Source organism: Panthera pardus, unplaced genomic scaffold (genome assembly GCF_024362965.1).
Source record: "Panthera pardus isolate Hobbes unplaced genomic scaffold, ASM2436296v1 HiC_scaffold_17, whole genome shotgun sequence".
Lineage (NCBI taxonomy): Eukaryota > Metazoa > Chordata > Mammalia > Carnivora > Felidae > Panthera > Panthera pardus.
The window spans coordinates 126,720,756-127,009,113 of NW_026526732.1; the positions used below are offsets into that span (position 1 = coordinate 126,720,756).

Here is a 288,358-nt window from a genome sequence, read left to right on the forward strand (position 1 = left end):
CTGCCATCTGCCATTGAAATCCTTGTCAGCACTGATTAGCATGAAGAACAATTAGAGGTGTGAGAAAATAAAACTCATCCCACCTAGCCAATTTTCAATTTTGCAGACATTTAAGCAAAGAATTAATGACATTTGGGGAGGTTTTTGTTTGTTTGGTTTTGGTTTTTTTGTAACAATTTTTTTTAATGTTTATATTAGAGAGAGAGTGTGAGCAGGGGGGAGGGGTGGAAGGAAGGGGGACAGAGGATCTGAAGTGGGCTCTGCGCTGACAACAAAGAGACTGACTCAGGGCTCAAACTCACCAACCATGAGATCATGACCTGAACCCAAGTCAGACACTCAACCGACTGAGCGACCCAGGTGCCCCTTTTTTAAATAACAATTTAATCTGCCTTTTCAGTTCTACAAAAGTTTGATTGAATAAAGGAATCAGGACAATTTTTTTCTAAAACACAATGAATTATATAAATAGTAGGCCTTATTCTAAAATTACTAACGAAGAAACTACTGTCCCTTCCTGTCTCCTTTTCACCAAGAAAAGCTAACCTATTTCAATGAGGAACAAAACATTTTTAAAAATGCACCCCTCTTGTATAGGAAAGTGATGAAACATTCTGGAAACAAAAAAGGGGGGGGAGTTGCAAGGGATTACTCTTGATTATGGCAAATAGCTAATTCAAATATTCTACATCATTTTATTTATTCTAAAATATAATGATTAAAGTGAGAAACAATCCCCTAAGCACAATGTGGCTGACAGTACTCTTCCATTGTTTTTGTGTAGATAGGACAAGGTCCTTAGGCATTCTTGCCAAATAGTGTCCTGTTCAGAGCAGTCACTAATACCAGATCTTGTTAATAAGCACTAATCTCTTTTTAATAGACTGCGTTTGATGCCAGATTAGTAAAATAAACTCTCATCTCTCATGATGACACTTTGTTCCTGAGAACTTTCTCTACTTACCTTGAGGACATTATGTTTGGAGATTTTTATGCTTCAGAATACATCTAAAAGACTTCTGCCTTGAATGGAAAAGGCTTTCTATATTGCTGAGACACATGTGTTTCTGGGATGGGAAGGCACCAACTAAGCTATAGAAGCCATTCATAAGCGAAGAATAAGAACGCCTATTCCTTCTTCTTAGAGTTCAGTTTAAAGACAAACAGAAAGAAAGGAAGTCCTGACACAAATATGATTATGAAAATGGTGATTTTAGAAGACCAAAATTGGTGAATTGCCCACATTCGTAAGAATATAGCAGCAATTTAAAAAAAAAAATGAAGGAGCTGCTATAGGTATAGGATACGATATTATTGAAATCTGACAAATTTCCATCAGTGAAGTGCTTGAGAACTTCCATGACTATGTGAAGCTCCCAGGGTAACCTGGTCCAGAATTTGGGGGAATGGGAATGGGGTTCTTAGCAACCTGGGAGACGGCCTACCTTGATCCAAGGAGACCCCTCTTTTAGATGAAAGCATGTCTCTGCACAATGACCCCTGGCCCTAGACATGGTATCAGGAATCCACAGGAGAGTAGAATCTGTGCTGTGATGGCAGGAGACACAAAGCACCTGACAAGTGAGAAGTTTGGGTTCTAGCACCATCGCTTCCACTCGTTGGCTCTCTATCACATACAGCAAATATCTGAATGTCTTTCACTCTGACTTTTCTCATCTCTCCACATGGGGACAATAAGTGTTCCTTATGTATCACTGAAGATTTGACAAGGAAGGGTCAAGGGAAAAGATGGAAATGAGGGCACCTTGCAACAGGACTCTATAAAGATGAGGTCTTGTAGTATGCTTTGGTGTGTGCCTGAGGAGCTCCCCGAAGGCCAGGGAGTCTGTGAAAGGAAAACCAGATGGGAAGGTGAGTCACTTCCGGCTTTAGCTTTATCTCTATTATTGGCATTTTACGTAGTGAACATGTATTAGTAGATTACTTGTAAAATTTTAAAATCTGAGAGAGTACAGAAATAGGACTATGGCATTTTATAAAAGAAATATATTATCTGCTTTAGAAATTTAATGTAAAAGAAGTAATTCATTTGTTTTTCTCTTTGAAGATAGGTCCGTGGTCCTCCATCATTCTGAAATCCCAAAACCTTTTTTTTTTTAATTTTTTTTAACATTTATTTATTTTTGAGACAGAGAGAGACAGAGCATGAATGGGGGAGGGTCAGAGAGAGGGAGACACAGAATCCGAAACAGGCTCCAGGCTCTGAGCTGTCAGCACAGAGCCCCACGCGGGGCTCGAACTCACAGACCCCGAGATCGTGACCTGAGCTGAAGTCCGCCGCTCAACCGACTGAGCCACCCAGGCGCCCCCCAAAACCTTTAAAAACAGAGTTTTAACAGAAGTTTTCAGCAAACTTATTAGATGATAAAAACATAACCTTAACTAAGGTTAGTCCTTATTCATTTTCTTTTTTTACGTTTATTTATTGGGGGGAGGGGGGGATGTGCACGTTCATGGGGGAGGAGCAAGAAGAGAGGGAGAGAGAATCCCAAGCAGGCTTCATGCTGGCAGTGCAGAGCCTTGATGTGAGGCTCGATATCACAAACTATGGGATTATGACCTGAGCCAAAATAAAAAGTCAGACACTTATCTGACTGAGCCACCCAGGCATCCCTTTTTCTTATATTTTTGGTAAATGGCATACTGAGAGCATGCTACATCACACATAATACATGAGCTGTTTTCACTTGTGAAAATGCAAAAAATTCTGGTATATTCTGACCCTGAAATTTTCATATAAGGAACGGTGTACGTGTATTAAATTCATGAATAAAGCAAATACTCTAGTAGCTCTCTTTCTGGAGATGTAGTCAGGATAAATCCAGGGGTTTCAGGTCTGGTAACTTTCCTAAGAGCATAATTCAGTACAACAAACATTTACTGAGTTGGTACTTGGAGGGGAAAATCAAGATTAACAGGTGATTGTTGTATAATGCAAGGAATTTGCATTATAGTGGGGAATGCACTTCCACTTAAATTTAATATAAATTGCATTGGAGTCAATGTTGTAAGAGGACTATAATCAGAAGGGAAAGATGGGTGAGAGCCCAGAACTCCTGGGGGTGGTGGAAGGGTCTAGACTGAGGGACAGTGAGAGAGAAGACCGGTTAACACTTTGATAACTTAATTCCTTTTTTCTTTAGGAGTAACCATTTGTGTTGTTGGCTTTCTTTCTGCAAGATCTAAGAGGCCCGGTGGAATCAATATTCCCAAAACGCTTCCCAGGGTTATGAGACCTGCTGAAAGTGTAAGCACTGGGAAATGCTGACCCAGTCATTCAAAATTATGGTGAGCAAAAGTCAAGAGTCTTCCCAACCAGAGGTGTTGCTGTTGCAAAGGGGCCCTCTCACCCAGGTTTCAGGAATTACAGTTGTCCCTGAAAAGGTAACTGCTAAAGCATTACGTTGATATCAAAACACATGGGTTGTAAAGCCACCAAAATGATAGTAGATGGTGAAGAAAGAAACTGACGATTAAAACATGATGAAAACCAGTTTTTCCACTAAATCTTAAACATGGCAGACCAAGCCCTGAGAGTGAGCAAATGGGAGACTTAGGGATTTTTTCCCCCGAAGCCTCATTTGTGGAAAGGGTGTCTTATGACTTTGGTGCCATTTGTTCCTTTGAAATTGCTTCCTTTTCTTTGTTTCCATTTTTTTTAAGTTTATTTATTTATTTTGAGAGAGAGAAAGCACGAGCTGGGGGGCAGGGAGTAGCAGAGGGAGGGAGAATCCCAAGCAGGCTCCTCAGGGTCAGCGCAGATCCCAATGTGGGGGCCTGACCTCACGAAACATCATGGCCTGAGCTGAAATCAAGAGTTGGCCACTCAACCGGCTGAGCCACCCAGGTGCCCCTCTTGATTTCCATTTTTATGATTAGCAGCCTACATAGTTCCATAACGTGGATATACCATATCCAGAAGGACAGTGCCAGGAATTCTGCAGGTGGAAGCAATCCCAGGTAATGTAAAGAAGGCGTGGTGTCCTTTAATGGAAGAGAATGTGAGCGTAGGTACCTACGTGTCCAGCATTCCACCCAACACAGGAGAGCAGCTGCAGAATCGGCAAGTGGGAAGCGCCGTCTTCGGGACCTGTGACAACTTCTGTGTACACGTGGCAGATACCGGCTCTGGCAGCCTAACTGGAAAGCCCAGACTAGCGTTATAGCCGAGAAAACTGCCCCAGGACTAACAGCAGGACAGAACCTACACCCGCCAAAACCTCAGCATCTCGGAGCCCCATGTGGCGAGAGTTCTATGGAAAAGGACTCGACACTCTCAAAATTCCACTCAGAGGGAGCTGTTGGTCGTGGCTCTGGGGACGCTAATGGCTGTTGTCATGGTCATCATTTTACTGTCATGGCAGGTGCCAAACCAAAACAGAAAATGGAGAAGAAAACGTCTATGAAAACCTTTGAAACACACAAAACTTGTTGACTTAGTTGGAGTTGTATTCCTTCTAGCCGTATGCCTTCTTCTGGGCTGTCAAACTCGTAAGATTTGTGGGTGGCAGGATGATGTCATCTGTATTCAACAGCTTGTAGTAATTTCCACTCCCAGCCCCGCTCAAAGGTTGAGATTATTGCGGTAAATGGGATCTGAGCTTACAGATGAAAGCCTCACTTTTCTTTTCCATTGAGATCACAATACTGTCCCCTCTAGCAGGATGACAATTGTGGTGTCACCCACATTACATCATACTATCTCCCTCGAAATGGCCTCATCTAAGTGTGTGAGTGCAGCTGTGAAAACAAAACATATTTTACCGTGAGCTTTGTAAATCCTCAAGGCACATATTAATGAGTTTGCCGTTTAAAAGTAATATAAAAAAATGTAACATAAGAGGTGTGGCCGCTGTAAGTGAGTCAGGAGCAGGATTCAGGAGGTCAGAAGGCTGTGAGAGATCAGGGCTGGGTACAGTGGCTGGGCCTGGCTGCTGGGCTCTTCTCGTGGTCCTACCTGGTGCATGGAGGTGGCGTTCCACTGCTCCTGGGTAGCCCAGGGAGAAAACTCCTTCCTGCCATGCCAAGCCATGCGTAGACCACAGGATGGGGGGCCACTTATATAACCAAGTTATCACCAGGTGATGATATCAAAGGGTGATCAAGTGATTGTATCATCTTCTGAACACAACACTGACCATACTGCTCTTGAGATCGGAAAGGCTGAGGACCTGCTCCAACTTCGGGTCCCAAATCTGGAGAAGCATCAACAAACAAATAGAACAAATGTACCAGAATCAGATATCGTCACCTGACAGGGCAAAGCAAAAGAAAGTTCCTGATGTTGGGAATTAGCTTCAGCTGACAAGATGTGATGTTGATAGACAAAACTAAACGTGGATCAAGAGATCAACCAAAGGAAGGCTTGCCTCCTTGATTCCACAACTGGCAAAAGCCATCAAGCTCACAGAAATGCGTACTTCGTGGTTACCCCAATGATGTCACCCATGCTTTCTGTGCAAAGCGCCCCTTCCAAGAAGCTGGGGACATACCTGCCCAGTCACAAATGGGGTGGGGTGTGAGGTGTGCGAGGCTGCATGGTGTCATGCTTCCCAGAGGGCTAGCTCTGTGGCTGGAGCTCTCCTAGAAACTTTGCTCGGTCTCTTGCTCTTTGGTCTAGTCTTTTGCTGTGTTAAAATGTGCAGAGAGAAAATAAGAAAAGGAAGGCCACCATAATGTCAGACAAGGGGCGCCTCTTTCAAAGAGCTGTGTATGGACAATCAGAAACTGTCTGGTCAGCTGTCACCTGTTCCCAGGATGCATCTCTATCCAAAATGGAAGGATATGCTGAGGCTCATTCTCATCAAGGGAAGGGAAGACTTGCATGGTGTTTCACTTTGCTGGGGCTATGTAACAAAGCGCCACAGACTGTGTGGCTTAAACAACAGAAATTTATCCTCTGACTGTTCTGGAATCTAGAAATCCAAGATCAAGGTGTCAGCAGGATTAGTTTCTTCTGAGGCTCCCCCTCCCCCCCTTGGCTTGTAGATGGCTGGGTCCTCACGTGGTCTTTCCTCTGTGCGTGTCTGGGTCTTAATCTCCTCTTCTTTTAAGGACACCCATCCTATTAGATTAGGGTCCACCCCATATGACCTCATTTAACTAATTGCCTCAGTAAAGTTCTCATTAACTTAAATACAGTCACATTTTGAGGTCCTGGGGGTTAGGACTTGAACATAGGAGTTTGGGGAACACACAATTCAGCCCATACACAACAGAGACCTCGCACCTCGGAGTCCCTGTCTTCCACCAGCTAAACTCAGGCACATTTACCGGCCTGACTAGACAGGATCGCAGTGGTAAAACTAGGGAGGACCACTCAAGAGCCTCAGAGATCAGACCGTTTGGACTTGGCCTTTTGCATTTTAAAACAGCTCTTAATGTGTTCTACGAGGGACAAAGTTTAAAGCTGCTGTGGAATTTTTTTTTTTTTTCCTAGGGAAAGAGTGGATTTCTTCCTTCACTGCTTCCAAAAGAAGTTTCCAGGGTGTAGGGCATTTCTTAAAATCCATATGAGGTCCTCATTATTGTGTCTGTTTTGCAGACAAAACACTTTGCCAGGAAGTCTTTGGCAGAGGCAGCCCTGTAAGTCAGAAGTTCCAGACTCCTCAAGCCTCAGTGACACAGATGTAAGCGGTTACCAGTGCGGACCCGTGCTGCCTGACTGCACGTAGCGACATGATGCACCTAAGGGCCTGGGCTTCTTCCTGTGATAGAAAAGGGAGGCTACCTCCACGTGTGTAGGGACTTGGCTGGAACAACAGGAGTAAGAACACTATGTTTTGAAAAATGCAAAGAGATTTTTTTAATGGAGCAGAAAAGCTAGTTACATCACTGGGGTTTGCCCATCATTAAATTCATTTGGTTTATTTTATATTATGTCTGACCTGCATGTGTGAGGCTGTAAATTCTTCTATGTTTGGTAAAACACTGAGCAAGAAGGCACAACTGACTAAATACTAGATATTCAAGACCTATCTTTTCTTTTCTTTTTTTTTAGAGAGAGAGAGAATGTATGGGGGGGACGGGCAGAGGGAGAAAGTCTGGTTTTTTTTTAATGTTTATTTATTTTTGAGACAGAGAGTGGCAGAGAGAAGGGGCAAAGAGAGAGAGAGAGTGACAGAGAAACCAAAGTGGGCTCAGCACTGACAGCAGAGAGCCCAATGTGGGTCTTGAACTCATGAACCATGAGATCACATGACATGAGCCAAAGTCAGACACTTAACTGGGTGAGCCACCCACCCTGAAAGAGAGAGAGAGAGAGAGGGAGGGAGAGTCTTAAGCAGACTCCACACTCAGCATGGGGCCCAGTGCAGGACTCGACCCCATGACCCTGAGATCATGACCTGAGCTGAAATCAAGAGCCAGACGCTCAACTGAACCATCCAGACACCCCTCAAGACCTCATTTTTAATGTTGGTCAAAAGGTACACACGTTCACAATTCTCCCATTATTTCTAAGTATGATGACTGAAGACCTGATTTTGTTGCTTTAATGCAATCAATTGTTAAAGTGTTTTAAACTATGGTTTTCTTTACATGGGTTTTTGGTTTTGTTTTGTTTTGGTTTTTTTTAAAGAGGGAAAAATAGAAGGTAATGACATATACGGAAAAAAACGGATTTGGATCAAAACTCCTTTAAAATTTTTTTTTTAACATTTATTCATTTTTCAGAGTGAGAGAGACAGAGCATGAGTTGGGGAGGGGCAGAGAGAGAGGGAGACACAGAATCCGAAGCAGGCTCCAGGCTCTGAGCTGTCAGCACAGAGCCTGACTCAGGGCTGGAGCTCACAAACTGCGAGTTCATGACCTGAGCCGAAGTCAGACGCTTAACTGACTGAGCCACCCAGGCGCCCCTGGACTAAAACTCCTTAAAGAGAAATTTTTATTTCTATGGAAACACAATTTTAAACACAATTTAAAAAGACAAGTAGGTGAAAATATATGGTGTAAGTTTTTTGGAAAACATTTCTCAAAGTTTCCATAAGGGTCTCTGTTTATAAACAACTTTAAAATTAATTTTGTTGCCTTAGGGGCCAGAAATTTAGATTCAAACAAGGGACATCTGGAGATGCTTAGTAAGTGAAATAGATATTCTGAATGAGGCATCGTTCTGTGGAAGAGGAATACACTGATGCTTTAAAAAAATTTTTTTTATGTTTATTTATTTTTGAAGGAGAGAGAGAGAGAGAGTATGAGTGGAGGAGGGGGAGAGAGAGAGGGAGACACAGAATGTGAAGCAGGCTCCAGGCTTCGAGCGGTCACCACAGAGCCCAATGTGGGGCTGGAACTCACAAACCACGAGATCATGACCTGAGCCAAAGTTGGACGCTTAACCGGCTGAGCCACCCAGGTGCCCCAGTACACTGATGCTTTTTTAGATGCTTAAATATACCAGCACTAAGTTTTGGGTTTTTTTGTTTGTTTTTTTTTTTTACAGATGAATGCTAATTCACCCTGAGTTGATGTACATAAAATTAGTGTTACATTTCTATATTAGCTGTTTATAAAATAAAATATGATAGGGTCTGAGGAGTCTTCCATTGGAAAGTGAAGGCAGTAGCTCTCACTAGAACTTCTCAACTCAAAGCAAACAAACTCATGAATAGGCTCCCTTTAATCATGAAGGCAGTGTCTAACTTACAGTCTATTTAATCTACAATGCAGAAAGGGAATGCAAGTTCTAATTTTTCAAGTTTAGAATGTGCAATTTTGGAAAGGCCATGTTGTTTAAAAGCAAAGGAAGAGGAAGAAAATCCTGCTGTAATCACTGTGCCTAAGATAATTATGCTCTCATTAAAAAAAAAAAAAATGTTCTGAGACTGCTATAGACTGAATGAATATTCATATCCAACCCCCCACCCCCACCCCAGGTTTCATTTGTTGAAATCCTAACCCCACAATGTGATGGTGTTGGGAGGTGGGGACCTTTGGGAGGTGATGAGGTCATGGTGGAGCCCTTGTGAATCGCATCAGTGCCCTCATAAAAGAGACCCCAGAGAGCACCCTCGCCCATTCTGCCACGTGAGGACACAGAGGGAGGATGGCTGCCTCCCAACCCGGAAGTGGGGTCTCCTCACCAGGCTTTGAATATGCCTCCCCTTGACCTTGGACTTCCCAGCCTCCAGAACTGTGAGAAATAAACATCTGTTGGTTATAAGCCTCCCAGTGTGTGGTTTTCTGTCAGAGCAGCAGACTAAGATGGGCACTTTTGGGTGAGGAGGCTTGGCTTTTGGACACATTTTATTTCTGAACACTCTTCACCCACCAATTCCTAAATAAATAGCCGAAGAAATATAAAACTGGGAAAAGCATCCGCTTACACAGAAAGCTAAGGAAACAAATCATCAAAATGGCAGAAGTAAACTTGTCTCCAAATGCCTGGCATAGCTCCTGGGAAGTAAGAGGGTAAAGTCCTGGCCCCCATGGAGTCTCTGGGCTGGGAGGGCTGAGTGCTGGAGAAAGGGGTGGGCTGTGAGACTAATCTGGAAAGCGCCGGGGGGAAGTCTGGCTGGGTGTGCGCACTGCTGGGATCCCCTGCCAACAGTGGCCTTGCAGGATGCAGAGATCCAGGCTGCTGTGATTAGGGAAGAACTGTGGCTCGAGGCTCAGGAGAGGATGTCTCCCGAAGCGTAAAGGTGATTGTAATTGTGGCAAGCGGCCCGGTGAACCTGGGACCCTTTCCCCAAACAAGAGGCTGCTGGGAGCGTTAGGAGCCGCAGCCCAGGATGGTGGCAGGTCTTTGTGGACACAGTGACAGCTGTAGAGAGAGATGGGGCTCAAGAGGCAGGTATTCAGATGCCAGAGAGGAGGCTTCGCTGGAACCCTGGTGCCCAGCAGAGTGGCTTCCCAGTAGATAGAGGAGAAATTACAGAGACCAAACTCTCTCATTGGCATAGCCGGTGGCTCTGATGCTCTGCTCCCTTTAGGCTGGACCACTGATTATCAACAATCAGTAAACAAGAATAAAACTAATATGCTGTCTATGAAAAGATTCTTTATTATGAAATCCCACCAGTAAGATTCAGAGAAAATGTATATTTTTTTAAAAATTTTTTTAACGTTTATTTTTGAGACAGAGACAGAGCATGAACGGGGGAGGGGCAGAGAGAGAGGGAGACACAGAATCAGAAGCAGGCTCCAAGCTCTGAGCCATCAGCCCAGAGCCCGACATGGGGCTCGAACTCACGGACTGCGAGATTGTGACCTGAGCTGAAGTTGGACGCTCAACCGACTGAGCCACCCAGGCGCCCCAAAAGTGTATATTTTTAAAGAGTGTTTATTTATTTATTTTGAGAGAGAGAGAATGTGCCAGAACACGATACGGGGCTCAGTCCCACCGCCCTGGGATCATGACCTGAGCCGAAATCAAGAGTTGGACACTTAACCGACTGAGCCACCCAGGTGCCCCGAGAAAGTGTGTATTTTTGAAAAACATTTGTGGCAAAAAATACAATGAATTTCAGACAGCAACTGCTCTTTACTCTCAACATTAAAGAAATCTGCTCTCCATCAAATTAGATGACCTGTAAAATGATGTGACAGTGGAAGATTATGTTGAGGTATAGGCAGAACCATGCAGAGAAATAAATGAGGTATTGAATATATGTTTTAGAACCAAGCAGATAATGTCAGAGTCAAGATGCATTCGAAGCCCTAAAGAGCAGAATCAACCCTGCCAAAAATTATTTCAGTGACACAGAAGACAGGCTGGGGGCGGGGGGGGGGGGGGGAACATATGTGTGTGTATGTATATATATAATGCAAAAAATAATGAAAAAAAGGAAAAGAAGTATATGTGGGATTTCATGGATATACATGGAGATCCAATATGTGGATAACTATTTCTGAAGAAGGCACCAGAACAAATGGACCAAAACAAAATTCAAACACATCTAAAACTTCCTTAAGACCTAAATCTCCCAATTAAAATAGCTCACTGGGTCCTAGGCAAAATGAAGAATCTCAAACTCTTAATATACCCTCATCAAAGTTCCAAAATTTAGGTAAAATTAAGAACTCTGTTAATGCCCTGATAGAAGATTACATACCAAAAAAAAAAAAAATTTTTTAAGGGCGCCTGGGTGGCTCAGTCAGTTAAGCATTCGACCTTGGCTCAGGTCATGATCTCACAGTTTGTGAGTTCGAGCCCCACGTCGGGCTCTGTGCTGACAGCTCAGAGCCTGGAGCCTGCTTCAGATTCTGTGTCTCCTCTCCTCCCCCACTCATGCTCTCTCTCTCTCTTTCAAAAAATAAAAATTAAAAAAAATTTTTTTAAGAAATGCTAACTGGTCTCAGAATTCCTTTTTTAAAAAAATAATATAGGTGGTAAAATTTATAAATTTTGTAGATAAAATCCATTAAAAAAAATACAGAGATGATGCAATCAATGCCCATAGAGTTTTGAGGGAAAAACTTCATGACCCAAAATTCCTTATGTAGTTGAGCTGTCTCTCAGTTGCCAAGAACATAAAAGCATTTTCTGAGATTCAAGGGCTCAAAATATACAATTCATGTACTTTTCATGGCACAATGAATACTCAGAGAAGTAGTCCTTTGCTACTCAGATGTCTTCAATCCAGCAGCATCACATCATCTGAGACCTTGTTGGAAAGGCAGAATCTCACTCAGGCTTCACCTCAGCCCTCCTGAACCAGATTCTGCATTCCAACAAGATCTCCATGTAATTGATATGCATATTAAAGTTCCAGAAGTACTGCTCTAATAAACCAAGTAATTAATCAAAATGTAAGCCCCCCACACAAACAGTAAAGTCACAGCTGAGAACTGCAGTGAACACTTAAATACCATAGAATAAAATCTTAATAAATGTATATTAAAAGTCTACATACACATTTTATAATATAAAAGCATAACCTGAAAATTAATGTCTACAACTTAACATAAATAGAGAAGAAGAGTTAATGACAGGAAATAAAATGAGCCTGTTATGTCTTTATGGTTCAAAGAGATTCAGTAGAATTTATTTGAGATGTTTTATCCTTGATGTGATAGACAAATATGTATATATTCAAATATGTTCTTGAAACTCTTAAATGAAACCTAAATTATAAATTAGCCATGTAACAAACTACTTGAGAGGGAAAAACTCATAATTCATAATGTAAAAGAAAAAAATTAAAAATTGAAGAATGAACCAGAATACATTCTTTGTGGAAATAAATGCAAATGGGACAAGCTCCCGTATTCAAAGAATTAGTCAGATTTTTGTCAATGAAAATAGTTTTATTGCTTATCTTTAAAGAAAATGGGAAGTACAAAGCAGACACAAAAACCCTCCTGGGATTCCATTATGCGCAAATAATCACTATAAATGTTCTAATGATCATCTTTCCACAAAACAATTCAGTTTTTACAAATGGGGCAATACTACACGTGTAGTTTTGAAACCTACCCATTGGAAATGATGTGTATAAGTATATTTGTTATTGTTATTTGTTTGGTGTGGCTTGATGTAGTTTGTTAATTTTGAGAATTTTGTTTTCAGTATTTTTTCTGCAAAGTTCTCTCTCCTCTTTGAAGGCATTTTTCATCTGAGACATTATGGTTTTCTTCCCCCTAGTATTTCACTTTGACTTTCCCTTACAGTTCCCATTTATCTGCTAAAATTTCTCATCTCCTATGACTATTGTATACTTTTTTCCCCTACAGCATCTAACATATGAATTATACGTATTGTAAATTCCTTATCTGATAGCTCCAATATGTGGTTTACCTCCGAATCTGGTTTTATTTATTGCTTTGTCTCTTGTTGACTTTGGTTTTTTAATTTATTATTATTATTATTTAATCTCGTGCACGTGTCTTGTAATTTTGGGTTGAATGTTGAATTGAATGGAATTGAATACACTTTGTTTGAATATCGTGTATAGTATAGTCAACATTGAGGTAATGTGCCTGCAAAGGGGCACACCTCTTCTGTTAGACCATTAGTGTTGGGGGTTGAGGAAATAGACTCAGGAGTTCAGGGAGGTTTGACTTGGGCCGTTGTTATGGTTACCTTCCATGCACCATTGGTTTCAAGTCCTCTAGCATTACCTTGTGCTTAGGGTGGGGCTGGGGTTCCAGACGGTTTTTCTCAGTGTTCCTGTCCCACCGTCAACTTTCAGTCTTCTTTGTTTGCCTATGCCAAAGAAGGGGACGTTGCTCCCCATGCTCTTGTCCCCTCCCCAGAAGTTCTTGCTTATTACTTGGTGCTTGCTAGCCTGGTGGTGGGGAGAGGGAAGGGGCAGGTGTTCTGCCCCTTCTGTTGTGCTGGTCCAGCTCAGTCTTAGCCTGGTTCTGTCTGCCTGGGTCTCAAGGGTGGAGCTCTCCTAGTGACCCTACCTCTCTTCCCCATGATAGCCAAACTCTCCTGTATCCTTGGTGAGTCTTGTATGGGCCAGTTCCCTGCCCCTCCTTCAGATGTGGGAGATCTCTCTTCATACTGGTATATGATTCTGGACCCAGAATTGCTTACTGCTCCTTCTTCAAGGGTAGAGGATGTCCCTTTTTCTTTTACCTATCCCCTAGCTGCCCCAGTTTCCCAGTGTCTCAGGAAATTGAAACTTTAAAAAAAATTGTTTTTAACGTTTATTCATTTTTGAGAGAGAGAGAAACAGAGCATGAGCTGGGGAGGGGCAGAGAGAGAGGAAGACACAGAATCCTAAGCAGGCTCCGGGCTCTGATCTGTCAGCACAGAGCCTGACACAGGGTTCAAACTCACAAAGCTTGAGATCATGACCTGAGTCGAAGTCAGATGCTTAACCAGCTGAGCCACCCAGGTGCCCCAAAACTTTTTAATAGGGGAGAAGAGTCCAATCAGGTTTTTGTGCCTTTCCTACAATAACAGCCACTCCTGCCCCAAGTCTTGGTCTCCTGTTCTGCTCCCACCAACCACTTTCTCGGGAGCCTCTGGTGGAGGTCCATGTAAAAGATCCTGTGTATGGGGGCACCTGGGTGGCTCAGTCGGTGGTGGCTCAGTTGGTTAAGCGTCTGACTCTTGGTTTTGGCTCAAGTCATGATGTCACAGTTGGTGATACGGAGCCCCGCGTCTGGATCTGTGCTGACAGCAAGGAGCCTGCTTAGGATTCTCTCTCTCTCCCTCTCTCTCTGCCTCTCCCCTTCACTCGCTTCTTCCTCTCTCAAAATAAATAAACTTAAAGAAAATTAAAAAAAAAAAAAGACCCCCCATGTGTGAGTGCAAACTCCATTTGTGTCTGTGCTCTCGGGTTTGTACTCACACTAGCCCACACTTGGCCTTTGCAATTCATTAAAAAAATTTTTTTAAGGTTTATTTATTTTGAGAGAGAGAGAGAGAGAGAGACAAAAAGGGAAAGAGAGAATCCCAAGCCAGCTCCACACTGTCAGCACAGAGCCCCCTGTGAGGCTCGATCTCATGATCTTTGAGATCATGACCCGAGCCAAAACCAAGAGTCAGATGTTTAACTGACTGAACCATCCAGACACCCTGCAATTCATTTTAAAATCTAACTGAATTCTTCTTACCCACAAGTATGGTCCCAGCATTTCTTCCCCCTATGCTCTGCTATAGATGAGCCCATGCTTGTATTTCATCTTTCCTTGCACGAGCCTGAAGGATATTTGTTTTGTCCTGTGGCTTCAGTTCTCTGGTAAGTTCATGAAAAGTTAGTGTTAGAGTTTATCGTGGTTTTTTCTGTTGTCAGGGTGGGGAAATATTTTTTTCCTGCTTTTTACATCCTAGGTGGAACTAGGCATGGTTTGGAATGCTTTACGTGTAATAACCCACTGCTTCCTTACAACAACAAACCTATTAGGTGGATACTATTCTAGTCCCCATTTAGCAGATAAAGGAACTCAAGCACAGCAAATTTTAATTACCCAAGGTCACATAGCCAGAAGGGCCAGAGCTGAAATGCCAGTCGGAGTTGTCTGATACAGTGGCTGCACCACTCACCACTAAAATATACTGTTATGCACATTGTGCATTGTGCATGGTCTGAATATAGGTTTGCTTTTTTGTTTTGTGTTTTTGTTTTTTTTCTCAGTCCCCTCCTAAGGGATAGCGGGGTTTTTTCCAGTAGTTTGCTATTATAAACAATGCTGCAATGAACTTGTGAAGTTACCTCCCAAAGAAATTTAAGGTCCTCAACTTATTGCTGGGTCGAAGGGTATGCTTATTTAAATTTGAACTATCTATTGCCAAATTGCAACTAAGAAACATTTTTTATTTTTTAATTAATATTTTTGAAATATTTATTTACTTTTGGGGGAGGTCAAGCGCAGAAAGGGCAGAGAGAGGGGGACAGAGGATCCGAAGTGTGCCCTGTGCTAACAGGCTTGACAGGCTGACAGCAGTGAGCCCGATGTGGAGCTTGAACTCACGAACTGCGAGATCATGACCTGAGTTGAAATCCGATGCTCAACTGACTCAGCCCCCCAGGTGCCCCAAGAAGCATTTTTTTTAAAAATTAAATTTAAACTTTTCCAATTACAAAATTACAAAAGTGATATGAAGGCAGAATTATTGCAAAAAAAAAAAATCAGATGACAACTGTTACACACACACAACCACAGCCCACTCCAATCCCGCCCCTCTCCTTGTATTGGCCACTATCACAGTTTAGCATGTATAGCACATAGGATTTTGAAAAGCAGAGAGAGAGAGAGAGAGAGAGAGAGGGAGAGAGAGAGCACATGTCATGCAGAGAGCACAGCACAAGCAGCATCTGGCAGAGGCAATAGGGAAAGCAGCCTATCTGGAACAGAGTTACACGATGCTAGAGACAAGCTAGTAAAAGTGGAGGGAGCTGTGAGCTGCAGGCAGAGGATCTGTGGAGCCGTGGAGTAGGAGATACAGAGCTGTTCTTTACGTGGGGGCAAAGCAGTGATGTGACAAAACTGGCTTTTAGGTGATTTTAGACTATCTTTATTAATCTGCTTCTTATTTTAAAATGATTATTTATTAATTTATTGGCCATTAATTATTAGATTATCTTGGCCAAAATTGGTGACCATGGAACTGGTAGTAACTACTGAGATCCTGGGGAGAGCAGCCAGGCAGGATGTGGTGAAGGCCTGAGCTGAAGAGTGGTAAGAACTCGGGGTACCCGGGTGGTCCAGTCAGTTAAGCGTCCCGACTCTTGATCCTGGCTCAAGTCATGATCTCATGGTTCGTGAGTCTGAGTCCCACGTTGGGCTCCACACTGACAGCATGGAGTCTGCTTGGGATTCTCCCTCCTTCTCTCTCTCTTTCAAAATAAATAAACTTTAAAAAAAAAGTGGTAGTACAACTAGAGAGAATGTGTGGAATGAGGCTTCTCAATAAACTGACAGGTGACCTACTGGAAATTACCAACATATCAAAGACATAATGAACTTGTGTATTGTACAGATGGCTGAACATTGTAACTTCTTAAGATAACTGTCCTCTCCATTTACTCAGCTTAAATTCCATACTCAAGAGCTATCGTTTCTTCCCTCCCTACACTCTCACCCTGTTTTCCCCTCTGCCTTGCTACCTCACTTGACTAAACCACCAACCTGGCCAAATTCAACTGCAGTCCCCTGTGGTTGCCCCACACAGCAGATTTTCTGCAGAGGTGAGACTGGAGAAAATCCGGGAATGTCACATTGACTTCAAATGGGTCTTCAAGGCCACCAGGCAATCATACCAAACTGCCCTGGTCCTTCACACTCTCATCCCTTTCTAGACCTTGATTTCAGACTTCTCTTCCCTCCCCAAACCTCCCATACTTTCCCCCCCATCTTTGGTCTCAGTTCATGACATTGCTTCCCATTTCCGTGACAAAGTAGAAACAACCAGAAGAGAATCGATGTGGGTTCCCACCACAACCACATCTACCCACCTCTCCAGATCATTGCCCACCCCTGGGCCTGCCCTCCTCTTATTACAGGCAACTGGTGGTGTTCCTTGGGTCAGCCAACCTCTCCCCCTTTACAGCTGGTGACACCCCCATACACACTCACTCAGAAACAGCGCCCCAGAACTTCTCCCTTCTCTCTCCTATACCATCACTGTGTCCTTCTTTTTTTGGATCAGCCTAGAAATGTGCTGGTTTTTCTTCCATGTTAAAGAAACAAAACTCTCTTGGCCACACTCTCCCCTCCAGTTACTGTTGTGTTCCTTTGCTTTTTTTTACAATAGAAGTTCTCGAATGTGTGTGTGTTTTTAATTTTTTTAAGAGAGAGAGAGATTGCGCAAGGGCAAGGGAGGAAGAGACAGGAGAGAGGGAATCTTAAGCAGGCTCCACATTCAGCGCAGAGCCCGACATGGGACTCCATTGCACAACCGTGAGATCATGACCTGAGCCGAAATCAAGAGTCGGACACTTAACCAACTGAGCCACCCAGGCGCCCCTTGAATGTGTTTTTATACTCATTTCTCTGACTCCCCTCCTCCTGCCCCTCTTGAAGCCAGTCAAATCAGATTTTTGCTACCACCTCTCCACCCAGACTACCATGTTCAAGCTCGCTGTGACCTAAACATTGCCAAATTCAGAACCAAGCGTTAATACCCAATCACACCTGACCCGTCAGGAGGATAACCTGCAAATGTGCTATCCAAACTGGGACATATATGAAAGGAAATGGGGTATGAGTAATGATTACACTTGGTCCCCCGGTGCAAAAGGGGATCGTCCAGGGCAAGCAAAGACATATTAGCAGATTTGCAACATCTGCTCCCTCCCTCTTCTTTGAAACATTTCTACTCTTGGCCTTCAGGGCAAGAGTTATCAGGCTGTCCTCCTAACTTGCTGGTTGCTCCCTGTTAGTCTTTGTTTTGTTTTGTTTTTTACATTCCTCCTCATCTGCTGGTCTTCTAAATGGTGAGAGGTCTCAGGGCTCAGACCTTGAACCTCTTCTCTTGTCTAGACTCTCTCCCACAGGGATCTCATCCTAGCTCACGGCTTTAAATGCCATCTACATGCTAATCGCTCTCAAATTTATATCTGGCACATCTCTCCCCTGAACTCGAATATCCAACTGCCTACTCTGTGTATCTACAGACATCTTCAGTTTCATGTGTTCTATTTTGAGTGACTATATACCCCCCAAACCTGTTTCCCATCAAAGTGAAAGACATCTCAATCCTCCCGGTTGCCCCAGCTAAAAACCTCAATGTCATCCTTAACTCATGTCTTTGTCACACAACCCTCATCTGCTCAAGCAGCAACTTCTACTGGCATTTAACATTGAAAAGTGTGAGTCACCAGATGGGGTGGCCGCAATCGTGCCCTAATCGTACCTTACCTCCGCCCCCCTGCCCTCTTCGTGTTCCTCAGTACAACTCTCCGCACAATGTTGCTGGACAGGAAGTCAGGGCCTGTCATGGTTCCTGCTGAAAACCCTCCAATGACTTCCTTTCTCATTCATGAAAGCAAGCATTCTCACTCCGACCTGCCTGACTCTGGCTGCACCTCTCTGACCGCCTCCCCCAATATGTGCCTCCTTTGTCTGTTCGGCTGAGTCCTCCGCAGGGTTGCTCTGCTTCCAAACTGTCACCTCTGTTACCCCCTCACTGCCCTCACGTCTTTACTCAGAAACCACCTCCCCAGTGAGCCCTTCTTAACACATCAGTCCCATCTGAACCCTAACACTTGACACCCCCCTTCCCTGCCTTATCTTTTCCTCCTTGGCGCTTAGTCCTGACCAACAGAGTATGTATCTCCCATATCCTGAAGCTGTATTAAGGCAGGGGTTTGGGGGTCTATTTTAGTCCTCGCCAAATCCCCAGCACCTAGAAGTGTGCCTGACCCGGACGAGACGCTGATACATGTTTGAGTGAATTTCCCTGCAGTAGGTCCTCACGATAGAGGAGGAGTTGCCGGAGCTCTAGCAAGGCAAGGAGACCAGACGTTTATCTTTGCACGTGAAATGCGACCTAACCTTCACAAAGTCGTTCGCAATGCGTGTTTGCAAAGCATGAATGGCACAAGATATCCCACAAATGAAAAAGGGTCTGTGATGAAAGAAGTTCGGGAAACGCTGCCTATGATACTGTTGGAGACTCAGAGGGTGTGTTTATATATTCAAATCCCTGAGACATCCTTTGGTGAGTAAGCTTGTCTCTTCTAATTTCTTCCTCATTCCTGCTTCATCTGGCCATTCGTTTAGTCTTCCCAGCTCCTTGGCACACGCTCCTGGTGTTTGCGGGGCTCCCAAGGTCACACGTCCCCGGGTGTGAACTAGAGTTCAGGGCACTCGGCCCTGATGCAGTGAGACTTCCATTGGAAACTAGTTTTGTCATGCAGAAGCCATTCCTGCAAGGGGGGTGGCGGGTGACGGCTGCAGAGGTTGAATCCTGTGTCCTGTCTCTGTCGAAACCCGGTGTTCTGCAAACATGTTGGAGTCAGAACTCTTTTCTTAAGAAAACCCCTGTTAAAGGGGCACCTGGTTTCGGCTGAGATCATGATCTCGTAGTTTGTGGGTTTGAGCCCCACATCGGGCTCTGTGCTGTCGATGCAGAGCCTGCTTGGGACTCTGACTCCCTCTCTCTCTCTCTGCCCCTCCCTGCTCACTCGCTCTCTCAAAGTAAATAAATAAACTTAAAAAATTTAAAAAGAAAAGAAAACCCCTATCTACTTCCAGGGAACATCAGCATTCCTTCAGTGGTCTGTTCCATGTCTGTGTGCTCAGGGCCCTGCAGCACCCCCTTCAGAAGCACCCCCCCCCCCCCAGAAGCACCAGGGGCAGAGATCCGACTATGCATCATCTAATCCCAGTGCTTTTCGACATTGGATGCTGGGCCAAGGCATCAGTACTATTTTCAAGACCCAGCTGATTGTAGGATGCAGCCAGAGCCTAGAACCATTAGTTTAGGTAAATCATTTTCCTGGATTCTAGATTTGGAAGTGTTCTGGGACTTGGGCAGCCTTTAAGAGCTGGATTCTTTTTCTTTTTTAAAAATGTTTATTTATTTATTTTGAGAGAGAGAGAGCTTGGCGCTTGGGTGCGACCATGAGTGGGGGAAGGGCAAAGACAGGGAGAGAGAGAATCCCACGCAGTGTCCACACTGTCAGCTCAGAGCCTGACTCAGGGCGTGTTCCCACGAGCCATGAGATCATGACCTGAGCTGAAATCAAGAGTCAGACGCTTAACCAACTGAGCCACCCAGGTGCCCTTAAGAGCTCATTTCTAAGCACCATGAGAGTAGCATGCCCCCATGCCCATATGGAACACCACAGACCACGGACAAGGCCACCAATGCCAGCTAGCACAGCCAAGAGAAAAGTAGAGCTATTTAGTGAGTGGCATCCATCCTTGGTGAGAAGACTGTTCTCCTGCTCCCAAACTCAGGTGCCCATGTGCAAATTGGTGCATCGGCCTGTTGACCTTGCACTCAGGGAGCCCGGGAGAATGGCAGAAGAGCTGCCATAGTAACATCCAGCAAAACGAGGAGCTGGGAGAATGACAGAGGTGAGGAGGAGCACAAGAATCCACATGTGCAGAGGCTAAAGTGAACCGCCCTAGAAAGCTAGAGCCACACGTCCATGGACTTTGAGAAATAGCACAGTTGTTTCAGCTCAGTGGTCACAATCCGTTCAAGAACTTTTAAAGTGTTTCCCCTGGCATGGATCCCACATGGATTCTGAACTGGATCTAGGATGTTACAGCGTGTTTTCCTGTGCTTAATTGTTCAGGAGGAGACGGGCAGTGTTGCCCAGGGAGCTCATGTGGGTAGCGAGTGAATATCAAATTTCCATTAACCATTTTCAAACGCTGAAAATAGCTTTATGTCTCTGAGGGACTCCAGGCTGGGACATTGCTTTAGTCTTTTTCTTTAGACTTTCTCTGATGAGAGCAATCCTATAGCTCTGCCCTCTTTCTCAACAATCACATTTGAAAAGTCACAAAGGCTCACTGAGAAAAATGGTTTCTCTTCTTTAGATGCACCTTCCAGAACGTTCTGACCAGCAGTCAGAACAACAGGATGCAAATGCTTTCAGTACCTGCCCCAAAGTAGCATTTTCAGCCCAATTAATAACTCAGGATGCACCTGCTAAAGGGGTTCCGATGGTGGCATTTTAGTTTCTGTATTAACAGAATGTTCTGTGGGGTCCTCTTCCCAAAGTGACAACATACCGGGGTTTCATTTTACTCTCAGAACGTGGAAAATGCAAGCTGTAGTTTCCCTGTCGTAGCAATTCTTCCTATTTCAGCTTTGATTGCACTCACTGGGATGAGGACAGCTTTGCAAACCATAGGCTTTGTCACACACCCCTTGGGCTGCTGTTGGGATAAGGGCACAGCTCCTTGAAGGCTACAGATTTACAGTAAAAGGGCAGTGTAGCAACACTATTTGTCAGTAGTAGGAATACTGATACCAGCCTTCGTGCCTGTAGCCTTATCTGTTTGGGATAAGGCTGTGATTGTAAAGGTGTTTTCTGAAGGAAAACCAAATGACTATGGCTTTTCATTTAATCCTTCATGCATTCGTTCAACAAATATGCGTAAGTACCTGCACCAGACATGATGTTCACAACCCTTACCCCACGGAGTCTACAGGGGAAGGCTTATACCAACAAATAATTACTGTTCCGTTCAGGGGTATGGAGAGAAAGGACAGCTATTATGAGGGCATAGTGGGGGGTGAGGGCTAACCCCTCCTGGGGGGTCAGAAAAGCCTTCCCTAAGAAAGTTGTATTCACTTCATGTTGTAAAAATTCCATTTCTCCACTCTTAAGCCTTCTTGAGCTGGAAGTCAGGCTGCTGAGAGATGGGGCACTCCAGCAGGGGCACTCGTAGCTGCCGCCATATGAAGTGGCACCTCCGTTCCACATGAGGGCTGGGAATTCACAGAGAGTCATTCCAGGTACAGGGAAGAGCCCGATGGATATTTGGGAAAGAGTAAGTCACTTAGTCTTCCTGGAGCCTGGGAAAAGAACATGGGTCAGAAGATGGGCTCCTTCACCCAACACTTGTTGAGTGTCTACTACGTGCCAAGCATTTGGGTTCTCGGGAGAGAGCGGGGAACATGACAGATATGGCTGTCCTTCACAGGGCTTATTGATGGAGAAGAGGGCCAATTAACCAACTTAACCCATGCGTCTGCAACAAAATGACATCAAATTGTGGAAAGGGATGTGCGGAAACCAAACCATGCAGTGACAGAGACAATGTGGTGAGCAGAGGGAGGCGGCTCCAGAGGGGTGCGTAGGGAAGGTGTCCCCGGAGTCGGTGATGTGGGGGCAAGAGACCTGAGGGCGCAAGGTGGCCAGTCACAGGAAGAGAGAGGAAATGAGCCTGGGGCACCACAAGTGCAAAGGAGGGAATCTCGTGGAGGGTGGTAAGAATCATCCAGAATGGGAGCAGAGGGCACAGCGGTAGGTCAGGAGGCTGCATCTTTCCTGAAGGCCCTCGGAAGCCGAGGCAAGGAGCTGGGGCTGCATTCTAAAAGAAAAGGAAGCCACTGAAGGAAGTTAAGTGACAGTTTTAGGATTTTAGCAGTTCTAGCTGCTGTGTGAAAACCTGTGAAGCCTGGAGGGACTCAGTGGCAGACCATGTGTGAAGTGATACTGCGGGTCGTGGCAGGGAGTAAGTTGTTGGAGATGTGTTTCAGACATGGAAGTGACTGAGCCTCCTGGTGTGAGGTGGGGGCCGGGGTGGGGACTGAGACGCAGCATTAAAGGAAAGGGAAAGGAAGCCGTGCAGCTGTGAGCAAACCCCAGGGAAGGGGCGCTTCGCTTACCGAGGTGGCGAAACTGAAAGACAAGCGCATCACTGTGGGGAGTCACGAGTTTGGTTTCGGCCACACTTGTCAGAAGGACGAACGGTGGTGGCAGATAGGTAGGGAGAGCTCGGAGAAAGGTCTCAGCTGGTGTAAACACTATGGAGTCGTCATCGTGGGGGTGTCTAAAGTCATGGCTCTGAGTGAGGTCACCCAGGGTGGTTGGGGGGAGTGTAGCCAGAGGAAAAGTGGGTTGGAGGCTAAGCTCTGAGAAGCTGACACGGAGGGGTGGAGGAGTGGCGAGTAACGGAGGGGGCACATGGGAGAAACTGCCACCAGTCTCCATCCTGAGTGGATCCAGATGTGGCCAATGGCGATTGGACCAAAGCTGCCAGGAAGCCCAATGAGATGAGCAGAGCAAAGCGCTCCTCTGACTAGCCAAGTGGACACCTTTGGTGACTTTGGTGTCTGGTGGGTGAGGGAGCCACAGAGGCCTGGCTCAAGAATGAATGGAACGTGAAATGCGGATAATTCTTGAAAGATTTTGCTATGAAGGAAAAGTAGGGAATTGGGATAGTAGCTGGGAGATTGTGAGGTCAAGGGATGTGTTTTATCTTTAAGTTCGGAGATCTGAAGTGTGTTGTACGTGCACGGAAAGGTCTAGGAGAGACGGAGCAGTTCATAACCCATGCGGGGGAGAGAGAGAGAGAAGACAATGGAAGCAGTGAAGCCCTTGGGGAGGTGAGCTGAGATAGGGTCAGTTTCCTCTAGCTGCTCTTACAAACCACCATGAACTTGGGGGCTTAAATAGCGCACATTTATTCTCTTACAGTTCTGCAGGTCAGAAGTCTGAAATTAGCTTTACTGGACCAAAGTCACATTGTCAGTAGGGCCAAAGAGCCCTCTTGGAGTCCCAGGAGAGAAGCCGTTTCTTTGCTTTTTCCAGTTTCCAGAACTACATTCTCAGCTCACTGTCCCTGCCTCCACCTTTAAAGCCAACCGTGGAACAGCTTCAAATCTCTCTCTGCTCTGGTTGCCTCCTGCACTCCTTCTGTAGTCAAACTTCCCTCTGCCTTTCCCTTATTAAAAAACTTGTGATTACATTTCAGGCCTACCTAGATATTCCAGAATAATCTCCCCAGCTCGAGATCCTTAATCTCATTACATCTGCAAAGTCTCTTTTGTCCTATAAAATCACACTCAGAGGTCCCAGGGATTAGGACCTGGATATCTGTCTGGGGAGGTGGGTGGAGGGAGCCATGGATATGCTCTAGAGCACTGCAGAAGACTGGCCTTTGTAAGGAGGGGGATACTTCCTTCACTTGTATAACAATAGGGAAGAAGGGGAAGGGGCCACAAGGGTGTGTATAGATTTGGTGGCACAAACATGAGAGAGTTCACGCTTTGGGCTTCAGTTTCCTGAGAGCAGTATGAGGTCAAGTTCAACTGAAAGGGTGAAGAGGGGAGTGGAGGGAGGTTGTTGGTAGAGGTAAACATGGCTGATTGGGAAGCCAAACTATGTCTCAGGCCTTGCCAGAGTCACTGCAAGAGAGCATGGCAAGACATCAAGTATGAGAATCCATGGGATCCAATTTGGTCGGGAGGCAAGGGAACAGAGCGATGTGGATTGTAAGGAGACTGTGAGTAGATGTGGTCTGGAGCTCAGAAGTCATGATGAGGGGACACTGAGCAGTAGACTATAAGTACAAGAGGCACTGGGCAGAGTGGGATGCCTTTGATTCAGATTCCGGACACAGTGCAGTTTCAGGTTATAATAAGTTCCAGGGTTTCCCTTTGGGAAGGAATCACTGAGGGACAGATAGGTGGGCCATCTGAAGACACCAGGAATGAAGACGGGAAGGTGGTGGCCAGGAATACGGTGAGCCAGGAACCAAATCTTCCATGAACAACGGGGGGAGCCACCTGGAAGAGGTTAGATGACAAAAGTGGGCGGGCGACAAGGACTGGAAGAGCAGTGGATGCCATACCCAATGGCATCACTTGAATGGCAGCTAGGGGGTTTGCAAGAGGAAGGGGGAGAGACGGTTTGGGAGGAGCAATGGGGAGCAAGGAAGCCATCTTTCAAGGTGTAAAAGAATAAATAGCTAACATTTGGGAGGACTCCCGTGTTTCACTCCCGTGTGCCACTCTTGTGTTGGAACTTCCTGATAGCACAGGTGAAAGAGTTTGTATGACATTTGGGGGAGCATCGGGATAAGAGTCTGGCAATAATAGATTATTGGAGAGGATCCCTGGACTTCCAGTGGTGAGTTTCACAATGACACAAAGCACATGGAATCTCATCACAGAGGGCCTTGAGTGGCAAACTAAGGAATCTGTGTTTGACCATGTTGGGGGGGAGGGTGTGTGTGTGTAGGGGAAGGTATTGAGCAGCAAACTATCATGGTCAAAGGTAGGCTTTAGGAAAAATAATTTTCCTGATGTGTGAACAAAGAGGCCCTTAGAAAACTACTACAGCAGGCCAGGATTAAAGTCTGATGAGAGTATGGATACTTACAATGGTGGAAAGAAAGGATAGATGCAGGAAGTGTGGTTGGTTTGAATTATAGGAGATAAAGGAAACGAGGGAGCATGTGAGAGATGATTCCCATTTTTCAAGCTTAAGTGGTTGGGAGAAAAGGTTTTGAAGGGAATTGATAGTTTGGTATTTGGCAAAGCATGGTTAAAGGTTTAGTGGCGGCTGACCCAAAGTCTGGAACAGAGTAATGACAGGTGAATCACTGGGATCTTCCGCTGTTGCCATGCCAAATGCCTGGAGTTTCCCAGATTGAGGACAACCAAGGACCAAGCAGGATCCCAGGAAGCAACCCAGTGATTCTGCCTAATTTAGCTTCAGGCCCCCAGGGCAGAGCCCAAAACTTCAATAACCATATGCAACAAGATATGTGTGCAGGTATGAACTGTGAGGTGCCCAAGCCCAGGGAATACCTTTTACTGGTTCCACAAGGGGGGCAACCAGAGTAGGGGTGTTGTCATTCACCTTAGTGCAGGGGGTGCACAGTAGGACGCCAGCCACCCTTTTGAAGATGAGCACTGCGGGACTTGTTTGAAAGAAGCCACTCTGACCTCTCCTTCTCACCCCAAAGTTAAGGCAGGGCGGGGATAACAGGCCACGGTTTCACTTGGAACGTGGGTTTCATCACACTTCTGACTGAGCTCAGGCCCAGAATCACAGTTGAGGTCTGGCCAAGCATTTGACTCATTCAGGTGCAAACCCCACCCACTTTTGCTCAATCCCCTCCATTCTGCTGACAGCCGCTCTTTTCTTCCTTTAGCCTGAAATCCCGGGGTCTTTGTGTGTATGGCTACGATTAACCGACGCTGACATTCCCATCTGTGGCTTCCCTGCACTAGTCACCTTACTGTGGGCTGAGCGGGCCCCGGGGCGTGCTGGCGGCCGGGACCACTCACCTTTTCCCCTCCGGTGCTGGGGGTAGGAGGACCGCGGACGGGCGCGCGCGGACTCAGCCTCCGGCGGGCAGCGGGCGCGCGCCAGGCGCGGGGCGGGGCGAGAAAGGGGCGCGGCCTCTGCGGGGCGGTGCGCGGGGCGGCGCGCGGGGCGGGCGGCTGCGGGCGGGCGCCGCCGAGGGGACCGGCCGCCGCGGCGAGAGCGCGCCAGCCCCGCCGTGATGCCCGCGCGCCCCGGACGCCTCCTCCCGCCGCTGCCCCGGCCGCTGGCCCTGGCCGCGCTGCCGCTGCTGCTGCTGCTGCTGGGCCATGGCGGCGGGCGCGGGGGCGCCTGGGCCCAGGAGCCGGGGGCGGCGGCGGCGGCGGACGGGCCCCCACCGGCCGACGGCGAGGACGGGCAGGACCCGCACGCCAAGCACCTGTACACGGCCGACATGTTCACGCACGGGATCCAGAGCGCCGCGCACTTCGTCATGTTCTTCGCGCCCTGGTAACTGGCCGCGCCGCGCTCCTCGGGGCCCCGCACCCTGCGCGCGGGGGGCGGTCGGGCCGGGGGCGCCGCGGCGGGCCGGGGTGGGGGGGGTCGCGCAGTGCCGGGGCGGCGGGGGCGGCGCGGGCTCGGGCCGGGGGCGTGGGCGCTCGCGGCTGACGTGGCGCAGGGCGGCCGGGGCGGTGCAGGAGGGGGCGGACCCCGAGGGGGCAGCCGGGAAAAAGCCGTCCCGTCCCCGCTCCCAGCACACCCTCCCCCCCCCCCGCCCCCGAGTCCCCGGACCGGGGGGAGGGGCGGGTGGCCTTGTCGCCCTGTGGGGCTACCCCGCCGGTTCCCCAGCCCCCGCCCCAAACTTCCTGCGCCGGCCAGAGGCGGCGGCCTGCGGGTGCGGCTGGGACCCGTGGGCCACGTGCGGCGGCCGCCGGCCAGTGGAGTCCGGCAGTGAACGCTCGGAGGTCGGATTCCGTGCGCTCGCTGCAGGGCAGATCCCCCTGCACAGGGGTTTAGTTGAAAAATAGCAACTCGCAAAGGTGTGATTTCCCCCTTTTGTGTGTTCAGGATCTGGGAAAGGGTGGTCCGGGGAGAGAAGGGGTTCCTGTGCTACCCCGGGAAGCCGAGAGTAGTGCGAACGCTGGAGACCCCGTCGTGGCTCCGAGTCGATGGGGGAGCTGTGTGTGCTCTAGGCGACTGCAGCGCACTGGCCCCTCCATCCAAGGCTGACCCCCGGCACCTCCTCCCCACCTCTGTCTTGGGGCCTGGTCTTCTGGAAAGTGTGAGCTGAACGGAGCTCCTGCCTCGGTTCTCCGGTGGAGGCGTCCGTATGGGCCTCCGTGCCAACCCCAGAGACCCCTTCCCTGCGAATTGTCCTGCAGAAGGACTTCCTGATGTTCACAGAAGCACAGGTAGTGCTTTCCTTCCAGCGCCTGGATGCCCCGGTGGAGGGAAGTTCTCATGGGGCAGAGCACAAAGCCAGTGTTAGGGCACAAGGCAGTTTGCAGGCTTGTTGCAGCACTTGGCATCCTTCCCCAGAGCGGGAGAGAGGCTCACTGAGATGGGGGGAAGCGATGTAGGAAGGAACAGAGAGAAGATGCCCATGAAAAACGTCCTGTTCAGGAACTGTGCGGGCGGAAGTTGGAGGAAACTTTTTTTCTCTTTCTTCCCATATTCAGGCTGTTAACTATTTCAGTTCATTTGGAGTTAAGTCAACTTTGGCGGCAAGTCTGAGTGAGAGCTGGCATTTATTAGCAGTGTACCCGTGGGGTACATTGTGTTTCAACTTCCCAAGAACCAGCCCCGACTTGAAGTTTTAGATCTACCAGTGGTCTAGAAAATACTTTGTAGCATAAAATAATCGTTCATTATTAATAGTTCCTCTGTGAAGGAGTATTCTCAGAGTATCTATTCCAATTAAATACATTACTTAATTGGAGTCTATTTCAGTGGAGTAAGTCCGTGGATTTTTTTTTCTTTATTTTTTAAAGAAAAGCTGACATGTAGACATAGGAAGTCTGTGCAGTGCCGAAGGAGTTTTAATTTTGGAGTCTCAGTAATACCAGCGAGTCCTAGACTGAGTGAGAAGACTGGCAACTGGGCACTTCGTATTAAGTAAACTCCTTTTTCAGTGTATGTGACTTACAGATTTAGATTTTTTTTTAATGTTTAGTTTTGAAGGCGAGCGAGAGAGCGCACACATTTGTGGGGGAGGGGCAGAGAGAGAGGGAGACACACAATCCTAAACAGGCTCCAGGCTCTGAGCCCTCAGTACCAGAGCCTGACACAGGGCTGGAACTCCCAAGCCACGAGATCATGACCTGAGCCGAAGTCAGAAGCTTAACTGACTGAGCCATCCAGGGGACCCATGACTTACAGACTTTTAGGTGGATGTTCCTAGGAACATAGCTCTTTAAAGTTTTTGTTTGCTTCTTAATTATCCACTACAAAATACTTAGATAAAGATGTTGGGTTTCTTTTTTTTTTTTTTTTAATTTTTTTTTTCAACGTTTTTTATTTATTTTTGGGACAGAGAGAGACAGAGCATGAATGGGGGAGGGGCAGAGAGAGAGGGAGACACAGAATCGGAAACAGGCTCCAGGCTCCGAGCCATCAGCCCAGAGCCTGACGCGGGGCTCGAACTCACGGACCGCGAGATCGTGACCTGGCTGAAGTCGGACGCTTAACCGACTGCGCCACCCAGGCGCCCCAAGATGTTGGGTTTCTATGAAGGCATTTAAAAGTTAGACCTTAAGGGCACATTGGGGCTCAGATAGAACAGGCTGTGGCCTACACCATTCCCCCCACCTCTTTCCAGGTTTAGTCTCTGGAATGTTGGAAGCCCACATGTAACTTGGGGGCAGCGGCAGCATATAATGAGAATATTGCTCTGTATACCTGCACTCTGAACCTGGCAGATGTAAGGTTATCCGGCTGTAGATTTTGTGCTAACATCAGGACACGGCTTCTGTATGGCCGATGCGCGTCACCTTGAATCTGGTGACTGTCAGATTAGGAGGGCCAGGTGGCTTTGCTCTATTACGTGGCCACAGATGCAAGATTTTGAATTAAGCTACTGTCCCAAAAGTTCATACTGTAGCCACAACGGTCCCAAACCAGAAGTGCCCACTACATGGCACCTGTGGATGATCCATCACTAAGACATTGCCAGACATTTAGTACCCGTTAAGCATGTGCTGGTTACTGGAAATAAAGTTGTAAAAGGAACAGTGCTTGTCTTCACAGCACTTGAGCTGTATAACTTATATAACTTAATATAACTTAGGTAGAATTCTGATTTTCCTTCACAATTATCTTTCAGAAAAGAGGGAATCATTTTGTAGTTGAGTTTCTTATAAAGCAAGGATTCTTTTAGCTGGCCAGGAAAGTGCTGCTTAGGGAAGACACATTAGCTTGAGGCAGACTTTTTTGGTGCTGCCTTTCAGTGCTTATGACGGAGGTCATCTGTCAGAAAAGAAAAGAGGCAAAGAAATGTAACACTGATTTTGTTGAAAAATTACTTTGAGGACATAGTGACCATTTTGAGTGTTGGGTGTTCTTTATAAACAGGCATTTATTTTTTTTTTAAGTTTATTTATTTATTTGGGCAGGTGGGGGGAAGAGAGAGAGAGGGAGAATCCCAAGCAGGTTCCGCACCTTCAGTGACCTTGGGCTTGAACTCATGAAACTGTGAGATCATGATCAGAGCCAAAAATCAAGTGGGTGCTTAACTGACTGAGCCAACCACGCACCCTATAAGTAAGCATTTTAAAGATCACTTTGAAAAGCAATACGGCAGCTGGTTTCTTTGTAGATACCATGAATATACACCAGGTGAAAAAAACAAAAAACACAACAAAAACTCCTACGTGCCATAATGCTACTGTGACTGCACCTGAAGCTTGAGATAAAGTTTCCATGCTGACTCATATAGTATTCAAATGTGGCACTACAGAGAGCTGATAATTAAAAAAGGTGATCAGTTATAGGACTGAAAAAGTAGATTTAGTGATGGACAAAATGCTGATGCTGTCAAGAAACGGGAAGAGTAGCAAGAAGCAATAATTCTAAGTTAATGTATTATTTTAAATGATAGGGGATTTAAAAATGTACTCTCAAATTCGTACAGCGAATATCAAGTATACATTTGGTTGCATCAAACCGAGAAGTTGGGGTAGCCACAAACTTTTCTAAAGTTTCTCATTGGGGAAAATGCAGGATTGAGTGAATTTTGAGGTTGCCTCGCGTTGGCAGATACTTAGTTATTTAGTAGAGAGTCCTGACTAAATAAAATAGGGGCGATTATGGCAGGCAGTGTGAAGCTGCTGCAGTAGAAGGAGAGCAAGGGAACTTTCCAGAAGAAGAAGAGAAGAGAATGGCACCAGACAGCCTGGGTAGTCAGAGCCGACTTGCTGGAGGAAGCGATACCCAAACCAAACCTGAAGGGCAAATAGGAATTTGCCATATGGGCTTAGGGAGGAGGCATCAGAGAGGGCGTGTACCAATGCCCGTGTGCCAGCCAGTCTTTCCCCCTTCAGAAAACCACAAGTAGTTCAGTTCGGCTCCAGGTTAAACTGCAAGCAAAGGAGGGCAGCAGGTGTACAGAGGTCAGATTGGAGGTCAACAGGGGCCAGTTCAAGGCGGATCTGTCTCAACAGCTTGCTATGTTTTGGTTTCCTGCTGAAAACAATGCAGGAACTCTTTGGGGGGCTGGAGGCCGAGGAGTGAGGTTCTGTGGTAATTGTGAGCCATCCTTCCCTGCTGTAGTATAAAGAAAGGATCAGAAAGGTCCACTGCCGTATGGAAATGGGTGAAGAGGTGGGCCGGCACCCCCTGACCCGATATTCAGTGTGCTTGCTCCCCTCCCCTTGTTCCAGGTGTGGACACTGCCAGCGGCTGCAGCCCACTTGGAATGACCTGGGAGACAAGTACAACAGCATGGAGGACGCCAAGGTCTACGTGGCTAAAGTAGACTGCACAGCCGAGTCAGATGTGTGCTCCGCCCAGGGGGTCCGAGGATACCCCACGTAAGTGGGAGGGGCCCGTGTTTCCCGTATGGGTCCAGGTTTTCCAGAGCCTTTTGCCAGCTGCACTCGGCTAAAGAACATACAAGTTAAACTCCTGGTAAATTTTTATGTAGTTCTGAAGAGTGAGGAGATGATAAATGTAAGCAGGCAGTCCCTGGTGTCAGGGAGAGGTTATACTTAACACCGTCTTGTCTATATTAGATGTCTTTTTGTGCTGTATTTGGAAAGAGCCTTTCATTAATCAGTGTCGGGTTTCCTGTCTATAAGGGAATGTGTTTGTGAGACAGAAATGGCGGTCTCCATGGGGTCCTGTCAGGTTTGATGTTCACAAGTACCTTTATGCAACGAGCATACTTTGTCATCAATTTTACTTTGAGTTTTTGGTCACTCTGCTATGCTTAAGCATCCTTCCTGGAGTAATTTTCCCATGTGACTAGCACAAGGGCTGTTTCTGTTGGAAAGAAAAGTGACAAACTGGAATATAGCAGTTCTGACCAGCGGTGCTACTTACTCCCTTGACAGTTAAAACAGGTTTTTTTGGTTTTAAGAAGTAGAAATTGAAACTGGCTTAACAAGCAATAGAGGGATGACTTAGAAGGCTGTGGAAGAGGCTCTGAGGCTCCCCTCCAAGGGCTTAGGGGCCAGTTTTTACCTTTACCTCCTTAATGTGACTTAACTTTCCAGCTCTGCATTTCTCTGTTGCCCGGTGGGCTCGGGCTCACTACCGATGGGCCCAGCTGGGGTGGAGTGTCCGCCCCAGACAGTCCTTGTGGCCAGAGAGGCGGGTACTGTAGGAAGGCAGCAGTGCCCTCAGACCACATGGCAGGCGTTAAAGTGAAGAGCCCTGCTCCAAAAAAGGGAAGAAGCTGTGTCCAAAAAGATGGGGGAGGGGCTGGCCACTGCGATTCCCCAAATATTTATTCAAATTGATGAATGAAGTAAATTCTTATAAAACCTGGGCCTGTCTTCAAACCCAAGGGGCGGCATGGAAAAGTGGAAGGAACTCTGGGTTGGAACCTAGAAGCCACGTCTGAATCCCGGCTCTACTGTTTACTTATCATGCAGTGCTGGCCACGCTGTTTAACCTCTGAGTCTAAAGTAGGATGTTGATACCTTACCGCCCCCCCACACCCCCACCACCCTCATTGTTGTATGAAATTACGTGTTTGTAAATACCGACCTCAGCATACTCAGTAAGTTAAAGTTTTCCCTTACATTTAGAAATTTGGCATTTTCATAAAGGACACTGGAATTCTTGCTCTTTGGTGACTGCTGCTAATCCAAGTGCCATGATTCAAATCAGATCAACTACGATAGGCACCATTGTCCTGTGCTTCATAGCATTGCCTTTAAAGTAAATGTAGCTTAGATGAGGGGCATCACAAAGAAGCTGTCAGTGAGTAGTGGGACGCACGGAGGAGGTAAATGTTTACCTGTTTGGAACCTGTTACTTTCAAGGTGCAAGGGCAACAGAGACGATTGGCTGAGGTGTCTACTGTTAAATAGCTGGCTGTGTATGGCCATGTACACCACCAACCACACCACCAGGAAGTGAGACAGGACTGGTGATAGGCTGCGAAGGGCAAGTGTTAGGGGGCGCCAGAGGGGCAGTAGAGGGTTCCACCAAAACCTGGTCAAAGGAGCTCTCTGGCTACGACATCAGTTACTCCATAGATGTTATTCACAGATTTTAAATGAGCCGCATTGGATCGTGTGTCCTGGTTTAGAAGATGTGGTCTGTCCAAGAAAACCATGCACTGGTTTTGTGTTGTTAAAAAGAACTAGAATGAGTCCACATTATACTGAACATTGATGGCAAGGAACTTCTGTAACCCTCAGGGCCCTACACACAAGTGCCCGAGAACAGGTTGTTGTTTTTTTTCCATAGAATGCAGGAGGCAGGGTGTGCTGCATTAAAACGAGTCACATGAGGGCACACATGAGGGCATTCATGCATTGACCTGCGTGAGCTTTTACTTCCTCTGAAACAGCACTCATGTCATAGAGATACATGAGTGAAAATGCCTGAGCGTGCACTGTGGGTCAGTGCATTCGCTTTTATGTCATTCTAACCCTGGTACCTTCAACTGAAATAAAGGATTGCACAGGGAGGGAGTTTGGGTTCCCATGTTCCTAGGGATGGCTCAGTGTGCTTAGAAAAATGTTTTGAGGTCATGCTGTTGAGCCAGTAAGGAATCTTTATCATCTGGGAAACTGTGAGCCAGAGCAGGGCTGAAGGAGGTTTGCTAGGGCTGCCGAAGCAAAGCACCACAAACCACATGGCCAAAGAGACCAGAAATTTATTGTCTCATAGTTCAGGAGGCCAGAAGCCCAACATTGAGGCATTGGTAGGGCCATGATCTCTCTGAAACTCGGAGGGGAACCCCTCTCTGCCTCTCCCTAGTGTCTGGTGGCTGCTGCAGTCTTTGGGGTTCTGTGCTTGTGTCTGCAGCACCCCAGTCCTCTGCCCTTACATGGCCTTCAGCCTCTGTGCATGTCTCTCTCTGGGTCCAAATTTCACCCTTTAAAAAAGATCCCAGCCATATTGGATTAGGTAGGGCCCATCCTCGTAACCTCATTTGAACTTGCTTGCCTGTATATAGATCCTATATCCGAACAAGGTCACATCCTGAGGGACAGGAGGCTTGGACTTCAACAGATCTGCTTTGGGGGACATAAATCAGCCAGTAGCACTGTCTCCTCAGTTGTGCTAGGATTTTGATCACAGATTTCCAGAGTGACCCATAAATGGAGATTTTTTTTCCCCCTATAGTCTCCTTGAAAGAGAAACAGATCACCAGGAAAAGCAGATGCCCCTGTGGAGGTTTGGGAATAGCAGGAAAGTTTGGGGCTGTCCTTTAGGCTTGTACCCCAGGGCCCACTCCCTATCCCAGATGCCCTGGACAGACTGAAAGGTCTGTAAAGGAAGCTCTGATTTTATCCCCTAGGCTCTGTGAACCTAAGGAAGAACCCAGGCTTGGGCAGGATAAGAAGATTTCTCATCCAGTAAGAAGAAATTAAAAAAAAAATTGTTTATTTTTGTTTTGCTCAGTGCACACCAAATCAGAAAAAGTCACAGGTTAGGTTTTACTGCATTTTAATGTTAGCAAAGAAATGAGGAATGGGTTTGGTAGTGCCTGTTCCTTCCTAGTAGTTTGAGGATCCACCTCCTTTTCCACTCTGAAGAGCTGTGGTGGGGGAGGCGCCTTCTGGAAGAGAGAGTCGGGGGTGGAGGAGTACATTAAGGATCTTCTAGCTCTGTGGGCATAACACGTTTCTAGAGCTTCCTGAGGTCTCAGGGGCGGGTGTGGGCATTCGTGATTGTGAGATCATTGGGGTTGCTTAAAGTGTTAAAGTTCATGAAGTAACGGATGTACTGGCCAAAATGGTGAGTTTAGCTTTTTGTTACAGTCGTAAAAGTAAAAGCTACTGAGGAAGCGGGGCACATATTCTTTATTGGAGGCACATTAGGGATGTCACTCTAAGTCCATCACAGGATCTTAGAGCGCGGGTAAGGCCTGTAAGCCTGTTGTGATTAAAGTGCTGATTCCGGCTAATGTGCTGGTTTTCTTGTACTGCTACGAAACTTCCTTCTAAGGCCTTTGGGGAGTTAGCTCTTAAAACCACAGTTCTGATACCTGCATATCTTGACTTCTGACACTCTGCTCCTGCACATCGGGCTCCTATTGCCAAAGTCCACAGATGTGCCATAGAAGTGATAAGGATGTTTGGATGAACAGCTCACCAAAAAGTGCTCGTCTGTGTTTCTTTTCTTCTGTCAGTAGCCATATTCCCCGCCCCCACTCCTCCATCCTGGACACCCTCTATTAAGTTTTATCTAGAGCGTATTTGTCCCCTATCAGTGGAATGATACGGGATCTGGAAGTGTAATTTCAGTCTCTGACAATGTCTTTTGCTCACCCACTAAAGCAAGTGCTACATATTCTATCTGCAGATACCTTCAGAGGCTAATATATGTAGAAAAAGAAAAGACTCCTCAGTGAGGAGGTGAATAGACCGTATCAGCCAGTGTCAAGGCTATTCTTATAGCTGGCAATGTAAATCTCACAGAACCTGGATATTCGTGCTTTGTTAAGAGTTGAAGAGCTGACAAGGTAGCATGGAAATACATTTATTGCAAAACAGTGCTATTTCTACTACAGCCTTAATTTTTTTTTTAAACGCAGCACATAAAAACTACTAAAGCCTAGGAAGGATGACAAATCCCTAGCAGGAGAGAAGCTTGGAAGTTCTGTCAACCGAACGTTGGTGGCTTGGGTTTTCACTCACAGCATCTTAGACTTGATGTGTTCCACTCAGTCTTACTTTTATTGAATAAGTTAAGAAACTTTTTTAAGTGTGGGATTAAATGGATATGTTATCTCCTAGGACATTCTTTTCCTTTCTTTTTCATGTTGTATCAGAGGGCAGCAGGTCTGTGCCTGGCTGCGGTCCACTGATTGCCTCCCTGCACAAGCTTGCCCCCCGATGGGACAGCGCTGTCTACTCAGAGCACTCTGAAGGATTTAACTGTCTGCTCTGTCCTGTGCTCTGTCACCCTTTCAGCTTGAAGTTTTTCAAGCCTGGCCAAGAAGCTGTGAAGTACCAGGGTCCTCGGGATTTCCAGACACTGGAAAACTGGATGCTGCAGACGCTGAATGAGGAGCCTGCGGTGAGTGCACATGAGGCTTCCCTGCCTCCCGCCCGCTCTTTCTTCCTGTAGTTTCGGGGTAATAAAGAGTCCACTTCAGGCAAAAAAAAGTAAAGCTACCATTTCAAAGGAACTTTTTACTCTTTTAGAACTAATTGATGCTGTAAGTAAAAATGAACTTTTTTTCCCTTCTCAATTTTTGTTGATTTTGGTAAAATACACATAAACTTTACCGTCTTAGCCACTTTGAGTACACAAATTCAGTGGTGCTAAGTCCATGCACCCTGTTGAGCAGCCATCCCCACCGCGCGTCCCCGGAACTCTTTGCACCTTGTAGAACTGAAACCATGTCCCCGTTAAACCAACTCCCCAGCCTTTCCCCTCAGCCCCTGGCAGCCAGTCCTTCTACTTTCCATCTCTATTTTCACTGCTCTGAGTATCTTGGTGGAAACAGATGAACTTTTGAAAAGCTTTTTATTATGGAAATATTCAAACATGAACAGAAGTAGAAAGAGTCTTATCTTCGGTGCATGAGCGAGGAGCTGTGTAATGCAGATGGCCCCGTGTGCCTGCCCCCACCTTCCACAGTTACCCCCATTTTGCCCAACTTGTGTTATCATACCTGCCTTCCTAGCTCTTGTTTGGCTGCAGAGTCAGCCCTGGCAGAGTGTCATTTGTGAATATTCCAGTAGCATCTCACAGGTGCACGCTTCCCACTTCCTGACATAAACCTCTGGGCCAGTCTCGCATGTAATACAGTTACACTAATTTCTTAGCATCACAGGGTTGACTTGGGGTCCAGTCCAGGCCGGCCTCGGCCCTCTCCTGCAACCGCGAGCGGTACAGCAGGGTGACTCCCTCCTTGTCCTCTGCACTCTCAGTCCCCAAAGGTGCTCACTGGCTTCACCAATAACCTAACGTAATAAATACTCGTAATACTGTCAGTGTCTTAATGGCCCTCCCTACGCTAAGGGTAATATCAGGAAATGGTGGGAACCGTATGATTTCTGAGATATTTTTCAAAGATGTAGGTCTGTGTAGAGTTATACTAAGCGTTTATAACCCTCCCCCTCTCCAGTGGTTGTCGGGAGCCTTGGTTTTGACCTGCAAGCACTCAGAATGCGTGGCACGTTCTGATTGGTGCAGAAGGCCCGCGGAGGCGGGGCGGATTGGCCGGTGTGTGGGCCCTGGCGGGGCAGGTCTGGAAAGACGAGGTGTCCGGTGCCACGTGTCTCTGGTGAAATAGAGCCCCTGGAGTCTCTGGAGGCAGTTGTAATCCCGCAGTCCACTAAGGCTGCTTTGTTGTGTCAGGTGGGCTTTCGCGGATCCGAGGGTTGTCGGTGCCCATGCGCGGCTCCAGCGGTCTTTGGGGGGGATCCACTGCTCCCGGTGCCGTTTCCCGGGGTGCCTGTGTGGTCCTTCGGCTGTCCCCCGCGTTCTCTGTAGATGTCGCTGCTTATCCAAAACCCACCTGCTTCTCAGGTGCTGCTTTACCTCACGTTTTACAAAGTCTATAACTGCGTGGTGAGGAGCGTTGGTGTTCGCGCTGAAGAAGTGTCCAGCAGGGAGGGACTTCTCTAATTTTAGGCACCAGGGAAAACCACAGACCTCTCAGGGAGTGAATTTGCATCTTTGTCATGGCAAGAGAGTTACACGAGCAGGTGGAACTTTCATGTCGATTTAAACTTAAAATTGTTTCCTCTGTGAAAAGTGCTCTGAGTGGAGGAAGCCGATTTTAAAGAGGGAGTAACCGTCTCAAAAAAAAAAAAAAAAAACCCACTTACAATACTTGTTTTCCATTATTCCACCAAAAATCCAGTCTACTGTGAGGACGTTTTTTCAAGGAACCAGTAGCCCTTAACAGGATGGCAGAATGACTTCGTCCGGTGCTTCAAGCTCCCGTTTTGAGGAGTGGCAGCCTCAGAGCAGGCTGGGAGGGACAGGGAGGCCCCGCCCCTGCTGGGGGCACAGTGTCTCCAGATGAAGGGCCATTGCTGCTTGGGGTCCACCTGCTGCCATATCCTAGTGTCAGAGCAGTAGGGATCTCAGGTCATTGCTGGAAAACAGTGACAATGTGCCTTCCTGTCAGAAAGTTCAAATAGTCAAACCTTATATTGCAAACCAAAAATTTTTTTCAATTAGAATTTGCCTTTCATTGTACATGAAAACTTTTTAAAAAGTTCTCCATCTGTGTTTATACCTAAGTAACTTAACGTATGCATTTTTATATTTAAAGAGGATAAATTTAGAGTTTTCCCCTTAGTGTTATGGCAATATTAAAGAAACTCAAAGAAAAGAAATCCTGATGCTATATCTTAACTTTCTACTTCAACTTTTATATTTTCCTATTTGCTTCTGTATTTTTTTTCTTAGTCATAATCACATAAACACAGTTCACTTTAATAGTGATATTTTTGTATAGTTATATCATCTCAACATTGGTCATATTTTATATTATGTGGATTTGCCATAATTCATCTCTTCTCTGTCAATGGATATTTAGGTTGTATTTTTTCTATCATCAGAAATGCTTAAGGAGCATGTTTATTTTTGTAAAAGACATTTTTTTCTACTTTTGAGTGATGTTTTTAGAATATATTCTCAGACATAAAATTGCCAGGCAAAAAAAAAAAAAAAAAAGAAAAGAAAAGAAAGAAAAAGCAAGACTACTTTTATGGCTCTTGATGAACATTGCCAGATTGCTTTCTTAAGAATCTGTAAGCTCACAGTCACCAGCAGGGCAAGACTGTACCCATTTCTGTGGTATACTGTGTTTTTGCCATGACTGCGGGGACTGCTCTGGTATCTGCCACAGGGCAGATAGTGACAGTGCCCCCTCCCCCCAAGTTTCATAAATGAGCATTGAACATCCTATAAAGGGTGACATACAGTGTTTTGCATTATTGGAACTCACTGTTTGCTTAGCCACCATTCTGTCGGGCATCTTTTCGTGTGGGTACTTAGCACTTGGAAAGTTTTGACAGGCCCGCAGCAGCAAAGAAAGCTTCACGGTGCTTTACGATTACAACTCTGCACAGCTTTGAGCTGTCAGCACTTTTTGAAGCTTTTAATAACTTGGCTATTCTTTCTCATAGAAACGTGTGAACTGCCAGATAAAAATTGAGTAATCTACATCCCATGTCTATAGCAAAATGGCGATTTTTCTGATCCAGCCTCAGAAATTGAGAACTTTAGACTTGTGTCCTGTGCTAACTGCCTAGTTGTACACAGTTGGTGCCCGCTCAGGGACTGGCAGAAGCATCCTTTAAAAAGCCACTTCTCGCTCCTGCGTTACGTGTTTCTGTCCCAAGCTTCATTGAGTGAATTAAGAAGCACAACTCAGGTCTGCTCCATGGTTTTCTCGCTCTTGCGAGAAACAGTCACCATCTCTTCTGTCCCTTTACCAGTCCTTCACAGTTTGTTACCATTTGTGTGAACAGAGGATGGCCAGGCCCTCCTGTTCTCTGATGGTCTCTTGCTCTCCACTGTGTCTATCTTGCTATCTTTGTATTTTCAGGTAGTACTTCCTTTAGAGCCAGTCCGTCAGGGATTTCATTTTGAATTCCATGTGGAATCTGAGGTCACGCTGCAAAGAACAGGGCAGTGTGCTTGTTTGGGGTGGGCCTCTCCTTCAGTTTGTCTGCTCTGTTCGTCTGGGGACAGCGAAGAGCAAGTTGGGGTGGGGACAGGCATCCCTGGCTGCCTTGAGTGCCGATTCTGGAGCACTTCCTGGAGGTGTGGCTGGTGAGGGGCCTCCTGCTGAAGTGTCCAGATGATCTGACAGAGTTGGTTCCTGCCTTGGCCTCCCTTAACACAGCAGCATGCCCCAAGGGTTTGATGTAGCCAGATGAGGGAGGAGATCTGCAGAAGGTTCCAGACAGACACAGGTCACCTGCTCAGTGGGTTTCTCTATGTCTTCACATACAAACCCAGTGACTGTTGTTTTGTTTCTATTAGACACCAGAGCCAGAAGTCGAACCGCCCAGAGCTCCTGAGCGCAAGCAGGGACTATATGAGCTCTCAGCAAGCAACTTTGAGCTGCACGTTGCACAAGGTATGGTGGGTGAAGCTCATGGGTGCTCACAGTGGGACGCGCACCTCTTAGAACCACTGACCATCCATCACTCCTTGATTTGCTGGGCTCTTTCTTCCTGCCACTTGAGGGCTCGTGGGTACCATCTGTGCACTTAGCAGTGGTCTCTTCAGGACCCATTAACGTCCTTGTACAGTGCACTTCCTCTTAGAAATCATTTCTCCTTTTGTCTCTCTACTTACAGAAATGCCAGTTTTAATGCTAGTTAAAGATGTAAGTTTTGGAAAGCTCACAAAGCATGAATGGGCACGCTTAATTTGTATACTAGTTAGACAGCGCATCCTTGGATAAGAAAGTATTTATTTATATTAATGTGAATCATATGCTTGTTGACCAGAGGCAGAAACAGAAGTTTCTCTTATGTGTTCAAACTAGAATTTAATGGGACCATTTTAACGTGTGAATCAGAGTAGGTGTTCTTAACACTTAAAACGGTTTTTTGTACCACATCTCGTTTTTTTTTGAAAACACTCTCCTAAATAGTAAAATGATCTATATACGGTTTCTAACGTAAATAACACATAAGTCCTTTATTCACATGTTTCGGAACAATTGGCTCAGCACTGAATGACTTGAAAGCAAATTCAGCTTCCTTGTTGCTCTCCATTCTCAAATGCTGCCATGGAGAGAAGTCCTCCTGTAAGACTGGGCTGGAAACATTGTGAAAAGGGCTTAACATTATGTCTGGCCCTGTAACTTCATGCCCGCTGGGGGGTTGAACCCCCCCCCCCCCAACTTAAGGTCTAAAATAACTTACTGTGATGCCTTCCTTTGTTTTCCCTTTGTGTTCAAGGTTGTTATTTGTACCAGGGCTCTGGGGGGGAGGGGGTGGCGGTGACAGTACAATTTCAGGGTGTTTTCCCCAGTAGGGGGTTCACTTTAGTTCCCATAAGCCCAGCTGGGACTCTCTCTAAGCAAATCGTGCCTGAAGGGCAGCATTGTGGAGATGCCACCTTGTGCTGCTCACATGAGGATCTGTCCTCAGAAAATGACAGTCACCTCTTGGCCTTAAAGCTTCCACTGATACTCTGGTAGGTTCCTTCCTGGACATCCTGTCTCCACCTCACAGCACAAGTTAGTGTCATTTTCTGTCTAGAGAGGCATGGCTTCAACCTCATGGATCACTTGCTAGTTTTTTGAATCAAGTGTTTCACCATTTCCCTTAAGGTGTCATTGCTGTGGGTGACAAAGCACTGCCATGAGCGTTTGGTGTGGCAGTGTCCTTCTGTGAGCCTACGTCACATTTTGGTGATGCACTCACAACCTGATTGTGGTCTGGTCTCAGCCTGACATCTTTCAGGCCCTAGGCTGGTCAAGGCAGAACAGCCTAGAAAAAGTCTTCAGTATCCAAATGACGATGTTGTATGGATTTGGGTTTTTTTCTCCTAGCCAAGGACTGTTTTTAAAACCTTCTGTTTTATTGTCAAATAAAACACAGACACAGAAAGCCCTCAAACGTAGGGCTTAGTGAGTTGTCATAGAGTGGTCAGCCTATAACCACCGTCCAGTTCAAGAAATGGCACTGCCAGTCACCCCGTGCCCTATCCAAGTCCCAGTCCTCCTGCCCTCAAGGAGGCACTTTCCTTGCTTTTCGTCATCATTCACTATCCAGATGTGCCTTCCTTACATTATAGTTTAATTTGTTCTTTATTTTACCTACGTCTCTCTTGCGTCTCAATCTACATGTTCCCCCAACATGTTTTTCTTCCTTGTATCCTTTTGCTGAGCACATAGGTTATTGGACCTGTAGAATTCCCCAGTTTCCACTGTGACAGCTGTGTCCCATGGCATGGTTGAACATGTTTCCCTAGATCCGTTAACTTATCAGGGTTGCCAAATGCCGATAGTCTCATTAAAACATCCTTTCTTCATTGTTTTAGGGAGAGAAACTTGCCCTCATTTATCACATGCTTATCCAGTGGTGCAGTTTGTGTAAGAAAGGTGGGATAATTGCCTGATTCTTCCCGTTTGTTGCCAGTTCTTCAAATAATGAGTTGGTTCCCTGTTGTCCTCCAAAGATGACAAATTAGATTTTGTTTTGAGGATTGCTATGAGTTCATGGATATACACTTACTTGATGGAGTCACTTTTTTACCAGTTAAAGGGTTCATACTGCAGTTAGTTTTGCGAGAGGACAAAGATCAGATCCTTGCATTCGATCTTGAGTAAGGTATTAAGTCACTCCTTCTCCCTCCTCTGTCTTGGCTCTCCACTGAAGGCGACCACTTTATCAAGTTCTTCGCTCCATGGTGTGGTCACTGCAAAGCTCTGGCTCCAACCTGGGAGCAGCTGGCTCTAGGCCTTGAACATTCTGAAACTGTCAAGATTGGCAAGGTAAGTGAAAGCCCTTATTAAACTGGAAATAGACCGCCTTTGGCTGGATTAATTAGCAGAGTGGCCCATTATTCATTCTGTGTGCAAAGTCGCAAACTTGATTTATTAATTCCATTTAGTGTGCCACTTGATAATTCATTTCACCTTCACAGATGGCAGCCTGGTTTCAAATGTGCTGGCTTTTCCACAGCCTAAAGATAAATTATGGCTTTGGCTTCTTTGTTTATTTTGAAGCAATGGCCAATTCTGAATTGGCAGCCCCAGAGCCCTTTCTGCAAAGATATGGGGCACAGCCTTCACGAATGTTCACTGGCCGGACTTGGAGGCCATCCACATTTGACCTCACCCAAGAGCTGTCCCCTAGAGGAGCCTCAGCCCTGTGCTCACAGAGGCATGCAGAAGGTCCCCCTCTGGTGAGCCCCAGCTTTCACTGCTGCCTGGGAGTCTTTCCAGCTTTCCCCACTTTGCAGAGAGAAGCCAGAAGTGGTGTCTAACAACTTCTGTATAAGTGGATTTTCTGGAAATCTCCAGAGCAGCTCCCGGGCCATCAAGCACTTTTCATCTCACCCAGCCTTTGGCATCCACCAGACGTCCAGGCATGGGTTTCCTTTTATAAAGATCTCATGTTTTACTTTGCCAAAGGCCTGACTTGTATACAGAAGGAATGCTGCGTTTCCAGAACTGCAGCTCATGAGATGATCTGCCCGGGACAGGGAGATGGCCAAAAGCACAAGCTTAGGGTCCAGGCAGACCTGGCTGGCCAGCCTTTTTGACAGCTTCTCCACACCTCAGTGTCCCCTTTGCAAAACCACAGTAAGACCTAACTGGGGCGGGGGGAGGTGGCGCGGGGAGAGTATCGAAGTCAGATGCTCAGTACGATGTTTGGCATGAAGCAGATGCCCGATGAGTTGTAATAGTTGTCGTTCAATGGATTTTCACTGTTGCCTATTAAACACTTTTATTTTTTTAATGTTCATATGTTTTTGAGAGAGAGAGTGAGCAGGAGAGGGGCAGAGACAGAGGGAGACACAGGCTTCAGGCTCTCAGCTGTCAGCACAGAACCCGATGCGGGGCTCAAACTCACAAACGGTGAGATCATGACCTGAGCCGAAGTCGGATACTTAACTGACTGAGCCGCCCAGGTGCCCCATTGTTAAACACTTTCAATTATGTATTCTAGTTATATGTGTTCTTATAATTTTATATTTATCGAACATATCGTGGAAGTAGTCATAATTTTCTTGTGTTCTATCCTCCCCATTCCTTGTATCCTTACTTTAAACTATTTTGTGAATTCTCATGGGCGATTATTTTCAGGTCATGTCTGTAGAGATTTCTGGTAGAACCAGGTGTGAGCCAACACAGTTTGCCCATGCGGGCTGTGGCCTCCGTCTCCGGACATGTGTGCGGCTGGCTTAGACTGGACTCTGAATGCCCCCCACCCAGACTTCAGGCTGGGGCTTCCTGTGCTTCAGTTTAATACTTTAACTGCCGACTTCAGTCTTAGGTGTGAATGTAATATTTTTATCCTACTTTGTTGAGATCCTGAAAAACAACAACTTAGTATCCCACACAGCTGATTTTAACATCAGTAAAAAATCAAAAAGAAGTGACTTAGGATAAACGGTTTCATGAAAATGTTGAACATGCAGAATCTTGATAAGATTCAAGTGAAACAAATTTAAAGAGCTGTAATAGTTGAGCTTATGGAATTAAGAACATGTAATCACCTTAATTTGATATCTTTTCAGTTATCTTTATTTTATACTGAATACTCCTGTTTCAAAACTCCCTAAGTGTGAACATGAGAATAAATATCGCAGCTGGTGTTGGTGTAGGCCTCTCTCACTGACGGCCAGGCCTCCCCTCCCCAGATGTCAGGCTAGGCTCCCCTTCTCCCTCTGCTAACATGCTCCAGGTAAAATGTTGCTTCCTAAAAATTGGCATTTTTAAGTGAGATAAATAAGTCATGTCTCGCAAACAAATCTCATCCCTCTGCTCCCTTAGCTCAGGTGTATTTTGGGGTAGGTTTTAGGAAGTCTCTCCCCAAACTGCCACTGGCCGGCAGAGATGCTACAGATGAAGTGTGTAAAGTACTGAGTGCCCAGTGATCCATTTAGCAGGGAGGCTCACGAAGAAAGGAACTGAGCATCTGGTCTTACTTTACTTTTAGGTCGACTGTACGCAGCACTATGAACTCTGTTCAGGAAACCAGGTTCGTGGCTATCCCACTCTTCTGTGGTTCCGAGATGGTCAAAAGGTACGTACGTCTTCAGGTCCTGGTATCGAGACCAAGTGCTTCTCTTAACCACAGTGGGCTGTTGCCAGTATGAGTTGTTTGGGCACTGGTTTGGTTTTTTTTTTTTTAATTTTTTTTTTTTTTTTTTGAGAAGAGTGCACGAGTATGCATGTGTGTGTGAGCAGGGGAGGGGCAGAAGGAGTTTTTTTTTTTTTAAGTTGCATTTCATCTGAGAGAGCATGAGCATGAGTGGAGGAGGGACAGAGGGAGGGAGGGAGAGAGAGAATCCCAAGCAGGCTTTGCATTGTCGGCATAGAGCCTGACTCGGGACTTGATCTCACAAATCGTGAGATCACGACCTGAGCTACAACTGAGAGTTGGACACTTAACCAGCTAAGCCACCCAGGTGCCTTGGGCACTGGTTTCAAGGCATACATAATCAACAAAAACGTCTTGGCCTCAATTAGTAAGATTCGGGTAGCTGACAAAAACGGTCAGTTGTCCTGCTATTTCGAAGCATTCCCATTGGCTGAGGTTAGCACTAGAATAGCTCGGGCGTACCGCCGGCTGTAGCTGTGCTCTGGCCACAACCGTTGAGTGGAGTCAACACTGGCTCCCGGTCGCTGGCGCTCACTCCCACTCTCCTGTCTATCCCTGGCCGATGGTCAGCTTCTCAGCACACCGGAGTCGGCCCCAGTCATGACTCTGGGCTCTGCGGGAGGCAGGTGCTGTCAGGTTCTCTCCCCAAAGCTAAGGTGTTCGGTTTGTAACGTGCACTCTCGTGTGAATATGAGCGTGCGGACGCTGCCCAGTCCCCACCGCCAGGGTGACGGCATCAGTGGAGGTCTCATGGGGGTGAGTGGGGTCGGGACGAGGTTTGAGCGATTCAGAACACTTAAGTGTACTAACCTGACAGCATTTTTGTGCGGCCCTTACCTCGGACAGATTGACCAGTACAAAGGCAAGCGGGATTTGGAGTCCCTGAGAGAGTATGTGGAATCACAGCTGCAGAGCACGGAGCAGGGGGCCCCGGAGGCCGTCGAGCTGTCAGAGGCCCCAGTGCCAGCCACTGAGCCCGCGGCCAAGGTGGGTGTCGGCTGCGATCAGGAGCGCCTGGGGTGGCCCACCACCTCCTGCCCACAGAGGCCGCTCTCCTCAAATGCTTTGCACAGAACGGCAGTTGGGGGTCAGCAGAGAGTAGTTCAGATAGTTGGCTGAGGCTGACATTTCAACATGAGACATTTCCTTCAGCCACTTTTAACATGCTTGTGAGGGGTAAACCTAGGAGCTCCTCTGAAATAAACATGAGACAAATCCTAGGAGTATTTGGCGTCAAAAGCTCTGGAAAAGTCGTCCCTTTTTGATTCAGTAATCCCTGTACTTGAGGGCATTTGCTACATGAAAGTTTGGCTGCTGTTAGGCCCCCGTTTCTGTCCATTTCCACCACCTGCTACAGTAATTTGATTTTCACCCTATGGTAAAGGCCCCTGAAAGGTCTGCAGCAGGAAAGATGTACACGTTGGAACTGAAAGGCACATTGCCCGAGGACATTTAGTTTGCTTAGGCAGGCAGTCTCTGACTTACTGTGCTGTTGTCTTCATTCACCCAGTGGAAGGTTTCAGATCCACTTGTTCTGCATTTATCGAGCCTGTTACATTTCAGGCACTGTCCCAGGCCACCAGGAAACAAAGGCAAGTAAGACTCTTTCCCTACCTGTGAAGGGTACCTGGTCTAGAGGGGAGACAGATGAGAACTTGGAGAAGCAGATGTCCCAGGTGTGTGACCCAGGAGTGTGCAGGCCCAGTCATGATTGGGGCAGGCAGGCGGGAAGTGTCACTTGAAGAGCTGAAAGGCAAATTGGTAATTGCTGCAGAGACGTGGTGGACGTGGAGAGAAAAGGTTTGTCCGAGGAAGAGCGTGAGCAGAAGCACGTTAGTATAATCGGCTGGGCGTATTTGGGGCAGGGCCAGCCGTCAGCTGGAGGGAAGGGGGTGAAAAGGACAGGGGGTGCAGTGCAGGATGCCAGAGAGGGGAGGTAGGAGCTGGATCATAGAGGACTTAGTCGGCCAGCCAAGGATTTTGAGCTTCATCGTATATGTATAGGGATCCAGCAGAGGGTTTTGAGCAGATTTGAATTTTAGATGACTGGCAGAAAGAGATTGAAAGTATGAAAGGGGGGGAAGTCAGTGTATTAGGCCAAAATGATGATGAGACCCCAAAACTACGGCTGTGACAGAGGGTGGAGACAAGGAGACAGCAAGCATAAGGAGCCTCACCCTCCTGAATACAGTCGGGCAGGTGGGGTGAGGGGTTGACTGGAGTTGTGGCATACCTGGTGGTCAAGGGCACTAAGCGTGAGAGAAGGACTGAGGGGCGGGGGGAAGGGAGGTGATCAGGTCAGTTTTCAAGTTGCTGATTTTCAGGGCTGTGGTGGACATTCAGGTGGAGATGTCCGGTGGACAGTTAAGTAGGACTCGGGAACTGAAGCAGGAAGGATATGTGCACTAGAAGGGTAGCCTTAGGCGTCAGCCGATGCTGAAGCCATGGGTGAAAAGGAGGTTTTTCAAAGAGAGTCAGGGAATGTTTTCCAGGAAAGCAGAGCTTGGTTTCCTAGCTAAGAACCCTAAGGCCTATTTGTCAACAGATTTCCAAGCAGAATACTTAAGTTGCTACATCCGTTTACACCAAGCCCTTAGCTGGGACACAGTGGGCAGGGGAAGGGGCAGCATGCCCTCGTTCTGCGAGGCCAGAGCAGTGAGTGTGCAGATGTGTGTGACCACCCTCCTCCCGGCCCCCCCAGTAATTCTTGAACCCTCAGCATTTACATAGCAGATCCTGACTTGCTGGGACCATCACTCCCTGAGCCCTAGTTGTTTGGAATTGGAAAAAGACAGTCATCTACTCCCTCCGCGTGGAGTGGGGACAGGAATGGGCCTCCTTGCCCCCTACAGCCCATGCCTTAGTTGGACTCTTAGGTTGGGGACTTGCCTAGGTGTTAGTTCAAAGTCGGAGCTTTGGTTTAAGAAGTAAACGAATGATTCTGCAGTAGCTGCGACCACATACGTTGGAGGGGACTGTGTCACGGTGGTTCTAAAGGTCACCATCCCAAATTGAATGTAATTATACACTGTGGATGTTTTCATCAAACACAGAACAGTTTCTATTTATAACACAGTTTTCCAGCAGTAAGTAGGTCTTTCAGTGAGCATGGCGTCATGTTTCTGGACATAAAGAAAGATGGTAGTGTTCTACAATGGGCCCCTTGGCGGGCTTCGCCTCCGAGTCACTGACACGCGTTACTCGATGCCAGACTCAAGCGGAGCAGCCCTGGTACGTTTAGCCACATGATAAATCATCATATTCTTGCTCTCATGAGAGAATCACAGATCCATTTCTGGAGAAACCCAGGAACATAATTCTGCAAAGAATTGTCAAGACCAAATTGCTTTAGAGCAGGCTGCCTCATGGCACCTTCCCCCTACATTCTCCAGCCAGAGCTTAGATGAACAGTTTGCACGTTTACTTTGAATTTAAGAAGCCTAGGATACGTAAAACACGTATCCTTGCCTGTGGTCTTGCCACTGTCGACTGCGAAGGCAGTACACAGAGAAGGGAACTTGTGCACATCCACGTGCTAGGAGAGCGGTAGGGTCACTTAGAAAAGACAGCAGGTGCACGCACATCAGGTGAGCCAGTGAGTCGGTGTCTGGGACTCTCCAGTCGGCGTCGGAGGCTCTGGGCCGGAGAGATGCACACTGTGGCACAGGCCGCACAGAGCCAACTGGTCCACACCATGGAGCCCTGAATGACAGCAGCCACACCTGAGCCCCTCTTCCCCCCAGTGGCCGGGGAGGACTGCGTCCTGCCACCTCCTCGAGGCATCTCCCGGGCTCAGGACCTTGGGGACCTACCTGTGGTGAATCATTGTCCCTTCTTGTGTAGCTTGTGAAATGCACGTTTTATAGGTATCTCCGTGTGACCTTGGAGCATGTATGACAGCACTGTTAAAAGATTATTGATTTGTATTTCTGTAATCCCTGCTCTAAGTGATGCCTTGGAACTGTGGCCTTTCCCTCCCCTGCAGGGCACCCTGTTGGCACTCACGGAAAATAACTTCGATGACACGATCGCAGAAGGAATAACCTTCATCAAGTTTTATGCTCCGTGGTAAGTGGCCGTTTGATGAGAAACTGCCTGGTCTCGGTGCACTTGAGCCCCATCAGAGTTCTCTGCTCATTAGGCACCGCTCTAGACTCGATGTTAGGCCTAGATGTTGCTACATTTATACACAGGTTAGGTTCTAGGAAATGAGGAAAGGTTATTGTTTGCACCTATATTCAGGTATGTTGAAGTTCGGTTTGGTGGTACTCATGAAGTTATTTATAGAGAATGAGGCCAGTTTATTTTAAAATTCAGTCTGTTTTGGAGAAAACATGACAATGTGACAATAGAGAATTAGGATGGCCATATAAAAGTTAAGCTTTGTGGTATCTGCCCTTGTCCAGATAGACTGAACATCTATATCACGATGTAGCTTTGCTCCTTAGTGTCTGAGACGTTATAGAGAAATCCCATGGGGCTCCTGGGCAGCCATCCTATATGTTACCCAATTACCTGAACCTTCCTGCTGCATGGTCCTCAGAGACCGGAGCAGAGAGGGCGACACCAACTTTGTGCCCAAGGCTCCCTGAAGTGGGGCAGGTGACAGGTGCCAAGAGTCACCTGCACTGCTGTAACTCTGCATGTCCTTTCTTTCCTTTGAATCTCTGTTTTCTGAGCTGTAAAACGGGAAGAGTGCTTTGTCTTCACAAACAATCCGCTTAGAAAAGCACGGTCTCAAGGAGAGTGTTAGGTTTTGTTTCTAAACACGAACAAGTAAGGTCACCAGCATGTCACTTCTGCTCTTCGGTTTGTTTTCGTTCCGGGTATTGATGAGAAACCACAGGGGCAGAGAAGAGAAGTCCGGGAGCACGCGACTCACAGGAGTTGTACAACTTTTGTTCTTAAAGAATAGAAACACTAGTCAATAACACCTTTAAATCTATTATTTTCTATTTTTTTTTATTTTTTTGAACCTAAAGCCATATAGACCAAGTGTGAGGACAGAAGATCCCCTTTCAGTGAAGGGGTAAAGTGCTGGGGAAGGGGAGGGTTTGCACAGAACTTGGCTTGGACTTCACTGCTCACAGCGAATGGATGACGTTTCAGGGAAGCTTTCAGGCTGCCCTGACATTTTGAGACCACAGCAATCAAATCTAAAATGAAATGTCTTTAAAAGAAGTTTTTGGTGTCCATTTTCTTTTCTGTTCATCAACTCCTGCTCATGGTGCACTTGCTTCATTCATAATCCAGCTAGCTCAGTTTACCACATCCTGGAAATGGTCTCAGAACCTAAACTTGCTTTCAGACCAGCCTGTTTCCATTCAGTTCTCCAAAAGCCTACTTTGGATGGACTTCGAATTCCGTGTCTGGGACGGAGGAGGAGGAAATGTTAGCGCACCCAGGGGGGAATCTGATATCTTACACATTTCTAGGCAATTGCCGACTGCCTCTTACAGAAGAACCAAGGCTTGGCTCGGCAGCTGGATTTAGGTGAGTGAGCTTGACCCAAGACTTCAATAAAGCTGTTGTCGTCCTGTTCCTAGGTGTGGTCATTGTAAGAATCTGGCTCCTACTTGGGAAGAACTCTCTAGAAAGGAATTCCCTGGTTTGGCAGAGGTCAAGATTGCGGAGGTGGACTGTACTGCCGAACGGAATATTTGCAGCAAGTACTCGGTGGGTACATGCAGAAGTATCGGGGACCCTGAGTATCGGGAGCACGCCCACATGGAGCTGTCATCTGGTGTGGTGGCCTCAACCGGGACAAAGCACAGGGCCTCGTCGTCTTTGCGAAGCGCTCCTTGTGTCCTTTTGAGGCTGTTGCTTCATTTCCGTTTTGAAAAGCAAAAGAGATGCTCTGCCCGAGGAAGGGCTTTCTTCTCCCACTGGTTACACACCTCTCAAGGGAGACTTGAGGCCTTGCTGTCTGCATAGAAGGAGGTGCCACCTCGGCACGGCCACTTGCTGGCTGAACAGTCAGCTGACTTGCAGCCTCGTCTCAAGCCCCTAAGTGGCTTATTGTTCAGCCCTGAGCGTGTCCTAAAGTACAGTGGTTGAGTAAGGGAAACCCCTGACTTCCTCCCGAAGGGACTATCCCAGCCAGCCGGGCTTCCACTTGGTTTTGTCCTGAAGCGTTGCCTTCTTTCTGAGCTGCTAGCACAATCTGATAGCCCAAAAGGTTTGTAGTTCACATTTTTGCTTTTGTGCGGTTTTCTTAAAACATCTGGGGGCTCTGGAGTTCCCTCATTAGATTGAGAATAGGTGCAACACAGACGTCATTTACTCATCACTCGAAGGTGCCATTTTTTCTGGTGCCTTAAAGCCTTAGAAAAGAGCTGGAGATGTATATTCTTGTGACTCCACGGGGTCCACAGAGTGGTTGGGCATTAGCAGGGGGCTTGTCAGAAATGCACAGTCAGGACCCACCTGGACCTGCGGCATCAGAATGTGTCTGTTCACCGGGTGCCCAGGTGGTGGCATGTGCACGGAAGCTACAGAAGCTGTACTTCTAGATAAAGTCCTTCCTTTGACACTAATCCTGAATATGCTTTTGAATTGGAAGGTGAATAACCCTGAGGCTTTGCTTTCTTGTACTTTTTAAACGGTCTGCACCTTTTAAAAATTTAACCATGGGGGTGGTGTGCTGACAGCTCAGAGCCTGGAGCCTGCTTTGGATTCAGTGTCTCCCTCTCTCTCCCCCTTGCTCACGCTCGCTCGCTCTTTCTCAAAAATACACATTAACAAAAATTTTTTAACTTAACCATGAACTTCCCTGGTTACAACTTTAGGAGTTTTTTTCGGCAGGGGGTGGTGGTGGTGGTGGTTTATCTCAGAAGCAATTTGTATGTGACCTGGACCACTGGTCTTCATACTTTCTTTTTTTTTTTTTTTTTGAAGGTACGAGGCTATCCCACATTGCTGCTTTTCCGCGGAGGGAAAAAAGTCAGTGAGCACAGTGGAAGCAGAGACCTTGACTCACTGCACCACTTCGTCCTGCGCCAGGCAAGGGATGAGCTGTAAAACCCAGTCCCAAGTCGCCCGGCCACCCGTGCCCAGGGTGTGGGAGCTGAATTGTGCAGGTGTGGAGTTTCACATGGTGGTTTTTCAGAGAGCTGAATGTACTAAACTTGTGGTATCTTCTTTGTGTGTGTGATTTTTAAGGCAACACACTCTACAAATTCTTTATTAAGTTTCTCTAAGTAAACACGTAACTCATGATCCCTTCGCAAACAATATTTTCAGTGGCGATCTGTCGTCCCCTTTACCTTTCTCTTGATGAATCTAAATGGTTTCCTTTGAGACTAAAGTAGAGTTGAGAAAAATCAAATTGCTCAACTACTTTTGGCTCCTGAGTGATTCTGGTGAAAGTATCATCTAAAGCATCGTTTGTGAACTGCCCACAAGTTCTGGAAAGGTGGCAGTATTGATATTCTGCTGATCTTAAGGTCATAACGGACTTGTTAGTAAGGTGGTTGGTCAGTAACTTGGAGCAGATCTAAACACAGAAACCCCACACCTCTGGAAGATACCTTCACGTCCACCCCTGGCTTTGCTGTTTCTGTTAATACTACTCTCATCGCGAGAGGTCAGCCATAATGAAAGCAATGGTACTTCTGACGTGTGCCTGAGTAAGACAATGCTGGTGCCATAATCTGTGTGTGTGTGTGTGTGTGTGTGTGTGTGTGTATGTGTGTATGCTTCTGTTTGTTACAGGTGAAAGATTTATTAGTTAGGTTCTCATGCAGCCAAGAGTCCATGTGAACTTTAAGATTTGACGTCTCCCACAGAAAATGTGGCACGGAAAGTTTCACAAGACTTGTCCTGACTCTTCTGTTAACTCATAGAAAGATTCTGGTTGTATTTGCCACCAGGGGGGCAAAAGGACTTAGGTGAGCTTTCCCAGCCCCGGGTCTCCTGACCAGGGTGGCCCTCCTGCTCAGCAACAGGGCCCGAGCTGGAGGCAGCCTCACGTTCTGCTTCTGAGTAGTCATTTTAGAGTCTAACTGTACTTTGCCTTGGAAGAGGTCTACTCTCTGCTGTATGAGGAGCGGGATTAAGTTGGCCTCCAGACCAAAGACTGAAGTAGGTGGGGCTGGCTGGGTCAGGGCTGACACAGGCCAAGTCACTGCCAATACCGGAGTTCTCGCAAGCCTCGCCATCCTACGTGTTAAGCATTCTTAACTGTCACACTCGAAAATAAGCACCCATCGGACGAGGCTCCCTTAAGATAATGTACCTGTATGTTCTTTGCCATCGAGTTACCTCTCGTAATCCCTCCCTCTCCAACACTCTTTGCCCCGCTTCCCATGCTCGGGGGGTGCGGGCAGTGGACACACAGTAACTGGTGGTGGGAATCTGATAAACAAGACCACTTCTGCTGTCTGCGGCAGAAGACAACAGAGCAGGATCTCGGCCAACCTCTGCCTTAAAGGAAATCTTTATTAATTATGTATGGTTCACAGATGTTCTTTGAAAACCCCAACTTTCTAGAGAAGCACAATCCTCATGAGTGGCTTCAGCTTTGCATCATGAGTCTTGTATTAAGAGAAAATCCAAGTGGTACAATTTGTTTACACTATGATACTTTCTAAATAAACTCTTTTAAAAAAAGAAAAAAAAGTCTGGTCTTTCCTTAAATGTTACAGCAAAACAGATATAAAATAGACAATAAATTATAGTTTCTATTTACAAAAAAGCTGTAAGTGCAAACAGTTTTAGATCATAAATGTATTATTTAATCAGTTTAGTATGAAATTGGCTTCCTAGTACATGATTGTGAAAAAGACACTTTAAAAACATTCTACGATTTCATCGGCGTCTTACTTTCTACAAGAGAAAATGGGATTCGGGTTCATGAGGGCATGCCCATCCCATTCCTAGTGGCTGGGGGCTTCCTTCCTCATTTTGTTTCCTTTGTTGCTTCTAACCCCGCGACCCGGCATGCTGTCCAGTAAAAGGCAGACAGCCATTTTACTGAGATAGGTGAACTATTAAAGCCGACATTCCCGAAGTTAATGTGCTTTTCCAAGAGCCGTTCCAGAAGAGAAGAGGCACAGAATGGCTTTCACATGTGACACGGTTAAAGTGACGGCTGTCAAAAATGCTTCTGGCCCCCTGTAGCCTCACCGCAATGCCCAACTCGCCCCACTTATGGTGTTAGCAGAGAAAATAGCAAATGTTGGGGTGGGGGTAGGGGACCGAGGTGTGGAAATGACATCGTTTGTTGGACCGAAATAAGTATATTTTCACACCAACAGAACTCCAGCACAAACGCTAACGGCAGTGACGGAGACAAGGCACTTCCACGCAGCCCTGGGGATGACCCAGGCTGTTGATCCTACATGAAACCAACTTTTCTGGGAATGAAATCTGTGAACAGAGGCATTTCCCCCCAGTTTCCATTATCTGTAGGTCTCCCTTCGACAAACACTACAGAACGGGTGGATACTTTAGCCGAGAATACTCCTTTTAAGATTATTTTCCCTATTTACTGTTAGACACTAATGCCACAAATAGCTTGATCTAAAGCTAAAACTAATTTCAGTGGGCTCTTTTTCTTTTGTTGGGTGTGTGTGTGTTTGGGGGGGGGGGAATACTTCAAAGTTATGTTTCTTTAGTTAACCAGACTTCATACTGCAGACATCCAAACTCCATTTCCTATAGACCAACAACTACTCACATTATTTACTGTGTGAGCGAATTATTAACGAGGCCCTTTACAATCTTCTGTGGGCGGTAAGGCACCAACCAGCACTGAACGGCTTCGAAGCCTCGCCTCCCCCCTTCGCTGTGCTTCTGAATGTTTGTTTTTAAGGCAGATGTCATCTGGGAACCCAAGGCAGCATCTGTGTCCCCAGCAACTGGTTTTGAGTTAGTGGCATCCACAAGCTCTGACGACCATATTCCTATATTTTTTCAAGATGACGTTGGAGTTGTCATCAAAGTAAAGAACCGAGATGGCATTCAGTTTGGTCGGCGCACAGCACGGTTTGGGGACATACTCAGGATTCATAAGGTGAACCTGTTCCAAAACAGAAGGGGAGAGGCACCGTTAGAAGCCATACCTGACCCTGGCTGACTCCTACCTATAAAGTGAAGCGGGGAGGGTGCCTGGGTGGCTCAGTGGGTTAAGCGTCCAACTTCGGCTCAGGTCATGATCTCACGGTTTGTGGGTGTAAGCCCTGCGTTGGACTCTGTGCTGACAGCTCAGAGCCTGGAGCCTGCTTCAGATTCTCTGTGTCCCTCTCTGTCCCAACCCCCACTTGTGCTCTCTCTAAAAAAAAAAAAAAAAAAAAAAACCATAAAAAAATTTAAAGTGAAAGGGGTCCCCAGGAGCTCACCAGCGTCTGCACGATCGCGTGGTTTGTGGCGTTCATGTGTGCGTTGAGTGGGAAGGAGCATTCTCCATCACAGTAATTGGCAGCATAGCCCTTGGGTGCGATGATCCAGTCCTTAGTCGAAAGCAAAGGGACATGACATGTGATGAGCATACATTCCTTCTATCATCTGTGTTCTTCATAATCCTGTGAGAAGGCATTCCTCACGTAGCACAGCTACACAGACCAACACAGGGAGGCCAAGTTCACGTTCAAGTGGCAAAGCCAGGATGTGAACCCGGTCTGTCTGGCTCCAGAGCCCTCGCTCCTTCCACAGCCTGCAGGGCCTTAGCTGCTGCCCACCTGCCAGACCGGGAAGCACACAGGTGGTTGGCTCTCCGCTCCTGGCCCCCCCCCCCCCCCCCCGAGGGGCCTCGAGTATGCCTTCCTCATAATGCCACCTGCGTGCAGTAAATGGTATCTCCTATCCCTTGTCACCGAGGATTTGCTCATAAACTAGTGGTGGCTCTCAGCTGTGGGGCTCAGCCTTTGTGCTCCTCTAGATAGTTCAGGTGAGTCAGTTTGTAGCCATTGGAGAACTGTCAGGGCAGTTTCTCCAATGCTTTCTCAAAACACAAAATTGGTGGGGCGCCTGGCTGCCTCAGTCAGGAGAGTGTGCGACTCTTGATCTTGGAGTTGTAAATTCGAGTCCCACATTAGGTGTAGAGCTTGAAAATAATATCTTACACACACACACACACATACACACAATTTGTTTAAATGCCCAAATAAGCACATGCCTTGTGGACTTTGCAAAGAATGGGAGAAGAACACTGGGGATGGTAGTATGGATCCTGAGAGACACAGAACTTGGCAACCAGGCTCCCTGGGAAGGGGGGGCTCTTGGTGCACAAGCAGGTCTGGCCCTTCCTCTGCCTTATTCCAGAAGCCCAGGCATTTGGAAAGGCTCCCAGTACCTTCACACAAGGAATCGCCTCAGCCCTAAAGCTCAAAGTCTTTGATGGTAGCTGCTCCATTAAGATAGGAAAGGGCTGCTGTGAAGGGACCTCTGTCCGCCTTGCTGTCCAGAAAACTCACCTGCCATCCCAGGTCTTGGAAGCTCACGTAAAGCTCATGTTTCCTGCAGGCTGTTTTCAACTCACTGCTGTTATAATCTGTCAGAGGAGATCAGAAGATGCACCCGTTAACCCACTCATTCTTTCATTTGAAAACATACACCGGGAGGGGTTGCTGCAGCCCAGGCCCAGTACGGGGCTCATGACAGACGCGAACCTAGCCCCTGCTAGACACAAAGGCGGTCACCAAACAGCTCTGTCACATGCCCAGTCGCTTGGCTGTCTCGTTCATGCCATCTTGTTCACGCCAGGGCGGGTGCCGGGCACACTGGCACACAATGTGTAATTATTGACTTGAATGGATGCTTTCAAGTGACAGATGATCGTTGTGAGCCCGTTATGTGCAAGGCCTACGGACAGAGTTTACAGATGCCCCCAGACCCCCCTTGGGCTCCTGACCTGGAAGGCACTATATTCACAGTAAAAGCCACACCCAGGCAGGGTTTGCTATCATTCAAACAGACACAGTCCTAAAACTGTCCGGGGGCTGTGAGGACAGCTGGGTCAGGAAAGCATCCGGAAGGAAGGGTAATGGAGCAGGGCCTAACCAAGAGAGTGTCATCAGAGAGAAAGAGAAAGAGAGAGAGAGAGAGAGAGAGAGAGAGAGAGAGAGAGAGAGAGAGAGAGAGAGAGACGCTGCAGCAGGAATCACTCGAGAGAGAGACGCTGCAGCAGGAATCACTCTGGCACCGGTCCCTTGCCTCACTTCCAGCGCTGAGCCCTTTGCACCAAAGCACTGACTCCTAAGACAGGAAGCCCCGTGAGAATCTGCTGAAGTATCCTACCTGCCCTGTGCAATGCGGGAGCCACGAGCCTGGCCTAACCTAGAAGAAGGGGAGGGCCTGGATTTGTTTCGGTTGACTGGAACAGCTCTAATGTGACATGCCCTCTGCTAGACCGCGGGAAACAGGAAGAGAGGTTACACAAGTCTTGCGTCCTCCAGGAACTTAGAGAATCTAAGGGGCGGTATGAGACATGTACACAAGTAACTCCAATACAGAACAGCATAGACGCTCCAGGCAAGTGCGGATGGCAAATCCCACTGGGAGTTCGGAGAAGGGTCAGTTATCAGGAGGAATAAAATGGGACATGAACGGCCTGGAACACCAACCAGAAAGATTGGGACTTTCTACCAGAGGCATTAGGTAAGCCTGTGAAGGGTTTTGAGCCAGGGAGCGCTATGTTCAGAGCTATGATTCTACAGGATCAATCTGGTAGCAGTGTTCCAGGGAGATGAAAGGCAGGACTCCAGAGAAAGGTTCCTAATCTAAAATGGATTTTGATGGATACAAGAGCCTGAGGTCACTCACATGCCTGTTTTAATCACATGAGCCAGTAAATTGCCTAATTGTTTAAAGCCTATTTGAACTGGGTTCCCTATTAACTTGTGCTCCTGGACAGCTTGGCCCGAAGTAAGACAGGACACACGAGTTTGTAAGGGGAAGAGACAAATGGTACTGACTCCACTCAGTCACCTACACTGGGAGGAGAGAGAGGCTACCTTTTTGAGGTGATCTGCTAAATTCTAAATTTTTTCATGCTCCCTACCTGCCTTTTTCACCTGGCAGAACAACTCTTGCTGTAATTTCAAGTACCTGGGAGAACTGAACACAAGGCCATGCTGAAGGGAAGTCTTCACAGAGAAGAGCACTGAGGACTCTTGCTTAAACACACACACACACACAAACCACCATTACCAGGCAAGACCAAACCTCTTGCTGAAAACAATCCCTCAAGAAAAAAATCAAGCACACAAAGGAATAAATTATCCCTAAATTTAGAATATAAGAGAATACACAGAGACCACAATAAGAGTAGTCTGAGTGAGATTACAAAAAAGAATACCTAAAATAATGGAAGAAATAAAGTAAGAAATAGAAATGCTACAGCAAAAACATTATGGAGAAAGAACATGAAAAAATGATAGGTGGATGTGAAAGAGAACAAAATAGAACTTTATAAAACCAGAACCATTGAAGATAAAAATGAAATGGATGGTTTAAACATCAGATTAGACACAACTGAAGACAGGATTAAAGAACTGAGCAACAAATTTGAAGAAATTTCCCAAAATATAGCCCAGAGTGAAATGGCTCAAAAATAGGACTCTCTTCCTATAAAGAGATAATGGAAGACAGAATGTAAATTCCCGTGTATTTCTAGTAGGAATTTCTGAAGAGAATAATGGGGGAATAATATTTGAATATATAAAGTGTCGGGGTGGGGGGAGGATTTTCTAGAAGTGAAGAAAACCAAACATCTTTATATTGGAAAGGCACAATGAATCCTAAGCATAGTAAATAAATTCCTGTCTGGCCACATGTGGTGAAACTGTAGTATATTAGATGCAGAGGAATGCTTAAAAGCAACCCAAAGATAAAAAGAAAATAATCCACAAAGGAACATAAGGTAGATGGACAGGAAACTTTATTTTAAATGTTTTTTTGACAGAGAGAGAGAGTGCACGAGAGAGCAGGCATAAGAAGGGGAGGGGCAGAGAGAGAGGGAGAGAGAGAAAGAATCCCACGCAGGCTCCACACTCAGCGTAGAGCCTGATGTGGGCCTCGCTCTTACAACCATGAGATCATGACCTGAGCTGAAATCAAGAGTTGGATGCTTAACCAACTGAGCCACCCAGGTGCCCCATGGACAGCAAACTTCCTAGCAACAAAAATATACAACATAAAAGGTTTAATACCATAAGAATGATGCTGTCAACCCCGAATTCCATACCCAGCTATGGTGGATACTTCTCGTTTGGGCCACCCAGCTCCCAGGTTCACCTCTCATTTGGAATGAGATGGGAATTCATAGACAGGTGAGAATCAAGGCCCGATCCCCCCCAAGATAGCTCCTGTCTTTCTTCCCTGGCAACTGAGTACAGGCTCATGACTTCATTAATGCCAGGCAGATCCCCAACCCGTGAGAAAGGGACTCCAAGGGAAAGCCAAGAATGGGCAGCTTGGCAGCCATGTGTTCAGGGTAATGGCATTCCAAACCACACTCTCCTTGTGACTAGGTCTCAGCTTCATCACTTGATTCCCTGTGTTTGGTTGTAGGTTGGAGGAGTTCCTGATACTCTTACGTTAGTTTGCTCTTTGATTAGAATCTGTTTCTCTTCCACGTAGCCAAGAAGGGCCTTGACTAGCTAAATTATTATTCCACGGTTAAGGGATAGGGAGTGCAGGGTGCAAGGGAAGTGACGGTCACTATCTCATATGGGTTACTGAGACTGTCTTTCCGTTCACATGTCTTCTAAGCAGAGACCTGCAGGCATATTGGGAGTAAGGCAGGAAGCTATTTGGGGGAAGAATAACCTGCACGGTGAGAATGACAAATGCAAAGTCCCTGAGGAAGCAGCCTGGCCAGCCTATCGTACAACAGCCTGGTGAGGGCTGCTGTCTGTTTAGTAAAAACCCATATCCTCCATCTACCCCCTGGGCACACAGCTATTGGACATTTCCCACTACGGTTAGGTGTGGCCATGTGCCTAAGCTCTGCCCACGCACTTGGGGAGAAGAGGGGGTGTGCGGCTCCCAGGCCTGGGCCTCCCGGGTGCACATTCCTTCCTTTCCTGCCAGTTTTGAGCAGGGGTCAACCTTTTGAAGACTCCAAGGCTCTGGTTCTTTGTGCTCCTGAAGGTTTCTTGGGTTAGATGCTAAGTTATATGATCTTCCTACTTATAGTCTCAGTCTGGAGTTTTCCCCACCCAACATCAGTTGGCCTGTGTCCCCGCAAAGTAAACTTCCCCCCAAATGCCTTCTCTGTGCTGGGGACCATGATCTCTCCAAAGTCAAGCTTGGAACTGTTCGCCATGTGAAAGGCAGAGATTTCTGGATACTTTTCCTTCCCAGGTTGATGAACATGGACAGTATAATATAATAAAGAATATACATCCTGGCAGAGCTATAAAAACCATGAAATCTCCTAATAGTTCCAACTCGTGGGTCCCTAGATAGGCTCGGGATGAGGGCCGGCTGCCAGAAAGACCAACCATGATGTCATAGAGCAGGACTCTGCTTCTCTACCTTCACCAGTAGGTCTGTCTGTGAGCCTCCTGCAAATTTGACTCTCTCAAAGCTCAACAAAGAGAACTTTCTCTGTAAGAACAGCTATTTCTTTTAGAGCCAGACACTGGCATTTTTGTTGTTAAGTAAAGATTGGGGCTGGAGAGAGGAAAGGGAGGAATTCAACTCTCCTGTTTTTCCTCCTACAGACACTTTCAAGCCACACTTAAGTTTCCTTATAACTCCATGTTAAGTGCTGGCTGAGAGTATATAAATATTTGTGAAGGTCAATGCTCCTCAAAATACTTGTGTCTGCCACTCAGGGGTCGGTGCCCTGGGTTCTACAGTGGAATTACACTGCCATGCACCATTTTGTTTGTTTGTTTGTTTGTTTGTTTGTTTGTTTTTAAGGACTGAGAGATTGCAGAAAAACATTCTCCTGCCCTGGCCCCTTGATATTTGTTTAGATGCATGGTCTGGACAGGCCCAGTGAAAGTTCATGCAGTAAATTCTCAGTGGGAGAAAGGAAGGCAACACGACTTTGTCCAGATGGGCTCGCCAGTCAAGGGGAAGGCAGAAACAAGAAGCCATATTGCTGGACAGAGGTAACAGACAGACAAACAAACCAGAGCAACAGACCCGAGGCTGACACAAACCTCCCCAAGGGCAACAGTCCTCTGTCTGATGCATCGTGAGACTCATCAGGGAATTCAAGCCCTCTCTCAGACCCTCAAGCCAGGATCACTGGAAATGGGTCCCCTGCCACCAGGGCTATCTGGGCATTCTGGCATGCAGATGTGGCAAAGGCTGGTCTGGGAGCTGAGACACATCTTCAAGGAATCTAGGTTTCTCAAAGTTGAACACAGAATGTGAAATCTGTCTTCCATTCATCCCAGGGGATTCTTTGGCCTAGAGCAGAGGGCAGGGCAAGTGCCCAGCAGCCCAGCTAGGATTCTGGCCCAGCCAGACCAGGCCCAAGGGGGTTGTCCTGAGTACCATGGATAAGCAGGGCCCAGCCATAGATGGGTTGGGGCAAATAACCGTCACCAGGTGACAAAATCTAACAATCATAAAAGCCCCCAGGATTAATTTCTTTCATAACCAGAAATACGTAGCTCCCTGGTCTACTTTTAAATAGGAGAGAAACATTTTCCCTCACCACACATTTCCTTCCTTCCAAGAGAGAGAGTGCAAGTAGGGGAGGGGCAGAGAGAGAGGGAGGCAGAGAGTCCAAGGAGGCTCTACACCGTCAGCACAGAGCCTGACACGGGACTTGAACTCACAAACCGTGAGATCATGCCTGAGCTGAAATCAAGAGTTCAGATGCTTAACCAACTGAGCCACCCAGGCGCCCCAGCCCTCACCATAGATTTTCAAGCTTTAAAAGCTTCAGATGCCCCACACTGGGAGAAGGGGGGAACCTTTAAAGACCTAAGACAGCCCTGCCCGTTTGCCCCCCGCAAATGAAGATCCTTGGGCAAAATCTTCCAGGCTCTGTTGTGGGAAAGGCACCATCCTGGTCGGAAACGAGGACGAGCAGAGCGGGGCTGGGACAAAGGCCAGGCTCCCACACACAATGCATTCTCCCTAAGCCTCCGTTCTTCCCATACTTTGCTGAGCGACACCTGCATCTCTTCCAGGCCTTCTGGGCCATTAAACCAGTGGCACAGAAAGTGTCATGCCCATGCCCAGTGGCCAGGGCCACCCGTTTTGCACTGTGGCTGCTTTGGAGTAGTCAATCTTCCAAGCCTCAGGTGTGTGTGTTATTCGTCGATCTGGGTAGTGCAGGAGCCAGGTGCACCGCAGAGGCTTCGGGGGGAGGGGCGGAGGGCAGCACAGAATGAGCTCTATGGAGGTATGTTCCCTGGAGTCCAGGCTGATGGGCAGGAGGGTAGGGTGACACACGTCTCGTCCCGGCGCTTCAGACACCACCTCACTCCCACATCCGAGAGTCCTGCTGGGAGCGGGTGGGGGTGGCTGTTCCCGTCTGGATGGGCCACTGGAGGCCAACGTGGTGGGTCCCACCACACACAGCTCTTCGCTGACCCACTCACTTGTCCTCGGCCCCCGCTTCACCTTCCAGTGCCTCTCTCACCTGGACAGCTACGGCCAGACTGCCACGGCCTCCTCGGTTCTGGCTGGCTGCTCTGTCTTCTCGGCTTCTGGCCCGCGGCCCTGACACTCAGTTTCATCGGCGACAGCCTCTACTCCCCGACCTTACGTTCCATTCTTCCCTGTGATGCCTGAGGGGCGGCTCACCTACAGACAAGAACTAGTGGGACTAACGGGGGCCTGGGTGAGCCCCTGTGACAGTGGGGGCCACCACTGCCTCACAGGACACTGCAGGGAGACAGTTCTCTTGCTCAGCACAGTGAGGACAGAGTGCTTCTGACCCACTGTAAGCAGCCAGCTGGCCTGGCACCTCCTCAAGGCATCCGTGTCCCTAGGCAGTGGCCATGTGTACCACATGTTTGTTCTGTCCCGAACACAAGGGTCACATCCCATACACCCTAAGGAGGACATCCAGCATTCCTTGCTGCCCCCCGCCACCCATCTCCAAAAAGCCATGCAGACAGTAAAGCACAAAGGAGCCGTAGGAGGGGAGAGCTTGGGCCCCCACCACTGGCTTATTTCTGAAGCTGATTGGCTACATGGAGTGAAATGCAGGCTTCCCAGGCACCAAAGGTCAGGGGATTCTCAGGGGAATGAGTCCTGGATGAGAAGGGAAGGGCCCAGCAATGATCCTGACTTCCACGGCAGGCAGCGAGTGGGAAGGGTGGGGACCATCATGCCAAAGTGGGAGCCATGCAGCCAGCCGGGTCCCAGGTGTCCAGGCAGCCTGCCCACCATCCTTTCCAGTGCCAGGAGAAGAGGACAGAAGAGAAACAAAAGGGAAGACATGGAGAGAGGAGACAGGCAGACCAGGGACAAGGTCAAGGCAACCACACGTAACCAGGTGAGTGGGAAGGAGGGAAGCAGGCAGGTGGCCGCCTCCCCGGCCAGGGCTTCTGCACAGGCCTGCTCAGCAGTGCTGGGCTCGCCCACAGCTGTTGTCCCTGCTCAGCAGGCTACACACCTGGCAGGGGCTGGGGACCAGGTGGCACGCCCCACACTGTGTTCCCCGTTCTTCTGAGCCCAAAGAGTCTTCCCAGAGGAAACTCGTGTTTTAAGTTATTTTTAATGTTTTATTTTTGAGAGAGACAGAAAGAGAGAGTGAGCGAGCATGAGTTGGGTGGGGCAGAGAGAGAGAGGGAGACACAGAATCGGAAGCAGGCTCCAGGTTCTGAGCTGTCAGCGAAGAGCCCAACATGGGGCTCAAACCCACAAACTGCAAGGTCACGACCTGAGCTGAAGTCAGATGCTTAACTGACTGAGCCACCCAGGTGTCTCAAAACTGGTTTTTTAGAGAAACAATTGACTACTCTTATCTCCCTCCTCTCCTAGAATGACAAGGGCAAGTATAACATTAGCAGCTGTTGAAATGGCACGTTGGTCTTCATTGATCTGGCTGCACCTTCCAGATCGCCCAGCCTTATCAGCCTGTCTTAATCCAAGAGTCTCTGGCTCTCCCTCCCTGCCCCACCCCTCCAATGGAATCAACCTGACCATTAAGAATGTGCTGGAGGAAGCCCAGCGCCTTGTGGAACCACACTGAGATCTTGATCTCAGGTCTCAGTAACATCACAGAATGTTGGGGGGCAGGGAGCTTGATCTTCAGAATCTAGACTTGGTTTACAACCTGGATGGTTAGATTGAGAGTCAACCGGGAGGTCCCATTCTTCTGGGGTGCTGGAATCTCAGCCTCTCCTGCTTCATTTAATTGGGGTGGACTTTGGCCTACTTTCAGCCTTTATCTCGATTATCAAAGAATGTGGAGATTAACTATCTTGAAAACAGACACAGGCTTCTCTTCAACACTGAGCGTGAACACTAAGACTCCCTGTGTTTTCAGCACCTCTGCTCTCTATGTTCCCTCCTAGACGGAGTCTCCTGGCCCCCAGGACCTGCCCGTGGGCTTAGCAGGTCTTGGTGGATCATTCAGGTTTTTGCAGCTCCTGTTTATGCTTCTTTATTATTTTCCTTCACCACTGCTGGCCGTTATTACATTCCCACAGGGTAAACCTAAGGATGGGGTAAAGGGGAGCCTATCACTCCTTGATAACTTTTACCCAAAGGGACTTCATGGTAAAGCAGAGTCAAGTATTATAAATATGGAGTTTGAAATGACTCTGTTGAATCACTAACACCATGCCTGTCGGCCACAGCTGTGAAGAATTAAGACTTGATTTCATTTTAGAAAGTCCTGAACAGGCCTGTACTTCTTGACCAAGACATCTGGAAGCCAAGCCGCAGGCCCTAAAATTTTAAGTTGAGATCAAAATGACAAATTACAATTCCCGATTCCTTTGAAGAACCATAAACAGCTAACTCAAAGCCCTGACCCACGTCCATTCTTCTCAAGCTTTGGATGGCCACAGAGGGTCAGCCCACTCAGCTGTGGCATGCCAACCCCCAGAAGCACATGAGGAGCTAGTGGGGACACCTGCCAGGAACTAAAAGGCCAAATAAACATTGATCTGTAAGAAGGAGGCCCTCGGCCTGCAGACCGGAGTTCCCAGAGATCTACAGCAAGATTTCACAGTCATAATAAAGTACCCAAACCACTGTTTTGCAAGCGACGCAGTCCTGTTACCTTGCTTTTATGCTGGATGTGCACTGAATGGTCCCAATCAGGAAGTTCATGAGATACAAGATATGAACTATCAGTGAGGTCAATGGCATATCTATAATGTACCAGAGCCACATTTCCCCCCAAGGATCCTTAAAGGCACATGTCTGGGTGGGTTGGAAAGAGACAGAAGAAGAAAGGACTCTGAAATGCTAACTGGTAGCATCTGAAGCAATGAAGGACTCATTCCGAAAGACAGACAGGGTCTTGAGGAGTCGTTGATTCACAGATGGTTGGCAGAGGTGCGTGGCAGCAACAAAAACATGAGGATTAAAGAGGCCTAAAGGTCATCTAATTTTACATAAATCGTTAAAAGTGGCAGAAGAGTTCCCACACTATCATCTGCCACAGCAAAGCACAATTCTAAGTCGCAGCATTGGCAGCTAGTGGGTTGGTGGGGCAGAAAACCTCAGACTCACCAACAACTGCTCCCTCCTCAGTGATGTCTTGGAAACATCCTGGGAAAATTAGCTAGGTTGGTATCTAGAATCACCACATGGATCCATCCCTCAAGGCCATTTGTTCATGGCACCAGTAGTGAATTGGCCAGGTGTTGTCACAGTCCTCCAGTAGGTGAAATAATGAACCCCAAGAAAAAGCTACTATAAGAGAGGGTGAGGGGCAGCAGGTAGAAAGACCAGCACACGAGAGAAGGAACTGGAGGATAGGGTGTCACAGAGCAGTAGGCCGGGAGAAATGGAGGCTGAAAACTGCCAGATTCACTGGAATTGCCAGTAGGCGGCACAGCGTGGCTCGGACCAGCACTAGTAAAACATGTGTAAAAGTGATAAACAATGCTGTCCAGATGATGTCCAAGCCCACTGGAGAGGTGTGACACAGCCAACATCCATCATTCATTTGGAGCAGACAGCTGCAAAGAAGCAAGGGCAAGTGAAAACCATTCAGGAGCCTTCGATCCAAACCCACGCTTCAGTGCGTGTGTTTGCAAAGTCTGGCTTGAAGGCCAAGTACAGATGTCAGAGCAGATTCCGGTGGGTGGTGGGGAGGAGGTGGATGGGGCTCTTGGCCTTTCTCTTGTTGTGGACTCGTCCTACCGGCCCAGGCATCTGCAGCTCTGTTCCAAAAATAGCCACAGATTTCCCTGCCATGTTTCACCCTGATGACAGGCAATTTGATGGATTATGTTAACTTCTTTGCCCAGATGTAGGATGGTCTCTGATGGGCTTCCGGTGGTGGTTGTTTCTGTGGAGAAATATTAATTCCTTGGGAGCACTCTATTGAAGAAGGGGGGCAGCAGAGGCAAAGTAATCTCTCCCTTCTAACTTCCAGAAGATTTACAAAGGGAAAGTCCTGTCTGGAGTCATACCAGAGACCACAACTTTTTGTCTCAGTGGCAGCTACCTGGTTCAGGAAGGTCCAGCAAGACATGAAGGTTTAGTCCCATGGTGGCCTAGAAAAAAGGACAGTCCAACCGGATGGCCCATTTCTCTGGGTAGCAGACCATCTTTGTGGAATTCCCTTCTCCAGGAGTGACCTCTTCTGTTATGTATCTGCTCCCATTAATAGCAGGGATAAATGAAGAAAATGTTAAATATATAAAGTAGCACTTGAATGGGCCTAACCTGAGCAATTTCTCGAACCAGCTTGAGAGGGCCTTTGAAGACAGTAAGAGGGAAGGAGAGTCCTTCTTAGTCACACTCTCTTGGGGGTTGTCCTTGGAACAGGTGAGGCCAGAGGCACTTGCTGTGAACTCTCTCATCCTACTACCGCTGAAAAGAGTGAAGCGCGTTTTCAAGTGCTGGGTTGGGAGGTGGGGGAGGGAAGACCAAGACAAAGCAGATATACTTGCCTGTTATTCCATATTCGATCAACTTTAATACTCGTATTTAATTGCAACTTATCAAATTGAAAAAAAAATGTTGAAAGGGACATGGAAAAGAATAATTGGGTGACATTATGGAAACCCAAATCAGAGACATGTCTTCCCAATGAAAAACTCTTGCATGTGTACTTGGGGGAGGGGGTGTTGAATAAATCAAGTGAAATTTCAATTTTAAAAAGCAATCAGCATTCCCAGAGCTGCCTTCGTGTCTGGGGTCCCAGTACCAAAGTGACCACAGTTCGTTCATTAATTGAAGCCTAAAACACTGAGATGATTAACTCTCTTTAGCAGGCTTCCTCTGAAGCGAATAAAGGAAATCAATCATTTCTTTGTGTTTTTTAAAAACCCAACCCTCACTGTTTTTAGTGGTAAACACAGGAACACCCATGCTGGGCAATGCTTCCAAGAAACACCAGGAGGACAAGCAGGAAAATGTCACGTCACCCTGGGTGGTAGGTCCTCAAAGCCCCACAGCTAAGTTGCTGGGGAGAGAAATGCCTTATTAAGTCAGACTCTAAAATGAAGACCATTCCTCCCAAAGAAAAGATGAGTACTTTGGGAAGTTGCATGAACTCTTTGTGGCCACTGATGAGGACACTTTTAAACAGTCACCTGGAGGAAGTAATGCATCTTCCAGATCTTTTTTACATCCTTCCCAACGATCCTAACATACGCTCTCAGAACATACTTCCCACAATTGGAGGTAACTAATCTTTGAGTATTATGGACCAAATCAAACACTTCTCATTTAATCCCAGCAAATCTACCAAGTGTTAAGCATCCCCACTTAATGGATGAGTAAACTGAAGCTGGAATGGATTAGGTTTGCCCAAAGTCAGTCACAGGGTAGTAATAAGGGAAGCAACATCTCCGGCTTCAAATCTTACCACAAAAGTTCAACTGCATGCTTGAATCCTGGGCTGGTTCAACAGCCTGAGGAAACCCAGAACTTACAAGCCTTGGCTTTAGAGTAAGATGGATCTCTGCTGGAATTCAACACTTACTAGCTATGTGAACTTCAAAACATTGAAGAGTGGACTTCCATACCACTTCCCAAAAAAAGGCACAGCACGGTGGGGTGGGCATCTCTGAAGGACCACTGAATTGACAAGTAGTGGTGTCAATTGACTCTCACCCTTTGCACCTGCCCGTTCGGGGCAGGATGGAGCTGACCCCATTCTCTAGCTCCAGGGTCAAGCACATGACCTCAGCCTGGCTATCTACTAAGCTACTGTGAGAGAGACATTCTCTCCTGAAGCAGAGGTAACCAAGGGTGATAAAATCCTGGAGCTGTTGGTTGCCTTCTTTACCACCATGTTAGAGATAGTCTTTCTAAGAATGCCACCAACAAGGGAAAAATTGAAAAGGAGAAAGTAAGACTCCTAACATCATGTGAGCCCATGATCCAGCCATGACTAAAGCCAGAACCCTCGATTTCCCAGTTCAATGAACCAACGAAACCCATCAGAGAAGGCTGTTTGAGCTGACTTTCCATCACTTTCAGCCAAGAGCACCAACAAATGCAAGTCCATTTTCTGCAACTATACAAAGTTTACTTGTGCACCACAACCTCCCAGGTGTCATGCAACTAGAAGAAAATCTAGGTGTCCTCAGGATCTTTATGTGAATGAAAGAAGAGTTGGAAGAAAAAAAACCAGAAGGATGCTTTTCCAGAAAAAGAGACTCTCAGGAGGTCTTCAGCCTGCAGACTCAGTACCTGGATAACAAATGGTCCCTTCTGACGGCCCTAGGAACCCATCCAGATAATTGGTGGCTGTGATGAGGCACCTCTGGGTTTCTGTATTTGCCATGCAGAAGCCATGCGACGGCTAAAACATCGACACGTCCTTGTTCTCGCTGAGGCCCAAGAGCCAACTAGGCTTCCTGAAAAACCAGGCTCCACCCAAACCTACCTGAAGCGCTGGAGACCCGCGACACGTCCTGCGACTGGGTAGAGCGATTTCGGCTCTGCTGTCGGCGCCGCCCAGGGGCTGACCTTGTGGTGCGCACATGGACCTCACTCACTTTGAAGAAGGCCACCATGAAGGGCTGCTTGTCGTAAGGGCCGTCTCTGCCCACCAGGCCTGCAGCTCGGGGGTTGATGTTGAGTCCTTGAAGGCAAAGCACAGCGCACCTGTCTTTACCCATGGAAACTTGTTCCTGCAGCTGTAGACCTGAGCTTTCCTGGACACCCAGGTGCCAGCCACAAAGAAGGAGCAGGAGGGAAGAGCACTGTGCACTCTCAGAGCCCTGATGACTCCCCTCAGATGGGCAGAATCAAGACACTCCTTCCAAAGTTCCATGAATTAGAGCCAGGGGTAGTGTGAACTCTCAAGGCTTGCCCATCCCGGATAGACTTCCCCCTACATGATCATTCTTTCTTTCTGATGATATAGGTCATAGAGTCGCTAACCAGTGAGGTGACTTCACAGGCAAAGTGTGCCCAGTCTGGGACCTGATAATATAGATCTGATCAGATCTGATCATATAGATCATATAGTCGCCAACAAGTGAGGCGACTTCACAGGCAGAGTGTGCCCAGTCTGGGACCTGATGATATAGATCTGATCAGATCTGATCATATAGATCATAGAGTCGCCAACCAGTGAGGCGACTTCACAGGCAGAGTGTGCCCCGTCTGGGACCTGCATGAGGACCCTGAGCTGCTGGGCTTTGGTGCTGCAGAAGAAGAGGGTGCTGGAGGGGTTCTTGTCCAAACCCACCCAACTGTCAGGAGGTAGACTAGGCTCCCCCCCTGCCTCCACTAGCTGTCTTCCCATTGTGGCCCCTGGAACTCAGACCACCTACTTGTATCTGGAGACCTCAGGGACAGGTTTTGCTTTTCAATAGACGTTCTGAGGGAATAGTCAGTGAGGTCATCTTGGAGCCGTGGTCTTGACTGTAAACCATGGTTCTACCATAACTGTTGCAAAGGAGACGAACGAAAAGTGTTTGCCGATCTGAGCAAACTTACCATCCCGAGTCACCACGCTCAGCTGAAGCCCCATGTTGTGCTGTGGGGTCACGACCCACAGGTTGCTAGTGGCTGTGATGTCAAATTCCAGCCAGCCTTCTTCTGAGGCCCACACCACGCGGGTGTCCAACAAAAATAGGTCAGAGTCTCTGAAAGAGAGAAAAGACAGTGTGGTGAGTACCACACCACCTTCTTGACCCATCCCCTCTGTCCTGCCTTGGCATTAAAGTGAAAATGCCAGCATCGGATCAAGTTCACCTAGGAGACACTGCATACAGTGCCTACCGCAGTTCTGGCTCACACACACAATACAGTCTGGAGACGGATATCTGCTAGGGCACTTCAGAGCAAGGAGTTTTCTCCCAAATATAGGTGGACCCCTCAATTTCATCAAAGGCCTTGCTAGGGTTGTTCATGCCAAGTCTTTCTCTGAAATAAGGGAGGGAGGGAGGGGGGAGGAGGAAGGGAAGGAAAGAAAGAGAGGGAGGGAGGGAAAGGAAGTCATATTGTTGCTTCCTTTATGGCAAATGAACTCTAAAAAGAGAGAAAGGGGGGCATGAAAAAAAGAATTAGGAAAATATTAAAATCAAGATTCATGTGAGCAAAAAAAGAAAAAAGTTGTGCTTTGTTCATTTTTTTTTTTTTTGTAAAATTAGGGCATGATAATCTTCACATGTTAGTTCCCATGAAATAATGAGAAACAAGAAGCCACATCGTATCTATGAGTAATCATTAGTCCCTTGCTTTTAATTAAGGACTGTGAGTAGTCCTTGCTGAGTGTGGGGTCCTTCCTCGTGTGGACAGTATGGCCACGGGTGTATGTTGAGTGATTTTAAAGTTCATCCTGGCACAGCTGTGAGCCATGGCTGGGGTTCTTGTAGGCAAACTCAGAATCCATACCCAGGGAGTAGTTTTATATATGTATCTCTGTCTATCTATACATATGGACATAATTTTTGTTTATAGTTTTCAACTAACATAACCCTAGGAATTGTGGGAAGGTGGGGTAAGGGTTTCTTCCTGCTCCCGCACACGTTGTGATAGAGTAGTGATAGGGGACAGTCCCCTTCATGTGTTTCAGGGACATTCTGAATCTGAGTTGACATCCCAGGATCACTGGCACGAAATGGCCAGGAATTCCCATGACAGGGAAGGGGAACCACTTTGGCCATGGAAAGATTCAAATCTCCTGGTGCCATATTTTACAGGATAGAAAAAGGACTAGAATTAAATACTGAATTTAAGATTAGTATCACAATACTAATGTCGTACACCAAAATTGGTTATAAAAGACTTTCATCCACTTTGCTTTCCTTAACAACAATCCTGAAAGCTAGCAGCATATCATTATATAGCTGGGGAAACGGAGACTCAGATGTGAGGTTTCAGACATACAGCTAAGATCAAACGCTAGTAAGTAAAAGAACTCGCTAGCAAGGGGCGCCTGGATGGCTCAGGAGGTTAAGCATCAGACTTTAGCTCAGGTCATGACCTTGCAGTTCATGTGTTTGAGCCCTGCATCAGGCTCTGTGCTGACAGCTAAGAGCCTGGCACCTGCTTCGGATTCTGTGTGTGTCTCCCTATCTCTCTGCCCCTCCTCTGCTCATGCTCTGTCTCTCAAAAATAAATAATTGTTAGAAAATTTTTTTTTTTTAAAAAGCCTAGCAAGCATGAAGAAAGCAAACAGATTCGGAGTTTTCCATACTATCATGCTGCCTTCTGAGATCAATATGAAAGACAGCCTGTGGCAAATGAATAAAATGCATTTCTATCCCATCAAATATCTGTGAGGCCAGTGAAAATGTCTAAGTTAAACATTTTAGATTTCTGAGGGGAAACAATTTTTCCTGTTTACATGGCTTAGAGTTAGAAGGAAGTTCTATTGTCATCTTTTCCAAGCTTAAAACAGTAGGTAGAGCTAAAAGTAGTTTACTCAGCTGCTGACCAGGGTCCGCGGGGGGCCGCTCTCGGGCCTGCCATCTTTAAAGCACTCTCCGATGTGCATGTGTCATACCTCCTGTTGACAGATTACCCCCCAGGACTGAGGTAACTGTAAGCAGGGTGATGGGGGTGTTCATGGAAAACAGCAAGAGGGGAGTGCAAGTCCAAAGCTTTGAAGTGAAGATATAAAAAGACATAAATTCTGATCTAGAAGGTTGGAGAAGACCCTCATCCAGAAATAACACAGACGCTATGGACAGCAATGTGGGAAAATGTCCCGAAGGCAGCATGAGACGTGTCCATGTCAGAGCGGCACCCTCGAGGATGAAGACATAGTGAGAATTTCAGGGTGCCACGCTGCCCCTGAGGCGAAGGGGGTCCGCTGTCACTATCTGCAGAGCTCCGATGACGGACCTGGCAAACGATTCTTAAGGCCTTGTAACAAGGACGCAGAAAACCTCAGTCTGGGACAGGAGTGTGGCAGAGATGGTACGAAGAGCTAGAACAAACTTTTATTTTGAAAAAGTAGGGTTTATAATAATGGAAATGGGCCTCTATTACAAGAGAAAGCAGGATGGGACACAAGTCCATCATCCACAATAGGAGAGAAAGCAGAGAGGAGAAAAGGGGAAAACATGAATCAGAAACTAAACTTGAGGTAAAGGGGGAAGGTGTTGACGGGAAGGATTAACAATCATGACGTGGAAAGCATGAACTCCTCGGGCTTAGTGGAGACCCGTGGACACAGGGAGCCTGACGTTCTCTCCTGACTGCTCCTGAGTCATGCCGGGTCCCCGGGCATCTGTGATGTCTCTCCACCAACTTCCCAGGCCGTGCAGTGAGAACGCTGGTCCTCACTGCTTAGGAGACCAGTGGCATACACAAACACAGCCTGGCAGCTGAGTCCAGAAAGATGGAAAACTCTGTGGCTCACCAGCAGTGAGGCAGCCTCAAATTCAGATGTTCTTTGAATCTACGATGCCTGGGTCCCATGGGAAGAAGGTGAGCTAGAGCATGCGCTTAACATGATGGGACTAAATGGACAAGGAACAACAACTATTCACTGTGTGCTTTCGATATGCAGGGTGCACCCAGAGCCTCTCCTTTATTCCTTGGGGACCCCGAGAGGCAGGTCCTATTACTGTCTCTCTCCTACAGCTGAGGGCATGGAGCCTAGAGAGGTGAGGTATATCAAAAGTCACACAGGTATTAAGTGGGGTGACCAGAACTTACAATCAGAGCACACACTCTTGGCCACCACATATCTCAAAAGCAGAGTCAAGAAAAGCACAGGGCCCAGGTTGAAAACTACTGCACCAGGGCTCAGAATAAGGTAAGGGTTCAAATCTACTGCACACCAATGCCAACATCAGCTGGATGCAGAAACGTGTTAAGATACTTGGAGCTGGCATGTGATCAGAAATCACGAGCAGGTTCTCCTATGAAGGCCAGGGAGGAAGAGGTGAAAGGTGCACACAGGAAGGGACCAAAGATGGCTGACATCTGCTGAACTCAAGGGACCTTCTCAGTCTTGCTCTACTCTTCTTCCCACGCAGAATATTCTCTGCTTAGACTGAGAACACTACTGACACATATTCACCCAGCCAGGGTGAAAAATTAAAAAAACAAACAAAAAACAAAAGGAACAACTTCATTAGCTCACCCTCAATGTTTCCAATAACTCAGGTATTTAAGAGACGCTATTTGGGGTGCCTGGGTGGCTCTGTTGGTTAAGTGCCTGACTCTTGATTTCGGCTCAGATCATGATCCCATGGTCCATGGGATCGAGCTCCAAACTGGGTTCTGTGCTAACAGCACAAAACCTGCTTGGGATTCTCTCTCTTTCCCCCTCTCTCTGTCCCTCCCCCCTTCACACTTGCTCTAGCTTTCTCTCTCAAAATAAATAAACATTAAAAAAAAGACATTATTTATGGCAAGTCAATGAAGTGGGTCAGATCTCACCCACATCTATTTACTCTTCTTCAATGACACATAACCTTCTTAAGTCTCCTTACTATAAAAGTGTAGCCTCAGGGCCGCTGGGTTGGCTCAGGCAGACAGGTGTCCAACTTCAGCTTAGGTCATGATCTCATGGTTCATGGGTTCGAGCCCTGCATCGGGCTCTGTGCTGACTGACAGCTCAGACCCTGGAGCCTACTTCAGATTCTGTGTCACCCTCTCTCTCTCTCTGCCCCTCCCTAACTCGTGCTTGCTCACTCTCTTGCTCTCAAAAATAAATAGAAATATTAAAAAATTTTTTTTTAAATACAAGGATTCCCTTCTGAATCTTATCTAAAACATGTATAACCAGTGGATAAAGAATCCTAGGGTCTGGCCAAAGTGACTGCCATTAAAAAAAAATTTTTTTTTAATACAAGGATTCGCTTCTGAATCTTATCTAAAACATGTATAACCAGTGGATAAAGAATCCTAGGGTCTGGCCAAAGTGACTGCCATGACTGGACTATTTGGACTTCCTACTTGGATCACTGACATACTCAAGTTAATACACCATGAAAGAAGATTCTGAAATGAGAGAGAGACAATTTTGAAAGAATTTACTGGGGCGCCTGGGTAGCTCAGTTGGTTGGGTGGCTGACTTGGGCTCAGATCATGATCTCACAGCTCATGAGTTCGAGACCTGAGTCAGGATCTGTGCTGACAGCTCAGAGTCTGGAACCTGCTTCGGATTCTGTGTCTCCCTCTCTCTCTGCCCCTCCCCCTCTTACACTCTGTCTCTTGGTCTCTCAAAAATAAATAAACATTAAAAATTTTTTTACAAAAATAATTTACTGCCTATTTTGTTCTCTATCAACTCACAGAACTCCATGTTTCATTCTAAATATGCATTCCATCTTCAAGGATACAATAATTTTATTCTCAGTGTTATCTAACCTGAGGGAATGAGTTTCCTCAGACTGTGATCATCCTGGGAAAATTAAGTTCTTAACAATTAATAAGCCTAACAAGAGATTTCTAGAAAATGTAGAAATTTCTAGAAAATTTCACAAATTCACCTTGGGGCTAGAGTTGACTGACCAGCAAGTCACTTGCAAAGACTTGTGGAACTAGTGTTGATGGGCAAGGTCACCTCTACGTGGTCCCTCCCATTGAACAGCCTCCAAAGCACCTGCCCTTGTAGGTGACACTCTGTCAGGCTGAGAGGCAGACCCATGGCGAACACAGTGGGTCTCTTTCTTTTTCACCCCCAGGGAAGAGCAGGAAGTATCTGAGCTCCTAGTGGCCAGCTTTGGTCTTTCCTGACAGATGGCACCCATTACAGTCATACTGCCCTAGACAAGGTGCAACTTTGCTTACTACTCACCATTTTACTAGAAATGTTCTTGATAAAGTAGAATTTAGATGTTTGAAGCAAGCAGATTTATGAAATATTTGATAAGGTGAGCCTGTGGTCTTGTGCCTTTATTTGTTCAGAACATTCCTCTACCTATGTCTAGACTTAATGGTAAACTAAGATACGAAACGACATTCTTATAGTGATGAACCGACTTTATATGCAATGAGGTGAATTTAAACTTCAAAAAGAATGGAAGTCAAAAGCCAATCATTTTAGAAAGTGAGATAATAAAGCAGCATTTTTACTTTCTTCTTACATAACATATCATATATAGAGAATTATGTTTAAACTTTTATCACTAAAAGGACAGAAAAGAATAGGATATTTGAAAACACAGCCCTACAACTCAGCGTAAACTGCTACACACACATCAATTTGAGTAACAAGGGTGAAGGCACATTATTATTATATAATTAGCTAAGCTCTCATTGATTTTATGCCACTTTCTATTAACTAATTTTCACCTCAAGGACTAGCATGGTATAAAGAGATGTTTCAAATGGCAAAGGCACCTTAACTCTGTATGGAATATTCCATCTTCAACAAACGAATACAAGTCACTTTGCTGACAGAATATTAACCTAGCTAGCCCTTACATGCTGTTTACTACCTGAATGCTTTTACACATGCTAATGCCTCACAACCACCATAAGAGGTAAACGCCAGGGATACCATCACAGGTTTACAGATAGGGAAACTAAGGCACAAAGAGGTTAAGAAGCTTGCTCGCAGTCATACAGCCAGTAAGCGTAGAGCTGGGATTTGAACCCAGGCAACTTTGCTTCAGTGGTGCACATGCTCTTAATCAATCATCAGAGCGGTGGTTCTCAAGTTCAGCTGGCTTACTGTTGGAATCCCCGGGAGAGCTTGTTAACACACAGACTGCTGGGCTCACCCCCAGAGTTTCAGGGCATGGGGCCTGAGAACTTGCATTTCTAAGGTTCCCAGGTGATGCTCTGGTCTGGGAATGACACTGTGAGAGCCACTGACCTACAGCATAGTCCCCCTCCCTTGAATAGGACTAGCATTACCTTCAATGCTTTTTAGACTTAAGGTTCAAAGCTAACTGCTCTTGGGAGTTCTTGCTCCTCTCCTTAAAACAGTACAAAGCAAATGTAGAATGCTCACAGAGTAAATGTTTGATTGTCTTATGGATTGGCCTTACCCTCAGGGAGTTATCAAGTTAGATTAATAATCAGAATCACAAGCAAGATCAAGTCCAAAACAGCGGTATCATTAGAAGGCCCACTTCTCTGTGTCGAGGATGGAGAGAGGTAAAGCGGATGACTTTCCACAAATTCACAGCTACCTAACCTGCAAAATAATGTTCTCCTTCACTGGGATATATACTCCAACATGCCCGAGTGATCAAGCACAGACTAAATGAGAAATCCAGCCGGCTTTTAAACATGTTATGTGCAAATGTTACGCTGTCATTGTCATCACCAATCCTACATTTCCATATCCTGTATGATCTAGGGAAATAAAACAGGAAAAATGCTGTTCATCTGTGACTTTTCTTTAAAAAACAACAACAACAACAACAACAACAACAACAACCCCAGATGTCTTGTAAGATAGTCTTAGCTACTACCATGGCCGGCCTCCCACAAGGCTGGACATCCTGGTAAGAAGATTCATGTGACTAAGGTGCCTCGGTGGCTCAGTCAGTTAAGTATCCAACTCTCAACCTCGGCTCAGATCATGATCTCACAGCTTGTGGGTTTGAGCCCCACATAGGGCTCTGAGATGGAGCCTGCTTGAGATTCTCTCTCTTCTCTCTGCCCCTCCCCTGCTCATGCTTTCTCTCTCTCAAAATAAATAAATGAACTTAAAAAAAAAAAGAAAGAGAGAGAGAGAGAGAGAGAAAAGAATATGCACATGACTAAGGCAATCTGTTTCTGGGAACGAATAATATGTAAGGCACAGTTTCCAGAAATAAAGACCTATTCTCATGTTTACCAAGTTACCACTTGGTAACAGTCCCTAAACAACAGTTTCTCTTGCCCACCACACCCTGACTCCCCCTCTCCCCCCAAGTGGAGCATTCTTTTGAGTATATCCAACTCTTTATGATAACCTCAATTCCTTTCTGTAATATTCTCTTCTACATTGTGCCTATGCAAAGAACAGAACTTAGATTGGCTAAGGAGTAAGGTTCAGTAGCTGCTTGAATTTTTTTCTTGAATTTCCAGTAGACCATTCTAGGTATGACTTCACTAAAAAGATGAAACTAACTAGTTATATAACCTGAGCTGTGGGTCAGCTGTATTGTCCCTTTTTCAGGGGCAAAGGAACAAATACTGAAAAGTTCAATGCTTGCCTGAGGCCCACACTGAGTGTGCCAAAGATTATCAAGTCGGCAAGTAAGATTTCAGGAGTCCCTGAGGATCATACCTGTGAAAGCCAGATACAGAAAGAGAAACAGGTGTGGCTGGGTACAGTGATAAAGGGCTTTGATTTCCCTCTGCCCCAGGTACAATGAGGTTCTCTAATCCCGGCTTTCTCAAATTTGCCCTTCTCTTCAAAAAAGAACGTAGTCTCAGGTATCTCACCTTTACCTCAGTGAAGATAAAGGTTCGTGTCATTTCAGCAAGGAGCACTGAAAACCCAACAGCATTTTTAGAGCAATCAATCTATAAGAAATGCTATTCGAAGGAAATTGCTCTCCTAGATCCTGGAACTGGATCAAGTACCAGGTTCAGGTCCTGTTCCCAAAACAACACCATTTGGTTAATAAATCAAAAGCAACATTTGTAGGGATTCATTATAAAGATTTCACCATAAAAATAATAAAAATACTATGATTCAGAGACACAGGCTTCTGGTTATGATGTAGCAAACTAACATTCCCACTAAGAACAATTGGGGGAAAAAAAGCCCATTTGTCGTCATCTTAGAGCAATAGGACAGTCAACTCTTGATGGGTCAATTTCACAGAGAAAAAGAAAAACACATGGAGGTGAGCCCCGCATTTGTATTCTCTTCGTATTGCCTTTTCATTTCAGGACATTGGATAATTCCTAGCCTGATGCATGGGTATCAGAAAGGAGCAGGAGCCTATAGCTTGGAACAGTATCTGTAACTGAGGATAAAAACTGGAGTTTCAGAAAGCGAGGGCTTGAAGGGCTAAGGTCTCAGAGGAAAGGGGCTGCATAAAAGTGAGCTCACAGAAGTTTGGGTTCACTTCCTCTAGGGCCTTGGATCTTTAAGTCCTGTATACCTTGAAGTCCAATGTTTCCGTGTGAGATATTTGCCAAATATTAGGCTGTGTATGCATGGAGTAAGAAGTTGAGAATACAAAGAGAGAGAAACTGCTTAAAAGGCAAAAAGCAAAGCAGAGTTTTTGGCAGTTTCTTCATTCTGGGGAGTTAAATACTAAAGCTCAGAGCCCACCAAGGAAGAGGAGTTCTGGTAAACATCCTAGACTTTCAGCTGAGACTCCCTGAAGAGCTAAGCTCTAGGAGAAAGGGAAAAACCAAAAACAGATAATCCTTAACACATCCTTAAATACCCCCATTGGAACAAAAGAACAAGATGATCATGGTGTATTTTGTCTGCCTTCCAGAAGAATTTAGAGTCCACTCTGGAAAGAGATAACAGTATCTATTAAATATTTTCCATAAATAATTTCCAGAATTTATGTTTTAAAAAGTATCAGGCATGCCAAGAAATAAAACCAAATGAGGAAAAATCAAGGGAACAAATAGATAATGGGAACAGACCCATAGGTGATCTAGACAATAGAGTTATCAGACATGATCTCTGAATCAAGCCTTGTATAAAAAGGATAATAAATGACAAGTTAAGCTTGTTCCAGGGATGTAAGGTTGGTTTAACATTTGGAAATCATTTAATGTAGTATATCACATTAATAGGGAAAAAATCATATAATCATCCCCAAAAATTCAGAATTTTTTAAATAAAATTTCACACCAATTTCTAACATTAAAAAACTCTTAGCAAACCAGAAATAGAGAACGTCTTTATTCTAATAAAGATTACCTACAAAAACAGTTTTAGCAAACATCATCCTTAATGGTAAAATATTAAGTCTTCCCCCTATAAGATTCAAAATATCATAGGGATTTCTAATCTGAGACAGAAATCTGAATCAAATTCAAAATTTTACTGGATGTCCAGCTAGCATAATAAAAACAAGAAAAACAGAGGAAGATAAAGTATAAGAATTACAAAAGAAGAAATAAAACTGATATTTATAGATGGCAAGATTATATTTATAGAAATTCCAAAATTTTGCACAAAAAAATTTTTAGAATGAACATGTGAATTTGCAAGGTTGCTGGATATAAGATCAATATACAAAAATAAGGGCATCTTGGTGGCTCAGTTGGTTAAGCATCCAACTCTTGACTTCAGCACAGGCCATGATCTCACAGTTCCGTGAGTTTGAGCCCCCTATTGAGATCTGTGCTGACAGCACAGAGCCTGCTTGGGATTCTGTCTCCCTCTCTCTCTGTCTCTCAAAAATAAATAAATAAACTTAAAAAAAATCCAAAAGTCAATTGTATTTCTATATGTGAGCAAAAATAATTAGACACCAAAATTTTTAAAAGCTAATAATATTTACAATAGCATAAAAAATATTCAAAACCTGGAATATTATAATGTTCTATAAATAAGAATAATGTAGTAAAAATATCCAAGACACAAAAAATTATAAAGAATTACTGAAAAAAGTGAAAGAAAGCCTAAATAAATACCACATTCTTAGACTGGAACATTCAATATTTGTAAGCGTCAATTCTTTCCAAATTGATCTCTAGATTTAATGCAATTGCAATTAGAAGCCCAGCAAGTTTCCTTGTGGAAATTAAAATGGTGATTTTACAATTTATACGGGAATGCAAAAGGCCATAAGCAGCTGAGAAAGTCTCAAATTCTGAAGAATTTAGATACCATTTTTCAAGACTTCTTATAAAACTGAGAGAATGAAGAGTATAAGATTGGTGCAAGAAAAGTCAATCAATGGAATTGAATGAAGGTCTCAGGACCAGACCCACACAAACATGGCTACCTGGTTTATATTGGAGACGCCACTGAAGTGCATGGAAAAAGGATAGTATTTCAATAAATGATACGGGGTCAATTATGTATTTCTATTCTTACACAGTGAGGCTATCTAATCTACTTCACAAGTTCACTTAGGATCTCTAATATCTATTACTTTAGTGAAACCATTATGCTGAGCTGAAAACTTTCATTTAAAAAAAAAAATTTTAATGTTTATTCATTTTTGAGAGAGAGAGAGAGACAGAGACAGAGCACAAGCTGGAGGGGTGCAGAGAGACAGAGAGACACAGAATCCGAAGCAGGCTCCAGGCTTTGAGCTGTCAGCACAGAGCCCAATGTGGGGCTTGAAACCACAAAACATGAAATCGTGACCTGAGCCAAAGTCAGCCGCTTAACCAACCGAGCCACCCAGGCGCCCCTGAGCTAAAAACTTTCATATCCCACTGCCTCTTGGTCATCCACTCATGCTTCAAACATGTCCACACCTGAACTCCTCCTAACTCCCCTTCCCTCGCTTATTCCTGTGTTCCCTATCTCTATGAATGGTTCCGAAGAGCACTATCAAACTAAATGTTCTGGAGAAATGTGTTTTTGCCCTTTGAAAGTTGTTTTCTCTCCTGAAACAATTTTATATTGTATATTTATATCGGTGAACTTGGCCAAAAATTTAGCTCAAGCAATAATTCAATCTGAGATTGTTCCCAGGTACTCTACTAGCATGGGTTTTGGGTTGCCTGAAGAAATCTTTCTCAGTTTCAAAATCCAACTCTAATGCAGCATTGCCTGTTTCCCTTGATTCAAAGATGCATTTCTTCACAACCTAAGGCTACTTAAGTCAGGATGAAACACATGAACTGAAACAACAACAAAACTTTGCCTATCTGCAAACAGAGGAGTATGTTGTGATATTGCTTATTATCAAGAGGAACTGAATTTTAAAGTTGGGAATGAATTCTCAATCTAAATGTCTTCCAAAGACTGCACCATGATAGAACACAGAAAAGTTACCATATACACAGAAGACGGACTATGACTGCCAGCAATGCAATTGCCAAAACATATAGAGCAGAATATGGAATTTCCAAACTAGCAGCAGCGAGTGGGCCAATGCCTGTGCCAAACTGTACCATCTTTCAGACCCTGAAAACATTTCTGGCGGGCTTTCAAGAGATGATGTTTGACTTTGACTTCTAAGTGGACGAAATTCAAGTAAGAACAGTAAAAGACTGTCTTTAACCCAAGAAGAAATGTAGGTGAAAATGATCTTCTTGAAAGGTCTCAAAATTGCACTATTAATCTAAAAGTGCTATCAAAGTAAAGATCATGAGTACGTGTTATGGAAAGCAACAGGCTACCATCATGAACGGGAGGTCCCAAGGTATTCAGAGCAGCCTTTACACTCCAAGCATGAAGACAAGCTTAGGGTGTATGAGTTTCAGGAGAACCTGGTAAAGTAAATGGACAAACAGATAATACTAGGAATAAGTAAAGATACTTTAATATAAGATTTTCTAGTATTTTTTCTCATCTACACCCTTCCTCTAGAAAAGCTAATAGATGCTCAATAGCTCAACAAAGGTTTTCTTCAGAAAAACCTGGAAAGCCAAAGAAGCAGGGCCTGAATTCTAGCACATCTGGTCCCCAACAGAGCCCCATCTCATTGGACATCCAAACAGAAGCATCCTTTGGAATGCTTGCATCAAAGCTAAGCAGATGGATATAAGGGATGTGCCAGAAGGGGACTGCTGACCTCTTTCTGACACTTCAGCTTTATCTTGGGACTGTCCCCATGTCATCGGGGTGACTTTTGGGAAACAGCAGGTGACAATGGAGGCCTAAATTGGGCTTGGCAAAATTCACATGTGCCACGTTTCATTCTCTAAAAGGAAACATGCCGGCCTGCTTAGCTGATGGGGTCAATGGTTAAGTCCTCCTAGCGGGGGGATATGTGAGAAGGCTCTTTCCAAACTCTAAGTGCTATGCGAGTGCCAATTTTCACCAGTGTCATCATAGAACCATGATGATGTAGAATATCAGATATTAACACCATGTGCAAAGGGCACCCTGTGCTACTCTGATTTAACTGTGAGCACTGTTGGGTTGCTAACCAAATGCTGCTCTATGGGTTGCTCCAGATCTTTTCAGCACTTAGATTCTATCTCAGGGCTTATTCTCAGTTTTTGAATAAAGTATCAAATGTTTCCCTGTTCTTACTCAAAGCGCCATCTATTCAAGTAGTCACTTTCTGGAACTTACCTAGTCCAGTGATTTCTTATCAGTAAGAGGAATATGTTTCTGCAGAATTCATAGCAATGGCCTATCTTCCAAGAATCTTTTCTGACCCTGCCCTGGGTCAGCCTTCTTAGCTGCTTTTATATCAAGAGGCCCAACATATCATTTCTGCCTTAGCTGAGGCTATGACTTCAGCACCAGAAAACCTGCCTTTTTATGTTTTTATTTTTCAAGGAGGCCAACTATTTTGCAAAGCAAACGTTTGTTAAATTAAGTTAATCCATCAAATTCTCCAAATTTCACTTAAACACAGATTAGACAAATAAGTTTCTTCACAAGCCCGGAGGATCATTTTTAGCCAGGACACCCCAAGACGGTACAGATGGGGAGATCAAACCTTCCCCAGAAGGAGTCCTGCAGTTAAATCTGGAGGCCTCAGGAAGAACATTAAGAGACAGCAGGAGGCCTGGGCTCCTGGCCCACCGATAAGAAGAGAAAATCTCCTCTTGGCCAACCTGGAGCCCTTCAAAAGCATGAAATTCTCCCAAACCTCCCCATATTTCCCCTTTCCTATGCACAAAAGTTAAATACATCCGACCGCCAAATACTCCCATCCTAGAAGGCAGAGAAATTACAACTTTGCTTTGACACAGTCATCAAAGTTGGGACCGTTTGGGATTTTGTTTTCCAAACTCGCTGCTGGCCTCGAGAAAGTATGACACCACCATGTTAAGCACAAGGCAGCTGTTCATTTTTGGCTAGAGTTCAACATAAACCTTACAAATGGTCTGCTAGCTCTATTTGTTAAATAATAATAATTTTGAAAAATCCCATAGTTACAAAAATCCCAATCTAGTGTTTTCACTAGAAAGCTTTTCCTGCAGAACAGAGAAAACCATGTATTCCAAACAAATGCCTGAGCCAGAAAGGTACTGGTAGGTTATTATTTTTTTTTAATGTTTATTTATTTTTTGAGAGAGAGAGAGAGAGCAAGTGAGTGTGAGCCAGGGGAAGAGCTGAGAGAGAGAGAGAGAGAGAGAGAGAGAGAAGGAGACACAGAATCCAAAGCAGGCTCCAGGCTCTGAGCTGTCAGCACAGAGCCCAATGCGGGGTTCGAACTCATGAACCACAAGGTCACTACCTGGGCCGAAGTCGGACACTTAACCGACTGAGCCACCAGGTGCTGGTATCAGTAGGTTATTTCTGCCAGATAAATACAGTGGACAAATAATTAGGCAGATTGAAAATCAATGGCTAAAGCAGGTCCAAAGAATCACCACTGAGTATAAATTCTCTCTGAAACCTCAAAAGACAAAAATCTACCAACCAATAATTTATTATTTCAAAAGAGACCCTCCCTTAACACTTATTAACTATGCTTTTATTCAGGAGTGAAAATCAGACATCAGAAAACTTTCCCTTCTTTCTGAAATTTTGGTTTGTAACAGATACCACAATAGCTATATTTTGCTTATTATATAACCATCCCACCTAAAAACTCACATACAACCATCAGTGCATATGTTCCACACCATGACGTGTCCCCAAAGCCTGGCATGTGTCTTTTCTTCTTCTCTGTTTCCCTCATTACAGACTTGAAAATGCACAAGGGCCAAATGTTGGCAGTGCTCTCAAAGTAAACCTTTTATGGGGCAAGTTAAGGTCCGTTATTATTTTAGTGTGCCTATTTGTGGCAGACCCACACACAGATCCATAGGTCCAGGAGAAGCCAAAGTCATCCCTAAACCTTCGGACATTCTTGGGAAGTCAACAGACATCCAGGACCGAAAAAGCAAGAATCGAGACTTGGCGTATAAAACCAACGCTGGCGAATCCCTTACAGAGTTTGTAAATGTGGGGCTGCTTTCCTCTCTGCATTCGCTTTCATTTTTATCTGCCTACTTACCACAGACTTGCCAGGCTGTCACAACACATGCTGCATTTCCACGTCACGAGCGCTCACATGGAAGCATGCGGTGGTGCTAATCTGTGCGTCGGGATCACCAGTCTCTCTGGACTACCGAACTGACTGACCCCCAAATACTAAGCACAAGTCAAGGTCACTGGCTTGCTCTCTTGTGCTACAGGATTGCACCAGCTGCTGTAATATTTCTCTCCTTGGCCCATCTAATCCTCCAGAAACCACTCTGTGGAAGTTTTTCTTTATCGGTGAGCAGCCCCAAGAACATGTTCTGTTGAAGTTCTTTTGTAAAAACAGCCTGGCCTCATTTCAAAAAACAAGAATAATACAGACAGGGTGGGGAGGGGGCAGGGCGGGGCACGTCTATTGTTGCCATGAACCCAAATGAGAAGAGATAGATTCGAGACACACAAAGATATATTGTATCATTTGGATGTATATATTATATGCAAACTCACAGCTTTCTATTAACTTGAATCAGTATCATTTGCAAGCATCCTTACGTAACTGTCACGTGTGAATCTATTTTAGCCACCTTCTCGCCCATCATTCAAAGTAGGCACTGAAAAACGGTGGGATATGTTTTTTGCCCAATAAGGCACGTGTTCTCTGATCACAAAGGATGCTTAGTAAAGACCGTCCACTGGCTTGCTTAGGAACACAAAACTATTTGGAAAAATCTTCATTTTAATAACAAAAAAATCTCCCTGCTGGCCAAACACTACCATTCAGAACACATCCCTCGTCATGCTCATGGCTGCCCTTGGACTCCACATCACGTTCCACAGACACACTCGGGGTCAGACGATGGCGGGGTGAGAAATGGGGGCCAGCCCCACCCTTTGGGGTTCCTTGCGCCTTCATACCTGTGCTGATGCTCCTGCAAGACTTGATAAATGCTGATAAGAAAAGTTTGGTTTTTAAAACTCCCCACAACACAGTCCTTGTAGATTCGGAATTCTGCAGCCGTCACCGCCTCACCCTCAGGAATCTGGGATAAGTTGAACTTGAACTCTTTGTGGTATCGCTGGCCAGGGGAGAACTCCTTCTCGTGCTCCACTATAAGATTAAACAAGAGAGAGTGACAACTATTGTTACTTGACTAAGTGCCACAGGCTCACCTCAAGAAAGCCGCCCCGTTTTCATTCATAAGTGGATTACCGGTTACCAATGGCTTAGGAGAGGGGATGGGGGCGGGGGGGGTAGCAAGAACCAACAGAGGCTGACCTGTCACACAGGCTGAGATTAAAATCCCTCATTTGACCCAAGGATTAAATAAAACTCTTAGATTCTATTTAGTTTAAATACTTTAAATACTTAGTTGAAGTACGTTGCATAAAAGCAAGTTATTTTAAACTCTTGGCTTTGGATGTCCTCATCCACGAAGACAAGAATTCACAGGGCTTCCCAAGGAAGTTGTGAAAATGGAGAAAATGAATATGATGGTGCCCAGTGATCCTGGCCCCGGTCACCCCCTCCCGCCCCCTTGACTTCCTGCTGCCTGGTCCCCCTCAGATTGGTTCACCAGTCACCATCAAGCAGTTGACGAGACCAAGGGTAGCCCTGAGCTGACCTCTGAGGGGGATGGTGGGGGAGGGTCCTTGGGGTGGAGGGGACCGAGGAGTGCATTGACCTCAGCCTGCATCTCCAAGAGTCCTCGGATTTTGCCTGCTGCTCTGTGGAAATTTTTGTTGAGGGGTTTAGGGTAAAGTTTCAGAGAAAATGCCACCTTAACCCAAGTCCACTGCCCTCCCTTCTCCAGGAAGAAAGGGAGGGCTGCAGGAATCTGAGGCCAGGGCCCCTCCACTTAATCTTTGTGTACAACCCAAGTGTGGGGACGGACACGTAGAAGCAAACTGCCAATGGTATGTATAGCTTGCTATTTTCTAAGGCTTTTCTAAAAACTGGGAAAGATTTGAATCTGAATGTCATTTTTACTTTTTTTAAACATGCTTTTTTTTAAGTTTATTTATTTATTTTGAGAGAGAAAGCACTAGAGCAGGGGAGGGGCAGGGAGAGAAAGAGAGAGAAAGAGAGAGAATGAATGAATGAATGAATGAATGAATCCTAAGCAGGCTCCATGCTGTCAGCACAGAGCCTGACGTGGGGCTCCAACTCACAAGCCATGAGATCATCACCGGAACTGAAATCAAGAGTCAGACGCTTAACCGACTGAGCCACTCAGGCGCCCTTGAATTTTTTTTAAATGAAATCTTTCCCCTGCATGAAGATAAATTATGGAAAACTACAACCGCTGATTATCATTTTTCAGAGTCAGCTTCCAGTTGTCTATATAAAGTCCTGTGTGAAAGAAATGGTATCAACCTCAGATGCTTAACTCATAAACGTAAAAATTAAAAAAAGAAAAAAAAGGGACTGGTCTGCTTCCCACCATAAATCCTTGACTCTTTTCTCCAGGGTTGGAAACGCTTCTGCCCTACTATTCCTATTGGTTTTTTTTCTTAATGGCAACCGCAGTGAAATCTCATGAGTAAATTAATCCTTTATGGCAGAGTTTTCCCAGGGCTGTGGGTAGGAAAAAAAAAAACAACAACAAATTATTTGCCACCTCCAACTGCCCATTTTCTCCCACATGTGTTGGAGATTTAGCTTCTTTAAACAAAACAAAACAAAAACACCAATAACTCTTTATAAGAACCTAAAACCTCAATGGCATTTGCGGAGGAAGCTAAGGAAAAGTTAAGCCATGTATAGGCAGGAGATTTTAAATAAAGAATTTCTGAAACTGCCATGTGAGTATGCTAAAATCTTTTAGATTCAAGTTATCTCTTCATTTGGGGGGTGGTATAAAAAATAAGCCTGGACTTGTGTAAGACCTTGATAGTTAAAAAAAAAGAAAAAAACAAAACCAAGATCTAACCACAAAGTAAACCACGGTTCAGTCCCAACAAGAGAACAGGTTTTCTAATTTAGTGGCTAAGCATGAAAAGCAATCTTGTTGGGGAGTTCACCCAAGGACACCCATACATGAGGGTATATCACTTTTCCCTAAAACTGATCTGCTTTTTAAGTGTGATATGTTATCATTGGTGGTTAAAAAGTGAATCAAATCTGATTTCCCAAACAGACTTTCTTTTTTTTTTTTTTTTAACGTTTATTTATTTTTGAGACAGAGAGAGACAGAGCATGAATGGGGGAGGGTCACAGAGAGAGGGAGATACAGAATCTGAAACAGGCTCCAGGCTCTGAGCTGTCAGCACAGAGCCCGACGCAGGGCTCGAACCCACGGACCGTGAGATCATGACCTGAGCCGAAGTCGGACGCTTAACCGACTGAGCCACCCAGGCGCCCCCCAAACAGACTTTCTTAAAAACAAAACAAAACAAAACAAAACAAAACAAAACAAAACACCAGTCACATAGCTTTTCTATAGGGCCTTTTGGTTGCTTAAATTTTAATATCAATAAATAAAAATATATTGTTAAGATTCATTTGAAAGAATGCATACGAATTCCTCAAAGAAGTCTTTCAATCACTATTAGTATAAACAATAATTAGAAAGAAGAAATAATGGATGTGATACAAGATATAAGATAGTAACAAGATATTTCAGTTATAAGAAGTAAACAGAAACTTCAATAAATCAGGAATGTGGTCTCTAGTTCTAGACAAGTATATCACCCCCAATAAACCACAGTTCTGTGTATTCAGACTACTGGGTGGTCCCCCTCCCCTGGGGTGGGCTCCGTGACCTTCTCTGTACCTATTTCATTCAGCAACAGTGCTTCTGAGTGACTTCCAAGCTTTGAACTTCCTTCCACTTAGACTTCTTGGAATGCTTATCTGGGGGAAAGATGGTTACCATGTAAGAGGTCCAAGTACTCTGACCCTCTATGCTATGAGGAAGCCCAAGCTAACCATGTAGAGAGACTGTATGGTACATGAAGAGACAGATGGAGGGAGAGAGGGAAGAGTCCAGTCAGTCTCTGACCACCTCAGCTGAGGCACCACACATGTTATAAAGATGCTATCTTAGATGCCCAATCCAGGGGAGACTTTGGAGGACTCCAACCCCAAACAGCATCTGTCTACACCTGCATAAGAGACCTTGAGCAAGAATTACCCAGTTGAACCTGGTCATTTCACAAGACTGTGGGAAGTAGCAGCACATTGTTCTAAGCCACCGTGATCTCGGGTGGTTTGTTACACAGTAATCGGTAATGAACACAAAGAGGACTAGGGAGGACAGGAGAGGATAAGAAAGAGATGGGAAGTCTGGGAGAAATCACATGCAATTATTAAGGATTTCAAAGTGCTGGGAAGCAGTATGTATGACTGAGGAGGAATCCTGGCAAATTATCACAGACAAATGTGAAGAGTTAAAGAATCTAAAAATGAGAAACTAGGGGTGCCTGGGTGGCTCAGTCAGTTGAACGTCTGACTCTTGATTTTGACTCAGGTCGTGATCCCAGAGTCATGAGATGGAGCCTCTCATCTGGCCCCATGCTGATCATACAGCCTGCTTAAGATTCCCTCCCTCTCTCTCTGTCCCCATCTCTCTTCCTCCCTCCCTCTCCCCCACTTGAGTGTGCTTGCTCACTCATCCTCTAAAACTAAAAAAATAAAAATGAGAAGACAGGAGCATAGTTCAAAGCCTTCACCTTATTACAACACGAATTAGAGCTCATTGCCTTATTATGTGCACTTTCCCAGTTCTCTACTGACCCCACATTACCTTGAAGCACTTTGAACTTTCTTTTGCCTTTCCTTTATTCCTTCTTTGACGAGATTCAGAGATCTGACTGCCCCCACCTCATTTTCAGCCCTCTCACTCAACCCCTTTACTCCACTGTCTTCCAAACCTCTCTTGAAGCCTCTTGGCTGGAAGTTGTACCACCTTCTTTCCTCTCCCCACGATACTTCAGCCACGAGTCATTAGGAGTTTGCCTGGAACGCCTCTCTCCCCCAATCTTTTGCCTACAACTGAATTTACATAGTGTGTGCACTAATGTCTCATAGGGATACAAGAAATAAATGCAGTTATGTCACTGCTCACACGTGCATTTGAAGACCACAGTGGTAAAACTGTAACGTTTCCAGCAAGCTTAGCGTTCCCCCTTCAAGCTCTATGATTCTGGACTCCTGGAATATCAGACAACTCAAGAAATATGAGAGGTAATGAAAGGGAGAGGGCTGAGTTCTGAACTCAGCACTCAAGGCTATTTTGTAACTCCTAGCCTTTTGGCATCTCAGTGGTGGTGCCAAACACGCTACATGATTGAGTAGTATCTAAAAGCGTTGATGAAGGGTCATTCTGCCAAACTGGTTTTGAATTCCAGCTCCCCTTTTCCTGATCTATGTGATGCTGAGCAAGATATTAGCCAAAATTTGTTATCAGTGAAGTGAGAATCATAGCATTTCTGAAGATTAAGTGAGACAATCTATACAAAAGAGTCAGTGGTAGAGTAAGTACTTAATAAATATTAGTTGTGATGATCATTAGCTGATGCTTGAGAATCTAGCTCTACTGATGGAGTATGTCTTTGCTGAGTAATTAAAATTTACTTCAGAGTCTTTAGATAAGGCCAATCAATGGTTCCTCTAAATTACCTTTTTAATTTGGAGAGATGCATTCTGTGTAAAGAGCAGTAAGTCAAATCACTACATTGAGTATTATCAGTCTTGGTGTTTGGCTAATGAATACAGTTCTGTGTTCTCTGAGGTGGTAATTCCTAGAATTTTTTTATTTCAAGCACCAGTAAAAACTTAACAGTAACGACCTTCTGCAAGGTCATTTACTTTTTCTGTTTGCCATCTTTGAAAGCAGAACAAACAAAACAACAAACTGCATCCTTTTAACTTGATGATCATTTCTAAAGGTTCTTTTAACACCAAATAAAATAGAAAGGACATAGTTGAAGACCATATACAATCCCATATACCAGGTGAAATATCAGACCAGCACCAGACCTTTGCCCAACATGCAGGAACCATAGCCCGAAGGAGTAGAAGTTCTTAGTTGAGGATTCAAAATGTAAGTTATATAATACTATATATACAAAAGGATATATGCAACTTACGAAGGTAATGAAGCATCCTAACAAAGCACTGAGAAAACCAGCACCCAACTGGAATATGACTAATACTGTGTTATTCCTCCCTGGTGCCATCTCCGGCACCTGCCCAAAAAGTATCCAGACACATGAATAGTGTCCAGCATTTTCTTGCCTTTTAAGAACTAACAGTTTCACTACATATGTATCACTAAATCAGTGCTTTTCTTTTTTCCCTTAAAGTCTGTCAGAGACATAATGGAAACTTTATAGGCACACATGGAAAATCCAGGCACGGTCACAGCTAAGAGTGAAGGCGGCCCAAGCAGATGGCCATATTGCCTGTCAGCTGGTGGGGAGGTGAAGTCCCATGGGTGTGGCCTGGCTGCTCTGGAGGCGATGGGTGACTAATAATTCTTCTTCTTCAGCTCTACCTCGTACAAATCCACTGAAAACACGAACGTTTTCTTAACAAGCGCTGGCAAGGATGTGGAGAAAGTTAGAACCCTTGCACTTTGCTGGTGGTGACCTAAGATGGGGCAGCTGCTATGGGAAACAGTTTGGCAAGTCCTCAAACACACACCGAATCACCATATGATCCAGCAATCCCACTTTTAAGTACAGACAGGTATCCACAAGAATTGAAAACAGGAACTTCAACAGATATCCGCACACCCATGTTCCTAGCAAGATTCACAGTAGCCAAAAGGTACAAGCAACCCAAGCGTCCACTGATGAATGAAAGGATAAACAATGTGGCAGAGACAGACAGAGGAATATTATTCAGCTTTAAAAAGGAAGGAAACTCTGACATAGGCTACGACATGGATAAACCTTGGGGACATTATGCGAAGTGAAATGAGCCAGTCACAAAAAGACAAATATACGCACTTACATGCGTGTCAAATTCATAGAGACAGAATGTAAGAATGGTGGTTTCCAGGGGCTGGAGAGGGGAATGGGGAGTGAGTGTTCAGTGGGGACAGAGTTTCAGCTTGGGAAGATGATAATGTTCTGGAGACGGATGGTGGTGATGGCTGCACGACAGTGTGAATACACCTAATGCTGAACTTGTACAATTAAAAATGGCGGAAGTGGTAAATGTTATGAGTATTTTACCACAAAAAAACTAAAAATGGGCATTTTTCTTACATAATCACAATGCGTGATCATAGCTAAGTTAAATAATTCATTTTCTTTTTTTTTTTAAGTTTATTTATTTGAGAAAGAGTGCCAGCAAAGGAGGTGAAGACAGCAACGGAGAGAATACCAAGCAGGCTCTGCACTATGAGGGCTCCATGTCATGAACTGTGAGATCATGACCTGAGCTGAAATCAAGAGTCTGACGCTCAACTGAATGAACCACCCAGGTGCCCCCATTACTGTTTTCTAATATCCAATCCCTAATCAAATTTCCTCAAACACCTCAAAAAACTATGTTGCTACATTTGGTTCATTGGAATCAGGAGACAAACAGGGTCCACACTTGGTTGTTCTGTCTCCTAAGTCTCTTCCAAAATAAGCAAACCAGGAACAGAAAGAACCCCACTAATCTGATCATGAATCCATCTAAAAAACCTACAATGAACAACATTCTCAATGGTGATACACTGAGACGTTTCCTTTAAAATCAGGAAGAAGACAAAGATGTCCATTTTCAGTCTTGAGGTCCAGTTCAGCATTGCTGAGATTAAATAATAGGAAAGGAAGAGTACTATTACAAATTGTTAAACCTAGTAAGAAAATTCATCAGATTGCTTCCTTGATGGTCTCGGTGAGTTAAAGTTGCTCTAACAAAAGTACTACAGACTGAGGGGCTGAAACAATAAACATTTCTCACAGAGATCAGCGTGCCAGCACATTTGGGTTCTTGCTGAGGGCCCTATTCCCCCTATTCCTGGTTAGGTCGTCGTTTCGCCTACCTTGGCGCATGCACATAGAGAGACACAGTGTGAGCTCCAGTCTCTTCCTCTTCTTTTTTTCTAAGCTTATTTATTTTAAGAGAGAAAGTGGGGGAGAGGCAGAGAGAGAAAAGGAGAGAGAGAGAATCTCAAGCAGGCTCTGCAAGGCAAGCACAGAGCCCATTGCGGGGCTCAAACCCATTTTGAGATCGTGACCTGAACCAAAGTCAGATGCTTAACCAACGGAGCCACCCAGGTGCCCCCAGTCTCTTCCTCTTCTTGTAAGGATTCTAATCTCATCATGGAAGCTCCACCCTCAGGACCTAATTATTTCCCCAGGGTCCATTCATAACACCATCTCATCAGGGATTAGGGCTTCATCCATATGAAATTTAGTGGACACGAACCCACAGTTCCCAACACTGACACTAAAAGTTGTTTGTTACTTGTTCACATTATTTGTCCTGTTACTTTTCAAATTTACAGTTTGGAATTTTTGCATTTGTGTTCATAAGTGACACTGGTGATGGGCTCATCTCATATAGCATTGTTCAGTTTCAAGTAATACTTGCTCTTGGAATCAGCTGGGAAATGTTCCCTCTCTTTCTTTTCAGGAAATGATCTCTTCCTTCAAACCCTGGCAAACTTATCTGTAAAATCATCTGATCCTGGTGTTTTTTCTTTGGGGAAAATTTTTAATTACTCATTCGCTTTCTTTTAAACATATAGAAATATTCGAGTTATCTATTTCTTTTTAAGTCATTGTACATTTTCTAGAAGTTTGTCAACTGGGGCATAATTTATCAAATTTATTGCCATAAAAATATGTATTTATTTTTTTGAGGAAAAGAGAGAGCATGAATAGGGGAGGGGCAGAGAGAGAGAGAGAGGGAGACACAGAATTCCAAGCAGGCTCCAGGTTCTAAGCTATCAGCACAGAGTCTGATGTGGGGCTTGGACTCAGGAACTGTGAGATCATAACCTGAGCCAAAGTCGGATGCTCAACTGACTGAGCCACCCAGGCGCCCTGCCATAAAATTTTTCACAGTATTCTCATATGATTTAATCTCTGCTCTATCTACAGCTTTTTCATTCCAATATCATTTATTTGTGAATTCCCTTTTTTTTTCTGGATTCGTCTTACTGGAGGCCAATTTTTTTTTCTCACTATTGCTTAATTTGATTGTAATATTGATTTTTCTTTTTTGACATGTCGAAAGCAAAGAACTTTTTGTTACTTCTTACAAACAAGGAGACAGGGAGCTAACTCTCAAGACTTACTACAGTTTCTGAATCACATCCTGCTAAGTCTGAATTGTTTCAGGTGTCTAGAGAAAAATAAAGACACAACCTTTTTCAAGTAGAAATATAAACAGAAAAGAAAGAGGGGAGAGTGGTGGGAAAAGAATAGAACAATCTTCCTAGTTAATACATTAAAGGATAGTCACATAATCAGGATTTTCTCACTATCTGGACTCACTCACTGGTTAACTTGGCAAGACTTAGTTAAGGCAAAATTACACTCATTCCGTAATAAATTCTACAATTCCAAATGCTTCATGCTTCCACTTATAGTCATACACCAAACTTAAAAAAATTGTAACTCTTTAAAAAAAACAAAAATTTGCCATTCCATTGACTACTGTAAACAATTTTTTATGCTATGGCATAAGTTTCTTTCATTTTAGGTGACAAGGACTGGTTTCAAGGCTTGGTACAATAGCAGCCTTCTGACTTTTAAGATGCCAGCATTCAACCTGAAACAGTAATAGAGACATTGATCTGGACTCTTTGGCTCACTTTTTAACCACAATGAGTTAACAGACTTTACCCTCTAGGGTGCACCAAACATTTCTAAATATTTGTTTCTATTAATGTTCTATTAGAATCACAAATATCAAGATGAATATTTTCCTGGCTGCCATCTTATTTTTTTAAACTGATTTTTCTAAACTTTATTTTTTTTAAATGTTTATTTATTTGAGTGAGAGAGAGAGAGAGAATGTGCACAAAAGCAGGGAAGGGACAAAAAGAAAGTTGAGGGGGGGGAGTATCCCAAGCACGCTCCACACTGACATCAGGCTTGACCCCATGAACTGTGAGATCATGACCCAAGCCAAAATCAAGAGTCTGATGCTCAACTGATTGAACCACCCAGGCACCCTAACTTTTCTAAACTTTAATTTTTATTTTAAACAGTTATGGACTCACTAGTAGTTTCAGAAATAGCAGAAAGGATGAAAAAAAAAATAGTCGAAAGATCCCGTGACATCTTACATAACTGAATAACAGTTAAAAAAAAAAAAAAAACAACAAAAAAACAAAAAAAAAAACACCAGGAAACTGACATTGATATAATACTTTAACTAGACTTCAGACCCTACTTTGATTTCACCAATTTTTACACCCATTTTCTGGTGTGTGTATATGTGTGTCCATACATAATTCTACGACATCACATGTATCGATTCCTATAACCACCACCATAATCTAGACACAGAACTATTCTGTCCCTTCAAAGTAAATCCCTTGAGCTGCCCTTTTAATTCAAATGACTTTTTAAGACTAGATCGAGCAATAAAGAGCTTTCGGACCAACACTAAGTGCCTACATGTCGTCATTAGTAGTACGGGTTAGCCAACACATTTTTTTTTTACTTTTAAAAACATGTTAGAAACATTTTCATACCAAAATACAGATGTTCATATCACTTTAGGTTGGGGAAGACACTCAGCTAATAGCCACAACTATATATGTCTTCCAATGGAAAAAAAGTTGCAGACTTCAGCTAACATGAGAGAATACACTCAGGCACTTAAGTCAATAAACATGTGTCATGAGGAAAGACTTAAACTGAAAAATTGCAGCCTTGCTAGAGTTCCATCAATATCATATAACCACATTTTTTGCCCACTTATAAAGACTGCTATAAAGAAGCAATCAGACATTTAATTAAAACCAATATATACATGTATTTTTTTCACTATTAAAAATTTAACAGCTTCGGTCAAAACACCTAGATGGGACAGCCTAAAAGAATACGCTCCCATATCTCTGATTAAAAAAAACTTATTCAACTTACTTAAACTAAAAAAAAAAGAAAAAAGAAAAAGAAAAATGAAAAACAAACAAACAGTTCACCCATTTCTTCCACCCCCAACCACCTGCCTCTTGCAATCACCAATCTGTTCTCTGTATCCATGAGCTTGGTTTGTTTTGTTGTGTTTTAGATTCCACAAAGAAAAGAGATCATATGGTATTTGTCTTTCATTTTTCACTTCAAGGTCCATCCATTTTGTCACAAATGTCAAGATTTCATTCTTTTATACAGCTCAATAATATTTCTGTGTGTGTGTGTGTGTGTGTGTGTGTGTGTGTGTGTGTATTACAATTTCTTCACCCGTTGATGGACATTTAGGTTGTTTCCATGTTTTGGCTACTGTAAATAAGCTGCAACGAACATGGGGTGTATACACTTCTACTTAGTGTTTTCATTTTCTTTGGATATCCAGAGGTGAAATTACTGTATCATATGGTAATTCTATTTTTAATTTTTTGAAAAATTTCCATACTGTTTCCCACAATGGCTATACCGATTTTCATTTCCACCAACAGTGCACAAGGGCTCCCTTTTCCCTACATTCTCACCGACGCTTCATATTTCTTGTCTTTCTGATACTAGTCGTTCTCACAGGTGTGAGGTGGTATCTCACTGTGGTTCTGATTTGCATTTCCCTGATGATTAGTAATGTGGAACATCTTTCCATGTGCCTGTTAGCCATCTGTAGTGTTGTTTGGGAAAAATGTCTATTCAGATCATCTGTCCATATTTTAATCAGATTGTGTTTTTGCTATTGAGTTGTAGGAGTCTGTTGTATATTTTGGATATTAGCTCCTTATCAGATATATGATTTGCAAACATTCTCTCATTCACTACATTGCCTTTTCATCTTGTTGATGGTTTCCTTTGCTGTGCAGAAGCTTTTCAGTTTTGGTGTAGCCCTACTTGTTTACTTTTGCTTTTCTTGTTTTTGCTTTTGGTATCAAGATTCCGAAAATTATCGCAAACTCCAATGTTAAGGAGCTTAGTGCCTATCTTTTCCTCTAGGAGTTTTACAGTTTCAGGTCTCACATTTAAGACTTTAATCCATTTAGGGGCACCTGGGTGGCTCAGTCAGTTGGGCTTCCGACTTTGGCTCAGGTCATGATCTCGCAGTTTGTGAGTTCGAGCCCCGTGCCGGGCTTTATGCTGTCAGTTCAGAGCCTGGAGCTTGCTTCGAATTCTGTGTCTCCCTCTCTCTCTGCCCCTCCCCTGCTCATACTCTCTCTCTCTCTCTCTGTCTCTCAAAAAATGAATAAATGTTAAAAAAAATTCTTAAAACAAAAGACTTTAATCCATTTTGAGTTAAACTTTGTGCACAGTGTAATAAGACAGTGGTCCAATTTCATTCTTTTGAACGTGGCTGTCCAGTTTTACCATTTATTGAAGAGACTGCCCTTTCCCCATTGTATATTCTTGGCTCTTTTGTCATAAACTGACTATAGATGTATGAGTTTATTTCTGGGATCTCTATTCTGTTCCATTGATACATGTATCTGTTTTATGGCAATACTGTTTACTATAAATTTGTAATGTATTTTGAAATTAGGGAGCATATTGCTATGTTGTTCTTTCTCAAGACTGTTTTGGCTATTTGGGTCTTTTGTAGTTCCAGACAAATTTTAGGATTTTTTGTTATATTTCTGTGAAAAATACCATTGGAATTTTGATAGGGATTGTACTGAATATATTGCTCTGGGTAGTATGGACATTTTAACAATTCTTCCAATCCATGAGCATGGAATACCTTTCCATTTATTTGTGTCTTCTTCAATTTCTTTCATTAATGTTTTATAATTTTTAATATATAGACCTCTGAGCTCATTGGTTAAGTTTATTCCTAGTTATTTTGTTTCTCTGGTTATCCAAATTTTAATTTTTGTCAAGAAATTAATGTGGTTTTTTTGAGTATAGTAGACACATCATGTTAATTTCAGGTGTACAATACAGTGATTCATTCATGGTGATAGTGATTTATGTGTTATGCTGTACTATTTTATTCTCTTTAATGTAAATGGGATTGTTTTCTTTTTTTCTGATAGTACATTAGTGTAAAGAAATCCAACAGATTTTTGCATGTTGATTTTGTATCCTGCAACTTTACTGACTTCATTTATTCTAATAGTTTTTGATGAAATAATTCAAGGTTTTTATATACAACATATCTTCTGCAAACAGTGACAGTTTTACTTCTTCCTTTTGGATGTCTTTTTCTTGCCTAATTTCTCTGGCTAGGATTTCTAATATTATGTTGAATAAAAGTGGCAAAAGTGGACATTCTGATGTTGTTCCTGATCTTAGAAAAAAGCTTTCAGCTCTTCACCATTGAGTATGATGTTATTAGCTGTGGGCTTGTCATATATGGCCTTTATTATGTTAAGGTACATTCCCTCTATCCTGCATTTTGAAGAATTTTTATCATAAGTAGATGTTGGATTTTGACAAATTCTTTTTCTGCATCTGTCGAGATGATCATACAAGTTTTATCCCTTATTTTGTTAATCACATTGACAGATTTGCAGACGTTGAATCATTCTAATATCCCTGGAATGAATCTCGCTTGATCATGATGTATGACCTTTTTTCTTTTCTTTTCTTTTTTTTTTTTTTTTGACATCTCTTACACTCTTCACCTGTTTCACCCATCCCCCAACCCCCTCCCCTCTGGTAACTACCAGTTTGTTCTCTGTATTTATCAATTTGTTTCTGTTCTTGCTCATTTGGTTTTTAGATTTCACATATAAGTGAAATCATATAATATTTATCTTTCTCTGTATGGCTTATTTAATTTAGCATAATATCCTCTGGGTCCATCCACTTTGTTGCAAATGGCAAGATCTTGTTCTTTTTTATGGCCAATATTCTATTGTATACATATATAATATCAATGTCTATTAATGGACACTAATGTTGTTTCCATATCTTTGCCATTGTAAATAATGCCACAATAAATACAGAGGTGCATATATCTTTTCAAATTAGTGCTTTTGTTTTCTTTGGGTAAATACCCAGTAATGGAATCAGTACAAGATCATACAGTTCTATTTTGAATTTTTTGAGGACCCTCCATATTGTTTTCTACAATGGTTCCACCAATTTATATTGGCCTATGATCCTTTCAATGTGTTGTTGAATTTGGTCTGCTAATATTCTGTTGAGGATTTTTTCATCTGTGTTCATCAGGGATATTGGGCACACTTCATTATTTCCAGAACTAATGTTCTGGAAAATTCTTAGCCTTTAGCTCATTGATGAGGACGCTCCTCCATTCTCTTTAATGTCTCCTTCAAGAATGACAATTAGATGTGTTTCAGACTTTCATTTTAATTTCCACTGCTCTTAACTGCTTTTTTATGTCATTTATCTCCTTGTCTCTTGGCTGGAAAATTTCTTTAGATCTATCTAAAAGTTCACTTGTTTTTACCGTATAGCTTAAGCCATCTATTAGTTTCTTATTTTAATGAGTTTTTAAATTTTTCTAACTCCATCTCTTGTCATCATTGTTGTGTGGTCTTTTTCAGTTGTCAATTGTTCTATATCACTATTATGTATTTCAGTATTCATTATTCTTTGTGTATTTCCTATATAGTTGTCTCACAGTTTCTAACTCAGTGTCTGTTTTCTGTGAAATCCTTGGCAAATTTAAATCGGCACTGCTTTCCCATCCCTCTGAGGACTTTCATTTTGCTTGATTATTACCTTGTGTGTTTGCAGATTTTTAGGTAATTTTTGATTGAAATTCATCCTCAATGTTTAAATGGTTTGCTTTTCTCCCCCCCGCCCTCTCCAAAAAGAGAGAGAGAGAGAGAGAAACATGGACATTTGCTTTTGTGAGGAATGTTACTGACCTGGACCCAGTTATTTCCCCACATTGAGGGCTTAATGTGGGAATGTCTAGGATAGCTCTCCCACCTTGGCCTGGACTCTTCACTGCTCTCATGATCTGCAGGAACGTTGGTATTTGCATTCACAGAAACCTAGCTTTTATGTTTGTTTGCTCACAGTAACACTCAGGGGAGTCCTCAAAGATGTCCCCAAGTCCCTGACATTCATGCTGTAGACATATTTGCTTTTGTTTATCCTGGATCGAGTCACATTTTAGCAGGAGGGCCTTACAAATTATCTAGTCTGCAATATTTCCAGAATTTGAAGTCTTTCTTTGATTGGTTACGTTTGGAAAACAACATTTGGGACACACTCCTCTCAACTCCTAAAGATATTATAAAACATGCCTAATGTTTGAGGAGTTTACAAGCATTTTCATACATGCTATCTCATCTGTTTCTCAGAATGGTCCCAGAAGGTAGACACAGCAAATATTATCACCATCATAGCAATAGGAATCCGACACCAAAGGCAGTTAAGGGGCTTCCCTTTGGCACTTACATTTATGATTTCAATTATTATTTTATGCTAATGCCTCCCACATTTCCCATCTCCAGCTCATTGCTCTCCCTTAAGGAATGGGTTTATCTCACTACCTGGGACACTTCATCCTGATGCCCCGTATGCATGGGGAGTCAACATGCACAAAATGAGACTCTTTTTCTCTCCCACTAATATGCCCCTGTAGCTTTCTTTACCTTCTCCACCCTTATCACTCCCAATTGGCCAATTAATCACCAACTCCTGTTGATTTTACCTTCTAGAACTGCATTGTGTAATACAGTGGCCACCCACACTAGCCACATGCAGTTATTTAAATGTAAATGAGAGAAAATTTAAAATTCAGTTCCACCATCACACCAGCCACATGTAAAGGGTTCAGTGCCCACGTGTGGCTGGTGGATACCGTATTGGCAAGCATATCACAGAACATTCCCATCATCACAGAAAGCTCTGTTGGATGGCACTCTTCTGGAAATTTCTCTAACCCACCTGTCCTGTTCCATGACCACTGCCCTTATTCAGAGCCGTCCTGCTGCCTCAAGATGTGTCCCTAGCCCATCCTCTCTCCACACTGCAGCTGGTACCACAGTCATAGACCCAAACTTGAAAATCGCCTGCTTAGAGCCTTTAATCTATTCCCCTGAACTTCTGTCCTTACCCCTCACCTTCTCCTGCCTCAAACTCTACTCTTAGGAGACCTTAAACTGCCTTTCCCTTACCCTTTTTTTTTTTTTTTTTTTACTGTTTTGTTAAGGTTTATTTTTGAGAGAGAGAGAGAGAGAGAGAGAGAGAGAGAGAGAATGAGAATGAGCAGGGGAGGGGCAGAGAGAGAGAGAATCCCAAGCAGGCTCTGCACCATCAGCATGGAGCCTGATGTGGGGCTTGAACCACAAACTGTGAGATCATGACCTGAGCAGAAAATAAGAGTCAGATGCTTAAAAGATTGAGCCACCCAGGCACCCTGACATTCCCTCAACTTATACAATCTGCGTGCCTTGTCAAAGAACTTCCCCTCCCTAACCTCCAGGATGTAGATGTAAACTTTTAGAGGCTCAAAATTTTGGAGATGCTTTGATGCTTCTATGTAATTCTAAATGAAAACAATTTATTAAAGCCATAAAACAAGGGTAGGTACATCAGAGTTTTTGCTTCCTCCATAATTATGAATGCTTTGTTGAAAAATATCTAGCTGAAACTCTTTTTAAAGTAGATATCTTCAGGGGCACCTGAGTGGCTCAGTTGGTTGAGTGTCCAACTTTGGCTCCAGTCATGATCTCACCCTCCGTGAGTTCAAGCCCCGTGTTGAGTTCTGTGCTAACAGCTCAGCTTGGAGCCTGGAGCCTGCTTCATATTCTGTGTCTCCCTCTCTCTGCTCCTCCCCTGTTTGCACTCCGTCTCTCTCTCTCTCAAAAAATAAATAAACATTAAAATAAATAAATAAATAAATAAATAAATAAATAAATAAAGTAGCTGTCTTCACTCAGTGTTAAGTGTTCCTCTTTTGCTAAAACTCTGACCATTACTTGCCTTGTGTAATGGGTAATGCAGCGATATTTTAAATCTTCCTTTAAGGCTGAATTCCAGGAAGCCTTCCTTAACTGCTGTTTCTCTACCCTCCTTACCCCCAGTTGGTTTGGGGACCTTGACTACAGGTTTCTGTCATATTCCATGCAAATCTTCAGCGTTGCACCCCACCTCTTACTAAGGTGATCATTGTTCGTGTATGTACCTTACCCACTGGAGCACAAGCCCCTCAGAGGCAGAGTCCCTGTCACATTCACTTTAATACCTCCAACAGAGGGTTCAAGAATGTTTGTTGAATGAATGTATAAGCCAGGACTGAGGTCTGCTCCATGCTCTTTCCTGGGCACTGTAGTATCCCCACTGGACAAAAAGAGCCAGAACAGAACTCAAGCTTTGGACTCCAGCCTCTGCGATCTGTCTTCAAGACCCAGGGGCATTCTCCAGAACACAAACAGCTAAACTAAGGGACCAACTCAACACATCTGTCTGGGTTTGTTTCTTGAAGGAGCAGCACTATAAGCCCAGAATGCCAATTAGCATATTGCTTTGTACTAGGGAGTTGAGGACACAGACTCTAAGCATGTTAAATTTTAAAAAGCTAAAGAAAGAAATTAATCTGCTCAAATTACTTTAATTATACTCAAGCCGTATCACAAGGTCATCATGCACAAGAAAGACGGAATCACATCCTCAATTCAGAGAAACAGACCTCTGGCACATGAACACGCTCTCTTTCATCCATTTTTAAAAGAAGTGAGGGGCACCAGGGTGGCTCAGTCGGTTGAGCTTCTGACTTCAGCTCAGGTCATGATCTCACAGTTTGTGGGTTCGAGCCCTGCGTCAAACTCTGTGCTGACAGCTCGGAGCCTGGAGCCTGCTTCAGATTCTGTGTCTCCTCTCTCTCTGCACTTCCCCTACCCATGTTCTGTCTGTTTCTCTCTCTCAAGAATAAATAAACATTAAAAAAATTTTTTTTTTAATTGAAGTGAAATTTACATAACATGAAACTAATCATTTTAATGTGAACAATTCAGTGGCACTTCGTACATTCACAATGTTGTGCAATCACCACCTCTATCTGGCTCCAAAACATTTTCATCACCCCAAAAGCAAACCATACACCCATTAAACAGCAACTCCCCATTGCAGCCCCTGGCAACCACCAACCTTTGTTCCATCTCTATGGATATTTCATATGAATGGAATCATACAATCCTCTGTCACCGGTTTTTTGCACTTAGTAATGTTTTCAAGGTTCATCAACAGTAGTATCACCTATTGGTCCTTCATTCCTTTTTATGGCCACGAAACATTCCTTTGTATGCACATACATTTCGTATGTCCATTCATATGCTGATGGACACTTGGACTGTTTCCACCTTTAGCAACTGCGAATGGCACCTCTGTGAACGTGCATGTACTTATCTGAGTGCCTGTTGTCAATTCCGTTATGTTTGTCTTGCTTTTCCTCTTCCATTTTCCTTCTCAGCCACCGATTCCCTAGAATTAATGTTGGATGGGTTGCTCATTACCCACCAGAGTTAAGTCATAGCCTGTCCCAAACACAAGGGCAGGGAGCTGGGCACCCCCCTCTCCAGGGGCAAGCTATGCAGGACATCTGAGAAGAGACTAGGTGTTGAGTGAATGTGCCCAGCACACTCTCTGGCACACAGTAGGTCCACAATAAATGTTTGCTGAGTCCGAATATAAATGAGGTTAATCCAGGGGGGCCTGGGTGGCTCAGTTGGCTAAGTCCAACTTTGGCTCAGTCATGATCTCATGGTTCATGAGTTTGAGCCCCGCACCAGGCTCTGTGCCACCAGCACAGCCAGCTGTGCCACCAGCTTTGGATCCTCTGTCTCCTAGTCTCTGCCCCTCCCCCACTATCTCTCTAACAAATAAACATTTAAAAAACAAAAAATAAATGAAGTTAATCCAGAATTACAGAACAAAGAGAAGGAGAAGTAGATATTGGAGAGGAAGAGTCCAAAGTAGAAAATGATAAGTCAGAGGTCAACACACAGAAGGGGCAACAAGAGAGACTGAAAATCGCACTGGTGGGAAAGCTTCTTGCCAGATGAAACCCTGGGAGCACTGAAAAAGAGAGAGGTCCTCCTAATGAAACAGCTAGCTTTTTTTTCTTTTGAAAGCCAGATGTCTAATACACAAGGGAAGAGCACAGGGCCAACAGGCTGAAGAGGGGAGGTTGAGAAGCAGCAGGGTCTCTGTGTCAAGTCACTTAATTGTTTCAGCTTTTTTCTTTTTGGAGGGAGGGAGGGAGGGAGGGAGGGAGGGAGAGAGAGGGACAGAGAGGCAGAGAGAGAATCCCAAGCAGGCTCCATGCTGTCAGCACAGAGTCCAATGTGAACCTCAATCTCATGAACTGTGAGATCACAACCTGAGCCGACACCAAGAGTCCGTTGCTCACCTGACTGAGCCACCCAGGCGCCCCTGTTTCAACTCTTGCAGTATCTACACAGTGGCCATAAAGTCTGGAAACAATGTAATATTATTTTATCATGCATTAGAATGTGATGTCTATACTTCATTTGTTACGGACTTGCCTACACTTACGGATATGGTGACCACCCTCTACGTGAGCAGTAGGAACATCTACCCACGAGGTAGCATGAGAGGCAAATGAGACCCTGTGCACCAAAATGCTCCATAACCCACAACGGGGCTATAAAATGCTACATGATGCATTCTTTTTACTAAGCACAGCATATCAACATCACTACCATTAGGATTTTTCTCCATCTTCAACCCTTTGCAGAGAAAGACAGTACGTGCAAACGGGTACATGAAAAGCCCACAAAAGGAAAAACCCATCCTTAAATGATTGAGAATTGAACTGCATTGGGCAACAGTTTCTCTCATTGGGTGGCAGCTTAAATAAACACTAAATCCTGCCTTTCTCCACAGCGGACTTTTGACCATGACAGTGGAGCTATGCGATTTACTAAAACGTTCAAGTTTTAAAAGTTAAAAGTAACTGACAGGCCAATTCCTTGCTTCAGTTCCCAGGGTTACCAGGGTTTCATATTCCTATCAAGTTACACCACATCAGATGACCTGCTATTATTCGAGGCACAGCGTCGAGAGTGCCAAACACGGGGACGTGGGGAGAGTCCTTTCTCATGATCCCTTCCGACCTCTCCTCCCCGTGATTGGTCCAGGGTGTCCTGACCCTGGGAAGTCGGAGGCCAGCCCGCTTCCCTCCTTGCAGGCATCTGCATGGCCCTCCCTCCCCACCTTAACAACACCCAAGCCAGTGGCCACAGAAAAAGAAAATGCAGGCCTGTGACTGCAGAGGGCTGGAACTTCCCTCCAACGTACACCCCACAAGGGCGGGGCATTTTGTCTTGCTCCCTTAGGAGTCCCGAGTGCCGAAAGTAGTACCTGGCCCAAGGAAGGCGGCCAGTACGTACATGTTGACAGAGTAAAGGACTGACTCATCCAGAGCCAGTGGAGCTGTACTTCTCAAGCTCTGGGCGGCCTGACCTGGGACAGACCCTAGACTCCGTCCTGGTCAAACTAAGACCTGCGGTCCCAAGTGGGGATGTGACCGTGGCTGCCGAGCTGTGTGCGGGACGTGAGCTTATCATGCCAGTGGCTCTAAACAAGAGAATGGAAAAATGCCACCATGGGGGGCAAGATGGTCTCTGTAGCACAGCCGTGTGATGCAAACACACAAACACAGAAAAGGGTCATTCCTTTCCTTTAATAGACAAAACTCGGATCCCTACATCCTTGCAAAAATACAACAAACACTTCTCCCAGGACTGCTCTCAGGGAATATCTTTCCGTCTCTGGACAATAAGCCCTCCGGGTCCCTTTTTTTTTTTTTTTTAATTTTTTTTTCAACTTTTTTTTTTTTTTTGGGATAGAGAGAGACAGAGCATGAACGGGGGAGGGGCAGAGAGAGAGGGAGACACAGAATCGGAAACAGGCTCCAGGCTCCGAGCCATCAGCCCAGAGCCTGACGCGGGGCTCGAACTCACGGACCGCGAGATCGTGACCTGGCTGAAGTCGGACGCTCAACCGACTGCGCCATCCAGGCGCCCCGCTCCGGGTCCCTTTTGAGGGATAGCTGTGCTGGTGTGTTTAGCCCTGTTGGATTCTAAGTTGGATCCTAAGTTGGATTCTAAAGTGTTTACAAGGCAATGCTTCCTAAGTTGAAAAACCACCACCACCAAAAAAAAAAAAAAAAAAAAAAAAAAAGGCTCATCAAGATTAAGTATTTGAATGTATGGTTTGAAAAAACAAAAATACAGTCGACACCTACAAGAGGCTTTAAAAACATGAGAAAAGGAGGGGCACCTGGGTGGGTCAGTCAGTTGAGCTTCTGACTTCAGCCCAGGTCATGATCTCGTGGTTTGTGGGTTCGAGCCCCACATTGGGCTCCCTGCTGTCAGCCTGTCAGCACAGAGCCTGCTTCAGATCCTCTGTCCCCTTCTCTCTGCCCCTCCCCCACTTGTGCTCTGGCCAAAATAAAAAAAAAAAAAAGAACAACATGTGAAAAAGGGTAAGAAATGCCTATGGCTCCCACCTTCCTGCTCCTCAAAAATATCACGTAACTTCTGACTTAACCAAATAATCCTTACCTCAACAATGTCATTTCCTAGGCAGTTTTATTTATAAGACTAAAACTGAGTCCAATCCATGAGGTACTTCCGGCTTTGGCTCCCAGATGATGACAACAATGGATGGTCTAAAGTCAGAAAGACAGAACTGAGCTGGGAAACAGTCAAGTGTGACAGATTGGTGGTATGCACTCATTTGTGTTTTTCATTTGGTTCTGATTTACTAATTAACAAATGGAGCAAGAAAAACATATTTGGGTTGAGTTGGAAGCTTTCACAGCTCATCTCCACTTCCTGGAGCCCTCAGTGAAATACTCATCTTGGATTTGTTGCCCTGTGATAATTTCCATGTCTAACATGGCCTTGTCATTTCACTGCAGGATTGAGTTTGGGAAAAACCAGGCTGGAGAAGAAAGTTCTTATCCAAGCATATATCTGAGGGAAGGAAGGAGGGAGGGAGGCAAAGGAACAACAAAGCAACCAGCCAAAGGTTTCTCAGTTACTCGCGCTCCCCTTCTAATTCAAAACATTATACTTTATTATTGGTGCAGCACCAGAGAGCACATTCTTTGCTCCGGTGATTCACTTCATTTTCCTGAGAACACAATGGAGAGAGTATCTCAGGGTAGAGTTACTGATTTGCCTCCAGATTAAGTCCAAGCTAAACTGCTCACTTCACGTTTTGTTTTCCCTGAAGCACAGCAGGTCCACATGGCGGGTGAGTCCTCGTAGCGGGTGGCTCCTGATGCCGAGTCACAAGATCTCAATTCTTTCAGGAGCTCAAATCACAGATTGATGAGACCAGCAAACAGGCCTGGCAAAAAAAAAAAATGGGCTTGGGAAAGAACTGAGGAGGGCCATAAAGATGATAGAAAATCTCCAAGGACACTTGCCCTTGGTTTTCGGATTGACACAGGGCTGTGATGTGTTTGGGCCAATATTCCAGCCTCACTAGTGTGGACTGAAATGATCAAGAGTCATGGTTCATAGGACAAAAAAAAAAAAAAAAAAAAAAAGATGAGAGGAAATGAGTGGATGGGGGTTGACTGGGGGTCCCAAAGAACAGCTCACATAAGTCAGGGAGCATGTGTCCACAAAAGGAATCGACCATGCAGCCGTGGAAAGACAAGTGTCATCCCACTCCACTCAATGGGCGAGTGCCTGAATCCATTACACTCTCGACTCGGGTGGCTAAGGGTGCGATACTATGTCGTGCTGTTATCTCGTGCGGTACTTATCTCATGCAGGCTCTTGCTAACCTATTCTCTTCCTACCTGGTCTTGGCACTAACCAGACAAACCAAGTTAAGAAGACAGTGGGAAGAAGAAAAAGGGCCATTACTCAAACGATCTCTGCTCAGTAGTGCCTCTCCCATGAAACCTTCCGCCAAAAGCAATTAGTAATCAGTGCAACTGATGGTCTGAATTCTCTTCTTTCTCTTTTCACAGCTTTCGGATGCCCAGAGGTTGGCAGTAAGGAGCTGAGTGCAAAATAAACCGCGAATGAAATCAGGAGCCCTCAGGTAATTCAAACCCAGGCTGACAAAAGGCATTTCCATAGGCCCCTCCGGGTGTGGGATCATGCCAGCCCTCTGCACTTACTGGGAGATAAATACACCATAGAGGAGAGTAAGAATGAGAGAAAGTGAATGGGAAGCCACCGACAGAAAGTATTTGACTTGGCTAGAAGTCACTTCTTGAATAACAAAAAGGAAGCTGCTGCCTTATAGTCCTTAGGAATCAAGAAGGGCATCTACCCAGTGGGCCTTAGAGAGAGAATGACGTCTAACAGCACAGCCACTGTCAATGTGCCTCAAGCCTCCCTGAGTAGTCTGGAAGGATCCACAGCCCCTGTGATATGGCCTCAACTCACAGGACACCCCAAGCCCCCTCCGTCTTTGGGATCCTCCTCAGCCCTCCTCCTGGCTAGAGTGTGACCAGCCAGTACCCCTGTGGCACGGGGTGACAAATAAGAACGGGGGACAATCCACCTTTTCTGTAGCCCTTCTCAACCAAAATGCCAACAGGAAAGAATAAGATGATGGGGGAATGCTCCCCAACAGGCTGCCACTGGTCTATAGTAGATGGAGTCTTTGAGAGCCACATGGTTGAAGAAGCATTGCGTACTTCAAATTAAACCTTGGGGAAACACTTTGTGCCTTAAAACCACTACGATTCTAAAAATTACCAGATATGAGCAGATTTTATCATGGCCTGACAAAGTCCAGTCCACAGCAAAAGAAGACCCTAGAAGGTGAACATGGGTTGAAGTCTGCACGTTTTCAACGGTGCAGCAAGCGTGTGGATCCCCAGGGCAGATGCCTGGGATCCAGCTGTGAGATTCTCCGGCACCTTCCCAGCTCCAGGGGGGAGGATCTAATGGCATCATCCAGACCAGCTCTTCGATTTCCCACTTGTTCCCATGTCAGTTCCTCACTGGCAAAGTACTGGAAACACCAACACTAATCCCACCTGAAAGTGAGGTGTGGCTCTAATTACCAATATTGGAAAGAGAATTGAAATATGCATGTTTCAGAAAAAAAGCCAACATGCTTCACCTTCAAAAATCACTAAATTCAATACATACTTCCTGAACATCTATGATCTACAAGGCATGTATGGATAAGCCTTTGGGATTTTCAGATCATCCTCTATATAGTTCATATCTGCACATGAAATCACTGTAAAGTTGTTAGCCAGAGGTGCCTGGCGGCTCGGTTGGTTAAGCAACTGACTTCGGCTCAGGTCATGATCTCGCGGTCCTTGGGTTCGAACCCCGTGCCAGGTTTTGTGCTGACAGCTCAGAGCCTAGAGCCTGCTTCAGATTCTGTGTCTCCCTCTCTCTTGCCCCTCCCCTGCTCACGTTGTGTTTGTCTCTCTTGCTCTCAAAAATAAATAAACATTAAAAAAAAATTTTTTTAAGGGTTGTTAGCAGGCTTTTGAAGATACTACGGATACACTAAATGGTATATTACTATTTAACTGGATATTCGGTTAAGCTCACCCTCCTCCACCATGACCTTAAACAAAATTAAACGATTACACAACAATAACTTGCTGTCCTCCCTCTACTATGTACCAATCAGGAAGGGTCAATAAATGTCTGTGGTCAAAAGTGGGTTTGAAAGAGGGAGAGAGGTCGCAGCTGCATCCATTCTTAGAAGGCTCACAATGGCCACAGGGAGAAGGGGCCAAGCCGGACAGAGAGCCCTGCTACTCACTGACCCTTGCTCAGAGAGTTCTGGAAAAGACACAGGGACATCCATGTCAATCAGGAGGTCTGGACCTGCCTTCAGGTGACAACAACATTATATCACTTCTTGAATTCTTCCTCCGAGCTTAAAGCCCCACTTGGCTCCTCTCTGTCTCACACCTGACTCTAAGACACTGGAACAGCCTACCTGTACTATCTTCAAAATCTATCAGATTCCAATCAGCTCACCATCTCCCCAACCACCATCTGTTACCTAAATTATTGTGGCAGTCACCTGACTCTACTTTCTGACTCTACTTCCCCTACAGCCTATTGTCTACACAGCAGCCACAGTGATTCCTTCGGAATATAGATCAGACGCATCCCCAGCACCTAAGTCTCTAAAGTACCCTCCTGTCTCAGAGCAAAAACCTCTTCAGAATAGAATTCAAAATCCTCAGGGTGATGCACCAAGCCCTGATTTAGTCTCTGACTTGGTCTCTGACCTCATTTTGTACCACTGAAGAAGTTTCTCAATAGGGCAATATCATGAACACACCAAGCACATTCCTGCCACAGGACCTTTGCACCTGATACATCCTCAGCAAGAATGCTGTGATTCTGATGGCCATGCAGCTCACTCTCTCACTTCTCATTATCTTTCTGCTTACATGCCATCTCCTTGGACAGGCCATCTTCCCTGACCACCAGTAACAGCACATCTAGTTACTCTCTCTCCCCTTAAAAAGCCTGTTTTGTTGACCTCCTCCACTGCATTTGTCACCAATCTGGTATTATACTGAATTTATTTAAAATGCATGTTCCATGAATGCAAGAACTTTGTGTTGGGCATTTTTATATCCTGAACACCTAGAACTCTGCACAGTACATGGGTGATGGTCAGTAATTCTTTCAAGTGAATGAATAACGGTTTGATTTTATTTCCTCCATTGGCTAAAGAAAGATGATAATTCATCTGCCTCTTGAAGTTCAATGCTTCAGTGAGACAAATATGTGGAAGCATTTTGGAAAGAGTAAACTACAGTACTCTAAGTGGAAGGTACCATTCACTTCTTTTTGCCCACTTGCCTTGGAACAAAGCAGAGTCAATAATAACTCCAGCAGCTCCACTTTCCATAACCGAGATGCAAGGTGCGTAGATGTGCAAGAAAACCCAGCTGACAACACATCGTGGTCACTGCAATCCCTCGCATTAAAACTTTTTCCGTGGAGAAAAGAAGATCAGGGTGAACGTCGGATAGAAAAATGTAAGGTACTGATGGTCACAGAGAAGGTCAAGCAGGCCTGCTGCCATCTGCAAATTCCACACTGGGGAACTTTACGGTGAACCGACGCCAGAGAAAAAAGAGGGGGCACATTCACTGGAGCAAGTACGCTAGCCCTGATCCTGCTGCAGGGCTGAGGGCCCGCTGTGGTTTCCAGAACTCAGTGGCATGGAGGAGCTAGTTGCTATGGCTTAAGATTCCAGCACATCAAAAGCCTTCTGAATGCTGGCACGGCTGACTTCTGTAACTCGGGCTTTTGAAAGCCACACCACTCTTTCGGTAATCTGTCCTATTTTGCTTCATTTTGTACCGCTGCTCCCAGAGGAGTGCTAGCAATTAGGAGGGAGAGGTAAAAGGGTGGCGGGGGGGTGGGGTGGGGGTGGGGGTGGGGTGGGGGGGAGAGCACAGTAAGAGGAGGGAGGGGGCAGATGGGGGACCTCACAACTGGGCTGAGGCCGGAGGGACGGGAGGACAGTGTTTCCACAGTCACTCCCAGGATGAAAATAAAAGCCCCAGAAATAAGTCCACGGAGCAGTGATGGGGTGGAGTTGAGGCAGCGAGAACAGGGCTCCAGGTGTTAGGAAGTGATGTGGTGAGAAGGAAAGCTTCAGGAACCTGACCAAACACCCCAAAGAGGACAGAGGAAAGAAAGCACCACTGGTCCCTGCAGCCTGCCTCCCTTGCCAAATGCCATAGTCCCCTGAAAAAGTCCTTCCCGGGGGGGCCTGGCCAGCTCTGTCAGGACTGCATGCGACTCTTGATCTTGGGGTCATGAGTTCGAGCCCCACGTTGGGTGCAGAGATTACTAAAACTAAATAGACTTTTTTCTTTAAAAAGCCACTGTCTGCTGAGCTAGTGACATTGAAAAAAAAAATTCCTTGGGGCACCTGGGTGTCTCAGTCAGTTATGCATCTGACTCTTGGTGACGGCTCAGGTCATGATCTCACAGTTGGTGAGTTCGAGCCTCATGTTGGGCTCTGTGCTGTGGAAAGCACATTTAAAAAATTCCTTTCCACAGTCGGGGATGACCTTCAGTCAGTCCTTGGTTGCACAGGGAGGAGGACGGGTAGAAAGGTGAAATTCACAACCATAGGCTCTATGTTAGGTTACATCTCATTCCCAGTGACTTTCCCCAAACAGCCAGTCCTTTCACAGATCCCCTTTTTCTTTTTTAGAGAGAGAAAGAGAGAGAGATAGAATTTCAAGTAGGCTCCACGCCAATGCGGGCTCTATCCCACGACCCTGGGATCATGACTTCAGTCAAAATCAAGAGTCAGATGCTCAACCTACTGAGCCACCCAGGCGCCCCCATAGATCCCTTTTTTGTGCACCTAGGGTCGAATATTCCTGGAAAGGAGGGAATGTTTTGTTTAAATAAGAATACATTGAAAACAGATTGTGGGCCAAATCGTCTGCCAAGTGGGGTAGATGCGTCACCTTACCCACTCTTCCTGATGCCCGCATGCAGCAGTCACTGTTACCACACACACAGCACATCTGGGGAAGCAGACTCTCAAAGACAGAAGAAACCTGCTCAAGGTCACGTGACTGATAAGGACACAACTGGGACCTGACTCCAAACCCAAGCAGTCTCATCACACCATGGTGCCCAAGGTAGTTACAGGAGAGATTCTGGGGACACAGATGGCACCAGAGGTGACCCAGGTTCTGCAGTCTTGATGGACACAACGCAAGAGCCCTAGAGTTCTCCCACTCAGACCAGGAGAAGCCAGCCCTCAGGTGGGGACAGGAGAGTCTGACCCCAGGATCCCAAACCTCACAGCCAGACCTGGATGGAAGAGTGAGGCAGAGAGTGACAAGAAGCCTGGGAATCCTATTCAGCTCAAGCATGTTGACGATTCCCCAGAATAAAGGAACACAAGGGGAAATAACCCACAATAGGCAGAATTACATCCAATGGGCCAAAGGCTCTTGGGGAAATGTAAAAGATGAAGGAATCATTTAATGACTAGCGAATGTGCCTTCCCCCATCCAACAAGCTCATCTGCCTCAGGGAATGAGCTGACAGGTCAGGTGCTGGCTCTGTCCTCAACCTGACTCCCTTAGGGAACATACACACTATATATGCTTTCAGTGCCTGGGTCACAAAGCAACCACAGGGCTAGAAGAGCTCCCAGATACAACCTTTTTTGGGTGGAGAAAGAAGAAGGACCACAGGAAGCAAAAAAGGGCATTCAGTCATCAGCAAGTCTTGAGACCCAAAGAGCTTCTGAGCTTCTCAACCTGTCACAAACCCCCCCGGGTCTGATGTCATCGGCTACAGGTAAGAGCTTGTAAATGCCGCAAAACCCAAAGCAACCTTAGTAACAAAAAAGGACAAACCTGTATTGTGTATCTGGAACTTGCTAAGAAAGTAGATCTCTTTTTTCTTTTAATTTTTAGAAATATTTTTTAACGTTTATTTATTTTTGAGAGAGAGAGAGAGCAGAGCACAAGCAGGGGAGGGGCAGAGAGAGAGAGGGAGACACAGAATCGGAAGCAAGCTCCAGGCTCTGAGCTGTCGGCACAGAGCCCTAAGTGGGGCTCGAACCCACAAACCATGAAATCATGACCTGAGCTGAAGTTGGACGCTCAACGAATGGAGCCACCCAGGTGCCCCAAAAGTGGACCTTAAAAGTTCTCATCACAAGCGGGGCGCCTGGGTGGCTCCATAAGTTAAGCATCCAACTTCGGCTCAGGTCATGATCTCGCAGTTCGTGGGTTTCAGCCCGGCATCGGGTTCTGTGCTGACAGCCTCAAGCCTGCTTGGGATTCTCTCTCTCTCTCACTCTCTCTCTCTGCCCCTCCCCTACTGTCTCTCTCTCAAAATAAATAAATTCATAAAAAGAACAAACCTTTAAAAAGCGTCTATTTATAAAACACTATATGGAGTGACACCGTTTGTATGCACATACATATATTAAAATGTACACACATACACCCACTTTTCCAAAGACTGAATGGGTGTATACAACAAACTAGTCAGCTGGGATGACAGGATTATGGATAATTTCTATTTCCTTAGTTTTGGTTATCTCTATTTTATGATATTTTATCGTTCCCAATATATTTTATTTCTAATAAAAATACATTTTTTAAAACAAAAACATTAAGTGGACCACAAATGCACCCAATTGCACCAAACTTTCACTTTATTTCTCAAAGCTAAATACTCTCAGATGACTAGAAACATAGTTGGAATGCCTCTTTCCCATCTGATAAAAAGATTACTCACCGTAGTCCAATTTATGTTAACTCTGCCACCAAAAAAAAGAAAGAAAGAAAGAAAATGTAGCTTCTGCTTCTTGGTGAAAATCACAGTATTACCTCAACTCCAGCTGGATGATGGAAAAACAACATTTAGGATTGAAAGGCCATCTTCATTTACATGCTGAGTTTTGGAGGAATATTGTAAGTGAAAAAAAAATTAAATACAACTAAAAATGATTTTCAGAACAGATTCTGAGTTCCCACAATTGGCCTCATTTTGGTCTGGGAACACTGCTGAGGCCTGTCAACAGGGCCCTGGGGCCTGCGTGCCACCCCCGGTCCTTGCTTTCCTTCCTCTCACCCTACTTTCCCTTTTTCACTCTCCTATTTGTCAAATTCAAGTTTAAACAACCGCTGGACCTCCAGATCTGACAGTCAACATACTCTTGTCAGGCCTACCATGGCTAAAGCATTAGCCCATAAACTGACCCGGATGAACTCCCAGCCAGTGAACTGTGAACAATGAGACAGTGAAATAGGGATGCAGTCATACCAGGTTTGCGTTTCCTCTGGATCATTCTCACCAGCTGGACCTTAAGCATGATGAATAAGGTGTATAGTGACCACCCACGTCGGTACGCCCAACACTGAGGGATTTCCCAGAACGCAGCCTTTTAGTGCTAAAACCAGGATGGTCCCAGGCAAACTAGGGTGAGCTGGTCACCTAAGGCCTTAGGCTATCAACTTCAGTAAAATCTCAGGATCCAGAAGATGTCCGGATTGGAGAGCACATGTGGACACAAGCGCAGGCATGCACACACGCAGACTCACACACAGAATCTCTCTCACACACACACACACACACACACACACACACACACCTACATGGGTACCTGCTCACACCTGGTCGCTTTCTTTCCCTGATTTTCTTTTCCAGCCAATTCTTACAATTCACCTTGTCATCACGAGTGAGCTTTCTCCCTCTGAGTACTCATGTGCTCACAACTTGCCCTGGCTGGACAGGGGATATCCCTCTCTGAAACATGAAAGGAGCATCTTGCCAATTTCGTGTGTTTCTGTTTTTACACAATGCAATCATCAGCTCGTTAAAGGCTCTCCTTTCCCCCAGAGAGGGATGGCCTTTTCCTGTTTTGATATTATCAACATGTCGACAAATGACCTCTGCCCCAGGTTGTAGGACCTCTGACCTGGCAGTCCTATGTGACATGGTCCCAAAGACCATGAGGAGCTGTATCCCCTGCTCACTTAGCAAACAAAGGGCATGGAGCCGGGCTCCAGAAGCCCAAGCCCAGAATGGGGCTTCCTCATTCGAGAAGAGTCAGTACTCTTGGCTCTGTGACCTTGACCAAGCCAGCTACAAGCTTTGCCCTTTGGCGGCTGCTATGTGATTAGTGTTTGATTGCAGACAGTGCTTGCCTACGGAAAAAGGAAATCTTTGAAAGCACCACACCACAATAAAGCCCTCGCTCCCGTTGTGTATGTTGACAAAACGCAAGTTATACAAAGATGTTGGTTATTGCCTATAGCTGCTAGCAAGTTTGGGGGGGAAAAAACTCCCCAAATCAGAGTTAGAAGTGCTGAAATATCCCACAAGGGGCGGTAATAAGTTAAATAATATGATTCAACAAGGACTATTCAAAATCCCAGAATCTCTTATTTTTTTCCCCAAATCCCCTTCAGCAGAATAGAAATTGTCCCAAAAGTATAAAACAAATACAACATTGCCACTCTTGTCCTACAAAAAAGAGAAATGCTTAGCAATGTTTTTATACCTCTATGGCAGTGAGATTAGGAAATCTGGGAAGCTGACCTAGCTCTAACTTGTTCCTATTTGCCTATTTTTGATCTACTGCAATTCTCTGTGTCTTGTAAATTCTGAGAAAAATCAGCAGAACCAAACAGTCTAAGCCATGGATTTAGTCCGTTTTATGCTTTTTAAAAATTTTTTGAGGAAACAGTCCAATTACAAATGTGCTAAAAAAACAATGTGCGGGCATGGAGACATGAGCTAAATTTACTCACCTGTTGGATCCCTAACGTGATTACCCATAACAGATGGGGACCAGCTGGCTGAGAAACGTCAGGCAAAGGGCCTGACACTCAGGACTTCCACTTCCTCACTTTGCTACATGAGGTGGCTGTCCAGGATGATTCCCAAAGCCCCTTCATTCCAACGCTACGTTTCTATCATTACAGGAGGTGTCTGGGATCATCTAGTATTCCACATGAGATTCAGCTAATCCTCAGCTGATGGGAACTTGATAAAAACTTTAAGTAAAACTTCTAAAAGCACATTTAATTCAGCTTTAAAACATGAGACAGCTTTCTGCTTTGCTAAAACATACAATGATTGAAGCTCATACAGAATACCCACATTAGCATTCACTAAGAAAGGTAAGACAGAAACAAGGTCATTTGGTTGAAAGAACCCCGAAGATCACAAGACCAGAGCATATGCTTTGCTCCCTCACCAAAATGAAAAAATGCAAGAATCAAATGAGCTCACTGACACATGAAAAACCACCTTGCAAGTGGTAAAGTTCAAAGACCAGACTTTTTTTTTTTTTTTTAATTTGACAGAATACTTGGTTGGCCAAGGACCTGCCTAAAAGTTGGTTTCGTCAAGTGAAAATGATGCTGGGGATGTGAGGGACCCAAGGCTTGCTTTTGTTTTTGAGTTTATTCGTCTCTTTACTCTAAGTATGGCTCCAGAATGCTAGACCTGCCTGGTGAACTGAAGGATCTGATCTTAGTAACTGAAGCATTACCATCACAAAAAGACCAATCAGCTAATAACCGGTGTCAGGCACAGTAGAGCAATAATTTCTTGCTTCTATAGCATTCTGTAGTATTTTCCCTTAATGTCATGGTGGATTTTCTTTTTTTAACCTAATATATAACCTCCCTAAGGAAACCTGACATTAACAGAAAAAAGTAAAACCAGAATCCACCACAACCAAAACAAACTACATACTCTGATGTGCTAATGTGCTCTAATCAAGTTGAACTAGTCCTCAGTTTAATTAGTCAGTCTCAAATAAGGGTCAGCAAGGACAGAAAATGTAATTATGGATAAGACTTTGAGAGACATTCTACTGGGAGGGATTCTTTCAAATATTGTTTCGGGGCGCTTGGGTGGCTCAGTTGGTTGGGTGGCCAACTTCGGCTCAGGTCATGATCTCACAGTCCGTGAGTTCGAGCCCCGTGTCGGGCTCTGTGCTGACAGCTCGGAGCCTGGAGCCTGTTTCAGATTCTGTGTCTCCCTCTCTCTGAACCCTCCCCCGTTCATGCTCTGTCTCTCTCTGTCTCAAAAATAAATAAACGTTAAAAAAAAATTAAAAAAAAAAATATTGTTTCAACGTCACCTCCCCCTCCAGAGTTACCATGGTGAAATATATTGACGTTTTCCTAATTATGAATTTTACTTTAGGTCAGAAACCAAAACTGTATCTGCAAAAAAATGCATAGGTTTTGTGGTCAGATTTATGTTTAAATCCAGCTCTCTCACCTAGCAATTCATGTGACCTTTGAGAGCTATTTGACCTCTGAGCCACTTGCTTACTTTTAAAATGGGGAGAGCATCATTCTGTGACTTGAGAGGATGAAAAGGGCCCAGGCATTACCTAAATGTCAATGCCAAGGTCTGTACCCACCTCCTCTAATTTGTCTCTTTTCCCACCATTCCCTCTTCCTTTTCTAAAAGATTCATCAGGAAAACATACACACAAGTCTCTCTAGCAGTTTTCCGTCTTACAAATGGATGGCTTCGCAACCCAGCGGGTAGGACTTCCTTAAGGCCTCACTGTTGGAAATGTCCTAACATAGAAGCACAACCCCACCCCAAAGCGTCACAAAGTCAGCCTGTAACCATTTTGCAAGCAAGCACAGCTTAAACCATATTAATACAGAAATGATTAGTAAAATTCGCCTGCCAACCATTTGGTTTCCAGCCAGAACTACTATTTCTATGCTATGTTCTATTTCCTCTTGTTCTATTTTTGGATAAATAAGTTGTATTAGGAAGTCAAGCAACTGGAAACAAAGGAAAATGTTAATACTAAGCATATCTTTGCTGTTAAATGCTTATTATTGTAGTCGGAATGAACCAAGCCATTTTCCTCCATTCTGAAAGACCTTATTGTAGTGTGTATTCTCTATTTTTAAAAATTTAGTATTAATTTGATTCAATTTATAATTCTATGATCATTTTAACCTTTAAAATGTTTCATTCTAAATGTAATTTCAACCAAGACTATAGCATTATTATTGCCACCATTAATTCTTAGCAAAATAATAAGTGCTATTATTTATTGAACCCTTATTATGTACCAAGCAGTGCTAGGTCTACAAACATCTAGTCTGGTTTTTGCAACTCTCAATATTAACTTACTGATGAGAAATTTGCCCTAATTCCTAAAGCTTATCAGTGTCAGAGCCAGGATTCCAGACCAGATTTTTTTTTTTTTTTTTTGAGAGAGTGAGCAAGCATGTGGGAGGACCAGAGAGAGAGAATCCCAAGCAGAATTCTCACTGTTAGTGCAGAGCCTGACGCAACTTTGAGATCATGACCTGAGCTGGAATCAAGAGTTGGATGCTTAACCGACTGAGCCACCCGGGTGCTCTCCAGTCCAGATATTTTTATTGCAAAGTCTGTGCTCTTAACCACACTGCTATCCTGTGTTCATAGAGGTAGGCGCCACACATCCAAAATTATTTCCACATTCATCAGTTCATCAATGTTTTGTTCCCACAGCACTTGGTGGAGGTCTGAAATGCAAGTCTTCCAGGAAGCACTTTGAGTAAAGGCTCTAATTGCTCGGTGAGGCTGATCCCTTGATTATATCCTAGGAGTTCTTATGTTTACCAGGAGAGAAGGGACCCCAGAAAGGGGAGAACAGTCTTACAATTGGTGACTTGGGAGCCTGGCATCACATAATTTGAATGGTAAAAAAAAAAATAAAACAAAACATGAAATGAGCTCATTTTATACCTCAAACAGGTTAACAAAGGCACATTAGTTACCACCAAATGAGATAACTAAGGCACTAAGAGATCAAGATATTTGCCTTAGAGACAACAGACTTTCAGACTACATTTCTCCTCCTGATGGTCTGAACAAAGAAACAGATACAAAGAGAGAAAGACAAGATGGAGAGACTCCCTATGTTTGCTAGTGAAAGATTCAGGGGTGGTGTAAAAGAATTAAGAGGATGTGTGCACTTTATGCAAAAGAATTAAAAATTCCTGAAATAAAATGAAAGAACAACAGAAGCTGGTGAACAAAAGAAAGACAGAAATGGGGAATATGATAAGTACCATCTTAAGGATCAAGAAAAGTCCAGAGTTTTTGGCATGGGCTATGGTAGGCAAATCCTAAAATGGATCCTTGACACTATCTGCCCTAAGCCCTAGGACTGTAAAATGATGAGATACCATGCCCTGATTATGTCATATGACCTGGCAAGATGTAATTAAGGTTACTAACCAGTTGACTTTGAGTTAATCAAGGGGAGATTATCAGTGAGAGCCTCATGTAATCCTAGAAGCCCTTTAAAAGCAGTTTTCTCCAGGGGTGCCTGGGTGGCTCAGTTGGTTAGGCATCCAACTGCGGCTCAGGTCATGATCTCACAGTACGTGAGTTCAAACCCCATGTCAGGCTCTGCAATGACAGCTCAGAGCCTGGAGCCTGCTTCAGATTCTGTGTCTCCCTCTCTCTCTGCCCCTCCCCTGCTCCCACTCTGTCTCTCAAAAAAAATTTAAAAAAAATTTTAAAAAGCAGCCTTCTTCAGCTGGTGGCAGAAGTGGAAATCAGAGATTCCAGGCATGATGTGCCACCATGGGCCCTGAAGATGGAGAGGACCACCTGTTGAGGAATGGGGATGGCTTCTAGAATCTCAGGGCAGCCCTGGCTGGAAGCCAGCAAGAAAATGGGGACCTCAGTCCTACAACCACAAGGAAATGAATTCTTTCAAAACTGTGTATAAACTTCAAGGTAGATACTTCTCCAGCTTTCAGGTAAGAGGCCAGCTTGGCCAGTATCTGGATTTCAGCCTTGTGAGGCCCCAAGAGGAGTACCCAGCCATGCCCCCCAGATTTCTGATCTATACAACAGTGAGCTAACAAATGGAGATTGTCTTGAGGCCCTAAGTTTGTGATAATTTGTTATGTAGCAGAAGAAAACTAATACACTGGCTGACTTAGATTCAAATCTTAGCTCTGTCATCAATTTCGTCAAGTAACTTAATTTCTGTGTGTCCCCATCTGTAAATAGAAATAATTACATGCAGCCCGGAAAGCTGGTGGGAGGACTTAAACAGCTGCGCTTGGCCTGGCACGTAGAAGCTGACACCTGTTACCTGTGAGGAAGAATCCGAATAGCTGGAGTCCCTCAAATTGGCCACCAGATGGTGCCACTAAACAAGAACAGCTGGGTTTTCACTCAAGCGCCCGCCCCCCCCCCCCCGAGAATGGGGGGGGGTAGTAACGGGAGGGGGGGAAGTGTCATCATACAGCTAGCTATTTACAAACACAACTTTTCACAACTCAGGTGTACAAAACCAAGAGAATTCCAGAGACAGACTGTAGAGGGATGCTATGGAATATCTGTACAAGCGTTAAAAAGCGTTTTATGTAAGGATTTACTTAAAACCTATGTCATTTCAGGTTTTTATAAAGTTTATTTTATTTATTTGGGGAGAGCGGGGAGGGGAAAAGAGAGAAGGAGAGAGACGATCCCAAGCAGTCTCCGCGAAATCAGCACAGAGCCTGATGCAGGGCTAAATCTCACCAACTGTGAAATCATGACCCCAGCCGAAATCAAGAGTTGGACGTTTAACCAACTGAGCCACCCAGGCGCCCCAAAACCTATGTCATTTTTTAAAGAGTATTTGAGGAAAAAAAATAAATAAACGTATTTGAGGTGGTTTACAAAATAAAGCCCTATATCAGGTTAAAAATTAATAAGTGAGTGGGACAGCTGGGTAGCCCAGTCAGTTGAGCATCCACCTCTTGATTTCAGCTCAGGTCATGATCTCACATTCGTGAGACTGAGCCCGTGTAGGGCTAGAGGCTGATAGGTGCTGAGAGTGCAGAGCCTTCTTGGGACTCTCTCTCCCCCTCCCTCTCTGCCCCTCCCCTCAAAAATAAACTTTAAAAAATTAATAAATAAGAAAACAGGGAAAGAGAAAAGAAAACCAGAGGTGTATAAACTATGTGACATTAAGATCTTTCCTCATGCTAAGGATGGTGTTCAACCTTCCCGGCAATCATTGAAAACAAGGAGACATGGCCAGGGACCCAATCCACTGAGAGCAGCTGCTCAGAAAAATGCACAGACCAGAGGTTGGGGGAGAGGGGGCGGTCCTCATATGGGTCCACAGAAGCAGGCCAGTTCACCATACTCTGAAAGGGTGCTCGAAAGTACACCACAGATATTCACAATTCTTTCTCGATCTCTTTTCGTGCCTTCTGCACATTTTAACATCAATTTCAGTATTTTACTTCATGATTTGCATGGGTTCCTTACACAAGAGTAGCTTTTTGTCAGATCTGATGTCTATCTAAAGGGCTAATACCACAAATGTATTGTTTATATTTTGACATAAGTGAGATTTTGAAAGTTTATCTTGTCTGTTCTGTAGGTATATATTTCCCGATACGTATGTGTAAGTAATATGTATAGAAGTACAAATACATTATACAATCTCATATTACTTTACAGCTGGAACAAGCATTTCTCCATCCAGAGACAAGTTAAATAGTCACCTTTATTTCCTTCCAGTTTAATTTTGTAATGGTTTAATTTTGGAGATCTCCCTGTCGCCCAAAGACTACTGAATTTCAAAACGTGTCTGAGGTTCAGGCTTGTGTTCGAAAGTACTGGAATGGGTAGTGTTCTTCAAGCAAATAAAAGGAAAATTTTTCTAAGACTGAAAGTTTCAAGTAGATCCTTGTTATCTGGAATGAATTCACTATCAGTCCTGAGAAGAAGCAAACAGATTCACCTCTTATTTCCTTTCCTTAACACCCTTCCATTTTCTCAATCCAATTATAACACAGTTCTATCAAAGTATAGAAGATGTACCCTTGATCTAACTCAACCCTAACCCAAAACAACCAAATCTATGTTGAATTTGGAATCTCAGTCCTGGCTTGCAACCCCCACCCTGTTTTCTCCATTTGAACACCTGCCTGTGTTGACATAAAGCTCTGAGCAGAGAGGCACCACCCTGTTCTCTTATAACCATCTCAGAGCAGGAATTTCATATCTATGGGCTTTTTTTCTTTTAGTTAAGGAACCTAATTTGAAGACAAAAACATGAAGTGTTTTCATCATCAGAGGCTTCTACCGCCCCAAAAGAAAATTCGGTGCTTCCATTACAGAAGTTACCTGGAGAGAGAGTTCTCACCACTGCCAGAGTTTAACTGGAAAAGTTGAGCCAAGGGAAAAGAGAACCCATTTGAAGAAAGGAGGGGATAGATGTTCGGGAGACAATGATGAGGCCTGGAATCAATTAGGTCAAATTATACCCTGTATTACATGCGCAAAATACCTCCTGTTACAGTCAAATGCAAGAGCAGAAAAGAATACTACCCTGAACTTAGACCCTATTCCTGAACGCGGAGTGCTTTATAAACAAAGTTTCCTTAATCAAGCTGTTTCGATTAGAGCGGGTCAGAAACTGCCAGCTGAGAAGGCTTTTCTCTAGGGCATATACATTGGCCCTAACAGGGGGCCCATCCCCATGGCAACTAGTTACCAGGCCAACGATTATCCCTACAAATCAGACCTTCCTCCCAAATATTCTTTTCCATCTCCTCCTCCACCATTGATTTCTTCCTCCCGTCATTTTACCCATCAAGCAAGTGTGTCTTACTCCACAACCCACCAGATACCCCGAGTCTTTGCCCCTGATGACCTCCAAGCCCCTCTGACTCTTGCTGCTGGGACTGGCCCCATTCACGCTTCCAGAAGAGCCAGGAACACTGAGCATGTTAGAGGGGATGTCCCGGGCTTCTGGGGACAGGATCCGCTGGGGTGAGGTGTAGATCTGTTCACTCAGAAATCATAGTTACAGTAACTGAGGCCTAAGAAGGTGTCAAGAGCCTGTGATACGGTGACAGGCGGGGGCCTTCTTGAGAAGACAGCACTCCTGTTTACATGCTGACCTTTGACCCCATTTAGCATGCGCACCTCATTTACTAAACAGGGCTCTAGTCCCGAATTGGGAGCTGTACGGAGGTAACAGCACACTTTCCAGGCCCTGGACCGTGGCATTTTCCAATCAAGGGAAAAGCAGCATCGGGGGGCCTCTGTCAGACTCCGGGGTTTCAAAGTATGGCTGTGGCTGGGTCAGAACTCCAGCACGAGTTGTGGGCTCCACACTGTTGCTGTCCCCATGGGAACACAGGGCAAGCACGCTTCATCTCAAACCCCCTGCCCCCAGGGCTTCAGAGCTGGCTTAGGTGACAGCAAAGCCTCTCTCCTACACCCTGAGAATTCCCTTTTCTGGAGAATGAATGTATTTTAACGCCTTATAAACACTTCTGGTAAAATACAAGCGCAACCATTACGTATAATCCCTCAGAAAACAATCTTAACGGATCCTCTGGTTAATTTTCACACTTCATAAGCTTCCACTTTGTAACATTCGAGGAAGAAAGATCTAAGACAAATACAAGACTGCGTGTGAGCTCCTCAGGGACAGGGACTTTTGATTTCTTCTATTAAGTCACGGAATCTGGCACAGGGGCTAGAGCCAAGTCAGAGCCTCAGCAAGAGTTTGGTGCTCATAAGGGTATCCACCCTGAGGGAAGCAACATGGCCCCTGTGCTTGGCTATTCCCCCAGCTGCCTCTGTAGTCTTGGGACAGCCACTAGGCTAAGCTCAGTGTGCTCATCTATAATTTAGGATACTGAGCTGGATGTTCTCGAACATCCCTTGGAGCTTTAAGATTCTTATGATGCAGGGCGCCTGGGTGGCTCAGTCGGTTAAGCATCCAACTTCAGCTCAGGTCATAATCTTGCAGTTTGTGAGTTCAAGCCCCCGAGTCCGGTTCTGTGCTGACAGCTCAGAGCCTGGAGCCTGGCTTTGGATTCTGTGTCTCCCTCTCTCTCTGTCCCTCAGCTGCTCACACTGTGTCTCCTCTCTCTCTCCAAAAAATAAATAAACGTTTAAAAAATATATTAAAAAAAATAAAAAGATTCTATGGTGCTATGTAGCTGTGCTCTTAAATTTTGAGGATCACACAACTTGAATGGAACCATTTTGCTATTTATGGATAAGGTGAACAACCTGGCATAGAGGAAATGTTTAATTCACATTCCTCGGTGAGCCAAATAAATGTGTTGTTTTTTTTTTTTCCTATCAGTACATACAATTAACCAAGAAAGTTAGACCCAACTTTGGGAATTTGTAGAGCAGGAAATGTAAACATATTTGTATACATATATTTTTAAATGGCTTAAATACCTTGGGCTAACAACATCTAGCTGTGTACATAATCAAGTGGCCAACAAATATATGACTAACTGATCTCACCGTGGAGGAGATTTTGGAGAGCTAATACAATATATTTTCATGATCAGATTCCATTTCCTTTGATTTTGCTGTCTTTGATAATGTTTTATTCCCTAGAAACTTCCTGAGCATTCAACCCAATTAGGCTAGTTTAGACACACAGTCTTTTTCTCAAGCTGAGTGTGGTATAAATTCAAACACAATCACACACTGTTCACCCATTGGGCTATAAACCCTAAAAAACAACAAATAGCATTTGCAGTAATAACTGTGTCAGTCTATCTTACAGAGTCTGAAGATTTCCACTGAATGGTGGCGGGTGGAATGTGGTCACTGGTCGGGAGTATCTCCTGGATTAAATGTTTTCTGGCATTTCTCAGAGGAGAGCAGTTAGTCTGCATTTAATTTTTAAACCACATTTCATCCCCTTCCGCCTCTACACAGCCACACACAGAAGAAAAAAAAAAAAAAAAAACAAGCCTGTTGCTCATGCTACGCATTCTTTTTCCAATTCTTCTGGGCCGTTCTTCCATTTCTGTTTAGAACAGCTAATCTTCCACAAACCTGGACTGAGTGCAAAGAGGCACATTTTGCACATCCCTAATCACACAAACATAAATAAGGTTTGGACACCATTAACCCCTTGAACAACAGCTTTTTCCTGACCCAGGAAATGTTCAGGAAACATATGATATCTCTTTCCCCGCTCATTCCAATGAGTTTAATACAGGTTGCCAAAACTACCAGAGAGTTCCATTTAAATAAATGCAAGCAAAAGTTTACAGGATCTAAGAATGAATGTTTAAGCCATAGCTTTTAAATCTGTATCAACACAGCCATTTTAAGCAGAGTATATTTCTGTGCTGTACATCCATTAGAACAAACAGGGCCCCTGCCGAAGCCTTTTATTTAAAAAAAAAAAAAAAAAAAAAAAAAAACTAGCTCTAGATTTTCTTTATGGCCACAAGTTCTCAGGAGTCTCAAGACCCAGGAGTGCTAATGCGAAGTGGATGCTTCTGATCACAGTAGGTGAATATGTGCCTGCCTTGCTCTTTCAAGGTAAATAAAATCTGACACGTTCAGTATCTTTTGGAAAGGAAGAGGGAAGCTGTTTCAGGAACCATCTACATCTTCTTTAGTCCTCCCATGTCCTAAGAATAAATGTGAAATTTAAAATTGATAATTCAGAACATGCAGTCTTGAAAAGTGAACTGGGGCCCAGAAATCCCAGGCAATTGGTTTTGATAAGACTGCAGTGTGCTCCGCCCACCACAGGGGGCACTGTGCCGTTTTTGGTCAATGAAGTGTGCATGGTTAGCAGGTCTATTTGCAAAAAGCTTCTCCATTCATCAGTGAACGTTCAGATTTTATAGAAGTTTGTCTTCTACCCACCAAAAGCACAAGCTGACTTTAATTATAACTGCAATTCTTTATATGTGTATTTATTTTCTTCCACTTTAACACTTAAAGACTTTAGGTTAGGGGCGCCTGGGTGACTCAGTTGGTTAAGGGCCTGATCTTGATCTCAGCTCAGGTCATCATCTCACAGTTCGTGAGACTGAGCCCCACGCTGGGCTCTGTGATGACAGCAGCACGGAGCCTGCTGGGGATTCTCTCTCTTTCTCCCTCTCTGTCTCTCTCTCTCTGTCTCTCTCTCTCTCTGCCCCTCCCCTGCTTGCTCACACGCTCCCTCTTGCTCTCAAAAACTTAAAAATCAAAAAAAAAATTGTTCTTCTAAAAGTGAAAAGCTCTCAAACCAAATATTGACATTGGTTTCCCCAGTCATAATGAAATATGTGCTTACTGATTCACATAGGTTACTGACACATAAAAGAACTAGGATCCTTCACAAGGATGAGGTGGAGTATGGCTGCATCCCATTGTTGTCTTCAAGATGCATTTGAAGTGTGATGGAAGACACAGTCTGCCCTTCCCAGGATGGTCTGAGTTGTCCTCTCTCCCTTATGACTGCCTCTCCCCAACTTCCTATACAGCAAAGGTTCCCAAACCTTGCACACATCAGAACTATCTGGAAGGTCAATTAAAACAAATTGCTGGGCCCACCCCTGGAACTTCTGACTTAGTAGGTCTGGGGTGCGGTCCAAAATGTGCACGCCTAACAATTCCCAGGAGAGGCTGATGCAGCTGATCTTTGGACCACACTTGGAGAACCACTTCTATATGTGTCAAAGGTGGGGATAGGGGACAGGAGATACCAGATTCCTGCAGGGTACTATTCTCTCCCCCAACTACAATCATAAGGAGAGCGTTATCTAAGAGGATGACCCAGTGTTTCCTACTTATAAGAGTGAATGGTTAACTGACAAACGGAAGCAAAATACGTTGGGATAGGATGTTTACAGAGCTGGTAACTAGTGACACAGAAGACAGATCATGGAATCCTCTTGTCAGGAAGTTAGGATTAGGGGTGACCCTTAATTCAATGGTCTGATTTAAAATGAAGATGGGGGGTGTTAACCAATCCATTCCTGTCCTATGACAGGTGAAGTATTTCCTTTCCTACCCACCCAGCTACCCTAGATTAACCCAGTCTCTTGAGAAAGCATGAAACTTTTATTCTAAGCTATATTTTTTCTTTTAAAAACTTAGTAATCCAAGCACAGTGTAAGAAGATGGACTCTTAAGCGGAAAATATTAATTTCGTTAGGATGTAAAGTCTTTAGAGTTGTCTAACCCGAAGAAAGAACAAGATAACTAAGGGAAAGACCACACTGAAAATTCTTTAGACTACTTTGATATATTCCCTTTATTTAAATCTTTCCTCCTTACTTGTCAGGACCAGAAGTATGTGTTCCTTAGAAGCAGAGAAAATATCAAGAGCCAATGAAATTCATTTGCACAACCACAAAAGCCACACATTTCCAAGTCAAAACTCTGGAGAGGGAAAGGAAAGAAGGTACAATTTACACATGAGAAAAGCCACATAAATTTTCACAGTGAGAATGTGAAGGATTATAGAGATATTTGGACAAAAGGAAATTAGCTGATTAGCTGTCCTAGAAATGGGTCATAGGGACTGTAACCTACAGACTGCCTATTCATGCTAAGAAGGGATCACTAGAATAGAAGTCGATTTCATCGACCTGGGCTGGATAACAACATACGTATCATTCTGATTTGAAGATCCGGGTCCCCCATGTGAGAAGGGGAGGGGGAGGTCATTGGGGTCCTGGAAATCCAGAGAACAGCACACGTCTCATGTTCCCTGGGTCCCTGAAGGCTGGCACCAAGTGGTTAACTTGATGTGTTGAACAGGCTTTGCAGAAAACGTGTTCGATGTTAATCTCCTAAAAAGCATCCAACCACATCGCTGACCCCACATCTCAGAACACAGCAATTCTTATGTGTGGAAGACTGCATTCTTTCCAAGTGGACACTTCACACTTCAGCAGTAATGAGACTAAATGTGACTGTAGTCATGTGTCATTCCAAATGGAGATAAACAGACTCAAATGTGCCTTCCATGGTGACCTCGCTTAGTGTGGGAAGCCTCACTGGGACATTTTTCACATTGTGGAGTAGTTAAGACTTTAATGGCCTTGTGACTTCTGTGCTAGAATATTTTATGATCTCTACTGACCCTCAAAAATGCTCTTTGTGGGGTTTTATTTTGCCTTACATGGTCCTACAAGTGCTCTTCTAAGAGTGAAAAGCTCTCGAACCAAATATTGACACTGTTTTCCCCTGTCATAATGAAATATGTGCTCACTGATTCACATTCATTCCTATTACTTGAATCCTGTACAAAATTCTAAGGGGGACAGATCTGGTTTCCTTCCAGAGTATCTGATGCATCTATACAATTAAAATTCCATCTGTCCTAAGCCATTAAAACAAGACAGCAGGGCAGACTTGGTTCTTTAAATGAACCTAACACAGAACCACAGAGAATAGTTCCATCTCAGCCCTTCATGTTAAAAAGACACAAATTTCATTCTACTTTTTAAGATGACTGCAGCCAAGATAACCATCTTGTATGTGCTGAACAGATATGGATCACTTCACATACCTGTATGTCAGTGTGTAGCTTTGTAATCCAAAAGATAACATTTATGTATTGACAATGAGCTCAGGATTATTCTGCCTCTGCTGGACAGATGACAGACAGCATGGTCAACAAAGCTCTTTTACACAGGGAGGACTTAGGTGAACTCCTTTGCATGGCTCTTTGTCTACTGAAAAGAACTGAATCTCTAGGCGAAGGGTGAAAATTTGAAACTGGCAAAGTCAGCATCGGTGTAAATTGGGTTCCATGTTGGATAATAACTAGCTTTCTATGAAACACTGTGTCACTTCGGCGTGACCTGGGGGTTTACAAACATCAGGTTGGTGAAGAAGAGGGGAGAGCATTTCTGGGTGATGGCATATTTTTTATACACTAAAAATTGGTCATAGAAAAAGATGGAAAATATTTTAAAATCGTCCAGTCCAGGGATGGAAGTAACCTAATTTAAACCAACCCAGTACAGGTCGTCAATACATGTTTAGTAACAATCCTGAACATGCTCCTTCCCTCCTTGACAGGGAAAAAAATCACCTACTAACCAACTCTTTGTGTTTAAAATAGAAGTTGCTTGAAGGAAGGAAGCACATCTTTGTGTGTTTCCTGAACCCAGCATAGTATAACTGGAATGCAGATGTTTGCTGAATGAATGAATGAATGAATGTACCAATGACAAATGAAGAGAAGACTTCCAGCATTACCCACGTGTCTTTGGGTTCTAAAATCTTACTCCCCACTGAAGTTCAGGTTGATGTGAAATTAATAATTTAAGTAAGGGACTTGGGTAATCAGTCCTGACAGTCACAGAGCTGCCTGAAAACTCTGCCCTGACATTCACTATGTATAAGGCCAGGGCTTCCACTGAATTCTTCTTTTTCTAAAGAAAAAAGCAAAGGAGAAAAGAAAGAAAAGAAAATGTCGAAAAATCAGTTTACACGACAAGATGGCTAGTGGCGAAAGGAGCTAGAGGTTTTTTAAAAATATGTAATGTTTTAAGGGGAGAGAATCATGAAAAAAAATAAATGATCAGAAGTGAGGGTTAAAACCAAAACAAAGGGGGTAACCCCTGGAGTCCTTTACTTCTTCCTGAAATCTCTGTTTTAATGTCCTAACTCAATGACGGTCTTAGTTCAGGCTGCTCTGGGTGCCTGGGTCTTAGTTCACAGCCCTGGGGGTGCCTGGACGGCTCAGTCAGTCAAGCATCCGACTCCTGATTTTGGCTCAGGTCAAGATCCCAGGGTCATAGGATTGAGCCCCATGATGGGCTCTGCACTGACTGTGGGGCCTGCTTAGGATTCTCTGGAAGTGGAAAGGAGGGGAGGAAGGGAAGGAGAGGAGAAAAGAAAGGAAAAGCCTGGGTGACTTATGGACAACAGAAATTTCTTTCTCACAATTCTGGAGGCTGGGAAGTCCAAGGTCAAGACACCAGCAGATTTGGTGAATGGTGAGATACTGCTTCCTGGGTTACAGAAAGCCAACTTTTTGCTGCATCTGGTGGAAGGAGGAAGCAAGCTCTTTTGGGACATCTATAAGGGCACTAATCCCATTGATGAGGGCTCCACCCAAATGCCCTCATCTAATCCTAGTTATGTCCCAAAGTCCCCACCCCCTAAAATCGTCACATTAGGGCTTCAACATAATCAATTTCGTGGGACATGAGCACTTGGTCCACAACTGTGACTATGCACCTAACTTGTCTGAGATTCTACAGGAGATCAGAATTCTTTAGCCTGGCATTTGGGCTCTCTACTCAATGGGTCACCCACCCCATTCTAGAAATGTCCATCTCTCATAATGCTCCAATTCAGTCCCTCAGACCTAGCTGGAGTAAATTCCTTATTGTTTCCTGCACACTCTTCTCTCACTTCCCCCATTTTCAATTCATCGTGGCATGCCAACTTTGCATATCAGAAAGCTTGCCTAGAAAAAGGGGTAGGTACCATGTGGTCACTGTGCTCTGAGCCCTCATTTCAGGAGTGGAACATGCAATTATGTTGATCACAATAGCACATGGTAGACTGATTACCACGTTTCACCCAATCTAAAAAGCCACTGATCGTGAAACACAGACTTCACTTACACAACCAATAAAGTTAAAAGCACTTCTAACTAAACTATTGCACACCATCAGTTGTCTGGCACAACCTAACTTCAGAAGTTGAATGTGGAAGGAAATCCACACCTCGAAGTTACGGAAATCTAGTGGCATTCATAAATTACAAAAGGCTCGCGGAGAAGGGAAAGCATATCTGGGCTGAGGGAACTACAAAACAGGGCATTATGATGGAAATGCCATGTGAGCTGGGCCTGGAAGGTGGCGAGTTTTCTAGAGGTGGAGAGAATGGTACGGACAAAGGTGTGAGGTGGGCCAGCATAGGGGGTAGGCATTGGTAATGGGATGGAACTTACTTTGCATGCAGGGAAGAAATGAAAGACAAGACAACCTGAAGGGTGCTGAATGCCAGTTGGAAGTCCATGGGGGCGTCCCCAGGGATTTTTGTGTAGTAACCCACAGAGACCGTTAATCTGGTAGCAGTATCTAGGATTACATCACAACTGTATTCAAACACTTCAATGGATTCTAGTTAGAACACATCCAAACTCTTTTTCAAGAACTCCAAAGCCCTGAATGATCTGGCCACTGTGTCTCTCTTCAGCTTAACCCACACCTCTCCCCGTCTACCATGGACCCAGCCACATTCGCCTGCAAGGCTCTTCCTTGGGTCTACACAAAGCGGGTCCTTCCTATGCTTCAGTTCCCCACTCACCGTCTCAAATGGTGGGGATGGGAGGGGGACCTGCCTGGCCAACTCCAATCAACAACGTCTGTGGTTTTCCTATTCAGCTTCTCACATGCTTCTTTCCTAGCACCCACCACAGCTGGAAGTGGTTTCACTCATACTGTTTCCTTGTTTCGTTGGTGTCCATCCTTAGAATGAAAGGTCCATCATTACAGGAAGCACGTCTCCCTTATCTTCTGCTCTCCCAGTAAGTACTATGGGTGAATACATGAATGCCTACCCTCCTCCTCCCCTAGTGTGTGCGCACTCTAAGCCAGAGTGCCAGCTGGGCTCAGGGCCCCTCGATCTCACCACAGTACACAGGGCATTGCCTAAGACTAGCTCTCTGGGATAAAGAAACCAGGAAGATGCTACATTGTCAGCTGACAATCCAAAGGAGGGAATCTCAGCACATCCAAGGGCATTGCTGCCTCCCTCTCCTCTTAGCAACCTGCTCTGAAGAAACACATATTGTCAATAGCAGTCATGTGACTGCCCTGTCCTTCCCTCTCCCTGATGCGAGGTCTATCTGACGCTTATAGAACAGTGTTCTCCTAACTCAGTCATGCCACAAACCGTGGGTTGGCTGAACACGGTACTTACTCCACTAATTCTGACTCGGATAGGAAAAGCCCCTTTACTTGTAAACATAACCCCTGCACACGAGGGTTCAAGAAAGATGAACTGTGTGAGCTATCCCAAGTCTCTGAACAGTGCTCCAACATAGGAATCAACAAACTGCAGGAAGACAGGGTCTATATACAACAGATCTTTTTCCTTAATAACTGATGCTAATAAACGATAAGCTGAATTAGGTAGTAAATCGACTGGCTCACACAAGGCATCTTTTTCAAGCTGAAGATCTCTTGAGCATTCCACCAAATGTCTTGTAAATGGCCTATTGGCAGGTTCTCTGTGCTCAGGAAGCTGATTAGGACTTTGCCCCTTGGACCTCTGTCTCCATCTCCCTGATAGAAAAGGCTTTCTACAGATTTCTGGGCAGTACATACGTCTCCCTGACCTATATCAAGCTGACCTCATTCGTGAATTCTACTATAGAACCATCTGTACCCCATCTTGCTAGATGTCCACAAGGCTGCTGTTTCTGCCAACCAGAACCACATCGCTGTGTCTGCCTTGGCTCCAGGACCCACTAAGTCATGAGAGGCAACCTCACGTCTAAGCACTCCGCAAACCTCACAGACATACAGAAGGCATCTGTAGTCATGTGGCATTCTGCAAGCCACTTGAGCTACCCACCCACCCCAGTTTGGCACACATCTCCCAAACTGAGAGGGAAACGCGGAGGGAAAATATTTCCTCTGACACTACTCTATTATCTGGACAGACCTTTCCCAGTCTCTGAACTATTTCACAAAACCACCTGAGATCGGGGGTGGGGGGTGGGTGGGTGGAGATGATGCCAAGCCTGTGGGCGAGCATGACTTGGCAGAATCCAATTGTCCTGGGCCCCCGCATTTGATCACTGTGCATCTCAGAGCTCACTGTTGACCAGAAGGAAGTGATTTCCTGTTCACCTGGGTTTGCTCTTAAGAATGCATTCAGACGCAGCCTGGCAGAGTCCAGCCCGAGCGTCAGTCACTGCAGGTGCTGCTCTATCGAGTTTCTCAGTGCGTCACTGCTCAGCGATGAAGAGCTGGCTTTAAGTCCAGTCGTATCAGGCAATGCCAAAAATAAGAGGACTGGTCTTCAAGAAAACAATAAACAAAACAGTTTGAAAATTCTGCAAGAAAGTTTTTCAGAGGATACAGTTTGAGTTAATAAGTGCACTATTAAAATGTTAATGCTGAGCTACCAGAATGAAGGAATACTATTTATTCTCTTGCATGGGAGGGATCATCAATTTAGAAATATTTTGCTTCATCATCTTTGCCTTCATGACTACATCCCAAGACAGAGACACATTTCTTCTTCCAAATTAAGTGGTCAAATGAGAACAATCTCAATTTGAAAAGCCTGTTATGTATGGCTTCCTCCGACCTGAGGCTAACTGACCCTTCTCCCTGAAACTGAAATACACATGGCTGACAATGACCAGCTCAACTGGCTGGAGTCAAGGTCAAGGATTTGTGGCCCACCTTTGATTCGCTTTGTTTTATGGCTGCAGCCCTGTCTGGTTCAGGTGAAAATTAGCTGGGGTAAAGAATCATGGGCACTAGAAAATATGGGTTGAATTTTTTTAATTAATGAAGTTTTATTGAATCAGGTTAATCAGTTGGTTTGTAAAATAATGCCACACCAATAAATATCGCCACTATGCTCCCGAACATGGAGATAAAATAGAACAATAGAATGAATCCCAGAATAACTAAATAAAGTGATTATATCAACTCACCCTCCAGCCCTAAAGGAAAGAAAAACTTCTTCAGTCAGTAGGGAGAGCTACTACTGACTCCCCAGAGTTTAGTAAGAACAGATTGCAAGGGATCCCACCATCCAGATAATGTATAAGACCTGGTTTCCCACAACTGTAGGGCAAAGGAAAGGAGAGAGGAAGAATTTTTTCAGGACATAATATTAACAGATTTTTTGAGACTTTGGGGCTATGGAAATAAAGGCCAATACATGGCGAAACAGGAGATCAAATGCACTATTTATTTTATGGATATTGATTATTTACAAAGTTTTCCACTGGAATTATTTGATTTTATGAGATAATTTTTAACGTCTGTATTTAAATCTTTTCCTTAAGAGATCAAAGAACGCTCACATTTATTATCTCATTTGTCTTTACTACTTACTGTGAAATAGGAAAGATAAAGACTATTCCATTTTATAGCAATCAGAGTGATGTTTGGAAGTGGTCATGTGAAAAGGGAGGAAACCATATGGCAAGGTGGCTATTCTAAACACACACACCTTTTATTGTTCAGTAACATAAATATAATATAAACAGAGAAAGTCAAAAAGCATCACGCACTAGAACCTGATCAATTCAGGACTTCATTAATTTTGAATGTCTCTCTCTTTTTTTTTTTTTTTTGGAATGTTTGTTTTTTTTAAATATTTATTTTATTTATTTATTTTGAGAGAGAGCATGTCCCTGTGAGCGGGGGAGGGGCAGAGAGAGAGGGAGAGAGAGAACCCAAGAAGGCTCCATGCTGTCAGCACAGAGCCCGATAGTGCTTGATCTCATGAACAGTAAGATCATGACCTGAGCCAAAATCAAGAGTCCAACACTCAACCCACTGAGCCACCCAGGTGCCCCAGGAATGTCTGTTTTCTTGATGGCACCTGACCCTTCACCATTTGAACTTACCAATAGATAAGGAGTTCCTTAAGCAAATGGAAATGACACATATGAAGGAAAGAAACTCAACTGTTAAAGCAGGTGTGGATTAAAATCAAGCTCTGCTTTCAAGTTTTAAAGATTCTCAAATTACAGGGGCACCTGGGTGGCTCAGTTAGTTGAGTGTTGGACTTTTGGTTTGGGGTCATGATCTCATGGTTCATGAGTTCGAGCTCCACATCAGGCTCTGTGCTGACACTGTGGAGCCCGCTTCGGATCCTCTGTCCCCCCATCTCTTGCCTTCTCTCAAAAATAAACAAACATTAGGGGCACCTGGGTGGCTCAGTCAGTTAGGTGTCCAACTTCAGCTCAGGTCATGATCTCATGGTTTGTGGGTTCCAACCCCATGTCGGGTTCTGTGCTGACAGCTCAGAGCCTGGAGCCTGCTTCGGATTCTGTGTCTCCCTCTGTCTCTCTGCCCGCCCCCCACCAACCCCACTCACAATCATTCTCTCTCTCAAAAATTAACATTAAAAAAATTTTTTAATAAATAAACATTAAAAAAAGATTCTAAAATTACATCAAGTCCTGTAGATATTATTTTTTTCACAAACACAGTAGGTTGGCTGGTGCTGTTGTCAACTATAAATCATGACTGTTTATTTATTAAAGTAAGCTAACTGGTTCAGATGCTTGACTAACTCATTACCAGCTACTGCAGATATTTTAAAGTAATGGCCCTGTGCTTACAAGGTGTTGGCATTGGAAGAGACCTTAATATTCATGTTGGTGAATGGATGACTGGATGGTTAGATTGTTCATTTGTCCATTCATTCATTCATTCATTCATTCATTCAATTTACAGGGAAAATCCAAGGCCCAGAAGACTTAAATAATTTGCACAATGACATTCAGCTACAGCTAAATAGCCTTTCTTTGAGAAAAAAAAAATCATAACTTTAATTTCTTCAGTAATTTCATCAGGTCTTCCCTGAATTAATCAAAGTTACTTGCAGTTTTCTGAATTCTACTTCACACACAATTACCAATTCGGCATCTGACCCTGACCCCCTGCTTTGATTGACTGAGACTTGGTGACCATTGAAAATCCACAATGTAAATAATCCTTGAAATGGATAATTGAGAAGTGAGTGCAGTAATTTTAACAAATTAGCTTGGCACTCCAGCCTTAAAATGAGGTTATTCTGTTGAATAAGCTGTTCTCTCCTCTGCCTCCTTTGGAGTCCTTGCCAGATTTTGCCGTCCAAAACCCTGGAATTCGCAGTAGCCGAAGTTTTCATGCTCTATGTTGGAAAGTTCGAGTAAGCTTGTTACTCTTAGGCTACTGACCAATTAAAAATCAGTACATGATGTGGGTGAGAGAAAGTGAGTGAGTGAGGTCAAGAGGTAATAATTAAAAATGATGTAATGAGATGATCCAATCTCCCTCGGCCTGCCAGAAGGCCCACTGGTGACCACGGTCCTGGTTTCCCTGTATCACTCTGGCATCTAGCCAGAGAATCTGTGAAATAAAGCCACCTCTAATCCTACCAGGGGTTTCTCCGGTTCCTGAGCTGAGGCCAGTCGTTGTAAAGTCTGAATCTATGGGAATTACTCTAGAGATCATCTTCCTTGGACTACAAGTGGTGTGGGGATCAAGGACTATTTAGAAATACTTCATAGTGACAGGTGTCTGATATGTCCTTGAACTACCACCCCTGGCCCAGTGTGTGGCACACAGCAGTCTTCAGTGCAGGAGTCTGGAAGAGATACTGGAGTCCTTACCCTCACGATGAACAGGACTGGCAAAATGTCACCACTGTCTTTGTGAGTAGGAAAACATACTGTGGAGAATATGAGAATACGTGGAACAGGAGCACTGAACTGGTGTGTTTTTGTGTGTTCCCCACAGTGATGGGGGATATTTGCTGAGGTGTCTGTGCACACGGCACCAGAGGAGAGCTGGATGGAAGGTGGTCATACAGTACCAGCTCTGAGAGCTCTGAGTGACTATAAACACAGACTTGACCTCCTTGAACCTCAGGTCTTCATCTGTAAGGTGGGGAAAATGACCCACATCATCTCTGCTATGGACTGAATATTTGTGTCCCCCAAAATTCGTATGTTGAAATCCTTCACCCCAATGTGATGGCATTTGGAAGTGGGCCTTTGAGAGGTGCTTAGGTCATGAGGGTGGAATCCTCTTGAATGGGATCGCTACACTTATAAGACCCCAAAGAGCTCCCTTACCCCCTTCACCAGGTGAGGACACAGTGAGAGGACGGCTGGTTCAGCCTGGTTAGGAGGTACACTCTCACTAGACACCAAATCTGCCAGTGCCTTGACCTTGAACTTCCCAGCCTCCAGAACTGTATGAAATAAATGTCTGATGTTAATAAGCCACACCCAGTCTATGGCATTCTGTTATAGCTCCCCTAGCAGACTAAGACAATGTCTGTGGTTCCTGCTGAGCCCAGAGTCCTCGGCCCTCTGGTCTTGCATCCAGTTCTACCTCATGACTCATGGCAAGGAACTGGCTGACTTGGCCTAAAAGTGTAGCTTACGGCCTTAAAATATAAGGTTAGTGGAATCTACAGAGATGAATGCGTTGGCACACTTACACACATGTGTGAAGTAGAAGAGGAGTTTTGTATTTAATCGAAGGCTTGGTCCCCTTAGTATACTTCACTCAACCAAACAAGTCAGCTAATGAAGAAACCACGATTGAAGTAGAAGAGTCTCTAGAGGCAACTTTAGCTTAAGGGAAAGAATGGTAGAGAAGCACAAGGTCCACAATATAATGGCAAGTGGAAGTCACCCTATCCCAGGACAGGACGGACCAGTCAACATGTCTGACCTTTTCAATTGCTAGTTTCTACACTTCTCACAGCATCACGATGGAACAAATGATCATAGAGGAGTTCACTTAGTAAAAAAGAAATACACATAAATCAAAAAAGCAGAGTCTAAAATAATTTTTTTTTCACGTTGGGGTTCTCTAAAGCTTGCGTCAATCCACTTTTTTTGTTGCTGTTATTAATAAAGTTGAAGTCTAAGAGATGAACCAAGCAATCTCCTGGCACATGGAACTTACTACTCATGCAATTTCTACTCCGAGAAAGAGATTTACAGACCCAGTGAGAAAAATAAATCAAAGGTACGCTTGTGAACGTTGTCCAATAAGAACAGTGGTGTGACAAAATGTCGCCATTTGACGTTTGATGGTTTATTACTCTCTCTCAACACCCACTCTTGTTTCTCATCTAAAACACAATTTCACATGGAGATAATTTATAAGCACCAATTTGCCAAGGTCGATTGCGAACCTTAACTTTTCACTCAATGAATTCTTAGGTGCTTATTAGGATTAAAATACATCACCTCTTAGAATATTAGTTCCGTAGCTTTCCAAGCCAGGAGAAAGTTGAAGCAATTATATATTTCACTGCTTGGGATTGGTGACAGCCCATGTTTTGTGTAGTGGATGAACGAGGGGGTGCTGCCTGTGCCGGATTTATTTTGGAGTCTGTGAACTTAGGGACACATTAAATAGAGCATACATTTAAAAATAAGCACCACCTGAAATTTCCAGTGTGTCATCCTCTACAAAGAGTATGATGATGTATATTTGTTGTACTTACTGTGAAGTTTCCTATTGCTTTACCAAATCCTCATTATTGGATTTGTGAGTCTGCATTGAAGGTTAGTATGAATAGGTAGCACTGCTAAAGCATTCTTTAAAGAAGATACATTACAGGTCCAGAGTTTTATCACTTCAGTTGATGAATAACAAAAATAAGCCTCAACCCACACAACAACAGAACTACTTGGGCCTCTGTTTGGGAACCTAAGACAGTGCAGATATCTGGAAAACAGGACCAATTATCCAGAAAGATTTAGATAGCTGTGAAGTGAGAAGAAGATTATTTTGGGGAATTATTTCACTAATTTACAAAATCTGAAGATCTGATTTAACTGTGAATCCAGCAGCCTTCTCTTGTTAAAAAGAAGTCTGCTACTAATTTGCTTACAGAGTAAATGTTAAATGAAATGAAACTAAAATTCCATTATATATTTATTCTACTAAAAGTTAAGTGATAGAAGAGAAAACACTATTTTGTAAGTATTACCTTTTCTGGCAAAACAGAAACTCCTTCACCATGAATTCTAGGCCCCATGGAAGTTAAAACATTCAACACATACAATTTTACTTCTCTCAACAGAATGTCCATAATATAACTGACAAGAATTTAGGAAAAGTTAGCTAAGATACTCTGGCATCAAGACAAGGCCCAGAACTAATACTCCTACACATGAGAGAGAAATACTATTTAAAATGCCTTAATGCAACAATGTGGAGAACAGGGTGAAAATAACATTTTTCCACCAAGGACTTTCCTGCGACAAAACCAGCACCTTCATGGCCACAATGGCTAGATTTGGCTTCACCCTCAGTATGTCTGCCAAAGCTTTCCTACCTCCGGTATCATGAGCTCCCCTGTGGCAATCAAGATGGCACTCTTCTTTTTCTTTCAAGATCTTTCAGCAGAATGTGACATTACCCTTCTTGAACGCTTGCCTCCTTTGCTTTTGAGATCCCATGCATTTCTGATTCTTTTCAGCCTCCTTCCCAGGATCCTCTTCTTGCACTTCATCTTAGTCTACCCCGGGAGCTAGTTTATCTCCCCCCTAGGGACTCTCCCTGGGCAATCACATCCATTCTATAGTGTCAACTATTATTCCACGCTGTAGACTCCAAATTCTAAACCTCTACCCTGGACCTTCCTTACAAATTACAAACTTGATTCCAATCACCTACTCGATATTTCCCAAGAGTACCTCAAAGTCGACATATTTCAAACTAAGCTCAATCTTTCCCCCAAACCTACTCTTCCTCCTCGTGATGGTTAATTTTGTGTGTCGAATTGGCCACTGATGCCCAGATTAAACAGTGCATCTGGGAGGGAGTTTCTGGATGAGACTAGCATTTGAATTGGTGAATGTAGGAAAGCAGACTGCGCTTTGCAATGTGGGTGGGCCTCACCCAACCTGTGAGGGCCTGAACAGAACAAAGGTAGAAGGAGGAGGAATTTGCCCCTTTTTTTCCTCCCTCATTACTTGAGCTGGATGAGATCATCTCCTGACCTCGGACTGGGATTTATATCATTGGCTCTCAGGTTCTTGGGCCTTTAGACTATGGCTGAATCACTCCACCAGCTTTCTAGGGTCTCCAGTTGGGACTTCTCAGTCTCCATGAGCCAATTCCCCATAATAAATTTCCTATTCTATCTCTCTCTATAAATTTATAATATACTTTTACATATTTATGATTGATCATTTTAATATATATCATATGCAAATATATATTTAAATATATAAACCCAGAATATGTATTATAAATATTTTAAAATACCAATTTATATATTTATACATTTATATATTATGTATAAATATGTTATCTATTTTTATCACATATATTAAAATATATAACTATATGTTTTATTATATATAAATATATACATATTTATCACATATATGTAAATATATATTTAATATATAGATGTGCATCTATATCTCCTACTGGTTCTGCTTCTCTGGGGAACCCTAACACACTTCTCATTCTCTGACTCATTTAGAGGCATCACCCCCCAGCCATGCACACAAGACAGGTGTCTGGGAGTCATCTCTAACACCTCACTCCCTGCCATCCCTGCCCTTTTCCAATCAGTACCAAGTCCCACCAACTGGACCTCCCCAGTGGCCTTTCAGTGTGTCTCCTGCTCTCCACCCACACTGTCGCTAGCTCATCCCAGGTCTTCATCTCACCTGGACAATTTGAGAGCTTCCCATCTTCAAGTTCTATCCCATCCACCCTCTCCCTGCCACCCAGCAATGCACCTAAAAACACATGTCTGATCACATCACTCCTGATTAATTTCTTTCAATGGCTTGTCATCACCTAGAAGGTTGAATCTAAGGAGCTTCTGACAAACTGGCCCCTTGTGACCAGAACCTTGCTTACCTGTCTGACCATACTGCTGTGTGTTAGAAACCCCTGCACTAACAGGGCTATTTTACAACTCTCTAACAGGGCTGCTTTCCCCCCTCTTTGCAGCCTGGGACCACCACCACCATCCCCTGCCCCAATCACATCCTCCAGATCATCTTCCTGGGCCAACTCTGATCCCCTTGGTACTTGATTCCATCCTTGGGGAACCTGCACCAACCACTTCAGACTGGGCCAGGGTCCTCTCCTGGGCTCTCTGTGCCCTTTATTCAAGCTTATTTCAAAATCCCAGATTGTGTGTAAATGAAAACTTCCTGCCTCCGTGTTTTCCCCCATGAAAGGTTCTGGACATAGAGACTATGCCCCACTGTGTTCATAAAACCAAGTGCACAGAAGGTTCTTCACCTCCAGTACCTAGCCAAGAGACATTCAATATGTTTTTTTTTTTCTTCCTTAACTTGGCAGTGGTTATGCTATTTTGCAGTTTAATAAACATTGAGAAACCATAATTGTTTACAGGACTCTGTTTCCTGCATAGTACTGGGATTCTGAGGTCTATAAACTTTTCTCTAGGGTTAGGGACAGCCTACTCTCACAGTTCTTTTCACGCTGGGTTAGGTGTCCCTTGGAAAATTCCTCCATGGACTCTCCTTACAAACAGTTTGGCATAGTGAAGTGAGGCCAACCTGTGTGTCCCAATCCTTGCCCTACCACTTAAGAACTTGGGCCAAGTGACAGCCCCTAAAACTCTCCGCATTTCATTTCCTCTTCTTTAATCTGGGAGTGAGGGTGCTACCTCCTGGGGTTGTTGTAAATGTGGCAGAATTTACTGTGAGGTTTTAAATCATGTATTATTTTCCCATTTCCCTTCCCATTCTTTGACCATTTTCCATTTGGGATGCTACACATGGGTTGACCTAAGTCATTTCCCCCATTATTTCATGGGGGAAAAACCAACAAGAGAACAAAACAACCCAACTTTGGCCTCTTCCATTTCAAAAGTCAAGATCCTTCCACAAACAAGTGTTGGCAGAACTCATACTGAACCAGGTGTGCCTCCCGCCACTCTTTCCCAGACACCTGAAAGGAAATTTCCAGGCCATGGGATGGGAGAGAGCAGGAGGGAGTACCAAAAGGACAGATACTGATGTGGGTCTCTGAGAATGAGCCTTACCCATAGGCAGAGCTCAAGGCTGAGAATGACAGAACCTTTACAGGCACCTAGATCCAGACCTTTGTTTCAATCCGAAGCCCTGGGGGGACATGGAGTCCTGAGAGCATCAGGGGGCAGAGAGAGCAGACTAGAAGTGGCTGCATAGGTAACTGGGAGAGTCACAGAGAACTTCCTAGAGATCACAGAGGGAATGGAGAATAATACCTTCTTCCCCCATGCAGTTGACAATGGAATTAGTGGAGATGCAGCCGGCAGCTCTTAAAAGGCTTGGCAGTGTGACAGCAGCATATGCTGGCCTGAGCTAGATGGCCGGGGCTCAGGTGCAATCACAGACACACCAACAGACATCAAGGTAGAGGGAGCACTGTGCCTGGGGGTGAGAGGAGAACACCTACACCCTAGCAGACACCCCTGCAAAGATGGTAACCAATGACAGGTGTCTTCCCTCACAGCTTTGAAGTTATGAGAACGTCCCACCAAGAAGATGCACCACCACAGAGAAGGATGGCTAAAATTTAACTAAGCCTCTGAACTGACTGTTTTCCGGGCACCAACTCTATGACATTTCTGCCATCAGGCACCCATGCGGATGGGAGGCAAACTCATTTATAGAAAAATACAGAAATTGTACTTCTTGAACCCCAAAGTGAGTGACCTAGAAATGCAGAATTGTTACGTAATAAAAAACCATGTGGCCGTTTTTGAGTACTTAATATGGCACATGACAATTAGTGGTTACCGCTACTAGTCTCTTAAATAGGAAATACTTAGCTGCCAAGTGGCCCATCTCTTCTTTCCCTCTTACAGTTCATGTGCTACCACTGGATCTGGGCCAGGCTTTGTAAACCCTGAAATGTTTGCCGTGTGGCATATGGAAATGTTGTGCATGACCTGGCAACTGGCCAGTGACATCAAATGTGATTTGTCACCGATTCTACATGGTTGGGACCATTGTCTGCTTCCTCCAATCCATGAAAACACAGACTAAGAAAATAAATATCCACACATTCATTTTACTCCTACACATGTATGTATGAGTGTGTGTGGGGGGGAGGGGAGTATATGTCTGTGCATTCCTATTTTATGCAGGCATTAGGTAGACAACATACAATCTCTGCCCACAATCCAGTGGAGACACAGATGAGTACACAGCCCATCTCAATACAGTGAAAAAGATGTTAGGAGATGTGTGCTATGGGAACATCCACCCAGAAGAACTATGATGATGAGTTTTATGTGTCAACTCAGCTAGTTAATAATAGTATCCAATTATCGATCAACCTAGTCTAGGTGCTACAGTAAAGGTATTTTGTAGATGTGGCTAACATCTACAATCAGTTGACTTTAAGTAAAGCAGATTTCCCTTGATAATGTGGGTGGGGCTTAATCGGCTGACGGCCTTAAAAGCAAAAGCAGATGTGTCTCAGGTAAGATGAAATTCTGCCGCATCACCCCCTGCCCGAGTTTGCAGCCTATTGGCCTGCCCTACAGTTTGGGATTGTCAGCACTCACAACTGCATGACAATTCCTTAAAATCAATTCCTATGCACCTATCCATCCACCCATCCTACTGGTTCTGTTTCTCTGACAGAGGCAAAAACCCAACCTGTTTTTGTGAGGTCAAGGAAGTCTTCCAGGGTATTGACTTTTAAGCAAGAGATGAAGTGTAGAGAAGGATAAAGACAAGTAGACAGATGTGAGATGTATTAAGAAGATGGAACTGATGATTGTCCATTGAAATGGGTAGGTGGGAAATGGTGGGAAGAGGAAGAAGCAGCTGAGAGAATGCCTTTTTTGCTGGCTTGGGAAGCTGAGTGCATGGTGATGGCAGTTGCAGGACAGGGGCACAGAAAGGGTGGCAGGCTTAAGGACATGATGAAACACATTTCTACATGCTGAACTTGAGAGGTCCCTGGGACTCTGAAGCACCAACGTTCCAAGGGCAGTTTGGAGGGTCTGGAGACAGAAAGAGGGAGAAAAGGAGAAAGAAGATTCTAGGTTAGATATACAGATTTCACAGACAACCCCTCAATGACAAATTGAAGCCCTGGGGGGACATGGGTTGCCACAGAGAGTGAGGAGAAGGCATGAGGGCCAAGGGAGGGGCCCGAGAAAGCAAAGCAGAAAAATCAAGAGCACAAACGCCACAGGGACATGATGCTCCCAGAGGAGAAGAGACATAGCAGAAAGACCATCATGGAGCATTCCTCCCCAAATGCCAGGACTGACCATAAACACACAGGGCTGGGAGCAGGTAATGGGTCTATTGGAAATACTTCAGAATTGTGCCCGGCTATCGTAAAAAGCTCGGAATTTTTTTTTAAAAAAATATTACTTATTTTTGAGAGAGAGTATGAGCAGGGGAGGGGCAGAGAGAGAGGGGACAGAGGATCCAAAGCAGGCTTTGCACTGACAGCAGCAAGCCCAATGTGGGGCTCAAACCCACAAACCATGAGATCATGACCTGAGCCAAAGTAGGACACTCAACAGACTGAGCCACCCAGATGTCCCTATTCTATTTTTTAAAGTTTACTTATTTTGAGAGAAACAGAGACAGCATGAGTGAGAGAGGGGTAGAGAGAGAGAGAGAGAGAGAGAGAGAGAGAATCCCAAGCAGGTCCCACGCTGTCAGTGCAGAGCCCCATGCAGGGCTCGATCATGACCTGAGCCAAAACTAAGAGTCAGACGCTTAACCCCCCAGGCACCCCCAAAATCTCAGAATTTTAATAGAGAAAACAAAGCATTGCCACCTTCTCCTGCAAATAACCACTTCCCCTCTACCCTCTGACAGGGGGGAAGCCAGTCAGGGGGAGGGAAGGCAGTGAGACTGCAAACACCACTTTCAGGAATTCTGTCCCTGCAGGGGAGGTGTGAGGAGGGGAGGGTCAGAGAGGGCTCCTGTGGGAGGCGGGCAGACAAAAGAATTTTTTTTTTTTTTTAAATCTCATCTTATCAGATTTTTTTTTTAATATATGAAATTTACTGTCAAATTGGTTTCCATACAACACCCAGTGCTCATCCCAAAAGGTGCCCTCCTCAATACCCATCACCCACCCTGCCCTCCCTTCCACCCCCCATCAACCCTCAGTTTGTTCTCAGTTTTTAACAGTCTCTTATGCTTTGGCTCTCTCCCACTCTAACCTCTTTTTTTTTTTTTTCCTTCCCCTCCCCCATGGGTTTCTGTTACGTTTCTCAGGATCCACATAAGAGTGAAACCATATGGTATCTGTCTTTCTCTGTATGGCTTATTTCACTTAGCATCACACTCTCCAGTTCCATCCATGTTGCTACAAAAGGCCATATTTCATTTTTTCTCATTGCCACATAGTATTCCATTGTGTATATAAACCACAATTTCTTTATCCATTCATCAGTTGATGGACATTTAGGCTCTTTCCATAATTTGGCTATTGTTGAGAGTGCTGCTATAAACATTGGGGTGCAAGTGCCCCTATGCATCAGTACTCCTGTATCCCTTGGATAAATTCCTAGCAGTGCTATTGCTGGGTCATAGGGTAGGTCTATTTTTAATTTTCTGAGGAACCTCCACACTGCTTTCCAGAGCGGCTGCACCAATTTGCATTCCTACCAACAGTGCAAGAGGGTTCCTGTTTCTCCACATCCTCTCCAGCATCTATAGTCTCCTGATTTCTTCATTTTGGCCACTCTGACTGGCGTGAGGTGGTATCTGAGTGTGGTTTTGATTTGTATTTCCCTGATAAGGAGCGACATTGAACATCTTTTCATGTGCCTGTTGGCCATCCGGATGTCTTCTTTAGAGAAGTGTCTATTCATGTTTTCTGCCCATTTCTTCACTGGGTTACTTGTTTTTCGGGTGTGGAGTTTGATGAGCTCGACAAAAGAATGTTTAAATGCTCTTGGGAAGGAGACGCAAGACAGGCAAACGGGAACCTGTCCAGGAGAAGGCAGATAAGTGGTCGCTGGGCAGCAGAAGCTTTTCCACATGACAAGAGGAAAGGAAAGGATGCTCCTCAGAGAAGCTTGGAAGCATAGCAGTGGGAAAACCTTCAGGAAGCAGTATTGGGACATCTGGACATCCGACAGTGCCCAACATGGTGACAGCTGACATGCCTTGAGGGAGGAACTTGGTGGTTTGGGTTTTCTTCTGTTTTTACTACAAAGGAGGCACGATGGACAGTGATGAACTCTGCCAGCACCCTTGCCCTATCCCCTCTGTCAGATGCTAGAAAAGTTCTCCAAGTAGAGGGGGCAGGAGGAAGGGGACCATGGGAAGAAAACGCTTGAAAACGAACTTGAATAAACACACATGCGCACGCACACCAGTAAGAACAGCTGTGTGTGCAGGTTCTTGGGCCAGCATCAAAACAAGTGGTCCAGGCTCAGAAACGTTCACTGTGGCAACTGGTGACACACAGGAAGCTTCTGGAACACAGGATAATGCTCAGAACTGACAGAGGTAATGGCCCCAAGCGAGAACCTGATCAACACTGAGCGATGCCGACCAGCACTGGCAGGCCTGAGCAAGCCAGGGACACGGGCCAGGGTGCAGGCTGCAGGAGGCAGGCCAGACCAGCAGCCCCCAGGCCCAGCGAGGCATGCTGCGGCCTGGCTGCGGTCATCAGAGGCCGCTGAAAGCATCTTCTTGGTCTGAAATAGAAGGGTCGTTTGGAAAAGGCCAGCCAAGGAGAGCCTCTGAAGAAAGCCTATACGAGCTGGGAAATGATTACCAGCCCAGAGTACTTCCAGAAAGGAAGTTGTCAAGACATTCTGGAACTGGTCGCTTAGGAGCAAGTTACCCACTTTCCCTGAGATTTGTGGAACGTTTGCCAGCCTGTCTGCCTGCTGTCTCCCCACCTCGCTTTATCCACACATTTTCAATTCAAGCATCCATGTGAACTACAGTCTCGTGGGCCTCATTCTTCCTGGCATTTTTCTACCTATTTTTAAACTTCTGTCTATCTTCAGTTAATTTTTCAGTGTCTTTGGGGACACTCTCCCTTGACCTTTCCCTCTACATATATGCCTGCTAAGAGTCACATGCTCTAAATCAGTCAGTCATCTCCCAAACGGGGTCCACAAAGCCCTAGGGGAAGGACAAAGATTTTTCTGGACGGGGTATAAGCACGGAGGACTTCTAAAAGTAGATTACATTTCCAGAACCTGTTTCTATATGAATTCTTTCCTAAAACTGACGAGGCAGAGATTGTGCTGGGTCTCCCTTCCTACTTCCCCTTTCACCTCTCCCCTCCTGAATCTTATTTTTTTTTTAAATTTTTTAATGTTTATTTATTTTTGAGAGAGAGAGAGAGAGAGAGAGTGCGAGGGGGGAGGGGCAGAGAGAGAGGGAGACACAGAATCCGAAGCAGGTTCCAGGCTCTGAGCTGTCAGCACAGAGCCTGACACGGGGCACAAACTCAAGAACCACGAGGATCAGGACCGGAGCCAAAGTCAGATGCTTAACCAACTGAGCCACCCGGGTGCTCTCCCCGACTCCTGGATCTTAAAGCACACTGACAGGAGCGTGAAAGCCTCTGGGGTGCCAAATAAAAAGAGTAATTTGAGAATGTATTCCCAAGACAGAGGCCTGAGGAGCAAAGCACAGAAATGTTTTCTTTATAATAAATAGAGGAGCGCCTGGGTGGCTCATTCAGTAAGCATCTGACTCGTGATTTTGGCTCAGGTCATGATCTCAAGGTTCACAGGATTGAGTCCCACATTGGGCTCTGTGCTGTTAGCGCAGATTAGGATTCACTCTCCCCACCCACCCCCACTTGTGCGCTCTGTCTCTCAAAATAAACATTTTTTAAAAGTTTATAATAAGTATAGATATGATATAATAAGGGGAGGAGGAGTCTTATTTCTGTCGGGTGACAAATTCACTGCATGGCCCTTGCTTTTCTGATCTATATACCCCAGATTTAAATCCAGAAGTTAGATGGTTGCTTGAAGACACATGTTAACACATTTTTTAAAATTGAAAGCCAAAGTGACCACTTCTGATTTGCTTTATAAGGAGAACTGGTCCTGTCACTATTTGTCTTATAATGGTGGATGTTTTCCAAATAGGAAAATCCATAACTTCAACATTTTGAAGAAAATATATTTAAAGCATGTATACAATGTTACAAGGCATGGAAGACTGCACCTTTAAGACTATTCAAATTTATTTTAAAAAAAATCTTTAATTGTTCACACAAAAATGTGTGAAGGGGTCCATAGTCCTTTAGCATATACATGGCAGATGGTATTGAGATCATGTGACTTAATCATTTTCCCACTTTGTGCCGGTATACACAATAGTATACACTTGAGTTTCTTCTTACTCAGAGTTTACAGACAGTCTAGCTGGAAAGACTAAAGTATGAACTGGGGAGTTTGTTCCATACTGGATGCAAAGAATGACTCTTCTTTGTCTAGTGTCCTCAACTAATTGTTACCAAGCCTCTGCCCAAGCGTACTTGGAGGTCTGAATTCAATTGATTGAGCTCTGGCAACATTCCTCCAAGGACTCCATCTTATTCCACTGGTTCAAGAGATATACTCCAGACTTGTCCAAAGAGCACCTGTACACAACAGGCTGAGCCACACTTACAACCATTGATCGTCACTCTCCATCATTTCTAATGGGTCACAATTATCACATGTTATTTGTCGTCTTGCTGTGTGTACATACATATGCAAATACACCGTCTGATGAAAGAATGTGCCTGGATTTCTCTGGAAGAGCCTAAGTGAGTCAGTGTCTAAAATGGAGTTACACCTCTAAAACAGTTATCAAGTATTTAGGGGTGAGGTGCTTCAAGCTATACTTGAAGCAGGCACCCCAGCCTGACATAATTTCATCAAAATGACTTTGGATTAAAAAAGTAAGTCAATGTACCACAGTCAGCAATCCAGAAGGTGGGCAAATCATGCCAAAGATAAATGTGAGCCCACCAATCAGCAGAAAGGAAGGAGAGCCCAAGAAGGGAAATGCCAAGATCAAATGATTTATGGGATTCTGGGTAAGAAATCTTGGTATTGCCATAATGAAAGTAATAAACATTCCATAGGCGTTAGGAAATAAGAATTCCAGAGAAGTTCTACCAGTATCTACTATTTACTAAATCGAGAGTCTTCATTCCAACCTAACACACAAATATGCCAGAGTTGAATGTAGCCTTGACCTGTTTTGGATAGAGTAGGCTCGGCTGAGAAAAAGTAGCTAAGTGGCACACCACACGAGGCAAATGGTCCCTTGGTTTACTAACGGCAATGCAAGCAAACAGATCCCTCCTCTGACTGAGGAGTCTAACAGATTCCTCTTGGAGCTCTGTCGCAGCCTGCAACAATTCATCTGTCAAAAAAGTGCATGAATGGGAAAAATCCAGTGTTCAAGCCAAGGACTGTGTTGCAAGTGTCTAAGATTGTTGAGAGCCGGCCAAACACGCCTTTATGGATTGTTTTCACTCTCTTGGCTTTGTAGCACCTCATCCCTAAATACTTGATAACTGTTTTAGAGGTGTAACTCCATTTCAGACACTGACTCACTTAGGCTCTTCCAGAGAAATCCAGGCACATTTTTCCAACAGATGGTGTATTTGCATATGTACACCTGGCAAGACGACAAATAAACACATTTTCCTTTTACTAAGAGATGATCCACATTCAGCTATTCAAAGACGGACTTCCCTGACTCCTTACTTTTGTTTCCTCCCTGATGCTGCCTCCTTCCATTGGCCTTCTACTTCTCCCCAGTGTCTCCATCAGAAGGCTAGTGGAAAGGAAACACAAGGAAGAACACTGAACTCAAACTAGTTAATTTAGCTCCATACAGTAGCTCTGGGGAAAAGGCTCAGGAGAGAAGGATGTGAAAACTATTACCAGTGTCTGGGAATTGTTTGGGGGGATCTTAATTACTCCCATTCTTCCTACTTTGAAAGGTCAGGAGTGATTAACAGCTGGAGGTTCAGTGGAATGGATGGTCAAATTGGTGGATCCTCAAGGAGATCCTTCCTTTTGACCCTGACCTGGGTCCCCTGCATGGGGTTTTTTACCTGATGCTCTGAGTGAGCACTATAAACCATCAATCACTGCTTTCCTCTCTACTTCCTGGGCTGTCTCAAGAAATGCTCAGTATGGCAGGCTTGTTGCTGGGGGCTGTCTGTTCAAGGCCGACTGAATCACAAACACAACATTTGATGCCCATACACAAAATTACCTCTAACTCCCAGAAGGGCAACCTGCTAATTGATAACCTGCCTAGAGTAACAGGTGCTGGTCAGGAGCATGGCATGGCATGGCATGGCATGGCATGGCATGGCATGGCACGTGAGGGCCTTTACTAAGGAAGCATTGCCAAGGATGTGAGCTGAAAGGTTTCCGGAGGGATTTTATTTAAAAAAAAAAAAAAAAAGGAAAAACAGACTAAAGAAGGGAAAAGCAGCTGTTTGGAAATAAACTGTAAAACATCTGTAGCACACGACTAGAATTCTCTAAGTATGAGCATGAACTTTTAAAGGGACCTCATCTTTCACAAACACCACCCCAACTACCCAGCATATACCAAAGGCAACCGATCCTTGGCAGTCCCCCTGGCACGAAGGAGAAGAGGCGTGCCCAGAAGAGCCATCACAGGGGAAAGGCCAGTTTCCCTGGCAGCCATGGAGCATAACTGTCCTTTGCTGCACCAGGCCACAAAGAAGGGACAGCTCAGAGAAATTGTAGCTATAGGGCAGTACTGTCTCATCGTGGATGGTGCATAAAGAATGGAACACACTCAGACTGGCTCCGCCTCTACTGGGAAGCCTCCACTTACGCTTTCTGCTTTCTCTCGACTCTTTGGGGGTATGCTAGTTAGCAAAAGGGCAAACACACTTTCCGTACAGTTTCTCTGTGTTTTTGTTTTTGTTTTTTTTTGCATCACTGTAATAGAATTTAGAGATTTTTTTTTTTTTAAATCAAGGTTCAAGGGTCTAAGTAGCTCGATTTATTTTTCAGTAACTAAGTTACCAGAAACTTGTAGCGTGGCTGTATTTATTTTCTGAAGAAGGCTCCAAGTTGGCAGAGGGGTCCTTGGAAGGACATATTTCTTCACGTTCTCTTGATCTCAGTGTGTGGAGATTCGCTTAACAGCTGGTTTATGTACAAGTGTTTTTTTCAGCCACGTCCTCCCCCTCCATAAACAGACTTTTTTCAGGCAAAAGAAGTCTGCGAGACACAACAAAATACGAGGCTCCTCACACTTCTTCCAGCAGCAGACACAGTAAGAGTTTAGGATGTTCATCAGGTTGCATGCCTTCCATTTATTCCTTTAATAGCTTAAGGGCAAATGTGTTGAAAATAAAAGATGCCTCTTCTCCCTGTCCCCTAAGGAGGCCTTTTCCAGGCTTATCATCACTCAAAAGGCAATCATCAAGACGCAATATCATGAGAAATGCCAATTTTACTAAGTGTTTGACAACTGGGAAGGTCAAACAGGAACGAAACCCTTTTGTCATTTACCAAAAAAAGCAGGTAACAAGGAGACTAGTTGTGACGCATACAAAGAAGTAAATTAACCATTCTTTAAGCCATATAGATTTTTTAATGACAGCTATAATTCCTTGCATTTTTTAAACATCATTTATTTGAAGAGTGCCAAACTCTGTAAATTCAGTCTCCACTCCCTCGACAGCACTGGTGGTGGGAGATGGGCGCTGTTTTGGTAAATACTGAAAGTGGACCATCGCCGAAAGCTATCTGGTATACCATCACACTCTTGAAACTCCAGCCCTCCTCTGGCTGCCTAGAACAGGTGTCTAGGGAGGAAATCTGTTCTCTCTGGAATTCATCTCAACTTTCTCGTCTCCATGACTACTCTTCTCGGTTTGCCAGTAAAGCATTAGCTATCCCTTGCTAAGTAGGTGGCAGATGGTTCTAGGGACTTCCCCTCCCAGGACTGAAAAGTTCACCTCAGACTCTAAGAAACACAGACACTCCTTCACTTCCTCACAGCACACTCTGGAGCCCTGGGAAGGGCGACCCAAAGTAGGAGGCAGCCCATCTCTGTGGAGACAACTGGTCCCTCCCTCCCTCAGCTGCTTCTATAAGCTCAGGGTTAGCATCCTACTGAGGAATAAGAGGATTTCTTACACTTCTTCCAAGATCAACTTCCTACACTTCCTTCTCTTTCGTGTTTGATCTTCCCCCATGCTTATGTCACATACTATCATCAAAAGTTCAAAGGACTTTGTAAGAAAAAGTGAATTTTGCCAAACGTGTTAATTAAAAAAAAAAAAAAACTATGGAAAAAATATTTGAGCTGAGGCATGAATTAAAAAAAAAAAATTATCCTGACAGAGAAAAGCTTTACTTTGTAACACTTGTGATAACACCCTGGACAATTTAACATTAATCACATGATCTGAACAAACCTTCAGATACATAAAGACCCATTGAACTATATTTGAAGATGGCCAATGAATTTGTTTTACAAGAAATTATCAGTAAAGATTGCTAACATTCACATTTTTAAAATAATTTTTTTAATGTTTATTTTTGAGAGAGAGACACAGAGCACAAGCCCGGGAGGAACAGAGAGAGAGAGAGGGAGACACAGACTCCGAAGCAGGCTCCAGGCTCTGAGCTGTCAGCACAGAGCCCGATGCAGGGCTCGAACTCATGAACTGTGAGATCATGATCTGAGTGGAGGTAGAATGCTTAACCGACTGAGCCACCCAGGCGCCCTGCTACCTTTCACATTTCTTAGAAAATAAGATGAATTTAGATAATAAGCGGGGGGGGGGGGGGGTGCCAGAAGATGCGTCACACATTTAATGATGAAATGCAAAAATGTCTCTAATCACAAAAGCAAAGTGAAGAAGGAAAGAACATTTTAGGTGTCTGTGTGCGTTACAGAATGTGAAGGTTAGAAATAACAGCACCTTAAATTTTTAAATATACAAAATTATTGACCCAAATTTCTAAAGATGTTCATACCCACTTAGCAGATAATAAAAAATACTGAATTTTTTTAAATAAAAAGATTAAAGAATGAAAATCGAAAGGAACCATTTTTCTATGTAAAGGAAAATAAATGGCAGAGAGAAATCAAATAAAAATTGGAACTTTTCAGACCAGAAAGATAGGGCCTTAAAAAGAATCCAGCAGAGGGGCGCCTGGGTGGCTCAGTCGGTTAAGCATCCAACTTTGGCTCAGGTCTTGATCTCGCTGTTCGTGGGTTTTGGGCCCCGTGTCGGGCTCTGTGCTGACAGCTCAGAGCCTGGAGCCTACTTTGGATTCTGTGTCTCCCTCTCTCTCTCTGCCCCTCCCCGGCTCGCACTCTGTCTCTCTCTCTCTCTCTCAAAAATAAATATTTAAAAAAAATGTTTTTAAATAATCCAGTAGAAATATACAACAGCATGGAGGATGGGAACATCCACTGTTTTGAGAACTTCACAGGTTATCTCCTTAAATTTTCACAGTGGTCTTACCAGAAAGGTATCTTCATTTCAGATGCTCAATCATGTTTCTCTCTCTTGGGGCATCAACTACACCGTCTCATCTAGATCCTTCCCAGGGATAACTGAAACACAGCAAGTCTCCCCCAGCATAGCCGCATACTCCCATCCTCTCTGGTACATACCCCTTCTCTCTCGTCCCCTCCACAAGCCAGATTCCAGGAAAGTTGTCTCAACTCTAGGTCTGCATTTCCTAACCTCTTATTCTTCCCCTTGCCCATCGCAACTTGACTTTTGCCTTGATCTCTCCATCCAGTCAATCTTGGTAGTCAATGATCTCCATGTTGCAAAATGTGATGGACAATTTTAAGTTCTCCTACCGCTCTGTCAGCAGGATTTAAAACTGTTTGTTGCTCCCTCTTCCTCCATACACCCTCTTCTCAATGCCCCTGGTTTCTCTCCCACCTCCCTGGCTGCCGCTCAGTTTCCTTTGTCAGTTCTCTCCTAGGCCCTCCTCCCTCTCACTCTGTATTCCTCCCCTGGGTGAGTGCATCTATGCCCATTGTTTCAGTTACCTCGCAACACTCATGGCACCAAGTTCTATGCCCATCCCACATCTCTCCTGACTTGAGATCTCTAGAAAAACAGTGAGTACACAACAATTTCTCCTTGGTGACTCAAAGACCCCTCAAAACTCAACATGATCATGATCCAAATTGTAATCTATCCCCCACCAACCCGGTATTCCAGATTTCCCTATCTCCACGAATAACACTCCCTCCGTCCAAGGTCTGCCAGCTAGAAACCTATGCATCACCCTCCAAACCCCCCTCTTGCTTGCTCCTTCACCCCTTATCCATCACCATGTCCTGTCCATTTACCTCCGAAATCTCTCAAATTCATCCACTTCTCTCCATCTCCTCTGCCATTCAAGCCACTGTTTTTAAACCCAGCTACTAAAATCACTTTCCCAGTGGGCTCCCCATCCACTCCACCCCCTCCATTCTGTCTGTTCTCTGCACCAAACCACAGTGATCTTTTCTGAAATGCATTTTGGACCAAGTCAGCCCCCCACCACCAATCACTTGAAACCTTCCCCATTGCTCTTGGGATAAAGGTTAAAACCCCAGATACAGCCTGCAAGACTTTGTACTTACCACCCCACCTTTCGGTTCCACCCAAGTTCCACATCTTCTGCTGACAAAGCCTTCAGCCAGGTGCCATTTATTCCAGGACAGCATCCCAGAGTGCCCAGTCTTGCTTGATAGCTTTTGCTCTTTCGGAGCACTTAACTTCAATATGACATTATACTCGGTACTAAAATTACTTGGTTGATATGTCTGGTTTTTTTTGGGTTTTTTTTTTTTAATTTTTTTTATTTAACTGCATCCCCGGGCACAGTTCTTAGCACTCGATACACAATTGTTAAATGAACAAATGAATGAGAGACTCACTTAAATAACGTACTAATTCAGCTGGTGACAGAAGTCTGATTCAGAGGAAAACCTATCAAATGCTAAAGGTCATGTTCTTTCCGCTACACACCACCTCCCACAGCAAATGCTCGCTGTGCAGTTGTTGAGCCTGAATCCATACAAATACAGTAAAAACGGACTAACAGAGTCTTTGTCCATATCACCACGGGGCATGCCTTGAGCATGGCAGAAATAGCCACGTGACACGTATGAAGGAGCGTGGGTTTTTGCACTTATCGGCTATGTGAACTTCAGCATGTTAATCCTTCTGTGCCTCAGTTTCCTCATCTATAAAGTGGTAATAAGGAATTTGGTGAGAACTAAATAGACTGCAAATACTCTCTTGACTCTTGAATGCTAAGCATCCAATGAGAAGGGGCCAGAAGAAACAGTGGAAGTAGCTTTCATGCCAGTGTTAGGGCAAATAAAAATAGTCCCATAGTGCATTACACTGTTTGGATGAGAAAGTTGCTAAGAGATACAGGTTAACGATATAACCTCGAATTTAACAGATATTTATTGATCACTTACTAAGTAGAAGCTGTTTGGGATATAAAAAAAGGGCTTTAGGCTAATTCAAGGATTAAGGAAAACGAAGACTTTGAAGGGTCTTCCTTGACTTTTTAAAAAACACTAACGGGGCGCCTGGGTGGCTCAGTCGGTTGAGCATCCGACTTCGGCTCAGGTCATGATCTCACGGTCCGTGAGTTCGAGCCCCGCGTCAGGCTCTGTGCTGATAGCTCAGAGCCTGGAGCCTACTTCAGATTCTGTGTGTCTCTCTCTCTGACCCTCCCCCATTCATGCTCTGTCTCTCTCTGTCTCAAAAATAAATAAACGTTAAAAAAATAATAATAAAAAATAAATAAAAAATAAAATAGAAAACACTAAAAACGCTACCGCGGTGGGCTAACAGTCTGACACCAGATGTGAGATTGAATTGGTCACAGAGACTCAAGGGTTGAGAAGATCTTGATTCCCCAGAATAAGTCATGACAAATTAGCCAAGTAGAAGGAGCACAGAAATAAATTACTGGGTGTGTACACTATCTAGATTCTACTTAATTCTCTCTCTCTCTCTCTCTCTCACTCACACACACACACACACACACAACCACAAACAGCCTATGAAGTAAGGTGGAATGAGGTGAACCAGAGAAGCAAATTGGTTGCCCAAAGGCAGCCTGTGGTTTCAGGGCGGAAAGACCATAACGCACCCAAACACTCTCACCAGACACCACAAAAAGACACCGCGAGCACCAACGAGGTACCAGAGAGAGCTGTTTTCTCATCAATCCCTTCTTGACCTCAGATGGCATCTCTCTGCTATTTAAGTGTCCTTCTTCACTTTGGTGCCCCTGACCATACGATGGGGAGGGTGGGCTCACAAGGACGCAATGCGGATGGAGGTCCTGCAGCTGAGAACCCTGTGGGAAACGTAGAGCTCTCTGCAAGAGTAGTAACGTTTTTCTCATCATTGTTGTTAAGTACACAATTTGCACATTAAAAGCTCATTAGAGAGTAAACCCACCCGGGTGAGGAGTGGAGGCAGTAACTTGAGAGTCCCCCAGGGGGCACCATGGTAACTTGGCACGTGGAGGCCACACAGTATCAGGTTACTTGGGCAGCCACCACAAACACCTGCAGGGCTGTAACCTGGGTCTTAGGGAAAGTGCTTGGGTCCTCTTGATCCACTCCGTGGGGAGACCCACAGGGGTTCAGAAATTGCCAAGACAATCCGCCCGGCAACCCCCAAGGCATGAATTACTACTCCCTAAGCAGAGTTGTGTGGCATGCCTAACGTAACATGAAATCAGAAATACTTGAATACCTACATGTTCGAGGCATTTGTCTATGAGCTTAGGGGAAAACAAAAAAGTTGCACAGTACCTGCCCTCGGAGTGTTTATGATCTTGTTGGAGAAGGCAGGCATGAATAGAGAAGATAATCCATGAGGCAAGATGACTGGATACCAAATGAATGTCGGGGAGAACAGAGACCACAGACAGTGTGCCCTCCTCGCGTCCCACACCGAAAAACAAGTTCTGCCCCTGACTCAGTGAATCTGGGAAGATGCTTCATAAGACCAGACTCCAGCAAAGCATGGAGGGTTAAAGCAAATCATCTCAAACTCTTTTCTAGGTCTAACATCCTAAGACTTTAACATCAGTTCCAATTTCTCTACTTCTCTCATGCTTTTTCTGTCACTCATGTTAAGAAACTTACAACTGTACAGCCACAGAAACAATGTCTAGAGAGCAGCTCCAGGTCTGCTCATTTAGAGAGAGGCAGATACCTCTAGGGGTCAAGAGACGGGGTTTGGAGTGAGACATACCTGACTGCTTACTGAATCCTGCTGTTGCTGGCTATGCAGCCCTGAGCGAGGTACTGAAAGCCTCTGTCTCCTTATCTCGAAAATGGGGAGGACATGAGGCGCCTGGGTGGCTCAGTTGGTTAAGCGTCCGACTTCAGCTCAGGTCATGATCTCACGGTTTGTGGGCTTGAACCCCGCGTCAGGCTCTGTGCTGACAGCTCAGAGCCTGGAACCTGCTTCGGATTCTGTGTCTCCCTCTCTCTCTGAACCTCCCTTGCTCACACTCTGTCTCTCTCTCTCTCAAAAATAAACAAACAATAAAAAATTTTTTTTTCTAATAAAGAGAGAAAGAACAAAATAGAACATTTGGTGCATTGCACTCAATACATGCTGGCTGTTCATAACGTTTGTGTTTTCACGTTACACTTCCCTATAGTGTACATTTATCCTGTGTATCCCACTGCTTTGAGATGAGGGTACCCAGAAGGTAAGTCACGTCTTCTGTAACACACCTCTCCCAACAAAGTTCCATACTGTGCTCTGAAGGTCAGCCGACAGTCAGCAAACAGTTATTTAAAACACTTTGCAAATGGTACAGCTGCTTGCTCCGAGGAGATGCACGTCTGAATACGAGCATGTAACCAGACTTTTGAACTAACAGGTAATGTTCCTCATAGAAAAGTTATTTAGCACTCCTTTTGGGAAGGAGGGAAAACACAAGGGCACTGCTATCACTAACGCTCTGCAAGCCAAAGAAAACACTAACGTATACAGCCTCGTCTCGGGCGGGGGCCCTGAAGAGGCTTGGTAGGCTGGAAGTCACGGCTATGCAAGCAAGCGGCCTCCCAAAAGGTCACTCCCTGAGTGGCTCCAGCTCTAAATATAAAGGTATGTTTGCACAGAGTACTAATTTGGTAGTTCTCATGTGTTTACTAGGGTTTTATACTTTACTTTCAGCATTTTGTTCCCTGTGCATTAGAAAAAAAAAATGATGATTCTAGAAAGATACAGTCTTCATTAGGTTTGTGTGCTTGTTTTATTTTAATATTGGCCTAACTTCCACTCTCTCTTCCCAGCTTCTCTCTCCTGCCGAACCCTTCCCAAACCTGCAAGTGCCAGAAGTCTGCGAAGAAACAAGGCACTTCCTATCTTTATTCTGTATCTTCCATTTTCCAGTACATGTACTAGAGCAAGAGAGTGGGCATTCCATTTGACACAGAGTCACTCTGGGCCAGCTTTAGCATGCTTTAAAGAAAGCGCTCTTATAAAGCAAGTATTCATGTATTACTTGCATAACTTTTTAAAGCCACAATGTGTCAAAATGCATCCAGTCCACTGTCTCCTAACCTGATGGCTATTTGAAGTACACATGCAAAGGTGTGTGTGTCTCTGTACAATGCACATGCAGGGTCAGTGTTAACAGTCTGAAGCTCAAGTGCACCCAGGGGCACCTGGAAGCACTCAGACCTGATCTGGTCAACTCAGCCAGCGCCTATGTCCCCCCTTCACCTTGCCAGGTACCCTGACGCAGAAGATGCCTGCCCATTCTGAGGACAACCTTCTCAGGTGGATGATACCCTTCCTTGATCAGGGGCATAGGAAACACTCCACTTCCGTGTGAGAACCCTAAGGTGAGGCTGTCCTTTAGAATGTGGAATTTAAGAAACAAAACAGATGAACATTTAGGAAGGGTGGGGAAAGAGGAGAGAGGAGACAAGAGACTCTTAATGAGAGAGAACACACTGAGGGTTGATGGAGGCAGGTGGGTGGGGGACAGGCTGGATGGGCGAGGGGTATTGAAGGAGGGCACTTGCTGTGATGAGCACTGGGTATTGTCTGTAAGTGATGAATCACTGACTTCTACTCCAAAACCAATACTGTACTGTATGTTAACTAAAATTTAAATAACATTAAAAAAAAAAAGAATGCTAAGGAGCCATTCCTAGCTCCACAGCATAAATAGTTTCTGGTTATGACCTCCTCATATTGTAGTAACATGAGTGCCTGACATTAAGAAAAACTCTGAGACTAGGTATTCAAGTTGTGGCCAGATTAAAATCGCAAGGACTTGATTATCACTCTACTAGAGGTCTTCATTTTTTTATAAATGTCTTTCCCTTCTCTTCACTCCTCCATCATAAAGTAACTAGAGTATGGTCCTGACGGGCTTCCCATATCAATAAAAACAATACGATAAATCATTGTACTTACACTCTTAGTTTGACAATGACCAACAGTAAATCCGGGGAATGAAAAATAAGCAATTTTGGCGAATAGACCACCCTGAGGAAACAGCCCTAGTGACTAAATATTTGACTGACACTGTCAGGTTCTTCCTCCTGAAAGTCTGGGAATGGGCAGGGGACTCCCTGGCTAACTAAAAAGAGGCTCTTTGGGAACCATCATTTTTCCTGGATCCAAGAAAGCAAGCTATAAAAGCAAAGCAGAAAACCAAACTTTATGTTACTTTCTCTGTTAACTTCTCTTTTACTATATCAAAGTCTCCATAAAAGTCTCTTTTAAATGTTCTATCCAGTCCCAGACAGTTAAGGCTCTTGGGCCAAAATGGGAAAAAAAATAAAAATAAAAAATAACAAATAAAAAAAAGAGCAGTGGGAGAAGTTCTACCAATGTCTTCGTATATAACTTAGGCAACTATCTCAATGACTAAATTCCTTCTTTAAGCCCGTAATTTTGTTTCATCAACTTGAGGAACCACTCCTCAAAATTAAAACCTTTCATTTCCAAGCACTATAAAACTTAACCTTTTTATTCCTGCCCTTGGTTACATAACAAATTAGGGGCATTGGTTTTTTTTTTTTTTTTAATGTTTATTTATTTCTGAGAGAGAAAGAATGAACACAAGCAGGGGAGGACCTAGTGAAAGAGAAGGAGACACAGAATTCAAAGCAGGCTCCAGGCTCTGAGCTGTTGGCACAGAGCCTGATGTGAGGCTCGAACCCACAAACTGTGAGATCATGACCTGAGCCGAAGTCCCAAAGTCAGATGCTTAACCGACTGAGCCACCCAAGTTCTCCAGGGCATTGATTGTTTTAATTAAAATTTTTCAAACTAAAGAAAAATATAGAAAGTTTCATATTTGAAGTGCTATTTCATCCTAATGTGAGGAAAAAGAATGGAAAGGAAGTTACTAAAAATATATATAATTTCATAGGAGATATGGAGAATGATGCCTTCTTTGCTACCCCAAATGTTTAGTTTTAGAATCATAGAGGAGAAAATATCAATACTGAACCAAGTCACTGGAATTAATGAAGAATATTAGCAAATTTCACTCTAGTCATCAAATAAAAGCTAATGTGACCTGAAAGGCCAAGCAGAGAAAGTCCTCTTGACTGGGAAGCAAAGAAGTAGGAAGATGACAGAATCGGAGGGCTGAGCTTGCCTCATTCCTCCAACTGGGGACATAAGCCCCAGGTCCCTTGACTCTCTGCCAACAAGTGAGCAATTTCATAGGATAAAGGGCTCATCTTCCTAAGAAGTCAACTTCACTCACCAGGATGTAATTTAAGCCATCATTTTACATTAAAAATAAACAAGGGGCACGTGGGTGGCTCAGTCAGTTAAGCGTCTGACTCTTGATTTGGGCTCAGATCATGACCTCACAGCTGGTGGGATGGAGCCCTGCGTTGGGCTCCATGCTGATAGCATGGAACCTGACTAGGATTCTCTTTCTCCCCCTCTCTCTCTCTATGCCCTTCTTCGGCTTGTGCTCTTTCTCTCCCTCAAAGTAAATAAACTTAAACACATTTTTTAAAATAAACAAGATGTGTTATGGACAGTGAGCAAAACTTGCAGAATTTTTTGAGAGAATGCAAGGAATTTGAAAAAATATCACAGGCTCTTGGTGGTGGCTGTGGGTACTCCAGATCTTTCTAGAATACAAATGGGGTCTCCACAGCCACTGAGGCTGCTTCAGCAGCTCCATGATTCTCAAAAATTTCCCACCAACTTCATGCTTGGAGCAGAGGAGAGACAAGTTTTATGATGCAGATATCTCCAAGTTAGCTAAGCTCACATTTTAACATTTTGTGCTTTTTATCTTAAACATTCATGTGAATTTCCAGTCTGCTCCACAATATATCCATGTGTATTCTGATAAAGAAATAATGTCTTATGCTATTTATCACTGAGGAGAATGGAGGGTCTGGGGAAACATGGTGTATTGATCTACTACATCCTTAGGAAACCTCCAAGGATATGTTCTCCTATGGTAGGTAGAAAGAACCCTAGACTGGAAGATGTGGGCTCTATTCCAGTTCCTGATACTAGCCAGCTGTGGGACCTTAGGTCAGTCACTCTCTTTGGACTACATGTGTTCTGTGATAGTGAATTTAATGTGTCTACTTGCTTGGGCCATGGGGTGCCCAGGTATTTGGTCAACATTATTCCGGGTATTTCTATAAGAGAATTTTGGGATGAGGTTAACATTTAAATTGGTAGACTGAGTAAAGCAGATTACTCTCCCTAATATGCGTGGGTGAGCCTCAACTCACCAGTTGAAGGGCTAAACAGAAAAGAAGGCTAACACTCCCTGGAGTAAGGGAGAATTCTCCTGCCTGATACCCTCAAAATGGAACACCAGCTCTTCTTGCCCAATGAACATTGGCTCTTCCTGGTTCTATAGCAGCTTCCAGCCTTTGGACTTGAATTGGGACATTGGCTCCACAGATTTTAGACCTGCCAGCCTCCATAACCACACGAGCCAACTCCTTATAATAAATCCCTTTCTATATATATACACACACCCTATTGGCTCTGCTTCTCTGGACAGCCCTAATACAAACTCTCAATCTCCACCATTCCAAAATATTATAATTGGAATTACACATTCAATGTTTCTCACTGCTTCTCTCTCCCACCCAAATTCTAAGAGTAATTGGACACACTTGGCTCCTTCCTTCCTTCCTTCCTTCTAGTTTTTATAGTCCTAGAGCTAGTGTCACTGGGCAGCCAGGGAGGCGGCGGGGGGGGGGGGGGGCTCCATAATTTTTTTTTTTAAAGAAATATACAGCATGTTAATGCAGGTTAATGTGAAAAGACTTTAAGTCTTGTAGTAAATAAGTCTTTTAAACTGTTTGGAATCCCTTTTTAAAAAAGAAAATATACGTCAACACCACCACCAGAGCTCTTCGGCACACATTTTTAAAAACGGCAAACTGGAATAACTGTTCGGGGCCCAGACATTGCCACCTCTCTCTCCACCTGCCAGCCTAGTAATGCAGGCACCAGGTAACTCTGTCGTGAGTCACCCTGGTGGCCATAAAGAGGAAGCACGTGGCTCAACTCCTACTGAGAAAACTGGTATGAACTTGGCATCCTCTAATTATCCCTGGCCCCTCTCTTTGCTACTAAAGCTGCAACAGTGCTCGACTCACTCCTCCTTACTTCAATTCCCTCCAGCTGCCCTTGGGTTTCAATTGAATCTAAACTCACCTGGAGGATCCAGGCTAATTTATCCTTGACCCACATCCCATTAAGATGTACCTGCTGATCCGAGCTGTTATTCATCCTCTACCTTGTCCTCTGGCCTAGGGGTTTGTCCATCCTGTATCCCTTAGCATAGTGCCTAGCACGTAAAAATTACGGGTGCCTGGGTGACTCAGTAGGTTAAGCATCCAACTTTGGCTCAGGTCACGATCTCACAGCTCGTGGGTTCGAGCCCCGCATCGGGCTCTGTGCTGACAGCTCAGAGCCTGGAGCCTGCTTCAGATTCTGTGTCTCCCTCTCTCTCTGCCCCTCCCTCTCTCTCTGCCCCTCCCTCTATCTCTGCCCCTCCCCTGCTTGCACTCTGTCTGTCTCTCTCTCTAAAAAAAAATAAAGAAATATGAAAGAAATTTTTAAAAATTACATATGATTTCTCTTACGTGGAACTTAAGCAACAGAATGAACAAAGGAAAAAAGAGAAACAAAACAGACTCTTAACTAGAGAACAAACTGGTGTTTGCCAGAGGAAGGTGGATGGGGGAAACAGGTGAAGGGAATTAAGAGTACCTTTATCTTGATGAGCACTGAGGAATGTATAGAATTGTTGAATCACTACACTGTACCCCTGAAACTAAAATAACACTGAACGGTAACTAACTGGAATTTAAAAAACATTAAAATAATGGCCAAGTAGCAAAAGGGGGGTAACATTAGCAACAGATTTATTTTTAACTTTATTTAGAGAGAGAGCGCACACACAAATTGGGGAGGACGTGCTGCAGAGTGGGGGGCCATGGAGAATCCTAAGCAGGCTCCATGCTGTCAGTACAGAGCCCCAATGCGGGGCTCGATTTCATAAACCATGACCTGAAACGAAATCAAGAGTCGGATGCTCAACCAACTGAGCCACCTAGAAACCCCAGCAACAAATAGTTTCAAAAAGCACTTAATAAATTTCTGTCGAATATGGAAATGAATGAATGAATGAAAGTGCAAAGCAGCACCTGAAATAGGGGAAATTTCCTGTGACTCAGCCCCGGTTCATGACAATAAGGAGTAACGAACAGCCTCCTCAGATCTGGGGAGCGCACAGGGCTACAGTCTGCAAGGTATTGTGAGGGCAACACAGTGGATTCAGGCCAATTTAAACACCTCTAAGAGAGGACCCTTCTTGTCGCCAGAATCAGAACAATCTGAGCTCATTGGGCACAGGGGGACATGCACCTACTGCGTGTAATGCAGCTGCACCTCGCTGTCCAAGAATAAATCAGGTCACCAATGCTATTAGGGTGGCAGCTACGAGGGCCAGTAATAAATCACAGATTGAAACACTGAAAGCCAGGACTCCAGAATTACCCATTCAATCCCTATCGTTCTACAAACGAGAAAACCGAGGCCAGGAGTCGTTAAGCAACTCACCGAAAGTTGAAGATTTCAGAGCCAGGACTGAAGTCCAACTCTTCTGGTTCCCTGTTCAGGGTGTTTCCTACAACACCACCCTGCTTGGGACTTGCTCAAGCCTTAAACCTGTCGCTGAAGCTTTTAACACAAATGTTTTGAAATTGTTTTAAGAAATTCTTGGAAACATCTGCTTGCATTCTTTCAAGTTGTCAGAGTATCCAGAACAGAACAGCAGCAGAACCCGAGTGCAATCCACCCAGGCACAACACACACGGTTACTGGTTTTCCACGTCCTGTGGCAGTTTTTCATCTCTATCGGGACATCCGATCCACTGTTGCTAAATGATAACAGCAGGACCTAACTCATCCATGGCTGCATAGAAAATTATTACAAAACCATGTTGTTACTGAGAGCAGTGTCACGAGCAGGGTCTAGGGGAGGCAAGGTGGCAGGAACATAATCTAAGGAGCGCATCCTTGCTATGTCTATATGCTCATCACACAGCATATGCATGATAAGATGCCAAACCCAGGTTCCTTAAATGGATTTTATTTCCTTTCCCAATGCTTTGGAAATGCTTTTCTTTTGGTTGGAGAGATGGAGAAAGAAGGTCTAAGCTTCGGGTTTTGCTGTTGCAAAACATGCATAATGCCTGAAATTCTTTCATCCAATTAGTTCAAACACCATTGGACAGACACAACTTCACAGCTTTTCCAAAAGTCTAAGCTTATTCCAAAGTAGAAAGTTTGTTTAAAAAAATTTATATATATATATATGTTTACATTTATATATATATATATATATATGTTTATATATATGTACATATATATGTATATATATACATATATATGTATGTATATATATATATATATATATATATATATATATATATACATACATACACACACGCACACAAAGAAAGAAGGCAGGAAGAAAAGAGGGGAGGAGAGGAGCCGCAGAGGTGGAAATCAGCACATGAGCGCGAAGCTGTGCTTGCTTGGCAATCCAAGCTGGAAAGTATTTGGGTCCCACCATGTAGTGACTCATCTGTACAGTCAGGGTGCAGGTAACACAATACAACTGAGCAACTTGAAGCAGAAAGTATCTTAACTTAGGCAATTTGGTGTTTATGAATTTGTGAAGGAGCTGGCGGCACAGGCCCTGGGCTGGGCCTCCAGGAATGAGGCCTAGAACAACACCCCAGAACTGGCCTGCCAGGGGAGCCCTCAGCAGCACAGTCAGAAAGCCACTGCTGCCAGCTGTCCCTGACACCATCCACCCTCTCAGCCATCCCCAGGGAAACAGGAAGCTGTTCCAGAGGTGCGCTAGGCTTGTGAGATCTGCACCGACCAGCAAGTGGAGGCCTCAGGCACTGCCCCTCACCCCTCAAGTTGGTTCCACAGTCTATCTGACTGGGGGAACTGGTTGCACTGGGTCTCCTGGCCTCTGCAGCACAACAAGGCACACTAGAAGGGAGATGGAGAAGTTCACAGGCAAAACCATGGTACGCCCCACACCCACCAGGCAGAGAAAGTCCTCCTTCCACAGAGCAAATGCCTCAGCCAGGCTTGGGGTGGAGGAGTGGGAGTTCATCTTCACTCTGAGTCACCTCTTTCTAGAGCACCCCAAGCTGAAGCCTGAGCCCTCTTCCAGGTTAGCCAAACCTCCACAAAAACAGTATATCCCAAAGAACAGGTTCCAAAGGAGACAGAGATGGCCAGCAGACACATGGAAAGGTCCTCAGTGTCACTAATCCTCGGGGGAACACAAACCAAAACCACCGTGACACCACCTCACACCTGTCAGAATGGCTAGTATCCAAAAGACCAGAAATGGCCAAGTGTTGGCAAGGATGTGGAGAAGAGGGAAACTTTGTGCAGTGTTGGTGGGAATGTACATTGGTGCAGCCACTGTGGGAAACAGTATGGAGGTTCCTCAAAAAGTTAAGAGAAATGACCATAGGATCCAGCAATCGTACCTCTGGGTAGTCATCTGAAGGAAACAAAAACATGAACTCAAAAAGGTAACTGCACCCCCATGTTCATTGCACATTCCTTACAATAGTCGGGACATGGAAAGAGCCTATCGATGAATGAATGGATAAATAAGATACATATCAATAAATAAGATATATGTCAATCATAAAAAGAACGAAATCCTGCCATTTGTGACAACACGGATGGACCGTAAGGGCATTATGCTAAGTGAAATAAGTCAGAAAAAGACAAATACTGTACGATCTCACTTATATGTGGAATCTAAAAACAAAAACAGAATTGAATGCATAGACACAGAGAAGAAATTGGTGGTTGCCAGAGACGGGAAGGGGTGGAGGGTAGAGAGAGGGTGGAGGGGGCCAAAAAGGACAAACTTCACTTATAAGACAAATCCTGGGGATGTAATGTACAGCCTAAACAAACAAAACCCCAACAGGCACACAGCGGCCTTGCTGTAATCAGCTGGGAACCAAATCCTGGGATGCCCACCTGCCTCAACCTATGCCGCTTTCTGCCCAGGCGAAGCCTGACGACCAATGCTAGCAATTTCTCTTGGTTAAGCTCTCTGTGCCCAACTCCCTCCTGGACACCGCTTTTGAAGCTGGGATCCTGCCCTCTTCTCCCCTTCCAGGAATCCTGAGAAGTGCTCTTCCGAGGCCTCATTCACTTGAGCTGGGCCCCTAGCACCTGTCACAGGTTAAGTGGGGCAGCTAAAATGTGATGGCCACCAAAGAAATGGGTTTAAATCCCGGCTCTGTCACTGAGAGCCGAGTGAACCTGGATGAGGTACTGCAACACTGAGCACTAGTTTTCTAAGACGTAAAAGGAGGAGTCTAGAGCTGCCAGGGATGTTCAAAGAAATGCAGCAAGACAGCTTAAGGAGCCTGGTGAACCAGGTCCGCAAAAGTACGCAACCCATCCTTTGTTCTTTGACTGGGCTGTGCTCATGCCTCTTGCTTCTGCCTCACCTTTCCTGCCCCCACGTGCTTGGGGCTGACCAGTGCACACTTGCCATCAGCTGCCCACCTCTCTGGACATCCGCTGACTGTCTGCCACCAAGCAACATCCCAGTCTGCCACCCCTTCCCGGGCCCCTTTTGAGACCGGTGGTTTTCAACCACGGTGAGTCATAACCAGATGTAATAAGACACTGGAGTCTGCAAAAGATTCACATTTTTCATAAATTAGATGAATGAGGCTATCCCCAGTCTCGCTCACCTCCTTGCACTTTGAGGAGCTTTCTTGGGTGCAAAGGAAAGCATGTGGGTGGGAACTGGCACACCAAGACTTATCTCCGCCACAGCCTTGAGGGAGCCACGTAAGTCCTGGAGTGGACTGTGCACCGTGTGTGACACCCCGTGGGCCAAATCCAGGCTCCACCACAAATCGATGTCCACTCACCGGCTCGTCTCAAAACTGGCTCTCCTTTGGGCCAGCAAGGCTGGAATTAGGTAGGCCCCTCTGAAAATAACAGGGGTGATGGTTAAAGGCACTGATGGCTTCTGGCCTTTTGATACATCCCCAAGAAATCATGACAAACTGGTTAACATGTCATTATCCCCCCAAATTCCAAATAGGCTCAAGAAAAGGGTCTCTCCCAGGAGAAAGAAATGGAGGGAGGAGATGTGTCCCATTAACTCCAAGCCATCTGTGAAAACCAAAGTCGGATGGCAAACACATGGACATACCAAATATCCTTGGTTGCTTCAGGAAAAGTCACCTGCACATACTAGTTTTACGCAATGTTCACATTTCTCTCTATTCCTATTTTTTATTATTTTTTAATGTTTATTTTTGAGAGAGGGAGAGAGAGAGAAGAAATGCGAGTGGGGGAGGGATAGAGAGAGAGGGAGACAGAAGATCTGAAGTGGCCTCTGTGCTGACAGCAGAAAGCCCGATGCAGGGCTCGAACTCACCAACTGGGAGATCATAACCTGAGCCACCGTCGTACACTTAACTGAGCCACCCAGGTGCCTCTATCCCTATTCCTTTTAAAAGCTTTGGCTTCAGGACGCTCTTTTGAACGTCTGCACATGCACATACATATTAATAGCACAGAACACGGTACACGATACTGAATACATGTACATGACCTGCACATTGATTGTGAGCCTATGCTTATGCACCATGTAGGCCTGGACCAAAGTTTGGCTTGCCCATCCTTTCCCTGTTCCTGATCTGTTCTGTATGATCCTCTCCACAGTCATCTCTGCTTTCCTGTCACTCCCTAGAACCCTGCTCAAGCACATTCACTAGGAAAATGCTTTGTGATGAATGAACACAATTAATAGCAGATGTTCTCTGTTCTCCCATTCCTCCCCTAGTTCCCTCTGGAATATGGAGGTCATCTGCCTTTGCCAAAAATGCCATGGTCAACAGTAAAACTGGGTCTGTTGGGCTGTACACATGCATGTAAATGGAGACAGAGGGCAGAGGAAGGTTTATGCTGGGATTTTATGTGCGCCCCTTGAGAGCAGGTGCAAGTGGAAACCGCTAGAACAGTATCAGGCATTAGTTGGGAAGAAATTCTATAAAAACAGAATCGAGGTTCTTCTAAGTATGCTTCTTCTGTCATTTTCCTAACTGTGAACAGCATATAGGGGCTACAGTGAGAAAATCCCCTCCAAGAATATGAAAAGAAAAGAGAGAGAGAGAGAGAGAGAGAGAGAGAGAGAGAGAGAGAGAGAGAATTGCCCTTGGAAAATGAAATTTTAAAAATGAACCCATAGTGAATCCAATTAAGCCACCAGAAGGAGAAGGATTGGTTCCCAGGCTTGCAAGGCATGAGAGTAATCAGATCAAATGTTCTATAAAATACCTAAAGAAGGAATGTAAGAATGTGTTAATCAGCAGTGGGCATAGGAGGTGCCTGTCACCTGTTGGTCCCTGGATCTTAGGAAATGAGGGCATCCAAAGATTAAGACACACAGGTTCTAGGGACGCCTGGGTGGCTTAGTTGGTTAAGCGTCCCACTTTGGCTCAGGTCATAATCTCAAGTTCATGGGTTCAACGCCCGTGTCAGGCTCTGTGCTGACAGCTCACAACCTGGAGTCTGCTTTGGAACCTCTCTCTCTCTCTCTGAAAATGAATAAATGTTAAAAGAAAAAAGACACAGTTTCCACCCAAGCACTGTCCAGAGTTAGGGGAGCCCACCCCCTGGGAATTTAGAGAAGAATCCCCATTTTACAAGCCTAATTAACTCTTGCACTTGAGTTCCTGTTTTGCCTCCCCACCTCCTCGTGACAATTTGACTCCTATGGCATCAGCCCTCCAGGAGAGAGCATTCTGGCAGGAGGATACAAGTTCTTAGTCCTGTTGGCACTTATTCTCACTGTAAATCAATAAACTGGCATCACGTTTGAAATCAGGCTTGCCCCAGCCCCCACCCTCAGGGAGACAACCCTCCTCCATCTGACTACATTTGTCTGGCCCTCCCAGTAAGTTATAATCTTGTCGTAAATCAATAAATTCGTTACTGGCAGAATGGGCCGTGAGACTTTACAACTGTGGGACAGGCTCTGTTTGACCAAGGAAAAGAATCCCTGATAGGTGTGATTCTGCCCATGAGACAGCACAGGAACACACCCTTGCTAGGAATAATGACAATAAAATGGAGGGTGTCTCTGTTAACTGGAAGCCTCTCTGTTGGTTTAGGACCCAGATGCATTTGTTTATGCCAGGTGAGAGCTGAAGTGCTCTAGAAAATAGAGGAAGAAGACTGTAGGGTTCCCAGGAGTGATCCTGAGGCGGAAAGATGGGAAGGGGGTTACTAAGGCTGACAAGGTCAAGGATGCAGCCCAGGTGACAAGTCCCTTTTAGTGAGAGCTGAACAGATTTCTAACAGAAGCAATGACCTATATGCAGTTTCAGGTTTCCACAGTGCAGCCTGCTAGGCCATTTCCACTCCCTATGACAGCCTCTCAGCCCCCTGACCAAAGGCTTCCAGAAAATCTACTGAGGAGCAAGACTGCAGGACCATAAAAAGCATCAAAACACAAACTCTGGGGCTAGGATGCCGAAGCCCAACGTCTGGCTCCACCTCCCACTTAACTGCATAATCTCAGAATGAGCTACATAACCTCTCTGCCTCAGCTTCCTCACCTGAAAATGGGGATAATGAGAGCAACCACCTTACATAATAATGCCATACTTACGAGGGAGGGATGATTTCACCAATAGGTCAAATCCGTGTGGAACATGAACCTCTTAGGCACACAAGCAGACACACAGGGGCTGCCGCCAACACAACCACACAAACACGAAGGCAGCAGAAGGTTTGAAAAGGGCACAGTGGAGACTCAAGGCAGTCAGGTCTACAGCAGAAGGAGCAGGGTGCTCCCAGGAGACATCTGGATTAGACCAACAGTCAAGAACATTCATCGAATGAACATTTACTGGGTGTCTGGTATACCTCTACTTTTCTACAGAGCTCTAACTTGGTTGACCAGAGTGATTTTTAAAAAGAATTACATTGAAGATGAAGAAAAAGGGGGAAAAAATAAATATTAGAGCAGAAAGAGGGTCTCAGCCTCCTTCCTGTTTCATAAAGACAAAGAATCTACCCAGTTAGACCCAGTCTTGGTTTTCCAACAAGACAAGGAATCAACAATAATCTCCAAAGAATTCCCTTCAGTTCTCAAGAATGCTGAAGGTCAGGGGCACCTGGGTGGCTCAGTCAGCTGAACATCTGACTTAGACTCAGGTGGTGATCTCACGGTTTGTGGGTTCGAGCCCCACATCAAGCTTTGCACTGACAACATGGAGCCTGCGTTGGATTCTCTGTCTCCCTCTCTTTCTGCTCCTCCTGTGCTCTCTCAAAAATAAATAAACATTAAAAAAATTTTTCAAAAAAAGAATGCTGCAGGTCAAAGACTCCCACTGAACATTTGAAAAATACTGCTGTCCGAGACCTATTTCCAGTAATGCAGTCAGTCACTTGGTGAGTGAGTCCTGGGCATCAGGATCTTTAAAGTCCCCCACTTGATTCTAATGAGCAGTCAAGGCTGAGAACCACTGGTATGATGAATTTTAATCTATTTCCACCTAGGTTGCTTCTCGAGATTTCCTAACAACGGAGATTACCTGGGATAATAGGTGAACATACAGATTCCCTGGGTCCCCTCCCTAGGATTTCCAAGTTAATAAATCTGGGACAGAGCCCAGGAATTTGCATGTTTACAAGCACCCTGGGTGATGTATGTACTCTGGGAGGTTCAGAAAATAAGGTGCACTTTTCAGAAAGGGTGTGGACAATATTGGAAAATCAACAGGGAAGTTAAGAATGACTCTAAGTATACCTCTTTATATCCATAAACCCAGTCTCTCCCTCTGAGGTTTTGTTCCAATCCCAATCTAAGTCCAGGACTCCAATGACAGACAAAACGGGGAAAAAAAAATTCCCAGTTCTGCAGATACTCGATCCTTAGTGGGCCCCAGGCCCAGAGAGAAGAGAACCAATTGTTACATGTGGTTTCTGTCATTCCTTATGGGCTCATTTCTTTTCACTATTATTTGAACCAAATCACCAGGACCTAGCATTTAACAATGATGTAAGCTATACACACATCACTGAATAAGCACTTAGATATCAATTCACTTGAAAGTATGTTCAACCACTTAAAAACAGGATGTGGCTTATTTTTTATTTTAAATGTTTTATACTGTATCATTTAAACTGTTCCATGCATTTTTTTAAATAAGGCAGAAGGCTTCCAGCTCATTCTTTACATTCATACTGGAAGTGGCTATATAATCCAGATACCAAAACAGGACAATGACAGAAAACAACAAAAATGGAAATGCATAGCAATTTCATCTGATTATATCCAAAGATCCTAAAATAGTTTATTAGAATAATTATATTATAAAAGGTTTATTCCAGGATGCAAGAATGATTCAACATTAGAAAGTCTGTTTGCATAAATCACTACTTTGAAGGAGCCCACAGTTGCTATTATAGATTTTTTAATAAAATATTTCTTAAAGTCCTAGACAACGAAAGAACAGGACAAGACAGTTACTGATACTAGAAAGAAAAATACAAATGTATCTTAATTTGCAGATGGCGTGGTGGTCTACCCCCAAAATCCAAGAAAATCAACCTCTTTACATTGTTTCTTCCCTTGTTTGATCTTAAATAAATGTAAATTACAGTTCACAAATTATAATACTTTTCCAAATATGTTTTTTTTCCTGACATTCCATGACTCTATACGCAACTACCTTAAGTATTTTCACATGCTTGATCTCTCTGTGACCCTACCAAGTAAGTCTTCAGGTTTTTAATTCAAAGGCCAAAAAATGCAGAAACCCAAAAATCCTCTAGAGGTCATGGCAACAGGCATGTGAAGATCATACACCTGTCCTGAACTTGACCCCAACTCAACACATGCAATGCATAAGCCCATGGCCCTCACACTCTGCTGTATCTGCTGGAGTATCTCTAAGGGAGCCTGATGCCCAGCTTCCCCCCAGAAACATGATTGAATTAGGGTGGAGTGTAATCTGGGCATCAGATTTTTTTAAAGCTCTCCAAGTGTTGTTGTTTTTTTTTAAATGTTTATTTTTGAGAGAGAGAGACAGACAGACAGACAGACACCAAGCCTGAGCAGGGGAGGGGCAGAAAGAGGGAGAGAGAAAATCCCAGGCACACTCCCCACTGTCAGCACAGAGCCCGATGTGAGGCTCTAACTCACAAACTGTGAGATCATGACAGGAGCCGAAGTCAGATGCCTAACCAACCGAGCCACCCAGGCGCCCCTAAAGCTCTCCAAGTGGTTCTAATGCATAACATAGCTCAGGAACCACTGGTTCAAGCAGTTCTCAGGTTGCTCATCATTTTGGCAAATGTAGGCTATGAAGAGCTGGTCAGCATAATTCTGCTTTGTCCTTTCCAACAGTGACCCTGGTTCCCTTTATTTATAACCAGTCTCCCTTCTAGTTCAGAAATTACCTGGGACATTTGCATGCTCTGTTTGTCTTTGGTTTTGTTTTTCCCATCTGCTTACTGTACTAACTCATTACATACTTACTATGTTTGGTTTGGGGAGGACATGTGTGTATCCCTTTAGCACTGTTTTAGCTAGGCAGTACAATAAAGTTTCTATCGTATTTATTGACTGCCTACCATGCAGATGCTTGGTTGGGAGTGGGGGGGTAAAAGCGATGAATGAGGCTCAATCTGCACAGTTTACAATGTGGAGAAAAAGACACAAATGACCATAACATACAACAGAGCATAATAAGCTGTGATGAGTTCAACAGGAAAGGAACAAATAAAGTGTAACAGGAGTTCAAGGGAGAAATATTCCTTTATACCACAAGATGATGAGACAGAAAAAAGTAGCCAATCCTGCAGGGCTGATGAAATATGAAAGAGGCCCCTGAGCAGCATGAAGAGGCGTGACAAGGTGATGCCTTTCCAGAGGAGCCATGATGATCAGCAAGAATGGGGCTGGGGTGGGGGGGCAATGGGAATGAACACATGTGACAGGGACACCGAGGTGAGGCTGCTCAGAGGCTGAAGACCTAGGTTCAGCACAGGTGGCCAAGACCATCAAGACAGCCTAGGGGAGCAGATGTACAGAGGTCAGAGTGTCTGGAAAAACCCAGGGCACCCAGCTAGAACAAAGGCAGGGCACCAAACGCAAGTAAAACGAATAATTTTCACTTCCGGTTTCCACTTTGGCATGTGAGGCTCTCATAAGTCTCCAGTCCATCCTAACAAGTAAAAAGTTGAACAAACTAAGAGGCACCTGCGTGGCTCAGTTGGTTAAGCGTCCAACTCTTGATTTCTGTTCAGGTCATGATCTCATGGCTGTGAGATCAAGCCCCGAGTCAGGCTCCACGCCGGGCATAGAGCCTGCTTAAGACACCTCTCCCTCTCCCTCTCTCTCCCCCTCCCCCATTCGTGTCCTCTCTCTCTCTTTCTCTCCCTCTCCCCTCTCAAAAAAAAAAAAAAGTGCTGAACAAGCTGAAAATCAATAGCTCTTCTCAGGTCTGTCAGTGAAGTGAGGTCACAGGACAAGCCACCATCTAGGATACTGGAGACATAGACAGGCAGATACAGTGAATCACAATTTACTGGAGCAGAAAACTCCAGGGAAACAGGACCCAGGAAGGGAACCCTGAACTGTAAATAACTGATCATTGGAGGTTCCATGTGGACCAGTTTGAGAACTTACAAGTCCAGGGGAACCTCATATTTTTGCAAGTTTTACATTCTTTAGGAACTTGACCATGTTCTCACAATGAAGATCAGAGAAAAATCCCCTCATGCTTCCAACAGGAGGAGAGGAAAGTACTCATTTTAAAATGAGTGCATTTTAAAATGCACTAGAGCACTCTATTCTTTTTTTTTTTTTTTTTCATTTGAGAGAGAGGGGCTGGGGAAAGGGGAAGGGGGAGAAAGAGAGAGAGAGAGAGAGAGAGAGAGAGAGAGAGAGAGAGAGAGAGAGAGGGGGAGGGAGGGAGGGAGGGAGGGAGGGAGGATGAATCTTAAGCAGACTCCACACCCAGCACAGAGCCCAATGCTGAACCAATGGAGCCACCCAATGCCCCTAGAACACTCTCTTCTTAGGGCCTGTGCTCATGACACATTATTTCAGTAGAGCCCAACCAACCTGGGGAAAAGGAAATACCAACTCCAGTCACCACAGGCCATCATATCCCACCAGAGAAAAAAATTGAGAAGCACGAGTGAAGTTCAGAGCACAGGGACACAGGCTCACTTAAAGACCAAAACCTAGTCATAGGACCATAGAACATGGTGTCCCTGTCCTAACACCTCACCACCACCTTACTGAGGATTTGTTTATTGAAGTTCCTTTCATCCAGTACATTATGTCTGTCTTTCAACAAAAAATTACAAGGCATACTAAAAGGTCAAAACAAAAAACACAATTTGAAGAGAAAGAGCAAGTATCAGAACCAGACTCAGATATAGCTGGGATGTTAGAACTATGAGATCAGGAAATTAAAATAATTAGGACTGTCAAGTACAAAAGATTTACCATATGCTGTTAAACTTTCATCCACCAAATAAAGAAAATTACTTTGTAATTAGCTTCATATCTGGGAGAAAAACAGCTGAGAACTGAGTTTTCTGACACTGCCCCCTCCCCTACCTGTTGAATCTGAATGTCCAGGATGGGACTCAGAACTCTACACTTTTTTTTTTTTTTAACATTTATTTATTATTGAGAGACAGAGAGACACAGAGCGTGAGCAGGGGAGGGGTAGAGAGAGGGGGAGACACAGAATCTGAAGCAGGCTCAATGCTCTGAGCTGTCAGCACAGAGCCCAATGCGGGGCTCAAACTCACAAACTGCGAGATCATGACCTGACCTGAAGTCGGTCGCCCAACCAACTGAGCCACCCAGGTGCCCCCAAACTACACTTTACAAAGCCCCCTGGTTACCCTGATGATCAGGCAGCTCACAAATAACTGCTATTTCAAAAAAGGCTTATAGGGGCACCTGGGTGGCTCCATCAGTTAAGCGTCTGACTCTTCGTTTCAGCTCAGGTCATGATCTCATGGTTTGGTTCGTGGCATAGAGCCCCACATAGGGCTCTGCACTGTCAGCACATGATCTCTCTCTTTGCCCCTGCTCCTCTCTCTCTCAAAATAAATAAAATAAACGTCAAAAAAAGAAGCTCAAAGTTTACTGTTATCTTCTCTAATGAGCACACAATAACTATAAAAAACATCTTCAAAATAGAGTTGACCCTTGAACAACATAGGTCTGAAATGCACAGGTCCACTTATACAGGGATTTTTTTCGATACAGCACTGTGCTTAGTTTTCTTTTATGATTTTCTGAATAACAATTTCTTTTCTCTAGCTTACTCGATTGTAAGAATATAGTATATAATACATATAACACACAAAATATGTTAATCAACTGTTTGTTATTGGTAACAGTAGTTAAGTTGGGGGGAGCCAAAAGTTATATAGGGATTTTGGACTACACGGAGGGACTGGCACCCCTAACCCCACATTGTTCAAGGGTCCACCATACTAGGCTAGTTTCCTTTTGGTTTGTTCTTTACTAGGGCATTTCTAATTTCTGATTCTTTTTTGTTCTTGTTTGACTTTAAAAAGTCTTCAAAATAGGGGCACCTGGGTGGCTCAGTCAGTTAGGCATCCAACTCTTGGTTTTGGCTCAGGTTATGATCTCGTTGTTCATGAGCTTGGGCCCCAGGTCAGGCTCTATGTTGACAGTGTGGGGTCTGCTTTGGATTCTCTGTCTCCCTCTCTTTCTGCCCTTCACTCGCTCATGCTCTCTCTCTCTCAAAATAAAATATTTTAAAGTCTTCAAAATGGGACAGTAAGCTCACCAATACGATAGGAATGATATCTAAAATAGCTTTATGCATATCACGCTTCAAAGTCTCCTGCCTAGAGAATATGCCATCAAAATATATACTGGTTTTATTTAATTGTGCACATTATCCTAAAAACAGCAACCCTACACTTAGGCACAAGGAAATAGTCTGTCATCACATACCTTCTAATTAATGATTTCTGATCATCTATTTAGATCATCAAAGTGGACTGCAAAACCACTCAAAACCTGCAAATGAGATGCAATCATCAAAACTCTCCATAGGATCTTCCTTCCATCTGCCTAAAAGACCAACCAGAAGTACATACTATGTGCACAAAGAATCTCCCACTTAAAAAATATGTCATCACAAAGGCATCAAACTTACTCCAACTGTCAGAACATTACACTCCCCCCCCCCAAAAAAAAAAACAAAAAAAAAACCTCTCACATCCTAACCCATGGACCAGGGAATGTGTTACTTTTTATGGCCAAAGGGATTTCATAGGTGTGATTAAGGATTAAGGATTTTGAGATGGGGAGATAATCTCAGATTATCTAGCTGGGCCCAATGTAACCTCAAGGGCCCCTTATAGGGAAAGAGGGAGGGAGGGAGGGAGGAGATGAGACAAAGACCTCACGCTGCTGGATGTAGTGTAACATAGAGGAAGGGGCCCTGAACCAAGGAATGCAGGAGGCCTCTAGAAGCTAAAAAGGCAGGGAAACATATTTTCCCCAGCGGCCCCCTGAACAAACGCTGTCTGACTAACACTTGAAATTAACCCAGGGAGACCTACACTAAACTTCTGATCTACAGAACTGCAAAAGAAAGAGCTTGCGGTAATTTGTTACAGCATGCACAGGAAGCACGCTGCACCAGAGTGCATTGAACGAAGGTCAGTGACTTAATGAGAGAACAGGAATCTGGGTCTGTCACTTTGGGGGGCGGGGGGGTTGCTGATGCCAACCAGGTGAGGAATGCACTCTGGTTAATGTGTGTTTCTGATATGCTTATATGTCATTGTCACTGTTAGGTGAGATCATGGAACAGAGTTAACCCAACTGAACCAAGCAAGGATTGACTAGCCACGTTGTTTGTTTCGGGGAGAGAAGAGGGATTATTTTTCCTCTTAACCTATAATGGTGGGAGTTGATGCCATTGTTCCCTGTCCTTCTTACAATTCTGAGAAGAGGTAAAAATAATAGATATGGTTGAATGAAATGGGGTTTCCCCATTGTGGAAAAACTAGTGTGGCCTTTTTGAGAAATATATCCCCAACCCCAGCATCCCTGTGCCAACCAACTACCCTAACCAATCAGGAAGGAGATGGAGAAAACAATCATGGGGAAATTTGAGGCTTTAAAGTCTCAAGGCCGGCCCATTCCAGGAACATTTTATCAGCCACCATTTGTCGGGAGGACAGATTTATAATGAAACGGAATGAGTTACATACCAGTGAGAGTGAAATAGGGCAGTGTGTGTGTGTGTGTGCGTGTGTGTGCGTGTGTGCATGTATGCACATGCGCATTTGACCAAACCTTCCTCATGAAGGTGGAGCCAGGGGTTAAGAGATCCACCCATAGTCCTTGGAGCACATTCTTCCTCCTTCAGTTCCACTGACGACGGCAATGTGTGCTCCATGCTGATGTCCACAAAACCAGTCATGAAACACCATGGGATCCGTCTTAACAAATCCAGGGATCCATTAAGGAATATGACTGGATTTGCATTCTGGAGGGGACTCAAGTTATTCAAGTCAAACATTTTCAAAGTTCCATCTATGATCCCTCTTTAAAACCAAGAGCTGGGGGGCAATTGGGTGGCTCAGTCAGTTGAGTGTCTGACTTTGGCTCAGGTCGTGATCTCGCAATTCGTGAGTTCGAGCCCCTGCATTGGGCTCTGCGCTGACAGTGTGGAGTCAGCCTGGGATTTTCTCTCTCCCTCTCTCTGCCTCTGCCTGGCTCATGCTCTCCCCTCTCTCTCTCCTCTCCCTCTCTCTCAAAAATAAACAAACATTAAAAAAAAAACTGAGAACTTAGAATAGCAACTCATTGAAAAATCGATATTGCAGGGAGGAAGGGGAGGGGCAGACCAATGGGGAATGAGACAAAATTCAAACTTCCCACAAGTCTACCACTACCAAGAGAAGACTTGGTCTTGAAGTCAACTCATTATCTGCACGCAGGAAGTATTTAACAAATGTCTATTAAATAAACGAGGGTATGTATAGAACTCCGCAAGCCGTCAATGGCCAAGATGACACGACCTCCATTTACTAACTGAACGCCTCCTGGCTTCACTCTTCCCTACTGCTCCAGTGGTGGGTAACCAGACCCCGAGTTCACCCCGATGCAGAAATCTGACCTCCTCCATAAGGTGACACACCAAGGAGGGCCCATCATAACAGTGCACGCTGCACATTATAGAGTGCACACCGTGAGCCTACATTTGGACAGTAAAGAACAAAGAAACAGGAGTGTGGTCCAAGACTTACTTCTAGTGGGAATAACTTACAAATATAGGCTGCTGGGGCCACGAATTTCCGATGTCTTTTTCTCAGAGTCGCAGATTATTTTAAACAAGAATAAGTGGAGAAAGATAAAATCTCCCTTCCATCACCCCCAGGAAAGGACATCCAAGGGCTTGTATATTAAACAGAGGTTAAATCTGAGTAAAGCGGATGAAATTTCAGACTCCCTTTTCCCCCAAAGCCTTCCCACACTAATCGTTCTGAATACTTTAACCGTCTTAGCTGAAAACACAGAACGGTCTCTCCTCACACCCAGCTTATCCTGGAATACACAGCAGATACCCCGTCCCGGCCCTGCTGAGGACCACCTGCTCCCCCAGGGCCCTGACACATCACTTCTCTCCCCTGCTGTGGGCTCTCTGGCAGGGCACTGTGGTTTTTTTCACCATTTCTGAGGACAGAGCCTTCGCTCAACAGCTGTGTTTGTTTACAGGACTAGAACTGAACGCAGGACACACACGCTTGACCCAGCAGAGTTTTTCTTTTGGCATCTTCCCCTCCAGACTACACAATATATCCAGCCTCATAGTCCAATTGTAACTTGCCATCGGTGTGAGCCAAAAGGGTGGGCAGAGAGAGAGTCACCACATAGGGGAGCCTTGTACTATTCGCTCAACATTCTCTAGAACAGACATAGGTTTTTCCTTTAAGCAGGGCCAGGAGGCCACACCTGCATGGCCATCTGAACCTAACATGTCCTTACAATGGAGGGACAGGGTCCTCACTTTTCAGACACAAGGGCCTAGTAAACAGCCCTCGGAATCCATGAGAGGTTGTGCCAGGGCACAAGCGAGCCAACCTGCCCGTCCAAGACCACAAACCGCACTTTCTTATCTGGCAAACTGTCCCCAATAGCAAATGGCTTTCTGTATGAAACCCACTAGCCTTCATTTTGAGTGGGGTTTTAAAAGGATGACAGCAAAAGTCTGGGATACAAAAGAAAACGTGGCTGTTTTCTTGAGACTTCTTCTGTTCAGAAAAAATACTCTTGGTTTTTGATGGGTTTTTTTTTTTTGGGGGGTTGTTGTTGTTGTTTAACTCCCATGAGAGTGCCCTCCCTCTTCACAACTTTTTAAAAATAAAGTCATCTAGAAGAGAACCATTATCTTCCGTAAAAATACAGAGCCTTATCATTACTTTTCAAAATAAATACTTATGGTCCTCTTTTGTCAAAGTAAAGGGGTGTCTTGTGCTTTCATTTCTTTGAGATTCTTTTACATTATTCCTCCCCCGGGGTTGGCTGCAGAGAATGGAAGCTGAAAATACCCGAGAACTTTTTCCAAGTTCTAAATTTGCTTCTGAGATGCAGGCTTTGTACTTCAAAACACGGGTTTCTAAAAGCCAATCTATTTACCCGATATTAGTTTTGGAATATCTGCAAAGCAGAGCGTGGGGCACAAACATGCCTGGGACTTTGGCGGTCAGGTGGGAAGTGGGGCCTATCACACACAGTCACATTTTGACGGGGTTGTGGCTGAATCTCAGAGTCGTTCAAAGGCTTCCGGGATGCCATGATTGCACAATGAACCTCAGCTGGCTGCCTAACTGTGTTGCCACGCAGCTTCCCCGACAAGCCAACTCCCAAGATTCCCTCTGTCACCTCACAGCGTGTCCCCTGAAGGGGATCCGTGAGAATATGGGTGCACAGTCCAGGTTTCGCTGGGACATTACGGCCACTGGAGAAACATTTGAAATGGATGGACACACACCCAGACATGCACATTGAGCTGCATGTTTTGATTAAATCAGAATTGTTATAGACACTATAGTGTTTAAGAATACTTAGCATGCCATCAATAATGTTACATTTCTATGGTCTCTGTTGACCATTTCACTCAGCCGGCATTGCATTTAGAATGTACTTACATAGTCGTTTTTATTATATATTAGTCTTATTTGCCCTGACGTGTTGTCAGCTCCGAAAGGGCGAGGACGATCGCATAAGTGTTCAAATCCCACACACAGCACCTTAGCAATAGATGCCTGGTAACCTTGTGAGAGACAAATCATTATTAAAGCAAACCTGAAATTTTGAATCAAACCGTCGACCCAGGAAGTCACTGGCTAGGCCCAGACATGTCCTTTGAAAAAGAACATGTAACATTTCATTAAGACATGGCTAGTCACATCCTAATGAAGACGCACCCTCTTTCCTGTGACAAATCCAAGGTGAGCAAGACACTGTTCTTACCCCCAAGAAGGTTATAGACCAGTAGGGGCAGTAAAAAACAAATGATGACTGAGCAGTGAGGAAGTACACATAAAATGCTGAGAAGACTCCAAGGAAGGGGTGTTTGTGTCAACTCAGAAGGGCTCAGTCAAGACTTCATGAAAGAGGTACAATTTGACACGGGCCTCAAAAGTCAGCCAAGAGCAAAGGAGAGCCAGCAACAGGAGGGGCCTATGATGGAGAGAGAGAGGTGCCCATGGCTCAGCACCTCAGTGGCTGTGTCTGTGCCCTGGCCCAATCCATTCCTCCACCCTCGTGGCCTCCACTCAACAGCAACCACGGCTGGGTTTGGTTAACCCTCAGCTGTCCCAGAATTTTCTGTGCTATTAATTGATCACACGGAGTCTATTACAGAATATCAGATGTCCTCCTCAATCTTACAAAAAGAAAAATGCACTTGGAATTCTATGTTAAAATAATATAACGTGCTCCTTCTGTCTGCTGCCCAATTACATTAGGTTGGAACGCTCGACTGGAAAACTTACTATAATGACCAGCCAAGTGCTGAAGGGCATAATGTTTTGATTGTCAAACAGGTTGTACATGATGCAAATATATGACTTAAGAAGTGATTTCACAAACATTTTGGTAACAGTAATCTGAGTCATAAGCTCCAACGTAGTCTCATAAAACAGCTGTGTATATAAGTAATCCAAAGATGGTCCTTAAGAAATGTTACAGAGAAAAGCCTTAAAGAAGAGGAGAAAGTTTGAATCTTGAAGAGGATGTCGTTTGACATTGTAACTTTAGCATTCAATGGCAAAGGCCAAATTGACCACACAAACAAAATGTGCCACTGCCATTCAGATCTGCCAGCATTATTGATCTGAGGAGAAAGACTAATAATTATCAATCTTACAAAATTTACTGGAGATTTTCCACCCACTAATTATAGCATTAGGCAAACAAAAGATATTTGGATGGCACCGTTAAGATAATGTTCACTTCACAGAGAAATTGTTTATCCATCCCAGACTTTTACTTTGATTTGTATATTTTATTCACTGGGCATCTGTCTTTGCTTATGAAAATACTATGGTCCAGGAGAGTTAAGTGACTTGCCCACGGTCACCCAGCAGCAAAGTCAGGTACGAAAATGGTGTTCCTCACTCTACTCTGATTCCTTTAACACATATGTAGGCCGACAAAGATACTCAGGAAAAGGGCCAAATAAATTGTAATTCTGCATTTTCTGCATCAGTTTCACTGGGGCTCAATCACACCAGCATAAAAAATTTTGAAATTCTGATTTCTTAAAAATAAGAATGGAATCTGGTGTGTGGAACAGATTTCTTTTTTCTGTGACTTCAAACTTTTAAAATCTGATTTGTTTCATCCCATGGAAGGTGTCTTTTATTTAAATTTCAAAGCAAATTCAAGGCAAGAGTTTAGACTTAGAAGAAACTTAAAGAGCTTGTGTTTTATTGCTGAGGCAGCTGGGACCTAGAAAGTTTAAATTTAAGGTCACCAGGTAGTTAGTGGCAAAACTAAAACCAGAAACAAAGTGCTCTGGATTTCAGCATCTTGAGTGGTGGCTGAGTTCAAACTGTCTACAGCACCGAGCTTGAGCTGTTTTGTTTGTTTGTTTTCATTCATGCTCTGACAGGTCCCCGCTACCTCCAGCTGCTCAAGGAAATATCTGGCAAAACTCATCTGGCGGAATTATTCTGTGGCAATCTATGACCTTCCTAGCGACACAAGTTCCTGGGAAGACTGAAGGTGTTGCTAGTGTTGAGGATATTTACATGGTCATGATGGATTTAAAAAGCACGTAACTTCAGAGAACACCTCCTGATTCACTGAACGAGTCCCCAAAGCCAGTAGGGAGACTAATATTCTGCAAAAGGAAAGCCTCCTTTGTACCACTGAACTATTCAGAAGATAATTCAATGGTTATCATATGCCAGGCTATGTGCTTGAAGATACACAAAAATTATAGTTTCTGCCTTTAAAAGCTCTTGGTCTAGTGAGAAGCACTGATAAGTAAACAGACTGACTCGTGTTGGTTGGACAGGAGACAACCTCTCCTTCACCACTCCTCAAACCACAGATGCACCTGTACACAAGGTGAACAGAGAAGGAACACGGGCTCCACTTCCTGCTGTGCCCGTGAGCACGTGGAAGGTGGGTGCAGAAAGGGTGAGGGTGTTTGTGGCTAGGTCAAAGTCAAGACTGGATAAAAAAACTGCTAGGCACAGCCTGACCCAAAGGCTGCATTTTTCTAATGCATCAGGTTTGGCAACTGGCCTCCTGTGACCAACCCCTCTAAAGTATCCTAAACGTTCACCTTCTGGCCACTACCACCACAGCTATTCAAAAGAAGTCAAAATTAACACACCAAGACCACAAGGCCGAGGAGGGAGGACAGGGGTCCTGTTGATCTTGTTTTAAATAGGCTTGGTTGCAAACCGTAGTTGTCAGTATGGCCATTTTCCAAAAACACAAATCTAGTAAGGTCCTGCAAGGACCTAATAGAAACGCAGGTTAATTTCTTGGTCTCTAAAAAAGTGCCTGGTGGTGAGTCTTCAGCCAAAATTCACTAAATCTATTCCTGATTCTGTCAGTAATTTCTGGCCATGAGTGAGAATCACTATACCCTTATTCAGTTCCCTGCATGGCAGTAGGGATATCACTTACCTAAGTATGGTGGCCACTCAACTTGCTTTCATGTTCTCAAGTATGAATTCATAAAGATGCTAGAACCTGCATAGATTATCTTCTTTCCAAAAAGAAGCTGAGCTAGAACTCTGTAGAGCAACATGTGAGATGTTTGTGAAAAATGCTGTGTATTTGGTTGCTGTTATCCCTATGCAAGAGCATTCTTCTCTAACCAGAAAGAGTATTCTGTTTCTCATCTGCCATGATTCTGTTTCTCATTTACAGAACTTTGATCTGAAAAAGGAGCCACTCCTATGGAAAGAGGTCACAAAGGAAACTTCCAAAGATCATTGCAGGTAGGATTCTGAAATGTGTGAACCTTCAGAGAACAGCCATTTTAGCAGAGTAGGGAGTAGTGACCAGCAGTTATGACCAAGGTTGTGGAAAGAATGGAAGGAAATGCTAGATGGGATTTCCTCCCTGCTCAGCAGTGCAGTTATCCTTCAAAGGGAATGAGTACAGAAACAGCTATGAAGATGAAGCTTTGGGTGCACTGTGGAGCTATAAAAGAACACCAATCAAGGCGCCTGGGTGGCACAGTTGGTTAAGCATCCGACTTTGGCTCAGGTCATGATCTCACAGTTCGTGAGTTCGAGTCCCACCTTGGGCTCTGAGCTGACAGATTGGAGCCTGGAGCCTGCTTCAGATTCTGTGTCTCCCTCTCTCTCTGCCCCTCCCCACTCATACTCTGTTTCTCTCTCTCCTTCAAAAATAAATAAACAAAAAAAAAATTTAAAAGAACACCAATTGATTGCTGGGTAGGTGGCTCCCACATAAGGGAGGAGTCTGGAAAGGAAGTAGACAGCATCTTTGAAACTGGCCTTGTTTCAGCATAAAGAATTTCTTTATCAAGAATAATAACTGATGTGAGCCCCTTTCCCTCTGAGCTCTTCCACAGTTTCAAGGGATCAAAGGAATTTTGGGGACTCACAGTTGCCAATGTGTTGGGTTAAACAGTATCCCCCCAAAATTCATGTCCTTCCTAGAACTGTAGAATGTGATCTTATTTGGAAATAAGGTCCTTGCAGATCTAATTAGTTAAGACAAAGTCATACTGGGGTCAAGTAGGCCCTTAATGCAATATGACCAATATGCTTTTGAGAAGATGTGAAGAGACAAGAAACAGATAGAAGGCCATGTAATGGCAGAGGTAAGACTGGAGTGATGGAATGCCAAGAACTGCCAGCAACACCAGAAGCTAAGAGAAAGGCATGGAGCAGATTCTCACCTAGAATCGAGAGAGAGAGAGAGAGAGAGAGAGAGAGAGAGAGAGAGAGAGAGAGAGAAGGAGAGAGGAAGACGACGATGAAGAGGAGGAGGAGGAAAGGGAGGAGGAGGAGGAGGAAAGGGAGGAGGAGGAAGGGGAGGAGGAGGAAGGGGAAGCGCTCAGCATCCCTGATACCTTGATTTCACACTTTTAGCCTGTATATCTATGAGAGAATAAATTTCTGCTGCCCAAAGCCACCCAGTTTGTGGTACTTTGTGATGGAAGCTCTAGGAAATTAATATACCATACTATAGGACCTTCCCTTCCACCCATGAAGGAGTAACTGCTATGGAACGCCCCCCCCCCCCGACTATAAAACTATTAGAAACAGAATAAAAGTTTCGAAACAAATGATTTGAGCCTTACAATTATCCCAGATCACTACCAGGAGACAGATTTGAGGGGCAGAGGGGCCAAATAGAACCCAATAAACTCACTGGGTTTTGGAGACAGAGACTGGAGTCTGGGGAAGCCAAGGTAGCTAAATTTACAGGGGTGAATACCAGACGAGAGAGAGCTACACACACACACACACACACACAGCACATGCACGTTCCACAGATTTTCACAGGGGTCCTCTCTAGCCTTTAGCAGAGTTGTGAACTGCTCATGTATGAGAAAAACCTCCAAGGCAGGGAAAGAACTATGGGAAAGCAATACGAAAAAAAAATTACCAGAACCCACACATGGCTAGAGAAATTCTGTGTGTCCAAGAACCAGAGTGTAGAGGCCTCTTATGAGAAATTGGGTAGATTCTTAAAAAGAATGTGCCTTATTTGTGAGATAACTTATTTGTAAAATAAAGACTGATCTGGATCTACCATAACAAAGCTTAAAAGCAAACCTCAAAAGGATCCTCAAACAGATCCACAAGTTACTTAACTACACACCAAAATAAAATCTAACTTTCCTCAAAAGAATATAAAATCCAGCACACAACACCAAATCAAAAATTAGTAGACATGCAAAGACACAGAAGTATAACTCATAACCAAAAGAAAAAAATCGATACAAACAGATTCAGAAATGAAATAACAATTAGTACACAAGGACCTTAAATAGCTGTTATCTTAACAATATACTCAAGGATGCAAAGAAACACATAAATACAAGGAGGAAATAAATGGAATGGAAGATATAAAATATCCAAATGAAACTTCTAGAAATCAAGTGAAAAATATACCAGATAAGATTAACAGTTTAGATACTGAAGAAGAAAATATTAGTGAAGTTGAAGTCATAGCGATGGAAATTATGCCAAACAAGATAGCACAGGAGAAAAAAAAAATGACTGAAAATAAATGGGCAGGGTTCAGGGAACTGTAGGATAACAAAACAGTCTAGAATTTCTGCCATCTGAAGCCCCGAAGGAGGGTACAAAAAAGGGAAAGACTGAAAACTGATTTGAAGAAGTAACGGACCAATTTTTCTGAATTTGAAGAAAACTATAAACTCGCAGATCCAGGAATCTTCAAATAGGAGAAACATAAAATAACACCAAGGCACACGATAATAAAATTGCTGAAAACAACGGTGATGAAGCGAAAACCTTAAAAATCAGCCAGATAAAAGAAGACATCACATACACAGGAACAAAGATAAAAAGAAGACTGCTCATGAAGCCATTCAGGATAAAAGTCAATAGAATGATATCATCAAAGCACAGGAAGAAATACTGTCAAATAGAATTCGATTTTGAAAGTGAAATTTTTTCAAAAACAGAGATACTTTCTCTGATAAATAAAAGCTGAATTTATCACCAGTACACCTATACTACATGAAACATTAAAAATAAAAGTTCTTCGAACAGAAGTAAATGATTCTAGATGGAAATTTTGATCTACACAAAGAAATAACATGAGAAATATGTAAATATAAAAAAGTTTTAAAATTTGTTTAAAATGTTTTAAAACATAATTAATTGCTTCCAATTTAAAAAAGGAATACTAAAGGATTTGTAACACATGTAGATGTAATATGTATGACAACATAGTACAAAGGACAGGAGAGAGAAACTGAGGTATGCTTTGTAAAGTTCTCCCACTACATGTGAAGTGTTAAAACATTATTTAAAGATAGAATGTGATCAGTGTGATATATATACATACACACACACACACACACACTGAAAATCCTACAGGAATTACAAACAAACAAACAAATAAATAAAGGTATTAACCAGTAATGGAGAATGGAGATAAAATAAAATCATAAAAAATACACAATCTAAAAGAAGGCAAAGAGGGGAAGAAAAGAACAAAGCACAGATGATACAAACAAAAAATAGCAAAAATTGTAGATTTAAACTCAATCAAGTCCATAATCATATTAAATGCAAATGTTCTAAACACTCCAGTTAAAAGGCAGAAATAACCAGATCATTTAAAGACACACACACACACGCACACACAAGATCTAACTCCATGCTATTTACAAGAAATCCAATTTGTATATAAATACACAGACCTGTTAAAAGTGAAAGATTAGAAAATTATGCCATGCACACATTAATTAAAAGAAACTTGGACAGGCCATATTAATTTCAGATACAAGATGGCATCACAACAAAAAATCTGACCACGGATAATAAAGGACATTCCATAAATGCTAAAGAGTCCAATTCATCAAGACATATAAATCCTAAATGCATATTCTAGAGTAATACAAGAAAAAATAGTAGCACTGAAAAGTAAACAAATCCATAATTTTTGTTGAAGAGTTCAGCTTCCAGGAATCAACAGAACAAGTAAACAGAATGCTAGTAGAGATACAGAAGGCTTGAATAACACCATCAACCAACTTACCTACCTGCCATTTACTGAATGCTCCACCCAACAAGAGCACAGTGTATATTCTTTTTAAATGCACAGGAAACATTCACCAAGTCGAGACAATACTACAGTCCTGAAACAATATTCAAATTCAAAAATTACTGAAATAATACAGAGTATTCTCTGATTACAGTGGAATTAAGCTGGAAATCAGTAAATCCCCAAATATTTCAAAATTAAACTGCATACTTGTAAGCAATCAACAGGTCAAAGAAGAACTCACAAGGGAAATTTTTAAAAATATTTTGAAATGTATGCAAATGAAAACACAACATAACAAAAGCTGGGGGTTAGAGGAAAACCTATACCATTTAATGCTTATTTAGAAAAGGAGAAATGGCCACATACCAGAGTGATGAGAGGACTTAGAACTTTGGCACTTAGAATAATTTTATTTTGTAGATTTCTGGGCAGAGTCTCAATGCCATCGGAAGTATGACTTCTTTCCTCCACCTTATCTCTCTAAAAACAACTCAGGCTCTTCGTAATTAAGGGTATTTCTGAAACAAAGATAACCTGGCTGTGTTACCTCTGTGAAGAAGGCTGTGACCAAGATCAGCGGCTCTCAAAGCGAATCACCTAGGGGTCTTCTGAGATTCTGAATCAAAAGATACAGAATTGGGCCTGAGATGACGCATTTCTAACAAGCTCCTTAGTGAGGCAAACCACACTTTCTGTAGCAGGGAACAAGAACCGTGTCCCCCAAATACATAAGCTCATTTTAGCCAGGAACAATTTCTCCCACCAAATCTGAGTTTTTAGCCTTCTCTCATGTACTTTTCCTCTCCAGAGAAAAATGCCAAGAAAAGGCTGGTGGGTGATTAGGGCAAAGTTACTTAATATGGATGAGACAGGGCTTGCCAGTGACCATCTGATCAATTAAGTAGCAGGTGCGTGATTGAGGTCAAGACTGGCTTTAATAACCATTACTTAAAATGTTCTGAATCCTTTTCTTTAATGCCTAAAATTACTTTGGACTCAGACCAGTATTTTTTTTTTAACAGCAGTGCTCTTACCATATATAATGCAAAATCTTAAAAATGAAGTTCTGTGCTCAATATTACCTGCTTCTGCAGTGTGATACGCTCTGACTCCCGGCCGACCCTGCTTCTTGATCCTCTGAGCTATAGGTGTAGGTGTTTATTATGCCTACCAGACAATACTCTGGCACCACCATGGCCCTACAGAGGATGCTAACTGGCAAAGAAGAAAACCCAAAGGGCAAGAGGAAAGGGTAAAAACCATGTGAGCAAGATTTCATGTAGCTGTTGCTGTGTATCCATCTAAACTATAATCCATGGCTCTCAAAGGATAGTTGTACTCAGAACCCTAAAAACATGCCACACTTTGGGGGCAAAGATTTTTGTCCACCTGAATCTTCCTCATCTCCACTTTGCCAACGGCTCAACCAGAAAAGCCCAGCGATTGAATGCCAGCGGCACTTGAAGCTATGGCTTCCTGACATGAAAAATTACGTAGTATCAAAGTTACCCCTTTTCAAAAAGGAGCATATGATCTTAAATCCCATAATAATACATTTAGAACAGGAGATAATTCCACTCGCAAATTCATTGCTAGGACTTAAAGACTTTAGAAGGACCTTCCAATAATTCATCAAGCAGGACAGGTGAAAATCAGCCTAGAACTTAAAGTTTAAGTAACTCACATTCAGGACCTAGATTCCATAGCTCTAGAATAGAAGCCAGAAAACCATGGCCCATGAGCCAGCCACCTGGTTTGTAAACACAGTTTCATCGGGATACAGTCTCTCATATGTTAAGTTACTCCTCCCTCACTACTGTAGGAGACTTGAACAGGGGTGAAAAGACCATGCTCGCAAAGCCAAAAATATTTACTATCCGGTTCTTTAAGAAAAAAAATTTTCCAACCCTTGTTCTAGAAGCATTAGCATGTACCAAGACTTGTTAAGGAGGTGGAAAAACTGAGCAGACAGTTATCAACGACCACAGTACAAAATTTAAATGAAGTGTCTTTGCGAAGTAGTGAGCTTCCTGTAACTGGAAGGCTTTAAGCAACTCTGACGATGCTCACCGTCTCAGAACTGTGGTGAAAGGGACACAGGCACCCCTTGAATGGTTTCTTAAATCACTTCTGAGATTCTGCATCATTTTAGGCTATCATTGCACAGAAGTCCACATTAGACTTCTTGAAAAATAGTCTCACCTGACTTACAAAGAAAAACATCTTACATTATACCTAAGAGAATCAAAAGAAAACACGTGTCTTGAAAAGGAGAGCCCTGGGTATCTTCTGGTGGCCAGTCTGCCTGTAATGGGCCCACAGAAGTGACTCTGCTGGACAGAAGCCATGTCTAATTCTGAGGCCATTATAGCTCTTCACATGCTATGATTGCTCCACAGAGATTTGTAAATATAATTTAATGATGTCTCTGTGTAATCCAGATTGCCAAATCTTTCCGCAATCTTACTCTTGGGCAGAGAATGTGTGTGTCAACACCATTACATACTCTTAAATATCTGCTGCCCTGTTAGGATCTTTTAGAACAACAGTGAGTATTGTTTTCTAGAAATCCAGGTGGGTGGCCTCCTGGAGAAATAAGGTAAGGCTTAAAAAGTCAAAGATTCATCAGTGTTTTTCACTTCTTAGCCAAATTGCTTTCACAATATGGCAAATTAAGAGGGCTTTTTTAAGTTTGCAATTAACGTGTTTCACAGGTCTACTACATTTTAGTTAGGGAGCCCCATGAGATTGACCTGGGCTCCATTCCTCTGCCAGAGGAACACTCTTTGTGATTCTCAGGCCAATTCTTTGACCAATTTGGCAGCATGACTGGCTGGGCTCGCAGGTAGTAGAGTGAGCACTCTCAGCGAAATGTTCATTTTTATGGTGTTGGCTTTCACCTACATATCAGCAGGAGGCAATACCACTTGGTCAAGTCCGCCTTTACGCGACATCAAAGGCACAGAGCTTACTGTGGCTGAGTACAGAGTAATCCAACAACATTCAAGGCTTTGGGTTATGGGCAAGCACAAGTAGGTTCAGCATTTTCGCTCTGGCTCTAAGTTAAGAGTAACTTAAGCAGCATCCTGACATGGATCCATCCACCATTCTAGCTGATGCCATCTGAGAAGGCATGCAAGGTGGAGAGAATTAGAGCTCAGGCACGGCAGAACTGGGGGCAGGAATGGAGTAAGGAAGTCACCCGACATTTAACCTCAAAGTGTTTGAGGACCTCGGATACCAGACTTAAAAGGAAATAAATAGCAGCCAGGCTATTAAAAAGCTTCCCATTTATTAAGTTCCTCTTTCCAGTAAAGAATGTTAACTTTGTTTTTAAAGAATAGAGAATTTTAAAAAATCAAAGGTATCTTTTTAATTTCAAATTCTCGAACCACCTGGAAAAATGTCAAGATACACCTAGTTAGTTCCCTACATTTAGTTCCCTTAGTTAAGCAGCAGAAAGGCAGAGAGAACACAAGGAAACCGCCCAATAAAAATTACCTGTTATTGCAGAAGTCACTCTGGGGACTCTCAAGCTGAATCACCACATTGTACAATTTCATAAACTTTGAAGAAAAACATCTGATTTTGTTTCAGGATCCCTCTGCTTCCTCCTCCTGTCCTTATCATTCCCTAATTGATACACTCCAAGTAGATTTCTATCATAGTGCCAGCTACGCTCCAGAAGTCCTCTATCTACACATCAAGCCTCTCTCTTCTCTGCTGCTGGCAAAGCACGGCCTATGTGCTTTAGAGTCCTTGGCACTTGGCAAAGCAGCCGGCACACAATAGGGACCCAAGTGTTCAAGTGGATGGACAGACAGGTGGCCCTGACAGTAGGGAAAGTGCCCTATACACACATGGTGTCCACACTTCAGCCCCCCGCCTGTCACCTGCCCTTGCCCACAGTGATCTGTGCCTTTCTTGGGCTAGCTCTAGCATCTGAGGGGCACTACCCCTCGTCTACTTTTTTTTCAATTTTTCAATTTTTTTATGTTTATTTTTGAGAGAGAGAGAGCGAGCGAGCATGGTTGGGGGAGGGGCAGAGACAAGAAGGGAGACACAGAATCCAAAGCAGGCTCCAGGCTCTGAACTGTCAGCACAGAGCCCGATGCGGGGCTCAAACTCCCCAGCGGCGAGATCATGACCTGAGCTGAAGTCAGATGCTCAACCTACTGAGCCACCCAGGTGCCGGCCCACCCTCATCTCTTTAAATCCTACCCACCCTGTTGAGGCAGTGCCACTCAAAGTATGGTTCACCAACCACTTGATTAAAAACAACTTCTTCATCCGACTTCAGTTCAGGTCATGATCTCATGGTTTGTGAGTTCCAGCCCCACATTGGGCTCTGTATTGACAGCTCGGAGCCTGGACCCTGGAGCCTGGAGCCTGGAGCCTGCTTTGGATTCTGTGTCTCCTTCTCTGTCTGCCCCTCCCCGACTTGTTCTCGGTCTCTGTCTCTCAAAAATAAATAAATTTGAAAAAAAAAATTTTTAAACAAAATTTCTTAATATGCAGACTCCTCGGTCTCAGAGCAAACATACTAAATCAAACCCTCTAGGAGGGAAGCCCAGGATTGTGCATGTTAAATAAGTTCCTCAAATGATTCTGATGCCCATTATCCATGGGACACACTTAACGTTTAAAGTCAACTCAAGCTTGCCTTCAAAGTCAATCAGCCAGGCAATGTCACATTGTCCCATGTGCCCTGAGGACTGTGTGTGACACATAACCACTTGGCAAAAGACGCCAGCCCTACACTCAGGGTGACATACCAGGGTGTAGGCGATTTCTGTAGAGGAGAGTCCCAAAGGTGTGGTCACAGAATAGGTGTGGGATGTACTGGCTCCCTGACGACAGGAAATGGTGTCCTTGACAACTTATTATTGATCTTGAACAGTAATTTGCTTCTCCCTTAATTCTAAAAATAGATTTGAGACAATTTACAGAAATACAATTTTATAGAACATTAAGCAGATGTGGAAATAGGAATAAAAGGGGAAATGGGGAAGGGCAAGAAGATAAGGCTAATATAGGAAAATAAATACCACAGATCAATCAATACTAATAGCTCTGAGTTTCCTAGTGACCAAAGAATATGAAAACACAAGCATTTACAATAACTCAGTATTCATAAAACACAAGTTGGGGCGCCTGGGTGGCTCAGTCGGTTAAGCGTCCGACTTCAGCTCAGGTCACGATATCGCGGTCTGTGAGTTCGAGCCCCGCGTCGGGCTCTGGGCTGATGGCTCAGAGCCTGGAGCCTGCTTCCGATTCTGTGTCTCCCTCTCTCTCTGACCCTCCCCTGTTCATGCTGTGTCTCTCTCTGTCTCAAAAATAAATAAACTTAAAACACACACACACACAAGTTAGAGAGAAAAAAAAACAAACAAACCTGAATTTCCCTGACACTGGCAATTTGATCTAAGCACAGCTTCATATTCTGAAAAGCATACCAATAACATGAAATACCTATCCCACATCCCACTGCTCCCCATTGGAGGCACAGCGCCTCATCCATGATTGCCTTCGGTAGACAAAGCACACAATGGTCAGTGAGCATCTATAGGATGTTATAAGTTCTCACCATGAAGGACAGAAGGCCAGCAGCATCGAGGAGGGAATTGGTGGAACTAGACGCTTGCTCTATTTTACTAGGATCTCTGCTTTGGCTAAAGGATGTCGGGATTTGCAATTTTTTTCATTTCCCACAGGCTCATCTTCTGTGGATACCAGCATTAGGACATCATCATAACACAGTAGCACACTTGAAATCAAGGGCCATCAATTGCAGTCTAGAGCCATCAATAGGCACAAGAAAATTATAAGACTATGGAAATTATGTGACTGTGGCATTTCAAAATTATAGCCCTACGGAACTGGACTGAGACACTGACAGGGAATCTTCATCATTCATCGTGGGTAGCTTTAACAATAGCAAAAATCTCCACCCACTCAAAAGCTGACCATAGGCACTAAGCTAACTTATAGGGTATTTGTGGTCACAATTGGTGGAGCTCCCAATCGTCCTGATTTATTTTATCTTACATTGGCAAGATGCTTTAGCTTTATAAGTCTCTCATAAACGTTACCTTAAATTCCAGAGACTACATAATGTATTTGTGCATTCCAGAAGAACTTAATATTTATTACCTAGTGCTTCCCAGTTTTTTATGGTTTCCTCTTCTTCACAGAAGAAGAGGATGTGTCAAATAGTATCACAGGCAAAGAAAATAAATATTTTTTTGTAATGGCCCCTTATTGCAAACAAATGCTATGGCTTATAACCGAGCACTTAAAATGTAGCAAGCACTGTGCTAACCTTGTAACATGTAGCATCACAGGCACCCTAAGAACTAAATGCAATTATTATTTCCTGTTTATACAGGTGACAAAACGGAAGCACAGAGAAGACACTGACCTAATGCCCACCCAACTAAGGGATAAAGCCCATATTCAAACACAGGCAGCATGCCTCTAGCAACTATTGGTGTAACCCTCCTTCTCTCCCAGAATACCGCCATCCCATCACTTACTTAAGGGATTTCCAAGGAGACAAGAACATCATCGAGGCCCTCTATAGAAAACACCACATTCATTTTTCTATCACTGCCTTAACAAATTACCACAAACTTGGCAGTTCAAAACCACCACGGTTCCATAGGTCAGAAGTCTGACATGGGCCTCACTGGGCTCAAACCAAGGTGTCAGCAGAAATGCTCTCTGTTCTGGAAGCTCCAGTGGAGAATCTATTTCTATGCTCATTCTATGCTGCTTGCGGTCACAGAACTGGTGTCCTCATTTCCTGACTGGCTGTGGGTTGAGGGCCCAGGCCACTGAAGCCCTTGGCTTGAGCTCCTTCTTCCATCTTCAAAGCCAGCAACAGGGGGATGACCCCCTCTCGTCTCTGCTACCTTCCTCTTCTAAGGGCCCATGTAAGTAATCATCCAGGATAATCTCCCGAGTTTAAGGTCAACTGTTCAGCAATCTTAACACCCTCTTGCCATGCAAGGTAATATATCCCTAGGCAAACCTGGGGGGGGTGGGGGGGGGCAAATACTATGGCAGCCCCGCGTGCTGCAAATATGGACACCAACTGTGGTCACATCTCTCTAGCCCATCTCTCATACACGTGGTTGTCCTGGGTGTTATGTATTGAGGTAATGACATTTTGTGAACTATACACTGTGGTCAAAAACTCTTAGGAGTATGTCCTTACGTGATGAATTAGGGAAGTCGAAAGGAGGAGAGCTTGTCACCTGCTTGAATTGACACTGGCTAATTCCCAGCCCCAGGAGAGGACACGGGATCCTTCATGCTACCTGCCACAGGTGTGGGCTGGCCAACGGAATGGAGACAAACCTGGTGGAGAAGCGAGCTGAATTTTGATCTGGTCAGTCCCGTTGGGCCGAGCAGCCTGTGAACAAGGCTTGGTTCACAACTCTCCAGCCTCCTCTTGAGCCAATTAGTTTCAAAAATGGAAACATTCTCTGAGCCTTGACCACACTTCTAGGCTCACAAACCGCTGCTTTTAATTGTAAGGAGAAATGAGGGAAAGGGTTCCAGGAAGACCAGGTTAAGTCTATTTAAATCCCAACCCTTCGGAGCGTAGTTACTGGAAGTGGCACTTTTTCCACAAGTTATAATCTCTTAGGTGCTATTCATGAATTTGTCACCTAATTTCCCTTCTTCATTAAACATTCTAAACCTAACTAGAGGAAAGGAAAAATGCAAAATACGTGTAAAATTTCAAAAAGCCCTTCAGATGCTGCAGATACAGATCAAATGGAGGGGGGGCGGATTACCTAGACGACTGCAAATTGTCCTAGCTGGTCTCCCCCTATGCAGCCTCTTCCACACTGCTACCAGAAATACCTTCCTAAGCACACATCAGCCATGCCACCGCCTGACTGAAAATGGTTCCTCGCTGCCTACAAAATCAAATCCAAACTCCTCAGAACTGCTTCAGTGTTCCCCACAGTCTGGTCTTACCTTGCCTTGTCAGCCTCCTCTTCCTCCAAGTCCCATAGCACCTCCAGGCCCACCTGCCCTTGGACCCACCGCCCCACCGCCATCCCCTGCCTGGTCTCCTCAGTCTGGAATGACAGTGCCTTTCACATCCACCAGCAGAAAGCCAACTCTTCTTTCTACCCTCAGCCTAAATTCATGTCCCTCCATAAATTAATCACATCCTCCTTGGCATGCCCGTAATATTCCGCTTTTAGCTCTATCACAGGCACCACCAAATTCTGTTTGGGGTCAGGGTCAGGCATCTGAACATCTGCCCCTTTCTCTGGAGGACACCACGGCACCTCTCCCTTCCCTACTGGAGTCAGCACTTGGCCTGATGTGTTGAGAGAGCTCCATCAACACACTGGACATCCACATTAAATCCGTCATTTCTAATACTGAAAACACTCCCTGGGTTTAAGGAACGTTCTCGTCAGGGTGTGTCACCCAGTGCCTCAGACTCCGTTTGGTAAGAGGCACATTGTCACTGGATCTCCCACAATGTCAAAGGATGTGACAATAGAACCCATATACTTTTGTCTTCATGTGCTAGATGGGATCCTGTTGTAAATACATCTTTTTGCATTCTGGAGGGGGGCGGTATATAGATAATCACTATAAAATCTTTCTGCTTTTCTATTTGTTTGAAATTTTTCGCAATAAAACATTGGCCAAAATTAAACGGTGAATCGCAACTTGGAATTTGCATCCTCAGAAAAGGTGTAGAAGTAAATCAAAATATTTGCAGAAATCAACATGAAGAAAGCCAAGAATTCATTGTGGAATTGTACATGAAAAGCACTTAGGTAAGAGTTTGGTAAACCATGTTTGCTGCCCAGTAGGAAAAAGCATGTACCATAGTTGACCTTAGAGAATCATGGAAATAAATCCCTCATTCCAGCGAAATGTTCTGGTGACATATTTTATTTTTGTAGCATTCACGGGGCTATCCCGGTTGTCTCTGTGGTTTTAGTGATGCAAGGTGGCACTTCAAGAGAAGTTTCGATTCTGAGTTCAGCTTCCTATGAGCCAGGCTCCAAACACCAGAAGGGTCACAAAAATATTAACACCTAATGAGAGGGACAGATCAAGTGCATGAGAATGAGCAAGCATGTCTACTGTCCTGAAAACGCAGGTGAGAGAAAAAAAAAAAGTCGAAGGGATGACTCATTCGCTTCAGAAAAGTGTCTCACATCACCCCACATCCCACACCAAGAGGAAAAAAGTTAGATGATGTATTACAGACACAAGATAAATTGTGACTCTAACAAGAGCCAGTCAAATAGGGAAAACATAAGACGACAGATATTACGATAGCCAAGACACCTTAACCTTCTAAGTCCTGAATAATGCAACATTATACACTATTACTTATTCCTAAACAGAGCCAAAAAATAAAAATAAAAAATTAAGCAGGCAAGATATGGAAACAATCTAAGTGGCCATGGACAGATGAATGAATAGAAATAATGTGGTATACACAATAGAGTATTATTCAGCCTTAAAAAAGGAAACCCTGGCACACCATAGACGAACCTGAAGGACATTATGCTAAATGAAATAAGTGAGACACAGAAAGGCAAATTCTGTATCACTTATATATGGAATCTAAAATAGTCAAACTCGGTGCCTGGGTGGCTCAGTCTGTTAAGCGTCCAACTTCAGCTCAGGTCATGATCTCATGAGTTCATGAGTTCGTGAGCCCGAGCCCCGCATCAGTCTCTGTGCTAACAGCTCAGAGCCTGGAGCCTGCTTTGGATTCTGTGTCTCCCTCTCTGTCTCTGCCCTCTCCCACTCCCACTCTGTCTCTGTCTGTCTCTCTCTCTCAAAAATAAATATTTTAAAAAATTTGAATAAAAAATAAAATAGTCAAACTCAAAGAAGCTGTGGCTCAGGGAAGAGGTGGGGGGAAGGGCAGAGAAATGGGACGGTATTGGACAAAGGATACAAAGCTTGTTACCCATGGTGAGTTCTAGATCTAATGGACAGCATGGTGACTACAGTTAAAGCTGCACTGTATACCTGAAATGTGCTAGAAGGGTACATCTCCAGGGTTCTCATCACAAAAGCACACAGACACAGACAATGGCCACTACATAACATGATGGATATGTCAGTTAGTTTGAGTGTGGTGATCGTCTCACAGTGACTTCTATTAGGTCATCACGATGTATACTTTAAATATATACAATTTCTATTTGTCAATTATACTTCAACAAAGCTGAGGGGAAAAAAAACACTACCTAATTGGGTGGGGGTCAGGTAACGGAAGTATATACTATAAAACATACCTTCCTCCACATTTATACAGGTCTTAAACATTAAAAAATACAGAATATTATCACTTACAAATAGGAATCTGAGGTTATTTCACATCTCTCTTGGCTACACTCTTGCAATTCCTCAAATAAAATATGAAGGAGAGCGGGGTCTGCTAGTTTTATGGCCTGTATCAACTCTGTGTCCCTCCCTAGAGCTAATATATCTCCCCTCAACCTAAGGCTAATATATTTCCTGGAAATAAAAGTGTTTATGTCTTGCATACTCTAGGAGGGAGAGCAAAATTTAAGTGGGAGAAGGGGGGAAAAATGTTTTTTGTTCCAGGACCTACCTGTCTCATTACACATAATTTAAGTACTGAAGAGCTGTTTAATTTTAAACAATTTTTATAACCATCTATAAAAGGAGAAACATCACATCTTGTAGGTGCTTACTCTAATTTGACATTTTTTCCAACCTATTTGGACACACTTGTGCCCACTTAAGCAGTCTCTCTGGATCGGTTGCTCAGAGTTGAATTCTGCTGGATTCATTTCACCAATGGTCTGGAAATACAGTGGGGCAGTAATGCACGTCTGTTCCGGCAACCAACCCAAGAGACCACCCTCCCCCTGGCCAGACCTCGCTGCTCCTGGGCAGGGGTATCTCAACCCTGCCCACAGCTTTGATCTGTTTTCAGGTTTTAAATGCTCCCTGTTGCCTAATGGGGAGCTAAGTGACTTAGCTTCAATAGACATTATGTCACCTCCTCAGCGCTTACGTAAACAGAGTGTCTAACACCTTCACGATGTAAGCCAAGCCATCGAGCCTACAGTAGAGGCTGACAAGATACATATTTTTGGATCGGCACCTGCCAGAGTCCCGCCTCCTCGGATGCAAGCTTTCTGCGGGGCACGACCAGGAAATTTATATTTAGACTTAGTAGCCATTCTTTCTCCTACTAATACATATTAAAGTCAAAATGACATCAGAAAGAGGGAAAATAATCTTTCTTCTTCCTGAGGTCTTTTTTCCCTAAACCATCTAGAAAGTCACAGAACATTAACTGTGAGAGGAGAAGGCAAGGTCCCTTTTTAGAACTGCTTTTGTGAACAGAAAGAAGGAGCATTCCTCATATCTGCACAATATTTCACAGTTTATCATTCTCTTGCTCAAGTGTTTGGTGTTATTAGTGAGAGAGAGAGAGAGAGAGAGAGAGAGAGAGAGAGAGAGAGAGAGAGAGAGAGAGAGAGAGAGACATGCACACACCAACTTTATTTTGGACAAACTGACTTTCATTCATCCAGTGGGCACTTATTCAGGATCAACAAAGGTAAGGTACCATGTTAGTTACCTGCAGGTGGGGGGGAGGGGGGTGTCACGGTGAATAAAATATTACATGATCAAGAATCCAAGAAGCTGGTGCTGAAGGTGATTTGCCCGAATCCACACAGCTGGTAGGTGGCCGAGCCAACACTGGAGTTCAAGGTTCCCAGATCCTTCCTGTGAGCCACATGGAGCTCATCTGCAAACACGCGTCTGGCGTTCTGCGCTAAGGAAAGTGCCCGGTCACCGGGCTCCAAACGTTCTTCCAAAGAGTCATGGCCTGTGGGTGAGCAGATGTCAGGAAGGCTCCCATGACAGCATGGCATTCGAACCGGGGCTTGAAGAACAGACAGAACAGAGAATGCAGAAATCGGCAGCTGTGCAATGTCAACGTTAAAAGTCCGGAGAGAAAGGCCTGGAGGAGGAAATCACACAGCAGTTAGTGAGCCTGAGGAGGGCACGCACACACCAAGATGAGTGTGGGAGGTAAAGCTGGAAGGGGTGGGAGTCAGGCTGGCATTCGGGCGTCATTCAGCACCCTGCGAGGGTCCAGGGAAGGGGTGGAGGACAGAGAACAGGCCACACCTGCTATAGAGCAAGAGGACCCTCTGGGGGCCATGCAAGGGTGGGTTAGCTGCAGAGGTGACAGCACACAAGTCTAGGCCAACATCATGGAGACCTTGTGCGGGGAACGTGGGAAAAGAATGGAGCAAAGAGATGGAAGTGAGAGCTATCTCAGAAGCTCAAACAGAAAGCCTGGCGATTGGCTGGATGTGGGAGGAGGAGATCAATGCTGTACCTGGGTGCCTGGCTCCCAGGTGCTCCTCCCTGGCCCACTCACTCCTCCCGGCCAGCGTGCTGACACATAGATTCCCACACCAAATGCCCAGGAAGGACAGGGTCCAAGAAGCTGCTTGCTCACAAACACGCTAGGTCTGAGCCACCCACTGTCACCAGCCCACAACAAGTACAGAAGGGGAGACTGTTCAGTTTTACAGCAATTTGATCATTTCACACCAACGGAATCCAATAGTTAAAGATTGAGGCTTGATTTTGTACATACTGGGGGGCGGAAGGGTGCTTTGCCATTTCACTTTTCTAGTAACTCGTTTTTGGTGGACTTTAAGAAAGTATACACCCCCAGAAACAAACAAAAAAGCTAGTTCTCATGCAAAGACAGCTTGAGGTGCACTGCACCACACGATTCTGATGCCGCGTTGTGCCTGGACCACACTCCGAATACACGGGGCACAAAAACAGAAGGGAACACACGAACAGGTACTCAGCGCTGGCAGACCTCCCCGCAGCTGACATCTGGCCCTCTGACTACACCAGCTGCGGGGCTCCCCATTACGGTGGCCCACTCAACCCCAGGCCACCGCACCGCTGCGGCGGGTCACCCAAAAGCCTGGCACCTGCCTGTCATTGTGCCCTGTGGCCACAGATCCCCTGAATCCTGTGCCTGACTGTGTGCTCCCTTGCCCCCACCCCCCTCCCCCCCGACCCCAGCCCTGTGGCTATCTCAGCCCCACATGGATGTCTAGCGCCACCTGCCAAACCTTCTGCATCTTTTGCTGCGTTTCAGGAAATGTCCCAAAACACAGCAGGTGTGGGCAGGACAGAAACAGAATGAAGAGGAAACAAGCAGTATTACGGAAGAAGAGAATTTTTCAAGGGGACTAGAGAGCAAGGAGAAAAAAAAGTGTCCAAGTGACAAAAGTCTTGTGGAGTCAAGGTGAAGACTTGGGACAGCAGCATGATGAGGACTCCCTGGTGGGGAGTCAGGGTGTGGTCAGGTAACTTCATGAAAATCTTCCATCACCTGACTGCTGCTATTAGGAACATTAATGCTGCTCTAAATAATTTTCTCTAAATTCTCCCCTTACTGTCTACTAATGTTCCGTGTAAAAGTCTCAGTTGTTGCCTTGTGGGAGATAATAGGATTGTACGTGACATCAGTCATTCTTCCAGGCAAAGGCCATAAAGAAATACAATACTTATGTTTTCTTGCAAAAAAAAAAAAAATGCAGTTTCCACTTCAGCTTACAGAACATTTGGAGAAGGATGAGCATAGGGGGGGAAAGTTGGGGGTAAATTGGAGTCTACTTTCATAAATTTCTTGGACTTGTGCCCTGCGTAAATTGCCAGAATGTAAAACAGAAACACAGGAAAGCATCTTTGTGATGTTTTCCAGAAGGATCAAATCTTTTAAACTTGAGTATTTAGAAACAAGATGTCAACAGGATCACTAACAACCCAAAAGTACCCCTACAGGCTTGATTTCAAAACTGGAAAAAGATATTCAACCTATTTTTATTATTATTTCCTAAAATAAATATGGGAGGTGAGATATAGGATAAAAGCCAATCACAGCTGCAAAGAGCAGGTTTGACCGCAGGAAGACTTGACCCCAAGGTTCTCTGATCCAAGATAACCACTTACAAACATCTTCAGCAAATTCCTTGAAGGGTGTTCAGAGCCTGTAAGATGAATGCATGAAGAGCAACGTCACCCGTGAAAAATGGGAATTTTCACTGAAGTTCCTGTGTGTGAGGACTATTTCATTCCCTGGCATAGGCAATTATTTAAAAGAACAGCTCAGTATATGCTCACCATCTTGATCGTGGTGATGGTTTCGTAGGTGCATGTGTATGACAAAGCTCATCAAATTGTACATTTTAAATATGCAGCTTATTCTACATTGATTATTCCTCAAGAAAGCTGTTTAAAAAAAAATAAAGAATCAGAGAAATACAAACAGGGAACACTCCTAGCATGGAGCTCGGACAATATCTAATATGGAGTTTCTCTGTGTTTCACTGTATTAAGAAGTCCTAGCCATCAGAGTCCAACCAATACTTGCAAAATCCCCGCAAGTGTTTACAACAGAGGGAATTTAATGAAGAGAAATGGCGGCATAGATAGCAGGTGTCAGAGTCAAACAGGTGATGGTGAGTCAGCCTGCAGATTAGCAGCACGAAGCCACTTCCACCCCCAGGAAGGAGAGCGTCCAGGGCCCCCAGCGGGAGGCAGAACAATAAGGCAGCCCATCCAGAGAGAGCTGGAGTCACAGAAGAGCAAGGAACAACTAGAAAAGCAGCTGCCTGCGGTCCCACACCCTATCCACAGAAGACCAGGGAAAGGGTCAGGAGTGGATCTGGGGGCACAGACGCCCGGGGCAGACACAAAAAGTGGTTACAGAGCAAAAGTCAATTCAAAGAAAACGCTCTTCTTCAAGCAAATCAATCAGCAGACATCACTGCTGGGCATGTCCGAGCTTCAACCTGCTGATGGATTTGTAAATCTCAGGACTAGGATATAAATGATATTCTCCATGATATTCTGCAGAACATCCTGGAGACATAGTGTTCCCTGAAACACTATTTGGAAAATGCTGACCTAGCCAGTGCTGTCATGTTGTACAAATAAGATAGATTACAAGGCAAGAGACCAATAAATTTGGGTAAGTGACTTCAACAAGGTATTATAAAAAGGAATAGCACTAAAATTCAAGCTTCCTAACTCTTAGCCACACATTCTTTCCTCAATTCTGTATTGAAGTGCTGTAAGCACTTCCCAGCACCATCAAGAAAACCCGCAACTTAACCATTCTAGAGGGCAAGGAGTCATTTTGGCGGTATAAAACCACCAGACTCCATGGAGATACATACAATCTGCCATGTTAGGTCAGTGACAGCCAAGGACACCAACACTGAGAAAAGAACAGATAGGAAACAGGAAATAAATGCAATGGAGTTGCTAAATTTACTAATGGGAAGAAAAGAAGGGAAAAGTGAAAGAGAAAGAGGGAAACCAACCTGCACTGGGGACCACCTACATGCCTGCAGCTATGTTAGTTTCCACATCGTATAATGATGACACAAATGTGCACGCATAACGGTAGGTCAAACACCCTCAATTCAGCAGATGAAATAACCAAGGTGCCAGATTTGTGGCAGCAGTTTTCCAAGCTGAGGTTCAGGGATTCCACACTAAATGGACCCTATAAAAATGCAAAGACCTGTTCTGAGGCCCCCGGAAGAAATGCGGCTCTCCAAATATTTTTAGCTGCAGTACCTATGTCCTCCTCACTATTACCTACCCTGAGTCTTAGTCCTATACCCTATGGTATCATTTCACTTAGGGCTCGATCAAACTTCTATCCTACCAGAGGGGTAGTTAAACCACAGCACATCCTAACTCAGCGGTTATGGGCCAAAGCTAATTTTCTCAAGCCCGTGGATACAGCCATGGCCCCAAGATCATCCCTCTTTTTGAGAGGTTTCTTAAGGGAAGGGGGGAGCAAGGGGATCTAGCTACAATTCAGTGAGAAAATACCCCACTAAAATGGAGAACTGTATGAGAAGTGGTGAGAATTCACAAAGTGCCTCACCTGTAGAATGCTTGTTAAAAAAAAAAACGCCCACAAGTTCCCAAAATATCTCAAATAAATCGCTTTTTGTTCAATTGCACTCTTTTAGAGTTACCATGTTCCTTGCTTATACTGGTATTGCATTTTCTTATTTACCATTAATCTGTGTAGCTCTATCTCACAGAAAACAGTTCAAAGCAAATAAGCCTAATCTATAGACCACTTACAAAGACCTCTGGATTTATGGAGTCTCTATTAATTTAGTTTTAATCTGATCTAAACAGTCTCTCCTGAGGAAACCTTTAAAGGTCCCCTGACCCTGCCTCTAGGGCCAGTAAAGCATATTTTTGTGAGTTTCTCAATCCAAAATCACACTACGTTTTAATACGTTTTCAGAAAGGAAGGGAAAAAAAACTTCATTCCTCCCCTAACCATCCCCCAAATTTCAATAATTTACAAGCACAGAATTCCTATAATTCTTGTTCATTCTTTAGGCATGACTCCCCCAAATCCTGCAGAGTGTGGATCAAACAGGGCACAAGCCAGGGAGAAATTTAATCGCTCATATCTCTGCCTAAGGGATTGTCTAGGTACTATGGTGACAGACACCTCAATGAAAGTATGTGGAGGAAAAAAGATTTTTAAACTCCCAGACTTAAAAAAAAAAAAAAAAAGGTGGGGGAGGGATTTCTAATGGATTTGGGGTCAACACACAGAAGCACAAAATAAGGCCCATGGAATCTATCAACATCACTTATTTCTATACCAATGTGGTAAAACCACAAAAATATTATTCAACAAAAGCATTTTATTTTTCTCCCCACAAGCTCTGCATATTTTGAATTTTCATATTCCCATTGATTTGTTTTTCTGGTTACATGTACAGCTTCTCCACAGAGGAGTTTTAGGGCAGTGAAACGACCCTGCGTAACACTGTAATGACAGATACTTGTCCTCATACATCAGTCCAAACCCAGGGAATGTACAACAGCAAGCATGAACCCTAATGTGAAAAATGAACTCTGGGTGCTGATGATCAAGGTCAGTTCATCAAGTATAACAAATGCACCACTCAGGTGTGGGATGTTGACAACAGCAGAAGTTATTCATTCGAAGGCGGGGAATATATGAGAAATCTCTAGATCTTCCACTAAATTATGCTACAGACCTCAAACGGCTCTACAAAAATAAAGTTTTTTTTTAATGTACAACCTCTCTGTTAACATACTCTTACATGAGTGTTCAAATAAAATCTGGAAAAACCAAAGTCAAGTAAAACTTTTAGTCCTTAATTCTGTAGTTTACAAAGCTCTCTAATATTTAAATGTAATTCACAGATTTGAAAGAGGGGAGAGCAAATAACTGGTCTCAGAGACTTAAGCAAGGCCAATTATAAAAATCTCCCAACCTAATCAGCACATAAAATAGCTCACACCAATGATATGGTTGGTTCATGCTCTAATACGCACATCAGAATGTTTTGCCAGCCCATGTTCATGCACAGGAAACCAACAAGACTGTAAACACAGGAACAACAATCAACACACACAGATGTTAAAGGCTGGAAGTCACATTCTGGACAAGGTGAAAAGGGTAAGTGGCAGGAGAGTCATAATAAGGATCGAGGCGGATATCAAAGTTCAGCATGAGGAGGGCTCACGGCTTGGCTCTGCTTTGGAGACACTGTTTTCTGCCTGCAATAAAGCAACTACACACGCCCACCCCACGCCCCCACCCCCACCCCCACTGAGCTCTGTGATGATGAGAAAACAATCTGAACATAAAATCAGCAATACGGAGCCAGTACATTTCAGGCCTAGGACAATCCCAACCTATCCAGCAGGATCAGTAATCAAGGGCGTATGCCCATGAACCTGAAAGTCAGTAAGGCTCTCCTGCTCGGAACCAGAGCCTCATTCTGCAAAAATGCTTTGGAGGAGAGTCTTCTACCCGGTCATCTGGGACAGAGTTAGAGATAACAAGGCCGTGGGGACCAATCAAGGAATTACCTGATGTCATTTAGATATCATTTCTATTATGGACTCAATCATTTTCATAATGGACACGGGAAGGGCGGGAAGAGAATCAGGGCCTGCAGACATCAGTGGAACAATGCCACTCACAGCAACCTGGTTTTCAACTCACTTTCAGAGCAGAAAACAATTCTTTGGGGTCCGCGGTGCTTCAGCATGCCAAACAAGGTGATATTTATAGACCTGCACTGCTTTTTCTTTTCTAAAAGCAGAGTTCTAGGAGACAATGCTACCCATGGAGAAAAAACCCACAAGTTTTCAGATCTGGGCTTCCCCACTTCTTGCCTAGCACAGTGCTCTGGCAAGCTTTTGTAATTTCTCCTTAATTATCCACTCCTGCCTGATAGAGGGCTCCATGACCCTGTTTCTCTGATGCATTAGGATCTCTCTGTGGTTGTCCCTCAGTCTTAAGATGTAACAACAGTGAAGAGGAATTGGTCCTGAATAAATCAAATTTAACTGCAAACATAAGTGAGTAGATGATATGCAAAAAAAACCCCTTAAAGTTCTAAATTCTATGATCTACAAAACAAGTTTACCACTAATCCCAAACTCCCTATCAATTATAGTGAAAACCTTGCTTTAAAATGGGGTGTCTGTTGCCCAGGCACGTTTCCCCAGATAAAACAATGTTATGGAAGGGAGTTGTGCCCCCAGCCAGCTCCAGATTCTAATTTTATCCATAGCAGAATGAAACACTATACACTTAAGGTGGGGAAAAATGATGGAGAACAGTATTTTCCAAACACTAGTAACTGAACGAAAAATCCAATCAACTTCGGTGAACTACTGGAAAATCCAATGCTTCCAGTGGAAGATGAACAGGAACACCTCTGAGTTCTAAGAATTTCTGGCACTCTCAAAAACTTTAGAGGGTGATGGCCCTGGTTCTTTAGTGACTCTATTTTTCATCAAAATGAGAATGGTTAGGGGCACCTGGGTGGCTCAGTCGGTTGAGCATCCCACTTCGGCTCAGGTCCACGGGTTCGAGCCCCACGTCGGGCTCTGTACTGACAGCTCGGAGCCTGAAGCCTGCTTTGGATTCTGTGCCTCCCTCCCTCTCTGCCCCTCCCCCACTCATGCTGTCAAAAATAAACATTAAAAAAAAATTTAATGAGAATGGTTTTCCTTCTCCTTAACTCAATTGTCACCACTTTCCTATATTCCAGGGAAGACTGGAGCCATTTTCTGGCTTCCAAATTTCCAGAGGGCAAGAGTTAGAAGTGAGCACAGTCAGGGTGTTAGAGAGGCAGTAAGGGTGTTATAAGAGGAGAGAATGCGCTTGAATAAAAGCAGCTGAGCTGTCATGATGAAAACAGACAAAGAAGAATGTGTCAGCTTTTTGTGAGAACACAAGAGAAGTCAGCAGCTGGGTCATACCAGCCCCTGGGTGACACCCTGCGGCCAGGGCAGCCATGTTGTTGGGCTCTTGGTTGGGTTGTGAAATGACCACAAGGGAGGGTGGGACCGAAAGGTTAATGTGTAACAGCTGTAAACTGCTCATCTCTTAGTTTCTCTACTGATTTCTACTACTTTTACTTAGGTATTCATGGAAGCTTCTAGTCAGGAACACAATCACCTGATTAAAATCTGTATTGCCTGCTTTCCTTCCCCTGCTGGAAGCACCGAGGGATAGGAAAGAAACTAAAATTCAAACAAGGGGGTGGGGGAGGGGAAGCAGGAGGAGGCTCAAAATAGAAAAATTAAGAGAAGGCTATAAAGGCTTTTTATTAGAATAAGCATTGTATGGATTCGTTCATTTTTAAATACACGATGGGAAGCAAAGGACGGACTTGTGAAAAAAATTAGACAAAGCTGGTGAACGATCCAAGAAATGTTTACCCTCTTCATTTTCCCTAACTCAGCTCCTTCAACAGAGGAAGGGTGAGCCAAGGATGATAGCGCTGTCACCTCTGAGTCGGCTGTATACACCTCTGATACCCAGCATGCACCCATCCAACCCCCACATCCAAGTAAAATATTATTTTGAAATCCAACATTTAAAGTAGCTAAACTCTGGGGGCGCCTCGGTGGCTCAGTTGGTTGTGTCTGACTTCCGCTCGGGTCACGATCTCACGGTTCATGGGTTCAAGCCCCGCGTTGGGCTCTGTGCTCATGGCTCAGAGCCTGGAGCCTGCTTCGGATTCTGTGTCTCCCTCTCTCTGCCCCTCCCCTGTTCACACTCTCTCTCTCTCTCTCAAAAGTAAACAAACATTAAAAATAAACAAAAATAAGAAAAAAAGTAGCTAAATTCTGAAGACAAGGTGTACATGTTGAATAAAGTGCTGAACTCAGTCCGTCTCCCCTCCCCCACACAATTTTTTTTTTTTTTTTTTAATATCAGTAGGAATCCTTCCTCCATGCTAATCAGAGGTAAGCTCTTAAGTAGAGGAACTAAGCATGATTCAGCACATTTAAAAAGGATTTATACCCATTCTTAGAAGGACGACCAGAGGAAACACCATCTGAGGTCTAAACAATGATATCTGCTTGCCCTTTGATCTGAGTTTAAGAACACTTTGTACAACTTTTTTTTTTTTTTTTTTTTTTTGCTGAAATACCACTGAATTTCACATTTACTATTTGAAATCTGTTTAGAACATCGACTGCTTCTTTGAATCACACTCTTGCAAACAAATTCTCCAAATTATATTTGCTGTGAGTAGCTTGCAGGCAGGGATTTATTTTCTGCTAACAAAAATCTTAAGTACAGACAGCCTAAATGAAAAATAGTACCACTGATCCTATGTTTATGAGAAAGAGACAGTACAGTGTATCTGGTTACAAATACAAGTAGGGAGTATTCCATTTTTCTTCTAATTTATGTTTCCCAAGGGTAATTTTGTTCAGAAGATTGCCAGTATTTTTAGTACAATAAGTTTCTTGTTACTTGTACTAATACATACTGATTCCCTTTTCTGAGCATAATTTGTTTTTTTTTTTTTTTTATTTCATTTTACTCTAGCATCTGGAGATCAACACCTCATTAATTCAAACTAAATGAAGTCTGAAATGCAGAGATCTACAGAAACCCTTCCACTACTCTCAAATGTGATGCACATTAGAAATATACACATGGGTAACTAATTAAAGAGATTATTAAAGTATTATGATATACATCGAATACCATCAACCTCAATGTCCTAAATGTCTTTACTTCAAATTCAAATGATTTTGACTTAATAAAAATCAGGTACACCATTTATAAATGATCAGACCTTCCAGATTAGTGAAATAAGAAGTTTAAATGAAGAATTTAAAAAATACCCCCTGTGAGAAGTGCAACCAAGGAAATAAACAGGGTGTTGTGACAGTAAAGAAGTGGGTGGGGGTGGGGAGGGCACTAATTTCTATAGAGGGGTTAGAGAACGCTTTTCTAAGAAGGCGAATTTTAAGACCTCAAGGATACTTCAGGATACTTCTCCAAGGTCACCAAATTGGCAGGCTTGCTTATTAGACTGCCAAGACATTTTTAGCATTAGAAAACAAGTAGAAAATGGCATCGGTGGCCCTGATTGAATGCAGGTTCATGAGTGCACTGGGCTAGTCCAGGCAGCCTCTACACCAGCCGGTTTGCACTAGGGAGGCTGGACACATCTCCAGCCTATTCACCCACAGAGAGTTTAAAACAAAGAAACAGTAGTGAGCTGGTCAAATGACCAGCATTTGGGATGTGCGGGGGCGGGGGGGGGGGGGTTAATTCTGTTGATTGATACTTCTGATAGCCACTTTGGCTGACAAGGTTCAGGTTGTTTCAAATGTATTTCATGAGTAAATTATTCCCAGGTCCCAGGGAAGAAAGATGTTTACCACCATGTAATACTTTCTCTTGTACTCTGTTTATAAACCTAACCTACCCCACTAGGTATCCAAGTACTTCAAAACATGTATCTTCTTGTAGGTTCTTTAACAAATGAGTCATGTAATGCAGCAGCTAACACGCCGTGGACATGGAAATCTGCAGAATTCTCCCAACATCCTGATTTAGAGAATCCACATTGCTAAGCAATTATAGTACTTTCTTCCAGTAAACTGTCCTTATGCTCAGAGCTATGATGATCAGATTTTTTTAACCACATTTTAGCCTCTCATTATGAAATTCTCTTTCTTACTGCTAAATGGATTTAGATAGAATTTCTGGACTGGCAGGTGGCATGGTTTGGGCATGGGCAGGGACTTGGATTCTACTTACCTGGAAAAGTTTTCCCCCTCTAACTGCCCATGTGGAGTCCAGGACCGGACCTACAGGCAGTTAGGACTTGTAGTCGGAAAGCCCAGGGCTATGATTGGAGGGGCTTGGGGCAAAGTTCCCTACCCAGGAATCTCTTCCAGTTCCAGATTAGCCTATCCCAGGCCTGAAACTACACTACTGTTGAATTCTCTTCGAATTTTTCAGTGGTATATTTTGGACCTCGAAATTTCCCTTATGTTAAGAGATACTATGTTAAGCCATCACCTTAACAGGATTAGTGGACAACCAGCTTCAAGCAGTGTGACTCAGAACCAATGTTAACCTATAGACTAGGAAAGGTCAGACAAGCAAGGAATGAGAATTCAGAGGTCCTTAAACACATTAAAAGTCACCGCCCTTTACAAACTTGGCCTCTGGCCAACTCTAACAATTTCAAATACCACCTAAGGCAGTGGTTCCCAAACAATGGATTCACCTGGGCAATCTCTGAAACGAGGGATACCTGGCTTCCACCCCACACATTGATTTAACTGATGGGGGGGGCTCCACCTGAGCACCAGGATTTTTAACAGCCCCCAGGTGATTCTAATGTGCAGCAACAGTTGGGAGCCACTGACATAAGGAAGCATTGCTCTTCTCACTGGGATGATCTGATTTCCTTCAAACATTAGGATCTCATGTCTCAGTGCTTCTTGACCATGGTGGCACATCCGAAAAACCAAAGACTCTTCAAAAAAAAAGAAAAAAGAAAAAAAAAAAAGATGCCAGAGCCCACTCTCACGGACTCTGATCTAACTGCTCTGGGGAGCAGCCCCTCAGCATCCCTTAGGTCTTTAAGTGTCCTCAGGTGATGTCAATGGCCAACCAAGGTTAGAACCATGGTCTAAGCCCAGGAACTGTTTCTGGAGACCCTAACATGATTCTCCGTGAAGGAGCCAGAAGTACCATTCTTTTTCCACTTTGTCCAAGTTGGGACTACCCCAAGAGGCAATAAAACATTTCCCCAAGGCTGTCAGGAAACTGAGGGGAGGGAGATGGCAAGAGGTGGAATTCACTGAGCCAGAAGAAGCCCTCAAGTTAGAAGACAGAAGAGCTCCAGCCTCTGAGCCGCCCCTCCCCCGCCAACTTTACTGACTGCAATGAGAAGCCTCAGAGTGCTTCCTGGAGATGGCTCAACCTTGGCTGTGGTCCCAATAAATGGTGAAAACTCTTGTCCAATCAGAATTCCTGGCACTGCAAATAGCAAGATTGGCAGGCCTTGAGCCTCCACTCCCTGTGAGATTCTGTTTCATGTATTTCCCAGGAGGATTTCTGCACCAGTTGGAGGCCAATCTGACCTCCCCCTTGGGCCCCCACTCCTTTCTTCCCCCAAAGCTCAGCAGAGTTGAGAGTCATCTCATAGACATACTTGTAAATAACTCGCCGAAATATTTCACATAGTTGTCACTCAATGATGTCAAATGTCCGTACATCTCTGACGCGGTCTGGACAAGTGTCCGGTAACCCACTTTGGGGCGTGGGCAGGGCCACGCGTCTCACACGGGAAAGGACGTCCGCGGAGACCCCACCCCTGGCGTGGCTACCGCACCCCCATTCCTCCCAGCCCAGACGGCGTCCCCTACATCCCTTCGCCTACGCGGAGTGAATTTATGAATGAAGAGTAGCATAGATCGGAGGCACTGATCCTGAAAAAAAAAGTCTGCTTTACACCGTTCTCATTTACAGATGAGAAAACTCGGAGAAAAAAAGGCTATGTGACTCCGTCCGGGTTTGCCACAGAACATTTGTGGCGGAGCCCGATTTAGCCGCCCTTGAATTTCCATTCTGTTGCCTGGCAACCAGTTCAGACCAGCTCAGCGCCCAACCCCGGCCCCTAACCCGCACCCTTTCTCTGCCCGTGCGGCTTGGGCAGCAGTTATCAAAAGTTCAGCCTTTGGGGGGGCAGTGGTCAAAGGCATGTGAGCTAGGGCCCTGGACGGGATACCCCAGCTGGGCTGGGGGTCCGGTCCCAAACCCGCGCGAACCCCGTCTGGCGTGCCTTACGAGGTCCTTTTGACACCTTCCTCTGCAACTCTCCTCCTCCGCCAATTCCCTGGATACCACTTAGCACAATCATGTCAAGTTTCTAAAGTTCTAAATCGCTATCAGATTCCCTAAAAGTCCCGGTTGGGAAACTGGTACTCAGAGCTTTAAGGGTGCAAAAAACCAAAAAACAAACAAAAAATCAGGAGGGGAAGGAGTGTTGAAGAGCCTTCTCCTTCCCAGCTGGCTACGGCTCGGGCGGGACTTTTCTGCTAAAGTCGAGTGAACCTGGACCCGGCCGGGCGTTCTTGGAAAAAGCGCGGAGTGTGCTCGGACGCCGCACTCCGGCAGCCTCACGCCCCGAACCCGCCCGCCGCCGCCGCCCGCAGCCCCAGCGCGCAGCCCCGCCCGCGGCGCGGGGGAGCGCACGTGCAGCCCACCGCCGCGCAGGTGGAGGGAGCGCAGCCCGCCTGCCCTCGCGTCCCCGCTGCGCCAGCAGGGCCCCGCGTGCCAGGGGCTCCCCCACCCTCTCGCCTCCCTCCCCGGGCCCGGGAGACCGTTAAGGGGAGGGAGTTCTCGTCGTTACGCTACCCTAGATCCTTACCCAGGTTCACAAAGCTCATGACCATGTCCGCGTCGTTGAGGAAGGCGCTGTCCTGCGCACTGGTCAGTGGGGACGTGCCGCCGCCGGGTCCCGAGGCCAGGAGGCTCTTGCCGTTGACCGGGTGCGCCGCGCCGGGGGGCGGCTGCCGGGGCTGAGACGAGCCGGCCCCTCCTCGGGGCCCGGGCTGCCGCCTCTCCTCGTCCGACGCCCAGTCCTCATCGTCGTCGGCTGCCAGGGCGTTGTACAGATCCAGCATGAAGAGGGGCGCAGACTTCAGCCGCCCGGGAGGGGGCTCCCCGCGAGGCTGCTCCTGCGGGAGCGCAGCGGGCTGCGGCTGCTGGAGGCCGTGCAGGGGCCGGGGCCGGTGCGGGAGCCCCAGCACGGAGAGGATCTCCTTCTGCATCTCGCGCTTCTCGTGCGTCTTGAGCCGCCGGTAGAGGAAGCCCGAGGAGGACTGCGGCGGCGGCGGCGGCTGCTCCGCGTGGCCCGGGCTCCCGCCGTCCCCCAGCAGCGCCCCCCCGCCGGCGGCAGCGGCGGCGGCGGGCAGGGGGGGCCGCAGCGGCGGGGGGCCGCAGCAGCTGCACAGCAGCCCCCACCACCAGCACAGCCACTGCGCCCTCCGCCCCAGCATCCCCGCCCGGCCGGGCTGGCCCCGCGGGCCCCGCGAGGCGTGGAGCGGCGGTGCGAGGCCGGAGCGCTGCCGCTGTGGCCCTTAGCGTGAGCAGCCCCCGCCACCTCTCGGCGGGCTCGCTTCCCCTTCCTGGCCCTCAGTCCTTATCTCTCATCGTCCTCTGGGGCGCCCCCAATTGCCCAGGCTGGAGGGGAGGCGAAGAGGACGATCACCCGGAGAACCACTTGGAGGGGAGCCCCACACTCCGGCTCAGGTCTCTGGAGGCGCAAGGTCCGGGCCAGGTGCGTCCGAGTCGGGACTGCGCTGCAGCCCGCGCCCTGGCCCCTGGGCGGGTCACGGCGCGGTCACTCTCGGGCCTCGCTGCCCCGCGCACGTGCGCTGTCCCGCGCCCTCCGGGGCGGCTGTGTGGGACCCGGGGCGACCGGGCGGCTCACCAGCTGGGGGGGATGCCCGGCATCATCCCCGCGCACGCCTCTCCTTGGCTGGCACAGCCGCGGTGAAGTTTACTCCGCCGTGGGGCCCAGGCCGTGGCGACAAGGCGTCCCGAGATGCCAGTCTTCTCCGCGAGGCTTAACTTCCTTCCCGCTCACAAACTCCGCGCCCTCCGCCCTCGGGCACTGTCGCTGCCCCCCTCAAAATCTCCGCGTGCCGCTCGACCCCCCAAGCAGAGGCGGCAAGGATCTTGCTTTCCGTTCTGAGCTCTCCGGCTGCCCCGCAAACACCGCCCGCAGAGGGAATGGGAGGGAACTGGACCCGCGCGCAGAGCAGCGACCGCGGCGTCGGCGCGAGAATTCGCAGACTCCCGCCTCTCGGAGCTGCGCTCCCCGCAGCGGCCAACGTGGGCTTTCTGGTGCGCGTCTCGCTCAGGTACCGCACTCCAGCCCCGGAGAGTCCCTGCCCTCTTGGGTAACAGACAGGTTGGCAGCCAATGAAGAGGCGCGTCTCGCCTGTATTTAAATAGGCCCGCCCCCTTCTTTCACCCTCCCTCTCCAGGGAGGCGTTGCCTCGGCCGCGCGTAGGTTTCAAGTACAGAGGATTCTTGGAGGCACCCAAAGTGGGCGCGAGGTAGCAAAGGCTGAGAGGTCATCTCTAGTGTGGACGATCTAATCAACACCCTAATTTAAGCCTGTCTGTTTTAGAATCATATAAAAGGCCTGACCTGATGCTTTAACTAAATAAAAGCAAAAACAACTGTTAAATCAATGCCGCCTGTATTAACAGAGGAACAACAGGAACAGTTTCTCTTATTGCTGTAATATAGACATTCAGCAGACACATGACTTTCAAAGGCAGCTGCTGGAAGCTGGGACACACCTTCTGTTCACAAACGGGCCACGGGGCCACAGACAGGACCAAATGTAAGCCAGAGCAGGCATCCCGAGGGTTTGGGGCCATATACTGTGATTCATCGCTTCGTTTCGGCCTTGGCTTGGCTTCTTAAGACAGCACCTTAAAGAAAGAGGGGCAGTCAGATAATATAACCAAAAAAAAGCCACCCTCTATCTTCTTGGAAATGTTTCAGTGCTCCAGTTTTTCTGTGAACTTTTCATGTTAATGTATTGAAATACAATAGAGCTTTTATGACGCCAGATAAAACCTGAGGAGAGGCAGTATGGGTAATTCCAGCCCGGGCAGGGGCCTGGCATGTTCCCGTTCAGTGTAATAGGGCAAAGAAAGTCAGGTTGCCGGGAGCATTAGACAAGATCAGGCTTGGAAGACACACGTTACATTACATTTGCATGATGGACACACTTCTCAATCACAGACACGACCCCCTCTGTCCAAACACCACCACCACCACCTGCCATTCAGGATGCAAATCCGCTTGCCCTCACACTATCCAAGAATGCCCAGTAATCTATGTCCGGATCCTACAAACGCATTCACTTAAAACACTAGGATCTTTTACTTGGTGGAAAGTGTACGGATTAGAAAACAGACTTCACTTTGGTCCAAGGCATTTCTGAGCCAGACCAAAGAGCTATAAACTATGGGACTCATGGACTTATGAGATCATGGGGTTTCTGCTGCTCAAAATCTGATAAGCATTTCTGTCTTAATACAAAGAATCTGTTTTTCATGGGTGAGGGTCTTCACCCCCCTCCACCCACTGGATTGCTTTTCTCATTCTCTCATGGCCCAGAGAGATCATCTAGTCTTTAATTCTACAAATTTAATTTTCTCAACTCGAGTTTAATTCTGCAAGTGTGGTCTTTAGTTCTACAAAGGTCCCATAGCCATTGACCTCAGGCACCACAAGGTCAACAACATTGAAGGCCAGTCTTTAACCATCTGCAGGGATTCTTTTCATCTGAAAAGAAAATATATCACTACTTGGTCTGGGCTACCAGGATCCTTAGAATTTAAAAGCCTCCATCACTTGTTCCTTCTGTATGGGACTTAAAATCACTACAGTACATAACATCACAACAGCCAAGAGCTCTGATCAAAAGATCTAAAATCTCAGCGAGTATACATAGGCTTCCTGCCAAGGTCCTTCTCCTTTCTCAAACGTAGTCATACCTTCATTTTAAGATGGCTGGTGAAACACAGCAGAGTAAAAGCAGCTTTAAAACCTACAAGCAGAGTAAAAACCTATTAGGGCAGTGGAGAAAGCACTCCAAAACTGTAAAACCCTTGAGCATACACAAGGGCACCTAGATAGAGCTGTGCTATTTAAAACACAAAAGCAAGTTGTGACCCATCTATATGCACTTGTTGTATATGCACCTATGGTCTAGCAGAGAACACACGGGCAGACACACGTACCATCTTCCCCTTTTGTTCGGTACTTGGTTAGAAGTAGATGGACCTTGTGACGTGAGTCAAGAACGGCACTTAATGATGCACTACCAATTAAACATCTGAGCAGCAACCCTGACTCAGGTCTGCCATGCTCCTCACATCCCCATCAAGGTGGCCTCTCGGTTCCTGTTGAATATCGCTGGAAAAAGGAGGTGCTGAGGGTGCCTCCAGATGATAAACACAAGCTCTCTCAAGAGCCAGAGGGAAACTATGTGAAATGAAAAATGATAAGGATCCTAAGGGCAGTGACATTCAATTGAGGACCACAAAAGAGGGTATGCTCTCCTCATGTCCCTGCTACTCCCAACAGGTGCACTTGTTTGCTGGAAAACACCAGGAAACATCTTTGGATTGGACGTTGGGGCAAAAGGGGATAAAGAGAGGCAGTTCTAACATTTCTACAACCTCAAAATTGGGACCACTGCTTTTCCAAGGCAGTTGGAACTCTATGTGGATAAGCACCCCTCACCACTACCTCACCCACTCCCTGTCTCTCTGACCCCTCCCCTGCACCCCCTGAGAAGTCTCAGGTTAGGGAGCTGGACAAAGTCCAGCTGTGATGCAGGAGGGATGGAGTGAAGGGAAAAGGGCAGGTTTGGCTCTGGAGTCTGCTGGAATGTGTGAACCAACTGGAGAAAATCAGAGGTAACTTCGCCCCCTGCAGGACACCAACATATCACCACCCCCTTCCTCTGTGCCGGAACAACCTTCATTAAGTTCTCTGGATGTGTCTCCAAAACATCTGGGTGGAAAGAGGAGGAATTCGGTCAAGAAGCCGGATGTGGGAGCCAATCCACATCAAACATCTGGTTGCTTGGCTGACATCTCATGCAGATGGCCTTCAGTTTTCTGGAAATAGGTTGCCTGTCCCACTCCCGCCCATTTAATGAAGGAACGAGGAACCCTCACCAAAAAGCACAGGTTTATCCCATGACTTCAGAGATGCCGGGGAGAGGGGGAGAGTCCCGCACCCAGGTGCAATTAATGCACAGGGCAATTCACACAACAAAGTCTTTAAAACGGCAGTTCTTCTTGTTTCTTTTATGAGGGTTTCTGTTCTACATTTAAAACACACATGACCAAATTTCCACTTTTAAAAGATGTTGTTTCTTGGGGGCACCTGGGTGGCTCAGTCAGTTAAGCACAAGACTCTTGGTTTTGGCTCAGGTTATGATCTCATGGTTCATGTGTTCAAGCCCTGCGCTGGGCTCCATGCGGATGACGCAGGTCCTATCCTGCTTGGGATTCTCTCTCTCCCCCGCCCCCCCAACCCCCGTTCTCTTTCTGCCCTTCCGTCACTCGCTCTCTCAAAATAAATAAACTTAAAAAAAAGATGCTGTTTCTTAATTTATGTTAAGTATTCTATACACTTTCCTTTGAATCAATTATTAGCAATAAACTGCAGTTGCCGTCTTTGCTTTTATCCTAAATCGCACATTGCCCCCTTTCAACTGTCTTGCAGAGGCATGCAAGCTGCTTCTAGAATGAACTTAAGTGCCATAAACTACATCGCTCTTGTGTTGAAAAGCCTGAGATCTGGTCACCTTGAATCTTTGGGAACCCCCACTTAAAATTCTAAATTTTAGGGGCAGCTGGGTGGCTCAGTCGGTTGAGTGTCTGACTTCAGCTCAGGTCATGATCTCACGGTTCGTGGGTTCAAGTCTCACATCAGGCTCTGTGCTGACAGCTTGGAATCTGGACCCCGCTTTGGATTCTGTGTCTCCTTCTCTCTCTGTTCCTCTCCTGCTCATGCTCTCTCTCTCTCTCAAAAATAAATAAAGATTAAAAAATAAAAACAAAATAAAATGCTAAATTTTAATCTTTAATATTAGTCTAAGAATTTGATTATTCCTTAATATTCATGTCTTTAAAAAATTTTTTTAATGTTCATTTATTTTTGAGAGAGACAGAGTGTGAGCAGGGGGAAGGGCAGAGAGAGGGAGACACAGAATCAGAGGCAAGCTCCAGGCTCTGAGCTATCAGCACAGAGCCTAATGTGAGACTTGAACCCACGAACCGCGAGATCATGACCAGAGCCAAAGTTGGATGGGCGCTCAACCAACTGAGACACCCCGGCACCCTGATCCTTAATATTAATTTCTCAATAGAATAACTTGCTCCAATTTGAAAAATATCCATTTGGAGTTAAGTGAAAAGGAAATATGGTAAGTAAACGTGTGCCGAGTGTGAGAAATGAAAACTTGAGAGTTAAATAAATATTGCTTCTGAAAGCTACACCTGTAAGGCAGCCTTCAAAATACGTGTCTCATCCAAAAGTCTGTGGTAACATTTACATTCACTCACACTTTCCTTTCTCTGTCAACTATTCAAAAATGCTGGGCATTCACACTTCAAAATATCATTGGAGCCATCATATTTTCCTACTCGTGAAGGACATCTGGTGGCAAAGTGAAAAACTAATACATAAATCTGTTTCCAGAGATTTTTTTTCCACACCGTAACCCAAAAGGCAAATCTGTTACTTGTGTGTGCTTCAAACATTTTGGCCAAGCTCAGATCTTTATCGTCCTAGGACTTAAGCTGTCCGAATAATATTAAGCAACAGAATCTTTAGAAATATCCAAATGATTAAACGGTTTTTAAATGTTTCATTGGATAATCAGTGGGAGCGGACTGAGTCTTAAACTTATTTTACTAAGCAAAACAATGCTCAAAACCTTTCCATGACTAGTTCTACTATCCCTGAAGCATTCTGTTCCAAGAAGTCATTGGACACTTGGCTCCTCTGGGGAGTGCCTGAGGCTTCCCAGACTGTGTTGGCCTCTGAGCTTGACTCCATTCCGGGGTCCCCTCTGTACCCCATGCCCTGGATGTGTCTCTCGTGGCAACTAGGAGGCTCCATGAAAATACGACATTATTGTGGTCGCCCATCCCCTTAACTAGCAGAGCTGTAAGCAGTGGTGTGGGGGGCTCGGGGAAGACTACACTTACTGGGTAAAATCAGGTTGAAATAAAAGTCAAGACTATCTCTAAAAGACAAGAGAAAGTCTAAGAAGATGTGTACCAATGGGAAGGCTGATGATGACACTAATCACCCAGGCTGCATACGTTCATTCACCCATTCATTCAACAAATATTTGAATGCCTAGTATGTGTCAGGCAAAGATCTCTGCCCTCATAGATTCTAGAAGGGGAAGATGAACAATGAATGAAATAACCAAGAAAATATATTGTGGTAGACAGGATGTTGTCTCCATGATTCTTACCTATAGTGTTACATCTATGAATGTGTGACCTTATATTGCAAAAGGGACGTTGCAGATGGAGTTAAGATTGTCAAACAGGTGATGTTAAATTGGGAAGATTATCCTAGATGATCTGAGTGGGCCCAGTGTGATCACAAGGGCCCTTAAAAGTAGAAAAGAAGGGGCGCCTGGGTGGCTCAGTTAGTTGGGTGTTGGACTTCAGCTCAGGTCATGATCTTGCAGTCTGTGAGTTCGAGCCCTGTGTCGGGCTCTGTGCTGACAGCTCGGATCCTGGAGCCTGCTTCGGATTCTATGTCTCCCTCTCTCAGCCCCTCCATCCCTCACACTCTGTCTCTCTCTCTCTCTCTCAAAAATAGATATTAAAAAACATTTTTTAAGCATAAAAGGAAGGCAGAAGAGATGTGTCAGCCTGAGAGTGACTCAGTCTGCCTTTGCTGGCTTTGAAGGTGAAGGGGCCACAAGCCAGGGAATACAGGTGGCTTCTAGAAGCTGAGTGCAAACCTCAGCCCACAGCTGCCTAGAAAACAGTGACCTCAGTCTTGACTCTGAATTCTGTCCACAGCCTGAAAAACCTGGCTTCTCATCCAGAGACTCCCAGATAAAAGCCCTAGGCAGCTGACACCTTGATTTTGACCTGGTGGGACCCAGGGCCAAGAAAGTAGCCAAGCCTAATGGACTTCCAACCTACAGAACTATGGGATAAGTTTGACTGTTTTAAGCCACTACATTGGTGGCATTTTGTTTCACAACAAGAAGAAACGAATATGTATATAATATGGCGGTAAATGCTGTGGAAAAAATCAAGCCAGGAAGTACACCAGGTCAGGAGTACGTGGATGGTCTCCTGAGGAATCTTCACTGAGAAGGCAAACACTTGAGTGAAGACATGTCAGAGTAAAGAGAGTAAAGAGAGCCAGCCCTGAGGATATCTGAAGAAAGAACTTCCAGAGGAATGAAAATAGTAAGCGCAAAGGCCTGGAGGCAGGGGCATGCCTGGTGAGTCTGAAGAAGATCAAGGAGCCGTTGAGGCTACGTCAGAGGAAATGACAGGGGATAATAATAGGAACTTAGGACAGACCTCCAAGGAGGGTGGGAATTGGAGGCCAGGGTAGCATGGGGCCCTGGGCATCCTTATAAAGGCTTAACATTTTTTCAAAATTTATTTTACTTATTTTGAGAGAGAGAGAGAGAAAGAGAGAGAGCAAGTGGGGAAGGAGAGACAGAATCCCAATCAGGCTCCACACCATCAGCACAGAGCCCGGTGTGGGGCTTGAACTCACAAACCGCGAGATCATGACCTGAGCTGAGACCAAGAGTCAGACACTTAATCAACTGAGCCACCCAGGTGCCCCAAGGCTTCAGATTTTAAGAAGCATAAGATGGCATAACAACATGGACAAATGTCACAGACATAGTGCTGGGGAGAAGATGCCAGGCACAAAAGAATACATTCTGTAACTCTACTTATATAAAATTCAGAAACAGACTGAACTAATCTAGAAGTCAGGTTAGTGGTTACCTCTGGGAAGAAGAGTAGGAATAATAATGGAATAAAACCAAAGGGCGGGGTTCTCAAGAGTTGGCCTATTTCTTTACTTGGGTGGTAGTTCCACGGGAGTTGTCAATATTAACAATTCATTGAGTGGCACACGTATGATTTGTACTCTTTTCTGTATGTATGTGGTTATAGTGCAATAAAAAGTTTGACTGAAAACACAATTAAGAGCGGGGCACCTGGGTGACTTAGTTGGGTACGCGTCCAACTTTGGCTCAGGTCATGATCTCACAGTTTGTGAGTTCGAGCCCCACGTCGGGCTCTGTGCTTACAGCTCAGAGCCTGGAGCCTGCTTCGGATTCTGTGTCTCCTCTCTCTGCCCCTCCTCTGTTCATGCTCTCTCTCTCTCTCTCTCTCTCTCTCAAAATAAATAAATAAACATTAAAAAATTAAAAAAAAAAACAAGGGCCACCACCACCAATAACAACAAGCGCAAGAAGGGAGGGTCACAGGATAAGGTTTTGAGCAGAGTGACACGTGCTGACTTAAATTTTATCAGAATCCCTTAGGCCATTGTGTTGAGAATATACTCTAGAGTTGCCAGGGCAGAATCAGGGGGATGAATGAAGAAATTCTTGTTATTGGTCAGGCAGGAGAAGACGGTGGCTCATAGGGGACCTCAGGGGGAAGCAGTGGAGAGAGAAAAGTGGTTGGATTCTGGACTTATTTCGAAGGCAGACCCCAGTGCCAAACTTCTTCCCCTGTACTGGCCTCCCCCACTGCACAAGGCCTGAGGGAGTAGTGTGAATTTGCTGTGGATGGAGGAGAAGACTGTTCGTGTTCTGGTGACCGTGGGTTACCGTGCTATGATACAGGGGTGGTCTGAGGGGCTTTAAGCACCCCCATCTCCATCAGCACCCACGCTACAAAACCCGATCAGAATAAACACTGTGTGCTACCCAAGAACAGCTTCAAGACAAGCCCCCCAATAATAGCCTTGCAGTGAGATTCCCTATGTAGTCATATAGCAGCTCCTCCTCTGACATAAAATCTAAGACATGAAGTTTGGCCACTAACCCTAATATTATAAGGACTCCTATAAATGTAGTATCCTGGGTGGAATATTGGAGCACAAAAAAAGGACATTAGGTGAAACCTAATGGAATCTGAATAAAATATGGAGTTTAGTTAACAGCAATGTATCAACAGTGGTTCATTAGTTGTGACAAATGCACCATAACATTCTAAGATGTTAATCATCGGAAGCACCGGGTGGGGGATTTATAGGAACTCCTTGTACTCACTTGGCAGCTTTTCTGTAATTTTTAAATTATAGTAAAATAAAAGGTTTATTTTAAAAATTATTCCTATAGCTTTAATCTTAGGATGCAATAAGTAACATGTGTCTATATTCCAATCCAGGGAGTGTTTTATTTCTGTAAGTATATTCTTTCACTTCTAAAACTTCCATTTGGTTCTTTTTCTATATATACAACTTCTGCTTCTTGCTGAAACTTTCGACTTTTTCATTTATTTCCAGAGAATCTGTAATTGATTGATGAAGCATTTTTAACGACAGCTGCTTTCAAATCCTTGATGATTTGGATAATGTGGGATAATTCAACACCTGATTGATCTTGAGGGCGGGGTCAGCTGAATGTCTTTTCTCATTTAAGTCAGGATTGTCTTGCTTCTTCATATTACAGGGTTGTTTTTTGTTTTTTGGTTTTTTTAAAAAGCATATCCTGGACATTTGGTCTGTTATATGAGGAGCCTCTGGGTCCCAGTTAAATCTTTTATCAGGCAGTTGCACTGTTTAGCTTTAGCATATAGGTCCTGGCCTACTTTTGTAGCTATGGTTCCAATGGCAACTTAATTTCCAGGTTTGTAGTGTTATTTTTATCTGCATCATTAATCTGGTGCTGTTGGGATTCCTGTTCTCCCTGCTAGTGCTGCCTGAAGGGACAGAAGAGTCTTCCCCAGTCCAGACTATCAGGTGTCTTTCAGTGGGAGAGGGCAGCCTTCAGGATAGGAAGGATTTCTTGGAGCCAACTTTTAAACACCCACATATTGGGGCGCCTGGGTGTCTCAGTCAGTTAAGCGTCTGACTTTGGCTCACGTCATGATCTCACAGTTCCTGAGTTCGAGTCCCGCGTCAGGCTCTATGCTTGACAGCTCGGAGCCTGGAGCCTGCTTCAGATTCTGTGTCTCCCTCTCTCTGCCCCTCCCCTGTTGGTGCTCCATCTCTAGTTCTCTCAAAAATAAATAAAAACATTTAAAAAATAAATAAAACAAACACCCACATACTGATTTTCTGTGAAATGTTAGTTCCAGGATGGTTTCCTCCAATGACTGCATAATAACTGTGGTCACTCCTTCCTGTTAAACGAGTACGTGTTCATTTTTTCTTGTACCGGAATGAGACAAATCTACTCCAGTATGGCCCATATGGTATATTCCAGAAATAAGTAGAAACTGCTATTTGGGCTTTCACATGACATTATTTTCCCAAATTTCATATGGAGGTTAGTGAATTTATTAAGTAAACTGGAGTTGTGGGCTGAACAGGTAACAAATAGCTAACTCATAAGCCAGTCTCCAGATATCCAGTGTGTAGGTGAGAACCCACTACACCTCACTTTCACGTAGAAATCTAGACTGCAAGCTCTGTTGTCTGTCGGCACCTAACACAGTACCTGGCACATGGTAAGGTGCTAAATGAGCATGAGCTTAATGATAGAATTTCATCGGTTAAGGCCTTGGCTGGGGAAAGAGAACACATAGGACACCTTCCTGATCACATACTTTCTCGACCGTGAGAAGACCCCATAACATAGAAAAGTATGTGCATTTGTAATAGTTAAACTAAATTGTAGCCAAGAATAATAAATACTAAATTATTCATTAAATATAACTGAAATGTCAGGGCTTTAAAACTATGTATACTACACGGACATTAGCATGGGATAACTAAAGCTAATTTTAGCAGTCACCTCTACTACTTAAATCACACCCATAAAAATGAGACGTTCATACAGAAATAAAACTAAAATTTGCCAATACACCTCAGAGTAAAATGTTATTTAAGGATTAGTAAAACATTTATTTTCCTAGCATGTGAATAGGACACTTGTTCTCATAATTTTCCTTCACGTCCTCACCAGAACTGAATCTTCTGGCATCTGGAATAGATTCTTTCAAATGCATACATCCACCTGTTTCAAACTCAGACTCCCCAGAATCAGTAAAAGGAAGCTCTCCCAGATGACATCAGCAGGACAGGGCTCCTGTCAGCCAAGCACTTTGCCGTGAAAAGAATGGGATCTGTCCCTGTCATTAGCAATGAGCCGAAGGGAAATAAAAACCCCACTTATTAAATTAAGAAAATGGTGATATTATCACTTAACAAGTTTTCAGAAGTGTGTGTGCCTTGTAAAGCATTTACCGTAATTACCCTTGCTGTACGTCATTTGCTCTTACTTTTTAGCAGAGCAACTCAAGAGACATTTTCTTCAAGGGGCGTGTGGGTGGCTCAGTTGGTTAAGCACCGACTTCGGCTCAGGTCATGATCTCACAGTTCGTGAGTTCGAGTCCCGCGTCAGGCCCTGTGCTGACAGCTCAGAGCCTGGAGCCTGCTTCAGATTCTGTGTTTCCCTCTCTCTCTGCCCCTCCCCTGCTCATGCTCTGTCTCTCAAAAATAAATGAAAATATTAAGAAACATTTTCTTCAAGACTGTTATGCTCTAGTTATGCAAGATGCCTAAGTTCTAGAGATGTGCTGTATAATATTGTGCCTATAAGTAAACATATTCTATAGTGCACTTAAAAATTTGTAGATGGTTGGACAGCTGGGTGGCTCAGTCAGCTAAGCATCCAACTATTGATCTCGGCTCAGGTCATAATCTCACAGTTCATGGGATGGAGCCCCACATCTGGCTCAGTGCTGACAGCGCAGAGCCTGCTTGGGGTTCTCTCTCTCTGCCCCTCCTCTGCTTGCACTCTCTCTCTCTCTCTCTGTCTCAAAATAAATAAATAAACTTAATATTTGAAAAAATTGCTGATGGTAGATTTCCTCTTAAGTATTTTTACCAAAAGAAAAAAAAGGGCAGGGGGAACACAAGGCACTTTTTGGAGGTGATGGATATGTCTAGTACACCGATCGTGGTGATAGTTCCATGGGCGTACACATATGTCCAAACCCATTGAATTGTATATATTAAATATGTGCAGCTTTTTGTATATCAATTACACCTCATTAAAGCTGATTTAAAAAAAAGACTTCCATGTTCTTTCCTTTCCTACTCTAAATATGTTTCACTCAGCAAAAGCTCAGGGCCTCAAAGGGGCCCTTCCCAAAGAAGCTCAGCCTTAGCAATGCTGCGGTGGGGGGGGGGGGGGTTGGGGGGGTGGAGGGAGCTGGTAGAGAACTCAGGAGCCTGAGATTTGTCCCTGAGCCAGGAAAAGAGCTTCCTTGGCCATGGCCAAGAACTTCCCATGGGCCAAAGTCCTTGTTGTCAAGGACTTTCAGTACATCATTTGGCAAGCGTGTGTTAAGCACCTGTTGGGTATACACCAGGCACTGTAAAGAGGCTGTTGGGTTTCAGGAATAAAAAGACAAAGTTCTGACCTGACCTCAAGGAGCACATGGTCTATCATGGAGATGGATATACAAGGAACTCTCAACATGTTATGGCAACTGCTACCAGTGGAGGTGTTTATTGTTTATAAATAATATATAGGGGGAGTCCTGGGTCAGCCTGAAGGAATGTGGGAAGACTCCATAGCCTGGGAAAGTTATTAAGAAGATAGTTTTTCAGTTGAGACTTGGAGCACAACAGGGAGATTTTTCATTTACACAAATGGTTACTAAGTACTTACAAAGTGCTTGGTGCTGAGTATACAAGTGTGAACAAAGCAGACATGGGTTTTGTCCTTATGGGGCTTACAGTATGACAAAGTAGGCAAATAAATAAATGAATAAATCTGTGATTACTAGTTTTGACAAATGCATGAGCCAACCATGGGGGGAAACTAAAGGAAGTCATCACAGGCTGAAGGAGCAGCATGTGCAAAAGCCTGGAAATAAAGAATTCAGGGCATGTAAGAAATGAAAGCCAGGGCACCTGGGAGACTCAGTTGAGTGTCCAACTCTTGATTTCCGCTCAAGTCATAATCTCACAGTTTGTGAGAGCAAGCCCTGTGTCCAGCTCTGCATGGAGCCTGCTTGGGATTCTTCCTCCACTCCCCCCCTCTGCCTCTCCCCCATGCTCTAAATAAATAAATATATAAATAAATGTGTTAAAAAAAAAGAAATGATGAAAGCCAATGCAGCTGACACATAGTAAGTGCAGGGTGAATACAATGATCTGAGATTGAAAACATAAAAGACATATCATACAGAATTTTGAGAAATTTAGATTTTACAAAGAATAAGGGGGCAGCACCAGAGGCTTTTATCCAAGAAAAACATGGCCTGATACAGTATTCTAGACTATTCCACTGGCTGCTCTGCAGAGCAGGAAGGCCAGTAGGGGATGACTCTAGTAAGCCAGGTGACAAGATGGGAGATTAGGGTAGAGATACTGGAAGAGAAACAGATGGTTTGGTAGTATGTTTGTAAGCAGAAAAAGTACAGGACTTGGTGATAGGTTGGAATGAGGGATTGAGGAAGAAGAGGAATCACGGATTTATATTTGAGTAAACCAAGCGGCTGTGGCTCCATTTATTGAGGTGGGGAATTTGGGAGAGAAATAAGAGAGAAAATTTAGAAAACAGAAGTTCTGTTATAGACATGAAGCCTGAGGTCCCCTTGAGATTTCCAAGTGGAGTTATCAAGTAAGCAGTTAGAGAAACCATTCTAAAATTCAGAGGAAGCATTGGCTGAACAAATTCATCTACATGTAAGTAATATTTAAAACCCCAGGAATGGGAGAGGTCACTTATGGAAAGATGGAGATAAGGAAGATGCAGAACTGAACTCTGGGAAACATCAACATTAAGAGTGCAGATATAAGAGAAGCCAACAAAAGAGAGAAGTGACCAGAATGATTAGAAAAACTATGTCACAATGAAAACGTTAGTATCATGGAAATCCAGAAAGGAGGAGGGTAGCAACGGTTAGCCATGTTGAATGCAATCAAAAATAGGGAAGTGCTCCTTAAATGTAGCAATATGGGAAGAAGAACAATAAGATGGTAGCTTAAGGAGGACAAGAAGCCTAGGGACATTTTTTTTTGTACTTGTGACAAGGGGGATGGGCAGGAAGAAGGACAGTTTGTCAGCGATAACAAGAGGAAAAATAGAGAAAATGGCTGAAAATGAGGAAAGTGGGAGACTTGGTTGCAAGAAGATAAAAAACAACTTATGTTCTATTTTCTTAAAGAATAGGAGGCCAGGTCATCAGGTAAGAGTAAGACTCATAAGAGGCAGAAAGTGGAGAGACCTTGTGGTGCAAGGAGAGAGAATCTGGTAGGAAGCTATTAAGATGGCTCCCAATAAGCCTTACCTCCTGCTTTTCATGAACTTGTGTTATCTCTCCCCCTTGAATGTGAGCTGGACTTACTAACTTTTAATGAATACAAAATGGCAGTGATGGGATGGGAAGTGATGGGATGTTCCTTTTGAGATTAGGTTATGACAAGAATATGGTTCCTTCTTGAACACTCTCACTCATTCTGAAGGAAGTCAGCTGCCATGTTGTGAGCTGCCCTGTGGGGAGGTCTACCTGCCAAGGTACAGAGGGAGGCCTCTGGCCAACAGCCAGCATGGAACTGTGGCCTTCAGTGCCACAGCCCATGAAGATCTGAATCCTGCCAACAACTACATAAGTGAAGTTGGAAGGACTCCTCCCTCACCTGAGCCTTCAGAGGTGACTGCAGCCCAAGCTGGCAGTTTAACTACAAACGCATGAAAGACCCTCAAGTCTGAGACTCCCAGCTGAGATGTACCCAAATTCCTAATGCACAGAAACGGTGAGACACAAACCTTTGTTGTCTCAAGATGCTGGATTTGGGGGTGATTTGAACACAGCAATAAAAAATGAAAACAGAGAAGAAAACAAGGAACAGAAGTCTGGGACTATATGAAATTCAGTTAACTAGAGAATTACAGTTAGGATTGGTACTGTTAACTAACCCATTTATTAAGGAATCTCAACTCAGGGGGCACCTGGGTGGCTCAGCCAGTTGAGCGTCTGACTCTTGAGTTCAGCTCAGGTCATGATCTCATGGTTCATGAGTTCAAGCCCCACATCAGGCTCTGTGCTGACCATGCAGAGCCTTCTTGGGATTCTTTTGCTCTCTCTCTCTCTCAAAATAAATAAACTTAAAAAAAAAAAGTCTCAATTCAGGGGATGCCTGGCTGGCTCAGTCAGAAGAGCATGCAGCTCTTGATCTCAGGGTTGTGAGTTAGAGCGCCACGTGGAGTGTAGAGACTACTTAAAAATAAAATCTTTAAAAAAAAAAAAAGAAAAGAAAAAAGAAGTCTCAATGCAGTAGGGTCAAAATGTAAAACATTTTATATGTTTTTCCAATCTATGCATTCAGCTTTGCTCTCTTGAGTCCTCATTGCCCAGTCCTTAACACAGCTGCGGGGAGACATCATAACTTGCCACTCACTTTCAGTTTAAAAGCCCATACACTTTAACATGCCAGTCTCTTTATTAAAATGTCTGACTACAATTTTGAAGGAGCACCCCAAAACCCACTGTGTGGTTTACAGGTTGGATAACCAGTGCTCTAAACCTTATAATAATGTTTCACCAAGGGTATCCCACAGAACACTATAACTCCTTAGCATATTTTTTAGAAATCTGCCAAAACAAAACCAAAAGCATATACAATTTTTATTTTCTCTAAAATTCTTTTAAAATATAAGTATAAGAAAAATGTTTAATTATTAAGCCGTGTTTCCTCATTCTTGATAATCCGCCTTTAAAAATGGTGTGTCCGATGAGTAAATGCTGAGAAGTGTGTCGTGTGGTTGCTTTGTGTATGACTGAATGGCTTTAATCTGCTTACTGATGGATGTGAATGTTTCTAAATTTATTATTGCATTGATGTATGTCTTGATCTGATGATCGTTGGTCTCTCTTGTTTAACATTTGATGTCTGTGATACTTTGTTTTTGTTTCTTTAATGTCTCTAATGTTTTAATTGATGGGAACACATTTGGAATGATTTTTTGGAGGGATTAATTTATCAGTGAGACAATACTTTTTCACTACGCTAGTCCAAGTCTGCAAAATATCTCCTGTGTTCCTGCTAGTGTTGTATCAGTTTTATAATTTTTTTCAGTTTTATAATTTAAATGTATTAAGTGTTTAAGAAAGTCTGGGATAGGATAGGCTGACCTACAGAAATGCTCAAGTACTGGAATTATCGTTTTTATTTCCAAATATATTTTCTTGACTACTAAACTTGTGTGTGCATGTGCACGCATGTGAGGGTGTTGTGTGAAATTTAAAGCTATACTCCCTTGCATGCCAGCATCTTGAATTGGACAGAAGAGTATGGTCTCGAAAGCAAGGTCTTTCCCCTCTCTTTCTGAGTCTACCTCCTCCAGAGATAACGACTGGGAGCAGCAGACAAGAAAGCAGAGGTTATCCGAAGCAATGGATGTCTTACTGGTGGTGGTGATGGGGAGCATCTTTGATCCACTCTGACTTATCTGATGCTGGTACCCTCTGCTAACATGGTGGCCTTATACCCAGTATGTGTGGTTTGGGGGTTGGTGTTCAGGTTTACCCCTACCTCCTCCACTACTGAGAATCCCTTCAGAAAGGGGTGCCATGTGTCTTTTTGTCTCCAACAGTGGTCTACACACTCAATCACCTCCCCAAGCTGGGCATCCCATACTGGCCCAGACTCTTCCTGGAGAGCCCTCCTTCTTGCCTCTCAGCTAACTTCTGTGTTCCTTTGTATTGAGCCATGGAAGCCACTGAAGTCTTTTCCCACATCCCCTAAAGGCCAAAGAGAACTACACTGAGGTTCCCCAACATCTAACTTCTTCATGAAAAGCAGGTCAAAATACAGTCCTTTCTCACCCTGCTGGCAAAGAGTAGAAAGCCTCACCTTAGAAATTTCGGGCAGAGGAGACCCTGTTTCTATAGCTACGTATGCTCCTAAACTCTAGGGGACCCATGTCAGGCTCTCCCACAAATCCCTTCACCATTCTTCCCTCTGGTCCTATAGCAGCATCAGAATGGAACAAGAGTTTTCCGCTTCAGAAGCATGAAGCCAAGGAGTGAGACATCAACCTTCTCTTCTTGCAATTCACCCACCTCTACAAGTGATTCTCCTTATGTTCCCTGCATGTGCATGGCTTTGTGATAAACAGTCCCCCACCTCCAAGAAGAGAGTATAGAAAAGACATGCATTCCCCTACCAGGCCAGTGACTCCTGACTCCATTGATTCCCCCTTTGTTACCCCCTTAGGAGTATGGGGGAAGGATGGGAACCATGGATGAGGATTTTAGGGAAGCTATTACAACCTCTTTAATAATCCATGACAGAGTGTCTGGTTCTAAATGTGGGCAGCTGCTGCCACTTACTGCTTCTCTATCCTCTACTTTGGAACCCCAGTTACTGAGCCAGGAAAATAGTAAATGTCTCACTTTATGTGGCAAACAATCATTGGAGGATATTCTGAGGACAGAGAATAGCCTATGCAAAAGCCAAGAGGCCTTTCAAGAGCATGAAAGACCACGGTAACAGATAAGTAGATCCATATGCTTGATTTGCAAGGACTTTGAGACCTGAGTCAAAAGATGAGGCAAAAGACACAAAAAGAGGCCTATATGCCTTTCTAAAGATAAAAACTATGTAATATAAGTGATGCAGAGTCACTGAAGAATTTTTTGCAAAAGCTGAGAAGATCCAATTTGCATGGTAGAAAGGTGACTCTGTGGCAATGTGTCAGGGAGATTATGGAGATGATCTAGAAACAAGACAACATGTCTCAAGTAAGAGGGGAGAAAGGCTTACATTAGAGCAATAGTAGCTATGATGTCCATTGTGAACAGAGGTGAAAGAGGTTTAGCTTATAGACCAGACAGCTCTTTATGAGTAATCAGATGCACAGGAAGAGAGAGGTGGGGACATTTACAATGGTCCATTGGTTTCTTAATTGAGGGAGCTAGTGGATGATATTTGCAAAGACAGAGAGTTCAGCAGAAGAAAATGGTAAATTCTGCTTTGGACCTACTGAATTTGAGGTCTTTATGGGACCTACTGAGTTTGAGCTGCCTGGTTGGACAGGAAGGAATGCCCCTCAGTGTCAACCTGTCTGGAGACGTTGATTTGGAAGTTGGAGCCATGAGCATGAATGGGTTAAGTACAAAGTGATAAGAGGACCTGGGGCAGAGTTCTAGGGACCACAGACATGTTAGAAGTGGGAAGAGGAAGATGAAACTACATACACAAACACACACATACACATACCCCACAAAGAATTTACCACTGAAGTAGGTGGGAAAATAGGAGAGAATAGTGTCATGGGATTCACTAAGGAGATTACAGAGCAAAAATGCTATAGGAGAGCATTTGATGGCATTTGAAGAGTTTCCACTGGATGTAACCACCAGAATGTCATGTGAGATCTTGGGGAGTAAAGAGCTGAGGGGTGGAGGCTGGTGTAGAAAGTACTGGAGAGTTAATGGAAGGTGAAGTAGAGAGGGCAGAAGGAGAAGAAGGTCTACTGGGAAGGAAAGAAGAGAGACATAAAAGTTGGAGGCAGTTGTGGGGTCAAGAGAAGGTGGTGTCTGTTGGCAAGAGTGGGTGATGGGGTTTCCACTTTAACTCAGAGAAGGGGCAGGAGAGTCATGTTGAGGGTTTCCTTTGGTTCTTCATGCTGAGACAACTGTGAATGCTAGAGATGCATACTTATAAATTAATCTGGGGTTTGCTAAATTTTATTTACCAGTCCCATGAAGTATGTAATACTTCAGTAGAATTTAGTAGTCAGAAATTTCCAACATCTACATTTCCATTCTTTACATTAGCCCAATTACAAAAGCAGCCCAAGTGTCCATTGAGAATAGCACTCAGCCAAAAAAAAAAAAAAAGAATGAAATCTTGCCATTTGCAACAACATGGGTGGAGCTAGGGAGTATTATGCTAAATGAAGTCAGTCAGACAGAGAAAGACAAATACCATATGATTTCATTCATATGTGGAATCTAAGAAACAAAACAAATGAACAAAGAAAAAAAGATAAACAAAAAAACAAGACTCTTAACTATAGAGAACAAACCAGAGGGGAGGTGGGGGGGGGGGATGGGTGAAATAAGCAAAAATTATTTATTTATTTATTTATTTCAATTATCTGCCTAAATCTCTGCTTTTCTTCCCAACAACAGAAATCTAGAAACCAGGAATACTATGTCCAGGCCACTGAAGACTTGTGAATTCAGTTACTCTTGGGTTATAATATTCACATCTACTATTTTGATAGAAACCATAAACATCTTTGAAAGCATACCTAACTGCAAATTGTCAATCATCTGAATCAGCCAATAACTCTTCCAATCTTCTCCCAAACCTAGATCAGCCCCAAACGCTGTTTGAGAAAAATCACCTGGTATGGAGACTGGTTATCAAGACCATAGTCAGCAGTTTCCCCCGGACACTGCCTATGGAGCCTTCCCTCAATCTCCACGCAATGCCGGGTTCATACCTCCATAACCTGCTGTGACTCCCACTGCCCTTTTTATCTTCACTATGACCTTGCTTCACACTCCATAAAGGACTGGGGGAAGAATCTACTGGGGGAGAAAATGCCGTCACCTTCCCACATCAAATCTTTAAACTCATTTTCTACGTCTTCCTTCCTTGTCACAACGAAGGAGGGGGCTCCCCTCCTCTTCCAGGGATGGTGTAACCTAGTGCAGAATGCTCCACGTGCACTTGGTCACATCCCTTTGTGACTTCTCAGCTCCTTTGATCAGCCACCTGACATCCTCTCCTTCATACATACACCATCATCACTAGCAATCTCCCCCTCCCTGGTAGACGACTTTCCTTATTGTGGCCAAATGCTTTCGGATGTCCCAGTTTCAAGACCTCCCCTTCAATCCGTGCCCAACACACACTCCCTCCAGTTTCCTCCCCATCTTTCCCCTTCCCTGGATGGCTAAGTTCCTACAAAGTGGAGTCTGCATATGCTGCCGGCTTCCACCCCCACTATGCAGGGTCACTACCTGCCTCCACATTGTCAAATGCAGGATCAACTTTGGAAACTCCTCAAAGCCATTAACTTGACCTCTTCCTTGTTCTTAAAATACTTTCATCTCTAGGTTTTTGTGAAACCCTCCTCTCTTGGCTCTATCTTTTCCCTTCCTCCAATCCATTCTCCACAGCAGCCATGATCATCTTAAATGCAAACTGTACCCCTACTCAAATCTTCCAAAGACCTCCAGAAATCCTGCCCCACTCTCCAGCCTCAAAATCGATAGCCCTCCCAGGACACCTGGGTGGCTCAGTCTGTTAGGTGTCCAACTCTTGACTTCAACTCAGGTCATGATCTCATGGTTTTGTGAGTTTGAGCCTCACATCGGGCTCTGTACTGGCAGCACAGAGCCTACTTGGGGTTCTCTCTCTCTCCCTCTCCTTCTGCCCTAACTCATGCTGTCTCTGTCTCTCTCAAAATAAATAAGGGGCACCTGCGTGGCTCAGTCACCCAGGACACCTGGGTGGCTCAGTCTGTTAGGTGTCCAACTCTTGACTTCAACTCAGGTCATGATCTCATGGTTTTGTGAGTTTGAGCCTCACATCGGGCTCTGTACTGGCAGCACAGAGCCTACTTGGGGTTCTCTCTCTCTCCCTCTCCTTCTGCCCTAACTCATGCTGTCTCTGTCTCTCTCAAAATAAATAAGGGGCACCTGCGTGGCTCAGTCAGTTAAGCTGACTTAACCTGAGTTCGGTTCAAGTCACGATCTCACAGGTTGTGAGTTCGAGCCCCACATTGGGCTCTGTGCTGACAGCTCAGAGCCTGGAGCCTGCTTCACATTCTGTGTCTCCTCCTCTCTCTGCCCCTCCCCTGCTCATGCTGTCATGCTGTCTCTCTCTCTCTCTCTCTCTCTCTCTCTCTCTCTGTCTCCCAATAATAAATAAATGCTAAAAAAATTTTTTTAATAAAAATAAATAAATAAACTTAAAAAAAATTTTTTTAAATTGTACCCCTCCCTCCAATGCTCACTGCCCTCCCGTCACCCTGATCTCCTTCCATTTCTGAGAAGGTGGCTGTATCTCCTGCCTCCTTCCTCTTGGCACATTTTGTTCTGTCTGGATTAGTCTTTTCTCCCTCACCCCAACTCTTCACCTAGGTGACTCCTACTTCAATGCTTAAATGTCACTTTCTCAAAGAGGTTTTTCCAAGTTTAAACTGGACTCCCTGTAATAATCTCACATAGCCCTCTTTCGATTTTCTTCATAAGATTTATCATAGCTTCAACTATTCATCAACTATGCATGATTGCGTGTCATGTCAACAACTCTATCACCTCCAGGAGGTCAGAGCCTCTGTGTATTTTCCTCCCAGAAGCCAGCATTGTCACAGCTCCCAGGAGGGACTCGACAAATATCTGTTAAATAAAATAAAATATTACTTTTAAGCTAATTTATTTATTTTGAGAGAGAGAGAGAGAGAGAGAGAAAGCTCAAGCAGGGGAGGGGCAGGCAGAGAGGCAGACAGCATCCCAAGCAGGCTCCACACTGTTAGCACAGAGCCTGATGCAGGGCTCAAACTCACAAACCGTGAGATTGTGACCTGAGCTGAAATCAAGAGTTGGATGCTTAACCAACTGAGCCTCCCAGGCGCCCCTAAAAGAAAGTATTATTTTGAAATGACTTTGTACACTTGAAAATAATATTCTCAGTGTATTAATGATATGTTATCATTTGCAAAAAAAAAAAATTAGAAAAACAAATCCCCCCCTGCTTTCTGGTCACAAGATGCTATAGCATAGCAGAAAGGATGTAACCCAGGTGGGGACACAGAGAGCCAGGTCTGGCTATGCCCTCTGGGTCACAGTTTTCTCCTCTGTAAAATAGAGGTAACAATCATACCTAACTCATGTTAATAAAATTATCGTGAGGATTGAATAAAGGAAAAAAAATGGGAAAAGTGCTTTGTAAACTGTAAAATGCTAAATAAGCATAGTTATTAAGATGCTGCTGCTGCTAGATTTAATTCCTTACAGAAAGCTTATTTCCTCATTAGTTTTCTTTACAAAGGAATAGGTCTTTAAGTTTGTTTAAGTTTTGCAAAAATAGGTTATTAAGTTGTGAAAGTATTGGAAAAACATAGGTCTGTCACTTGGCTCTAGTTCACATCTAGTTTTTGATTCACCCAGCAATACATACTGCACATTCTGTTGAGGAGAAATCATGGCAAGTCTCTATTTTTTTTCTAAAGCTGTGTTTTTTCGATGCATCGATTAGATTAACTTATTGAGATCAACATGTTGGAGTATGAAGTCACCTACAATTTAACATATGTTGATAAATGCAAGGAGCTGGGCCATTGAAAGTTGAAGGAACAGGGGCACCTGGGTGGCTCAGTCGGTTAAGTGTCTGACTTCAGCTCAGGTCATGATCTCACAATTCATGAGTTCAAGCCCTACTTGGGGCTCTGTGCTGAGAGCTCAGAGTCTGGAGCCTGCTTGGGATTCTGTGTCTCCCAATCTCTCTACCCCTCCTCCGCTCAGGCTCTGTCTGTCTGTCTCTCTCTCAAAAATAAATAAACATTAAAAAAAAGTTTAAGGAACAAATATCTTAAACAAAAGGATTCCTCCGTGTTTTTTAAATGATTTTTTTAATGTGTACTTATTTTTGAGAGAGGGGGAGGAGGGGCAGAAAGAGAAAGGGACAGAGGATCTGAAGTGGACCCCATGCTGACAGCAGTGAGCCCCATGTGGGGCTTGAACTCACGAACCCACAAGATCATGACCTGAGCCAAAATCAAGAAGCAGATGCTTCACCGACGGAGCCACCCAGGCACCCCAATGATCCCTGTTTCCTTTCCCTTAAATGCCTCACAGGATATTGTTGATTCAACCAAAGGGAGGGCATTTGGAAGTCAGACGGTGATTTCTACTCTCATACCAACTTGGAGGGGCATCACCTGTGTCTTTTAAAAATTCGTTTGATACACGTTAACATGTTTAATATATTCTTTCTTAAAGTGGTATTTACTTAGGCGTGACTTTCAAAACTGATTTGCTAATTTAGAAAGATCATCCTTCAACACTCTATAGTCAATTATGTTAAAAGTGCTTTCCCATAAAGCTGACAAAATAATTCAATAGACCAGCATAGTTGTTTATGGTTGCCGAAAATTTTTTCAGTTTTACAAGATCATGGATATGTAAGCCCTACCAACATCTGCAAGTATCATCCTGATGTCTAAACAGGCTTGTAACTGCCCAGTATGTGATAAAACTGTCAAAAGTGCATGGAGGCAGCTGCATAAATTCTGGAAAGCAAAGTCAAGGTTCTATTTATTCTGTGACAGTATAAGAGTTGCACATTTTACAGCATTACAGAAAGTAAAGCCCTTACCCCAACTTGTTTGCTTTTTTAACTCATTCTATGGGGATTTCTCCCCAAGTGCTAAACATTTATTAACCTGCTCTGTTTTTAAGATGAAATACTGTATATATTTTTTATTTTTTATTGAATATGTATTCGTATATGCATACATTCAGAAAAGTGCATATACATTCAGAAAATGTACATTCAGTAAAGTGCATATGTTGTAACACACAATTCAATGAACTTTTACAAACTGATCACCCAGATCAAAGAAACATGACCACCCTTTGGACCCCATTCCAGCAACTACTCTTCCTAATGATAACAACAGCTCTGACTTCTAACAGTGTAAATAATTTTGCCTGCTTGGGTACTTCATACAAATGAAATCAGACAGCATGCTGATTTGTGTCTGACTTGTTTTGTTTAACACGGTGTTTTTTTTAAATGTTTATTTATTTTGAGAGAGAGAGAGTGAGCTGGAGAGGGGCAGAGAGAGAGGGAGAGAGAGAATCCCAACCAGAGCAGAGCACGACACGGGGCTCAGTCTCACAAACCGCAAGATCATGACTGACCTGAAATCAAGAGTTGAATGTGTAACTGACTGAGCAACCCAGGTGCCCCCAACCCTGTGTTCTGTACACCTTTATTAATCTGTCTTCAGTCAAATGCTAATGTCCCACAACATTGTAGTTCTTATCCAATAATTCAATAAATATTTGTTGGGCTCCTAATGTCTGCTGGGAACAAATGAATCTTCATTTCTAGGGGTAACGTTTCAGGGTTCACTTGTTTATAGAAAGTCAGTAAATAAAACTTTAGTTTACTAACCCATCTTTCAAAGTTAACTGCTTTGCCAAACTGAATTCAACTGAAAAAATAATTTAAAAATCATTATACACATAAGGATACAGGCAACACTTTATTTTTCTTTAAATAGTCACAACTCCAATTGATATTAATAGTCTTAATGTTTACTCAATAATGGCAGGGTTTTCTCTCATGGCATTTGTGATATAAATAATTTATTCTGTCTTAAGATTTATAAATCCAACATCTTTGAAGCAGTTCTTTGAATAAATCTGCTCAAGGACACACTGAACCTGGGCTATGAATCCCAATTTTGCCACATATTAGCTGTGTAACTTTAGGCAAGTTTCTCAATCTCTCTGGGCTACTTTCTGTACTCCATAAACAAGATGGTCAACGTACATGATTTCTACAGTCTTTCCTCACTCAAAAATCCTACTAATCTTTGTTAAAAATAGGAACTATTTCCCAAATCAGTTTACCTTTTCTAGTTTTCAAGTATAGGTAGGAACATGCTAAAAACAAGAATACCAGGCCAAGGGAAGCAGAAAACTCCATCAGTTTAACTTAAAGAGGACTAGCGGCTGCCGTGGACCTAACTGAGCCTGGACCAATCCAAGATGCGACCTTCACTCAGTAGAGCGCCTTCTGTTTGCCCTGTACAGTGCCTGGGGGTCCCCGGACACAGAACCCGAGGGACTTATCTATTTACCTTATAGCGGTGACTCCCTACCACATCCAAAGTGTAACACAGAAATATAATTTCTTTTAGGCAAACACCACTGCTATGGGAAGGAAACCTCCAAAATTATGTTTCCCCATTTGAAACTTACATTGAATTACCCAAAGAAAGAGCTGAATCTGGTCTCAGAGCAGCATTTTTTTTTTAATTTTTTTTAACATTTATTTTAACGTTTATTTTATTTTTGAGACAGAGAGAGACAGAGCATGAACGGGGGAGGGGCAGAGAGAGAGGGAGACACAGAATCGGAAGCAGGCTCCAGGCTCTGAGCCATCAGCCCAGAGCCCGATGCGGGGCTCGAACTCACGGACCTCCAGACCGCGACCTGAGCTGAAGTCAGATGCTTAACCGACTGAGCCACCCAGGCGCCCCCAGAGTAGCATTTTCTAAACAGCAAGCTTAAGCAAGAGCCTGACTATACACCCCAGAATCTGGATCTATTTTCCCAAAGAGAAAAGTGATAAGATGTGTTGTCTTTTTCCTGGGGCCTATGAAACATTTGATTAATGGCCTAATCTAGCAAATAACAACAAAAAATAACACCTGCCTACTTACTCTCATCCTTAGAACTCTTAAGTTTGACCACAAAGCTTAAAAAACTGTAGTTAGCAGGTAAGGGACAAGTTTTATCCTTTCTTCTGTGTCCCCCTGCTTATTCCACCCTCAATGGGGAAAACTGGGATATTCTTCAAGTTTAAGGAGTAATTATTAAAATGAAGCCCAAACTCTAAAGGATGTTGATAAATATACTAATATATCATCTACTCAAGTTCATGTCTGTTTTCTAGTTGGTTAGCTCTAAGCCTGTGGCTTCATTTAATTCATACAGTTTGAGGAAAAAGCAAAAACTAAAACAGAATCCATTGATAGGGGCTTTCTGTCCTCTTCAAATGAGGAATTACAAACATTTAAATCAACCACCAATCCTATTTTTGGTTTATTTGAGGCAGAAATACATCAACACAGATTTTTTTTTTACCTCTGAAAAGTAAGTCACTACTTACGTAAAACAAACACCCCAGAAAGGAAAGCTTCATCATCCCCAGCCTGCAGTGGGATTTGGGGAAGCGTGCTGACGTAGCTCAGGATTTCATCTGCCAAACAACAACTGAGCTCATCTGTACGGAGTTGGTAAATTTGAAAAGGTAAACTACTAGAAATGTTGCATAATGACACCATAAGAAAAAAAAGTCATTTTTGAGTTCGCTGTTCTTTAAACTCTTTGAATTCTTGATTCAGTGGCTCTGTTGAGTCACAGCTGTGATCCATGTTGGCATGAACCAAAAATAACATGGCTAGCTGCAAAGGTTACAGGGTTTGGGCCAGCTTTTTATGGCCACACAGCAGTACCTTTCTGTTGAGTGGAAATGTAACATTTAGCTTGTAAGGGAAATCTTTCTCAAGCAGGTTCTTATTCAAAGTTGTCTTAGGTCTGCCCAAAGTGTTTGTTTCTGCTCTACTGAAAGCCAGAGTGAGCAGACTGCTAAGGTATAAAATATACGGTGTTAAAAGAACACATGTATCTTCAGGGGACTTCCTCTGAACATCCCATGCTAGACCAGACTACTAATGGAGAAAGTGAAGCTCGTTACTGAAGCAACATAAAATCAGTTCTACATCTGACTTTGATTAGAAAACATAAGCCCTTTTCAGAATCTTTCCCCTTTCTTTCCCCTCCTCCCCTCAAAATGGCACTACAGACTGCTTCACTTTTTCCAATCATACAGTGATATTTGGAAAGTTCCACTTGCTTCCATTAAGAAAAATACAGAGAAGGAAAAAATACATAATAGCCATCTATCATTTTGTATGTGAGGTTTAGCTATGGGATTCTCAAAAAAAAAAAAAAAAAGAAAGAAAGAAAAAGAAAAGAAAAAAACCTGTGTGTTATATGAATAATTTAACTACCATAGTGATAAGCCTATTTTCCTTTAAAGAAATGATTTGTATATTTAAGTTAGGTTTTGTTTCGTAATCTCTCAGCAAGGGTTTATTTTACCCTGACCTCTTTTGCAGTCATTTTTGTCAAAATGTCAAAATACATTCTGTCACTCATTCACATAGAATTATTTAATGCCTATCATACTCTAGACATCGAGATACAGAGAGGTAAGTGGCGTCAGCCCTTGTAATAGGGAATCTAGTAGGAAAGATTGGCTTGAATCAGAGAATTACAAAACGAGTTTGGCAAAGCAATCGTGATAAGGACTCCTCAGGAGAACAACACATTTGGTAGAGCATAATGTTGAGAGGGCTGAGCCTAATCATGGAGGTCAAGAAAGGCATCTCCGAGTAATAGTTGAGCAGAGATGCAAAGGGCGGGACAGAGTCCACTGGGAACGAAGAGTGAGTGAAGAGTAATCCAGGTGGAGAACTGTTTCCTGGTGCAGAGTCCCTCCATCTGAGGAACTAGAAGCAGGTCTGGGTAGCCTGAGGGCACAGCAGAGCCCCAGAAGGACTTGGGGATTGGGGAAGGAGGCTGACAAGCTGGGTAGCATAGCGACCGTGCAGGGACTAGGAGCCACTAAATAGACATTTGAGTCCTTCTCCCCAGAACAGCAGGAAGTCATTAAGGTGTAATAATGAGTAAGTAGTGGGTGCCTTAGTCAGATTTCAGTTTTATTCTTGTCACAGAAGCTAATTGTTGAGTAAAAGAAAAAACAAAATTCCAGGGGATCCAAAAATGAATTATGACCTTAATTATTCATTATTGTTAGGAATATCCCTAGCAACACATGTGAAGGATAAACTTGGCACACACCAGTTTCCTAGCAAGGACAGACAATGACTCTTCTCTTCATGGTCATAGAAAGTTGACCCAAACCCTGGTAACCTTTGCCATTAGTCATGTCGGTTTTGACCAACCCAACTCACCTGTTTCCAAAACACTGGGAGGCACTCTGGCAAGACGTGTCCAATTCCCTCAATAGGCCAGTGAACCCAAGTACCCTGCGTCCTTGGGTATCTCCAAATAGAACACTGGGAAGAAAATGCAAAGGCAAAGGGTAGATCTCAAGATCTCAAGTGATGACTGCTTATCAGAATGCTAGACCATTAGCTGGCACTATCCTTCCAGAAGGCATTTTTGTGTTCTGGTTTGCTTTGTGTGAAAGAGAGCCTCAGACTTTGTAAAGCTAGAGAACAGTCCCTCTGTGGTACACTTCCAAGTTCTATCTTCCCAAGACCTTGAGGGCCCCCACAATCACCCCACTGCACATTCCACACCTTGAAAGTCAGCTTCTAGTGCCTTCCTCTCTTTCTTGCCTACCTCCTACTCACTAAGGCTTAACCAGATTCAGACACTTAAGACCTCCTCCATCAAGAGAAAAACCTGTAAGCAAAGTTCTAACAAGGAAAAAGGTGCTTTTTAATATTTTTAAAAAATACTTTCAAGAATGAGGAGCATAGGATGATAATGCGTAGGCAAGGTCTCCCTGCCCAGGCCCGTCATGTGGAGTAGCCCCATTCAGCTGTGAAAATTAGGTAACCACATGAAACTGAGCGGGCCCTTGATAATGAATAGAATGCTCTTAGCAGACCTGCAAGTTGAATGGAAGGAGCACATGTCACATAGCTCATAGTGAAACCCAGTCAAAGGCCCAGGCAAGGATTTTGCCTAATGATGGATTAGTATAAGCAGGGACATATTATAACTCTCATGGACCCCAGGCATTTCTGCCTTTCTGGTCCCTTCTCCATTCTATATATAACATATATTACACCAATCATCATTTCTATTGTATAGTACATGTATATATACTGCATTAGTGTAAAGACAAATATTACATATAAGACAAATTCTTCAACCTAAAAGTTAATTTTTTTTCTTCCGACTTAAAACAAAAAATTCAAACATTTTACGAACTCCTGAAAGTATTACAGGCTCTCAGCACTGAGCCCACTGTGCCCAGGGGCTCAGCAAGAAAAACCTTTGCACAGAGTAATGCTTCTTGCACTCAGTGAAGGTGGTCCCCCCTTCCACACTGGTCACAGCACTTACCGTGGTGTCAATATCGCTGTCCCACTTCCCATCGGTTTGTGAGCTCCGGGAGCACGGAAGCATATTGGGGGCAAGTTTTCTTCCCCATCACTTGGCAAAGTGCCTCACGCTTCTTGGGGACTCCTTAAATGTTTGTGAAATGAGTGCATTGAATGATCTGGGTTGGGGCGCGGCTGAGAAGATCGTGCAGCTAGACTTGCTGGGCTTGGAAGACCCATTAGCCGGCATTCGAGGCCCAGCAATGACCCTGTGCAGATGTCCCTGGAGGATTGCTGAAGAAGGCAGGGTGGGAGTCAGTCTGCCCGCCTGGGAACTCAGGCCGCAGGATCTATGGCACATTCCCTAACCTCTCCAAGCCTCAGTTTCCCCACTTTTAAAATGGAGGATCCTGAAATTGGGGTAGATGTCAAAGGGATAATAGTGTGGGGAACTTAGCGCAAAGCCAGACACATAAGAAGGAATAGACATATGTCAAATGTTATTGTCAGTTTGCCTGAATCTCTCATCTACATAGTAGGAATGAATTACACCTGTGTTACCAGGCCATTGTGAGAATAAAGGGAGGCAATAAAGGCTGAGGTACCTTTTTAATTGTGGCAGAGTGCTGAGAAAGCACAACACATCAGAAAACCTGACTCCGTATCCCAGCTTCAAAGCTTGTTGGCAGGCAACTACCAAGCCTCACATCACTCATTCACAAAATGCAGTTGATGCCTACCTGAGAACGGAGCTTGGGGGTGAAATGATATCATGAATGTGAAAAAAGAGCTTTGTAAAGTCCAAGGAGCTATTAAAAAAAAAAACAAAAAATCACTGCCCAGGGGCACCTGGGTGGCTCAGTCAGTTAAGTGCCCGGCTCTTGATTTCAGTCAGCTCAGGTCATGATCTCACAATTCATGGGTTCAAGCCCCACAACAGGCTTCACATTGACAGGGCAGAGCCTGCTTGGAATCCTCTCTCTCCCTCTCTCTACCCCTCTCCCTCTTGCTCTCTCTCTCAAAAAAAAAAAAAAATCACTTGTTATTTATTGGTCACAAATATCCAAAGCAATAAATTCTCACTTGGGGCTTAACAATGGCAGCCATTGATTTCACCCTCTCCTGTTTCCGGTCTCCCTTCTCTTCCTTCCTCTGCTGTCAGCCCCTTTTGGGTTTTAGCATTTCGTTCCTTAAGGAGGTCTACCTTGGAGTTTCTTTGTGTGTTTAACCCCTTAGACTCTGGCTAACTTCAGCCTTTTCTCCCAAGTGCCTACTGGTAGACTGAGGTCCCTCAGGACCATCCCGTTCCTCTGGGGAGTTTGACTTCACTTGGTGGGAGAACCTCTTGAAATTTGTCACTTGTCAAATCCAATAACCCCAGCCTGTGTTCAATGAGATAACATAAAAGGCACCAACTGCTGTATTCACTTCCCTTTCCCTGCAGTAGACACACGTAAGACTTCCTGCCTGTTTATAAGGCTATTGTTCTAGGTTGGGGAGGAAGTTGTAAAACAGTAAAACAGAGAAAACCTCTCTGATAGCTTTATCCTGTAGGGTAAGGTCAAAACGACCCCTTGCTGCAATTGACAGTTTTAAGCCCCCCAGAGAGGCACGTCTGACTCTGCTCTCAGACTTCAGACATCGCCACCCCAGCCGGTGACTCACCCTCCCAGAGGAAAGGGTGGGGCTGCCAAAAGTAAACAGATCAGGACACCTAAGTCTGAGAACCCTGGGAATGTGCTATCTTGGGAGGAAGCTGCCCGGCTCACTAGGAGATCATCAGGGCAAACATCTGGGTTTGAAAGAGATCCCTGTGGACGGGCTGTCATTGACATGGCCAATTTTTAGCTTCAAACCCTAGAAAAGTTTCCCTGTGATTCACCAAATATCTCTTTTCAGTTTTCTGGTTGCAAAGTAGAATTTCCTCAAATTTCAGAAATTATTTAGAAGCAAGGATTCTCCTTTTTGACCCATGCAGTCTGTGTCTTCCTCTTTGAGTGTCTCTTTCTCTGTGCTCCAAAACTGAGAACCCTGGCCCGAGCAGAGGTGGGTTAACCAGAAAGAGGTATTTCCCCATCCACTGTTCCCCAGGACTAGGAGCACCTCGGAGGACAACCGTTATCCAGGGCCTGAACTCCTTCTGCTAGCGGGGCCTTCCAGGGTGCCCTCTTGGCCTGGCTTCTCTAAGAGCCGCTGACCCTGCCATCTACCCCATATTGCCCCACACTGCACAGGTGGGTCCCGGCTGCCTTGCCTGGACCAGTGTGTCCCACCTATGTCAGGACAGGTGCCTGACCTGAGCTTGCCAGAACAGATTCTCCCAGGACTGAGGGACCGGAAATAAGAGACGCTAGTCAGTTTCTGTTTATGTGACTGAAGGTGGAGGAACATAAAAATTCAGGAGTTGAGAGATAGCCGTCTTCTGCCATCTGCACTGAGGCACAGGATCTGATGGTCTCTGGATAAACAATAAAACCCCTGTGATAAGATAAAACCAGAGAGAGAAAAAGGAGAGGGGGGGAGAGGGGTAAGGAGAGAAAGGGAGAAATAACAGTTTGGTGTCTGGTGGCTCTTAAGTTCTTGACTCCTGACCCCTCCCCCAACAATAGGCTTCCCTGCCCTTGGGTTCCACAAGACACACCTGTGTCCATGTGATTCCTTCCCACTCTTTACTGAAGCTAGTAATCAGGCTGATTTCTGATATTTACAACCTTAGCCCTGAGGTTGCCTCTTTACCAGTATTTCCCCTTTCTTGGCAGCTACCTCGATTCTGTCATCCACATTTCCATCAGTGCCGTGCACATGCTTTAGAGGAATGTGACTTCAGAACAGTACATATGACTCAGGGTTAAGTTAGCATAACCTGATCCCCTGACCACAGGTCAGGTTCAGGAACAGACCCATCAGACATTGAGGACAATGAGATGGGAGGAGTAGCTTGATGTGGTCTTTTGGGAGCTTCTAGAATGACCCCTCACTCATGCCTTCGATACGAATGGGAGTTCATGGCAACCATCTTGTAACCGTAAAGAGATGACCCCATGGAGGGCTACGTGAGAAAATAGAAAAATGGGGGAAGATGCCTGGTCTTGGAAGACATCACTGAGCTATGAAATCAAACCATTCCTAAAGACCACCTTCTCTCAGACTATCCCATTACGTGGGCCAATAAATCCCTTTAACTAAATATCTTAACTAAAATTTCAAGACACTACCCCAATGTACATGTTTCCACAGCAGTAATCCCAAACTATTTCAGTGTGTTTTGGGAGAATAAACAGTGAAACAGGAAAAGAGTGACTGATTAGAAAATCATACCAATGGAAACTTAAGCAAGCCATGTACTTTCTTGAGCCCAATAACGCATACGCTGAATGAAAAGAAGTAGACTTCCAACACCAACATTCTCTCATTGTAATCATAGACCCTCTGCCCCAACTTGTATTGAGTCCTATGGGGGCTGTTTATAATTACATATGTGAACTATGCCATGTTCTCAAACTCAGAAATCAACAACAACAACAACAACAACCATTTCATTTACATTAAAGCTCTCACTGTGAGGGAAGACACCCAGGGTTAGAATTCTAACACAAAGGTGGACGGGGAAAACACAAAGAGTCTTCTGGCTGAGTCCTATTCATAAAAGCCAGCTGTTGGAGCATTTTTTAGTTATAATGACCAAGGAATCCATGGTTTTGGTGGCCTTGCTGGTCACACCCAGCCAGGGGACACCCTTCACTTGAGCTGTGTGGTTGTGGTTGGCTCTGACAATGGAAAGAGCAGCTGGTTCATCGGGCTTTGTGAAAAAGGATCTAAGTGTGTAATATTTAACTTAGGCTTTAAATCCATTAGGGAACACACTGAACCCTTAAAAGTTAGTATTTGTTGTTGATATTATTTTTCAAGACATTTTTTCATTGTCAGAGATCATTGTTTTTCTCTTTTGTGGCCTGGTTACCGCTAAGAAAATAAAACCCATCCCAACCCAGAAACTCAGAACTGATACTCCAGGTTCTCTCACTGGAAAGAACAACAAAAACAAAAACCTGCATAATTAACTTACACCACAAAGGGCACCTACAAGATTGTGTGTGTGTGTGTGCGGATATGCACACACACACACATACATACACACTCACACCAATTCATAAAGGATCTTGGACCCAATCACCCAGGAATCAAGCTGGGACTAGAACTGCTGTATGGATTTACTTTTACTGGAGTTTTCCAAATGTTCAAGTTTAGAGCAGACTTCAGTACGCTATTTTTCAACAAGTCTCTTCTCCTTACAGCTTTAAATATAGCTGAGCAAAAGTCAAGCATGATCTCAAAAGAACAAAGCAGGAAAAGTTCATAGATCATCATTTGGTGAACTACCAAGGATATATCATATGACACGATCTGTATGTCAGGCCAATTTTAAGACTGATGTCTACCCATACTAAGGAATATAATACTGGAGAAAAATATTCTAGAGATTGTAAAGAAACAGTATGGTGTGCATTTCCCAAATGCCTTTAGATTAGCTTAAAAAGCATGGTAAGTTTTGTCAGCCAAAAACATATTTCAAACAAAAAATATTTCACAATTTTCTTGACTCACAGACTCCAAAGTTGAGACCTAGAAGAAATCATAGTGGTTACCCCGTTCAGTCTCCCCATTGTTACTTGGCATATCTATATTTAGTTATGTAGAACACTAGTTCGAAATATAACTAAGCCTATTAAGAGTGTAATATTCAACACTATATGATTTTATTTACATGAAATTCAAAAACAGGCCAAACTAGTTGATGGTGTTAGAAGTCAGAATATTGGCTCCAGCTGGGAGGGAGGAAGGAGACTGAGGAGAGGCCTGTGATGATGTTCTGTCTTTTGATCCAGGTGATGGTTACTTTGGTACATGATAGTTGTGACATTTATAATCAAGCTGTACATTTATAATCTGTGCATTTTTATGTGTATGTTATACATTAATCTAGAAGAAGTCTATTTCCCAAAACAAGAGCATAGATAACCAAATCTAATTAAAACAAAAACAAAAACAAAAAGGAAAGATGTTGTGTTTTCAATCCATTATTTAATTTAGAAATCCATTACCTTTTTATTCTCCTTTTAAATTCACATATGGGGCGCCTCGTGGCTCAGTAGGTTAAGCATCTGACTTGGTTTCAGATAGGGTCATGATCTTGCAGTTTTGTGGGTTCAAGCCCAGCATCAGGCTCTGTGCTGACAGTGTGGAGCCTGCTTAGGATTCTCTCTCTCTCTCTCTCTCTCTCTCTCTCTCTCTCTCTCTCCCCCCCACCTTGCTCACGCTGTCTCCGTCTCTCTCAAAATAAATAAATAAAACTTTTTTTTTTAATTTCAAATTTAAATTCACATACAGTCTAACTCACGGCTTTTGGTGTCTATGAGTCAGACAAATGCATGCCATCAGGGCACCATTATGAAGATACAGAACAGCCGTCTCATCCTCGAAGATTTCCTTGCGCTGCCCCTTTGTACTTGACCCTTCCCCCACATTCACCCCTAGCAACCACTGATCTGTTCCTATAATTTTGCATTTTCCAGAATGTCATATAATTAGAATCATACAAAATGTAGTCTTTTGAGTCTGGCTTCTTTCACTTTGCACAAGGCACTTGAGATTCTTCCACGTTGTTACGTGAACCAGTAATTTGTTCCCTTTTATTCCATTCTGAATAGCATCCCAGTATTTGTGCTATGGTTTGTTTATCCATTTACCAGTTGAAGGACATTTGTGTTGTTTCCAGTTTTTGGCATTCACGTACAAGTTTTTACGTGAACAAAAGTTTCCAGTACTCTTGGGTAAAAACCTAGGAGTGGGGTTGCTGGATTATATGGTTGGTGTATGTTTAACTTTATAAAAATAAAAAAAAAACTGCCAATTTTTTTTTTCCCTGAGTGGCTGTACATTTCATTCCTGCCAGCAATGACTGAGAATTCCAATTGCCCTGCATCCCTGTAAGCACTTAATATTGTCTTTTTTTAAAAAAAGCCATTCAAATTGGTGAAGAGGTCATGTTCACAGAGAACATTCGCCCAAGATTCTGCTAAAGGTACACATAGTAAATTTAAAATTGAGGAAGAAATAGATACATTAATATAGTTCTGCAGGCCGATTGAAATGATTTATTTCCCAGGCACCTGGGTGGCTCAGTCACCCTGGACTCAGGTCATGATCTTGAGGTCCGTGGGTTCCAACCCCGCATCAGGCTCTGTGTTGATAGCTCAGAGCCTGGAGCCTGCTTCAGATTCTGTGTCTCCTTCTCTCTCTGCCCCTCCCCTGCTTGTGTGCGTGCACTCTCTCTCCCTCAAAAATAAATAAATATTAAAAAATAAAGGTGAAAGAATTCTATTTCCTTAAAAATGATGAACTTTCTTTTCAATCTGAATCTTTTCAATAATTGATACTGAATATTTTCTATTCATTGGCCATTTTTGTTCCTTTCTATGTGAAATGCCTGTTTAGATACTTTGCTCCTTTTCTGTTAGTATTTTTAAAACTAATTTGAAAGAGCTCTTTGTGCTTTATGGAAATCAGACTGTCGATTGCCATTATGTTGTGAATAAGTCGGTGCTTTTACTTTATGAAGTTGGCTGCTAGAAAGAGATTTTCTGAAACTTAGACTCAAATTTATGATTATTTTTCTTTATGGCTCCTGAGTTTAACATTATCATTAAAAATCCCTTTTCCATTCAAAAATTATAAAAAATTCTCATCAATGTTTTCACTATTTTTTGACTTTATTTTCTTCTGGGTAAACACTGATCTACCTAGAATTAATTTGGGGGTAACAATTAATGAAAAGATCTCAACCTATGGAAATTAAAATTAAGGAAAAGAATTAAAATCTGTAGGTAAAAGATGGAAAAAAATTCTTAAGATTAATTAACATCTTTCCCAAAATAATTTTTTTTAATTTAAGCCTTTCAGTCATTTTCATTTGCCACTACATTCTAGCTCTCTAACCATTTGAGATTTTTCCTTTTGCCAGCTTTATTTAAAGTTGAATGTAACAGGGACTTCATGGGGAAATGTGGTATCAAGGTCTGTTCTTAAATATTTCAAATGTAAATGCAAATTTAAGTGACACACTTTGGTCTTGGTTAGCTAAACAATATACCCAACACCTATTCATTTAGAAAACCTTATTGAGGGTGCCTGTGTGGCTCAGTTGGTTGAGCTTCTAACTCTTGATTTTGGCTCAGGTCCCAGTGATCTCACAGTCTGTGAGATCTGTGCTGACAGTGCAGAGCCTGCTTGGGATTCTCTCTCTCCCTCTCTCTCTGCCCCTCCCAGCTCATGCTCTCTAAATACATAGATACATACATGCATGCATACATACATATATACATACCTTCCTGGGAAAAATGTGCATTCCAATGACAATAGTTTGATCACAGTAAATGTAAATTCAAATGCATAGTTTATCCTAAATATATAAGAATATTCCCATCACCACTTGTTAAGCAACTCATATTCCCCTCGCACTGACTTGAAATGCTACTTTTGTTATATAATAAATTCTCATTTTTCCTTGATCAATCTATGAAATGGACACTTTTATGGTTCTATCAGATTATGCCTCTAAACATGAAAGAGACTAACCTTCATTTTGTGTGTGTTTTATTGTGAAAATTAACATAGATACAGAAAAGTGCATTAAAAATGTAAGGACATTTAAACAGTCATAAAGGGAATCTCTGGGCAAACACTCATCCAGGTCAAGAAATGGAACTAAAATTTATTTTTTAGGCTGTCTCCCACAAACTTCCTATTAAAATAAGAATTATGTTAGTTCTGATGGTTAGGCAGTCACGGTTAGTCCTTTAGTAAAAATTGGGATGTAAGTCGATAGTGGAACCACCAATGCTCCAGGAAATAGAAAGCACTTGGTTAATTTTGCTATTTTTGTAAATTAATAGGCTTTAAACTTCCTTATAATTCTATACTACACAAATACAATGCAATAATTTTTCCTTATTATACAAAAAGATTTTTCTAAGTTAATCAATCCTGTAAAAAAAAGAACATGCAAACTTGAGAAGGACCCCTTTTCAGATGTTCAGAAGTATTTGTTTATTTATAAATGGTTAGGACTGTGCTGTTCAATATGGCAGCTACTAGCCACAGATGACTACTTAAACTTCAATTTATGTTCATTGAAATTACATGAAATTAAAAATTCAGTGCCTCAACTGCACTAGCCACATTTCAAATGCTCAAGGGCCACATGTGGCTAGTGGCCACCACTGATACAGCACAGATACAGAACATCTCTGTTGACGCAGAATGTTAAGTTGGATGGTGCTGGTTTAGACCTTCCTTGGCTTCCACAAGTGATTTGGAGTGTCTTAAAACTTAAAACTAAACACTAAAACATGAATTTGAGGCGTCTTTAAAACATTCAACATCTACAATTAAAATAAACACAGGAAAGAGAGATCATAAATTACAAAGAGGGAAAAAAAAAGCAATGTACTAGGAACTAGTGATATTATACAATGAAGCACTAAATCTTTTTCTAACCTTGTTTACCCAAAGCTAAACCAATAAAGCATCTGATGAATTTCTCATTAGGCAGAAGGAAGCACACACTTTTATTTGGCAAGCCATACTGTTTCCTGGCAACATTGGGTGAGAAAATATTAATGGGGGATCTTCTATCAGTATAACCCATGGATGGCCGGACCATTTATGTGGCCTCTGCTCACCCTGCACACCTTGAAGCCAATGTTCATCACCTCAAAACAGCAGCAAAAATCACTAGGAAGATTTTCCTGCGGGTTTTACGGGGAGATGAAAAAAAGACTATGTCACTAAGCACAAGACAAAACCTCATCCAACTTGTATTAGCCGTCTCTGTCCTTGTCCATCCTAAGGTCTCTTCTCCACTCCCCCTTCAGCTCAGTTTTCTTTTCCTTCTCTCCTCCTACTCCCTAATTCTTCACCCACAGCTTCTAAAAATTCTCTTTATCTGCCCCAGCAATTCAGCTCATGCCCTTCCATGCACACCTCACTCGGCAAAACGAAAGCTTGAGTGGGAAGCGAATTAGCAACCTACAGTCCTGCCTGCGGCCTGCCTCACAGAAGGCGTCCTCTGCTCACCACATAAGAAACGCTGAGCAACCATTTGAATAATGTCTCTAACAGCAATTTTGAAGACAATTTTAAAAAGCTGCCATTACGACATTAAATTCTAATTTAGTCCGAGGGATTCTCTGACTTAAAAATTTAAGCTAATTCGATCCAGATATTTGCTTTCTGGTAAACTTGGTAGCACTCAAGGCAAAGCAGAAAAACAAATAGACACGCATACAAGGGATGATATGTTTCACTTCTGGAGGAGAGAAGCGTGCAGTTTTTATGGGAGGACATTCTTTTTTCCAGCTCTGCAGCTGCTGACATCTGGGACAGAGGGGAAATGACTTTCCCAATCACAGAGATCAGGAAGAAACAGGTCTGAGGTTCCAGCATATTGGCCTTCTGGACAATTCCATTATGCCACCCTGCCTCCCTTGATGACTACAGCATGGGAGAGGGCAATAGACACAAAGTTCATCATGGTAGTGGCCAAACCTGGCCCCAGAGAGTCCAGGTAGCCAAGACTGGTCCAATAATGAATTCCTCCAGAGCAGCAGCTCTCTGCTAACACTACATTTCAGAAGAAGGAATGTAAAAAAAAAAAAACCACAGACCTTGTGTTTACCACCTTCCTTTTTTTTTAAGTTTATTTATTTATTTTGAGACAGAAAGATAGTGTTGGGGCGGGGGGGGGGGAGAGGCAGAGAGAGAGGAAGACAGAGAGAATCCTAAGCAGGCTCCTCACTGTCAGCACACAGTTGGATGTGGGGCTCGAATTCACAAACTATGAGATTGTGACCTGAGCTGAAGTCAGACACTTAACTGACTGAGCCACCCAGGTGGCCCCCCAACCCTTCTTTGTAGACAGAAATCAATTAGAAGTCTATTTAGACATTGAATTCATACACTCAGAGAAGTAGGAAAAACTCCAGAGCTCGTCCTCTGCAGCTTACTGCTCCATTTCATGGATGAGGTCACTGAGGCCCAGGAAAGTTTTGTGATTTGTTTAAGATCACCGGTAGATTAGGGCCAGAACCAGAACCCAAGACTGCCTGAAGCTCCAGTTATTTAAATCAGAGTTCATAAATCATTGGCTTATACAGTGCTTTTAATTTTTCAATTACTTGCTACAATTTTAAAGTTGGGAGATGGTACCTCCACAAGTCTACATTTGTGACTTTAAAAAGAAAATCAGGGGGCATCTGGGTGGCTCAGTCAGTTAAGCGACCGACTCTTGATCTCTCGGCTCAAGTCATGATCTCAAGTTTTGTGACAGCACAGAGCCCGCCTGGGATTCTCTCTCTCTCTCTCTCTCTCTCTCTCTCTCTCTCTCTCTCTCTCTCAGAATAAATAAATAAATAAGCATAAAAAAAAGAAAATCGAAGATTCGCTAACATGGAGGGACAGCCATCTCCTCTAGGTAAGCCATGAGACCCTTGGTTCACTGCATTTACCAAATAGTCTCTACATACTGCACCTGCTGACGTCACCATTTACACGGCCAGCCTGCCGCCCAAAGTCCTGTGAGTAGCAAGCTCTGCCTGAGATCCCTAGTACATGTTTCCCCTCCCCGGTCAGGCAGTCAGCTCCCCAGACTCAGAACCATGCCCGAGGTATTTTTGTAACTCCAGTAGCAGTGGCTGGCATATGATTGGTACTTAAGGCATGCTATTTTTTGAATAAGCAGAGCCTGAATTATGGATTGACAGTTACAGAGGGCGATGAGAAGGGGCACATCTTTCTCTGGCTCACAGTTCCGCTCTCCTGAGTTGCCAGCTTCTGAGAGACATCATCATCCATGGAGACTACCTGGTAGCTGGCCCTCATTGGTCCCTGACCACCTCAGGTCCAGCAACCTCCAGCTCTACCTCCTTCACCACAGAACCTTGGTCACACAGTCGCACACAGAACCTTGGGGTTCCTCTGAAGCATTAGCTAGCCAACATCTCCTTTCCCTGACGAAGCTCCCATCTTGTCGGCTCTGTCACGCCCTGGCTTCCACCCCAGCCAGTCTCTACACATGCAGCAACAGACCTTCAGTTCTCTGCCACTCTCCTGTCTCCGAGGCTGTCACAGTGCTCCTGATGGCACCGCCTTCCTGGCCAGCCCCGACTCCCTGCTCCACATCACAGAGCCTCAAAATGTTTTTCAGACTCTAAAGAAGTACTGTGGTCTAATAATTTCAGAGCACTTTTTACAAACATTTTTAGGGTTCAAAATGTGTAGTTTAGCAACTTTAAACAAATGCCCTACTTTGAGGAGGTTTTTGCCCTGCCTTTTATCTTTGTTTTTTGTTTTCTGGTGTTTTCTTTGTGCACCATAATTTTTCCTTTGTCAACCATAAGGTTTGCATTGTGGTGTGAATGTGTGTGTGTGTGTGTGTGTGTGTGTGTGTGTGTGTGTGTTTTAGTTACCCAACAGATAAAGCAATGCGTTAACCTTGCTGAAAACTGTGGGTGTATCATTTCTAGAGCAACTATTTAGAAGTAACTACTGTAAGTTGAGCTTTTCTGCCCACTGTAGAAACAACACATCCAAGCATGCTGAAAACTTAGAAAGGTGGCTCTAGAGGCACAGCTATCCACCACAAAGGCACAACATATAATTCAACTATGTAACAAATATTATATTTCCAAATAAGTAAAAGGCCACAAGTGGGGAAGAGTGGGAGCTGAAAAAAAAATCCAAATTTCATTAAAACAGTGGTTGCAAGCAAAACTGAATTAACTTTGACAGTCACAGTTGCATGAAGTATCTGTTATTACATGTGTCAAGATAGCCAAACATCTAAAACTGAAGTATGAAGGATCCATTGTTCAATCTGCAAAAGGGCAAGATCATGTAAATGAAAATACGATAGGAAAAAAGGTACCAAAGAGAAAGATTCCAATAGAAACCTTCTGATAAAAACTCAAAACATATACAAAGAAACTTCGCCAAAAAATAGACAAAGAGAGACAAAAATCTTGAAAAGATTTACTGCAAAGAAAGTAGTAAAATGAGGAAAGGCTATTCAGTGGTCCAATTGCTTAAAACAAAAATAGAAAGGAGAGGTCAGCAACGCTGACCAGTTGGGAGGGAGGGGTCCACACAAGAGTGATCGGAGGACTTCAGCCTTCCACCGCCCTCTTGGACTCCTAGCTGAGCCACTCCCTATAAATATCCTGGGAGACACAATGCCAGGCCCCCAGCCCTTTTATCCAGGATCATTCCCTACGCCCTTGCTGCATGAAACTTTGGGGGTCTGCCACTTCAAGAAGGCATAAAAAATGCTAGGAGTTGCTTAAACAAACAAAAATGAGCAGGCAGGTTAAAAATAAGCAATGAAAACAAGAAGTGGAATATGCCTTAATGCATTATCTTCCTGGTAGAATAGCAATGGTCATTTAGTTATTATGATTGTGATGAGTAGCTAAGAATATTTATTTCAACCTCATTTGTTTTGCTGTCTATGTTAGCCAAAAAAAAAAAAAAAAAAGGACGAAAAGTCAACAATTAAAGCCGGAGGGACTCATCATTTTCCCATTTCCAACACTGCCTTATGAAGTGGTATGTCCTTGTGGGATTGGGGTGGGGGGGGTGCGGTAGAGGTGGGGTGGAAAGATCATCGACAGCCATTTTGCCCAGACATGTACCAAACCACTGCTGAACAGCCAAAAAAAAAAAAAAAAAAAAAAGCAACAGGAGATCAGCCAAGAGGAAAAGCGAAACCCCCCCCCCCCCCACCATGGTGACGGCAAGAGCAGGCTCCAAAAGCTACTTCCAGGGGACACCCCAGCCAAACAAGCAAGCAGCCCTGGAGGCACAGGGTCTCAGTACCAGAGCCCACAACCACATTCATTTACCACGTGCCATTTTTACAGCGTGTTCTAGTAACTAACCAGGTGAGGCATAGGAAGCCGTCCCATCACCGCCCATTGCCGAGGTCTTCCTGGATGGGCACGTCCCTCTCCTCTCCTCTCCTCGCTGCTTTCTGACTTCCCCGCCACATGCACCCTCTCTTGTCCTTCCGCAGAGATGTTGAGTCAATTCAGTTTGGTCTCTGTGTTCTGCATTTGAAGGCCTCGATCTTACCCCCCTGCCCCTCTCTACATACGCGGTAATGCTGCTCAGGACGAACGCTCACTCTTTCCCAAACACACTCAGTTTCTCCCCTCAGGAAGCTGTCCTGCAGCTCTGGGTCCAGAGCCCTGGGTGAAGTGGGTCTCCATTCTACTTTCCTTCCTTCTAAAATGTCACTATCCCGGCATGAAGGAGATAAGACTTGCCCTGAGGGGTTCTAGAACTTTCTGACACTTCCTTCATGTCACGCCTTCCACCCTTTCCGAGGGTCTGCTCCTTGATGTCGAGGGCAGGCCTTCATACTCACAGTCACGTACCTCAAGCCGCTCAGGCAGCATCGTGTACATACTAGGTACTTAAATATTGTCTGGATATTTATGATTGAATGGGATTGAATTGTAAAATAAGATTTAAGTGGTCTAAGCTGTGGGTGCCCTGAAGCTACATTCACAGAAGCAGAATTTTAATGCCAAAGAGAATCTGAAAACCCTACAGATGAAGCTGAAGCCTGGGAGGATTATTGTCTTGTCCAAGGACATACAATCAGAAACCGAAATTGGATGATTGAAAATAAGTTCCCCAGGACTTAATTCTGATGATCTTATAACATATTAAGGCAAAATACTGATATGTTAATTTTGGAATATCTCTTGAGGAAATTGTCTGATTTTTCAGCCATATATGGCAGTCTGCTGGGTCCCAGGCACTGTGCTAAATGTTCAGGGCAGGGCCCACTGCCTTGCAAGTGTATAAATTAAAATAGTTATTAATGTCTTTAGAAAGGCAGTAAATAAATAGGGGCGCCTGGGAGGCTCAGTCAGTTAAGCGTCAGACTTTGGCTCAAGTCATGATCCCCCAGTTCGTGGGTTGGAGCCCCGCGTCGGGATCTCTGTCTACAGCTCAGAGCCTGGAGCCTGCTTCGGATTCTGTGTCTCCCTCTCTCTCTACCCCTCCCCCGCTCGCCCTCTGTTTCTTCTGTCTCTCAAAAATCAATAAACATTAAATAAAATGAAAATAAAATAAAATAAAATAAAATAAAATAAAATAAAATAAAACAGAAAGGCAGAAAGTAGACTGTCATTCCACCAAGATCCCACATGGGAAGGCTACATGGAACCAGAACAGCTCCCTTATTCCCTAAATCAGTGCTACTTTTTAGCTAACCACATTTCCTCTGTACATGCAAATGTCCATTCTGTTCACCCATCTGTTCTTATCTGTGCCTTCTGTAATAAAAGCCTTAGTTTTAAATCCACGCCTATATTGCTGTCTGCTTTCATTTTTGGCTCCTCTAATATCACTCCTGGCCACAGCTGCATGGCTTCTGTCTTTAATGTGGATGATAAATAAGTCTTCAATTTTTGACATTATGAGGTTTATGGTGGGTCATTTTACTCTAGGAGATACACACCACCTCCCCAGCTTCCAAAAGAGGGGAAGAAAAAGAGAGCACATAAGAATGATTTGAATGATTTTAACTCCTAACTTGGCCCTTCCATATTTTGTCTTCTTTTTAATCCTCCCCTTCCTGTTTAATCTTTTCAAGATCACCATCTTCTAACACGATGTGGAAACGAATGGGATGCTTCTTAAACGTAGCCTGGATTAGACATCTGTGAATTGACCTCTATTCTATGTAATTTTTCATGGCTTCTTGTTTTGTTTCATTTTTAATTCCTTCAGCAGACGCGAATGCTCTCTGGCTTTGCCACAAGGACTACTACATAAGCAGTGAAAGTTGTTTACAGGACACGGTTCCTTCTGGGGGCATTGTGTAGGAGGTATTCCCTCACGCAATACAAATCACCTTCCTAAAGCTGACATTTCATTCTTTGTGTGACCCTTCTTGTTCAAATAGCCAACCATTTTGCAAACAGGGAACATCACACAGAGCGTCAGAACTCCAGCCAAGCCTGGGCGGAGGGGGCTAGGTCAGACAGAGTCTCAATCATATGTTACACTTTCATTTCTTCCATTGGCTTGTGTCCCACATGCTATTTAACAGCAGTTAGTGCCAGTTTCCTTTGTTTCTGGGAATGTATCAAACGTGTACCTAACATGAATTTAATTCCTTATCAGAGTTGAAATAAGAGTTTGCAAAAAAGTATGAACAATCCTCTCCACAGGTTTAGGAGTGAACAGTCTTGGATGTATTGCTGGATTATGGGTTCTCTTACCTAAGAGTGTCTTGACTACACTGCCTTCAAGCATAGAATGCAGAAGTGGGACACATTGTAAAGACTTCTAGAAAATAGAAATTTGAAGGTGGTTAAAGATAAATCACTAACAAACAGATTCCTTAGTCAACTGGGTCGGTATCTGTCAAAGAACACTTTGTAGGTGTATGATTCCACATATTTTAGATGCAAATTAGTAACTATTGTCTGTTTTCCTTTGCTCAGAAAATGTCTCCATTAGTCAATGTTCTCCAGAGAAATAGAACCAATAGGATATGTGGGTACACACACACAGATTTTAAGGAACTGGCTCATGCCTGCAGCTGTGAGGGTTGGCAAGTCTGATATTTGTTAGGCAGGTCAACAGGCTAGAGACCCAGGGAGGAACTGACGTGGCAGTTTGAGTCCAAAGGAAGTCTGGAGGCACGATTTCTTCTTCCACAGAGGACTGTAGTTTTTTCCTCTTAATGTCTTCAAGTGATTAGATGAGGTCCACCTGCATTATGGAGGGTACTCTGCTTTACTCAAAGTCTACTGATTTACAGGTTATTCTCATCTAAAAATACATTCACAGTGACATCTAGATTGATGTCTGACCAAATATCTGGACACTGTGGCCCAGCCAAGTTGACACATAAGATGAACCATTGTAGTGCCATGTGCACAATCTGAAGTTCTCTACAAGAAATTAAAACATTATGTTACTTTATGCAATATCTTCTAGTTTTCAAAGCACTTTATCACTTTGCCCTTAGAGACATTATGACATGAAACTTACAGTTGAGATCCCTTGAAAATTGGAAAGAAAAGGCCCTTTTTCAAAAGTTTAAGTCCTTTATCTAGAACTTACAATATAGCAATTGCAGCAACTAATGTAATAAATGGTTCAACTCCACCTACTTGATCCATTACATGCTGGAAAAGTGTAAGACCAGTGGTTCTCTTGTAACACTGTGTGTATGGGGAAATGCATTCAAACCTATAAATCAAAATACCAGTAGTATGGTAGCCTGCCTGGGTCAGTCTCCCATAAGTTAGGGATCATCGTGGGGACTCAAGGTGAACTGAAACTGGGGGTGCCTGGGTGGCTCTGTTGGTTAAACATCCGACTACAGCTCAGGTCATGATCTCACGGTTCATGAGTTCGAGCCTTGTGTTGGGCTCTGGGCTGACAGCTCAGAGCCTGGAACCTGCTTCAAATCCTGTCTCTTTTTCTGCCCCACCCTTGCTTGTACTCTGTCTCTCTCTCAAAAATAAATAAACATTAAAAAAATAAAAGATAAACTGAAACGGGAAGAGCGATATGTTCTTTGCCACCAATAACTTCTCTGTGCATTTGCATAGTCGTAAGAAGCAATCACTCTACATTTTTATTAGCTGATGTTCTCTAACCCAAATAATCCCTGGTACCTGGGTGTACAAAGGAAAAATGATCTGGAGAAGGTCCCTGCTACTAAAACTCTTTCCATATGAAAGTTGTTTATTAAACAAGGGCCATCTTGTCTAGATAAAAGGAGAGGAGTCATTTTAATTGTTAGAATAACAGCACTCAATAGTGATGTGACCATTGGAGTTTTTGTTTTGTGTGTGTGTGTGTGTGTGTGTGTGTGTGTGTGTGTGTGTGTTTTGTCTTGGAATATACAAAAGCAAGGAAACAAGAACAGAGAATCTAAACCGTGTAATGGAAAAAGAAGCCCATCTATGTGCTAACACAGTTAACGCTGTTACTAGGATTGAGCTGTAAATAAAAGCTCCCAAAGTGATAAGGGTAATATGTACAATGTTATGCATTTACCAGATGCATTTTTATTTCCCTCCTCCCAGCCCACATTTCCCAGCTTTCTGGTAGCTGGGGAGGCAGGACTGGGTGCTGCTGACAGACGGCTGTCGGAAGTTACACAAGCCACTTTCCTGCCCACCAGTGCCCCACCAGCAGCATGGTCCACGAGCTCTCCTTTCCAGTCTTACAGACCGCACTTTGAAGATTGCATAGTCATGAGAGAAAAGGATCCTGAAACCCCCAGTCCCTGCTTGATAAAGACACACCGAAGAAAACCATCCTACAATGACATGGGTGAGAAAAATCCTTTGTGGTGTCAAGCCACAGAAACCTGTGGTTTATTTATTAGACAGCATAACCTATCCTATCCCAATAGACAGTACCCAGTTCTTGCCATCAGACAGTGGAAACACCATATCTTAAAGCAAGTAGTATATTCTCAGGATTTGTCATGTGGAACATTATTCAGAGAATAAATAGCATGATAGGTTACACAAACTGTTCACAGCTTTACCACACATTTAGAGGCTTCCTTCATTCCACTGTTTCCTGTGTTGGCCAAACTTCTAGCGTGGCATTCAATTCCTTCCACGGCCTGGGCATTTCCACCCTTTCTGGTCCCATCTTCCTTTCTCTGTTTCTCATTTGATTTCTGGAAACACCAACCTACCTGTGGTTCCCTGCATATACTCTGCCATTTCACGAATCTGTTCATTCTATTCTTCTTGCCTGCACCATTTTTTCCCAGCCATCTTTAACTGGTCTACCCATCAAGGTCCACCAAAGAAGTATAACCACTGCAGTGATCTAGAACAAGGGGCTTATTATGGGGATTTGACCCTACACAACTGTGAATGCTGGTTACACAGCTTATGTGCAGCTGTTGTGTCTATATCTGGTGCTGGGCCTGGAGGGAGCAGGGCCATGTTCACGTCTGGGAAGGAAAGATGAATGTGAAGTGGGGAGAGCCAAGGGCAAACCAGAACCCACATGGATAAGAAGCTGGGAGCCCAGAAGGATGAATGGAGTCTGTGCTGGTCTCTCATACCTCAAACTTCAATGATGCTAGAAGGGAGGCTGGTATCCCTCATCACAGAGCTAAACACACACCTGGCCTAGCCATCTGAGAAGCTGAAGGAGGGAGTCCAGAGGGAGGGGAAGGAGGTGCAGACCTCGTTGCTTGCCTGACTCCAACAGGGCAGGTCAATGGATCTGCAGCCATAAGTGTGAGCGACAGCGACGTCTGGCCCTATGTTGACATTCTGGGCATAGATATGGCTGCTGCTTCTCATTCACCTTCCAGACCTCATGCATGTTTCTCTTACAATTAATCCTAACCCAGAATCAGACAGGGAAGGGAATTCTGGGGAACGTAGTCTCAGCTTAGTCAGGGTAACAAGTACGAGGTCACCACACTGGCTAACTGGCTCTTCTTTTAAGACTCAGCGAAGGCAACACCTTTCTTAGAGAGTTATCCTCAACTTCCAGATTGTGCTCATTGACACTTCTCTGTGCTTTCTTAGCATTCTGTGCATGCCATTGTCACAGCATCTAACACATAATATTTAACTCACTTATGTGTCTGTCTCTTCAGCGGAAATGTAAGGTCCCCGAAGACAGGGGCCACATGTTGTGCATTTTTCTGTCCCAAGCACCGTGTCTGGGATGTAGCTGGTCTTCAGGAAACATGGAACAGAACTGTTGACATCCATGCCATCAGTAACTTATTATCACCACTCGTCAAACTAGGATCAGATCTAGAAACACGGGAGAAGAGAATCAGGAAAAGCTCCCCTTCTCTCTAGCGCTCAAGCCTGAATGGAGTTGGACCCACCTCGAGCTGACTCAGGTGGGTGACAATGCGGAGCAATCTCTCCAACTGGGGGTTGCTGAGGGTGGGTGAATGTAGACTAGAAACAGTCATCGGACACTTCCGGGGTGCCGGGCATCCTACACCCCTCACATCTCGGACTCCTCTTTCTATTCCCACCAGAGTCATGTGAGGTGGGTATTACTACCCCCAAGAGGAACTCAGGGCTGTTGAGTGAGCTGCCCACAGCTGCCCCAAATCACAGCTGGATTCATCTGACTCCAAAGTGCGCCCTCATTCTGCAGCAATGCATTCCCTTCTGGCCCCAGTTTGGGGACTGCAGGTGGCTGGTATGGCAGTGCGACTCAGAGGGAAAAGAGAAGGAAGGGGCGCCATCAGCTGGTAAAAAAGCCTGAGGTGCTTATAAACAATCTTCCCTTAGTGGCCCCATCCTCTTCCCACAGAGGCCAGGCAGGAGGGGTGGGAGGCCAAATCACCACCTCCCTCCTTCTTTCCCTCCCTATCCCTGCCTTCCTCACCCTGCACCCTGGTCAGCCGCATCTCCTCTCCTTTAGGCTCTTCCTTGCTGGCCTTCTTGGGTGTTCTGCTGAAGCCTGCCTGGTTAATTATGTGTTAAATAGAGCCCTACAGTGGAGTGAGGGAGGGGGTCATAGGCTGGGATGTACCTGCCATGCCCAGTGCCCCTCAGGCTAACTAATTGCTATCCCCAAGCTCCTTGACCATGACTATATAGTCCTGCAGATTGCTTGGCTTTAGGAACGGAGCATGATCCCTTTGCAAAAATCATGGAAGGCAGCAGGGAGAGGTGGCCTTTGCACTCAGACCAGCCTGAGTGTGCGTCCTAGTCAGGTCACTCACTACATGGTCTCAGGCTGCTTACCCTTTCTGGGACCCACTTTCCTCCAAAATGAAGACAGTGCCCACTGTGGTTGGGTGGTGGTTGGCAGGGGGAGGGGGGGTGATAAATGGGATGGAATCACAGGACACAACACCAAGCCCCGCGCACAGACGTTGCTGTCGTGGAGATCTTGTGGCAGCTGCTGATAGCAGCCTGATTTGGGATATATGAAAGGAAGTGGCCCAAACTGAGAGCAAGTTCAGGGTTCCTGTAGCTCTCAATTGCTTGGCACCAGGGACTCAACGATGCGGCTCAAATAAAACCACTCCTATTTCTCAATGGAAAAGTCAAACACTGCTTCTCTCTTTGGTCGAATAGGATGCACACCTTTCCCTGACTGTGTGCCTGCCACGGCATCTGTGCTGCGTGTGGAGAGATATCTAAAGACATCGAAGACAAATTTCCTGGCTTCAAGGAGCTTTCCATCCAAGTGTCTTTTAAAAGGAAGGCATTTGGATCATGTGAATAAAGGGTTAACAGCAGCTCTTTCTGCCTTTATGTAGTTGCTATTTAACAGCAGTAAATTCTCATCTGAACTGCAATTGACCCCTGTGCGCACAATCATGTTATTCATATTCTTATAAACAGAGGGTACAGTATGTATAATTTCCTAGATTTCTGGGAGGGGATGTATCATAACTAAACTCCAGCTTTTCCTTTGGAGAAACATAGCCATTTGTTTCTGGTTAGCTTCAAAGCGAAAACTAATTTTTTCCTTTTATGTGTCAGTAACTTGAGTGAAATTTGTCACTTGTTTTTATGAAAAATTCTTTGCCATTGCCTTCATTGCTTGAAGAAAAAAAAACCACCCACAACACTCGCACTTCCTACATGGTACAAGGGACGTGAAATGCAGTGACAGAATGGTGGTGTCATTTCTAGTCATGGAAACTAACAGACGTCCCGCAGAAAGGCCCAGAAGCTGGCAGTCCCAATGCGAATCTATTTTCAAGTGCCTACTGTGGGAGCAAGACCACTGGTGACATCTTGTTCCAATTTGAGCAAGGTTGAGCTGTGGGCCAGCTCCTTCAAATCATAACCAGCACAGAAATTACCTCCTACCAAAAAACCACAAGGGTTAGACTCTGTAAGAATGAATCCCGGAAAAGTTGGAACTCTCAGGTCCAGGCATATTTCTGAAGCAAGCCAGTCGAGAACAGCATTTTCATTTTCTTTCATTGGGGCATTTCTTGTTTGTCCTGGGATGCAGTACCCGGGTGTGTTGGGGATGATGAAGAGCAGCTTTATTTTGCCTTAAAAAGAACTAACAGCTCTTTCACCGCTTTGCTTTGAGCCGGGGCTATTTAGAAAATGCCCCACCTATTTTTACCTTGCTATATACGTATTTAATAGATACCATGTCATTAGCAAATTACCAAAAAACATGAGCTGACACAGTCTCAGAAATGAGTCAGAGTAAACAGGATGTCTCTCTAGGAGCACAGTTCTCTCCGAGGACAACTTCCTCTGGGTGGCATTTTCTTTCCCAGGGCATGCCTTGGTTCCCCCAAAGGACCATAAAGATTGTGATACTTTAGGGAGGTGCCCTGTTTACATCCCAAACCCCAAACATCATGATATACACTGTGGCTTTGAACTCACAGTCTGCTTACCCTCTGTAAGTTCAAGTGACCAATGAGCAAGGAAAGAAATAGGAGTGGCCCTAAGATGATTCAAATATGCTGGGTACACCCAGGATAAATGAGGAGCAGTCGATTCACATTTAGGATTCAGAAGTGTACTGTGTGTGTCACTATGGGACATGACGTACGGGACTGAAGAGGGAGGGAGAGAGCTGAGGTTGGTGGTCAGCGGTGGCCACCTGGACTGCTCTTGGAAGTGCAGATGGGCCATGTTGGTTGTAGGGAACCACCGGCCTCTACATCCCATCTGAAATGATCACTGGTGATATTGCCTAAATTGTGTCCCCTGCTCAAAAAATTCATGTGTTGAAGCTCTCACCCCTAGTACTTCAGAATAAGACTCTATTTGGAGGTAAAACCTTGAAAGAGGTCAAAGTTAAAATGAGGTTATGAGGATGGGACCCTAATCTAATCTGACAGGTGTCCTTATAAAAAGAAATTAGGACACAGACATGCACAGAGGGAAGCCTGTGTGAGGACACAGGGAGAAGATGGACATCTGCAAGCCAAGGAGAGAAGCTTTTGAAGGACCTGGCCCTGCTGACAGACACCTTGATCTCTGACTTCCGGCCTCCAGAACCATGAGGTAAATTTCTATTGTTTAAGCCCCCAGTCTGGTATTTTGCTCCAAAAAAGAATGGCAGCCCTAGCCAAGTAATACAAGTAGTGACTAGCAGTTGCAAAGTCAAATTATTCTGGAACTTCTGGCAAACTTTGGCTATTTTCAGAATTTCCTCAAAGCAAGCAAATTGAGAAAAGTCTTTCTTCGGGATTTTAAAATTAGGCAAAGGGATAACATTTGAGAGGCTTTTACAACCACAGTCCCCAATATATTTCTATTTTCCTCACTCCTCTGGCTGTTGAGCATGCTGGGTCACTACTTCCAGTCTCCCTGAGCCCATTTTCATCCTCAGTGACCTGTCCTCACCCTCCCACTGTGCACAGAATGTCACCAACAGTATCTCCAAGCCACTTCTAAATGCTTCTCCAATGACGGTCTTCAGCTGTGTAACGTTTGACATTGTCATTACCCCTTACTTTCCCCCCTGATTTCTTTTAACAGAAGGAATACTTGCTTTCTATGAAAATTCTACACACTGCAAAAGCATATGGAGTTAAAAGTTAAGACCCACTCCTCTTCCCCATCATCAGCCTCCTTAAAACAGTGGGCTGTCCATCAACTGATGAAAGGATCACCAAAATGGGGTAAATCTATGCAAGGGAATGCTATTTGGCAGTAAAAATAAATGAAGTATTAACACATGCCACAACATAGATGACCCTTGAAAGTATTATGCTAAATGAAAGAAGCTAGTCCCAAAGGACCACATACCGTATGATTCCATTTACACAAACTGTCCAGAATAGGCTCATCTGCAGGGCGGAAAGTAGTGGGTGTCAGGAAGTAGGGGAAGGGCAGATGGGAAGTGACTGCTAACGGGTTTGAGATGTCTTTTGGGGGCGGGCGCAATGAAAATATTCTACTTTTTTATTTTTATTTTTATGTTTGGAGTGAGAGATAGCGTGAGTTGGGGAAAGGGCAGAGAGAGAGAGAGAGAGAGAGAGAGGGAGAGAGAGAGTGAATTCCAAGCAGGCTCCACGCTCAGTGTGGAGTCCAATGCGGGGCTCCATCCCACAACTCTGGGATCATGACCTGAGCCTAAATCAAGAGTCGGACGCTCAGCCACCCAGGTGCCCCGCAATGAAAATATTCTAGAGTTAGATTGTCATGATGGTTGCATAACCCTGTGAATATAATTTTAAAATTTATACTTGAAATGAATGGACTATGTGGTTTGTGACTTATCACACAACAAAGCTGTTAAAAGGAAAAACAAAAACAAAAGCAAAAACAAAACAGAAACAAAAAGCTACATGTGGAAGCCAGAGGGCCCCCTGGGCAAAATACAGTGATCCTCATCTTCTGCAGAAGAGGATAGGGAAGGTTGAGGATGGACTCAAGATTTTTAAATCCTATGAATAGATTGAAGTCCTAAGAGTAGCTGAGCTCAAAAGAATGTTAAGCCAACCAAGGTATGTCATCTCTACCAAGACCAGCTCCCTTTTTGAGGAACAGGACCCTGACACATGGAATGAGGACATCTGGGTTGATGCATCCAAAAATCTTGAATTCCCAGATTTCCTTAAACCTTCTAAGCCCACAGAAGTGCCCTCTCTCCTCCCCATTAAGAGCTAACACTCCTCTCTTGTTTCAAAACAAACAGGGTGCCTGACTGGCTCAGTCAGTTAGGCAACCAACTCTTGATTTCAGCTCAGGTCATGATCTCTGGTTCCTGAGATCAAGCCCTGTGTCAGGCTCTGCGCTGACAGCGAGGAGTCTGCTTGGAATACACTCTCTCTCCCTTCCTCTCTCTCCGCCCCTCCCCCAATTGCGTGTGCCCTCTCTCTCAAAAATACATAAACATTAAAAAAAATTACAAAGGTCTGTTCCCTCCCAAAATCACATACTTTCCCTCCCCACTTAGAATCTTCCTTGTCTCCCCCCACATCCACTTGCCATGAGGCCAATAGCCAGGGTTAGTTAGGTCACTTTGTCACAGGGCTGGGGATGAGCTGGTCCCACTAAGTGGTAGAATCGTACCACTTGGTCTGAAGGTCTCAATACCTCATCAAGGCCCCAGAAGATGGTGCAAACACCCCCTAAAGCATGGAGAAAGCAACGGTCCACACCAAGCCAAGTAGGAGCACCAGAACTGCCATGGCAGATGGTGGGTGAAGGCACTGAAAGGCTCAGAGCAGTGGGCATGCTGGAGTGGGCGGGGTTACAGGGAAACCTAGAGGGCACCCCATTTCCCAAGGTGGTAAGGAAGGCACAGGAGAGACGGGCTCCAGCTTCCCTTAGGGGTTTAGGGGTGGCTCTGCAGGGGAAGCTACCACAGAACTGAGTTCCCAACAAGAAAGGGCAAGGCAACCCCCCCACCCCGCCCCAGTCGAAGCCAAGTGACTGCAGTCACCATCAGAAACCAGAAAGACTCAATTGTCACATGAGTGTCCAGATAAGAGGGACAACACAGAGGCCTGACCCACAGGGAGTTAAGGGAAACAGTTCAGAGAACATAGATCCCCACGGGACAGAATAGATGGCGGCCAATGAGGATATTATTGCATCTGTACAGTGAGAAAGCCAAGGTTGGGTGAGCCAGAGACTGAGAGGGGAGGCCCCAGCAGTCATTGTTACTTTCTCTGGGTTGAGACCTAAGGCCATTTTTAGTCCCAGAACCCATTGATTAAAGGAGAAGCTGAGCCCCAGGAAGAAGATGCTGACATACCACAGGAAGTATGTATGGTAATGAGCCTCTTAGTGCTTCCTAACTCAGGTAACTAAGAAAGGAAATACTCAAACATTTCAGGACCATTGAATACAGGGTTGACTATTGATATCTGAGGACCCCAAGTGACATCATGCCCCACCCCCTGTTACAGTGGGATGTATATGGGGGCCAGGAGTCCTAGCAATGAACCAGCTCACTTAGGTCCACTGGTTCCACAGACCAGCCCAGTGGTCATTTCCCCCGTGTCCGAACATGTCATTGGTACTTAGTAATCTCTTGCATCAGTTCATTGGATTGTGGGATAGGAGTTCTCCTGGTAGGGACATTAGCCCACTAATTTCCATTTTCTACGTTTCCCTGGAAAAGATGCCCATTGGAATCCCAGATTAACTGCTCCCAGACCTTACACAAGATAATGGATTCAAGCAGCTCAGAAAGGGACTGTGGTGGGTGCCATAAGTGTCTCCCAGACCTCCAGACCCCTACCCATCCCCTACAGGGATTACCTGGGCTAAAGAGAGATCCTCAGTCAAGACCATACCTACTTCCTAGAGAGGCTGGAATCCAATGCCTGATTGGTGTAGGCGTATGAAGGCCCGACACAGTCATCCCAACTTGGGACAATGCTGAAGACTCAGCTCAGCTCCAGAACAACCTATAGCACCACTGAGGTCTCACTGAGTCTACTGCAGCTCACCTTCTCCCTCTGCCCATACCTGGTTCCTTCCCTTCCAGTGTACTGATCCCAAGAATGTCCCTAGTGGCTCCAGTACCCTCATCTCCTTCTCAAAACCTGCTTCACGGGGAATGCAGCCTGTGATAAGACAGACCTGGGTCTTCATTTTCTCTTACATGGAACATCACTGTAATATTCATTACTCCCCATTACATGCCTTCTCTCAAGAAACTATGGGAAAGTGTGTTCCACAAAAATATGGGAGCAAACCAGGAAAGAGACTTGGGATCCAGGAAACAAGGGATTCAGCCCAAGAAGGAGGTAAGAGGAAGGTCCAGAGGACATCTATGGAGTGGACCTGCACAGTGTCCAGTTCATTCCAGAGCTGGAGGATAGAGCTATCCAGGAGGGACTTCTCCAGGAAAGAAGAACACAGTGGCATCAAACACCTGATGTGTCTGAGTATGTTTAGAACATACTGGACTTTCACAGTCCCAGTACACAACTGGGGCTATAGGTCCCCAGGAAACCAAGCAAACGAAGAGATGACCACATGAGACAGTTATTAACATCTGAAAAACCAAACATTTCACGAGGAAGAAAATAGACTCTGAGCTCACCACTTGGCTGGACTGTGACCGGTATTTACCTGGTTCTCACAGTGCAAACACTGAATATTGATTTAACCAAAAAATAAAGCTATTGGGAAAATAGGAAGAGAGACGAGTTTGTATGCGTGGAGGCTGATGTAAGGAGCTAAATCCTCACTTTCTTCAGTAGGAGGCCATAGGGTTATATCTAAAATTGGAAAATAAGACAGAAGGAGGATAAACAGATATTCTGACATATGGAAATAAACAGCATGGGCAAGAACTACAAGAGATATGAGTTGGAGCCCTGGCAAGAGGAAATCCAAGCAGGGAAGAGTTGAGCAAAGAGCTACTTGCTCTTTTTTGTTGGAAATTGTGTAGAACCATTTGATTCTTAAAACTGTGTGTAATGTGTTTTAAAGTAGCACGTGTTTCTTTACGGTAATAAATATTAACTTTTCTAAAGTAAGGGAGCCCCAGGCGCGCCTAGGTGGCTCAGTTGGTAAAGTGTCTGACTTCTGCTTAGGTCGATGATCTCATGGTTCATGGGTTTGAGCCCCACGTCGGGCTCTGTGCTGACAGCTCAGAGCCTGGAGCCTGCTTCAGATCCTGTGTCTCCTTCTCTCTCTGCCCACCATCCCCACTGACTCTCTCTCTCTCTCTCTGTCTCTCTCAAAAGTAGATAAAACATTTTTTTAACTTAATAAAAAAAAATTAAGGGAGCCCCATAAGTACTCAACTGATTAACTGACTGATTTACCTAATATAAACCAATGGATTATTTGATTTTCAGCAAAAAGTGCCAGGAGTAAGGAGTGGATCCCAGCTATCAGATAAACCCACAGCTGGCCTCTTGCTGCTTCAAGCACAGTCCCTGCCCACCTCACCCAGATGAGAAGTAGGAAATCAGCCCAAGTCTGGCCCTGAGTCATTGCTGGAATAACTAGCGATGCTGCCCCATGGTGCTGGCCCTTCATTTTATTTACTTAGGAAAACCCCTTCATTCAGAAACTATGCTCTCTTTTGACATTTATTATGCAAATGTTCAAACGCTCACAAGATTGGAAAGAACCCCCGTTTACCCATTTGCTACCTTCAACAATGACCAACATTTTACCCAATTATTTTATTTGCCCCGCCCCCACCCCACCTTCAACCTGCCCCATTCCCTTCGTCTCAAATATTTTAAAGCAAATCCCAGATATCGTGGTACTTTAACCAGGAATAGCTTAGTGTGCATCCCCAGCTATTGAAATGGATTCAAATAAGGTCCACATGTTGCATTTGATTGCTAAGCCTCTTAATTCTCTTTTATTCTCTAACAGTCCCTCTCTGTTTTCCTTGCCACTGATTTGTTGAGGAAACAAAGTCATTTATACTGTAGAATGTGGAGTGTTCTGAATCTGGCTAATTACTTCTTTGTGTCATTTAACTTGTCCCTCTAATGCTTGTGTTGCCTGTAGATTAGTCATCAGGTATAGGTGTTTGCAGAGATTCAGAATCAATGTTTGGATGGGAATAGTTGCTGAGTGATGCCATGTGCTCCATCACAAGGCTCACAATTCTGGCTGCCTGAGTTAGAGTCCTGCCAAGACTCATTACTAGGTTCACACAGTGTCAGCCCTATTTCTCTAGCATGAAGGTCTCCACAAAGTTTTCACCCAAAGGCTTGAGTATATGCGATACGTTGTTCCCAAAGATCACCACCAGCAGCTCCTCCTCTGTCTGACCCCAGAATTGTACGAAATGGTGAGGTTGGTCCGGATTCAGAATTGCTGTGGAAGAGTTACTACCACGTTCTTCCCATTCTTCCCCTTTTGACCAGCTGTGCCCTGTGCAGCCTCACCATTGTATGTTGGATGTGTGGAGGGGAAAAAACTTGTCTTCCTAGTCCATAGGACTCAGATCAATAGGAGCTACACCTGAGGACCTGGTTTAGATAACAAGACCCTGGACTTTCAGCAAATGCCAAAATGGAGACATTGGGGGAGAATTAAATGTATGTTGCATGTGGAAGGGGTATGAACTATTGTGGTTAGGAGACAGACATTGACAAGTTATTCCTGAGATGCCCATGTCTCCCATCAGAGCTGGAGTCCACTTTCCTTCCTCTAAATCTGGACTGGCTTTGTGATTCGCTTCAGCCAATAGAAGGTGGCAGAGGCGACATGGTATCCCTTGAGGTTTTAGTCCTTAAGAGACCAGCCAGCTTTGACAGCTTCTGCCTCCACCCTCATGGAAGCCAACCACCATGTGAAGAAGCTCAGGACAGACTGTGAATGATGAGAGGCTACTGGCAGGAGAACTGAGACTCCCTGGTGACAGCCAGCACCAAGACCTGCAATGTGAGTGGGGCCATCTTGGACACTGCAACCCTGGCTGCAAAGAATGTAGCCCCAAATAATGTAGCCACATTAGTGACCCCAGCAGACCCATATGATTGTGGCTTGTCATGCATCAGCAGATAGCTCAGATTCATGATAGTAGATGATAGATGGATGGATAACAGATACATAGATAGATAGATAGATCCATTGATAACTATTACAAGTTTCAAAATGTGATTTTTCTAATTTCTTCTTCACTGATTAACTGAAAATATGCTTAAAAAAAGGACAACTTCCTGTAAGAACTATTTGTTTGCCCTGAAAGGGTAAATATAAGAAAGGAAGGACAAACACTTGATGTTACTTTAGAATTTTCATAGTGCCCTGTAATTCCAACTCATCACTGAGGTTTGAGTTTTTGGTTTTTTGGTCTTTGGGTTTTTTTTAGTTTTTTTGCTTTTATTGTTTTTGTGTTTTAGTATCATTGTGAGCCTTTGGATATTTATGTATTTATTTCAACCTATTACAGCTCTTATCCTTGCCAATACTCAAATAGCCCCTTCTTTGGCCCATGGAAGTCTCCTCAAGTTAGATCTCTGTTCTTGTGATAGGACCCCATTAGTCCTGATAGCTTCCTTGCTTTCTGGCACAAGATGTCCTAGGTTCATCACATATGTTTCCTGCCCCAGATCTGGAGTCAGCCATTTCTCTAAGGAGTCCTCATTCCTTTAGTGGGAAGTGCAACCTGTATACTCTTAATTTACATTCAATTCCAACAAACTTAGACATTAAATTTCCTAGCCCCAGATTCTTAACAATATTCCATTAGAAATGGGCTGTTATAGACGTACACTCACAGCTGTAAGAGGGACAGCTAATAGCCCATTAATAGGAGAGAGAACTTGGAAAATATGATGAAGTGCAGACATGTGAAATCAAAAGTTTCAGCAATTTGTCCCACTCCACACTTGCATTCTTCAAGAAGAGATCTTCAGTATTCCCATTTGAAATTAACCTCCTCTTCCAGCCTTTCCTTACATTTTATTTATACCTCTATTGTAATATTTATCAAATTGTTATTATGGTTGTTTTGGTCTGTTTGTCCAGATCTGTACCCCAGGGGCCCATGAGAATCATCTAAAAAGTTTTTTATTAACAAAATAACATAACAAAATTTTTAATGTTAAACTGAGATATACTTGATGTATAATATTGCATTGCATTAGGTACATGACATAACAATTTCATATGTGTATAAAGAGCAAAATGATAGCCAGAATAAGTTTAGTTAACAGCCATCGCCACACATAGTTGCAATTTTTTTCTTGTGATGAGCGCTTTGAATATCTATTCTGTTAGCAACTTTCAAATGTACAGTACAGTATTATATATATTCGCCATGTTGTATATTATATCCCCTGGACTTCCTTATCCTATAACTGGAAGTTTGTACCTTTTGGCCACCTTCAACCATTTTGCCCTTCCAACACTCCCTATCTCTGGCAACTGCCAATTTGTTCTCTGAGTTCTATGAATGCAGGGTGTTTTTAGATTCCAAATGTAACTGAGATCATATAGTAAAATTAATTAATTAATTAATTAATTAATTAAATAAAATGATGTCTGGGTCCTACTGTCAGAGAGTAATACTCAGCAGGTCTGAATATTTTTGAAACTTGCCAGATTATCTTGTTTGATAATCAGGGCTAAGAATCACTAATCTGTGACTCTGGAAGAGTAGAGCCTCATTAAGTAGTTCTTGTATCCCTCATAACTGTGTTACCCAGAACTGCCATTCAATAAATGCTTGCTGATTTGTAATGGGATTGAAGTTGACTAGGAAGCCTGAATCAAAAATGGCTAATCATTTTCAAGGTAATAAAGTAGATGAGTGTCCCACCCTATCCCTTCAAAGGACTGGACCCGTAGCTATTTAGGAAATTTGACTGTTCAGGACAACATATTTCCAGAGGTGTTCAGGAAGCTCAAGATTACACTAATTTGGGGGAAAAATCACTATATTGCAGAAGCTTTTATCCCAAGGCATTAAATCTCACTAAACATGTAGGTTGGAAAGACTCCTACAGAGCAGAGTTGAAATCCACATGGAGAAAATACTAATGTGGGAGGTATGGTCATGTGGCTTGGAGATAAAGCTACTATAATATGGCCAACAAAAGATTTTCTGAACAATGCCACAGTGACAGCCCTGGTGGCATATATCCCAAACTGCCTTTGATTCTCTACCATCCCTTATATGTATGTGGCTCATTGAAACTCCTGGTGGGAAGGAAATAAATACATCTTATATAACATACTTATTTGTATTTCTTCCACACTTAGCAGTGTGTTAGACATAACACATAATCAACAAATAAGTATTCAATCTTTTAGGAAGGAATAAGAGTGTGCTTGCCACCTGTGTCTTGTATGAGTCCTGTATCTAGCCAGTTAGGACCACATATTTTTACTATTCTCATTAACATGATATAGCCACAAAAGCATTGAAAATATGATCTTTCTATTTTAGGAGAAACAAAGAACTACAATTTTCTCTAAAAATAACCTAGATTGGAATTTTCTTCCACCCATGAGAGCACTATGTTTATGAACACACAGTCCCAAGACCTGTGTCAACAACATTCTAAAACAATGCTTCACTGTGATAATCACATATAATAAGCATTTGGTTCCTTAAGTTTTCATTAGTTTTGGAAATTCTTTTAGCCTGACAAAGACGGGATCTTTTTCACCCCCTTATAGCACAGCCCATCTGGTTAACAGCAGCCTTATACTAGGGTGCCTGAAGAGGGACAAAAAGTAAATTATGGATAATAGTGTCCCATGCCCTGAATCTGTTTCCAATCCCGAGAAGAATAGCAGAATAGCTTCCAGAGAAACTCCAGACTCAAAGTCAAGCCTTTGAAATACTCAAAGTCAAGCATCTACGATCCCTTTGGAAAATTTTCTGGAGCTATCTGGGCATAGATCAAGAGCTTCGCCAATCTAAAGTACAAGTCACACCATGCAGAAAGAGCTACTTCTAGTGGAGAATGAGGGTATCATTTATCTATTGCCTGTCCTTCAGGATTCTTCATTGAAGGTAAGTATAGCTTTGCCGCGTAACTCCCAGACACTCTCTTGAAAGCAAGTCCTTATTCCTTTAGTGATCCTCAATTGGGTGAAGTGTTTGAGAGTTGCAGGAGCAGTTTCAATTGTCGCTTTAACTGGGAGGAGCCCAAAAATGCTATACATCCCATAATGCATAGAACAATCCTTCAGACCAAAGAACTTTCTTGCCTAAATACCAGTAGCACCTCCTCTGAAGCTAACAATTTAGTTACTTAATTACCAAGTTGGAAATAAGACATTAAGACCCCTAATGCTTATTTGGCTCTTCTGTTGTAGGCAGGTGGTGATCATCTACATATTACATTATTGAACAGAACCATCTGGAAAAAGGAGAGAACAATTCATCTCTCCCCAGTACAGGATCATCCATTAGAGATGTACCCATTAGTATCTGTTGTTGGATGAGGCCACAGGTTAGAGACATTTAGGGAATATAACAGTTACAGTTAATTAATTCCACGTTCTACTCAACCCGTAGTCTAAATTTGAGGATGGCAATAGGAAAATCTAGAAATCAGCTTCAGCAAAACTATGCCAACCAAAATAAAATTAAACCAAAAGCAAGTCCAATACCAGGCAAATGTAATGAAGACAGTCTGGGAAATTATCAGAGGAATTAAATGATTGAATATAATGACTACTGGCATGAAAGATGTTTTCTAAAATGAAGGAGCTGGTCTAAATTCTCTTATACGTTGATAGTTACTAACTTTCTCTGCTCAGGAGGCAGATGTGTTTGGTTCTCTGTACTTTTAGTTTGTATTTCTTGTACCCCAAAGACAAAACTGAGCATGTATAAAATCAAATAGAATTGCTTTCAAGAAGATACAACCCAAAGTGGAAGTCTTGAGATTTAGTGCTTTTGAGGGATATGACTCTAATGGAATCCTGCTTTGTTTTCACCTGGCTCAGGCACAAGTGATGAGGAATGTACTCAGGACAGCTTTTAGGCAGAAAATATAATCCAGATTCCCAGATAAATTCTGAGTTTTAAGGCAGCGCTCCAAATGTAATGAGGTGAGGTGCGTTCTGATTAAAGTACTGCATGTCTAAGAATGTTATAAATACCTGCCCAAAATATGCAAACAGACACATCTTCATGTATTAACCAAATATTTGTTGATCTCTAGTATATCTATGCCATCATGCCAAAGAACTAGAGTTTGGTTTCCTTCCCCAATGTGCATGCCCATTCCACAGAGCTGAACAGAAGGATAAGGGGTGGAGGGGAGGGACTAGCAGAAAACAGGAGAGGATGGGTCAGGCAGGACGCAGTGGGGCTGATTGCCTCCAAAACGCAAGTCACCCTTGGAAAGTCTTCCAATTTTCAGCAAAGGCAGGTATAGGTATGTCCACAGGTAAGCCAGCAGCATCTCCTATTAAAATGATCTCTCTTGTTTCTGGAGACTGTGCTTTGAACAGCTTCTTGGGATTTGCTTCAGCTCTTGTTGGTTGGCCGACAAGATTCTGTGTTATAGAGAATCTCAGTCTGATTCTGTGTTTATTATAAATACAGACATTAAAATATTCTTCCAGGATATATTCAAAGACATGGTGGAATTTGGATAATACTTCCCAGAACCAGGATATAAACTGCAGGCCATAATATAATGGCTGGGATGCTCAATAAGACAGAATCTTATATCTGTATTTATGCAGATGTGGCTGGAATGTATGGAGATCCAGCACAGGGCATAATACAAGCCATCTTTGGAAGTGTCTGACATTACTAAATACTCTTGCTGGTCCAGGAAGTAGCATGGAGTCCATGTGGAGGTTGCCAACAGAGTTCAGGAATCAAAAATGAAGCTAACTCTCTGAGTCTCCCATTGTCCTAGGTAAAAATGTCACAGTTATTATAACAAAGGGCATCATCCTATATGCAAGGCTTCCAGAAATTTATACAGACCATGATCAATATTTTGCAGAGTAGGGTCATAGCCAAAATGCAACTCTGAAGTCTGGACTCTCTTTTTCCTGGTACGTTAACTGGTTATTTGGCAGACCTAGTCCTTCCAGAATGCTGAATCCTTTGGAGGATATAGAAGAATATTTTCAGGACTTGAAATGGTAAGGTTAAATACTTAAAAATGGGGAGAGGTGGTGATGGATCTCTTGGATTGAAGAGATCTCTGCACCTTCCCACACTTCCTTTAGAAGAGACAGAGAACAGAAATACAGTAAAACCTTGGATTGCAAGTAACTTGTTCTGTGAGTATTCCACAAGATGAGCAAACATTTCTGACAAATTTTAACTTGATAAACAAGTGATGGCTTGCAATACAAGTAGTACATGATGCCAAACATCACGTAATCACAACTGAGCCAATGGTTCTTCTCTCTCTCTCTTTCTCTCTCTCCCTGTGGGATTGTGGGTGATCATCTCCCATGCTCAGTCTCAGGCCACAGTGTTTGGCAGAAATCAGTGATTTTTCAGAATTTTGGCAAGTGCCCACAACTAGCACTGGTGTATTTTTTGTCATTTGAAAGCACCTATGGACAGTCCTTTGCTTTTCCATGCAAGAGCAAACTTAAAAATGCTTTGCTTCATTCTAGGTCAGGCTACCTGCAGATATAGACCCTTTCCTTCACTGCCTTATTGCCAGTGTCATTAAATACAGTATATGACAAGAGTTTATTAATACTGGACTATAGTCAACATCCATGCAAGCATATACAATGGCCCCATGCAGAAAAAGTCGAAAATAAAAGCAGTAAGGAGATGATTATGGTAGAAGTTAAGAAGGAAATCATCAAGAAGTACAAACATGGATGTGAGTGACCAAAATTGCAAGATTTTATAAGAAGTCTAAGTCTGCATCTCATCTGCAGAGGAGGAGGAGAAAAAGGTGGAGGAATCCATCACTTCAAATGAGATTAGGCAGATGTGTAAAATTTGGGAAACAGTGCAAAATTTTGAAGAAAAGCATCACCTGAATAAGGCTGTAGCAGTGCAAGCGATGAATCTGTTTAATGACAATGCAACGTCATATTTCCATGAAATCCTCAAAAGAAGGCCAAAGCAATTGTCATTGGATACGTTCCTTGTGAAAGTTGCACAAAAAGAAAAAGATTCCGTTGAGCCAATAGATAGCAGTGATTCTGTTAGTGATAGTGAAAATCGTCCTACACAATAACCCTCCCTCTTTCTTCTCCCTCACACCTGCCACGAAGGTTATCAAAGGTAAGTGCAGGTTAATTTGTTTACTTTTCTTTCTCTTTTGTATATTCTTTATTATTTTGTATTATAGTACAGAATTGTAATCATTTTTGCATGAATATGTTTGGCTTATGGAATGAATCATCTGAGTTTCCATTATTTCTTATGGGGAAATTTGCTTTGATATACAAGTGCTTTGGATTACAAGTATGTTTCCAGAATGAATTATGTTCACAAACCAAGGTTTTACTATAATCTAATCCTGTAAAGTAATACAGGAGATACCATACACTTCTACTTCATGAAAAGGCATTTTTGATTAAAGACAAAAAAAATCTCATGACAAAATGCAATTGCTTTTACTTTACTGTGGACTTTTAAAAGCCAAAATATTCAACCAGTTAAACAAAGAACAGGAAAGAAAGAAGATACAATCAAGTGATGGCATCTACTCCTTTTGCAGTGACATCTGGGAAAGCTTGGTTACCAGTGAGAGGTTGTCTGGGTAGGAAGGGGACCAATAAGTCTGCACAGGGGAAGATCTTGCTTCAACACACACACACACACACACACACACACACACACACACTTGGTCTCTGCCCTGTCTGCTATCCTATTGGCCATTTATCCAAGGAGGACTTCTATATTCCAAAGTTCAGTTACCACAGCCTTGGAGGCCTCAAGGCCCATACCAATTGAAGTAATGATTCCATCAGTCTATAGATTTCATATACATTCTCTTTTCAGACTTATCTAAAGACAAAACAAGAACAGATATATCTGGTTGGCAAGCCAGCTGTCAACCACGTTAGCCCCCAAAATAATTTTTAAATTTACTGGTTATTCTTTTTTTTTTAACTTTTAAAAAAAATGTTTATTTGTTTTTGAGAGGGGGGGGAGGGAGACAGAGTGCAAGTGGGGGAAGGGCAGAGAGAGAGGGAGACAAAGTCTCTGAAGCAGGCTCCAGGCTCTGAGTTGTCAGCACAGAGCTTGACACAGGGCTTGAACTCACGAACTGTAGATCATGTCCTGAGCTGAAGTCAGGTGCTTAACTAACTGAGTCACCCAGGTGACATAGTTAATTATTCTACACATAGACATACACAATTATCTCTAGGTTCTGAGGAAGAGACATCTGTTACATGATATTTTTCCAGGAGAAAGGAGGAGCCTAAGACAAAAGTCCTCAAGTTATCTCCCCACATTATGATACCTCTTGACCTGATTTCCAGCCTATATTGGCACAGATTAGATTTGGAATTCATGTATGTCAAGGATTGGACTCAGTTCATCAACTGTGAGCTTTAGCTGTCCTGGTTTATGTCAGCTTCCTCATAAGAGAACGGTCAGATTCTATGTGCATTGAGTCCTGAATCCATCTAAGCTCAGGTCTTCACTACTTAAACATTTTTGATTTTTAGAAATGTCTTATATCCCACTGGTAAATTTACCTTAGTCAAACCAGCTTCTTTGAGAAGCAGGTGTGGGGGCAGAGGTAAATTTTTATTTACCTGGAGTCTTCTTATGAAGGTTGCTCTAGCATCATGATACTGAAGACATTAATTTGATGATTTGGAAGATTAGTATTGGAATAGGCTAAGCCCAAGGTAGGTGTGAGCAGGTTCTTCAATTTCTATAGTTGATTTAAAGAGGTCTGTTATTAGAGAAACTTGAATAGAAAAAAATGGGAAATGAATCATGTAGCTCGTGCTTCTGGCACACCATACCACATCCCTCCAGTCCATCTAGTTTCAGTGCATCTCTGACCAACAGTTCTGTGCATACTACCAAAATCCCACATCAAGAGCTTTTCTCAAGGTCCCTCTGATTTTCTGACTTTGAGATTTCTCTAAAACTATTGAAATCTGCTGAGATTCAACTATTTTCAATCCATATACACACTGGAGTTAAGACTCCTGGGGATAGCCCTCAAATAACAGGGGCAAAGGCCAGTATATAAATGTTACAGACCACCTGTCTCCTGGTGGGACAGTCTTGAGTTGCATTCCACAGTTCCTCAGAGAATCCCCAGTGGAACTGACCCTTTCTGTCTCTTTCTCCCTATTCTCTCATTTTTGCTTCCATAAATCACCTCCTGAATAAACTTTGTGCACCTAGGAGCAAGTCCTTGTCTCAGGCCCTCCTTTCAGAGCATCTCCTTCAGGACATCTCCAGGAGAGTGTATACTTGTCCAGGGCATCAGTTAAAACTTCTCCAGTTGAAAATGTCAAGAAATCCAACAGAACATGTATTTTGATCAATGGGAATGTATTGGCTCATTGACCTGGAAGGTGTAAGGACAAACTGACCTCAGACAGTGACTGCAATGTGGGGATTTCAAATATAACATTAAGATCCAGCATCACTGTCTTTTGACTCAGTTCTACAGCCTTCCATATGTTGGCTTTATCCTCAAATAAGATTTCCCTCTGTGGTCATAAAGTGACTATAGAAGTTTCATATCTTTTCTTCTTTAAGCTTCAGTTGCACTACAAACAGCAAGAATATCTTTCCCAGAGATTCTAGGAGTCCCATCATGTTTATTTGACTTCTTCTGGGTTGCATGCAGATAGGCAATGGGATGCTCCAAATCTACATGTGGATATGTAATCAAGGGAATGGGTAAGGGGTGACCTCCCAGAAAGAGATCACATATGGTTGTCAGAATAAAGGTAAATGGTTTCTGGGTGACGAAATACAACTAAAATCCATTACAGTCCACTCCTCTGGGCATCTCTGAACACACACACACACATGCATGTGCATGCATGCTTCCTCCCATATCTTATAAAGTTGCTTGAAATACCTACTTAAAATACATTCACCACTTCTCCAAAAGGAGATAATCCAATTCTAATCCAGCACCAAACCTAGGATCTCTGGATAATATGCAATCTTGCCAGTCAAGGAAAAAATGTCATGCATCATAATCTGATATAGCTAACTGATCATTTTAGCAACCCCTGACACTCAATATACAGTGGTGGGGGAAGAACAAGATAACTTCCATTAAGCCATTTGAGAAAAGCAACAATTAGAAATTACTTAGTGTTCATCAATCCAAAACAAATATCATGTTCCACTGGACAGGAATAACAAGGCTTACTTCCTGGCATTGGACCTTGATCCTTGGTTAACCAATCTGGACAGCTCTAGGAAGTTCTCCCTCATCTGTTTTCTTCCATGGCTCATGGTTTCTCCTTGGGAGATCTCTTTGTCCATTATCCTCCATAGTCATAGCTCAGATGGTCTTAAGAGGTAATGCTACTTAAAAGCTATACTCTATCAACTCCTTTCTTAATGACATGAATTTAAGCTGAAGAGTGTCTTCAAAATCAATCACAAATTGTTCTTGGCTTAGGCTTATGTTTTTATTATAAGCCCTCACTGAAACCACAAAAAGTAACCAGCATACTCTAACACCCAGAATTCTTCCTACCAAGTCCCCTTGTGTTGTCACCTTTGGTAGTCCATGGTGTGAGTGCCAACACAAGAGCAGGTGAAAATTTGATGAGCATTTTTACTATGCTTAACTACTATTGCCAACTTTACAACCTGAGGTAGAGAATTCCTTCTGACTTCCATTCAACGTTGACTCAGCCGATTATGGAATCTGCTACTTGCTAATCCTTACTCCTGGTACTAACTTATCGATCACTCATTTATTCAACAAATATTTCTTCCATGCCTATTACATGTCAACCATTGTTCTCAGTTCTACTGATACAGTGGTAAATCAGGCAAGATCCTGCTTACACGGAACATACAGTTAGAATTCATTCATTTCCATGAGACAAAAAAAAAAAAAATCTGGACCTAATAGGATTAAGCCAAAAAATGTAATTTATTAACTAAGATAACTGAAAAGTTCAGGGGTAATATTGGCTTCAAACATAGCTTTGTGTAAATGCCAAATGATGTTGCCAGGACCCAGTTTGTCTTCATCACATGGTCTATTGGCCATGGCCTATTCTGTATCTTGGCTTTATTTTCAGACAGTCTCTCTCTTCCTGATCACAAGATGTCTACAGAAGATCTAGATTGTATATCTTCCAGGCGTTAAGCCCAATAGGATTTCATTTTATTCACTCTGATTGAGTCATACTGGGTCCCTAGCCAGGGAACTGAGACATGCTGATTGGCCAGACCTGAGTCATATGTTCTGCACCTCAAAGGAGCCAAAACAACCAAAAGTAGATGGAAGGAAAGTGGATTAGGGGTGGTTCCCCAGAGTGATATTGGGGTGTGGTTATCAGAGACGAGTGAATGGATACTGGGCAGCAAAATGTATCCACCAGATCCAGAGGAGTGCGGATGTCCTGACTCACATACACACCCAGTCCAGGATCTCCAGGAGTTGACCAGGAGTTGGTGGTGCTACATTCAGTTGAGAAATATCTGAATCAATGATTCATAATGGCCAGTGAGTACATGAAAGCTCAAGTCCCAAGTCAGAAAGTTATTGAAAGAAAGTATGGGTGTTGCATATGCCAAAGGGCATTCTGACTGTCCTGACTGAGCTTGTCTGGAAATTTTGTTCCCCTTCATCACACTCTAAGATCTGGGTGAGGTTATATGTCCCTAAGATTCAGTTTTACAAAGGCTTGGGCTCCTCCAAGTTGCTTCAGAAGATTAGAGATTGGAAGGGAGGGAGTAGTAAGGCTGTAATGACATATTACCAGTTTTCTCGAGTCATTGCCAAGAATTACTCAAAGCTGGAGAATAACAGGGTAACAAGAAGAATATGACACATCTTTTCAGAAAATATATTTTGCTCAATAGGAAGTAATTTAAAACATTACTTATAAACATATATAATGGCATAGAATGCAACATTTACATTAATTTTATGACACAACCATAAACTTCAAAAAAGTTTTCAAGCTTGCTGGGGATACTCAAAGGAAAATCACTTGCACAGTGGAGAGAAAAAAAACCAACTCTTTTCCCCAGACAGAGATTAAGAAGCATGATCCTTATCTAAGAAGTTAATCCAGCCTCTCTAAGCAGAAAATTCAGTGTATTGGCAAGGTCTTTTTAGTAGCCAGGGAAGCAGCCATTGAATATGGCTGAGTAATGCGCCTGTTTATTATCCCCAACAGGCCCACTGGGAAACCATTTGAAATCCAAAGTGAACAGAACTTCATTGTGAGTAAGTAGGCCTTGCAATTACAGAATTGTGAGGAAAGTATTAATCTCTTTCTTTCTGTTAGACAATCAGGAAAATAAATATGCACTTTCACAACCCACACTGGTGGGCAGGGCATAAAGAAGAACAACCTAGGGAAGTCTGCCAGGACAGTATCCAGGAAGAGTCTGACACTCTTGGTTGGATTTGAAGCAGTGGTACCAAAGCCCACTGCCTGACCAACTCTGGGAGACTTGGAGAGGCAAAGACCACCAGAGCCCATCCTCCCAGAGCCTCTGAGATACTATTTCTGGGCCGACTAAAACTCTGGAAAAGTACTGCTATCAGGAGAAAGGTGTGTCCTAGGGGATTAACAGTGCCCCTGATAGAGTTTTCCTAATCCCTCTAATGGCAGAGAGGTAAAGTTTAGAGGAAGGAGGCACATGGTACAGGGGTTGAGGGCCTGCACACAGAAACTGGGTGCATCAGAACAGAGTCCCCTATGGGAGGCTGGCCACCTTACCTGCTTGTCCTTAGACACAGATAATGTCAGCATACAGTTTGCAATTCTTACCATAGGTTGTCATTCCCTTTGGTTTTCCCCATTCCTCCAATAAAATCTTATCCACCCAGACAGCTATGTGTGGAAGGCTATAAAGAGAAGCTCCCCAGAGCTACAAAGAGGGGTGTGAGGCCTGTATCACTGTAGTAGAAATAGTTTGAGAAGTGAGGTGGCTGCTTAGCTCACAATTCCCATGGTGATCTTGCCTTTCCCTCCTTTCTTTGAGGAAATTGCTTTAGTCTTAACATAGGGTCCACCTGTGAGCTGCATGGCACCAACTCAGGCCACACCAGTCAAAGGGAAGCTCTTGGCCCCAGCTAGGCTCTTCCACCTGGCCCCGGATGCAGGCCAGCCAATCAGAACCCTTCCCAGTTTTGTCCTCTCAGAGGGAAAAGTTGGGAATGTGTGTGCCTGTTACTACCGGTACCCATGATTCAAACCCTAAGGAAAACAATAATTTAGGGAAATGATGGCATGTAAAAAGAAAGAAGTGAAAGAGAGAACCCTGTTCTTTCTACCATTTACTTACATGACTCAGTACATTCTCCCTTTTCCTAAGCTGCTTGGTATTGGATAATTATCACTTGAAAATAAAGATCCTGTTCAATCAGTATCCTTCACACCACACGTGTACACGGGCAACACATGCACACACACACACATATGCACACACATGCGCATGCATGCACACACACAGGCACACTGCAGTCAGTGGATTCCAGACTGAGACCAATGGTGAGGGAAGTGGAGTCTAAAGTAGAAAAAGTGGGCACATAGCCCTGAGAAGTCACATCAACACCTTGAGAGCAGATGGAAGACATCCATGCCTCTTTCCCAAAGGAGATGGAGAGAAGGAACTTTTTAAAGGTGGGAAAATTCACAGCCTAGATTTGCAAGTCCTGGGACCAGAGCTAGAACCCGAGCTTGAAGTCATCAGAAACAGATCTCACGCTACTACACCAAGTGGGCCCCGCAAGTGAAAAGGAATTTTGATTGGTAATAAGAATAGGTATATAGTAATAATTTCTCAAAAAGTGATAATAATCATGAAAACTATTTGCTGGATTAACTTTTACATCTAAGGCATCAGAGTAGATTTGGTGTGCCATAATATGCAATTATTATCTAAATATATTTTGACATTTCTGAGAAGTTGCTGGTAAGTATCAATTTTAAATATTAAAACTAAGATACAGAGAAGAATTCTCTTCCTGGATATGTCCCAGAAAATCAGAGCTCCTATTCTATTCCAGAAGAAAGGCAATGAAAGCAGCTTGATCTGGACTCAATTGGGTTGCTGCCCCCCTCCCCCGCTATGATTCATACACTGAAGGTCTAGCCCCCAATGTTAAAGAGATGGTCTTTGGAGATGGGACCTTTGGGAGGTAACTAAGGTTAAATGAGATCATGAAGGTGGAGCCTTCATGATGGGATTAATGCCCTTGTAAAAAAAGAAAAGAATTAACTCTTTCTTTCTCATTCTCTCTCTCTCTCTCTCTCTCTCTCTCTCTCTCTCTCTCTCCAACATGTGAGGATGCACCAAGAAAGCAGCCTTCTGCAAGCCAGGAAGATAATTCTCACCAGGAGCCAAATCTTCTGGGCACTTTGATCTTGGATATCCAACTTCTGGAACTGCAAGAACTGATTGTTTAAGCCAACCAGTCTATGATACTTTGTTATGGCAGTTCGGACAGACTAACTCAGAACCCAGGACCACAGATACTGCAACCTCCCAGGTTCTCTGGTTTCCAGTGTGGAGTTCCAGTCTTCTGTCACACTATCAGGTAAGGCACCAGACTTGCCCCCTCTTCTTCACTTCACTGGAAACAGAAAAGAGATAAGAATGGATTGTCCCTGAGGATCTGGATGTGTAAACCATGAACCTGACATTCATTCTAGCCATCCACAGTGGCTTCCTACTAATAACAGTTCTTGACCTAAAGAATAAATTGAGCAATTAGATTTATTTTTAATATGAAACATTGCATAGATAAGATTCATTTTCAGGAGAAGGAAAAAAACTGTAAAATTAGAGTCACACCCTCCTGATTCAGAAAGTTCCTGGCCACTGGCCTATTCAGAAACTGTCAAAATAGTATCTTATATTCAAAAGCATGTTTTTATTCTATTGTAGAGAAGTAAAAGGTTGATTTTTTTAAAAGCATAAGTTCTAAAAAATGAATAAGTCACTTTAGTCAAAAATCTTTTTTGTAAGGCCTGAAATAATTAAAATGGTAGGGATAGTGCAAGCTAATATTTTTGAGTCATTCTTCTGACCTTGTGTGCTCATTTTGAAGTGCAAAAATTATTTCTGAAAATGGGTTGTAAACACAAGCAATGAAGGGGTAACTAACCATGAAAGTAATTAATTAAAAGATTTCCCACTTAGTTGCATGTTTTCTACAGTAAAAACACTTTTAGAAAATTGCTAACATTAGAGACTCAGATGCACTATTAGTTAAATCTTAATTTAAGAAAATTACAACCACATACAGTTACCCTAAGAAGCTTGCATCCATGTGGCGGCCATCCCCACCTAGGAGAGCTAGTTTTCTGGAAGCCCCAGGATATGGCTTAACTTGGGGAAACATTAAGGCAAAACTAAGGTGGGAAGGGAGAAATTACAAGGAAACATGTGGATGTCATTGTAATAGCACTTTAAATGCACAAAATTCAAGCATAAAGACAACATAGGGAGTCAGTAAATTACCAGTGATATTTTTTATTGTGGCAAAAATATGTAACATAAGATCTCCCCTCCACAAATTTTTCACTGTGCAGCACAGTATTGCTGACTATAGACAAAATGATGTATAGTGGATCTCTAGAACTTTTTCACCTTGCAGATTTGAAACTCTGTACTCACTGAACAGAACAGCAACTCCCCACTTCTCTCTTCTCCCCCTAGCCCCTGGAAACCACCTTTCTACTGTCTCTATGAATTTGACTACCCTAGGTACTTCACATAAGAGGAAGCATACAGTATTTGTCCTTTTGTGCCTGGCTTATATTACTTAACATAATGTCCTCAAGGTTCATCCATGTTTTAGCCTGTATCAGAATGTCTTTTTTCTTAAGGCTGAAAAATATTCCGTCATATGCATAGACTGCGTTTTCTTTATCCATTCATTTGCCAATGGACATTTAGGTTGTTTCCACCTCTTGGCTATTGTGAATAATGCTGCAATGAACATGGGAGTGAAAACATCTCTTCCAAATCCTGATTTAAATTGTTTTGGAGAAATATCCAGAAGCATAATTGCTGGATCATATGGTAGTTCTATTTTCAACTTACTGATATTTTATGTATATAAATCTGCAGTAATTATTTTCTAAGATTAAGGTCTATTTATCATGTTCTAATAGCTAGAAACCGTTCATGATTTTGCTTTTCCTGGTTTCGGTGAAATGCTTGTTTTTCTTTATTAAAGATAATGAGCATGTAAATTTTTTACATTTTTTGTCACTAATGTTATGGCGTGAAATGTTTCATTCTTACTATGATTCTAGAGACATGGAACAACCTGTGTGTTTGAGAGACTTTGTGTAGCGCTTGAGCACATAGGTATTTCTTCACCCCCTTCCCACTGCCCAGAGTTACACAGCTTCACTTGCCCAGTATCCTTTCAAGGCAAATCAGGAGCTGTCAGCAACTCTGATTAATGTCTCAGCTCCCTCCTTCCCACAGACAGGAGAATATGGTCCAAGTCCCATATTAGATTTTCCTCATCTTCCTTCCTTTCTCCCAAGTTTTAGTGGAAAAACCTCTCTTCCTGATCTACCACTCAGTTTATATTCCTTTCTATTCCCAACCTCCCGATATTATCCTTTTCCAAAGCACACACATAAGAAACAAAGTTCTTGCAGTTGACAAAATGGTACGCAGAAGTAAACCCCTGCATAACGCAACGGAGATGGGGAAGGAATTACCACTCTCTTCTGAAACCATGTTTTATTTTAGGTGAAATTTTTTTTTTAACATTTATTTATTTTTGAGACAGAGAGAGACAGAGCATGAACAGGGGAGGGTCAGAGAGAGAGGGAGACACAGAATCTGAAACAGGCTTCAGGCTCTGAGCTGTCAGCACAGAGCCCGACGCGAGGCTCGAACTCACGGACCTCAAGATCATGACCTGAGCCGAAGTCGGCCGCTTAACCGACTGAGCCACCCAGGCACCCCTGAAACCATGTTTTAAAGAGGTTGCTTGAAATGTGAAAACAAGCAACAGCCATGGGTGTCCACAAGCAACTGCATAGGCTCCTCAATTATGTGTCAATTCTGTTTTAAAGATCTCAAGGCCCATCAATAACAGAAGTATAGAAATTGTAGCAGATTGTATTTTCCAAAGATGGCCACAACAGTATCTCACAGCCCACACCATTTACTTGAAATGGACTTTGACAATCTTCCCACAGAAATGTGGAGTCCGTGTTCCCAGCCCATAAGTTTGGGTGAGTTTGTAAGTCTGGTGAAAGGGATGTGTGACTTCAGAGACTAGGTTGTAAAAGATGATAAAGCTTTCCCCTTGGTTCTCTTGGGACACTTGCTTCTGGAGGACTGACTTACCATGTAGGTCATCTCTATACTCTGAAACCACCATGCTAGCCCAAACTAGCCTATACAGGGAGACCACATGGAGAGTCCCTGAGACTATTGAAGAGAGATGTCCAGCTAACCCCAACTATCCCATTTCCAGTCACTCTCTGACTGAAATGACATCAGAAGCTGGAGCCAGAACCACCCAGCCAAACCTTCCTGAATTCCTGACCCACAGAATCATGAAAGATAAACCACTAAGTTTTGGGATGATTTGTTACACAGCAATAGAATTACTTACCTTTTCTCTTTCCTCTTTAATAATATTCTCTCACACAATCTTTCTTTTTTTTATTTTTTTAATGTTTATTTTTGAGAGAGAGAGAGAGAGAGAGAGAAAGCACAAGTGGGGGGGCAGAGAGAGAGGGAGACACAGAATCCAAAGCAGGCTCCAGGCTCTGAGCTGTCAGCACAGAGCCCAACACAGGGCTTGAACTTGTGGACCACAAGATCATGACCTAAGCCAAAGTTGGATGCTTAACAGACTGAGCCATCCCAGGTGCCACTCGTACACAATCTTTCTTAAAATTGAGTATGGAATTGACTTGATGTTTACTTAAATAATTTTTATTATAAATATAATTACATATGCATTTAGAGGTTAATACAGCTGATCCTAGAGTCAGTCTGCTGGACTAGAATCCTTCTACCACTTATTAATCACATGACCTTGGGCAACTTACTAAACTACATTTCAGCAGACCTCCGTTGTGTAACAGCCATGCAGTTTTTGTGGGAATCAGTCTTTCAACTACATGGATAGACTTCCCTGGGTATATGGAGCCAACCATGATAATCTCATCCCTATTGACACAGTGATTACTTCAAACCTAAACCAATCGGTGCCAGACATTCTCTTAGCTACAGAAATTGGTCTGAAGCAAAACAATCGCAGCAAGGCCAATAGAAGTTGTAGGAGTGACTCTTTCTCCTAGGTGTGAATGAGAAGATAAGTGGCCCTGGTAGAGGAAGCCGGCCATCTTGGGATCCTGACCAAAGCCAACCAGAAAATGAAGCTGACACATAGTAGAGGTTGAGCCAAAGTAATTATAGAGAAACTGAGCCAGACCCCTGGCCAAACTACCTGAAGCTCACTCTACCTCTGAACTTTTCAATTCTATGATTTGACAAATCTCTATTATTATTTTTAAAACTTTCAATTGAGCCTTACATTACTTAAGCTTTACCTCTCTGTGCCTCAATATCCTCATTTTTAAGATGGGGATAATACTGGTGCCTTCTTCTTTGATTCATCACAGGAAACAAAGGCAATAGTACATGTAAAGTTTTTAGATTAGTGCCTGGCAGAAAGAAATGAGCTTAATAAAGTAAAATATATGCACATAAAGCTAGGATTAAAGTGATAGGTATGGTTCTCATGCAACTATAACTTAAAAGCAAATTTATAAATTAAATTCAAACAAGCAGAGACGCCTTGATGTCTCAGCCGGTTAAGCATCCCGACTCTTGATTTCAGTTCAGGTTATGATCTCATGGTTTGTGAGTACGAGCCTTGCATTGGGCTCTGTGCTGACACATGGAGGCTGCTGGGATTTTCCCTTTCCCTCTCTCTCTCTGCTCCTTCCCTGCTCGTGCACTCTCTCTATCTCTCTCAAAATCAATAAAAACATTTTTAAAAATTTAAGCAAGCAGGGGATTGAACGCATTAATGCAGTCATTCAGGTGATTCACAATATGCTAATATTCATTGTTTTATAAAGTCATAGAAATTAAGACAGAAATTAAAATATTAAATCCTCACCAAGAACTCATAAGTCCCCTAGAACACATACAAAACCCTAGTAGAAACCAAAATGTCAATTCGTTACCCATCCAGGACATTCCTACTGAATGAAGAAGCGTAACAAATGTGTTTGGAGATCTTTCCTAGGGAAATTAAGCCAGTTGAATTTTCTGCTTTATATCCAGAAATCCTTGAAATCAAAATGTCATCATCCCATTCAGAAAAGTCTCAAAAAAATGAACTTCAAACAACTTGACTGAGAGATAATTTAGTTTCACACTCCATCCATTTCCTAACAATGGAAAAGGTATTAGAATCCTAAAATACAGTTCATTATATTAATCAATTTAACACCATTTTCCTAATGGAGAGCTATTGCCTCAACAGTAATGCCAGTCCTTCAGATTTTTTCACACAGTGTCATAATTAGCCATGACATTCAGCGGACCACCTGACAAGAACAGCACAGCAAAGGGCAGCTTAAGTTCAATTACATGTCCATGGTTCTAGAGCCAGGAGTCAGTTATTCACGCTGAGTAAATAACATTGATTTTGTTTATTTTATCGTCTGTGTGATATACACTGAGGCTTGAGCAGCTGGTAAATTTTATAACTTGTTGAGATAATTTTTACTCTTATCTACAAAGCTGCATTCCATGGAGTTCTTTTCTTTCCTTCAACTATAGCTGTACTTGTTATGAGAATTCTCATGGTGAAAATTTCCAGTTAAAGACAATTGTG

The 288,358-nt window shown here is 44.0% G+C and overlaps 2 protein-coding genes and 1 long non-coding RNA gene across 3 annotated transcripts; 2 read left to right on the forward strand and 1 right to left on the reverse strand.

Annotated features, from left to right (window-relative positions):
- The first annotated feature begins 2,113 nt into the window (after positions 1 to 2,113).
- Positions 2,114 to 9,184, forward strand: LOC109249419 (uncharacterized). Its single transcript, XR_002072555.2, has 2 exons — positions 2,114 to 2,408; positions 3,165 to 9,184. It is a non-coding gene; the product is annotated as an uncharacterized LOC109249419 (long non-coding RNA).
- Positions 9,185 to 26,284: 17,100 nt separating this feature from the next.
- On the forward strand, positions 26,285 to 51,883 carry TXNDC5 (thioredoxin domain containing 5). The gene is made up of 10 exons (XM_019419794.2): positions 26,285 to 26,612; positions 30,980 to 31,129; positions 35,696 to 35,801; positions 39,738 to 39,834; positions 42,092 to 42,207; positions 44,381 to 44,467; positions 45,392 to 45,532; positions 48,531 to 48,613; positions 50,092 to 50,221; positions 51,443 to 51,883. Exons 1-10 carry the CDS (start codon positions 26,344 to 26,346, stop codon positions 51,563 to 51,565), a joined length of 1,302 nt encoding a protein of 433 aa, XP_019275339.2. The 5' UTR covers positions 26,285 to 26,343; the 3' UTR covers positions 51,566 to 51,883.
- A 1,083-nt stretch (positions 51,884 to 52,966) lies between these two features.
- Positions 52,967 to 213,193, reverse strand: BMP6 (bone morphogenetic protein 6). The gene is made up of 7 exons (XM_019419793.2): positions 211,690 to 213,193; positions 84,903 to 85,095; positions 69,551 to 69,699; positions 68,490 to 68,687; positions 55,960 to 56,036; positions 54,886 to 54,996; positions 52,967 to 54,566 (listed from the first exon to the last, which is right to left on the reverse strand). The coding sequence occupies exons 1-7, from the start codon at positions 212,318 to 212,320 to the stop codon at positions 54,417 to 54,419; spliced, it is 1,509 nt and encodes a 502-aa protein (XP_019275338.1). The 5' UTR covers positions 212,321 to 213,193; the 3' UTR covers positions 52,967 to 54,416.
- Positions 213,194 to 288,358: the final 75,165 nt, after the last annotated feature.

What these genes read in the sequence shown, in the direction of transcription:
- TXNDC5 (XM_019419794.2), top strand. Translation starts at nt 26,344, where the DNA reads ATGCCCGCGCGCCCCGGACGCCTCCTCCCGCCGCTGCCCCGGCCGCTG. An exon ending in GGGGTCCGAGGATACCCCAC is followed by an intron (nt 31,130 to 35,695) that starts GTAAGTGGGAGG and finishes TCACCCTTTCAG; the next exon opens with CTTGAAGTTTTTCAAGCCTG. An exon ending in ATATTTGCAGCAAGTACTCG is followed by an intron (nt 50,222 to 51,442) that starts GTGGGTACATGC and finishes TTTTTTTTGAAG; the next exon opens with GTACGAGGCTATCCCACATT.
- BMP6 (XM_019419793.2), bottom strand. Translation starts at nt 212,320, where the DNA reads ATGCTGGGGCGGAGGGCGCAGTGGCTGTGCTGGTGGTGGGGGCTGCTG. An exon ending in TTGCAGGAGCATCAGCACAG is followed by an intron (nt 69,700 to 84,902) that starts GTATGAAGGCGC and finishes TCTCTCTTTCAG; the next exon opens with AGACTCTGACCTATTTTTGT. An exon ending in TCCAAGACCTGGGATGGCAG is followed by an intron (nt 54,997 to 55,959) that starts GTGAGTTTTCTG and finishes CTTTCGACTAAG; the next exon opens with GACTGGATCATCGCACCCAA.